Source organism: Amphiura filiformis, chromosome 8 (assembly GCF_039555335.1).
Source record: "Amphiura filiformis chromosome 8, Afil_fr2py, whole genome shotgun sequence".
Lineage (NCBI taxonomy): Eukaryota > Metazoa > Echinodermata > Ophiuroidea > Amphilepidida > Amphiuridae > Amphiura > Amphiura filiformis.
The window spans coordinates 18,961,522-19,217,399 of NC_092635.1; the positions used below are offsets into that span (position 1 = coordinate 18,961,522).

At 36.7% G+C, this 255,878-nt stretch overlaps 6 protein-coding genes across 9 annotated transcripts; 4 read left to right on the plus strand and 2 right to left on the minus strand.

The window, feature by feature from the left end:
* The first annotated feature begins 12,532 nt into the window (after positions 1–12,532).
* On the plus strand, positions 12,533–30,466 carry LOC140158754 (uncharacterized). The gene is made up of 10 exons (XM_072181958.1): positions 12,533–12,686; positions 22,787–22,891; positions 23,077–23,162; positions 24,106–24,162; positions 24,380–24,449; positions 25,091–25,135; positions 27,487–27,680; positions 28,185–28,250; positions 28,748–28,844; positions 29,246–30,466. Exons 1-10 carry the CDS (start codon positions 12,587–12,589, stop codon positions 29,713–29,715), a joined length of 1,290 nt encoding a protein of 429 aa, XP_072038059.1. The 5' UTR covers positions 12,533–12,586; the 3' UTR covers positions 29,716–30,466.
* A 12,145-nt stretch (positions 30,467–42,611) lies between these two features.
* Positions 42,612–167,436, plus strand: LOC140158755 (fibrillin-2-like). Of its 3 annotated transcripts, XM_072181959.1 has the most exons (62): positions 42,612–43,180; positions 44,022–44,176; positions 72,745–72,828; positions 73,129–73,284; positions 79,836–79,943; positions 87,264–87,359; positions 91,245–91,442; positions 93,159–93,284; positions 95,535–96,176; positions 96,989–97,132; positions 98,041–98,226; positions 102,519–102,653; positions 110,085–110,210; positions 110,599–110,718; positions 111,626–111,745; positions 112,402–112,617; positions 113,531–113,656; positions 114,228–114,353; positions 114,928–115,053; positions 115,486–115,674; positions 116,124–116,249; positions 116,400–116,552; positions 116,727–116,816; positions 117,256–117,381; positions 118,486–118,611; positions 119,885–120,010; positions 120,754–120,879; positions 121,839–121,961; positions 122,413–122,538; positions 122,902–123,027; positions 125,019–125,141; positions 126,845–126,967; positions 129,216–129,341; positions 129,805–129,930; positions 130,346–130,651; positions 132,683–132,742; positions 133,448–133,573; positions 134,236–134,367; positions 134,793–134,966; positions 136,683–136,754; positions 137,675–137,797; positions 139,114–139,242; positions 140,086–140,208; positions 141,253–141,375; positions 142,670–142,795; positions 146,043–146,168; positions 147,363–147,488; positions 150,234–150,380; positions 151,194–151,382; positions 152,790–152,915; positions 153,248–153,370; positions 153,700–153,825; positions 155,162–155,287; positions 155,550–155,702; positions 156,368–156,529; positions 157,135–157,257; positions 158,258–158,374; positions 158,956–159,084; positions 159,851–159,976; positions 161,034–161,156; positions 162,226–162,343; positions 163,003–167,436. In XM_072181959.1, the coding sequence occupies exons 2-62, from the start codon at positions 44,056–44,058 to the stop codon at positions 163,481–163,483; spliced, it is 9,006 nt and encodes a 3,001-aa protein (XP_072038060.1). In that variant the 5' UTR covers positions 42,612–43,180; positions 44,022–44,055; the 3' UTR covers positions 163,484–167,436. The 3 variants fall into 3 exon arrangements, with proteins under 3 accessions (XP_072038060.1, XP_072038061.1, XP_072038062.1); XM_072181960.1 differs by lacking the exon at positions 79,836–79,943 and having other exon boundaries at positions 42,613–43,180; XM_072181961.1 differs by lacking the exons at positions 42,612–43,180; positions 44,022–44,176; positions 72,745–72,828; positions 73,129–73,284 and adding an exon at positions 78,749–78,879.
* Positions 167,437–174,786: 7,350 nt separating this feature from the next.
* Positions 174,787–184,598, minus strand: LOC140158756 (polyubiquitin-C-like). The gene is given in 8 exon segments (XM_072181963.1): positions 174,787–177,022; positions 177,025–178,437; positions 179,118–179,345; positions 179,945–180,400; positions 180,722–180,763; positions 180,766–181,176; positions 181,906–182,397; positions 184,473–184,598. Coding segments are annotated over 7 exon segments (4,332 nt in total). The 5' UTR covers positions 182,390–182,397; positions 184,473–184,598; the 3' UTR covers positions 174,787–175,724.
* A 3,979-nt stretch (positions 184,599–188,577) lies between these two features.
* LOC140158757 (DDB1- and CUL4-associated factor 12-like) lies at positions 188,578–204,775 on the plus strand. The gene is made up of 8 exons (XM_072181964.1): positions 188,578–188,677; positions 194,320–194,629; positions 195,634–195,864; positions 198,595–198,655; positions 199,073–199,257; positions 199,554–199,776; positions 200,582–200,787; positions 201,498–204,775. The coding sequence occupies exons 2-8, from the start codon at positions 194,423–194,425 to the stop codon at positions 201,654–201,656; spliced, it is 1,272 nt and encodes a 423-aa protein (XP_072038065.1). The 5' UTR covers positions 188,578–188,677; positions 194,320–194,422; the 3' UTR covers positions 201,657–204,775.
* Positions 204,776–213,834: 9,059 nt separating this feature from the next.
* Positions 213,835–224,789, minus strand: LOC140158758 (programmed cell death protein 7-like). 2 transcript variants are annotated; one of them, XM_072181966.1, is made up of 10 exons: positions 224,686–224,789; positions 221,829–222,909; positions 221,116–221,256; positions 220,416–220,505; positions 219,889–220,020; positions 219,039–219,177; positions 218,072–218,184; positions 216,202–216,322; positions 215,763–215,853; positions 213,835–215,040 (listed from the first exon to the last, which is right to left on the minus strand). In XM_072181966.1, the coding sequence occupies exons 2-10, from the start codon at positions 222,876–222,878 to the stop codon at positions 214,917–214,919; spliced, it is 2,001 nt and encodes a 666-aa protein (XP_072038067.1). In that variant the 5' UTR covers positions 222,879–222,909; positions 224,686–224,789; the 3' UTR covers positions 213,835–214,916. The 2 variants fall into 2 exon arrangements, with proteins under 2 accessions (XP_072038067.1, XP_072038066.1); XM_072181965.1 differs by having other exon boundaries at positions 221,829–222,912.
* A 252-nt stretch (positions 224,790–225,041) lies between these two features.
* On the plus strand, positions 225,042–236,946 carry LOC140159448 (protein prenyltransferase alpha subunit repeat-containing protein 1-like). The gene is made up of 8 exons (XM_072182928.1): positions 225,042–225,202; positions 228,922–229,076; positions 230,288–230,363; positions 231,269–231,373; positions 232,862–232,868; positions 233,053–233,346; positions 234,413–234,651; positions 236,038–236,946. Exons 1-8 carry the CDS (start codon positions 225,132–225,134, stop codon positions 236,435–236,437), a joined length of 1,347 nt encoding a protein of 448 aa, XP_072039029.1. The 5' UTR covers positions 225,042–225,131; the 3' UTR covers positions 236,438–236,946.
* The last annotated feature ends 18,932 nt before the right edge of the window (positions 236,947–255,878 follow it).

Here is a 255,878-nt window from a genome sequence, read left to right on the forward strand (position 1 = left end):
TCTTGAGGTAACAATCTGGTTTGCTCGATAAATGATAATTTGTTATGTTTACATTCAGTACTTTTAGCTAGATAAAAATACTCCAAAGTTCAAGAGTAGCAAATTTGGATTTAAACACCACATGTGTGAAATACTTTCTATGGAGGAAGGAGTCAAAAGTCATAATTTTACTCATTTTTCACTCTTTACAAGGTCAGAACTTGGCAAAGAAATGGGGTATTGACCTGGTTCGGTTTGTATTTACAGATATAAGATGTTAGCTTTGGGAATAACATAGAACTTTGATGATCAATCATCATTTAGGAGTAGCAAAAGTTAAATTTCTGAATTAGATCAACTTTGGTATTCCAGTGTGCGTTGCATGTGTGCTTGGTCACTTTCCACTCACTGTGCGTGTAATTTGATTATTGCATGCATTGACTGTGGTAAGTTCACCGACTACCAATGAGGAAAAAAAGGCATTATATTTGCAATATGTTACCTGCTTTCTTCTGAAGATAGCAAATTACACCAATTAATAATCGCCATAAGATACACCGGTGTGCGACAATTAACCTGCTGTCTTCTGAAGATAGCAAATTACACCAATTAATAATCCCCATAAGATACCACGGTATGCGACAATTTACCTGCTTTCTTCTGAAGATAGCAAATTACACCAATTAAAAATCCCCATAAGATACCATGGTGTGCGACAATTAACCCGCTTTCTTCTGAAGATAGCAAATTAAACCAATTAATAATCGCCATAAGATACCACGGTGTGCGACAATTAACCTGCTATCTTCTGAAGATAGCAAATTACACCAATTAATAATCCCCATTGAAGATACCACGGTGTGCGACAATTTACCTGCTTTCTTCTGAAGATACCAAATTACACCAATTAATAATCGCCGTAAGATACCACGGTATGCGACAATTAACCTGCTATCTTCTGAAGATAGCAAATTACACCAATTAATAATCGCCGTAAGATACCACGGTATGCGACAATTAACCTGCTATCTTCTGAAGATAGCAAATTAAACCAATTACAAATCGCCATAAGATACCATGGTGTGCGACAATTAACCTGCTTTCTTCTGAAGATAGCATATTACACCAATTAATAATCACCATAAGATACCACGGTGTGCGACAATTTACCTGCTTTCTTCTGAAGATAGCAAATTACACCAATTAATAATCGCCATAAGATACGGTACCACGGTATGCGACAATTAACCTGCTATCTTCTGAAGATAGCAAATTAAACCAATTAAAAATCGCTGTAAGATACCACGGTGTGCGACAATTTACCTGCTATCTTCTGAAGATAGCAAATTACACCAATTAATAATCCCCATAAGATACCACGGTGTGCGACAATTAACCTGCTATCTTCTGAAGATAGCAAATTACACCAATTAATAATCCCCATAAGATACCACGGTGTGCGACAACATATTGCAAATACCTTCCCATTTGCCTCTCAGACTTTTCCAGCGCCTACTTAGCACGGTACATGACACTCCAAAACGCGTTCATACTGTGCCAAAACTGCCGTATCTTTCTTAAATCTTGAGGTAACAATCTGGTTTGCTCGATAAATGATAATTTGTTATGTTTACATTCAGTACTTTTAGCTAGATAAAAATACTTCAAAGTTCAAGAGTAGCAAATTTGGATTTAAACACCACATGTGTGAAATACTTTCTATGGAGGAAGGAGTCAAAAGTCATAATTTTACTCATTTTTCACTCTTTACAAGGTCAGAACTTGGCAAAGAAATGGGGTATTGACCTGGTTCGGTTTGTATTTACAGATATAAGATGTTAGCTTTGGGAATAACATAGAACTTTGATGATCAATCATCATTTAGGAGTAGCAAAAGTTAAATTTCTGAATTAGATCAACTTTGGTATTCCAGTGTGCGTTGCATGTGTGCTTGGTCACTTTCCACTCACTGTGCGTGTAATTTGATTCTTGCATGCATTGACTGTGGTAAGTTCACCGACTACCAATGAGAAAAAAAGGCATTATATTTGCAATATGTTACCTGCTTTCTTCTGAAGATAGCAAATTACACCAATTAATAATCGCCATAAGATACACCGGTGTGCGACAATTAATCTGCTGTCTTCTGAAGATAGCAAATTACACCAATTAATAATCCCCATAAGATAACACGGTATGCGACAATTTACCTGCTATCTTCTGAAGATAGCAAAATAAACCAATTAAAAATCGCCATAAGATACCACGGTGTGCGACAATTAACCTGCTATCTTCTGAAGATAGCAAATTACACCAATTCAAAATCGCCGTAAGATACCACGGTGTGCGACAATTTACCTGCTTTCTTCTGAAGATAGCAAATTAAACCAATTAAAAATCGCCGTAAGATACCACGGTGTGCTACAATTAATCTGTTCTTGCATCATACAATACATATCTTCGAGTTTCAAAGAAGTGTGTATTTTACACTATTTTGGCCCATGATCGGGCTGAATTTTGGTAGAAAAGGGGCTCCTTGGCCCTTTTCTTTTCCTTTGTCCTCCTAATTTTCTCTTTTACTTTTTGTCAGAGGGGCACTTTTTTTCTTTCATTTTTGTCACTCCCCCCCACGCTACTGACTCGAACATCGATATTACGAGCAGAAATCCCATATAAAAATTGAGAAAATGAATAATAACATTGTTTATTTAATTAATTGTAATCGTCACACTATCCAGACTTGTGCTTTTTTTAGTATGAGTTTGGAACGGTCCATGGATTTCCCATGGATTTATAGCATGTGTCCCTCACGGACCAAGCTGGGTAAACAAACAAACAAACACCATTAAAACACAGACTGGTAGTGTAAAAGGCGGGAACCAGTGAAATGTACTTAAAGTCATTATGTACGATTTGTCCATCAAATTTTTATTTTGTTATTCATTACTCAAAATGCTGAGATATTAATAATATAACTGTCCGGAAAGGGTTCTGTCCATTTTAAGCCGAAGTAACAATGTATAAAGTGAAAGAAACCCTACTGGCTATTTTGGCTGTTTATGTGGAGTTTATGTTTGAATACAACGATATGTCAAAATTGCCCTGTTGCCTGCCCCCCAGCTCCCCCCGTTTACCTAACAAACCAACAAATTTGACGGATTCCATTTATGTGTGAGTTGAGACATGTGTAAACATTGCAGATATGCCCAAAGGGATTGCCCCTTCTAATCAAAATACCAATAGATTCGCATAAACGTGCGGTATTTTTTACTCATTTTACCAATTTTCATTTTCACCTTATTTATGAGTCACACATACTAATGCCAATTTCAGCACGGTTTGTGATGAAAAATATATGCTGTGATCGGAGCGTGCCCCAGAAATGGTTTTAAAAAGTGCTTGAAAGTAGCAGGATTGATTAAGGGGGTACTACAAACATTGCATTTTTTTTGCATTTTTTGCATTTTGTGAAGAAATGAGAAAAAGAAATTGGACAAAGTGGTATGCAAAATGAAGGGGCAAATCTTCTCGTTCAATTGGTGGCATCAGTATCAATGACGCGTACATGCTTCTAATGGTATAAGCCAAAAAGTGGTACATCACTGATGTTTTAAATTCACTTCATTTTGGAAAGCTTACTATCAACGGATTTCGTTAAAATTTTGGATATGTGTTGCTAACACATTAGGGAAATAATGTTGATATGTACAATGGGAATAAGTGGTCCCTGATTTCTTTTATGACTTCATGAACTTGGTGCTCCACAACTATCAAAAAACGAACCGGTTAAAATGCTTCTATTTTCAATGTTGAGCTATATTTTGTATTTTGAACTTGCGACACTATGTCACTGAAACTTAATTAAGCCATAGGTAACAGGTTACCACAACCACACAGCAAGCAATGTTGAAAAAGATTGTATTTTTGTCACCTATACCACCATATTAGGTAGTTTTCCGTAAGCTTCATTTTTGTGATTTTGGTAACTATTTTATATTTATTTGCCCAATCCATCTCAACTAGGCAATCTAAATTGTACTCACCATTTACATACCAAGGTATTTTAGTATATCCACCTCACACATTTCCATTATATATCCAGTAACAGACAAAATATCAAAATTGATGCCTCATTATGACATGTATGATATCACAGACTATCACATGTATTCAAAATTGATGCCTGAATTTGACCTGAACCAATTGACCTATAACCTGACCTTTGATGACCTTATAGCCTTTTTTTAATCTCTTTTCCTAACAACACATTATAGAAGATACATACATGGTGTAGTATTAAATTGTCTATGTGGAAGAGATTAGGCCTATTTAATTTATTCAGTGTTATAATCAGTGAGTACATTTCTATAGATAGTATAACAAAGGATTTAATGTATTCTATTCATGTATTCTACTTGGACATGTTCAATAGAATAAATTATGGTTTGTTATGAAACACACATCTCAGTTACCAGGATACAGTAAACAAAAAAATATATAGGGCTAAAATGATTTTCTAAAATGGTTTAAAACCACTTTGTATGTAGAGATATTTTATAAGTTCAGGACACGATATGATGAACATATTTATATACTTCATAAATTTGCAACAAAAAAAAGAAGATGGGTACTGATGAAAATCAGGGTATTATATCGCCTTAAAGATTATAAGAAAATAAAACGCACCTAAATTAAGCTGTCTTAAATTCCGGTTCGTTAAGTATTGTAATAACTTGATTATTTTGATCAAGTCCTTTTATCTTGGATATTTGATTTGCACAGTTTATTGTCACCCATATCAAACATATATAAATTTAAGTCGATCCATCTTGTTCTTTCTTCATATCGGCGATGAAAATTAACCTTGTTCTGCGACCGACCCAGATTTTGCGTTATGGGGATTTTTCTCAGTTCAATAAGAAAATATACACGACACGACATTGAACATGCTATCTTCAGAAGATACCATAAAATACCAAGTTGGGAATTAAAAAAAAATCGCAAAGCACTCGTGAGCTTTGAGACAAACCTTTTTTTTTTTTTTGCCTTATGTTCATTTATTTTTAGTACCGGCTGTTCCTTTTGACCACTACTTAATAGTGTTTCAATTTCATGTGGTCAACTGCTGTTGAGCGGTCAATGGTCAGATTAAGCGATGCTCAAATGAACAAATTTTAATGTAACAAATCTATTTCAATCATAAGCTTTGAAAATTGCAACTTTAAAGCACTTGAAATATACCCGTATAATCCAAATAATTATTAAATATTTATTAACAAGATAAAAGTATAAAAAGGGGACAACGCATAAATTTTTATCTCTACGACGGCATTACGATGAATAATACTTTATCTTTATTTTCTTGACATTTAGGGGTATACTGGGTATAAATGGAAAGCTGGTCGGCAGTTTATTTATGAGACACGTTCTCACAAAATGTGTCAGCAGAACCCCCTTTGAGATGCTGTGAGGTGTTTTAAAGATAAATAACACAGAAATGGTCAAATATCTTAAATTGGGTTCTTTTGTGTTTGTGGATGCAGCATTCACCCATACGCCCACAAGCCACGACACCCACAGTGGACAAAGAAGCGTAGGCTGGCATAATGCTGGGATCAGAATGGCATGGGAATATTCCATTCACTGACGCACTTTATTGAATTAAACATTTATCGAATTCAATATAATCATCATAAAATCTAAGAAATTGAACGTCATATCTTGTTTAAAAACAACATAATCATCTCTCTGTTATATCTACTCTAATTTTTAAAAGATTTTAAACATTTTGTTCCCAAATTGGAATAGAATTTGCTCTAAGGGAAAATTATATTGTATTCAACGTAATATTTGGTTTATTATATCGATAGCATTTACCTACTCGCTCATTCCCCACGAGTCACTCACTCACTCACTCACACCCCCCCACTCACTCACTCACTCACCCCCTCACTCACTCACTAACGCACTCACTTACTAACTCGATCACTCACTCACTCACTCACTCACTCACACCCCCCACTCACTCACTCACTCACCCCTCACTCACTCACTAACGCACTCACTTACTAACTCGATCACTCACTCACTCACTCACCCCCACCCCCACTCACTCACTCACTCACTCACTCACTCACTCACTCTCTCACTCACTCACTCGATCACTTACTCATCCACCCCACCCAGCACCCATCCACTCAATGATTCACTCACTCGACACCCTTTTTTAAAAAAAATAAATAAGACATAATTTAAAAGACAAAAGGGTTTAAAAGTCTTAAAATTGGGGAATATCTTGACGTTTTTAAAACGTTCAATCGTTCATACATCTTACTCATACTATAGTCTAATCGCTATTCATTCCAGCTAAGCGTGCTAATAAGGGAAGACCGACAACTTTAACCTGTTACCGTTCAATATTTACGCCAGGGGAAAGTGGAGTTTTAAGAATCCGAGTTTTTTTTTGGGTCTTGAGGGGGAATCTGCATTTGTTTTGCTCGAACCATGAGGGAAAATTTTAAGCGAGTTTTGTATCAATGTTTTTGTCAAAAACTCCCTCTCCCTCCTGGCGTAAATACTGAACTGTCCCTTAATTAACCTGATAATGCAAAAATGAACAAATTTCAAAGTATCACATACATGCATCCCAGCTGATCCAAGAAAGCCCGCTTCATATTGAAGAGCGTCAAGTAAACAAAATAAGTGTTCGTAGCACGTTACCCAAACGACTAAATTGCACTTCGTGTTAAGCATCTCTATATGAGCAGTTCTAATCACAATTAACTCTAAATGTCAAAGTTGATCTCTGTCCCCGAGTTACGTATACAATATATAACTTACACGTATACATTATATAACTTTGATTTCTCACCGGGATTTCGCACAATCTTTCGATATAGTGACATCTTTTCCATATTTTCTTGATGTTCTTTTTGTTTTATTGTTAGTTTTCTTATCTAAAACTGCCCCTTTGCTTAAAGCCATATTATAACATTTTCATACAAAATAGATTAGTATTTCTTTACCATAAAATGTTAGCTTTTACTGTCAGATATATTCCCTTTTAATTTTGAGCCGTACAACTAAGGCAAAGCAAAGAAAATTGGAATTTACTCCCAGCGCCGATGTCACCAATATACGTATCATTCCTTCGGTCGTGTTATGGTGTTGTGTAGATTACCGTTCCGCACGCCAGGTAGGCCCTAGGCCTACATACTGTGTTATGAACATCGCGTATGCGTTTGACTAATATTTCCATCATATTAATATAAATCTCAGATTTTGACAAAACTACAGCACCTAGGGTCTCAGTGATTTTTGCCAGGTATGTTGGTTTAATATAATCGTGATAATGGTTTTTAATCGTGTAATTTTGTAAAAAAAACCCCAGAATTTTGAAAAATATTGAGGGCGTCCTCCTCAGCAAATGTTAAAATATGGCTTTAATGTTTGTGTATTTTGTGTGTATTTTGGTATGCCTATGCAAGAAATATGCACAATTGCGCCTCAGCTGAAATTTATTATAGACCACTTGGCATCTGACGTCATTGCCCGGCAGTATGCGCGCGCATTATGGCAATTTCAATTGTTCTTTGCCCTGCAGTGTGCGTACGCATCGTAGTCTGCTAAGGGCACGTGCATTTTAAATCGCCCGCCACATTTCATATAGTACAGGAAAGCCATTGAACAGTGTAGCGGCTCGTTCGAGCATATCGATAGACGAGTCCCTCGCCTTTGTTGATAAACAGTGATGTCAAGTGGTCTATACTACAGGCCCTACACAAACTTTACACCATGCACCATACACACATGTGCTCCTAACATTATTGTCTCTGTCCCAGCCGGTTTGTTTAGTGACGAAGGAGCACAAATCGGCTGGGACCGAGACTCTAACATTAAGGCATTTTGTAACCACCCAATCAGCACATGCAGACGCACCCCTATACGGAAGCACTACTTACTGCACACCCCACACCCCAACCCCACACCCCACCCCACCCACCGTCACCACACACACACCCGTTGTATCAAACAGCTTCAGGTTAAATTAATCTTTCATTGCAAAATTTAAAACCATCTTATGCGTGAAGTACACAACGCTGTCATTATACAGAACCAATCCTGTGAGTTAATTTAACTGCATGGTATGGTATCCATAAGGGGTTGAACCAAAGATTTCATGTTATATTTTATCATACGTATTATTATTAGATAATCCGTGCTTTACTGGGTATGTGGGTGCTTTAGATTTATTTTGGGTAGATGGCATTATTTAGATTGTGAAACGACGGCATGGGAAATTAGTTATGTTGAAATTAATACCACACTTGATGTATCGGATCTTTGAGTCCTGTAACGTTATCTTCCATGTTGAATATCTACAGGAGATAATATTTTGCATTTGAAATCCACACCACCTTTGTGGAAAGTTTGAGACTTCGACAAATTCAACACTTTTATTAATTCCCGATGTAACCGTTTTCATTGAAAAACAACTGAGAGGTTTGCTTTTTGTTCTCAACAAAAGTGCCTTAAGTTGGGACAAACAAAATTGCAAAATACAGACTCAAAAGGATCCTTTTGAAATTCCACCTCTGCAAGAAAAATCTCCAACATGATCAAAGTACAATTAAAATGCTCTTACATTATTTTGATTTGGATCTCGGAAATATCCATGTACATGTATATACGGTATTAAGCCTATTCCTCGGTTCCAAATCACAATGTTTACCACAATACGCACAAACCTCTAGTTAAAGTACACTTTCCTGCATGCGGGTTCCCAATGTCTTCTAATGTTAAGTAGCATTTAAGTTGATATTTTGAAGATTTTATCAGAAATTAAAAATATTGCTAGTTTGTTTGTTTAGCATATTTTAAAACTTCAATCGCTTCTTTATTTTTAAATTTCGTCTCACTTCATTTCAATATTTTGACACACGTACTGAAATTTAGCAATTTGCTCATTCAGAAAATCGTAAAAATAATCAAAATTCAGTGCTTTGAAAATACCTACTGACAAATTTAATGACTTATCCTTCACTTTTAAACAATTTATACACACTTATTTTTAATATATACTTTTGCTGGGATCACTTCCTCAAATTTGACTTTTTGAATTAAAAAAAAGCATGCAACGTAGAAATTATTTATTTTATCATTTTGGTCATTATTTTGACAGACACGTACATTCTTTTCGAAACAACTACGATATATGTCGGGCAAATGAAGAAAAATGCGGGATTTGTCACGTTTTGATTTAGATGGCACAAAATTAAGAAGATATATTAAGTAATAACCATGATTACAACAGAACAGAAACGATTAAATGTCAAACTCAAGGTCAACATAATATTATAAATTAACCAATCCGTCAAAATGATATCAATAATTATAATAAATAAACCCTGGCCACGATGAATGTGTTGGATCAATACGTGGATAATTTAAAGTCATTGATATTTGTTATGAAAGCAACAATTCCATTATTTGTTATATTACACTTTAAGTATAAATCATCAGATTTATAAAGTTTACTTCAAGTACTGTTAAATATCAAAAATATCAATTTTTAATGATTTGCCATAAAATGTGTATTAAATTGCGAATTTCAAAATTTCAAAATTATTTGATATCAGAATGACATTCTTCGTATTCAGAATGCAATTCGATATGTCTGATGAGCTCTAATGTCCCAAAATAAATACCGTCCAAACGTTCATACCCCAGCCCTTAAGGGATGTGGAATGAGCGTTTTGAGCGTTTCGACAATATTTTATGTGGGACATGAGAGCACATCAGACATATGAAATTACATTCTAAATGCCTTTCTGATATCAAATAATTTTCATTTTTGAAATTCACGATATAATACAAATTTTATGACAAATTATTAAAATTTGATATTTTCACATTTTTTATATATACAGTCCTCGAAGTAAATTTTATAAATCTAATGATATATTCTTAAAGTGTATGGATTTTTTCCCAAAAAGACCTCATTTTTTTGGTGTTTTGGGGAAACAATTCCATATCTTCAATACGAAAGGTCAAAATTTTCAATTGATCGTCGGCTTTTCATCCCACCTACATACACTTTAAGTTTAAATCATCAGATTTATAAAGTTTACTTCGAGTACTGTTTATATCAAAAATATCAATTTTTAATCATTTGCGTGTGTATTACATTGCGAATTTCCAAAAAATCAAAATTATTTGATATCAGAAGGACATCCTTCGTATTCAGAATGCAATTTGATATGTCTGATGTGCTCTCATGTCCCACAATAAATACTGTCCAAACGTTCATACCCCAGCCCTTAATCCTTCCTTTCTTTTTTAGCCTGACTCAAACTCAGTCGAAATAAGTTTGAGATACTCAGTAAATTTCTTCCCATTGATTCTTATTTTTGTTTAAAAAGAATTGGATTAAATTCGCCAAAATCTCCAAAACAAATAGGCCTACGCACCGCAAAACTAATCGGTTTTGTTTTTGGCTTGATCAAATGAAATCAGAAAATGGACTGTAAAGAAAACAATGCACTGTTTTAAAGTGCCTATATTTGTCCAAGTCGGTAAAAAAGGTCGAGTAAACGACATTTCCGGATATTAGGCAGATATGCTTAGATAGAAAGAGCTTATAACTGAAGGAAATACACCCACGAATACCGGGCACGAATAGATCCCCATAATTTGTTGATATCGTATTTGTATCATCAAAAGTGATGGGTACCTTCATGTAGATTAACGAATTGTATTTCTCCAATTCGGAGACATTTTATCAAGATAACAACACCTATAAAGAAGCATGTGAGGGACGCACCATTTAATTGGTTCTCGGGGGGCATGGGAGTTTGGGTCAGGCGGATTTTTTTAATGTATACCTTTATAGAGTTGGAAGGGGAGTTATATTTTTACTCATCAGTAAGGCGCAATTTTTTTTCTTCTCACTAGTGGGTGAAATATTTTTTCAGTCTCGCTAGTCGGCGATTTAAAAAAAAAAATCCCCAGCCCCCTCCCGTCCTCCCCCGGAAATCAAATGATGCGCTACTAAAGTGCATGCGATCTTTTATCTTTAATTCAAACCTACTTCGCCATCCAGGGTTACTATAATGTTAATTAAACAAATCCAGGTGCAGTTTTGTTCACTGAATATTATTTCCTCTCATACATGTCATATATTCATGGCTGCCACCCTCTGGGCCTATATTGCGCATGCTATATAATGTCTAGCCGAAATAGTCCTGTCTTCAGCTCGTCGTCTCTTCCAAATAAATAATGGCACCCATAATGCTTTGCGGTGGTACAAATCGACCATGGAATTTGAATTTGTTTAAACTACACTGACATTCCATTCGGTACTAGATTTCATGTTGTTTGTGCCATTGCAACATTAGGTTAACCGGGTTTAAAGACTGCCCGAAATTACAAGTTTGCATTTACAATCCGATATGAATTTACAATAGGCTAAATTTACATCATGTTACATCTTGCTTCCCGGATCCCCCAGAAGCACCAAACCCATGAAAATGCATTTTTTCCAAACATGATGCAGTCATGTCTACAGTAGAATTCATCTCGACCTTTGCAGGACTTAAACCCCATTAAAAGCTATTAAACCAAGATAACACTCATTGAAGCAGCTCAACTGATTAAATCAGATCTTCTCTGGTTGTGCACAAGTGTCTGTTTTCATGTGCGATATCGCAATAAAGCTGGTATTATAGCTTCAGTTGGGTAACCGATTATAAAGGAAACGAAAGGAAACAATGGTATGTGTACCTTTGTTCAGGAGAACCCTTCCTCTTGAACCTCTAAAATGGGTTCTTTAATTTTGGAGAACTGACGGGCACTAATCATTTTGATGGTCTACTCTCTAAATTCTATAAAGAGTGAAATTTCAATCTTTTTAGAGTGAAATTCTCAATCTTTTCACAGAGTGTTCCCTCAGCACAATCTCTCTCGATTGAAGTTTATTTATGTTTATTAAATTTAAACACACTTCAATCGAGAGAGATTGTGCTGAGGGAACACTCTGTGAAAAGATTGAAAATGTCACTCTGAAAAGATTGAAATTTCACTCTTTGCAGAGTGAAAATTTTACTCGTATGGAGGAAAATATGTGATTTTCACTCTTGGTAGATAGAAATGTCATTCTTTTCGATTGACCCGAAGAGTCACTCTGAGGAGGATTGACTTTTTCACTCTTTGGAATTTAGAGAGTATGTGTTGATACAAACTGTCAGATATTTTCATATTATTGCAACCTGGGCTCTGATTATAATGCACATTTTTATACCACGCACGCATTTAACGGACGCGGCAGCAGGTGATACCTCTAAGTCAAACCCACCTGACATTCGACAATTGCTTTATAATTTTGATATAATAAAACGGGGTTTAGCATGATGACAGTGATGCATGCTATGGACTTTTGCTTTTCTCTGTCGTTAAGCTTGTGCACTTGTCAAATATCACGCACGTAATTAACCGGTTGTTAAAATCAACACACATATTTTTGTTATTATTTTTGCACGGGTTAACTCAACATCGTGTTTTGTTTGTTACCATACCAGCTGTATAAAACAGAATAAGACGATATAGAGAGATGGATCAATTATTTGGGATGATATTGGTACTAATGATGACCATCTTGCAAGCGACGCAGATGACGGTTTTGGCGGCTGGATGCAAGTCGATATTTGTGGGTAAGTAGTGGATTCCTTTGTTGAAGCAGAGAAGAAGATACTTCGTATTTAAATGAAAAAGTCGTGAAAATTGCAAATAATATGAACAACATTACAATGCGAGTTTGGTTTTTGATAACAAGAGTAAGTACTAAAGGTGATAAAGACTATAGACTTAGAAGAAGGTGTTCAATGAAGATCCGGGATGTGGTAAAACCACATTTCTACATTTATTTCTTTTACTCGCGACTTCTATATTGAGTACCAAGTACAATGGAGATTCTGGATGTGGTAAGACTACATTATTAACGACATTTATATAAATTGGCTACCATCTAATCTAGTGTTGTAAAATGAAATTCCTGGAAATGGAAAGACTACATTGTCTATACCATCATGCAAGTACAACAATATACAATGGTGATGTTGGATGTGGTAAGACTACATTACGTACTGGCGACTTCTACTTTGAGTACCATCATGAAAGAACAATAATGTGCAATGAGATTCTGGATGTGTAGGACTACATTACTGGCAACTTTTACATTGGCTACCATCATGCAAGTGCAATAATGTACAATGGCGATTCTGGATGCGGTAAGACTACATTATTGGCGACTTTTACATTGGATACCATCATGCAAGTACAATAATGTACAATGGAGATTCTGGATGTAGTAAGATTACATTATTGGCGACTTCTACATTGGCTACCATCATGCAAGTACAATAATGTACAATGGAGATTCTGGATGTGGTAAGATTACATTATTGGCGACTTCTACATTGACTATCATCATGCAAGTACAATAATGTACAATGGAGATTCTGAATGTGGTAAGACTACATTACTGGCGACCTTTACATTGGCTACCATCATGCAAGTACAATAATGTACAATGGAGATGCTGGATGTGGTAAGACTACATTATTGGCGACTTCTACATTGGCTACCATCATGCAAGTACAATAATGTACAATGGAGATTCTGGATGTGGTCAGACTACATTACTGGCGACCTTTACATTGGCTACCATCATGCAAGTACAATAATGTACAATGGAGATGCTGGATGTGGTAAGACTACATTACTGGCGACCTTTACATTGGCAACCATCATGCAAGTACAATAATGTACAATGGAGTTTCTGGATGTGGTAAGACTACATTACTGGCGACTTCTACATTGGCTACCATCATGCAAGTACAATAATGTAGAATGGAGATGTTGGCTACCATCATGCAAGTACAATAATGTAGAATGGAGATGCTGGATGTGGTAAGACTACATTATTGGCAACTTCTACATTGGCTGCCATCATGCAAGTACAATAATGTAGAATGGAGATGCTGGATGTGGTAAGACTACATTACTGGCGACTTCTACATTGGCAACCATCATGCAAGTACAATAATGTACAATGGAGTTTCTGGATGTGGTAAGCCTACATTATTGGCGACTTCTACATTGGCAACCATCATGCAAGTACAATAATGTACAATGGAGTTTCTGGATGTGGTAAGACTACATTATTGGCGACTTCTACATTGGCTACCATCATGCAAGTACAATAATGTACAATGGAGATGCTGGATGTGGTAAGACTACATTATCGGCGACTTCTACATTGGCTACCATCATGCAAGTACAATAATGTAGAATGGAGATGCTGGATGTGGTAAGACTACATTACTGGCGACTTCTACATTGGCAACCATCATGCAAGTACAATAATGTACAATGGAGTTTCTGGATGTGGTAAGCCTACATTATTGGCGACTTCTACATTGGCAACCATCATGCAAGTACAATAATGTACAATGGAGTTTCTGGATGTGGTAAGACTACATTATTGGCGACTTCTACATTGGCTACCATCATGCAAGTACAATAATGTACAATGGAGATGCTGGATGTGGTAAGACTACATTATCGGCGACTTCTACATTGGCTACCATCATGCAAGTACAATAATGTACAATGGAGATGCTGGATGTGGTAAGACTACATTACTGGCGACTTCTACATTGGCAACCATCATGCAAGTACAATAATGTACAATGGAGTTTCTGGATGTGGTAAGACTACATTATTGGCGACTTCTACATTGGCTACCATCATGCAAGTACAATAATGTACAATGGAGTTTCTGGATGTGGTAAGCCTACATTATTGGCGACTTCTACATTGGATACCATCATGTAAGTACAATAATGTACAATGGAGATGCTGGATGTGGTAAGACTACATTATTGGCGACTTCTACATTGGATACCATCATGCAAGTACAATAATGTACAATGGAGTTTCTGGATGTGGTAAGCCTACATTATTGGCGACTTCTACATTGGATACCATCATGCAAGTACAATAATGTACAATGGAGATGCTGGATGTGGTAAGACTACATTATTGGCGACTTCTACATTGGATACCATCATGTAAGTACAATAATGTACAATGGAGATGCTGGATGTGGTAAGACTACATTATTGGCGACTTCTACATTGGCTACCATCATGCAAGTACAATAATATGAAATGAAAAGGTGGTGAAATGGCAAATAATATGAAAAACAATAAGATTTCGGTTTTTGAAAACAAGAGTATTAATAGTGATAAAGACTAGAAGAAGGTGTATAGGTGGAGATGCGGGATGTGGTAAGACTACCCTATTGACGACATTTATATAAATTGGTTACCATCTATATAAATACAGTGTTGTAAAATGAAATTCCTGGATGTGGAAAGACTACACTACTGACGACTTCCACATTGTCTATACCATCATGCAAGTACAATAAATATATAATAGTGATGTTGGATGCAGTAAGACTGCATGCACCTTGGTCTGGGGCGGACATTTTATAAATGAATTTAGAAGAGCAGCAACGACACCACTTGCATTACATTCCAGATGTTAAATCTACATCATATGCAAAATTTGAGGAAAAATGAACGAGTCCGTTTTATTTTAGGGCCATTTGTCTATAACTGGTCTTTACATGTAGTCCTATGGAGAGAGTGCCCGTTGAGGGCGCTATAACCCCCATTTTAGGAACAAAAATGTGATTTAAAAAAACCGGACACATGAAAATTTTCTAAAATTTTCAGAGTATGTAGTATGAACATGTAGAAATATAATCAAGTAGTTGCCCTACCTGCTCTTCTCCAAAAAAATAAAAAGTCCTATACCTCAATGATAATGAAACCTAGGTGACTGCATTACTGGCAACTTCTAAATTGGCTGCCATAAGTGCCATCATATAAGTACAGTAATGTACAATGGAAATCCTGGACGTGGAAAGACTGCATAACTAGCGAGATTCTAGATGTGGAAAGACTACATTACTGACGACTTCCACATTGTCTATACCATCATGCAGGTACTATAATCTACAATGGTAATGCTGGATGTGGCAAGACTTCGTTATAGACGACTTTTATATAAATTTATTGACTACCATCATATAAATACAGTATTGTAAAATGAAAATCCTGGATGTGGAAAGACTACATTACTAGCGACTTCTACATTAACTACCATCATGTAAGTACAATAATGTGCAATGGAGATTCTGGATGTGATAAAACTACAATACTGGCGACTTTTACATTGGCTACCATGATCATGAAAGTACACTAATGTACATAGGAGATTCTAGATGTGTCAGACTACATTACTGATGACATCCACGTTGTCTATGCCATCATGCAAGTATTTAAATATACAATGTTGATGTTGGATGTTGGATGTGGTAAGACTACATTACTGGCAACTACTACATTTGCCACCATCATGGAAGTACTGCAGTGGAAAGACTACATTTCTGACGACTTCTACGTTGTCTATAACATAATGCAAGTAGAGTAATGTACAATGGTGATGTTGGATGTGGTAAGACTACATTACTGGCGACTTTTATCCCGGGACTTTTATATATATAAATTGACTACCATCAATACAGTATTGTAAAATGAAAATCCTGGATATGGAAAGATCACATTAATGACGACTTCCACGTTGTCTATACCATCAGGCAAGTAGAGTAATGTACAATGGTGATGTTAGATGTGGTAAGACTACATTACTGGCGACTTCTACATTAGCTACCATCATGCAAGTATAATAATGTGCAATGAGATGCTGGATGTGATAAAACTACGTTACTGGAGACTTCTACATTGGCTACCATAATGCAACTACAACAGTGTACAATGGTGATTCTGATGTATATAGTAAGACATTTATACTGGCGACTTCTACATTAGCCATCATACAAGTACAATAATGTACAAAGGATATTCTAAATGTGGTAAGACTACATTACTGACTAGTTCTACACTGGCTACAGCAATGCAAGTAAATTAATGTACAATGGAGATGCTGGATGTGGTAAGACTACATTATTGGCAACTTTTACATTGGCTGCCTTCATGCAAGTACAATAATGTACAATGGAGATGCTGGATGTGGTAAGACTACATTACTGGCGACTTTTACATTGGCTGCCTTCATGCAAGTACAATAATGTACAATGGAGATGCTGGATGTGGTAAGACTACATTATTGGCAACTTTTACATTGGCTGCCTTCATGCAAGTACAATAATGTACAATGGAGATGCTGGATGTGGTAAGACTACATTATTGGCAACTTTTACATTGGCTGCCTTCATGCAAGTACAATAATGTACAATGGAGATGCTGGATGTGGTAAGACTACATTATTGGCAACTTTTACATTGGCTGCCTTCATGCAAGAACAATAATGTACAATGGAGATGCTGGATGCGGTAAGACTGTATTACTGGCGACTTCTACATTGGCTACCATTATACAAGTACAATTATGTACAAAGGATATTTTAAATGTGGTAAGACTACATTACTGACAACTTTTACATTGGCTGCCATCATGCAAGTACAATAATGTACAATGGTGATGTTTGATGTGATAAGATTACATCACTGGCGACATTTATATTAATTGACTACCACCATTTAAATGCAGTATTGTAAAATGGAAATCCTGGATGTGGAAAGACTACATTACTGGCGACTTCCACGTTGTCTATACCATCATGCAAGTACAATAATATACAATGGTGATGCTGGATGCGGTAAGACTACATTACTGGCGACTTCTACACTGGCTACCATCATGCAAGTACAATAATGTACAATGGCAATTCTGGATGTGGTAAGACTACATTATTGGCGACTTTTATATAAATTGACTACCACCATATAGCCTAAATAAAATATTGTGAAATGAAAATCCTGGATGTGGAAAGACTACATTACTGGCGACTTCTACATTGGTTACCATTATACAAGTACAATAATGTACAAAGGATATTTTAAATGTGGTAAGACTACATTACTGGCGACCTTTACATTGGCTACCATCATGAAAGTACAATAATGTACAATGGAGATTCTGGATGTGGTAAGACTACATTACTGGCGACTTTTATATAAATTAACTACCACTATATAAATAAAATATTGTAAAATGAAAATACTGGATGTGGAAAGACTACATTACTGACGATTTACACGTTATCTATACCATCATGCAAGTACAATAATATACAATGGTGATGTTGGATGTAGTAAGACTACATTACTGGCGACTTCTACATTGGCTACCATCATATAAGTACAATAATGTACAATGGAGATTCTAGATGCGGTAAAACTACATTACTGGCGACTTCTACTTTGAGTCCCGGGCTTTCAGTACCATCATGAAAGTACAATAGTATACAATGGTGATGCTGGATGCGGTAAGACTACATTACTGGCGGCTTCCACATTGGCTACCATCTTGGAAGTACAATAATGTTCAATGGAGATTCTGGATGTGGAAAGACTACATTACTGGCGACCTTTACATTGGCTACCATCTTGGAAGTACAATAATGTTCAATGGAGATTCTGGATGTGGTAAGACTACATTACTGGCGACCTTTACATTGGCTACCATCATGTAAGTACAATAATGTTCAATGGAGATTCTGGATGTGGTAAGACTACATTACTGGCGACCTTTACATTGGCTACCATCTTGGAAGTACAATAATGTTCAATGGAGATTCTGGATGTGGAAAGACTACATTACTGGCGACTTCTACATTGACTACCATTATACAAGTACAATAATGTACAAAGGATATTTTAAATGTGGTAAGACTACATTACTGGCGACCTTTACATTGGCTACCATCATGTAAGTACAATAATGTTCAATGGAGATTCTGGATGTGGTAAGACTACATTACTGGCGACCTTTACATTGGCTACCATCATGTAAGTACAATAATGTTCAATGGAGATTCTGGATGTGGTAAGACTACATTACTGACGATCTTTACATTGGCTACCATCATGTAAGTACAATAATGTTCAATGGAGATTCTGGATGTGGTAAGACTACATTACTGGCGACCTTTACATTGGCTACCATCATGTAAGTACAATAATGTTCAATGGAGATTCTGGATGTGGTAAGACTACATTACTGGCGACCTTTACATTGGCTACCATCATGTAAGTACAATAATGTTCAATGGAGATTCTGGATGTGGTAAGACTACATTACTGGCGACCTTTACATTGGCTACCATCATGTAAGTACAATAATGTACAATGGAGATTCTGGATGTGGTAAGACTACATTACTGGCGACCTTTACATTGGCTACCATCATGTAAGTACAATAATGTACAATGGAGATTCTGGATGTGGTAAGACTACATTACTGGCGACTTTTACATTGACTACCATCATGTAAGTACAATAATGTACAATGGAGATTCTGGATGTGGTAAGACTACATTACTGGCGACTTTAACATTGGCTACCATCATGTAAGTACAATAATGTTCAATGGAGATTCTGGATGTGGTAAGACTACATTACTGGCGACTTTTACATTGGCTACCATCATGTAAGTACAATAATGTTCAATGGAGATTCTGGATGGGGTAAGACTACATTACTGGCGACCTTTACATTGGCTACCATCATATAAGTACAATAATGTTCAATGGAGATTCTGGATGTGGTAAGATTACATTACTGGCGACTTTTACAATGGCTACCATCATGTAAGTACAATAATGTTCAATGGAGATTCTGGATGTGGTAAGACTACATTACTGGCGACTTTTACAATGGCTACCATCATGTAAGTACAATACTGTTCAATGGAGATCCTGGATGTGGTAAGACTACATTACTGGCGACTTTTACATTGGCTACCATCATGTAAGTACAATAATGTACAATGGAGATTCTGGATGTGGTAAGACTACATTACTGGCGACTTTTACATTGGCTACCATCATGTAAGTGCAATAGTATGAAATGAAAAGGTCGTGAAAATGACAAATAATATTGGTTTGTGAAAACAAGAGTATTAATGGTGATAAAGACTATAGACTAAGAAGAAGGTGTATAGGTTCAATGGAGATTCTGGATGTGGTAAGACTACATTATTAACGACTTTTATATAAATTAACTACCGTCATATAAATACAGTATTGTAAAATGAAAATCCTGGATGTGGAAAGACTACATTACTGGCGACTTCTACATTGGCTACCATCATGCAATGACAATAGTGTACAATGGAGATTCTGATGTATATATTAAGACTACATTACTGACGACTTCTACATTGGCTACCATCATGTAAGTACAATAATGTACAATGGAGATTCTAGATGCGGTAAAACTACAGTACTGGCGACCTTTACTTTGAGTACCATCATGAAAGTACAATAATGTACAATGGTGATTCTGGATGTGGTAAGACTGCATTACTGGCGACTTTTACATTAGCTACCATCATGCAAGTGTAATAATGTACAATGGAGATTCTGGATGCGGTAAAACTACATTACTGGCGACTTCTACTTTGACTACCATAATGAAAGTACAATAATGTACAATGGAGATGCTGGATGTGGTAAGACTGCATTTACTGGCGACTTCTACATTGGCTACCATCATGAACGTGCAGTAACATTGGCTACCATCATGCAAGTCTACATTGGCTACCATCATGTGAAGTACAATAATGTGCAATGGAGATTCTAAATGTGGTAAGACTACATTAGGACTGACGACTTCTACACTATCTACCATCATGCAAGTACAATAATGTGCAATGGAAATTCTGGATGTGGTAAGACTACATTACTGGCGACTTCTACATTGGCTACCATCATGCAAGTACAATAATGTGCAATGGAAATTCTGGATGTGGTAAAACTACATTACTGGCGACCTCTACATTGAGTACCAAAATGAAAGTATAGACGAATCCAACGAGCCAGGTCATGGTCAAAATTCATTCGGCCATTACTGGGTCCCCTCGGTACCAAACTGGTGTCGCGACTGCCCAATTGGGTGGATTAAAGCCGCTTAAAATTCGATGTTATATTGTATTGTGTTGTAAACTTTCATCATTCTATAGACCTTTTTCCCTCTATCCCACAATGCACTATTCCAGGGGGGTATGACGTAGTTCATCAACCTCATAGATCGTGTGCATCCGATGGTCTTTGCCAGGCCTTTGCAATTATTTTGTCTTAATTTGGGCATACTGATTCCATATATGCGGATTATCGTAAAGGCCATCGATGTTACTAATTATGCAATTATTGAATACACGAGTGATGCAGTTACGGAGCGATGCAGAACATCTGTGTAAGAGATTTTGTGTTCGTTTTATTTTCAACTCCGAAATAAAAGTGAAACGGACGCCGCACAGTGACATCGCCCCGATATCTTCATAGTAGAAATCGCCATGGTAGGTTGAATACACAGCCACCTATGACCATTTTATTCGGACCTTATGAGATGCATATTATTAGCGAAGTGACTTGACTAAGGCTACTGTATAGACGGGGTAATTGATTTCTCGCTCTGTGAGCAAGCTTGTATACGACATTGCGGTCAATGGTTATGTGAGTGCCGCTATAGGCTGCTGCGCGCTGTAGTCCATATAGGACCAACGCAATATAAAATTGAGAGTTTTGGTCAAATTTTGACTTCAAAGCGCACGGCCAATTTTCAAAGCGCACGCTAACGACTATAATATCTGTTCAACACGTATTTTCAAGTGTATGAGACCACATCTGGTTTCTTGAGAAAAATTCATTTACGGGAGATATTCATCATTTTGTAACCCAGTATCCGAAGATTTTCGTCTGATATCAAAATCGTGCATAGCAATTCACGTGTATGGATCCCGTGTATTCATTTTAATGTCTCTGCTGCACCAAATAATTATTAGCCAGGCGATGTCGGTGTGCGCCGGTAAAATATCACTGCGTGTCCCGTCATCAGTTTTTCACCATTAGGTCTATAAAATGTATGCAAAGTTAGGTTTCAATAACAGGAAACTTTTTTGGGTGAATATACTATGTCCATAAGGCATAGAAATGTTGTTTTTTTTGCCCCCGAAAGGTATTAGTGACCGTGGCGCCATTATCATCATTATCGGGGATTCCTTTTTTGTGATGAAGGCACCAGTCGAAATGTCCGTATTCCAGAATGTGATGAACATAACTCTGTACTCCCCCGGGGAGATGATGTATTTTGCGACACTCATACCCCCCTGGAATAGTGCATGATGGGAAAGAGGGAAAAAGGTCTATTGTCTACGTATAACACGGGTGATGGAATGCAGTTTAAAATCCCGCCAAGGCCGCATCATTTCACATTTTAGGTGGGATAGACTCGACGGGGACCCAGCTATGGCTACCATTGAGGTGTAGGAATGCGTGAAATTGGATTCATCTATATGTGGTGTGTGTGCGGAGGTGTTGAAGTGGTTAGTGTGGGTGTGAACATATGTTATAAGATTACTGTTTTGGTAAATTCTGATGCCTATAGAAATACACGATTGAACTACATAATATATGATCCCTAGCCTTTTTTAAAGTAATGCATACAGGGAAAAGTTAAAAATACTGATCATTAAATCTATGGCGCGTAGTGTAAGAAAGTGTAATTTTTTACACATTATTTATGCAAAACTGAGAATGACACATATTATGTTCGTTTCGACAAGTAATGCGGTGTTCTTCTTATAATTTTACACAGCCGTTAACAGTGCGAGTATTCGTGTGGAATATCAGACAAGGAAACTTGGTAATAATGTTTGGTCCCTACGAGCTCAAATTTCATGGACAAGACCATCAAATCCAGGTAAACGTTACTCCGAGATGCCAAATACTTTTTCTTACATGATTATCGTCATTTTTTCTAAAATTTTATAAACAGGATACAAGCAAAGCACGAAATATCTCACATTTCTTTCTTACGTATTTTGGCAATACTATATGTAATTATAAAGAATTACTTCAATGTTTAATTAAATTCTTTCCACCTAGCATTCGACGGTTATGCAGTACAACTCAATCCTGTTGGCTCTTCCAGGTATGGAACATGTGCCATAACCAAAGATTATGTCACAACGGTAAGTGTTACGTTATTTCTTCTACTGCTTAAAATAGTAACATGATTAGTAAATACTATAGCATGATTAGCAGCTGGCCAAGAGTGGTGGAGGTGTAAATGAACGCATATGATATTTTCAGCTTTATAACTATACATGCAGCCTTTAACGTCCACGATTTGTTTGGGATATTTTGTTTAATTGCTGAATTAATTACTTGCTTAATTTAATTGATTGATTGATTGATTGATTGATTGATTGATTGATTGATTGATTGATCGATTGATTGATTGTTAAAGCTTTAGGATATTGACCAACCAGAAAATAATCTCCCTCAGTAAAGGATAGGGAGCATGTACTGGATATGCCCGTGGATACCTTGGCTGACCTTGTGTGTTTCCTAGCCCAGCCAAACTAACCACATGGGGTGACAATGAGATTAACCAACCCAGTGCGGCCATTGTCCTATGAGGGTATTATTATGTAATATTCATTTTCCATATTTGACACTTTCCTGGACAGCACATTTCAAAATAAAGTACCGCCAAAAAGTAGCCATTTTGGACAACAAGTTCCCCTTTTGGTATTGTCGCACCCAAAATATTACCCGTCAACAAAATCAATATAAAAGGACATGGAATGCTCACTTTTGTAAAACACATTTTTAGAGTTGTCCTTCATTTAACTCCTTGAAAGAGTTATAATTCACTCTTAAAGAGTGGTTTTCACTCTTTTTTGAGTGGTTCTAAAGTTAAAAAACACATTTCACTCCTTTTTGAGTGGTCTTATAAGTGAATCACTCTTTTTGGGAGTGAGTTTTCACTCTTTACATTTAGAGATATGTCGCGCAAAAATAGTCCTACAATTATTATTTGGCGTCAACCTTTTCTGCGAAATTATTTTGGTCTTTCTAATTCCGGAACTCTTTTCTTGTTCTTTATCATGTTTATCTTAAATACAACAGAGGAACGAGTCGATTGTCTTTGATGATTTGAAATTCGGATATCAGTACGAATTCGTGGTAAGTGAATCGTAGAATCGATATTACACAATGTGAAGAATAAGAATGTAACCAAAATTATTGCATTATTGCTTTTGAATTAAAGTACGAGTAAGCAGAAAAGCCATTTTTTTTTTTATTTAAGTACTCGCATGTCTTCAAGTTTTCTGTTTGAGAAATTTGATTGTCGATCTATATTATTTCTTGTAACGTCTTGACTTTTACACTTGTTTTCCAGATTCATGTCGCACAACTATCCATTGATACCATGAGTTTTATCAAACGAACGAAACTATCTTGGGCGCCAGGTAATTATAACATCTATCATAATTATCATTATTTAGTTCTTTGTGACAATAATTACGCGCAAATTAATCGGTTTTATTAAGCAGATTTTAAGTGTGATTTATATTATAGTGGAACAAGGACATTGTGGTTGAAGTTTGGAACAAATAATTCATTATTAAGACATAATCATTTCCAACATTTTGTTTCAAGAAAGACATGTGAAGTATTAAGAGAATGACCGAATTGTTAGCCCTTGGTCTATACCGGGAGTCTATTTAAATTCAGAAGTGGACTGATCATGGGTTAGTATTAAAAGACTTGGTGGAAGAATAAGAGTTTGAAAATAAGTTGGTGAAGTTTAGAGAGGCTTCAACCCGGGACCTCCGGTCGTATTGACCGTTTATGCAGAAACGGTGGCATAAAGGGCAAATATATGATATCTGTACTTTCATCAGCCTCCTTCCCTTATTGTTTTTGACAATGTGGTATGAGCTAAATATTCTATAGTGAAGATGATATCGCGATAATTTAAGAGGACGAATGATGTCTATAAACAGATCATGTAAGTTAAAAACTTCTAATGAATAATAGTTTTGAATGTAAATTATAACTCGTCCTCATGAAAAGAATTCCAATTATTTGTATTTTTTTCGTTCAACAGATTGCTACGAGGAAACACAAGATAAAGAATTCTGCATAAATCAAGGTAGGAATAGAAAATAATGCATCTCTTGAATTGAAATAGATTTCCACCTTGATACAATCGTATGTTTGGTTTGTATGTGCAAGAGCGCAATCTTGAGCGAGAGAGGGGGAAAGGGAAAGAGGAAACTCAAAATTTGAGTTGAGTATAATATTTGAAATGAGTAACATACAGCGGTATTGCAAGAAGTGGTGAAACTGCATTGCTCTTACAGTTGCATGCACAATATCCCGCAATGCACTGCCAACATCTTCATTGTGATTGGCCAATAATTATCATAGTCTCTACACAGTGGGTGTGTGGGGTTGGAGTGTTTACATATAGGGGTGGGTAAGGACCGTAAGGGTATAGCCTATTTAGTGTGTGTGGGGTGCGTAAAGATATGCGGGGAGGGTGGGGGGGGGGGGGGGGGGTTGGAGTGTGTGCGGTTTTATATGGATGTCTGTATATCTGTTAATACACTTCTAGTGCCCGTTTCTATTCATCGTTATGTATTCTTCTCCCGTGCATTATTTTTGCGAACTACCCTTCATAGCCCAAATTATATAAACCTGCACGCTAAACAATGCATTATCTAAAACCCGCACGCTAAACAATAGATTCTAGATAATACGTGCACGCTCAAATACTAGAAATACTACTTTCACATAACTATATAGTAGAGTTAGGTGGCGCTTTCGACACAGAGGTCACATAACTAAACTGCTCAAATAAAGAAAGTCCGCAGTCATATAACCCGTTCTCCACCAAAACCTGATCTTGTTATGACAATTTGATTGAAAAGGTCGTGTACAAAATCTTGTTAGCTGCAATTTGATACCAAATTTGTTACCAAAAACTCTAAATTCACAGAGATTGATACCAGTTTATGAAATTTGGTGCATTATCAAAAGTTGCAAATTAAAAACGGACCACGCGGACCTGTAGAGGTGAAGGCAGAGCGCAACCATTGACATAGCCCAAAACAACCGCTAGGTCATATCGATCGCATCGTGCCCTAGTATTCATCAGTAAAGCACTGCAGTAATCCATGCGTTTTAAACCAACAATTGAATAAACCGCGCACTTGGGATAGTACACAGGGCCCATCGTGGACAAGCAAGCTTGACCATATTGCCACGCTAAGCAATTTTGACCGCGTGCTTCGTTTTGATGTGCAACTTTTGAAAATGCACCAAATGCCATAAACTGGTATCAATCTTTGTCACTTTTGAGTGTTTGGTAGCAAGTGTGGTATCAAATTGGAGCTAACAAGATTCTGCACACGACCGTATCAATCAAATTGTCATAACAAGATCAGGTTTTGGTGTAGGACGGGTTACATGACTGCGGACTTTCTTTATTTGAGCAGTTTATATAATTGTCTGTTCGGTATATATACCATCAAAAAAGTACGAATATACATTCTGTGGTGTTAAAATGGTATAGTTACAAACGGTGTTCTATTTTGCAAATATCATTGTCATAAATTATGATAAATGACCTCAAATAAATCAAACATCAAATGAGAATAATCGAACTTCTATTAATTGAAAAGGGCCAAAAACAGGTGGATCATAATTATACAAGAAAAAAAAAGTCAGCTTTTTATAAATGAAATACATGTAGGCCTATATCTAAAATAACATGTCCGGGCCTGGAAAAACACACTAGCGCATAATATCATGATCATGCTTTATAATACTGAACAAATTGTAAAATCCCAATGTCGTGTGTTTTAATATAAGTAGATTTTTAAAGTTCAAATTATAGAGCTATAAAGTCCAGTTGATATGTTTTTTTCTCATCTCAATTCACCGTAGTACTAGTCGGACATCTAAATTGATCGTTTCCAGGTGAACTGGTTCAGCCCTCTCTGTGTTCGAAACCACGATATTAAATGATCACAACATAAAGTCAATTGGTTACAAACCATGCGTGAATAAGTTACTAAAGTATGACGTATGGCGCAATCGATACCATTGATAGTTAACTTATACAGGGATTGATTTTCTTTACCAGTTAAATTTTACCTAGCTGGTCAATGACCTGACGGTGTTTTTAAAATGTAAGATATTTTCCCTAATATTAAAACTAATATAATGAATGCAGCAATTAATATTGCTTATTGTTTTACACTCAAAGTGTATGACGGATAATGTACACGTGCAAATGCATTCGTCAAGATAATTGCACTTGCCATGGAGTTATTGCATTTAGCTCTCGAGCCTATCGGCGCTCGAGCTAAATGCAATAACTCCACGGCGCGTGCGATTATCTTGACTAATGCATTGCACTCAGTTCATTATCCTTATCATAATTTCCAACTGTTAGACTCAATAGAATTAATAAAACAGTACAATTTACCTTTACAGAAATAGGTACGGTTAGCAAAGTGATAGATGCCAGAATAGACTGCATCCTCAATGACAACGTCAACCTAACAGCTTACATGACGTGGTTATCTCCTTTACAAGTCAACGGCAACCTGACTAAATTTGACGTCAGATATGGAGATGAATCGACTCATCCAAGCACATGGGCACTTTGCGATGCACAGTTTATACAGGTATACCTATAATTGTCCTCTATAAATTCAATTATATACTGGGAGACTGAGTTGGCACATCGGTTGTTTGCACACCACTGAATCATGGGTTCAAGCCCCGGCCTTACCATGTGCACTTGGTTTATCCCGATCCATGAGGCTCGTTCTCGATCTCGCAGGTTTTCTCCGGGCTCTTCGGTTTCCTCATTTGTTTAGTTATCAAAAACTTCCTTCACCCAGTGAAATTTGGGGAGCAGCACAGCAAATAGGTGGATGTTATAATCTATAAGTGCGGATAGGTTTTGCCGGATTCGGCTGCAACCATCCTAGTTGATGCGATCTGATTCTAATGATTCACCAGTGACAGCAACATTGCAGCGCTTTGAAAACAGTACGATCGTACGATAATGGTTCCTTTCACAGTATATAAGTATTTTTCAGAGTGTGTTTACTTTAAATAAGATTATTTCGTCCAAGTGGACAACATAAACCGTATCTGACCAAAGTATTCTGACTTTATTTCAGCACTCGGCGTCAACCTATCACAGTTGTGCATTAGATCTAGAGATTGGTTACAATTACTCTGCTTTGGTAAGTGTCTCTTGTAACGAGAAAACACAATTTTTACTAAATAGGTCAAATTTTGTTCTGTTGCAATTCACTGTAAACCATTAGTAAGTATTCACTGAAAAGTTTTCACTGAAAACTTTTATCCACGAGTGCACATTTTGTTGTACTTTTCCAGTTTAATCGTATTATACTTTGTACATTCCGTTATAACTTGTTTCAGGAAATACATCGGTTGGTGACCGCTTGAAAGTTCATCATTTTAACTTGAATCTCTCCACAGCACTCGACATTTAGTCCTTTAATTACGAATATTTTATGTGCCACGTACAATAAATTCTAACAACAATTGTGAGTTTCCTGCACTATTATATTATAGTTATCTTTATTCAAACATGTTATTCGACAAGAATTGCTCACATTTAACTTGTAACTATTTTAATGTTTATAGAGTACCGTATTCTTGGTTGTTAATAAATATCCTAATTCAACTTATATATAAAACTTGTTTTATAATATAGATTGTTGCATATGCCGTCAATACCATAGATGGTCTATTACAAAGCCAGCCTGCTGTAGTGAATTTCACCACACACAATTTGTCGCCATCAACATCATGTAAGTGCATAGATATTCGATAAAAAATGGTGGAATACCTTGAAACAACATTCTTTCGACCTTTCGGTACCTCAAATTTACAATACTTGCACAAATGTTTCGGTAAACCATCATTATACATGTACTTTCAGTCACGTGAATCCTGTACTCATATTACATTAGTTGTGTACCTCAAGGTTCCATTCTTGGTCCGCTAAAAATAATCATTTGATCGTTATGCGATTGTTTGAATGCATAAACCGAGTGTCGAAGTAGATTGTAAGTCAGTCATCAAGTACGCATTATACTGTGCAATGCATCTATATTCTTAAATTTAAATGTGTTTGTTTGGGCTAAAATCTTGCCCAAAAATCTTGTCATTGGCAGCATGATGATACGACATACGTATTTCCTATCCACAGATAACAAATGTTCCTTGGATTCTACAACGCCTGATACAGTCGACAATCAAACCACATCTATTGATGCAATATCGAGCACCTTACGGAATGCAATTGCAAGTACCTTACGAGCTCACAACACTACTTTGCCTTGGGAATCAGACTTACTTCCTGAAGAGCGAGCTCGTCAGCAGCTTGTCCATGCCACCTTCTTGGTCCTCGGTGTCCTGGTGGTTGTTGCCATCGGTCACGCAATCGTAGTAGCGTTTTGCTATATCCGTAGACGCTACCGCGAAGACAGAGTACGTGCAGAAATAGACAAAGAATGTTACATGGGAGAGGTGAATTGTGATGACTGTGATGAGTCTAAGAAGAACATGTTGGCGCATAATGAAAATGCACTTTGGCAAAATAAGTCGTCTCTGGATCCAAAACATGTGCCTCTGTCACGTATGCATGAATACAATGAAGTAAATCTTACATCTGTGTAGCTGCAAAAATCGCTACGGAGAACGCCCGCAAAGCGCCCAACTAGGCCTGAATAGTCTTACCGTTCAAGCTGTTTTCGGGGTTCACGTCTTCTGCACTGAGCGGAAGACGCTGCGGGAATTTTTAGCCAAAGACGTTGGCGGAAAATAAACCTCTGCGTCTGTCGCAACGGAAACGCTCACAAGACCGTTTCCAGGGCCGGATTTACCTTTTTGGGGGCCCTGGGCCAGGCCAAAATTTGGAGGCCCCAAACGCACCGTTTGTAAGGCATGTGCACTCAAGTGGCCAAGTTTTAGATATCGCGCGCGAAAAATTCAATTCTAGACTATTTTAGCTCAAATTGAAGCTGAAATTTGCTATAAACAGGCCAGTGCGCGCGAAGCGCGACAAATTTTGTAATTTGTGTACCCTATTTTGGTCCAAAACATGGTGTTTTTCGGCTAAAATGGAAGATGCACACTGCACAAGGCAATTTTGGGGGCCCTGGGCCCGGGCCCATCTGGCCCTATGGGTAAATCCGCCCCTGACCATTACAGCCATGCAGACTGAACAAAGCGAATCAGATCAGGCAGACTTTATAGTTGTTACCATGATGAAACCCGCGATGAAAAAAATGTCTTTCAAGATTTATAAGAATTATTTACATTTTGTAGATATAAATTAATATACAGCCTGTCTCAAAAAAAGTGTGCAAGTGAAAAGCGCCCTCTTTGACAATTAGAAAATACCATTATGACATGATGCTTATATCAACGTAAATACCGTTTGTTCTGTTCAATTTGCTTGTTTCAATTGCGAGATATGTTTATTTAACAACGAATTGTGCCACGTTTACTAGGGAAGAGAGCTGTACATGTAAATCAATGATAGCTGATGTTGATGCGTCTATTGAACTCCCCCCCCCCCCTTCGGGGCTCGTGTATTAGACGCATCAACATCAATTCAGCGCACGTGCATTATTTTGTCCAATTTCTCTCTCAACAAGTAATACGTGTTCATTAACCAATAAGTGTGCAATATTTGTTTGTTTTAACATCATATGTCTTAAGTGACTAAGAGAACAGTATTTACCATGATAAAATCATTGACACGTACATGTATTTAATTTTACAGCAGAATGTGAAATATCGACTTATCATTTAATCTTTTTAAGTAGAAAAAGAGCATCATATAGGCCTATTCCTGCATCATGATAAAACAGTAAAAAAAAAAGTGTATTGTGTAATATTATTGATGCATTCTTTTGATTTCACGAAGGAACTCTTGGTAAACTTGATGCTATCACTGATGTAAGCATCAATTTTTTTTGAGACAGGCTGTATATGGTCGTAATTAACGATTATCATTTCATTTTATCGCCACAACAAGACATGACAATAATTGATTTTTAGTACATGTAGCCTTCGCTTTGATATTTTGCTTCATTATTTTTTTTGTGCTCAATGTTAACCACGTACGATACATATTAGTTAGTTTTCACAAGTTTTGGTAGAAATAAACTTGGATACATTTTGTTATTTAATACACAGTTAGGCCGACGTGCATTTTTTTTCCATGAAAGGCTGTTTTCATGGTTTTATCATCAAGAAGAACATGCTGAAGAAGAATAAAACTTTTTAATCTTCGCCCTCTTTATAGCTCGTCAATTGTTTTTATGACGATGGCGCTGTACAAAGCTTGCTTCCTTGCGAATTGCCCTAGATTTTGTGGACCCGATGCAGACCTACAATGATTCAGAGAAGTATTTCACGTTCATTTGCATTGGGAACTGAAAATTGAAAAAAATTTGGTGGGCCACCTGGTGGGGGTGGCCGAGGGAGGTTCCCCCTCGGTGTCATAAAATTTTGCAAAATATAGGTCACATACCCCAGGGGGGCCACTCAAGTATGATAGTGTACGCATGCGTGACCAAATTTTCTTTAAACACCCCCTAAACGAGTTTTACCCTACCAGAAAATTTAGGCCCTTAATAAGGTAATTTAATATAAAATATACCCCCAAATGAGTTTTTTGGATAGTAAAAATGAAAAAATGTACCCTTTTTGGACACGTAATTTACCAAAAATTTGAAAAGGTACCCTAAACAAGTTGTTCAGTTTCAGGAAACTACCCTTATTCTTGAAAATCAGTGTTTTTTAGACCCTAAATGCGTCACTCGCGTAACTTGCCTTGCCTAAAAAAACACCCCCTTTTCCTTGTTTTTGTGGTCACGCATGCGTACAGACCATTTATGCGAGTGATCCCCCGGGTCACATACACCCATTTTCCCTCTATTTTATTACAATGGGGGGGGCTGAAAGGTATTCCAGCCCCCGCATCAAAATTATTGAGGGGCCCCCTCAAGCCCCCCACCGGTTCCTAAGCCCATTATTTGTATTTTCAAGGGTGCTGATTTTGAATTTAAAAACGGTTTTAAATTAGCCCGTAACTTGACCGCTTTTTAAATTTCACGGTTTTCTTCACCCGCTCCCATGGCGTAGCGTCATAGGCTCACCGCCACCCCCCGCTGAAGTACTCTGCAGTGTGGTCTTTGAATTTCAACGGGGGTGAGGTATTCAGTTAGTTTGAAAGCAAGCAAATCAAAATCAAATGGGGGGAAGCTGATTTTCCCCAATTCCTTCAATTAATAGAAGAATACGTTGTATATAAAGTCATACAGAGCTATACAGGGTATCCCTGAAAGAACTCTATCGTCGGAAACTTAATTTTTGGGGTATTTTAACACATAAACCCTACCTGATGTGGTTGAGGAATATATCAGCTATCACATACTCTTTGAATTTTGACAATTGACCGCTCCGTTTTTGAAATAAAAGAATTTTACGAAACTACCTCATTTTCAATCCATTCAGGAGTCAAATATCTATCAATGACAATAGATGCCTCATGCGCTGATGATGCGCAGTGATTAGCAGACTAGCAGTCCATTATGCAGATCTTCGATTGATATTTGAATCCCCGGAAAGGTTTAAAAATGAGGGAGTTTCGTAAAATTCTTATATTTCAAGAACGGTGTGGTCAATTGTCAAAATTCCAAAAGTATGTTATATAGCTGATTTATTCCTCAACCACACCAGTTATTTGGTTATGTTTAATTGTGGCGTTAAAATGCCCAAACAATTAAGTTTCTGACGATACAGCTCTTTCGGGGACGCCATGTACATCATCAAATATAATACCTTCTATTATTTTAATCATACAAAAATAAAATATCAGTGAAAGAGAAAGTGCTGCCATGCCAAACTAGTTAAAGGACTATTCAGTGATTTGCTCATCCGGAGGATCGTAAAAATCATCAAAATTCAGGTTTGTAGGTATAGTGTCATAGATGTGCTAACATAGCTTGCTATATATAGGAGTTTTTAAAGCCGACAGCCGTTTATTAAAGACAAAATTAACGTAAATGCATTTTCTCTTCTTACGTAGAGAAATTTGCTACATGTGAACGGGGCTTGTCTTTACTGCTGTTTTCCTGTTTTTTGCCAAATTGTTCATTTCAAAATACCTTATGACAATTTTAATTCACTTTTAGGCAATTTTATTTTTACACTTTCGCTGGGATCACTGAATATGCCTTTAACGATACAGATTTTATATGAAGTTTCACATCAAAAAATATAATCATATCGCACGTAAAAATATAAAAGTTGTGCTGTCACGGTGGCCAAGCGGAACGGGCTCCGACGGAAGATTGCGGGTTCGAACCCCGACGATGCCATCGTGTTGTTGTGCCCATGTGTAAGGCACTTTATCTCGATTTGCACCCAGGTGTAAATGGGTACCGGTATTCTTATGCTAGGAAGGTATTGCAGACTCGCTGTGGAGGAGGTGTAGCGATCCCACACAGCAACATTTCACTGTGGAAGAGAGATGGGTACTCCGTCCTGTAAAATACAGGTTCGACTCCTTTACCTTTTTCAGTTGTGATTATCATCCTTAACCATCGTGACTGAGAGTTGAAAAGGCAATTATATGTAATATTTATTTATAGGTGTACAGGTCTTCCACTATTAACCCTAATTGCATCCTATTATTTCCGTTCTGCCATATGTCTGTGGCATGTGAAACAAAGCAAGGAAATCCAGGCAGAGATTAGATAGACATGAGCAAAATGTTGCTATTATTAAATAGGGATTGGGTGCCCAGTTATTTAACTCACGTTGATAATTATCTTCCCAATTTTATTTCAATTCTTGGTCTTTAAAAAAATCATTTTCCATACAACATGCCCAGATGTTTGATGTATCCGCCGACGATTTCGCTGCCCGAGTTTACCAAGTAGCGACCAACTCACAATATGGTTCGAACCAGGCATCGTAAAACATAATAGGCAATAAAAATGAAGGAATAAATAATATGAGGGGCTGTGCAATAATTATGAGCCCGGGAGGGGAAACACTACAGAAACGTTCAAATATGCAAAATTTCCTGCTCGCTTTTTGCTCGCATCATATATCCAGACCATTTAATGTTTATACATATGAAAAGGTTTGAGTACAAAAATGATTCTCTTATAAATTCATCTACACACAGGTTCAACCTCGATACACCCGAGCATACACCCCTATCCAAGCACAGCGAGTCTAGCCTCTAACACAGTCTGTGTTTATACAACACGGTTGAGTGCATAGCATCATTAGATATGTGCAGTGAGATCTATAGTAGAAAATAGGTACAGGGTGTCCCAAAGGTCTCGATACCATTTTAAACGTTCATAACTCTAGTATTCAGCACGCGATAACAAAAGTGAAGGTATCGTTGAAAAGAGAAAACTCTGGCAATTTTTTTGACACCAAATTTGACATAATAAATAATCTACGGTGAAACAGCTGGGCATATTACACAAAAAACCATACAATAAGTTTACAGCTTATCTCCGGATCCCAACTATCCACTACCTCCTGTCAACTTCAAGACCAATGTCTCTCCATCCAATTCAATTGCAAATATCAAACAGTTCTCGTATTATAAAAATAGACTATCAAGATGATATACAACACCAGGAATTGTGTACTTATGCTTTGATTTTATTCAGAAATCAAGGCAGTTAAAGCTATCTTCTAAAGTTGTGTAATATTCCGTTTTTCAATTCTCTGCTCTCTCTCTCTCTCAACATGCACAAGATTCCTGCACCAGCAATGTAAGGACATAACTCTTAATAATTTGCAGTGGATGATGAAAGACGGGGAGGTTAACATTAAAGTATTGTTCTTCATAATTATACTGTAATTGCAAACCCAAGGAAACAACCAGTTGTTTTCCATTACAAGTGTTCCAAAGTCAAGGCATATTCTAAACATTAATTGTCATGAAAATTATTAATTTAAACTTCATCATTAATTGTCATATTTGATCTTCAGTCGGTGCTTCATCATTAGGGTGATCAGGGCCATGGTTGAAACCTCTATTTGAATATATAACCATTGTTAGATTGGAAATTTTATGAAGAAATGATTTCAATATAAATCATCAACCATATCATAACAGAACAAGATAAGCTTTTTCTTCAAAATTTTACTAGAATAGAAGCGAGGAGAGAATCTAAAAATCGATTTTATAATTCTCAACGAGAAACACACATTTTTGGTTACCAGTATTGACATGTTGCATTTGAGTTGCATTGTTCATTGGTAATGTATGTCTTATTAACGAAGGAAACTGTATCATGTTTGGTATCCAAATAATTGCCTGAATTTACTCTTTTCAAATATGTATTTTGATTTCCCATCGGTCAATCCTAGCGAAAGATATGACGGTTCAAAAAGGTATCGAGACTTTTGGGACACCCTGTATCTGTGATTGGTTTTTGCCAAAACCTTAAGTGTTCCCCTCATCCAATCAGATTTTTTTAAATATCGAACGAAAGCCAACACTTCCCCTAAAACAATTTTTTTCATTAGGTCAATAGATAACGCAATTCAATGTTTACAGCAAGGCGAATGTGGAAAATCTGTTGAAAACGACCTATCCCAGCACAATTTGTGACCAAAATGTAGGTTTTAGAAGTCAAAACCTCAAGTGTTCCTTACAATATTTTTCAATTTGTTGTCATTAAATGAAACAGCACACGTATATTCAGGGGCGTAAATCCATTTTTGAAAGTGGGGGACACAAAGAAAATTATTAGTCAATAGTCATTGATACTTCGGCGCGACAGTGCTGCACGTTGTGCCCCCGCGACGTAGGGGGGTGTCTGAGGTAAGAAACTTTTGCAAAATGAAGACCTAATTTAAGCAATTTGGTGAACCATTTTTGGCACTATTATTGTGTAAAATTTTAGCTTGAAACAGCTGAAAAATTGTGAAATGACGGCCTAATAAGCCATTCGTGGACAAGTCTTCACTCAAACAGAAGCGAAAGCGACCACTTGTTTATGTATACGCAGGGGGGAGGGGGTGTCTGAGGGGGATGTTCCACCCTCAGACGTTGGAAAATGTTGCAAAATAAAGGTCCAATTGAAGTCATTTGGTGCTTAATTTTTACACTATTATCATAAAAAATTTTTAAAAAAGGGACCGAACTCAATTTGCAAAATTTTACTTGAGATTTGAGATTCGGAATTATTACTAAAGCATGTATGGATTGATGTTGAAGTCAGCATTGAGTCCGTCTTAAAACTGTGGTGTTAAAATGCGACGGGCCCTGCATATCGACGGGCCCGCAGTACATGCTTTTGGGCTGAGGACCCGCCTACAAGCAATGCCCAAAATAACCACAGGCCTATAATATATTAAACTTACGATCCACCCGGCTGTGCGGATTTTTATGTATGGGCCTACTCAATTACGTGCAATTTAACATTTTTTCTTCTCTTTTTCTCCCTTTTCTCTTCTCTTTTTCTCCCTTTCTCTTCTCTTTTTCTCCTTTTCTCCCTTTCTCTTCTCTCCTTTCCCTTTTTTTTTTGGGGGTGTGGGGACCAAAATGTGGGGGGGACATTTGATATTGTGTCCCCCCCACTTTGAAAAGTGAGGGGGATGTGTCCCCCTGTCCCCCACCCGATTTACGCCCTTGCGTATATTGTCCATATACTAGCTTCATTTGAATGAACAATTGCCAATTTTTTAAATCGCAAATCTTGTGCAAAAAAGTTACTATTTTCGCCTGTTTTGTCATACGGTTGTAATTTCAATATAACTGTGACTTTGCTCAAGAGCGCTTACAAATTGATACGAAATTGGGCATGTGCAAAGGGGAAGGGGGGGGGCAATATTTGTTAGTAAACCGAGCGGGGGGGCAATTTTTGGCAGGCCGGGAGGTGTATTATATTGCACTAACTTTGAATTCGAAATACACACCCTTCATTGTCAGGTGTGTACCGGCCACCGAGGGCATTTGGAGGGGGCATACACTGCAAAAACAAGTGTTTATATTTAAACACCATATTGTGTTTATCAGAGCAACACTTAATAAACACATAATTCATGTTAATGGTCTAACACTAATGTTAATTTTTCTAACACTAATGTTCATAAATTAACACTTGGTGATATATTACAAACATTAGTGTTTGTAATATAACACCAAGTGTTAATTTATGAACATTAGTGTTAGACCATTAACATGAATTATGTGTTTATTAAGTGTTGCTCTGATAAACACAATATGGTGTTTAAATATAAACACTTGTTTTTGCAGTGTAGCGAATGATTTATATCATCAGAGTTATTTTTAAGTGTGTAGGTATAAGAAAAAAATCATATAAATCTTATAAAAGTAAAGAATAAATTTTAATCAGTAGGTCATATGAAGGCTCTAGATCTGGAATGTTATCCAGCAATCAAAGTACGGCTTATTAGCAGAGACCCAACATTTCCGTAAACTGTCCCGCTCCCGTTGGTCAAAAATCTGAGCGATGTAAAAATGTGTTTAACGGCATCAAAATATCTGCATTGCAATCAGAACCCCTGAGTATTTACGGTACTTTTTTCATCATGATTTTACCACCACGTGTTGTTTACAACGGTAACATCGGTTCATACCACGGCTCAGTTTACACCTACCGGCTAATATACAATATTTATCTTTTCTCCGATTGTATGAACAAAAAGCATCTGTGAATGTTAAAAATGTATCTGAGAAATATTGTCACGCCTAGTTTTAGGAGTTGCAATTGTAATTATATTGAAAACAAAGTGAGAGTGACAACTTCTATATCGTATTTGTGTTTAGACCGATTAGAAAGCATGAAACAAACAAGTATTTATGTCAATGTGCTTCAAATAGTTCAGAAAGATGATTATTCTAAACCACAAGTCAAAAGCAGTATAAGGGATGTATAAGATGTAACCCAATGCTAAAATAAAACACATATATCACTTCATTTAATGAAGTAATCTTCCCTTTTAATCACCCTTTCTGCATATAGACGGTCTTTACAGGCCTCCAACTGCAAGCGGAGGTCCCGGGTTCAAGCATCTCTAAATTCCACCCACTGATCGCCATTTCAAACTCTAGTTCCTCCACGTCTATACTTAATCCATGACCACTGATTGATTTGTCTTCATGTTTAAAGTTAATATAACCTGCAACAAATCATCATTTATTTACAGTTGATTCCCTTAATGAGGCCGTCCATCCTTTTTAAACGGATCTTTTATTATCATTTGCAAGTTTTGTATATAGGGCGGGTGTACTGTCGGGTGGGGTTGGGGGAGTGTGAGATGCGGGCGTGTTTGGTCTGCGCGCATTTTTTAAACCTATGCAACACACCAGTGACAAACTTTAACTATTAACACAACTTGTTCTGTTTGATGGGAATTTATATTATCAAATCCATTTTTGGTGATACTATACCTTGTTAAATTCAGGTCATCAGACTGATAACATTGCTTCTAAGTTTTTCCTGAAGTTGCTACCGTTGGCGATGGAAGCTGGTCGAAAGTATTCGGTACGAAATAGTTCCCCTCATCTTAGCGTCCTTCCAACTTAATATGACATGGATGTCTCGAGCAATGATCTCAGCCTCCAGGACACGATTTACCAACACAAAAATGGTATGGCCCCCATCACATGCAAGCCTAGAAATATGTGGAAACGTTACGTCGACGATGAACTAGAAATTGTCAGAAAGGGTGTCGCGACGGACCACATCAGTCAACTTGACATCACCGTGAGGTAACGCTTGCTCATGAGACATGCAGGGGAAGAAGGTCAAATTCAATTCTTAGACATTCTGACCACTCACAAAGAGGATGAGAGATGAGAGGAACTTTTACGGAATGTTTTCGACCGCCAACCCGCGTTATAGCAACTTCAGGAAAGCAGAAGAAGCAAGGTTGCCAATCTGATGAGATTGTAACCATGGAAACACGGTTTGACACCGACAAAATGGATTTGAAAGTATGAATTCCCATTGAACATGTTACACAGTTTAAATTGACAATCCAGATGAACCTATAACATTTAACAAACACAAAAAAGTATTTCCATTTTCCAGGACAAAATGACCATTTCCGAATAATGTAGTTCATCGTCCGCTTTAATCATGTTAATGGTTAGATTTCATCCGATAGACCTATTTGTGGTTTTTGGAAAGTGACCAGAAAGTTTGCTGCGGACAACGTTCATAGTGCAGATATCTGTCATGCTATTACTATGTCATCGTTTATATTGTGTTTATTATCGCATTCGCTATAATAGCCATGTCCTACAGGTCCATGACCGTTATCTGGTTATTCTTATATCCATGTCTTGAATCACAAATGATGTCAATCGGGAACTGCAGGTGATATCAAAAATTCGGATAAAATTATACGAGAGGAAATAATGCCCGGGTAATAATGCTAGCAGAATATTTTTTAGCAAAACCGGCAACAACAACAACAACAAAATGACTTAGGCAATTAGGTTATGTTTGGGACGATAATCACGATATGTATTCCTGTCTTGGAAGAGTTACGCACTTTGACGTACTCTAGATCTTCTCCGTTATTACTGGATAGTAGTAATCATACATTGACTATACATAAGATTATGTCTGATTCACAAGTACCATGAGTACGGTACCTTTCTTTGCAGGTATATGGACTGTAAGCATATTAACTAGCCCACAATAACACTGTAATAATATCTGCCAAGAATCATGTTTACATTTGATTATATCCCATATAGGCTACCCCTGTAGCCTACACCAAAATGTCCCATTATATGAACAGCCCATTACTTCATTCACACTTCCACAACATGATGTTATTTTGGAAATTCCCAAACCTAATCATAGACACTAACCTTCCACATTACAACACTTCCCGGGGGATTTGATCGAGTGCCAAAAATGGTCAAGGTCATGTCATGGTCATCCGAGTATATTGATAGTAAGATTGTCATCAAAATTACTCAATGTGATAACCATTGTGTGCCAAAATGTTTAAGTCATGTCAAGGTCATCTATGGCCAATTGAGTATAGGGCCTAAATTGCTGGATTGTCATCAAACTCGATGGATGTGATCACCATTAAGTGCCAACAATTTTCAAGGTCATGTCAAGGTCATCTGATGGATTGTCATCAAACTTGGTGGTGTGGTCACCAAACGTGTATTAAAGCTCATGTCACGTCGACCAAGCGTAATGACAATCCATCAAGTCACCAATCTATCATCAGATGACCTTGATATGACCTTGAATATTTTCGGCGCTCGATGGCAAGCATATCACCAAGTTTGATGGCAATCCAACAATAATATTCAGTTGACTTAAGATGATCTTGAACATGTTCAGTACTCGATAGTGATTCCATAAAGTTTGATGACAATCCAACTGTAATTTTTTCTGTCTTTTCTGCCTTTTTTGCCTTTTCTGTTATTTACCCGTGTATATGATTGTTACTAATGTAAGGTTAGAACTTAGCAAGGACCGATAAATTTTTATATCAGGGGGTGCTTAGGATAGGAACACACACAGGAACGCATAATTATTTTTCGACAGAGCGGAAAACACGAATTGAAATTGGCAACATGAAAAAAGGAGGAACATGGAATTTGAAGTTAAGAAATTTGGGGAACGCGTTAATAATTCGTCGAAAATGTTTTCAATTTTCCCCCAGATCATTTTTATTGATAAAATAAATGAACTTACATGAAATGAGTGCCTACATAAGTCTCAAGTTGACCGATTTTTGACAAAGTAGAAAAAAAGATTTCGACGATCTAGCCTATATCGAACCATTTATATATTTAAAGCAAAAACCACAATACATGTAGGGATGTAGGTGTTTAATAACATAACAAGACAAACTGAGAAGAATATTATTGTGTTTGTGACACACTGCATGTGTCTGACACCATTCTTTATTATAGTTCATAAACTTGAGGATGAGCCGAACATGAACTAGACATGCACAGGGCTTATAAATCAGTATGACATCAGAGTATGGCATCGCTACATGTACCTTGGTCCATAGGTCAATCAGGATCTTCTTGCAAACTCTTGCATTTGAATTATTTATATTATTTTGTATAAACATTAATATAGCAGTGAGAAACAAAAGGGGTTTGTTGTATTAAAATTTCAAAGTTTTTGGTTTTCTGTTTTCAATCAATTCATATTTTCTTCTAAATATCTTACTCAAATATTATTAAATAAGCGCAAATATGCTGAAATTCTAATAACACAGTTGATGGCCCTCAATTGTTTTCACGTCACAGTGCAGATAAAATTGACCACTTCTTGACGTTCATTCATTTTACCTGGTAGCGATTCAATCCGGGGATTCAACCCGATTCAACAATCAAACAAACAAACAAACAAACAAACAACATTTTACAAGCAAAAAACAAGTATTTTATTTAAACATTAAAAAAAAAGATAAGCAAATGCCGTTGATTTTGACTTTGACTTTCAACATGGTATTTGCTCACACTGCGGAGGCCTAACCTGAGGGTTGTGGTTGCACCGACTGTTAATGCAACCGATGCAACAAATTTGTCTGTATATCTTGGGGCAATTGTCACTTTATCCCATAATCTCCTACCATCATCAAAACGTGCTTAAATTTCAGTCGAAAATCCCAGGTCAAAATCCCATTGATAACAAACTATCCTATGAAAATGCTAAGCAAAATGAGCACTATGTCGCAAATGTTATTTTTGAGCTATCAACCGATTGATCATCCAAATCCTTATGTTATTTATCTTTTATGTAGTCAATGTTTTCAAATATAACTGGACTTTCCTATGCCACATTTAGATAGCTTTTACATCAAGTTAAAGCTTGTTGAAAGTTTTTTTATGATAATGCAAAAATCTGGAAATTAATTTGTACGACATTGTCATCATTTTATTTGATTGGGTCACGTATTTTTTTTAAAATTCAGCACATTGATTGAATATACCAAAGCATGTGAAGAGAGGACTTGCATGCTTATCGTGCTCATGGAATTCGAGTTGTTGGACCCCACTGTTTCCCCTAGTTACCCCATTGGCGTTTATCTTATATTTCGCGTCATTTTCTTACGGCCATTAAATAAAAAAAGTCATGACTGTTGTCGGCAAAACCATAGGATTGTCTGTTGTTGTTATGAAAGTATTTAGTAAGTTAAAAAAAATTAAGAAAAAATTCGATCCTCATTAAGCATGGTAAAAGCCGGGCAGTAAGCTACGTTGGATAATCGATGCTTGTAATTCGCTCAAATACAGATATTTCTTATGGTATTGCTCTTCTTAATTGCTAATAAACGTATTATTTCCATACATGAAATAATAAAGAAATGACAGTCATTTGAGAACACTATTTTATAAAGTACCATACCTGCCACCAGGACCTGCCATAATTCATCTTCTCTCACACTGATTTATATTCAAAAGAATCCACAATTTTGTCCTACCAATATTTCATAAACACAACTTTTCACTACAGTGGCCTAATCGCCAAAATTTACGAGCCAACCACTGGGTCTGTAACACAACCCTTCCGAGTGTCGTTGGAACATGTTGGCATTTCCCAAGTTATAAAAGTATCAAACCTCAGATCTCATTCTCTCTCTGCACAACTGGCCAAACCAGATGCTGTTTGAGAGGGAACCGAAGCTGATACACCAGGCCAGGGACTTGTTGTAACCTCACCATATATTGGCAGCAGTAGTTTGATCAGGAAAAACGATTTGGAGATGTAATTGCTTCGCCGTGCTTTTGTTCTCCAATATCATCTTTCTGTTGGGGTTGGATATTGGGCTAAAATATCTTGAATCATTTTGCGGATCATTTTACCAAACCTACGGTGATACGTCAGGTTTCATCTTTGTCAATTTGCTTTGCTGGAAAGTTGTAGTGGTGGTGGTGTAAGTATACAGGTGCCTTTGACGGCACAGTGTAAACTGAAAAGCACCAAGCTCCACAAAATTACCAGTGAAATATCGGCTGATTATCGAGGAGAATAAGTGAAGGACACATTATACCAAAGGAGGGTTTACTGTGAGTTGTTTCAACAACTGCGAGTAGTTGAAACCGGATTTATTTCATATCTTGAATTATGTAAGTATGCTTTTACAAAAGATGTATATTCAAAGTTTTAGCAAAAGAAAATGATGCTTGAAAAGAAGGAGAAAGCTAATCACTGAATGGGCCTTTAACGATCAATTTAACATCTTTTCCATGATAAAGTTTACGTTCATGGCGTTAGTACAATTCCATAGCATTTTCATGTTCTAAAAAGCAACATTAACAGCCCATGTGACCCTGAATTCAAGAGGTTCTCAATGTGTGGCCGGCTAGCTATCATCAAAGTATTCTTTGCTATCATCTTATCTCTAAAAGTGAACTTCTGCCATTTCCGACAAACTTTTATCATGTTTATCAAAATTACTCTGTACAACCACTACAACAACCTGTTGTTTCCCGGGGTTGTTTCAAGATATGCCAAGAACAACATACAAGCTATATCAAAATGATTGATACACACCAATTTTGATGTTTTTTGAAAAGCCTCCCTCTTCCGAATGCAACATTAGATAATCTTGAAATGTCCAGAATATATTATAATGTAGTCTATGACTTGGGCTTTTATATACTAGTATAAATTATAATTTTTCTACAGATTATTGGGATCTTTTGTTGAATTTTGATGCTCAGACTCATCCAATATCAATGAAAAGCGATGGGCACCAATCATTTTGATACAGCTTGTATTGCGAGTTCTTACCTGAAGTTATATCACAGCATTAAATTGGCTGGCGCCATATGTGGCAATTGAACTACTTCGTGAAAATCATTTTCGTAAAATATTTGTTCATGTACCTGTTACCATGATATGCTGTGTAATACTTATATACATGTAGCTTTAATGTTTCATCATGTTATTCTTTTGTTATGACAGATATAAACATTCGTTGGAAGAATTATCAGGTACTATGGGGCCCATCAGGATTAACTTTTGGCTCCGCCTATGTTGTGTACTGTTAGCCAACTTAATGGTTTTAGCCCAGCAACCCCCTCTAAACCCCTCACAGTATCAACAGCAGGTTATTAGCGGTAAGTCAGACATACTTTTTCCTCATTTCTTTTCAATGTCTCCATACACTTGACTATCTACAAAAATCTACAATTCCATAAAATTGTTCTTCCTTATTAAATATGCAAGAACATCTTGAACACTAAGGTTTATTTTCAGCCGCAATGTGGTGCTAGACAAGGAAGTAACCTTTCTCCACTTCTGCTTGCAATGTATATAAATGAATTTGCATTTGTAAATTGCAATTGTATTGTAGTACTAGTAGATCATCCCAGATGAGTGACTAAAATTAACAAATGAAGACGAAGATGATGATATTCTAAACACTCTTACCCATTTAATACATGAGAATATAATTAGCGTGTTCTCATTCGAGGAGATGAGTAGTGGGAAATTGTAATTCAATTAACACCCCAATGAGCTCATTAGAATATGTTTACGTGATATGCACAGCGCGTAAACAAATTTAAATGAAGCTTCATTTAACATCATATAAACTTTAGTCTCATAGTAGGGGTCAAAGTTTTATTTTATGTAATGCGGATGATCGAAGGGGTATTCAAACGGAGACGATGTTTTCGTTTATTTAAAGTACTGAATGTATTCAAAGAACAATATACATTGTGCCCTCAAGGGTTCTCTTTAGTCACCAATATTATACAATCGTACCACATTGTAGGTCATTTGTAATTTCCGGTGATTAGAGAATTCCAAATCAGTTTGCAAAATATATATTTCATTCAATTTATCCTGACACAAAGGATCAGGGATCAGACGTAACAGAGGGACTATCATGGGAAAGCAAGATGCATACTTGTTCCGATTTTCACCTTGGTTGGTTGTCTTTTATGTTTTGAGAAGACTTAGCAACCTGTTGCTTTCATCAAGATCGGCTGCTATAGCAGGGATTTATGGACCACTGGATCTTTACTGTAAATGCTTCTTCCGTATTGTAACACAGTCCCAAGCAAAAACACAGTATCTTGCTGGGTTAGCTGGTAGCAGGTACTTCATTATATAATATGGACTCCAAGTTTCTAACCCATCCTCTGTATATCTGCGCCCATATAAAAATGCACTATTTGCTGTAAGTTTCTTGTATAGATACAGCATTTTAGCTTTTGATTCAATCACGACTGACCTCCAAGTTAAAATATGGTATATTCTGTATTGTTGATTTGCATATACTGCCTTCTTACTTGGAGGGTAGTGGATAGTTCATAGTGTAGGCGGCAGGTTAAACTATTTGATGATATTTTCATATGTTGATGAAATTGAAAATTTGTGACCTTACACATATGTCTGCAACATTCATCAGCAGCTATGTGGAAACTAGAGCAATGCTATGGATAAGATTGTACACAATTTGTTTTACTAGCTGAAGAGTAGTATAGATATAGGCCCCTATCTATTTTTCCAAGATTTTGTGATCTATCACTATGGACCACAAGAGCCTCATCCCAATGGCATAGTCCAATAACCTCAATTACATATCAGTGCAAAATTTGATCTCAAGTTGCAGAGTATGAGTTTTTGTACCCAAATCTTCAAAGGTCATTCAATGAATGTACAAATGTATTTGGGGTTAAGAACTGTTCCCCTGATAGATGAGCATGTTGTGGATCCTATATAGTGTATGCAGTCAAAGATCCAATATATAACCTTTCTGTCACCCTTGTTCTAGGGCCCGCTTGGACTTTTATGTCAAATCGAACTATTTTATACATGTACGAATACCCCTGATTGAAGTACAGATTATAGTACGGAAAGTATAGGCCCCTATCTTTCAAGGAATATAATGTTGACAACTCTCTTTTTGAGACGATGAGTCTGAAAAGGAGGTTATAGTTCACTCTTCTTGTCACTTCATGAGTTGTCCCTCATTCAACTCGTTTCAGGGTCTAATTTCGGAATGCGTTCTTGAGAGGTTCATGATTCCATGTAAGCTGTTACATAATATTATGTCAAGGTTTTCTCTTCCATCACTAGGATCCGCAACATGCTCATCTATCAGGGGCACAGTTCTTAAACCCCAATACATTTGTACATTCAGTGAATGACCTTTGAAGATTTGGGTACAAAAACTCATACTGTGCAACTTGAGGTCAAATTTTGCACTATGATAATGTAATTATGGTTATTGGACTATGCCATTGGGATGAGGCTATTGTGGTCCATAGTGCATGTCCGTCCACTTGTCAGTACCAAACAACTCCAGCCCTAAATTCTGTAAACCTCTAGGGGCATGCACCCTGACAGGTGTCATCAGCAGTGATTCATAAACCAGAAAAGGTCATTATTGGCAAGTTGAAAGGTCGAACTTGAAACTCGTTATGTAATGTTGTGTTCATGCACAGATCGGTGGCTCATGTGAAGTACATGGTGGTGGAAGGCCTTTTTTTGCCAAAAATTATGTAGGCCTATGCGCTTTTGATACGGGCAATTAGATAAACGGTTTAGTCTTGACCCCATATCCAAAGTCGTGCTGCCAATAGGTATCTCGCTTTCTCTTGAAATCATTTACTGATCACAACATTTCCTGGGAACCCGTGACAGTGGTTTAGAGGAATTTGCTCCTATAATACAGTTCAGCTCTGTGGTGGTTTTAAAAACAGCTTGTCACTATGCCCCCGCAGTAGTTACTTGGGGTTCTTGTCTCTTCTGATCTTGGATGCCTTCCAGAAGGTCTCAATCATACAGGTCTCCTCTCAAGTACAAGTGCCAGGCTCCATTCCAGATTGTTTAACTTCAGCTCTTTCAGCCTTTGACTTGAGAGTATACTAGTACTTCTTGAACCTCTGTTGCCACGGTTGCCCTGCATGCTTAGCTGTATTGACTTTCTCAATCATTAATAATCCTTCCTGTAGCTTGGGCCACCAGGCTTGAACATGCTGAACACAATATTCCAGGTGCATGGAAGCGGGTGTTTGTCTTGTATAGCAGAGTTAAGCTCTCCTTGTTGGAAACCTTAAAGCAAAGCTCCTCTTGATTATTGTTCGCTTGACTTTCTATCCTCTGTGGAAACATTGCTCCCGTTATTTCTCCTCCTCAATATCATGAGGTATCTTCTAGTTCATACCAATGTTGAACCAATGTTGGTGTTGCCCATACATTTGCCGCCTGCGTTGAACAGCTGCAGAAGTCTCTGACCACTTCTGAGAACTTGTACTGTAGCACACCGACACCGCCTGGCTAATAATTATTTGGTGCAGAAGGGACACTAAAATGAATACACGGGATCGATACACGTGAATTGCTATGCACGATTTTGATATCAGACGAAAATCTTCTGATACCGGGTTAGAAAATGATGAATATCTCCCGTCATGATTTTTTTCTCAAGAAACCAGATTTGGTCTCATAAACTTGGAAATACGTGTTGAACAGATATGATAGTCGCTAGAATGCGCTTTGAAAATTGGCCGTGCGCTTTGAACTCAAAATTTGACCATTTTATATTGCGTTGGTCCTGTTATGGACTACAGCGTGCAGCGTGTAGTACAGCTGCACTCACTGTAGGCAGTATAAAAGTCGATGACCATTGACCTCAATGGGGTATACAAGCTTAATCACGCACAACCAAGATCGATTACCCGGCTATTGTGAGTAGCCTTAGTTATGTCCCTCGACTAATTATTAGTTTAAAAGAGCTTTAAAGGTTTGAACCAAATGGCTAATCGTGGCTGTGGATTTAACCTACCATGGCGATTCCTGCCATGAAGATATAGGGTCGATGACACTGTGTGTAGGTCATTCTGCACTCATCTCCTGTCATCTATGCAAACGTAAGCCCAATAAAGTACGCTTGAAGTAAACCGATTAACCAAGCTAATGACGGAGTGCGTCATGTTTGTATGAAGTGCGTCATGTTTGTATGTATTCGCCGTAGAAGTGATGACGTAACAACAGGATTAACTATACCATATACCAATAGGTTATAAACATTTTTTGAATATGTCGCACTGCACAAGTACGTTCACGCGGTACCTCTGCATTGAACCATAGATGTCAAAGCACAGGGATAAAGACCTGGATCGTAATTCTATAGAATATTCATATCATACTGATCACTCGCACCTGTAAAATTAGTATCTTTAAAAAGAGTTGTATTGTATTCAATCTACGATTGCAGACATACACAGGTGATATGTAAAACCTGGTTGAAGTGCAGGGCGATATATTCAAAAATTGTTTTACCTATTGCTATGGTACTGGTAGTTTGATGTTACATCATCACTTCTACGGCTAATTCTGCATGGTTGTGACAACAAAAACCTTCACTATGGACCACAAGAGCCTCATCCTAATGGCATAGTCATGGCAATAAACTCAATTGCATAATCATAGTGCAAAATTTGACCTCAAGTTGCAGAGTATGAGTTTTTGTACCCAAATCTTCAAAGGTCATTCAATGAATGTACAAATGTATTGGGGATAAGAACTGTTTTGCTGATAGATGAGCATGTTGTGAATCCTAGTGCTTAAAGCTACCTTCTGAATGACCTGAATTTGGGTCTCACTCCATCGTGTCTTGATGATGGAGAGGTAAGACAATTGATGCTGCACATCAAATCAAGTGGCTGTTGAAAGTTTTTATCCCACGGTCATGACGGTGTCATCAGCAGCTCTCGATCAGCCCGAAGTCACAAAACAACCAAAAGTTGTCCTATTACAATTTCTTGTGGACTGTGTTGCACTTTCATCTATACAAACTATTAAAGCGACAGAAGGATCTTTGGCTGGAATCTTGTTTTCTGTTATGAACTAAAAGCTTTTAGGCAGCAATTCGGAAATCTGGATTCTGGGTGGATACAGGCTTTAAGTTATACATTGTAGGGCCTACTCATTAGCTCTCATTGGCGTTAACGGCTGGGGGAGGCGGATGGGCAATTTCCCCCAGCCACCAGACATTAATTTTCGTGAATACATATGAAAAGGTTCGACTACAAAAATGATTCTCTTATATTTCTTCCACCTCGATACACCCGAATACACACTTTCCAGCACAGCGAGTCTAGTCTCCACGCAGTCTGTGTTATTCTACACGGTTGAGTGAATAGCATCATCATGATAAGAGCTGTGTGAGATCTAGTGGAAAATATACATCTGTGATTGTGTCTGTTTTGCCAAAATCTCAAGTGTACCCTTCATCCAATCAGATTTTTTTTGTATCGAACGAAAGCTAACACTTCCCCCTAAAAACAATATAGGTCAACAGATAACGCAATTCAATAGCAGGGCGAATGTAGTAAATCTGTTAAAAACTACCTATAGTCCAGTCAAAGTGGGTTTTGACTCACCAAATTGCAACAGAATTTTTTTCACTGCTATAAATGTCAGAGATGTCCTCTGAACAGCATACAAAAAGTATACTAAAATATACTTGGTGGAAAGGTAGTTTTTGGCGGGAAAAGGTCATACAGGGGTCAAATTTCTAAATCGCTCCAATCATTTTAAAAACTATACCAAATTATTCCTCTAGTCATAAGGATTCAGAAAAAATATAGTTTGCCATATCTGTGATGTACGGTTCTTGAGTTATAACCGAAAAGATCAAAGGTCAAATGCTGGGTTCAACAGAGGTCAAAAAACTAAAAATTGTCTGATTTTAACCAAAATGGTCTCAAATTGTTCGGCTTGCAAACATAATTCATTTGAAGAATATTTGCACTGTTTAGGTTGTTTATTACATGCGTAACATCGAATAGGTCGGGGTCAATAGAGTTCAATGGTCAATGACCTCTTTTACCCTGCTACCTAGGTAACGAAACATCCAAGATATGGCAAACTATTCTTATTTTAAATGGAGACCATTTTAAAGGAGATCGGAGCATTTTTTCGAAGTTGACCCACGTGGAGCCCAAAATTTGACCTTTGACCTTTTTGCTTATAACTTGAGAATGGTACATCACAGATATGACAAACTATACTTTTTCTGAATCCTTAAGACTAGAGGAATGGTTTGGTATAGTTTTTAAAAAGATTAAAGCAATTTTGAAATTTGACCCCTGTATGACCTTTTCCCGCCAAAAACTACTTTTCACCACGTATATTTTAGTATATTTTTGGTATGATGTTCAGGGGACATCTCTAAAATGTATAAGTGAACAAATTCTGTTGCATAGTGGTGGATCATGACACCACTAATTTGTTTAGATTGACTGGACTACTATCCAAGCACATTTTTTGACCAAAATGTAGGTTTTAAAAGTCAAAACCTCAAGTGTTCCTTACAATATTTTTCAAATTTTATGTCATTAGGTCTAAATGAAAGAGCACACTTATATTGGCCATAATGATATACTATATAGCTTCATTAGAACGAACAAAGGGCAATTCTCTAAAATTGCAAATCTCGGTTGTAAATTTAATGAACTATGACTTTGCTAAAGAGCGTTTACATATGAAATGGGGACGGCAAAAGTGTCACTAAAATTAACAATCGGGCCGAAAAATTGACAAATTATGCAAATGGAGACAGGGCCGCTAAGTGGAGAGATTTGAAAAATCATGTGCTCGTTGGCAAATTATAATGCGTTGTTAGTGGCATGGGGGAAGACCGGAGGGTGTGTGAGTAAACGGTGGGCGCCCCCACCCTAGTCAGGACCTAAGACGAAAATATGCAGTCCACCAAAAAAATCACCGAAAATCCCAATATTTGGTGGGGGGGCTGAAGTGCAACATTTTGTGCATTTGAGCATTGGGTCATTTCACCACCTATTACGCCGTAAAATATTCCTGGTACCACAACCATGCAAAATAAGTTGTGATAAAATCACACCACCCTCTTTTAACATTAACAACATTTGAACATTTCGCATGGGATTTGCGGTAGTACTTTTACTTGTGTAGGTTCCGCCTTCATGAGCTTGAAAATCTGTGGGGTGATGCATGTCAACATGCAGGTATTTATCGGCAACATTATACCGTTTTAATACATCCGACTCCCATCATTTATGTTATTTATCATGTCACCTCTAGAGCCATGACATACGGTAAGATCCTTGGAAGAAGCACCGACAAAATAAAGTTCCCTTTAAAAGGAACATACTCGAACACCTACAGGCGCGGCGTGATTTCATTAGATCAAAGACTCTGTTCTTGCGGCGTTTTGTCTTTTACTATTTTGCGATGTTGGTGTCGAGATAATAACAACATTTGTTATGATTGTTATTATCTCGACAGATAATTGTTCAGCTCACAAAATGTTCGCTAACAAGGACGTAACAAGGACGATACGAGCCTTACAAGAACGTATCATTCAAGAATTATCATTAAAAGGTCCACGGATAAATGGCGTTATAATCTTCACATATATATCCTGAAGCCAGCCAGACACCAAGAGATCTCGAGTTTACATATTTTCGCATTATGTTACATATATTGAATATTTGTCACTTTTTGCTGAACCTCTTTCATCATGAAAAAAAAACCCACCAAAATCAACACATGCATGTGTATCTGGCACTGCTATCCCCTGCGCATTTCGGTATTTTGATGAACATGATTTACCTCAGATAACTCGTGGTTCTGCAAACGATCTGTAGGTACTATATATATCATGACTATAATAATTACAAAGATCTACATACTTTCGACCTTTTGCCCCCAAAGAAAGGTGATTTGCTCTTTATAAATGTATACAACCGATATATATATGCCCTTGCCAATTTCCTTATTATAAAATACTTTAGTAAATGTCCCCATTTTCATTATTATAGACCTTCGCCTACCACTAGTTGTAGGCTTATACCAACCTTTTTATATTATGAAATAGCCATGGCATCAATACCATTTGAAATATTAACCCCGGATATTTGCACGTCATTTATGATGTATGACGTCATTTATGATGTATAACGTCATTTATGATGTCACAATTTCTTACACTTGACATCAGAGAACCATCCCTCAATGGTTAAGGTGGTATTCAGTAGCATAAATGCTAATTAATTATGCAAATTAGGGCGGCTAGCTCATTAATTATGCATAAATTATCTGGAAGTCATTAGGAACACTTTGACCAAGGTTGAACGGTGAACTTGAACCAACAAATTTTGACCAAGTTTGAAACCAATATTCTATTAAATAAAAATGTTTTGAATTTTAGCAAAATATTAGGCTAAATTACATAATTATTAATGAGCACTTTCAAGTCATATTTAATTGTATTGATTATCGATAAAAACAATGCAATACAAAGAAATTTAAAATGTAATTAATTAATTGGATTTGATACAGCTACATAATGCTTTACAAATCTGTTTCCTCACTCCTCAGAAGCACATAACCATCAAATTTAAAATACATAAATTTAAAATGTATGTATTTTGAAAACCGTTAAATTTAAAATGTATGTATTTTGAAAACCGTATTTCCGATTAGCTTCAAACAATTGTTTAACAGTGTTCTCTGTCCCACTCAACGTTTAAAACATAAATAGAGCACTTCCAAAATGCCTCCAATACCTGTATCTGGGGGTGAGGGACTTTATACTAGGGCTTGGATAGTGGTGATGTTAACAGGAATAGGGTAGTCAGTGGCGGCGTCAGTAATTTTTTTTTTCGGGAGGGGAGTGGGAATTTTGCTCAAAATTTGAAACATAGAATTTTGCTTAATATTTGTGAAAGCTTCTACCCAATGACCCGTTTTTCAAAATATTATACCCAAATGACCATGATGAGTATGACACCCATCATTTTGTTATACCCGATGACACCCCTTCTTAAACAACATTTTATACCAATAGGCCCTACTTCTCGACGCTGGTAGGCACACACCTGTCAATTCAAAAGTTGAGTGTCCCACGGGCGTTTAACAGCACCATTGCACTTTCTGACTCTGATTACCACTAAATAACGTTTTAGCTATAGACAAATTTGGAACACCATTTTTTGCTTGCTTAGTGACTCTAAACAACCTCCTGAACAACACCCAAAAAGGACAAAAAAGGACAAAGAGGAAAAATTATAATTTGCATCTATGGCTGCTAATGCAGGGCTCGAATTCAAAATTGGGAGAATATGGACGAAAAAGCCATCTAATTGTATTCCTCTCATTATTTGAATGTAGAAAAAGTATAGTTTGACCTATCTCCGATGTACAGTTCTTGGGTTATTTATAGGCGTAATGGTCAAATGTTAATGTTTGGTCTCCACCATTGTCCACAGGAGTAAAATAGAAATATCTGATTTTGATCAAAGAATTGTTCCGCTTGGAACAACATATTAAACAAAGAATAGTTTGCTCTATCTCAGGTATTCTTCCATTTTTTTTATCGGGTGAGCATTTTTTTGTCAAGGGGTACTCTGTTTATCATTGGCAATTGTGATGTTGACATGGATGCCCGTTGCCTATAGCCTGGTGATATTTATTTTTAGTCAAAAAGCTGAGCTGCTTTAAATTATGCTTTATCCTCATCCTAAACTTAATTATATATCCCTAACACTTCGCCTGTATTCAACTATACATGTCTATTACAGTACCAATTGGACGAGAGGGCATCTGCCCCCTGTGAAAAGTTTGAAGTCTTATCTCCCTCTTGACCCCCTGTGGGATGCTGGTCGTCCTAAATTTAAGATATTTTGGCCTATTTTTGTACGTTTTAGGTTTTAGCCCATTTTTGACCATTTTCGCCTCTCGAAAGTTGCATTGATCCACCCCCTCTGAAATAGTCCTTGTTACGCTACGGATAATCGCTGAAAACTGTGATGTAAAACATGTAAAACAAAATGTCAACAGGACGAAACGATATAGAACGAATATATAGTAGTAAGGATGCACAACACTAAATCCTTCCACATTATTTTGGTGTAACCCATCATAGTCACGTATATTTCAATGGGACGTTTAATTAGTGGTGTGTGCCCGTAACGCTTGAGCTCGTTTCGGAGATGAAAAACGGTGGGCCAACTTTGGCCTCAATTCCAGTGGTCCGGTGATAAGTTCAATTACGTGAATACGTGATAGCCCCAAAATGATACCTTGCTGTGGGCATGGTGGGGTACAAATTATTTATAGTACGTACCAGAGGTACCAGACCAGAGATATGTGTTATGAAGATCAAGTATTTGAATTGAAGAACTCTATTCTGATATAGAAAGACCTGTCTGTATGTTCAAGTTTCTACTATAGAAGGCTAGACTTCTGATCTTTGATTTCATGCAGGGGGGGCCGGCCAAGATTGGCTGAATTTTGACGTTGTCATTGGTTTTACACGTAAACACAAAAATGTCTCAAATTATTCCAAAACTGTACGTATGTTATTAAGCACTATTTTATCAGTCTAAATCCGTTGAGGTTCGCCAGTGAACCTCATTGTAAGTACTGTTTTTTGAATGTTTTGTATGAATAACGCACGGTATGTTTATGATATATACCTAAAATTTCCCCCATTGTGTTCACTGGTCACTCCCGGCTATAATTTTTTTTTTCCTTCACTACATTTATTTTGAATCCAAAATATTTATTTTTATGTGAAAATTTATACATTCACTGAGAAATATATTTTGTGCATTTTTTTCTGTAACGGGGCCAATAGAGCTAAAAACACAACTCAGCACGGGGCGTCCAATGTCCAGGCAGTGTTGCCGTCATATTGTCTGTTTTGTTTACGATATTGGCTGTTGCCACAGTGAATAATGTAGTCCACCATCGTCTGATTTCATGCGCAAATCGTGCTTACGTGTAGAAATACCACCACGACATCTGATATCTTCTATATCAGATGATTTCACTCGGGAAATTTGTAGGGGATAAACTTAACACCAAATTTCACCGGCCGGCATTTCCCCTCAAGAAACTACAGATTTCAATCATAAGTTTTATTTGGTACGAAGGAATGTTGCCAATGATAGGACAGATATCATTTATAGAGATAAATGTAATTTTAAAGATTTTAAATGAATGGTACGTAGACTCTCAGTAAATAGTGTAAAACATTTGAAATGATCATGTTTCATGTTTTTCAGATCTCAAAATCAAAAATGTAGTTGCCTTCGAGGCTGACGTGTTGGTTTCAGACATGACATTGACATGGTTTATTTTAAAAGCGCTGCGAAAACATGTTTGGTTTCATGATCACTCACATTTTTAGGTCGAGAATGTCAATTCTAGGTCACATTCAAGGCTTGCAGTGAATTAATATAATTTTTACTACAATTCCACACGATACTTGGATGGTACTAATATAGCAAATGAGCTGGAAATTAACATGCAGCAAGATTAGAAAGCTTTAAAAGCGAGAAAGGGGAGAAATAATCGAACCTTTTGTAGGCCTATATATACTACTTACTAGTAACCATGGTAACGGCCAGTTCATTCATTCATGTATTGAGCCTGTTGAGAGTGTACCAGCCGGCCTGTAGGACCATAAAGAGTGGATACCACTGTCCATTTTAGATAGCCTACTCTGAATAGGACTTGCTCCAACCCTCGGACCTTCGCAAACTTGAGATTTCGTCAACACATATGCTCCTGGACTGCAGGGTTAGGGCTCCAGGATTTATGGATAAGGTTATGGGGTTTTCTCCAGGAGCTGGTTATTTGAAGGCTTATGATGTCAATGTGGTTCGTCAGGCCACCTAAACATATTCTCCTTGCTGTACTGAGGCCTATAGCTTGGACAATTTGGGTGTTGATGTTTGAGGTCAGATTTCTCTCGTTATATCTCTTCAGTTGTAGGCCTAATACATACTTGTTGCCAATACTTTTATAGTATTATGACACCTCCGAAGATCAAAATGTCTTTTATTTCGAACGAGGAAAGGAACATTTTCAAGCCTCAAGATGCGAAATACAAAAGCAAGTTTGGAAACCAGTAGGCCTGTTATTAAGTAGCACAAGTGTCTGTACATGTTCCCACACATTTTAATTTTGATTGTAAACACAACTGATGATAAGACAGGAATTTTATGCCTGTAGATTGAAATCTAACTATTCCATCTGTAACACACGCAGAGGTGGTAGCCAATGCATGGTGCATGAGGTAACATGCATGGTTATACAAATAATCTAAAAACCACCGTTTTGCCGTGACAAATATTCTCATTCATCAAAGATGATGGTATAAATAGCGTACATGTATGCCGCCAGGACTCCGACCGTACCCTGAAGGCCCACACCTCCCGAATGTTCTAAAAATAAAGATCAATCATGTCATCTTGGCGTTACCTAAAGAAGAGCATACATTTAGGGCCCTTTGGATGATGTTATAGACCACCGCAAAAAGAAATTAAGCCTCCCGAAGTGCCCTATGGGTTGCCCGCCCGCCCCGCTGAAGGGGTGACAAGAACCCAGTCTACAGTGTTCATAGTCATAAGCCTAAACAAGCGTGGGGGACGTGGGGCTGGGGGACGTTCCCTCACCTTTCGGCAAAATGACCCATTTTTTGTTCTTTTCAGCCACTTTCAAACAATTTTTGCCTGGTGACCCCTCACATTTCAATGACCATGGTTACCACCTTGCTATATATGATATGAATTCAGACCTTGAATGTTTATCTATGGTAGGCCTAATTGTTCGAGTAGGTCTACTAGAAAAGCACCATATTTTAGTAAATAGGCCTACTGACTAAAAAGACATGACCAATCATGACGATGACGATGATGACGTCAACATGGTTAATGGTATCTCGCTTTGGTGTAGCTTTGCCTAAATTCGGCTTTTTTCGGATTGTGACATCAATCCTAATAAGTAGTTCATGTATTTAGAACAGATTCTGTGTAACCATGCATGGTAACAGCTAGGAGGATAGAGTACATTTTGTGTATTTATGTACAAGAGTATTATCAACAGAGTATCCAAATTCATGAGGAATACATGTAGTTACCGCGGGCTGTATACCGTAATTAATATCAATTAGCCATGATCGAGTCTTCACAAACGGAAGCACGCAGTCAAGCAGTCAAGCAGACAATAAACACGATAAATCCCAGACCTTTTCTGAATACCTTCTGTGTGAGTTGTAATAAGAGTTGTTTGGGAAACGAGCGTGTAAACTAAATTCACTTTATAATTTATGCAAAATATGTGGTAAAAATGGGGTACAGAATCAGAGTTCATGATCACAAAACCGAGCATTAATTTGTAGTCTGCAGATGTGGCCCTGATAGAACACCGTATATCACTAGGATCCACGACATGATCATCTATCAGGGAACAGTTCTTAAACTCCAATACATTTGTACATTCATTGAATGATCTTTGAAGATTTGGGTACAAAAACTCATACTCTGCAACTTGAGGTCAAATTTTGCACTATGATTTATGTAATTGAGGTTATTGGACTATGCCATTAGGATGAGGCTCTTGTGGTCCATAGTGATCATTCGAGTACCGAAACTCCTTCGCCTGTAAAATTAATGGCCATGACAGTCCAAATGAATGCACCTTATGAGTGGCGCACCGACTGACAGTGGCGTAGCCATGATTTTTTGAGGGGACACGGGAGGTGTAAAAGGAGTGGTCATTGGGAGGGGGAGCGGGTAAGGGTAAAGGGGGAGAGGTGACTTCCAGGAGGGGAAAATTGACGAAAATGGTCAAAAATGGCCTACAAAAAACTAAACAAAAGGCCTAATTGTTCAAAAAAGGGGATCATTCAGTGTAGGCTGTTGAGAAAACGGGGTAATTGGGTGTAAGATTTGCCAAAAATACCTGGGTCTTTTCATGGGCACATGAAGTATGTCAATATATGGGAGTGTCCCCCCTCCCGGGCCTAAAAGTGCCCTCCCATTAAAATCTCATCAGTAAATAAGGGTAAGGACTCTTCGTTCTTGTTGAGATTTTTAGAGGAGGGAGCTCTCTGTTGAAATTTAGCCCAAAGGCAAAGCCTCGAAAGCCCATGTGCGCTATTAGGCGAACAATTACGGTATAATGTCTGATTTGCTCCACAGCGACGCCCTCAATTTTTCGCGAATTTCTACTTTTTTCTATACCATAGTGCAAAATCATATAAACTACTGTAAGTAAGTTTCATTAGGATTCTTGAAGGCATACAATACACTTTTGTTTGCCGATAAAAATGACGACCTATTACAATATGGCTCTGGTTTTTTTAACATGTATCAAAAGGCTAAATGACACTTTGGGAGACCCCAGCAGAAACACATGACCTATTTCCGGATAACTTTTTATATTTTTATGTAGTGTAGACCTAGGCTAATCTCCCATAGCTTAACAAAATTTGTCCCAGTTTTCTTTCTTTACTTGTGACAAGACCAAATGTCCAATTGTTAACGGAAATGTGTCAACCGAACAAAAGTGACTAATTTGTTTTGTTTACAAAATAAAACCAGATCAGCTCTGAGTATTCTGTTCAATATTTTATGAATACATGTTAGTACAAGATCCAAGAAATCCAAGATTTACCTAAATAATTTCTAACATGAAAAAATTTTGAGCACTTGAAAATTATATTTCGGACGTTACATTTTCTGTTAACAATCTTGCTCTATTTTTAACATGGTCTAAGTGATTGCTTTATCATGTAAAACATACACAAATACTTTAAATGTTTGCCTCAGGGCAATATAAATAATTGCAAGTGCAAATTTTGTATCGGTTGAATGTTTTCAAATTATGGTGAAGCAATACTTAAATGGGTCTCATTTTCCGTTAACAGTTTTGTAACATCCGAAAGAATACATATTGTCTTATAATTATGTGAAGAACAATACTAGCTTTGAATTTTCATTATTAAGTTGAAGTAGACATGACAACAAGTATCTAAATGAAAAATGATTTCACTTCCTCTTGACTTTATGTAAAATGTTGGCCACACAACATTTCCGTTAACAATGGTAACATCCGAATCAAATGTAACATCCGAGACAGAAAGAGTGACATTTTGCTGAAGAAATTTAATTAGAGGGGAAATAAAAAGGTCAAATGGATTGGAAATCATGGGAAGGCCATAGCAGAAATATTTTTTACCAAACCCAGGTTTGTTCTTTGAGTGTGCAAACCGTTAACATGTCAAGTTTGTTTCGGATGTTACAAGGCAAAATGTTAACGGAAAGTGAGGCCAATAACAGGGCATTGTAAGAAGATTTTAGAATACACACTTAAATGAATGTGAATTTTTAGTAAATATGGTGTACATCCTCATTTTCCTAATATTGCTGACTCCATTTCACCTTTGTAAACCTTGCTAGTGGAAAAAATACAAGTTGTTAGCTCTACAATATCTATTGTCTCTATGCATAACACATAAGATAAAAAGCAACATAATTAATTTGGTTCACTCCTTTCAAATTAATTTCATTACTGACATATACACATGTCCTAAGAAATTTATTTTAAATTTGAAAAGCAACTTACAATGAATATTTCTCCATTACACTAGCAAAATACTTTGATTTAAAATGTGTTTCGGATGTTACCCATTTTTGTTAACAAGTCCAAAATGAAGTTGTAATTTCAATAAACTTTATAATATTTTAGCATTAGATGATATCTAAAACTTATTGAAAATAATTAAGTAGCAATTTTGTCATAATCATTTATTTCAAAATTGAAAAAAGCTGCATTTTCATAAAAAAGTGATCATTTTAACATAAAATATATAAGTATGTACATGTGTTAGGCCTATATTGGAATTACTATGCACATATACCAGAAACGAAGCAGGAGAAATACTTACGATGCTTCATACAGCTTCATTATGTCCGATAAAACAATAAATTATCAATGGAAACAAATTAACCACTAAGAAAAATACTCTTACAACAGAACAAGTTTCATGGGAATTATTTGCTAACACAGACTTATGAGCTGTTTTAATAAGATCAGTTTTTGCATATTTTATATGTGTGCAAATGATAAATGATTGTGCCTTGCATTAAAAAAATTCTGAGTGTCCATCATGGCAACATACCTGTTGTGTATGCAATGATCTCATGTTTGTTAATTCAACTTCCAACCATCAAACTTTGTAAAAATGTTAACATCATGTAACATCCGAATCACTGCCTTTAATTATACACGTATTTGTACATATTTTGAATCATTTGAATAATTTCAACAGGTTTTCTGATTCAAAGTGATTGATATTATGCTAAAATAATGAAATGTCCCAAATGTTTCCCTCAATAAGTTAAATTAGATTGCAATTGCATGTTAACGTAATGTAACATCCGAAACACTCTTAAGTTGGGAAGACGTAAAAGAAAGCCTGATTATGATTGTAAGAAAGGTGTAGCCCTTTGTATTATCAACTTAATGCTTCAGGGAGCTAATTAATTTGGTTTATTATGATGTCCAGTTCACATTTACAATAAGGATGTGGGTAACAATGTATATGAATAAATGCCATATCAGTACATGTATATACATTTAAATTAAAAATATTCTTCAGTAAGATGAAAATATCATTTAATGATGATTAGATTTTCAAGTGATAGGTTTAATCATCTGACAGTGATTATCATTTACATTTTTGAACTAATATGTGCTTAGAAATAGGGCCAGATACCTGCAAATAATGCATGTTAACAAAATAATGTAACATCCGAAACCCACGAGTATCTAGAGTTACATTTTTACTATAAAGGCATTATCAAACTTATTTTGATATGTCAGTACTTGGTTATCATTACCTTGTTCACATATGGTTTAGCAATATATGTGGATGAAATTAATTACATTTAGAGCATATTTTTGACTACCAAACCTGCTATTTTGCCCATTTTTCAGTTTCATATGCCTGAAAAGTTACCTAAAAGTGATCGCAGAATGGCCATATTTGGTCAATAATAACTTGGACTCATTATTTTCCTATGACAACTAATTTGGTAACTAATGGGCATTGCAGTAAGCAATATCTAGCTTTGGCAACAAGTTGCTTTTTTATGAAAAAATCTCATTTGGCCAAAGGGTCTACAAAGTTTACAGACCAAATGAACAGAATTAAGCTCCAAGTTTTGTATTTTCATAAAATTCAAGTCATCTGCTTTGAGAAATGACATATTTTAAGTGTCTTCTGTCAATTTCATTTTTACCCTCTCAGTTCACACTTTTGATACATGTTAAAAAAACCAGAGCCATATGTATCTAGGATGAGCTTCGTTTTCGATCTGATATTGGAATATGTATTTTGTGCCACTTGGTTACGCACGTTCACCATCATGACAATCTTATGTTCACAAATGACAACATTTCCGTTTGTTGTTGAAAGACCTCCTTGAAACATATATCCTATATTGTAGTTTGGCTTTAAGCCATACAAGTGACATATCAAAAATGACCTTGTGCAGTCAGAGATCGAGTTCAGAGAAATTCACAATAATATTTTGAATTATGCAAAGGCATTTTCAACTACTCATTTCTATTCAGAATTTATATTTTCCAGCTCATCGCATTGTCGAAGTTTATTCCTGGTGCAAGCTTTCAAAAGAAAACTAAAGAGGTTATCGCACCTTAGCTGAACCACGGGGCTTCGGTATTATCATGTGGTGTACCACTGTCAAGGGGGGGGGAGGGGTCATACCTTCTTGGCATTTCAAAATATGAATAGGACCCAAAATAGGAATATTGACCTGAGTCTATTGAGGAGTGTCACCCCGGGACGGGTGGGTGACACACTTCATAAGATACGGGTAGGGGGTCTACCCCTCGAGGAGGGGGGGGGGCACACCTTCTTGGCATTTCTGAAAAGGACCCACAATACGAATATTGATCCAGGTCTTACATGTATGTGGGGTTTCACCCCTCAGAATTTTATTATATTCTTTACTTTTTTCTCTCTCATTTGACACCACTTCTTGAGATTTCTGAAAGGACCCACAGACCTGGATCTTATAAGGAGTGTCACCGCGGTGGGAAAAATGATTTTAATACATCTTAATACTAATAACGGCGTGTCCGTCCGAATAGGCCTTATTTTCAACACATATTTCAATACCGAATACGTGCACACACCAAACCAAACACTTGCATATAGGCCTATTTCAGCAGAACATGACTATTTCCGGAATCCTCCGGAATGGTTAACATAAAAATTGTCCGTTGTGGTAAGGCCTATAACCGTTTTTGCGTTCACGTTTCTCGCGATTGATTTCATTACTTTAGTAACGGCCTATACTCCACGTCCAGATACTAATTTCGGTTTCTCTAAATGTGGTAACAGGGCAGGGTTTGGAAGAGGCGAATGATGGGTTTCCAGATTATGGGTAGGCCTACCGAACTACACCGAAGTAAGCATCACACCTATAAAACAAACAGAGTTGATTAAGTTGTGTCAAGTTGGGTCTTGATCATTGAGAGACGCATTTCATAGTAGTTTAAAAAGTCAGGGCAGATATATGGGTAACGGGTTTGGGTAATTAGAAATAGGCCTATCACGAGAAGCGCCCGACCCGAGAACCGCGAAATCTAGTTATTTATAATGAAAGACAGAGATAAAAGACTAAATCGCGTTTGACGTCAGGGCAATGGCTCGCCGTGATTGGTTGCCGACCTGCGCAGTACGGCATTTTCTGTTTATTTTTGTCAGAATTTCAGACGCGAACTAGTCTTTTCTTTTATCTCGGTCTTTCATTATACTTTTTTCTCTTTCATTTGACACTACTCGGGGGTCAATCCGGGTCATACTTTCTTGGTATTTTGAGATATCAAAAGGACCCAAAATATGAATATTGACCCAGGTGGCCAGTGTCACCCATTGTGGGGAAATGATTTTTAATTTATTCGTTTCTTTTTTTCTCTTTCATTTGACACCACTAGGGTCATACCTTCTTGGTATTTTGAGATATTAAAAGGACCCGTCAATACGTCAATTTAAGAACAATAGTTTCCACATTTCCTCATTGTCTGCAAAATCACCTGTTATGTATTGAATCTACTAGTCGGTTACACGTATTTCGCGGTTCCCGACTGTCATGGTTATTGGCTGTTGCAGATCTCAAAATCAGGGGGTGCCTTTTTAGCGGTTCTCGTCTGGGTGCGATTACCTGACTTATGGTACCCACCAAGTTCCATGCCCACCGACAGTTTTTACTCATTTGACCCCTGGTGACCCCAAAATGACCTTCCAACCATTTGGCTCTAAATGTTGACTTTACCCACCAAGTTTCATGCATATACGACAGTTTTTGCTAATTTGACCTCAGATGACCCCTGGACAGGGGCGTAGCCAGCTTTTTTGGTGGGGGGGGGGGGCAAATAAAATGTCGGGGCACAGACGAAGAAAATACAGTTGCATCATACAGTTGCATCATACTCGTTCTGCCTGGGGTCAAGATGCAAAACGTTTGTCTGCAAAATCACCTGTTATGTATTGAATCGGTTCTCGGCTGTCATGGTTATTGGCTTTTGCAGATCTCAAAATCAGGGTGTGCCCTTTTACCCTTTTGCGGTTGGCGCGATTACCTGTCTAATGGTGACTGTACCCACCAAGTTTCATGACCATACGACAGTGTTTAGTAATTTGACCTCAGATGACTCCTGGGTGAACCCGGATGACCCAAAAATGACCTTCCAAAAAGTTGGCTCTAAATGTTGACTGTACCCACCACGTTTCATGCCCATCGACAGTTTTTGCTAATTTGACCTCAGATGACCCCTGGTGACCTTGGATGACCCCAAAATGACCTTCCAAAAATTAAGCTCTAATTATTGACTGTACCCACCAAGTTTCATGCCCATACGACAGTTTGTGCTAATTTGACCTCAGGTGATCCCTGGATGACCTCGGGTGACCTTGACCCATTAACCAATACAAACGCGTTCTGCCTGAACGTGCGACTCCTCTCAGAAAAAAAGGCGGACAGACAGACACACATACCGTCAAAGAGATGAACAAACAAATTAACACACAGATTTCGGTGAATTAGATAGTTAAAAGACCAATTATTGGAAATCTAATTTTGTTTGGGTAAAAAACACACCACGTGTTGTTGAAAATTAGTGATTGCATTAGGTTGAAATATTTTATCTTCCAAACTTCAAGCTTGGTTTATGGGCTAATTTTGTGTGTGATCATGACATGACGTAAAAAAAATCAGTTTGCGAAATCGCGTTCTGTCAAAACTTAATGGCCTATTTTTACTGGAGCGAGCAGTGTAGCATATACTTCTGGTAGAGTATCGCAAGAGAAGTGCATATATTTTTTAATTAATAACCATGATAACATGTCATAATGTTGCGCCTGGTAAGAGAGATGTACTAGGGAGGATATAGCCGCCGTGATATTTTACGTTTTACGGCTTTTTTTTTGGCCATTTTTGTTCATGTTTCCCTTTGAAAGTCACCTCCCCATGCCCTCCTAAGAAAAACCCTGACAACGCCATCCACTGGGGAGGGGAAACTGGAGTGCGAGTGGGATATAGGAGGGGTAAAGTTTGGAAGAGCGAGGATAGATGGGGGAATATAGACACAGGTATTATGGCCTCAGATAAAGACAAGGCCTACATTAGTTTGTTTGCCGATAAAAATGAATGACCTAATTTTAGGATGAGCTTCGGTCAAGGAGGAATCGTTAATGCTCTGGTCCTATCGTCTGATATATCATGAGTAAACCATAACAATGGGTACATTTTGTGCCACTTGGTTACGCACGTTCACCATCATGACAATCTTATGTTTACAAATGACAACATTTCCGTTTGTTGTTGAAAGACCTCCTATACAAGTTCAATTATGAAGTTACATAGTTTGGCGTTTAGCCATGTACCTTGCAAGCGACATATTAAAAATGACCTCGTGCTGCCTTTATAGATGAGTTCAGAGAAATTTACAATAACATTTTTGAAACGCAAAGGCATTTTCAACTACATGTATCCATATCTATTCAGAATAAATATTCGGCTTATCACACTGTCGTAGTTCAGTTCGGGGGCACTCGTAATAACCGGACGTCTCTGATTTCAACTTACGGGTCAGTGATTTCACATACGGGGGTCTGTGATATCACATACGTCGAGCTTTGTTGACAGCTCGGCACTCGATGCAGCACATCGGAACGAAGCTGAGTGTATTAGAATAAGCTTTCCTATGTTTAGCAAATATCTACCTGTGCAAAAATTATATCTATCTGTGCAAATTCTGACAAATGGTCCCTGAACACACTTAGATTGCAATGGCCAAAATCAAATGTTTTGAAGTAAAAAAAAATCCCAATTTTACTATCCAATTCATGAATTGGATAGTAAAATTAGCAGGCACTCAACATGCTCAACTTGGGCTAGCTACAACCCTGATAAGGCCTATTCACAAAATTATTCCCACTGCGCTGGCACGTTCATCAAAATTACTTATAGGCTATCGTATGCGACTGGGTTTTGAAACTAGGGAGTATGTGATTTATGAGACGTCTCTGAAATATGATACTGTTATGTGACATGACGCTTCAAGAGTATTTGATATCAGAGACGTCTTTGAATTAGCAGTGCCCCCGAACTGAGTTATGACAGCTCGTTTAAAAGTAGGCATATGCCTGCTGCGACAAGGATCTGTTTCGAAAATCCATTTCACACGATTCTTGTGAATTTGCGCGTTGGGTTTCAGCGCAACATATCTTGTGGTTCTTGAGATATGTGTCGAAATGTTGGGGGTAAACCTTCACTTCGTGATTTGGGTCTGTGGTCTGTCACATTGCACTCGATGCTATAAGGAACCACAATACCTTTATGGCTTGTCAAACACTCGTTTCAAGTTTTCTCTTTTGTTCAGACACCCAAATTCAGCGGATTAAAAGGAGAGGCAGAACTTGTCTGCAATTATAACATCTAAAAGCTAAATTTATACTACTTATACACACTATTCCATTCCACTCTCGAGCTCTCCTCTCCCCCTCCTTCCCCACTTCCAATACTCTCTCCACTCTGATTCTCTTTCCCCTCTCTCTTCTCTCTCTCTCACTTCTCATTTCTTTCGAGTAATAAATAACTTGAATAAAAGTCAAGTAGCTTCAAGTAGCCTATATTGGAAGTTATATGGCCATGCGTTTTGATCTGAACACCCAAAATGGGTGGTGGTGTCACACTTTTCACCATGGTCGTTTTGTTTTTTGAGTATATCTTTGAAAGTAAAGAAGCTATGGCAATACATTTGGTACCAAATGAAAGCTAATATATTAATGAAGAACTATGGAAAGTTACATGAAGGTATCTTGAACAGAAGCAGAATGGCATTCAATCCAATGACCCAAGTCAGGGGTGGTGGCGGCAGCGGCTCATGTGGCAGCGGCTCACTATGTACAAACTCAATGGGAAAGTTCATTTTGGTGCCTCGCAGTGCAAAAGTTTGAAATTTTCTTTAAAAACTAGTGCATATCAATAAATTTGGTATCAAAAGAAAGCTGACTTTGTTATCTGAACTTTTATTCTGTAAAATAGTTGAAACAATAAACTGCCTTGAGCTAATCAAATTAAAAAGATTTGATAGTAAATTTGGTATCAAATGACAGCTAAAACACCAATTATTAATTATGGAAAGGTGTCAATATGATATCTTGAACATCTACAGAATGGGACTCAATCCAATTGGCCAAGGCAGGGGTGGTGGAGGTAGCGGGGCACTCTGCACAAAACTGTAAACGAAGTTTTTATTTTGGGAGCCTCGCAGTCGGTGTGCACATGTGTTGCCATTTTCCTTTAAAATGAGTGTTTATCAATAAATTTGGTATCAAAAGAAAGCTGACATTATTATCTTCCCTTTAATTTTGTACAAAGTTAAAATAGTCAGCTGATTTAGGGTATATGATAGGCCAATGTTCACCAAGACAATAAGAAAAATTAATCCTATTTAGGTCACTTTTTGAAGGGTTGTATCATTTTACAAAAGTGATAACCCCCATACATTTATATATTGCAGGAAAGCCCTTACTCTGATCTATTAGAAAATGACATAAAATAAGATGCAGTGGTAACACAGAAATGTTAGTGACATTATACCCATGTACCACAGTCAGTTGATGTTTTGTCTCATTTACATAAAGGTAGCATTACAACCGTACATCTGACAGTATTTCTGAGGCTCTTGTTGGATTCCTTGTTCAATTTCCTTTCAGAAAATGTATACGTTTATCATGCTGGGGGTATGGTTTGAAAAATATGGGCATTTGAAGGTGAAAGAGTGTCGCGAATGTCAAAAATTAGTGTGTGACGAAAAGTCAGCGAGGTTAAAACGCATGGCCATATAGCTTTCTATCGATCCTCTTGCATACGATATGCACATTTAATAGCATGCGCGTATTTTTTTTTTTTTTCGTTTTGGCTTTGGGGGCGCGAGCCCCCCGGAGTCAAAGTAGGGGCGGCAAAAAGAAGGGCGGCGGAAGAAGAAGGGGCGGCAAAAAGAATTAGTAAAGAAAAAAGGGTGGAAAAATTTGAAAAAGAATAAAAACTGTCAAAAATGGTACTATACATTGCCTTCAGGGCGCTAGCGCCTGAAATCCTTGAATTGCTCTTCACTTCACTCAAACCACCGGGAAAAAAATTGGGTCAACCTTTTCGGGCTGTTGAGGAAGGGGCGGCAAAATTTAATAGCGTGGTGTGGTGTCTATTCTTTTGTAATCTCGGTGGAAATATTTCGATGGTCTAAGCCTAACAATTTGTAAGCGCTCTTTAGCAAAGTCATAGTTCATTGAATTTACAACCGTATGACAAAACAGACGAAAACATTTTGCTCATTCTAACGAGGCTACAGTATAGGAACAATATGAGTGTGCTCTGCCATCTAATGACATAAAATTTGAAAAGTATCGTAAGGAACACTTGAGGTTTTGACTCATGATGCAGTCATGTCTACAGTAGAATTCATCTCGACCTTTGCAGGACTTAAACCCCATTAAAAGCTATTAAACCAAGATAACACTCATTGAAACAGCTCAACTGATTAAATCGGATCTTCTCTGGTTGTGCACATGTGTCTGTTTTTGCATGTGCGATATCGCAATAAAGCTGGTATTAAAGCTTCAGTTGGGTAACCGATTATAAAGGAAACGGAAGGACACAATGGTATGTGGACCTTTGTTCACGAAATGAGACAATGACCTGCTTTTTGTTAACCAGCATTCTTGAAAATGAGCAACATAATGATTGTTGGAAATAATTTCTTCATATTTTTGGTGTTATTTGTCGTTTACATTCCTTCCTAAAACACAAAAGTGCGACCCTCTCCAAACACCTAAATTAGCTAAAAATTTAGGACATGTTACAAAACTATATTTTCTAGAATTTCATAGAATAATTTAAATGTAGCTTGTACCGTTTTTTTGTGGCATCCATCAGAAGTGAGCGGTCCGATACCAATATTTTCGGTCAAATCTCCATTCAATTAACACGGGGAGTTGGCTAGCTATGCCTTGCCCTCACTCATATTTTACAAAAGTGCGACCATTTCTGAACATCTAACCTAGCTGTAATTTTAGGTCATGTTAGAGAAATATATTTGCTAGAAGTTTGGAGAATAAATTAAATATTGGCTGGTTATTTTTCACACAGTGATGTTAACTAGGCAAGTGTCCATTCTTCCAACATACATCATTTGTAGAGGTCACGCGTCAATGATGAGAGCACTGTGTATTGTGTATAGGAAAACGGACAGTAACTGCAGTATGTTTCAAAACCTACATTTTGGTCAAAAATTGTGCTGAGATTTACCACAATTCGTCTTGCTATAAACGTCGAATTGCGTTATCTACATGTTGACCTAATGAGAAAAAGTGTTTTTAGGGGGAAGTGTTAGCTTTTGTTTGAAAAAAAATCTGATTGGATGAAGGGAACACTTGAGGTTTTGACAAAAACCAATCACAGTTTCTATTTTCCACTAGATTTCACACAGCTCCAGTGGCGGCGCCAGTATTTTTTGGGGGGGGGGGGCATTAAAGAGGCAAAGTGAATTTCAGGGGGGTGGGGCAAAATCAACAAATTTTGCGCAAAATTGACGCAAAAAGTGGACATTTTCCTAATTTGTTTGGTTTTTACTGGGGGAAGGGGGAAACAGGGGAACAAGAGTTCTGACTGCAGGGCACCCCCCCCCCATGTCCCCGTGGCGCCGCCACTGCACAGCTCTTATGATGCTATGCACTCAACCGTGTAGTAAAACACAGTCTACGTAGAGTCTAGACTCGATGTGCTTGGAAATTTTAGTGTGCTCGGGTGTATCTATAGGTGGAAATTGTGCGTATAGATGCAATTATAAGAGAATCGTTTTTGTAGTCAAACCTTTTCATATTAATTATTTCCAAAACTAAATCACGGTTTCAAATGTAAATTGACTGTTCGACTTCTCTGCTTGTGACTATTGCACTGCGAAATTAAAAAACTTCTCTTGTACACTTTGATCAAGGTAACTTCAAACCTGATTTTCTGCGGTCACGCGATTATGTAACAAACTGAAATGAAACTGAAACGGCTTTCTACAAGTTTTAAGTTTATAATAAAGGGTACAGACAAAGATATTGGTAATGTAGTCAGTCAAGAGCTTATAGGCAGGATAGTAGGAAATCACGTGATCAAAATCAAAACTAATACCAAAACTTATTATTTATTATATAAAACGACCGACTATATCCATTTTACAGTTTCATAGACGCATGCCCTAAAGAACAATGACTGAAAATTGGTTAGAATTTTGCTGGCAGTGACGAAGATTTCCTTATGACATAGGGGGATGGAAAATCCGGCACCCTTTGGCAACAGAATAAGTTTATGCTACAAATGCACGCGAAGCGCGAGAAAAAAATTGCCATATTGAAGCCAACTAGCATAGTGCAAAAGTGGAACAGATTCGCACGAAGAGCGCAAAAATGTGTACTTTTTCTGTATTCAGTTTGGTCAGAAACCCACATCTATACAGGCGTCAACATTGGGGAATGATTGTATGGACCACCATCCCACATTAAAATATTGGGAATTCACCCCCATTCCTGGGGATACACATGTTTGTTGGGAGTGCATGGTCTTAATATCATTATGGATGCGCATCCGATTGATGCGTTTTAATGTGAATTCGCGAAATAGTCACCAAGTGTTCTGGTCCTGCGCTATGAGTTGGGATACCTAATTTGGCGGTGGAGTAACACTTTTCCACTGTAAGTGATGTTTATGATATCATATTTTCCATAATACTTCTCATACAATAATAAATTTGGTGTCATTTTAAAGAGTATTAGCTATACTCTTTCCATAGCAATAAATAAAACTGGTTCATATTGTTTCAGTTTTAATTAGGATTAATTAATTAATGAATTGGTGCTTGCGGTGGCGGCTAGGGAGCCATTTTCACACTTTTAAAAGTTAATTTTAAAGAAACGGTAAGGTCCATGTGTCATGAAAACACAATTTCTGGGTTAACAGACCCCAAATACATATAAAAAGACACCAAAATGAAATAAAAAGCTTTAAAATAAGAAATTAACATCATTTTATTACAAATATATATTTTTTTGAGACCCCCCTTCCTGAAAATGGTATTTTGGCCAGCACCAGCTCATTTCTTGGCCAATTTTCATTAAAAAGGTGTCAAAATGCTCAGGAAAATAAGCCTCATCAAGTAAGATGTTACTTTAGCTGCAAGATGAAAGCCATTGTAATTTTCAAAATTTCTCATGTGTTACCGAAATGGGTCCCAACTCACGACGCAGGACCTTCTCTTATAATGTTCGCGACTAAAAAAATAATAATGTAGGATATTTTAAGTTATGTCACAACGAATTAGAACTGGTTATAGTAGTCTTGCTGCACATGTCTTTAAAGCGAATTCCGATCAGTTTTTGATCTACTTTTGATCCTTAGGTTATTTTCTTGTCGTGCCAATGCGAAGAAAGCAAGGAGTTTTTACTCCCCATACGGGTTTGAGATGTAGGTTCTGATCGTAACCTCTGTTGCCCTTTGAATACCTGATACCAAGGTGGTACTAGCTGCATGGGAGACAAAAAAATGAATAGCTGATGTTAAGATCAGAATCAAATTCTTGAATCTTTTATAATCATATTATATATAATCAAACCCATAATTTTGTAAGCAATAACTTGATAATCTGTATGGGTGTTCAGTTAATGAATCGCCTGGTTGGATAGGAACTGCGCGAAATTATACAGTAAGCCAAATAATTAAGGTACCAGTTACGTTCACCCCCTGTATATCCTAAACAAAGGCAGATATGACATAATTGGAACCAACAGACAATATATAGCTGCATCTTTTAGCTCGAATTTAAGACCTCATTCGTTGAAATTGTTCAAGAAATAAAGACACGATGATCCAAAAACCCAAGGAAAATGCTGATATAAAAGTTGCAGTTTGCCACATTTCCTATTGATTTGTATACAAAGCGTTCGCGAACAAGAAAACTAGTGCCGTGCTTTCATTGATTAGCACGAAAAACTAACATCGTGCTTTCATTGATCAGAACACAAAAGTGCAACTTTTTATTTCGTATCTTCATTAGGTTTTGGGTCACTGTTTCTTTAATTCTCAACCAATTTCAACAAATAAGGTCTTAAATCAGACCTAAAGAGTACAGGCATCGGCTGCATGTTTTAATTTTGACACATTTATCTTTATTTAGGATATAAAGGGTGAACACAACTGCTACCTTAATTCTTTTGCTTACTGTATATGTGAAGTGACACATCCTAAAATGCCTCCCCAACTTTTTTAAAAGCCTGTAAAACATGTCAAATATTTAAAATCATGTCAACTATGCGAGCAGGATAATGCATTATTTGGGCCATATCGTGCCATTTTAAAGGTGTATTATCATGATTAATATTGAGGTATCCCAATAATTATAATTATTGCACATTAATGTGCAAAATAAAATCAGCCATTCAGTCGGGATGATTTTTGAGGTGGTCATGTAATTAAATAGGCCTTTTATAGTTGCATTTTGTTTTGCTGTTTCTGAATCTTTGATATGTTCTAACATGGAATGCGACTGATGTCAATCTGTCATCATCGAACAATATAAAATCTGACCAAAGGTGACTGAAAATGGCACAAAATTGAGAAAATGTATATCAATCAATCTTTATTTTTAACAAACGTTTAAAGAAAGAAAATATATGAGTGGTGTATTTTTATGAATTTGAAGACATCTAATTATACTCCAAGTATAGATATCAGTCATCAAAAACATAAAGACAATTGAGAAATTCATTTAGTTAGGCAATTTTCGATTTTGGTTCAAAAATCATCATTCTTGGGAAAACTACAGTAATTGTAATTTTAGGGACTTTTCAGAATGGGTTGCCGAAAATAACGATTCGCGATTAAACGAAACTGCCTGAGCACACCAAAATGTGCACGTTGTTTTATATCTATGATAATGTTAGTGTAGTGGTCTTCTCACTCGCTTCTTACCGCTGTGGCCGGGGTTCAATTCCCGCGGTGCCACATGTGAGTTTGGTTGCCGATCTATGCTCGTCCTCGCAGGTTTTTCTCCGGGTGCTCCGGTTTTCCTCCTGCATCTAAAATCGGATCTCTTCACATATCTCTGTCCCGTCATATCCGGATGGCATCCCTTAAATTTAGTAGTCTCTGAGCACTATGGGCTTAGCCTGGATTCTGCCGAATGTTATAAATAAATAAATAAATAAATTTCAAATTATTATTATACTTTATGTCATGTTTTTCTTGCTTTCTTTTCAGTCCAAATGTATGTGGACCACGTTATTATTCATATTGTTGTCCAGGTTGGAGGTTACACCCTAGACTTCAACAGTGTGTCGTGCGTAAGTAGAAAAAAATGTCCATCGTTTGTGGGGTACCACAAGGTTCAATATAGGGACCTTTACTGTTTATTCTTTGCGTAAATGACATTTAAATTCATCTGACCATGTATAAAGCCATTTTGTGTGTAAGGGAGTGCTTGGAAATATTTGGGATTTTACGTGCATGCTTAGTGGCATACAAGGGGACAAAAGAGGGCTAGGTCTATATGTTTTGTCCCATCGAATAAAATTAATATCTTTTACATTTGTTTTTCATGTTCACTGTTATAATTTTGAGATGTTATTATTACGTACATGTAGCAATTTGCAGCCGTTCATGCAGTGGCGGCTATTGTCAACGTCCAAACACATGTCACTGTTCCGGTGGCCAAGTCTCAGTGTCAGGTTGTGGCGATAGAGGACCTGTAGGTTGCGGCGGAGGAGGTTGTGGTCCCCCAAATCAAGGACTCGGAGAAGGTATAACTTATATTTTGACTTTCGCTCCATGTCGATGTTAATTATTTTTTACATAATGTAGCTTACTAACTTTCTAGCGTTTCTGTTGTTTAGTTTTTACAGTGTAAACGAGTACCGAAGTATTAACCACGATATTTTTGGATAGTTTTATTATATCATTTATATAAATATTTCATGGCAGATTTGTGCTCGTGTCGTCACTTCAAATTGATGCTCATGTTTTTCATTCTTTGTCATAAGTGTAAAGTGAAATGAGTCGTACTAGGGACCTATTATACCATTGGACTGTTTTCTTGCACTATTTTGCAAATGTTGTTGCTTATTTAATTTCTGATTTCTTCACTACACCTCTGGCAAATTAATATGCACAATTTAGTTACAGAATTAGTAGTAGTATAAATGTCACTGTTAATGAATTTCTTATCCGGTTCGCATAAAACACTATTAGCATGTATATAGTTATACATCGATCAGAGTAGAATTTGGACGTAATTTGCCATTTTTGTATTATCTGATTATCACTAATTGGTTTCCAACTGAACTTGACTGGGCACTTAGACCTGTAAACTATAATTTGGTATGCTACATGTAGTATTATTTGGGCAATTATTACCCCACACTGGGAAGGGGAACATTTACCAATATTCTTCAAGGTTAAATATTAGTGTTAGCTTACAGGGTCAAGTCTACAGGTCAAATGCAAATACTGCCTATAGGGACTGGTTCTCAAGAAATTTCCATGCTCTCTTACCATGGACTGCATGTAGAAAATAAAAAAATGTATCTTTAGGTTTCCCCAAAAACAATTTCGTTGCATAATTTCACACAGGTTTTTGCATGATTGTACACTCTTAGAAAAAAAGGTTCAACTTAGAACCTTTTTATGTCCGGTATGCAGAACCCTAAAGCAGTAATAAGGTTCTAAAAAGAACCTTTAAAAGTTCTGTAAAGAACCTTAAAGATTTAAATAGGCATAGGGACATTTTAATTCATTCATTCAGGGACTTATCACAAAGTTAAGAAAAGTAAAAAGTAGTGTTAACCCTATTGAAAGCCAATGGGGTTCTTTGTAGAACCAAAAAGTTCTGTAGCCAAGAAAAAGGTTCTTTGTAGAACCTTAAGTTTGAAGAACCTTTAAGGAACCTTTAAGAAAGGACCTTCAAAAGGTTCTAAGTAGAACAGAAAAAAGGTTCTTTATCCAAGAAAATGATTTTTTAGTACCAAAAAGGGTAAACACTACTTTTTACTTTTCTTAACTTTGTGTTGGGTCCTGAATGAATAAATTAGAATGTCCCTAGGCCTATTTAAATCTTTAAGGTTCTTTATAGAACTTTTTAAGGTTCTTTTAGAACCTTCACTGCTTAGGGTTCTTCACACAGGACAAAAAAGGTTGTAAGTTGAACCTTTTTTTCTAAGACTGCACTGCAAATTGGCCAGAACACATGGAACGCGTTCATTAATGTAACGGTTTTTTAACACATGGCACGTGTTCAACTTATTTAGAGAACACTAGTGTTAATGTAAAGAACACAGGTGTTATTACCTCAGAACACTAGTGTAACGTGTTCTAATCCTTTAAACACTGGTGTCTAAAATCACTATCTATGAACACCTCGGACACATGAAAGAAATGTAACGGTTTTTAAACACATGACACGTGTTCAAACATTGATTTTCAGAATGCTGGTGTTCAACCTTTATTTATACTTTTTCAAAATCTCATTACTCGACAATAAACAAATGCATGGTAGTATAAACAAGATATTGGTGGTGTTCCGAAGAATTCCGATGAAATCCAAGAGTTTTCACCTAAGGCAAGCCCAATGCTCGAACCCTCGCCGACCGTATCTCTCGCCCGGCCGACAGCGCAACGCCTTAACTGCTCGGCCATCTCGCCTTCTTGTGTCTCTCCGATGCTTGTTCATCGCTGTCAACAGATATAGGCCTACGGGCTCAGAGTCGCTCTCAAAGTTGCCCTGAATTTTATTCTTCCCTAAATCCTCTCCTAAATCGAATTTACTCTCACTATCATCATCCCATTTGTCTTGAAAAGACAGTTTGGAATAGCGTTTCCACGTTGCATCACCATTGTTGTTGTTGTTACTTATATCCCTCCTTCAAAGGAGCACCGTGTAGTTCTCGCTGACACGTCGCAGCTCTCCAACGCCTCTATCTCTCCATCCACATCGGTATCATTACTACATGCGTTCCATTTTTGAACACCAGTATTCAATATAATCATGCAGAACACTTGTGACACGTCTGATCAATACTGTGTGTTCTACATTATACTAAAAGAACACTAATGTGCAAGGCTTATCATGTTTTCAAAAACACTAGTGTTCTAAAGAGACAATTATGAACACCTCGGACGCGTCTGAGAAGCGTCATGTGTTCGGGAAAATTTGCAGTGTGTATAGCAATTATCTGATAAATGTTGACAGGTTTTTGCATGATTGTATGGCACAATATCACAATAAGTTTTTAATTTTTTCCACTTTTCACCATCCAACGTGGTAATATAAGTATATAACAACTACAAATAATGGAATTATTGACAATGAAGTTGGACACATTGATTATTGACTATTGATGAATTATAAGATGACGTCATTAAAAAAATAAGATGAAGAAAATGAATGTTTACAAAACAATTGAGGTGAAGAAGAGTTTCTGTATTCAATAGAAATTGAAAAATCAAAAACAAAACAGACCCTCATTGGCCAGACCATGGAAGTATATGGCCAGACTGCTCGATTTCACTGATGAAAAGTCGGCCCTACCAAAAATTTTGTTTTCTTATTTCTTACGTTATATATCAATTTAGAAAAATTTAAAATTCAACAACAACCCAGTCATCATTCAGAATTGCTTTTAAGCAATAATGTATGGCTTTAATGCAACCAATTAAAATTGGTTGCATTAAAGCCATAATGTACAATTTCCATCCAATTTAAATTTGGTCATTTTTTTACCAAAACGATGAAATAATTCGTAAATAACTGCGGAATAACTGTCAGGAATGGTTTCTGTCCATTTTATAATGAAGTAAAACGGAAGAAACCCAACTGGCGATCTTGGCCGTGTGGAGCTCCATGGGATGTAATAATTAAATTATATGCTATGTTTGTCTGTATAGACTCACGAATTTGACTGATTCCACTAGTTAGGACATGCATGGGTAAACATAAATGTTTTAAAAAAAATCAGGTTTAACAAAATTAACCAATTTCATTGTGAAAGATCAATATGACTTTAAGAAGTTGGATGTTAGCGCAACTTTTTCCCCCTGAAAAAATCACTAATAAAAAATGTACTTTTTTTTGGGGGGGGGGGGGATGATTTTGGAATGAGACCACTTTTGGTGAATAGCAAAATGTACCCTCTCCTAAATTGTTGAAATGTGTTGAAATTATACAATATGGAATCAAATGTTTTGTAATTTCTAGGGGGGGATTTTGAACCCTTTATTTGCCATAGCCTCATGCCACAACCTGTCAAAATGCATCATAGATTTGCCAATCATGCAACAACCTAAGAACTGAAAACTTTTGCTGTTGTTTAAGGGGGTAGTCATGTCTGGTCATATTTATGCACCCTAAACTGAATATGCCATGATTTGTTTATTTATTTATTTATTTATTTATTTATTTATTTAGGCCCTATTTATTTATTTAGGCCGTATTTATTTATTTATTTATTTATTTATTTATTTATTTATTTATTTGTTTATTTATTTATTTATTTATTTATTTATTTATTTATTTATTTAGGCCCTATTTATTTATTTAGGCCCTATTTATTTATTTATTTAGGCCCTATTTATTTATTTATTTATTTATTTATTTATTTATTTATTTATTTATTTATTTAGGCCCTATTTATTTATTTAGGCCCTATTTATTTATTTATTTATTTAGGCCCTATTTATTTATTTATTTATTTATTTAAATTTTATTTATTCAGTCCCTATTTATTTATTTATTTATTTATTTATTTATTTATTTATTTATTCATGCCCTATTTATTTATTTATTCAGGCCCTATTTATTTATTTAGACCCTATTTATTTATTTATCAAGGCCGTATTTATTTATTTATTTATCAAGGCCCTATTTATTTATTTATTTATTTAGTAGGTCAGATTTTATTTATTTATTCAATTATTTGTTTATTTATTTATTTATTTAGGCCCTATTTATTTATATAGACCCTATTTATTCTTTATTTATTTATTTATTTATTTATTTATTTATTTATTTATTTATTTATTTATTTATTTATTTATTTATTTATTATTTATTATTTAATTTGGTTTGTTTGTTTATTTATTTAATGAATTTACTATTTAATGAATAGATTATTTATTTATTTTATGATTTATTGATTCATTTAATTTTATTTTACACATTTTTGAATTGCACACGAGCTATTCGTAGATGGAATGTGATTACGAGCTGTACTTAGCTAGGGAACAGCTGCGGACTGCGGTCGTTTTGATTAAATTTGTCAATTAAAATTTTAAATGTTCCTATTCTACCATTTATTTTGTGTAATATTTTTCGAAAATGAAACTAGGAAGCACACATAGGTAGGTGTTGTTTGTTATAGCTTGCTTTGCGTGAAACAGAATGAGATATTAAACTAATTTGTTTAAGCTTACATGCTATGATGCTTAATGAATGTCAATGTGTTGGCCGGTTTCATAATTCGACAGCCGGTCGGCAGCAGAGTTACCACACATTTCAGCTGAAATCGTGGGTCAAATATGTTTAGCAAATTCTCTAAACGTTAAACAGCTCCCAAACGTTTAAACGTTTAATATCAACAGCCCTAGAACCGATCCACCCTAGATCTCAATATGCCAATCTCCAATCATTTTGCTTGCTAATCGGCTGATCCTGATCTGTACAATAAAAAAATTACTTGTCCTAAAGTATTATTCAGATTTCCTTTTACAAATTAAGCGTACACCTAGCCTTCCAGCGCATATTATTTTGCGCACGGTCCAATGCACACGCTTGACGTCGTGCACATATACGCGATGATTAATTTGTAATTTAAGGAAATCTGAATAATACTTTACACTCCTTGTGAAATAATTACAGCACCTTCTATGATCGGCAATTGCCTTGCGGCAAATAGATACAATGAAAACCAGTTTAAACCAGTAAAATCACCTAACTCTGATTATCAGCTTGAAGTACAGTAAAGAATGTTACCATTCATGCAGTTGAGTTTAGTTGTTGTCTTTAATTTTGAAGCCTAAATACTGGCACTGAATTTACTGATTAATTAGATTGGCAAATAAAGGGATTTTCCCCAATTCAGATTCAGATCAGATATTAATTTTAAGGCCAAAATCGAACCAATTCGGAAGTGACCGACCTGGTCGGCTCTTCAATGTTATCAATTATGCTAAACATTCATCAATTTGCAATCAAATGGTTTATAGGACTAGGCAGTTGCGGTGGAGGAGGTTGCGGTGGAGGAGGTCCCCCTAATGGCGGTTTTGGAGGTCCCTCCAATGGCGGTTTTGGAGGTCCCCCAATGGAGGTTTTGGAGGCGGTGGTGGTGGTTTTGGACCCTCAGAAGGTATATTTTGACTTGCAATCAGCTTTTTCTTCTGTGTTGATTGTTAGCTCAGTATATCAATATGCAGAGCAAAAATAAATAATTCTCTACCTGCAAATAAAAAAAAATATGGACGGACACGAGTTTGCAGACTTAATGATATCGTAGAGGTAAAAACCAGGGAGGATGCTGTTTGCGTGCTTGCACTGAGAAAACGAGATGATGGGAAGACTACTTGCTACATAAACTTAAATCATAAAGTATTCCAGATAAAGGCCTTGCAATGAGAACTAGCATTTGTACATTTTGATATGTAGTACCGTATAGTAAGTGTGCTCGCGTATGCTCAAGCATGTCTAGTACCGTAATACTAGACCTGTCCCATATGTTTGACTGGTGACCATGGCAATGTGTTGTACACAGCTAGATTACTTGATATCTATTCTTTAGTGGCATTGAACTTTTTGAAAGGTAAAAAGGGGGGTTGTAAAAAGATAATTTCGCTTGAAAAACATCATCTTGGAGTGTGGTGCCCTGTGCACATACACAATGCAATTTAATGGATGGATGAGTACACGCAATATAAAATAGGCAAGCCTATAATTAAAGACAGAATAAAAAAACTCGGTGTGCATCTGACATCCCTGTCTATCAAACTCTCACTGACCATGGTTAGTTAGCATGGCGTACCTATGGTAACCAATCACATTGGAGATTAATCGACAGAGACGTTAGATGCGAACAAGATTTTCTCTTACTGTCTTCAATTATACTTGCATGCATGAGATTCACAAGTGCCAGAATAGACCAATTTGTAGTGTACTTTCAGCACTATTATAGGAGTTGCATGTTTTTAGTCTATTACTTCTTACCATGCTTTTCTTTTTCATGCTCTGTCACATCATCGCAACTTTGCACTTTGCTTACATGCCTGATATGCTGATTCTATTGATCAATATGATGCTTGCTGATACCAGGTCTAATAGGGCCTGCCCCATGCGGAATGAACTGCCTAAATGGGGGCACTTGTCTGGGGGATTCCTGTGCCTGTCAGGATGGATATGGGGGCAATACCTGTGAAAATTGTAAGTATTAGGTGGAAGCACTTACATGTATGTACATGTAAGACATCAAGTGTAACAGTGTCAAGATGGTGTCATGTCTAATGGCATAGTCCAATATTAAACCCCCATTTAGCTGAAAATGATTGACCTCAGGTTGTGGAACAGGCATTTTTTGTACCGATTCCAGAAAAATACAGAACTTGTGTTTTTGGGATTGAAAAAAATATTATCCTGTTTTGTTAATGAAAGATAGCCCATTCCCTATCTTTTAGTTGGAACTAATTGGCAATAAAACTAAAAGACCACTTTTTGGAAGTACAGGCACAATTTGCAGTCACAAAATTCAAAGACACAAGTCTAAACATTCAGAATCTTGAGGATAAGCTAAGATATTACTTTTAATCTCACTATTTTTGATCATTATAAATAATTGGTAATCAATTAAAACAGACAATGTGTTTGCTAAAAAATTAGCATATAGACTGATATGAACACACTATTAGGCAGAAACACTTGTTTTTGGCTCCTAGTTCCAATAATTGGCCAAATATTAAAATTTTACTTCTATTGCCAGTTAATCACAACTAAAGGACTGGGATTGAGCTATATTTTATTGAGCACCACAGGATAATATTTTTTAATCCCCCCAAAATGGTGCTGTATTTTTCTGGAATCTGGAGTAATGCATTTCATGAATGTATAGAATAGATATGTTTATAATTTATTTCTTTGGTAGCATAAGACTTAATAGCAGTTGATGCATATTTTAAAGCAAGATATTGCATGCAGATTGCAGACCTACAGGCATCTGTCTAGATGAGTATATAACTTAGTAGAGTAGGAAGAAAGCTTAATTATTTGAAATGTGCAATATACAGGTAGTTTCGTAATGGGATCAACTTTAATAATACTGTCATCACCCATAATCCTAACCTCTTAATCCTAACCATAATCCTAACACTGTAACACATATCCTAACCCTAAATCCAAACCCTAATATTTCTTGGGGCAGTGGTAATTTATTTCCAGCCATTCTGATGTTTTCCCAAGATATCTTACACTTCCCACAAAGCATTCCTTTCCTAGACACTGAATTGCTATTCAGTGCAACATGGGTCAATAGTGATAAGAAATACCAGAATTGCAAGATACGGATAAGCCCTATTAATTCTAATTGAGGCATTTTTTGTCACTATTGGCTCATGTTGCACTGAATATTAAATCAGTACAGGGAAGAAATGCATTGCGGGAATCAAAGATATCTGTTCTAATTTTCTCCCTTCATCATATGGCTAGACACATGTTGTAGTTACCAAAGTTACGATAATTTAATTATTAGTTTAAAGTAGAGTAGATAATGATTAATTAAAAATTAACTAAAAATGTAATCATGCATAATGTCTGACCTGGACCATAAATAGGTTCTTTGATAAACTAAAAGGATAATGTAAGTAATATTGTTTCTAAGAATACACTGTCGATTAATGTAGTAGCAGAGACAGAGTCCCTGTGTGAATGGTTGAGCTTTCATCAGATATGTCTCTGACTCCATCGGAGCTTTTCGGCAGATGTGTCTCTGACTTCATCAGTCTTGAGATACATCTGACAAAAGCTCGACCACTCACACAGGGACCCACTCACACAGGTACCCGGCTGCACCAGTACTTTCATAACTTGTTATGATATGAATTCCCATCCAGAAAGCATATATGTACTTATATGAGGATAACTTATATTTAGAATGCACCTTAGAATATTAATTATCTACCGAGATGCTTGTAAACTCAGCTTGTAAACTTTTCCCAAGTACTTGTTTAGAGGCTGAATTATTTTCAAGAATAAACAGATGGTAGAAGTCCATTTTTATCCAAACCATGACATTGACCTTTTCATTATCAAAGTAAAAAGCACCTTGTACTGCACTTTTTTTTTCTAATTTTGTGCAATGAATTGCAAAATTGTGTACCATATCCAGGTCATGTCTATCAACCAGTTCCTAAAAGTATCCAACTTTGTTGATATGCCTAGATTTTTGGAGGACTGGTGGATGGCTAATGGATGGTGCAGTAGTTAAGAGGAGGGGTAGATTCTCATAATGGTTTGCCAAAAATTGCTTGCCCCCTTTTCAATCTGCAAAAAAATCTTTGCCCTTTTTCGACCTGCCAAAAAATTCTTTGCCTCACTTTCATTCAATCTGCCAAAAAATCTTTGCCCTTCTTTTTATCTAGCTCTGCCAAAACATCTTTATCTACTTTGCACATGCCAGATTTAAGAGAAACCAAATTGAAAATCGTAAGTGGTCTAATCTTGTGACGTGCACTGACCAGGGAATATAGGCGTATTTATCGAAAAGGTGCAAAAAGAAAATCAGTGCCACAAATCACTTGCCCCTTCAGTCTTTCAGTCTCAGTGGTTGATACCTGAATGTGCTTCTCATATAATTGAACATGTTACTGGCACAATACAAACATTGATGCAGGCAGTGAATGTTTTAGCAGAAACATGGTATTGTGCTAGAGGGATCAGTGTATCTCTAAGCCAATGCCAGCCTCTCATTGCTGTTGCCAAGTGTCAGCCATCTCCCATGTATTTTGTCCTCTATTTTCTAGGTACCACTTGGTAACAGTATTAAAGATGACCGTAACCCTAAATTAAACTGCTGCTTTAAATTAACCCATTGAACTCTGGGGTTGAACCCTAATCCTCAACTCCAAACACTTCATCAAGATTCACTGGATCTAGTGGTCAGAGGATAAAATAGGGTGGTCCAAATGTTTCTGTTGCAGATTCAAGAAAAATGAAGCCCATTGAAATGCTGTAAAGCATGGATTCAGTTCAATTGTGTGTATACATGTGTATTTTGGCAATACAATATAATACGTTGAGCAACAGAGCAAGTTTGAATTAAAGTCATAATTACGACTTTAAAATCACCCATAGAACACCACAGTTTATAAGTGGCTAAGATAGAAAGTGACTTTTCTTTCATTTTAACTTTGGCTTAAAACAACCAGAAAACTTTAGTGCATAATATTTTTCATAATATTTGGCAAAGAATAACCAAATTAAAATTTGACCCAAATTGTATATTATGGCTTTACTGTTGTGTTTGTAGTTGAAAGAAAATTCACACTTGCAAACACTACAAATGTATTTTGAATTGTCTACAAAGAAATTGAGAAAGGTGTTTGGTTTTCAAGAGAAAATAGTCCTGGTTGCAGGAAACATTCAGCAATAATCCGGGCAAAAATGTATTTCATCATGAAATGAAATTTAACAAGGTGTAAAATTGCTTTGAAGCCATGGTCATATCTGAGTGATGATTTCAGGTCGACCTACTGTCTTGGCTGAAACTGGAAATTCATAGCAATTTATATACTCATTGATGGGCTGGGATCCACACAATCATCATGTAAGCCTTTTTAAAATATGTAAATGTTTGAAAGGGGTATACATTTGGTTGTATTTAAGGAAAAATATTTTGTTTCATTATCTTTCGAGTATCAAATATTGCTTTGTTTTTAACCTTAAAATTGTTTTTTTAATCAAATTCTAGAGTATTACTACGAGTAGGGTTTATGTTGAAGAAAACAAAAGCTCTTCTGCATACTTTTGCCTGGGTGGGGACATAAGGAGGATGTGCTGCAAAATATGGATTGTCTTCCTATGGCCTTTCAGTATATCAATGACCCTTTTTTTACAGGCCAATTTTGGTATTTTTGCAATTGTTTTTGGAAATAGCCCAATTTTGCCTGACTGTAGTGGTTGTAGCCGTGTTTTTTGAAATTTACCAACAACTTATGGAAAAGAGGTAAATACTGTGTTAGATTTGATCAAAACTATTGACTTTTGGTATATCCATGGATCCAAATTTCTTGAAAAATTGGTAGAGTAATTGGTCCATTTTCAGATAACTTGAGTGCCCCTTCCCCCTGGGAATTTCTGGAACTTGCAAAAGAGGAGGGTACTAGTATGTCATTTGAGTACAGTGATAAGTAACTGTTGACAAATCCCCCAAATCTCTTGTACTCCTTTCACTCTGGGTCAATCTGAAGAGTTTGATTTTCAATTCCAATCAATTTTGATTTGCTTGTTTTTTTTTTATTCATGCTTTTGAGTTTTCTTGTAGAGATCTATAAAAGAACAGATTCACATGTTTTTATATTTGTGGTAGCTGCGCTGAGTATGAAAATTCATGCTCCATGAAAATGTTCACTTTGGGTGTTACAGCAGTTGTTGTGGGCTGCCTATATAAATAGGAAGCATTGATGGTAGATTGTAACTGATTTTATTGATCAATATACAACTTATTAAAGTCATCTGCAATTGGTATCAATGCAACATTTATTGTCTATGACAGTATGAGGGTTAGCTCATGTCCCATCTGCAATAGCTGCCAGGTGCAATATGTGTGCAATATAGAATGCAGAGATTGTCAAATGTCTATAGGGCAGCTATTTTAGATAAGGTCCTCTTACGCTAACATATCTATGTACAGGCTGTATCAAAATGAGTGGTACCCATCAGTTATAATGTTTATTGAAAAGCCTGCATCTCCCAAATCTAACATTGGATCCTCTTGAAATAGTCACAATTGATTTTTATGACCATTTTAAACCTATGTTTTGATATGACAGTCTTGTTAATAATCAGTGGAAGCTGTCGGGTACCAATAATTTTGATACAGCCTGTATGGACTTGTATTCCTCGGTGAACATGAATTCTGTAATCTCATTGGTCAAACACCAATTTGGATAAAAATCTGTATGCGCTATATTCACGCTTCACAGACATGTAATTTTGTAGGTATTATCTGCATACTCCTCAACTGCAATGTGCATACTGTACGTAACACACCTATTGCCTGATATCCTCAGGCATGCGCGTAAGTCATGTTGTCACCATGAAGCATTGCAGGTAACAAAGAAAGATAAGCAAACCTAGGACTACATTTCAGTAAACTTCACCAAATTTTACCAACAACATCATTATAGAATTCATGTTGACTATAAAAGGATTGAAATTGTTATCCCTGATTTGTTCTCACAAAATACACTTTTTGTGAATGAGTAGGTGGTAACTAATCACTTTTGTGGCTTTGAAGATGTAAATGCAGTCCTGAATATTATTTTTTCACATGTGTTGAAATTGAAGGAGGTTTTCATTATCCTCAGAGTAAAGTCAGCAAACTTAAAGGAGGATTGTCTAATACTTACCCCCACTTAACATAAAAGTGGTTAACCAATGCATGTTCTAAATATCACAGGAAAATTGGCATTTTTTGGAATGTCAGTGTGCAGATCTTAAAATGATGAAAATAGGGGGTATTTAATTCAGTTTTACATAATGCATTGAGTATTCCCAGGCTGGGATTCCCTGATATCTCAACATCAGTCTGACACTGCAACCTACATTCATGTTTCTTTCTACACATTCACATTATTTTACTGAGTTAGTGCTGTATGTCCATATTAGTTAAAAAGAGATGTATTTTCTAGTCATTCTACAAAAATGTAGAATGACTATCTCTGGGATACTTGGTTAAAAATGGGGTATTTTCCTCATAAATTTTTTGTACTCGATTTCGCACAAGGGGGGAAATTTGATAAAAAATATTGCAGAAGGGTCTTTTAAAAATTGAAGGACATGCATTAGGTACAAACTTTTGTGTTGGTGGCATTGGTCTGATCAACCACAGATTGTGGATCAACAACATCATCAAGCCAATTAAATACCCAAGTATGCTGAAAGACATTTTAGGGCTTTTATTGAGTACTTGCTTTGGTTGAAAGTGGGTTAAGGCCGTGGAAAAAATGGGAAATTCCAGTTGAAATACATACAGCCACTATGGGAAGACATGACCTTAAGGTTGGTTTGAACCCTGGAATTATGGAAACTTTCAGGCCTCATAAAAACTGCTAAATTGTTGGTGTAAAGTATATAAAAGTATACATATTTAGAATGGCAAAGACTTGATAAGTTCATCTGTGAGGTCAAATTTGGGCCAAAATGCTCATTTTTGGTCCCAAATCCCAAAAAACAAGGAATGTGAATTCCAAATTGGGTCACTTGAATGGTCGACTCCATTTGAAAACTTACACCCCCTGTGTGGGAGATTAAGGTCATGTCTTCCATAGGGGTGTATGCATTTCAACTGGAATTGCCCAATAGTTGTTTGGTTAGGGTTCCTCAACAACTGGCGGACCACCGCTGATGGTCACCACCACTGAGAGTAGCCCATACCCTCTAACCCAGAATATTTTGAAGGGTCTGGGTGAAAAAAAGCATGTCCGTAGAGATTCTGTTCATAATAAGTGTAGGTATTCCAAAAAGCTACAAATTTTCACATCCACATTGTAAAATTGACTGACCTCCCCATCATTTTTTTGTCATTATTTTCCCTGGAAGAAATTTTGTATGGCACAATTTTGTCAATTGATGGCACACTGACAGTGTCCCAGGCAGTGATAGTGTTTTCAGGTCTTTTGTATTCACTGTCATAGTGTGACATCAAAATTAATCATTGCCAGGTCAACTGGTTCATGCTATCTGTGTTTGGAACCATTATCAAAATGATCACAACACATAGTCAGGGGGCTGTTAACAGGTGAGCAAAGCAAGCGTGAACCAGTAACTAAGATATTCAGTATGATGGCGACCTATGATGTAGTGCAAGTATTGTTTTATCATGCAAAATAAATCAAGAAAATTAATTTCATATCTTTGCAACCGAGCGTCCAACCATACTTTCAAGCAACAGAGAACCATAACCAAACAATTATTTCTCCATGGCCTAACCCACTTATTGATATTATTCACACAGTATCTATTCTACATTTTTACATGTTCTATGGAACCTTCAAATACATATTTTGGGCACTCAGTCATATCATAGGGAATGAAATGATCTATTCCAGATAAAATCCATACACCCCCAATGGAAGATACAATCTTAATCTTCCGCACAGAGTGTAAATTTAAAATGGGGTTACCTAAAATGGAGACTGCATTTGAAATCTACACCCCCTGTGTGGAACATTAAGATCATGTCTTCCATAGGGGGTGTATGGATTTCAACTGGAATAGCCCAAATCTAGGATGAAACTGGTGGGTAGGTGAAGTTCAAAGTCATTTTACCAAGGTTGAAATAACATGTATGATGTATTGAAATTGGACTATCCGCCTTTAACTTAGAGATTTATTTTGTATGTATGTGTATTATTTGTACCAACAGTGAACTTTTTTGATAGTCATATTGGGTAGCTAGGGGCAATGATGCAAGCTTTGATGGGGTATACTAAACCAAGTGATATTTTTGTTTATTGTTGATGTATCTGACAGCTGTGTGTAATCCTGATTGTGCCAATGGAGGCCGATGTCTTGGTGGAAACAGATGCTCATGTCCTTATGGATTTATGGGAGCTAGATGTGAAACAGGTACTGTGTATGCCCTTCACCTCAGATTGAATAACATCCTCTTGCAGCAATATGCTGCATCTTACAATGGTGATACCATTATCATGCTTTCTTTTAGCTTAGTATTCTAGTGTAATTTTGCCATTGTATGGCTTATGTACTTTCTTTGTCAACTTCATAGACCTTTTAAAAAATATGCCATTGAAATTTTCATATATTTATTTACATCATGATGTGACATAAGGGCTGTGCAATAACAATTGGGGAGAGTAAAAGTATTGATGGTGGGTGGGTAGGGGCTCATAATGATATTATTGCAGAGCCCTTAAAGTCAACTGGAGGGCAGTAGGGTAGTGAGAAATTTGACTTTTATAAAACATAATTTTATATATTTATTCTGAATTTGCCTTTACTTTCAAAATCATTAAGCACTTTGAAAACTCTCACAACACAATAGGGGTAACTTTGGGAACAACGAAAAATATTGTTAAAGATCTATGAACAAAATAAATTAGTTTCATCAGGAAACAAGAGAGAAGTTAAAAATATTGTACCTCTAAAGGATCAAAAACAAAAGTATGTCTCAAAGCTTACAAAGATTTTGAAATTCAACACAGAATGTGCCCCCTCTCCTGACTGAAATACAGTCAAAATAAGCTTCACATGCTCGCAACTTTCAAAATTTACCTGATGCACATAATGAAATATTTTCACAAACATAAAGGGTGTTAATCACACAATTTTTCCATCAAATGCTTTTAAAACAATTTTTACCAATATTTTGTAAACAAAAAATTTAGTGAAACGAAAACAAATACATTGACTAATTTCTCAGAGACAAATGCACGCAGCAGCTTTGAGACATGGTATCTTTTTTGCTTAAGAACATGTCATTTTGGCCCACTTCTCATACTTTTTGTTTATACAGATAGGAAGGAATGGCAAGCTTTGTCATGAAACTAGCTACATTAATGTTTGTTCACCCTGGTGAAATGGCAGTCAACATCTAAGCCCTAGATACATTAACATAAAGTTCAACTACAGTTTTGGCCTCTGCCTCTGCAACTTCATGTATAAAAGATGTTATAATTGAACCAACTGTTATCGGTATTTTACCTTGTGGATTTATAATCAGTATTTATACAGAAGTCACAAGACCTATTATGACCTTTATCTGTGTCAGGAAGCTTGTCAGGATTCTACATGTAGGGTCTATGATTTGACTCAGCCTGGTTATGTCACCAAAATGTTGTGTGAAAAGAATTTTCATACATTTGCCTGATCAGAGTCTATGGCCTGATTTCAGGCATTCTGCTTGGACCATCCCTGTACAAAAGTATAGGGAAATTTTCAGGCAATGTTGAAGCAGTTTTGGGCATTTCTACCAGTGTTTACTTTCATCTCTGAAAATTGTAATTTGATTTATTTACCAAGAAGGCAATCTGTGTTAATGGCATTGACCTGTTTCAAGTTTGATGGTTGGCCTAGAATTAGTGATCATAATAATAATCCCCTTATTTCAATTATCCTTTCTCTTCACTTTGCTCTCTCTCTGGATGGCCTCTGTGTCATGGTGTTCGTCTCAGGTTCATATCAAGGATGTGCTTAAACACATGACAAAGGTGTGCTGTAAAAGCGAGGTTGAAGCAAGGATAGCGTTTGCAAAGAGAGGTTTCTTTTACATAGGCAGAGCTCACGCTGTATGAAAAACACTCTTATAAACTTTTCTCACTTTTAATGTGGGTAGTGTGAATGTCTCGACATGAAAGTACAGATTTCACACCTAATGTGTGGGTGCCCTCACTCTGTATGTGGGACCGGGTAGGGGTGTGTGTGTGTGTGGGGGGGGTGCATAGAGTGCAGTGGTTTCCCAGTTGTTCTCTCATCTTTTCTTGGGACCCCATCGGAAATAAGCTTGCCTTTTCTGCGGGCTTAATGGGTTATCCCGGCTTGTCATTTTTTTGTCCGTGTGCCTTGTTCCTAAATGGCTTTGTGGCTGATTAATTTAAGCTTTAAATAATTTGTCACATTGATGTACTTTGTAATGATTTTTCTGTCTCTATAATTTGTTTTTGTATTCTAATGATATTGCCTAATAAAAAACAAACAAACAAACATCCACCAAAGTCCACCAACAGGTCCACTTTTTACACATACAGTAGAATGTGGCAAAAATTCACATATCAGGCTAACACAAGTTTGTTTCCTTACTATGGCCTTAAAAGCAAAATTCAAATCAGAAATATTTATTGTCAAATCAGTGCAGAGTCCATCAGATATGAAAATTGTAATTTTGAAAATTATAGATTGATTTTCATAGGATTTATTCATTTAATTTTGCTTTTAAACAAAAAGATACATGAGAAAAAAAAGAGATATTTAAGTGCCTTAAAAATATAATACCAAAATTAAAGTTGATTTAGACCTCGAGTCATCGAACTTTACATTTACTCTCACCAAATTTTGTTTTAGTGGGAATAGCATTGGATCAACTATCCAACCGGACATTATTATAACTGATTGCTTACATTATGTCTACATGGAGTGGTTCTATAGACTTGTTTATCTGATCAATGGTAATGACATTGGGACAGGGTCAACACCTGGGCAAGACTAGAATCACTGCCATGCCACCACCTCAAAGACTAGGATTAGGCTTTTGGGTTAGAGAATCCTAATCTAAAACTCCAAAATTCAGAGTATGGTACAAAGGGTATTTTATACATGTAGCGAATCCCCTTTTGGTAAAGATATTTTTAGATTCAATGAAAAAATAATTGAAAAATGTGAAAAGGATTAAACATCTTTAAAATTGCAGGGGGAAATTGCAATATCCTTCACAACATTATGCTCAAACCTTCTTTCTTGGTTAAATCCTCTTTCATTGCTAAAGTTAATCATGAACTATTACAATAAAAACAAGTATATTTAAAAAAAATGTTTTCAAATAGTGGTGCATGGTGGTCAGTGTTTACTCTCTCTGGAAATTGGGTGCGCCAAATGAAACATTTTCTTCCCAAATTGGCCCAATTTTGGCTCAGTAATTCCCCAAATTGACTAATTGTAATACAGCATTACAAATTTGTGTGGGCCAAAAATAATTTTCACTGGGCCAAAATTGAGACATACGGCCTCTGAGTAAACACTGATGGTGGTGGCAGTGATGGTGCTGCTGTGCTAATGATGGTTATGATGTTGGTGTGTTGCTGCACTGACAAATGATAAAGATAAAAGAAAACACCTCATGGAAAAGAGTACTTGAAAAGTGGCAAATGTTTACATTCTAAGTACAAGGTATTGTATCACCAAGTGAAAATTTTTAAAAAGTTTGGGACCCATCGGCCCATTTAAGTATATTGACAAAACTATATAGTGTTCTTGTTTTTTGCTTTCAAAAATGACTGAATGATGCATAATGCAAGCTAAGTGATTAATGAATTTAACTTGCAGGGTAATGCAAGCCTACCTTTAAAGCCTTCACAGGTAAACTACACTACCTATTACCTATACTAATACAAGGGAGAGTTCATGTTACAGTATTTGTTAGTTTGTTATCTTTTTGTCTGGTGTTGTGTTGTTTTAGTTACTGCATTTTGACCAACCTTCAGTGTTTAAAGAGCGTTATAATAATCTAATATATAAGACAAGATAGAGGCAGTGGCTATGTTGTCCTAAGCAGTAAAATGGGATGTTTACTGTGTTTTAAGGGGTCAAAAAGTAAGGAAGGGGAGATTAGCATTAAAATATGTACTAACAGCACAAGTAAATTTAAAATAGAAGTAAATTTAAAGTAGAAGCAGTAAATGATGCATCATGTCCCGTGTTACATGTATGTACTTTTCAGTTTCAAACACCAAGATAAGTAACATGTTGAACATCAAATTATTTCCCCTTCATTCTTTGTAGACTACAGAACAGGTCCATGTTACACTCAAGAAGATGCTGGTATATGCTCTGGTACCATAACTGGCCTTCGCTGCACAAAAGCACTATGTTGCGCAACTATTGGTTCGGGATGGGGCAATCCATGCGAGTCATGTCTGACACTGCAGTCACCTTGCGATAGAGGATTCATCATTGATGCTAGAACTGGCGATTGTATAGGTAAGGCATAGAAGAACACAGGTAGTCTTGAGGGGTGTGCAGGGAGGCCAAAATTGGGTGATTTTGCATGATTTTGCAGATTTTAGGGAGTTCAGTACCCCTCTACCCCCTGCATTCACCGAAAGGCTTCACATTACTACATGTACTACATTACTATACAGTAGTATAAAATTCCTTTTAGAGATTTTGATTATGAGAAAAAGTGAACAGGACCACTTAAAGGAGGATTTCGTGATCCTAGCATCTTTTTATGACATTTTTCAGTAGATATCCACAAAAAAAAGCTTACTCCCAAAATTTCAATTGATTCCGATTTTGCATTTGCGAGTTATGCATGATTTAGTGTATTACACTGCTCCATAGACAATGTGTTGTAATTTCATTCTGCTATACCAGAACGAAATTCAAATTTGACGATATTTTTACTAAACGAATTAATCTGCAAGAAATTTTGGCACTTAAACATTATGTAGCCAGAGGTTTTCAGTTGTATAAAAATCTCAACTTTTTTAAAGAATAGTTGGGGGATGAGGCTGTGGATCACAAAATGCTGTTTTAATTTGAACATTTATGTTGTTTACTGTGTTTACTAAAAGACAAAATCTTGATACACAAATGATCACCCCATACCTAATGATGGACTTTCATAATCACTATTTCATGTAGACAACATTGAGAGTTTATGACCAGGTTTTATTTGCAATAGTTGCCAGGTGTCATATTTACTTTTAGATGTGTTAGTTTCATCATTTCAATTTTATTCATAATACACATAAAAACAGATATATTGAAAAGAATACATTTTTAAAAGCCAGACAGGAGGGTTGAGAAGGTACATGACCAGGCTCAAACATCCGCAGGCATATTAAACAACAGGACAATACAACATATAAATGCAGTTTATAAAGGAATACAACAATAATATTATATTATAAATTAGAAATAATATTGCATAAAAAAAAGTTGACAGGGACCCGCCCCGAAACAATTGCACAATATTCGCCGTCGAAGTGATGATGTAAAAGGATTAATTACCATAGCAATAGATGAATGCAATTTTTGAATAGATCGCCCTGCACTACAATGTTCACACGGTACCTATATGCATTGAACCATAGATGTCGAAGAAATGCTAATCACTCGCACCTGTAACAATGGTATCTTTGAAAAGAGTGGTATTGTATTCAATCTATGATTGCAGACATACACAGGTGATGAGTGCAACCTACTTGTAGTGCATGGTGTTCTTTTCAACAATTGTATTCATCTATTGTTATTGTAGTTAATCTGATAATTATATAACTTCGACAGTGAATAATATAAGTGCAGAAATTGTCAAAATGTTTATGGGGCAGCTATTCCAGGTTTTATTTATAGCTCTATTGTTCTGTGCCTAAATATTTATTTGAAAGATGGCAAGACCGTGTTTTGAAAAGTTTTGAACAGGTGCAGAAAGCAGGTAGCATTTTTGTGTACGCACTTCCTCATTAAGAAATGATGTTGGTCTTGCCAATTGGTGAATAGTCTGTATATTTGTCATCTACATGCTAACATTACATATATTGCCTGGTGGCGAATGTCTGTATATGTTCGTCTATGCTAACATCACTTTTAAGGAAACCAACAAACGCTGATGGCTCAAACCAAGGCAAAAGTTGAAGCAATATTGTAATATGTAGTGATTTCACATCACTTTGTTTTGTATCAAACCCACAGATGCCGATGAGTGTCACGTCATACCAGGCCTTTGTCGAGGTGGTACATGTGTGAATTCAGTAGGTTCCTTTAGATGTCTATGTCCAAATGGATTTGCAATGAGTCCATTAACACAAACTTGTGAAGGTAAGATGAAACTCTGTTAGCTCTATTGGTAAGGGACTAGACTCTGGTGTGTGATTGCTTGATGGTATGACATAGACAGGGGTGTGAGAGACCAGATATTTTTGTTTCAACTTCCAGATATTTTTCTGCACTTATTGTGTACAAAAGTATGTATGGTTTAAAAATAATTTCAGATTTTTTAGCTAAAAACAGATATTTTTTCAAAGACACACTCTCAAGCCTGCATACAGCCTGAGACTAGAGCCTAGCTTGAAATTCCCCTGGGCATGGAACTTACTGCTAATTGTACTGATCTACTGCTACAAAACTCTGGGAGCTGGTTCTGGCTGCGATGGTTATTATAGGTAGGCTGATTAGGGTTTGTGCATGTATAGTGCATGTGGTCCCATGCATCCCGGAATGATGCTAATGGTTTATAAGGTGCGTCTTTGACCATCTGTAAAGTGCAATGGTCTTATGTGCTATATCGTTGGCAGAGTGCTACACTATTCTAAGTGCAGTAGAATGTAATAGCTGCCATTTGCAACATTTCAATAAATTTACTTACTTTTAACCAATAACACTAGAATAACACCCAACTACATGTGAAGGTGATATCTTGGGTTAGCTTATATAGTGGCCATCAGGCAAGTAATACAGAACATCAACAGTTTTTAATGAGGGGATTGTGCTGCAAACAATAGGTGTTTTACAAAAGGCAGCTATAACATTCTACTGCACTTACGATAGTGTAGCACTCTGCCAACAATATAAATCTGTGGGGAAAAGAAAGAAAAAGTTATGTTGATATTAGGCTGACAAATAACACCTTGTTTCTTAGGGTAGACCAACAACCTAGATGCAAGTTGTGGTTTCAATTTTTTTCTCATTCTTTGAAAATTTATGTGTCAATATTTGGGGCAAAATATGTTTCAAATCTGAAATATATACAATCCAAACGGTTGCAAAGTTAGTCAGAAGTGAAAAATATAACTCCACTTCTTTACTACTAAGTTTTAGGTTTCATCCAGCCAACCAGCGCTGGTTCAATTTAAGGACATTTTCCCTATCACCAGCCAAGTGAATCTGCTTTATTTTACCAAAACTTAATCAGTCCTCACACCCTGGTATTGTGTTACAGCTGCAATCTTATGCAAAAATTGTTGGGACACTTGATGTTTGAAGACCAAATTCCTGTGATTTGAACACTAGGCTGAAAATACACGATATGTTTCATTTCTCATGTTATGTAATTGCTTGCTTACTCCCTGTCCCTCCCCTGGAAACAATGTTGGAGCAGATATTAAGTGCAAACACCTTTCACTATTTTTCAGCATTCAACATTAAATTAGGGTAGCGGGATGCCTGAAATAAACAAAGTGTCACAAGCTTTTCATGCAGGATTGTGTATTGCAAAACTTACTCAGTGAAAAGGGCGATTTTCTCAATGAGTCAAAGTGGAATTGTTAGGGAAAAAATGAAGAGGAAATAAGCCAATATTTGGGGCAAAATATGTTTCAAATCTGAAATATATACAATCCAAATGGTTGCTAAGTTAGTCAGAAGTGAAAAATATAACTCCACTTCTTTACTACCAAGTTTTAGGTTTCACTCAGCCAACCAGTGCTGGTTCAATTTAAGGACATTTTCTTTGAAAAACAATTGAAGAGTGGTCCAAAATTCAACTCAGTCCACTTTTGGTCAAAATCAAACCAAGCATATAGCACCCATGATAATAGTGAATATTTACACATAAATTTATCACATTTTTCAAAACTTTTATACTCTGTCCCTATCGCCAAGTGAATCTGCTTTACTTTTCCTAAACTTAATCAGTCCTCACACCCTGGTATTGCGTTACAGCTGCAATCTTATGCAAAAATTGTTGGGACACTTGATGTTTGAAGACCAAATTTCTGTGATTTGAACACTAGGCTGAAAATACATGATATGTTTCATTTCTCATGTTATGTAATTGCTTGCTTACTCCCCGTCCCTCCCCTCCCCTGGAAACAATGTTGGAGCAGATATTAAGTGCAACCACCTTTCACTATTTTTCAGCATTCAACATTAAATTAGGGTAGCGGGATGCCTGAAATAAACAATGTGTCACAAGCTTTTCGCGCTGGATATTGTGTATTGCAAAACTTACTCAGTCCAAAAGGCGATTTTCTCATAATGAGTCAAAGTGGAATTGTTAGGGGAAAAATGAAGAGGAAATAAAGCCAACTGCAACAAAGTAACATGCACTTGGACCTTTTGTTTTTGCAGATGTGAATGAATGCCGTACAATACAAAATCTGTGTCAAGGAGGTACCTGCCTTAACAATGAAGGCAGTTTCACCTGCGGTTGTCCTGCTGGATATCATTTTGATGGCATAAGATGCACCTTTGGTCAGGGACCAGGACCAGGACCAGGACCAGGACCTGTGGTACCTGTAATATGTCCTGACGGATATGTGGCTTCCGGAGATACATGTCTTCCGCAAGTCATCCAGCCTATATTTTGTCCTGATGGCTTCACCTACAATGGAGTGGGTTGTATATGGGATAGTCCTGCCGGTACCAACCCATGTCAAGATGGGTTTTATTATGACAGTAACGTTAACAGATGTACACAGCTACCACAGCCAAAGGAAGGCTGCCCTGTAGGTTATCAATTAGTCGATCAGGTGTGTCTTATTCAACCTGGAGTTGGACCAACACCAAAGGGACCTGGGCAACTGAATCCATTTCCAGATAAATGTGGAGAAGGCTTCTACTATGATCAATTCACACAGCAGTGCAAGCCATCACCCTGTACACAGGGAACAATCTGGGATGGAGTGAAGTGTGTTCCGCAAATTCCGGGGCAAATTCCTGGCGGCCCAGACCCAACGCCTAAAATACCAGGCCAGTTGAACCCAGAAGAGGGTAAGGTGACTTAATTAATAGATATTAAACCAAAATCAAATGTCATACAAAGATGGCGGCCAACAAAGTGTTCCTCTCTAATGACCATCTTCCTCTTCCTTTATTTTTTTACCATCAAGAAAGAGTCAAGAAGCTCTAAGATGAGCAATATTTAATTTATCAATAGGGTTCTTTTGTGCAATAAGTTCAACCATGAAACAAACAAAAATAAGAGAAAAATAAAAAGAACATAAGGAAAAATAAGAAAACAAAGATGTGCTTGGGTTCAACTTTTGATGTTCGATAGTCTGATGATTAGTCACTCCTGACACCCATGTCATCTGTGCTCATAAGTTAAGTTATGCTTAAGGTACAAAGTTGAAACTTGGTATACAATTGCAAGTAGGATGAATAAATAATATCAGATAAAATGACAGTGTTTTGTTGTATCATCGCAAAATGCGGATTATTTTATTACATGTATCCTTTTTATGGGGCACCTTGTATTATGTGAATACCCTCCAGGACTGCTTTTGTACGGTGCATGTAGGCATTTAAGGCAATCATAGGCACTTCAAACGTCACACAGTAGATTATGTGCTCAAATTTGCAGTGTTTTTTGATGAGGTCATTTAATTTCTTACTCACCCCATGCCCCAATCATCAGTGTCAGTGCTCCCTCTCCCCATCGGATGACTCTCGCTACGTCACTGATGTGTCATGTTCAACTGGAAGGTGGTCGCTAGTTGTCTACCAAAATGACTATGGTGCTATGTTGTATTTTGTGTTGTACTCATATGTCTTATGGTATATGTTATATGTTTCTGTTGTAGGCCAATGTTTCATTCGATATGCTCAACCAAATTGTGGTCTTCATTTGGCTTCCAAGATGTCATTGCATTCATGTTGCTGTGTGGTCAAAGCAGCTGGATGGGGAAATTCCAGAGACACCTGTCTACCTTGTGTAGCCACAGATGGTAAGTTAACTCCCTGGACACTACAAGTCATCCAACAGCATTTCTGATTGGTTGATAACTTGAAATGCTCATTTCAATCGCCAATTGTGACTAGACTTTAAACTATTTATGGTCAAACTTGCATTTACAGATGATCATATTAATACCCTCCTTGATTGGTTCAAAATTGGACAGAATATTCATTTTGGCCAATCGGCAGGTAGTTCTCATTGGGTTACTTCCATTAGCCCCTGAACCAGTTTAGTGTTCCTGACTTTGTGGGAATGGGTCTGTATTGGGCTATTCCAGCTAAAATCCATAAACCCTATGGAAGATATGACCTTCATCTCCTACACAGGGGGTTTAGATTTCAAATGGTGTCACCCATTCAGGTAACCCCACTTAAAATACACAATCCCTGAGTGGAAGATTAAGGTCATGTCTTCCATAGGAGTGTACTTGTATGAAGCTCAGCTGGAATAGCCCATGAATGTTATGCTCAAAATGAAGGGTCTATGGAGCTTGATTTAGATTGAAAAGGAATTGTAGGCTAGATGATTAGAATGAAATCTGAATCAACCTGTTTCCACTTTACACTTGATATATGGCAACTTACCCAGTTGGTGAGATCATTTTCAAATGCAGGTTACAATGGTGGTTGCAATACCATGTTAGTGCTGATGATATCAATTGACCTTTTCAGTAAATCCCATAAGCCTTTGCAAGTACACCTGAAATGCCTTCATTTTACATCTTGCTATATGAGAAAAATATTTGGAGTATATTTTTCTTAGGCATTTAATTATGCATGAAAATGGCAGAAAAATGAAATGCGATAAAGTTGCTCCCCAAAATGAAATGTATGTACCTTACAGAAAACAAATAATTTGTTTGACTAATATCTAGGTTTTTTTCAACTCTTTGCTTAGATCTGTGCACTACGCCAGTGATCCCTCCTGGTCCACGTCCAACATCTCCTCCAGGTCAACCAGACAACTTCTGTACTCTAAACCCCACTATTTGTACTAATGGAATATGTGAAGCTATTGGAGAGAACAGCTATAGATGTCTATGTAATCGTGGTTTCAGACAGTCTGCCAATAATGGATGTGTCGGTAAGTAAATTACAAAATGTCATATTAGGCCTGCCATCTTAATTTAATAGTTTGTCTCAAAGCCCTGTGCTTTTTGCACGTTATTCAGTTTTTTTTCCGCTGTGTTATTTTTTTTCCAAATCCACCTCACAAAAATCTTACGTCTGACATCGCCAGACGTCAAAATAGCCTAAATGGTAAATCTCAATAAAATTCTTCATCTTGACCACAGTGAAACCTCATTGAGAGATGAAAAGGTGGTCTATTCTTGTCCAAAAGCTTGTCCCAAAGATAAAAAAAAATGAAAGTAAAAAAACCAGCAAAAAACAACAACTGCATTCTGCATTAGGTTTTTAACTTGGGAAGGGCTTTGAGATGACCTATTAATTAAATTAAGATGGCCTTGTCAAATTATGCAATATTCATAACCTCATTAATAAACGCGATGCGTGCGATCCAATCATATTTTATTATTTGCGAAAACGCCAACGCAAATCGAGGTCATTAATATCTCACAATTGACCGCAAAATGCGTAATTGTTCCAATGTCGCACAATTGACTTCTGCGTGCGCGGTATTGTGCGTCCAACAAACTGGCGCTGCTGCGCTGGCTGCCGATTTGGATTATGCTACTACCATATTTGCACAGATTGTGATACGCACTTTTTGTTATTGGTCGTTCTGTTTTAGCCTGATCGATTTTTGGCAAGGGAAGATGTCAAAATCATCTATTTTTATAAACTTTTGAGCAAATTTTTGTGTTATTTTGTAAGGTGAAGAGATTAAAGTGACGGTTATGAATGAGGTTAATAACTTTGCATTAGTAATATAGGGGCATTGTGAAAATCTAAACATTTTGCTTTGGACCTCGAATATCCTCGGGCTACGCCTCGGGATATTCCTCGGTTCCAAAGGCAAAATGTTTAGATTTTTCACAATGCCTCCAAATAACCGATGCGCAGTTATTAACCTCTAAGTAGCAGTCACATAAGACCCCATTTTTGTTGCATTTCCTCACCAGACTGATCCTAATCTTGAAAATCTGGAAAAAATGTTTTTTACTTTACAAAAAAATACTGATCCTAAATTTGGAAACTTTTTTAAAGAATTTACTTTAATAAAGTTTATTGTATTTATACAATAAACAAATTTACCTCCTGTGAAAGAGTCTAACCCTGGTTCATAGCTTGTGCTTGGACAAATCAGTATGATTGATTTATTGATTGGTTGCCTAGTATTGGCTTTATATAAGGACCAATGAGGTTTAAGGTCTATTGTTGGAAGTAGCCAATGGGAAGTGGTTAATAACCTTCTGACACTGCCAGTGGTTCAGGGATTAGGCACATTTTTATCTGTCATGGAAGGAGAAGGTTGTGTCTCCAATGTGAAGAAAATTTTCCCACCCACCACACCCAAAACTTAGGTCATATCCCAGTATTCAATACCTTTGTGGACAGTCAACAGGGAGCATTCAATTTGGCTGGGAAGGTATCCATATCGTACAGGGTATAGAGGAACATAGACCTAAAAGGTATTGCAGTCTGCGTTTTAATGGTAGCTTCTGGGCATGGGCAAATTACCAGGAAGAGGGCGGTTAAGCTGACCAAGGGAGAGGATTCAATAAGTGCACATTTTAACTTCTCTTGGAGAGGTTAGGCCACATTTGGGTCTACAGATCTAGGTGTTCAGGAAATCCCTTTAAAAAGGGTTCTGTAGCTTGCCGGTTAATACATTGCTGTTAACTTCTTTAAATTTGGGTGAACTTATGCGAAAAGAGAAGTTGGGCCACACTTGCATGTGTGTAAAGGGGCTGAGGAAATTCCCTGGAGGGCCCCGTAGCTTACGAGGAATTTGGGTTAACTTCTTTGCGAGACAAGAAGTGGGGCCACACTTGCATGTGTGCAAAAGGGCTTGGGGTAATACCCTGGAGGGCCCCATATTCATTAATTCATTTTCATTCATTCATTTCTTTCATGCATTTAAAATGTATTGTACAAGGAATTAACTTGGGTTAACTTCTCAGACTTCTCTCTGAGAAGTTGGCCCCGTATTAAATTCATTCATTTTCATTCATTCATTCATTCTTCATTGCATTTCATTTACAAGAAATTAATTTTGGTTAACCCCTCTATGATAAGATAAGATTGGGCCACACTTTGTGTGTGTGCAAAAGGGCCCGGGAAAATTCCCTGGAGGGTCCGTATCTTATACAAGGGATTAAGTTGGGTTAACTTCTCTGTGAGAAGTTGGGCCACACTTTGTTCGGAGAGGCTCCGTGCCTTACGGGTAAGTAGTGTAGGCATGAGCTCGGGAAATTACGAGAGGGCCCCGTATCTTCGGGTGAGTAATTTAGGAATTGGCTCGGAAATTCCGGGAGGGCCCCAGTATCTTCGGGTGAGCCAACACTGTGTGTACATGTAGATGGGAACAGACTCTGTATTTACGGGGAAAGTAAAGACTATCCAGGTCAAAATTGTGGCGGTAAAAAAGGGACAGGGCCACAAATTTAATCTTGAATCCAATTATATGAAAATAATTGGATCACCATAGGTAATTGTATAAGTGTTTACAAATAGCAATAATTCGTCACTAATAAATTTGAGAAATAGTGCATGAGAAGTTGAACGAAATATGTCAAATATCCAGATTACTTTCCTGAATGTTTCCGGCTTCAGGAAAGTAGAATTAATGTATATGCACTTTTCTAAGGAATTTATATTAAAGGATTGACTCAAGAAATGTATGTAAACTTCTCTGGAGAAATTTTCTTGAAAAGTTAAGCCAAGTTTGATGTAATATAACGGTACCCTTTGGGTCCGTATTTCATTGGATAAGCTGAAGTTAAATCCAATTCTGGTTTACAAATAAATGGAGATACTCCTGACAGATATGCCAGCAAAACTTTGAGTAAAATGTGCCTCATTTCATCTGGGGGTAATAAATGGTTGGTTATAAGAATGAAACATGTCTTTTCCAAAAATTAGAATGCATAAACTGAAATTAGTCTTAGTACAAGTCTTTGGGCTTGATTGTCACAGCATATGAAAAACACCCTAAAAACACATGTTTTTGGCCCTTATTTCCAAAAATTGGCTAAAAATTAAAATTTGACTTTATCACTAGTTAGGACTAACTAAAGGATTAGGATTTAGCTATGTTTCATGTGGCAAAACAGGATAATATTTTTTTTATTCCAAAAAATTAGTTCTGTGTTTTTCTGGAATAGGGAGTAGAAGTTATTGTAAGGTCATTTTAACCAATTGTTTCTATGTTTTGTGATCTGTAATTTTGAAATTGGACTCCTTGTACTAAAACAGTAGCGCTACCCCTGATGATACCATGATGAATTTGCTGTCACTTGTTCTAAGTTTGCTAATCCATATTGTCACTACCAAGTACACTTAATACTGCATTATATTTTTAAATTCAACACAACCTGATAGCCTTAAATCATCGCAATTTAAATCCCTTCTATTAATATTGCAATGCTGAAAATTCCATCTCTCTAGCATACATAGTTTTGAAAAGTTTTTAAATACCTTTTTTTGCATTTCTTGATGCTTGTTGCTTCTTATTTTTGCTGATTTCCACATTTAAAATAGCAGACCAGATCTTGTCACTCTTAATCTTCCACTTGTATTGCATTTCATTGAGTAAGACTACATAATGAGGATAGTGATTACAATACGTAGGCTATATTCATGGATTTTATATCATGATTAGATTGTGCTTCAAAAAGTACAAAATGAAGAAGATAATTCATCATTTGAGAATGAAAACTTATCATGTTTTGTCAATAACCTCAATCAATCCATCGCATGCTACTTCTGAAGACAATCTGCAAAAAACAATCAAATTTGAGTGATAAAAGAGACTTATGATAGTTGTTAGGAAGTAAAGATAAAAAGTATTACTTTAAATGTTCATGCTACACTTGGTTTCAGAGAAGAGCGGCACTGCGGCAGTCCCTTGCTTAGCTTGACGCGAGCACCCTGTTAATGAGCGACATGCGCTGTTATACGTGGAGCTTTGTTTGCGCCGATCAACATTTTGACGTGTAATAGGCCAATCAGATTACCTCGCCTGTTGTTGTCAGGCGATTGAATCAGCCAATCAGAACCGCTCTCAAAATGTAAACAAGTGCTGTTCTTCTTTGGTAAAAACTGTAGTTGTAAAATACATCAATGTACTGAGCTAAGATATTTTAGCCTTAGGACAAATTCAACAACACAAACATGAATAATAAAACTAGAAATCAAGAAATTATGGTTTAGTGCACTAAATTCTGATTTATTTTGTTCACTCTCTGGCAGATGATGATGAGTGTACTCAGGTAGGCATCTGTAAAAATGGTCAATGCACCAATGTCGTAGGATCCTACTACTGTGAGTGCAATGTTGGCTTCCAACTCAGCTCTGATGGAACTGCTTGCTATTCCCAGGTCCCAAGTAAGTATGCACTGTATTGATTTTGATAGCAGGTCTATTATGAACCATGTTGAATCGAAGCACCTGTTTTGACTTCTCGTAAGTGCACCTGTTTACTGTGCCCATTTAGTGCACTTGTATCATGAAATTTGGCTAAAAATGTTAATTAACCCCCTAAGCACTACCTGCCGATCTAACATTGCCTTTGATTGGTCAATTACGTGATATCTTCACTTTAATCACCAATCAGAATGGAGCTTTGCAAATAATTCACCCCGATTTTTTTGTGTGGTGATATTATTCTAACAATGTTACTGATTGGTCCAATTGATAATGAAAACTTCTTTTTGGCCAATCGGCAGGTAGTTCTCATAGGGTTAAACAGGGAAATCATGAATGGGCATGGTGGTACAGCAGGCTAAGACTTTGACTCAGAATCGCAAGGTAGCTCTAGGTTGTGGGTTCGAATCCCAGTGGCATCAATGTGGTATGCACTTAGACAAGGATTTCCACCCATATTGCCTCTCCCCATCCAGGACTCTGGTGTAAAATGGGTACCTGCTTTATTCAATGCCGGGAATGTAACAGACTCACTGTAGAGAGGCGTAGTGATCCCCCCACAGCAGCATTACATGGTGGTGTGTGCGCGCATTCATTAAATTGTGCAGAAATACATTTTTCCCTCTGTTTTTTTTTACTCAGTTTTTTTTCTTTTATTTCTGTTTTTTGTTGTTTTATTTGAAGAAAGTATCCTGCAAAATCATCAAAAAGTCTGAAAAGGACTTAAGATCCATTCAGGAAAAAAATCCACCATAAAACAACTACTGCATACTGCATTGCATATCCATCCTCCTGTAAGACCAGAGATAAACCTTTTCATAGGCGTAGATCCGGGGGGGGGGGAATAAATCCCCCCCAATATTTTGCCAGGGGGGATGGTCCATACAATCATCCCCCCAATGTTGACACCTTTATGTGTGTTTCTGACCAAATTAACCTCATATTTGGCCATTTTAGCCCCAAAGTGCCAATTTTTGCACGCTTCACGCGCATATATTCCACTTTTGCACCATATTTCATCATTTTAGCTTTAAATTTGGCAAAATTTTTCACACGCTTTACGCGCATTTCTACCATAAACTTATTTGGTCGCCAAAAGTTACTGGATTCACTATACTTCAAGAATTTCTTTCTAACCCCATCTCCCCATATGTCAAAAAGAAATCTACGCCACTGCTTCTTTTGCCTAATATATAGCTACATGTACTTGCAAGGACCCTTTTTCAGGCCCTCAGGCAGCTTTCGAAGACCCACATTTGGAGATCACTATCCAGTTCTTTAGCTGCATTTTTGCAAAATTCAGCTCTTTAGCTCCAATGTTTTTGAAAATTTAGAAATTTCACAGCTTATAATGTGGCCCAATTTTAGTTTGTGAGAGACCAAAAAATATGTTGAAATTTAAGTTCAGAACCCCCTACTTTACACAAAATCAGTTCAAAATTAAAGTTGAGTGCCCCCCACCAGTGCTAAATAGATCAAATGCGGCTATTATTTGAAAAGTTCTACAAAATCAACCGAAAGTCCAGAAAATTTTCAAGCAACTTAATGGTTTCATTAAAACAACCTAGTGGTATCTCTGATCTCCAAAACAATCTCCATAATACCTTGCTACCTAATAGATGTAGTTTTAGGACATTGACAATATTTTGGTTTGTTTCCTTTGTAAAAATTGCAATTAGGTTGTTAAAACTCTAACCAGTATTGGCACCCAGTATTGGCACCCAGTATTGGCACCCAGTATTGGCACCCAGAATATGTATCAAGTAGCATAAGCTGTTAATAATTCTCTCAAATAGGACTGTGCTACAGGTAATAATTAAAAAAACCCTTTTAATTCAATATTACAAAGTAACCAATGCATTTACTGTGTTTTTTCAACTTTTGTTTTAAATGTTTTATGTTAATGCAAATTGACAAATACTTAAAAGGGCATTTCGTGATCCACAGCATCATCCCCCCACTTTTCTCAAAAAAAGTTGAGATTTATATATCACTGGAAACCTCTGGCTGCATAATGTTTATATACAAAAAATTTCTTGCAGATTAATTTGTTTAACAAAGATATCGTGAAATTTGAATTTCGTTCTGGTATACCAGAATGAATTTTGTTCTGGTATACTAGAACGAAATTACAACACATTGTCTATGGAGCAGTGTAATACATATAGTCTTGCATAACTCGCAAACGCAAAAATCGGAATCAACTGAAATTTTGGGAATAAGATTTTTTCATGGATATCTACTTAAAAATGTCATAAAGAGGATGCTAGGATCACGAAATACTCCTTTAAATCCCCACATTCCATCATGAGTCTGGATGCATTGCAAATTGGTTTCCAATTGCAAAAAGTAAATACTCATGAGGTTAAGCAGCTTGCCAGCCAGGAGGAGTCACAGATCTATGCCATCACCTCCCATATGATGAATCAATTTACATCATCAAATTTATTACCCCTTCTGTGTGCTGTACTTCCTGTTGGGGGAGTTGTACAATGGTCTGTTCCGGTTGAAATCAACACTCCCCCTCCACGGAAGGCATTCATGATCTTAATCTCCAACACTTGGGTCCATATGCACAAAACAACAAACTAACTATGGAGATTAGAACTATGGAAAGGACCTGTTTAGTGTTTACATATCCCTTAGTCTTTATTATTGTAGCTCCTGCTAAGGGCAAATGCAGTAGCTTAATATTAGATGGCTGCTCTTTCATTTTTTTTACCTTGAGAGCAAGCCTTGAAATAAGCAGACTGGAACCAGGAGCAATTTGTTTTGAACATTGCTCCTGGTTCACTGGGATTTTACAAGAACCAGGAGCAATTTCTGAAGAAACAGGAGCAATTTTCAATATTAAATCCTTTTCTGCATACAATACAGCTCGACTGCATCAAGTGCAAAACTGTAACCAGGAGCAATTTATTTTAGAAAATTGCTCCTGGTTCATGTGAATTTTACAAGGACCAGGAGCAATTGGTGGCTTTACGAGGGTAAATTTGCTCCCCGGGCCCGCTTATTTCAAGGCTTGCTTGAGAGGGATCCCTCCCCAAGTCTAACCTCCATAGCTAGGCCAGGTCTAAAGTTAGATCTGGTCTAACTTCTTTTGAGCATACAGACCTTGGGGTGTAGATTACAGGTCGGGTCACCAATTCAGATAATCCCCATTTGTAACTCACACTCAATTTAAAAAAAAAGTTAAAGGTCATATCTTCCATAGTGGGTGTATGGATTTCACATAGAACAGCTATTGTGTCCCTTGAAACATCACTAATACAATCAGCTGGTATGATCAAAAGAAAATACATGAATGTTGTCTCTAGCTAGAGCTCTGATTGCGCACATTGAATCATAATGATATTTTCATTTTTGTTTGAATTCAATAGGGAATTTCTATTATTCTATTACTTGAAGTCCAAATGCCTTTGTTATTTATATCTTTGAAGAATGCGGTGACCTATATGTTTCAACCTAGCAGGGCATAAGACAATATGAGACACAAGTATATGTGAGGATCCGAAATAAATGATGCAAGCCCAAGAAGTTGTGATTACTTTATGAAGGCTTGATAACTGACAAAAATCAGGACTCAGTGGGATTGAATACAAAGTTATTTAAATCTATGCCAAGAACAATAGCATTTTACCTGGGAGTAATCACCCATGTGGTAAAATCAAAATCTGTGGTTTGTGGTTTGTGTCAAACATTTGAATAGAAAATAGTCATGAGTTATACTGGTTGCTCAAAAGTAAATATTCCATTTTCCCTGCTTAATGTTGTATCATAATTGTGGATAAACTTTAATTTGAGAAATTATTGAGGCAAATTTGTACTTCTTTTGTTTTCTTTCATCTATCATGTCAATTGTTTTATTGAAAAAAACCTTATATGAGTCCATTTTTTCATGAATCTTAACATTGCTCAGAGTTTATAAGAGATTAAAGAATTCTAGTTTCAGGTCAACAGGTAACTGTAGATGGCTTGCATATATGTAAATTGCAATTTGGACCTGCCATGCATAATTTTTGTTAGTACCCATTTTTGGTTTGCCAAATTAAATCTCTCTTCTATTAACCCCAAACAATCTGACAGAGTAAAGGCAGCTATTGCATGGAGGTATAACTTGTTGAATCTTACTTTTCTCACACCTTAGGGTCTTTAAAGTTCAATTGCAACAAGAAATCTGGATTTACATTTAACATGTATCATGTGTCAAACATGTTACCCCTTTCACTTTAATGTGTGTGAAGCAAAGTATGTATTTGGGCAGTGTTGACATTTTATATGCCACCAAAATGTGCCAAACCAAGATGCCTTCCTGCAGCACAACTATGCACCAATATCTGTGTATGCACATACTATATGCCTAAACTGAAGACATCACAGGCCATGTGGGGATGCTGCCCATCTTTTATCCAAAATATTACATGAAATCACAGTTTGTGCAGTGTTGTCAGTAACCATGGTGACATACAACAAATCTAACCAGGTGGGCAGGCTAGACTCAATAAACCAGGTTGTGTTGGTATTGTATAGGCCTTCATATGACCCTGTGACTTCAAACTTGGTATGGTGGTAGTATATGATGGCCTGATGTGCTGTATAGTTTTGTGTCATGTTATTTGCATATTTATATTTTTTACTTGTATGTACAAAACTTTGGAATCACTTAATTGAGTGGAATATGATATGCACAGAATCAGTAACATTGTGCTTATATTGTAGGCTTGAGCAAGTAATGATAGCTAAGGGAGTGACACTTTTGGAAATTCATGAAGATTTAACGTGAAAAGGTGCTAATGATCAGAATGAGAAAGGAAATAACCTCTTCTGTGCAATAATATTCAAAAGAGCCCAACAAAGTCTGATGCTAAAGCATCTCCTTATATACAGGCCAGTTCTTTTGATCAAAAAAAGTGCATAATTTGACATAATTTTGACCCCTTGTTCATCAAGGCAAAGTAATTGACAGAAGTACATAGCAAGTCGTAAATGAGTGCTTAAATTGGCAACCTGGTGTACCCCATGTTTAGGTGGGTGTTGGTATTAAGTAGACAGTCAAATAGGCCAGAAGTCATATATAGGTTAGATTAACATGAGAGATGTAAAAACTTGTTGTGTACAATACAAATGTTTTTCCCATTGTGTTGACTTTTGATTGACCCCTATCCTGCTAGTCCACTTCCATATCCCAAGGCAAGAGATTCACATCTGGAAATCAAATGCACAGTTGTGTTTGGTGTCATCAATAGATCACAACCATCTCTTCAACAGATATTCAGTTCAAGGACCTTTGACTCTACAATATGACAAATTCTGAGTTGTATTATTTAAAGCCAATGGAAGTATGTTATGGAAGGCAGTGAGTTTTTCATTATTCATTATTGGGTAAAATTCATTTTTGCACTGCTTTGAAATGTAAAGTAGGTCATACAGTGAGACAAGTGTGTATTTTCCAACCATGAAACAATTAAAAAGTGTTTGGCTATTGTATTGTGTACAATACTTAAGTACAAAAACGTTTAAAAATGAAATTAAATTGAATACTATGAGGAGGGAATGCTTACAATTTCATTATATACCATACCTGGCTCATGCACGGATCCAGGGAGTGCTTTGGTGGCTGCAGCACCCCGGGTATGAATCACACAAAAAAGAGTATGCACCAAATTGCACGAATTGAGTTGAGAAATGCAAAATTTCCCTAGGCAAAGGGGATGCTGCCCCCGGGCCCTGGACCCCCGTTTTGGTCACTAACTTTACAGCACCCCGGGGGGAAGCAGTCCTGGATCCGCCAGTGCCTGGCCCTATTGGCAAGAAACTATGTAAATAGTTTGTCAAAAACCTTCAATTTTTCACAAAATGAAGTTTTGACAAATAAGTAAATTTGAGGCAGGCAGCAACAGGAAACTAGTATTCAACTTTCATTAGCCTATTAAATACAGTTTCATTAAAAAAACACATCTCCGGTACATGGAAAATATCCTGCTTAGCCAACAATGGACTGCTCACATTGTCAGAGGTTCCTTGGGGACGTCAGAGAATATAGAAGTTCTATTTGGACATTTATGAAAGATGTAACATTTTAAAATTACGATATTATTTAAAAAAATTTGAAGGATTATTCAGCCAGCCAGGTTGTCTAATTTGTGTAAGAGACCATGTTTCTTGTGGTACCTATTGCAGCAACTGGACCAACTGTTTCAGGATTACTGATGCAGAATTGAACTAGTTTTCTGTTCAAACCCTTTTTTCCCTTCTTTTTTTCATGCTCTATATGAATACAGTTTATACAAATTCTGGAAATGAGAGTGAGTTTGAGTTCAAATTGCGGCCTCTTGGTGTTGGAAAAGGATTTGGCAATTTTTCAGGGAATATTGTATTTTCTTTTCGTACTACATGTACAGTAATCCTATATGTGATCAGAGGTGACATATCATATGACAAGGAGTTTGATTCTTCTTGTGTGTTTAGTGAAATATTTGCTAAGTAGGCAGATTTTCATGGTAGGTTGTCATGTTGGTGTTCTCACAATGACTACTAAGTATTGGATGCCTTATGCTGGTTTCATACTTTCCTGCCGCTTGCCGCTCTGACGATGATTTTGATTCACTGTGCAGTCGCACCAGAAATGCTATTCTAGAATATGTTTAGGGAACCAACCAACCAGTGATGAAGCCCTATAAAGTAAATTTGTGTTAGTAGACATTGTAATATGTCATTTTAACCTATGAACTTAACACAAAATTAATTAAGAGATACCTCAAATTTTCAGTCACAAGTTTTACCTTCATCAGACTGCCAACCTAGATGAGGGATTTATTAGTGACCTTTGGTCACTATCTCCCTACATGGTTCATACATGCTAGGTAAGTCCCCCCAGTTGAGTAAAAGTTGTTTCACTCTGATTACCTCCTTTTCACCCCTTTTAAAAGTATCTTGCTTCCATAGATGCGTTGCTACCTTACTCTACTTCGTCCCCATCTATAACAAAACCTAAGGTGGAGCTAAAAGTATGCCATATGTTAATCAACTCTTTAATCCGCTCCTTCTCTAAAAATTGTTAGTTATAAGGCTTCAGTGATCTTTTGGTCTGAACCTGTTAAATAAGGCTGTATGGATGAAGATGACTTAAAATGAAATGGTTATGCAGTACATACAGTATCAGGAAGATATGCCAAAGGGTTACCCTTTTTGAACCAACTTATAGAGAGACATCCAGATTTGGATAAGATTTTTGGGTATTATTATGAATACTGTAGTATATTAAGAGGTCATGTACAGCCTAGAAACAACATGTGACTCTTGGGTATGTTTTTAATGTATTTTTAATATTTAAAATTTTTTTAATTAATAGTAACGACTTGTTGATTTCCTTGTTCTTTTTTGTCTTTTCAGCTGCTACTAACTGCAGAGATGACCCACATATATGTATTCATGGTACATGTAGTACATCAGGCTCTAGCTACATCTGCAATTGTTTCCAGGGATATACACTTTCAGATGACAGACGGTATTGTGTTGGTAAGATTGACATTTGGATTTATTATCAAAAGCAATCAAACACCAAGTTTAATGCTGGAGGAAAAAGAAACAGAAGCAAACATTAAAACTAATGATCAAAAACAAGCATCCTTATGTGAACATTTTTTTGACCTTTTTTTTTTTGTAACTGGGCTTAACTTACAGGTGTGGTTCAGTGAATGAAAATTTAAAAATTAAGCTCCAGGTATTTTCTGTTGTATTTTTGGGCCTCATGTGCTGTATAATTTTATGTCAGGTGTTTTGCATATTTGAATATTAATGACCATTTGCATATTTTACCTAAACTGCCATTATTCCACTCTGAAACGTACATGCAAGCAAAACCTTTGATATATTAGCAGTGTTACTTCAATGTTGTTGTCCACAGATATTGATGAGTGTTCAAGTGACGTACTCTGCAGGAATGGACGTTGTGAGAATGTAGATGGCAGCTATTTATGCACCTGCAATAATGGATATCAGGCTAATGCACAAGGTGTATGTAATGGTAAGTAGCACAACAGGTAGTCCTAGGTACTAGGTGGCAGCTATTTATGTACCTGAAACTATACCAGGCTAATACACAAGGTATCTGTAATGGTGAGAAGCACAACAGGTAGTCCGAGGTACTCAGACATCGTATGCCTTCATTTTATTGAGTGTTTAACCTACTTCAGTGGCAAGCACTAATTTCCAAGCAGGCCCTGATACAATAAGACTTAACATACTTGCTATTTACAAGCCTGAAAATAGTCAAAGAAATAAAGAACTCTCTACCTCTCATCATTTGAAACAAGTTAAGAAATTGTGCTTATTCTATAAAAGCACACCTGACATATTGGATGCATGTGATATCACAGAAATACTCTGCTCTATGTTCTGTATATTGTGTATTATGACTTATGAGGAAGGAGAAAATCCAAATGTTCATGGTTTTCTTTCTGTCAAAATCAGGGTACATTCTTAAAAAGAAGAAAGATAAAAAAAAGACAGAAGCTATACTACGCTTCATGGTCATACGTTGAATGGGACATATAGATGATAAATCATACTCATTTAATTTCTGATGGATTTGTAATATCGAGGGGTCAGTGACACAAAGACATATCTCCATTTTTTTTGCGAAAATGAGATATTGATATCAAAATTTTCAGAAACTTGAGCACTTTTCAATAAACACTTAGAAGTAACTCCATTTAGCACCCCATTGAAATCAATGGCAAGTGAAACATAATAGACTTAACTACATAAGATGTGGACCATTATCACTCATTTTTCTCAGAATTACCAAAATGGAGTTACGTCTTTGTGTCACTGACCCCTTGATATATTAATTCAAAAATCTGGAAAAATTGATAGAATTATGTTTTGTGTTGCATTGAATATATCTGTGACTGGCTTTGTTGTCATTATAGATGTTGATGAGTGCAGGACCATGGAGCCATGTGAGATGGGCACCTGTATCAACACACAGGGTGGTTACAGGTGTCATTGCCCAATGGGATTTGGTGGTGGTGATGAGGGAACCTGTTCAGGTAAGTTAGCTTTCTGATCAAATTAGGGTTAGAGGAGTCTTTGGATGTGGAAATGTCATTATCTTTCCATATGTATAATCTCTTTCTTCTTAAAGATGGAAATCTACGTTGAAATCTTGAAATCTACAGAAACCATTGCCTAGTGGGATTGGGCGAGGTTCAGGTAGGGGCTCTGTGAAGGTAAGTGGGGTTCCTGATCAACTGAAGTGCGGAAATATGTATGGCAGAGATGTAGCAAGTCATCAGTAATTTAGGTTGAGTGGAGTAATTTCACTCGTTCTTTATCTTGAGTCTAGTACTAGTAGAGGCACTTTACTCTCAATTCCAGTAAAATGCAACACTCATTTTTTGTCTCCTCTGAACTTTGTTCAACTTCGTTCAGAAAGACACTGTGCAGCCGTAATTTCTGTCTGTATGTGTAGGGGTGTGTATTTGGATGTGCTAATTTGATTAAAGTTAAAAATAGATGCCATTCCAATAATATCTTTATTACTGACTTTGGTAGTATTGATAACACAAATTCAATGGGGTCTTGTCATTAAAAATCATTCTACAATTATACCTCACATTGACAGTCATGATGGAGTATAATTTAAACCGTATAATAAAATCTTCATAAATTCAGAGCACCATATATATGTTTTTATTTGTTTCAGAACAAGGTCAAGCCTACTGTTACCTACACAGCCGAGATGGCCAGTGCACTCACCAATCTGCTATGCAGGTGTCTATCTCCCAGTGTTGTTGCAGTGTAGTCGCAATGGATAAGGCAACTGGATGGGGTGCTTCTTGTCTATCATGTCCACAACAAGGCACACAACAATGGCAGCGATTGTGTGGCACACATCCAGGAAGGGATATGGATAATAATAGTAAGTGTGAAATGTGGTTGTGATATGCATGTTTTTTTATTTCCATGTATGATTGAAATTGGAAACAAACTATTTATCTTTCAACGATTACTGTCCAAAAACGGATCATAGATACTACTGGGCACGGTGGCTCAGTGATTACGGCCTTGGACTCATAATCTGAGAGCTTGCTCGACGTGCGTGGGTTCGATTCCCCGTCCCACCACTGTGTTTCGCCCTTGGGCAAGGTGCTTTGCCTCGCTTGCCTCACCCCACCCAGGTGCAATGGGAAGCTATTAGGGGTAGTCACAGTCGTTGTACTGATGGACCCTGCACCACTTGTAGGCTGCAAACGTGGTCCCGACATATTCTAATGACGGCGGAATAAATGTAAAGCGCTTTGAAGTTGTTTACGGCATAAAGCGCTATATAAATATCTACATTTATTTTTTTACATTTTACTGAAATTGGGATGCATATGGATTCTTCTCATGATGCTCATGTCTAAGATTCATATTTTTCTGAGGATGTTTGTGATGATGCACAGTTATTCTGATGACACACATTTTGAGTTTGGAGGTCTTTGAGTGGTGGAAATATGTGCAGGGTGTGTGTGCGAATATGTGTGTGTTTAGTGTTAAGTGTATGTATTTACGTTTAGTAAAGATACAACTGTAAATGTACAATATTTGAAAAGCACTGACTTTCATGAAACTGTTTCAAAGCTTATCTGAATCAAAATTAACACACGGGCTTTATTTCTTTGCCTTTAGTAAATGTAAATCCATGGAGAAACTATACATTTCAATCTGCTAAGTACATAGTGTAAGAAAAAACACTATCCTATGACCTATGACCACTATTAGCTTTCACAAATGATTGTTTTTAATTTATCATCTAACTATATTATTCCATTATAATTTACTTATTTCAGATATCAATGAGTGTATATTGTTCTCCAACCTGTGCATCAATGGTGTGTGTGAAGATCTGGAAGGCAACTATCATTGTAAATGTAATCCTGGATTTGAAATGGATAACAATGGCAAAGGATGTAGAGGTATGTGAAAAAAGGCAGGGTGTTTGGGTATAATTTGTTTTGGGGTTGTAAGTTTGTATGAATCTTTGGGGTAAGATTTGTAATGTGTGGTAGATCTAGTAGGTGGCAATCATAAAAGCAATATTGGGTTTGAATATGGACATTGCAACAATGCTAAAGGATTCAGAAAAGAGATTTTGGAGCAAAATATATATTGGGTTGAATATTGCAAGTAAGATGGGTTTCTATGTGATGTGATAATAAGATGACTTAAATTTGGTTTTTAAGTGCAGCATGTAATTAATGTTATGACATAAGAACTATATCTTTCCTGGCCCTGATATGTACTTCAATAACAAATGATATTGAGGATAGATCCAAGTAAGATGGCACCTTTATTTCTCCAGAAGACCGTGCTATTTTGCCAGTTGTCATTCAAAAATATTTTAATGACACACTTTTCAGATGTCAAAATTTGTAACTCCTTGAAATTTTATTTTACCTATTTTTTAAAAAACTTTTTAAGTGCATCCAAAACGTTTTAATTGTTGATTGCTTCACCAAATAATTCTGTTTTGTTTTCATATTATAGACACAAATGAATGTGCCATCAACAGACTGCTATGCAATGGCGGACAGTGCAGAAATACACCAGGCAGCTATCGATGTGAATGCCCTACTGGCTTTATCTATGATCCAGCTAGTGTTACCTGCCAAGGTAAGTAAGGATATACTACATGACCTTCATGGCAGCTATTAATATGAATGACCTACCTACAATCTTAGAATTAATTGTTCAAACACTTTAAATGCCTAATTGGAAATAGTCCCTCTCCTACCCCCTTACAATGTTGGCATGCCTAATATGCTCATCTTCACCACACCTTCTTCCATCATTATTTGGTGGGGAAAGGGGAGGGTATACATAAGATGAACATTGAGACCCAACACTATTATAATTCTTAGTTTCTAGTGATTTATATAGCATGCACACTATACTATGAAGAACGTGGGAATTAGAGTAGGTGTTTGAACACATTTTTTCCAGGATTGCAGGTTGTATACAATCACCAAGTAAGAACAAAAAAAAAGAGAACAAAAAAAAAGAGAAAAAAAAGAGCAAAGTAAACTTTTTCAATGATTCATTGCCACAGTGATGAAAAATCACCACCTGACGTCTAATCCTAACTCTTATAATACATAACAGGACTTTCCACACAGTCGCACACATAAATATATATTGTAGCTCCAATCAGGGTTAACACATTCATTTTTTATCATGGCCATTTCAGATGAAAATGAATGTGGTCAAAACAACCCATGCATCAATGGCATGTGTGTAAATACCAGAGGAAGCTTTAACTGTCAGTGTCTATTGTCAGGAATGGAACTGGATGAATCTGGTCTGCTTTGTGTTGGTAAGTAATGACTCAATAAAATCTTTATATTCGGTGTTCAGCTGATTTTAAACTTGATTGCTTAGCAAAGTGATGGGCATTCACTTTTGAAAAATGAAACATCACTCGTCACTTTTACATTTGTACTAGTGCTAATCATGGCAATTGCAGACAACAAATTTGGAGCAATTTTCAACTAGATTCAATCACTTTTGGAATTTCACTCCTGTATCCGATAGTGTCCCTATAAAATGAGAATTTGACCTCTTTAAATTTCAACTTACAGCAGATTCAAACTTGGCACCCTCAACTTGACCTAAAACACTGTTTTGACCTGTTACTTTCTCCATTTGTAGAGCCCTATTGGCTTGGGTCTCCCTAAGTATGGTGCAGTTATACACAATATTGGTACAGAAAATAATATACCTTTAATTGCAATGAATCTTACGACAGATAACCGTATGGGCACCTGCTGGACAGAGATTCGTCTAGGACGTTGCGAGGCTGACATCATGGGACTGATGCGTCGGGAAGAGTGCTGTTCAACTTTCGGTCGTGCCTGGGGCAGTCCGTGTGAAGCTTGCCCACAGTCTTTTGGTGACTGCCAGAGAGGCTTTATGGAACATAATGGAGTGTGCAGAGGTAAATGGGATTAGTAAAATGGGATCACAATTGCAATTACGATTTTTGCATTTTGCCAAAAATTTAAAAATGATATAAGTATCACATCATCTGGATTATTTTGCCTGCATGATTGCATCACAGGAGTACAGGAAACCTTGCTTCATGATTAATAACACAGTTTCTAATTATGCAAATTTTGCAAAAGAATATTCTGTTGTTGATCATTGTTGGATTGTGCTATTTGACAAGTGTATTAAAATTGGATTGCACTGCTTGTGCATAATAGCAGTCTCAAAAGACTGATATGCTCTTCTAGTGATGTCATTTGAAGACTGCTTTATGTTGTTCTTTCTGCACGTAGACAATACTGGCAGTGTTATGAGGGCTACATATGCTTGATTAAAATAAGTTTTATTATAATATTTTTATTTCTATAAATGACTGGCTCAATTCTATTACCCCATCAGATATTAATGAATGTGAAATCAACCCTATGGTGTGCTCTAATGGTCGTTGTGAGAATACAGAAGGCTCCTTCAGATGTGTTTGTGATATTGGACTTACGCTGGACAACTCAAGGAGAAATTGCATTGGTAAGTTCAGAAATTATATTGTGTGCATGATTAAGATGTTTTGAGAGCTGTCTCACAGTTTTATTATAATTATATTCCATCATTCTACTGATCTATTGGTGAAATTGTATTTCATATCAAGACCTGTTTTAATTTTGCTTTTACATTCAGATTTACGTAGTTACCAGTGTTTCTTGGACTGGTCTGAGGGCCAATGTATCGACCCTGTGGAAGGACTTTACCGTGTTGCTATCTGCTGCTGTTCTATTGGCAAAGGATGGGGAAGTGAAACAGACTGCAATGCATGCCCTCCTGAAGGATCAGGTTTGTCAAGAAAAATCATTTTTTGTTGTTACTAATTATTTTTATTGCAACATATTATTTATAATTTTTTATACATTTTGCTTAAGAAAATAATACATATCCAAGAACAAGACGCAATTTTTCACTAAATTATATTTTATCTGTGGTGCTTATTTTTGCTGTTTTTTTTTCCAGATGAGTTCAAAGATCTATGTTTGAGAGGAAGAGGATATGGTGACACAAGACCAAGGTCTGAATTGCTTGATGGTTCCTCCATTGTTATAGGTAAGACAATAGAGGATATGGTGAAACAAAACCATAGTCTGAGTTGCTTGAGGGTTCCTCCATAGTTATAGGTGTGGCAAAATCATCAGGGAGTACTAAATATGGAAGTTGTCAGCCACCTGAGCAGTTGATAAAGCCCTGTAAACTGCCGTCGCATAAATTTAACAAAACAGGGTCACATATATGTCGCTATTTACGACTAGGAACACGCATTGTATGTGCTTCTGATCGCTTAGTATGCAAGCACTCAGAAATGCTACTTTTCTTGTTTTGCCGTAATTCCATTTTTAAGCAAAACAAGACAAAATGTGCTTTTTTCTGTCCATCCTGTATAATTCAACATTTTCATGAAAAAAGGTGGGATTTGACACTGAACAGCAGTCATAGCCTGAAAATTCACACCTTCATTTTTTAACCAAATCTTTGAATTCTTTGTCAGATATCAATGAGTGTGGAATGTTTCCCGATGCTTGTAGTAACGGAGCGTGTCAGAATACAATAGGAGGATACCGATGTGAATGTGACATGGGATTTGCTCTTGATCAGTATGGATTCTACTGTGTTGGTAAGTACAGAATGTTCATTTATTTGTATCGCAGCTTGTCTCCTTATGTGTATTATAATTGTTCTGTTATCATTGTGCATCATCTTCTACTCAGTGAGATGGAATGAATTTTCTGGCCTGTAACATTATCTTCTTTCATATATAGTCTGTATAATGTATATCTACCTCAAGTCACTGGCACTAGCTTTGAAGTTAAGCGTGTGCTGCGTTGGCTTAGCGTAGTTTCTTGCGTGTACATATGAGACATGTTGATCGCGCGCGTAAAAGTATGTACACGCATCAAGTAACGCTAAGCTAACGCAGAACACGCTGAACTTCAAAGCTAGTGCCGGGGACTCGAGGTAGATATACAGACTATAGTATTAGTGATTATTTAAGAAATAAAGGGTATTGCATGATCCTTTACATTTAAATAATGTGTCGAGGCAGTAAAAGCGTAAATAATGGGTGAGGCGCAGCCGAACCCATTATTTAAACGCTTTTACTGCCGAGGACACATTATTTGCGTAAAGGATAATGCTGCACCCTTTATTTTTATTCTATTACCACAAAATAGTGTGATTTAAAGAGAAAATATCAAATTTTTTGCCCAAATATTTCAAGTTGTTTACCTCAAGGTGGAGCGCATACGCGTAGCCAAAGCGTATGCACATTCCAATAACACAACCTAACATTCCATTCTCCCCTCTAAGCAGGTATGCACATACAATAACACACCCCTGACATTCCATTCATAAGCAGGTGTGCTGTGCGCTTTGCTGTCGCTGCCAGATGATAGAAGAACATAAAGTTTGTTGCCCTTGACACTTTATCGCTAATTAATGGTCTGTCACGTGACGCGTTTCAACAAATCACAGTGCGGGATTTTGAATAATGGGTCGTGGGGTAATAGAATGCATAATATTTGCTGTATAGTGTATATATTATAATATTTTCACGCTTTTCATGGTTCATATCTGAACAGCAAATTTAAAATGACTTCTCTTTCAACAGTCTTTTAAGACAAATCAAGACAAGATAATGATAAATTATACCATATTTGGAATTAGTGTATAAAAATATATAAGTCACTTATTACCTTTTCTCATTTGTGATATATTTCAGATATTGATGAGTGTCGCATTGCATTTGGAATCTGTGGTAACGGCACCTGTGTCAATGAACCTGGCACCTATTCATGTGATTGTGATATTGGATTTGAGAACCATATGCTGATGCAGATGTGTGTGGGTGAGTAATATTAGTGTCATAGAATAAATGTATTGTTTTGAGACCCAGCCGTGTCTCTATCACCTCCTGATATAACATGGGAGATGGCATTATTTTAAGTATAACGCTATTTGCGTGTTATATCAGACGATAGAGAGATGGCTGTGAAAATTTTTAATTCTTCATTTCATGGCATTTGACTGTGGACTAAGTGGACTTTCAAATCCTTGATATTAGTTATTACCGTAACCACTCGGGTATAAGCCCACCTTCGGCTATAAGCCCACCCCCTATTTTTCAAAACATTCTGGGAACAAGGGTGCACTCGGGTATAGGCCCAGTTGTAAAGTTCACAACACTTTTAAAAGCATGTATAAAAAATATCAGTTGATCATTAACATTCCATACTTATAATTTTTTTTTAATTGACACAGATGATAGAAAATATTGGTACTTTAACACCAGGCATACGCAAATGGGGATGATTGTTCTTATTTTTAAATTCAAGTACTAGCCCCTCCCCGGTTATAAGCCCACCCCCATTTTTGAAGTGAAATCAGCTATCTAGGGGGTGGGCTTATACCCGAGTGGTTACGGTAAAAAGAAGTTAATTTATTCAATAATTAACAGTTGAACTAGGATAATCTGTATTCAATCTCATGTAAAGCATAAAGAGAAAACTATTGGACCCATTTCTCAGAATAGCAATTAGGCAACACCATAAAGGTTTCATTTACAAAATTATCCATATCTTGAAAAGTATTGATGCTATTTATATAATTTTGGTGTCATTTTAAATCCTATTGTCTAGTGCTTACGTTTATATGCAAATCATGAAATGTCAAAAATGCAACTTGTTTTTGGGTTTGTCAGAGTGGGTCTCATATTGAAAAAAAAAATCAAATTTTGGTTCTTTTTAAATGAGTTGCTGATGTGATTACAGAAGATCAAACTTTATGTTAATACATGTGTGTTGTGTGGGAGTGAGTGCACCAAAAATCATGTAAAAGTTATGTGAAGTATTTTGGTGTGGTTCAGAAAGGTTGGATGTTAGTGAGTTGGTTTACAAGCATTTGGTTGATCGACATGCATGTTCAGATTCGGACAGAATTAAAATTTTGGTAGCAGCAAAAAATGTCACACCTAAATGGTTCAAATTGTCACATTGAGTTTGTTTAAACATTGAAGGGGAAAAACCCTTATAAATGCAAATTTGGTTTGCTATGAACATAAGGTATGGCAATACATGTGATGCTTATATCATATAATATTTTTTGTGTGTGTTTTGTTTCAGATATTGATGAGTGCGTAAATATTCCAGGCCTATGCCGTGGTGGATCATGTGGTAATGTGCCAGGTACATTCGTATGTGATTGCCCACCTGGTCAGGAACTCACTCAAGATGGAAGATCGTGTAAAGGTATGCGACTATATCTTACTGTTTTCATTTCATTAAGTAAAGTTTTCCAGAATTAATATTCATGAACACTAGTTTGTCTGAATGCTGAGAAATAACTAATTCCTGGTCAATTTGTTGTTATGGAGCTTGTTGTTCAGACCAAGCCATTGGACCAATAGGAGTCGTCGTTCTTTCTTGTTCATCTGTCTTGTGTTCTTTGCAGCCTACCAATGATGATGATGTCTTGTGTGTGTGCATTGTTTATTACATGTTTTGAAATTCATTCAGATAGGTCATAAAAACTTTGATCAAAGGTAAATATGAGTGAAGGCAACAGAGTGTTTGCATTTTTCATTAGGGTTAATAATGTAATGTTTATACATTTGCGTTATCTATGCCCAGCTGCTTGAGCGTGACGATTTCAGTATCAAAAAAAAAATTGCATTTGAAAGAATTTTACATCTTATATTTGGTTATCATTTGATGAAAATCATGAAAAACAATCACCAAATGTTGGAGAATGTATGAATGCTTTAATAGCATTGATACGTCTTTGTACGATGTTGCTTGTGGGAGAAGAAGCAAATTGACAGAAAGAAAGAAAGAAGGAATGAAGGAAGAAAGAAAGAAAGAAATAGGAAAGAAACAATAGACAGTCATGACTTCATCAAGGACTCTAAATACAATGATCTCTTCATTATATACATTTTAAATATGCATTTAACATTTTACATTAACATACTATGTTGTATTGTGTATTACAGATATCAATGAGTGTGCATTTGGCCGTGGTGTTTGCTCTAATGGCCATTGTATGAATATGGTTGGTGGTTTCCGCTGCATGTGTGATTCCGGATTCAGACCATCAGCAAACCAGAAGTCTTGTGAAGGTATGTATGATCAGATCAGATTAACCCATCCAATGTGGTGCAATTAAAACTGAAACAACTTAAATTAAGAATTGCCAGTGCAAAATGCAGATAACAAATCTGATAATGGTCTGACATTGGAATCAAACCCAGGACCTACTGCGTGCTAGGCAAACACCCAAATCACTAGACTAGCCCTGCGCGTAGTGTCCGATGCTTGAACACGGGTATCATTTGTACCACAAGATGGCGAAAGGCTGACGGCCTCTATAGGGTTTATGCATTGTGAACCAACACAAAAGCACAGGGATCAATTTAATGATACAAGAGGAAACTGAATATAAACACAACAAGAGAAAGGTCAGTTTAACTCGCACAATGTATGTGATACTTTGATGTGGTTTACGTTTGGTCAGCATCGCTATATGCTGTGTTTGAACTTAAAAAGTGAACTATTGGATATATGAAAAAAACACAAATCATTCTGTATTCCATTCGACTTCCTTGAGAGAGTAACATCAGTACTTTGTCAGAGTTACTTTGCGTGTGTACAGATGTACTGCCTTTGATTCGCGCATGTAAACGCCAGTTTTTTGAGGTAATGCATGCGATTTAACACTATGCACGCTGGAGCACACACTTGCATCACTCTCTCGAAGAAGCCATATGGACTATAGTAGCTCTGCGACTTCAAAATGAGGAGGAAATAAGATTTGCATAATTAGACTGAGTGGTCATAGGAAGCAAAAGCCCAGCCATTGAGATTGTTGTCTCAGTTAAAAAGGAAACAGTAGCAAAAAAAAAAAAGATAAATTTATTAGATAATTTTATATTTTCCATCCTACTTTTACACTCAAGTATTTTCTGAGGGGGCATTCTGTCCCTCCACCACCAACCTCTTGGTTACGTCTCTGAATAAGAAATTTACACTTACTAAATTCTTTCATACAATACCATCTTGTTCGGATTTCTCTTTTCAGATATGGATGAATGTTCAATGGACAATGGAGGATGCGGGCATATCTGTGTAAATACACCAGGCAGCTTTGAATGCCAATGTAATGCTGGTTACGGTATCATGCTAGACATGAGGGGCTGCAGAGGTATGATATACAAAAATAAAAACACAACTGGCAGCTGTGACTACTTGCTAATACATAAGAATAGTGTATTACACCAGGCAGCTATGGATGCCTGTGCAGTGTTAGTTATTGTATCCTGCAAGACATGAGGGGCTGCAGAGGTACAATATACAATAATAAAGCATAACTGGCCGCTATGAATGTTTGTTAATACATAAGAGTAGTATATTACACCAGACTGTATTGAATGCCAGTGTAATGCTGGTTATGGTATCATGCTAGATATGAGCTGCAGATATTTAATATTAAAAGCATAACTGGCAGCTATGTGTGTTTGTCAATACATTAGATTAGTGCATGCCAAAAGAGGAAATAATTAGTAATTAGTCTGATGAGGAAAATTAAAAACACTTTGACACTTGAACCAAATTAAAATAAAAGGCTAATACCTGCTTAATGTTTTTTTTTATAGAGGTTGACGAATGTGCTGAAAATATTGACATCTGTGGTGGCGGTGTGTGCAGCAATCTTATTGGATCATACCGATGCGAGTGCCACGAGGGATTCAGGGTTTCTGAGGACTACAGGAGTTGCCTTGGTAAGCCGTGTTTTTTGCAATTTTTCAAGCTATTGTATTAATTAAATAGAAACATCAGCTAGAGTGTAAAGCACAAAAATATTGATTCCCCTTATTGCCATAGGGCCTCTATTAGTATCCCCTTTTGAGCTAGTAACTTCTAGTCTGATGAGAGATATATAAATGATAGATTATTCCATTAATTGATTTCAATTAATTCAGGTAATTGATATTTCATGAATAAGAAAGATCCCAAGCATTGAGGGCTAATTGAAGATCAAACAAATTTGGTAATTACATTATTTCTGTATTTGAATCTGGACATTGCTATTTCTTACTTCTAATGTGTAAATGATGCTGATCATATCATTTCCACCTTTTCAGATGTGAACGAGTGTGAGCTTATGGATGAGATTTGTGGTGCCGGTATTTGCGAGAACACCCGCGGCTCATTCTTCTGTCGATGTGAGATTGGATACTCAGTCAAACCACCATTTACAGGCTGCACAGGTATTTTCAACTAGTAGTTGTATGGTATAGCATGTTTGTATTGAGAACATTTACTGTGTCAGACACAAGTGGACCCATCATTCAGCTCATTAGAATGGCAGATTTGTGATTAATATGGCTAGTCAAATTCAAATTTTCTTCCAACATGTTACTTCCAACATGTTACTTATAATGCCTGCTAAGCATGAAGGATACCAGTAAAGTGCTGTGGACAGAAATAACACAAATCAACATATTTTCCTTCAAAATGAAATAGTTTAGCACATCAATTGGCTAGCAGGGTAGCTAGCTGTTGACACGACGGGGCTGCACATGCCTACATAAATCCCATTTTTTTGACAAACTGAGTGCACCATATTTTTGATGCAATCTGATCATTCAACCAATTCAAAGGAGGCAATCAACTTACCCAGTAACCAACTATTAGCGTGTTTCTATTGAGTCCCCTGCATTTTACCGGTAAAACTGTTCGCCGTCAAATAGCGGTGAAAGGCGGATAACGGTCAGTTTCCATTGCACGTTGTTTACCGGTAAACACTGATGAACAGCGCCAATTGACACACCTTTAAAGTTTGCCGGCGAAAGGTCGTGCACTGGGGTCAATCCCGAGTCAATCGCAGCATTGTGGATTTTAATATTGTAGTATTTTCTTAATTGTTTGGCTAAAATGAGGTAGCAAACATCATGAACATGAGAAAAGAAGACTGAAGAATAATGTTTTTTTATTAGTGTTTTCATTCGCTTCGTACATCAAATTACGCCATTGGGAAATCCCCTCAGTGATATCGACGTGAGTACTCAGTATTGTTGCGCATAAAAAAAAAATAGGTCTTGGAATTTCATCTTTCACAGTTTAATTTCAGTTAATTCTTTTTAGCGAATAGTAATTTAACATTGACAACATAATATTAAATTCATGAAATCTTTCTAATTTTCTGAAGCACACACGCCCGGATCCGAGTTGATTTCTATTTTTTTTTAGCATGCACAGCTGGATTCATCCGCTGATGTTGTTGTTGTTGTTGTTGTTTTATTTCATGGCTTTTACTAGGGTCATAAATCATAACTCATGTTAAATATTTAGCATAATATGTATAATGCAGGGATAATGCATTATGAATATTTCTTCCATTTACTTTATTTATAGCAAGTGAGTCAAATATTTGTATGTGATTAGGCCTAAGAATTTTTGCGAACGGAATGGTAGGAGCTAGCTCATGGTGCAGAGGTCAATTTCGCGACTCAACTTCCGTTTTCTTCCCTGTATGCGCATTCAATCGGAACGGAGTGAGTTTCTATTGACGCTTATCGGTAAGCGTCCCCCGCTTATTTTCCTTCCTCAAGAAGGAAAACGTTACCGGTAAAAACTCGCCCTGTTTACCGGTAAATAGCGGGAAGGTCAGTTTCTATTGAGCAGAAATAATCCCTTTACCGTCTTTTTACCGGTAAACGGTCCCAATAGAAACACGCCTTATGTTATCGCTGAAATCCTTACACTCTCAGCATACATGCGCCTTACAAAGTTACAAGCTTTTTTTAATAACAATTGCTGCGGTATTTTTCCCCTTCCTATTTGTGCCTATATCAATATTACTGTGGTTGCCTTCGGATGGTTGCATCACATTTAAAGAATCAGTAAATTCATATCAAATCATCATCATTGATTGACATCAGAGATGATATCTTAGCCTTCCCAGAATCCTTTGCAATATGACACATCACCTCATTTTATTTAATGACACTCCCATTACATTGTACAGGTTCCCTTTGTTTTCAATTTGAGAATAGACTGGCTAAACATGGGTCGATAGTCAAGAAATAAACATAAGATCTGGATGTACTGTGTTCATTGAGGTATTTTGCTCACTATCGACCTAAGTTGCGCCAGATAGCAAATTAGTACAGAAAATTGAAATTGGAGAAATGCATTGTGGGAAGTGTGAGATATCTTCTCTGGATTGACATGACCATTTCTATTCCATTCCTACCAGATGATGATGAGTGTACGCTTGGTATCCATAACTGCGCTATCAACTCTCAGTGTATGAACACACGAGGATCCTTTATGTGCAAGTGTATGCCCGGATTCTTTGCCAATTTAGACCAGTGCTTGGGTGAGTAGACAGTAGTACAGTTTGGTATTGCTGCTGTAGGTATTGTTATCAGTAGAGTAAGGTTTTCTCATACATACATACAAGGATATTTATAAAGCATCTTTTGACCAAAGGAATACAAAGAGCTAAGAGAAACCAAGAGTGAGAAAAACAGCAAAAAAGAGAACGAGGAGACAACCACCTAATTTGGGAAGAGGTAACTTTTCAGAGATTTTTTTAAAGAGGTTGTTGTTGTAATGCCTCTAGTCATGACAGGGAGACTGTTCCATAGGCGAGGAGCAGAGCCCTATCACCAGTTGGAGTATGCAGTGTGGGTCTTTGCTCTTTGGAACATGAAGACTTGGGACTGGAAGGAGTAAGCAGACGACTTGTAAATGGGTAGAAGGGATGAAATATAGTGTGGAGTGAGAGATGTTGTTCAGGGATTTATTTCTTGCTATGTTGTTTTGATTGAGTGCTAAGATTATTTGAAATGGCGCTATATAAAAGCCTATTGTATGTGTGTATGTATGTATGATTTGAAAGTGTGGACAAGGGTCAGAATTGGATATGTTGTGCCACTGGAAGACAGTGGAGCTTTTTCAAAAGAGGAGAATAATGACTGTATTTGTTCAGAGAGGAGATTAAAAATTTAATCGTGAAATCTTCTATTAATTACTTATTTCTGAATTCTAGAATGCAGTGGACAACCTGAAAATAAAGTGCTGTATGAATGATGAATGAATTTGAATGATGGAAACTAAAGCAGTGCTGTTGTTGAATATTGTGGTCCTAATCTGTGCATAGGAAAGATCTAACATTCACAACCAACCGAACATAGGAATGATGTCAAAGTTGGGGTAGTGAAGTTTGCAAACTTACTATGGGTTTATAATTGGATATGTTCTGAATTTCTGATTTTTTTTTCAAGTATAGAAGTGGAATTACCGTAACCACTCTGGTATAAGCCCACCCCCCTAGATGGGCAATTTAACTTCAAAAATGGGGGTGGGCTTATAACCAGGGAGGGGCTAGTAGTTGAATTTAAAAATAAGAAAAATCTTCCCCATTTGTACATGTGCCCAATGTATCAGTATTTTCTATCATCTTTGTCAATTTTTTAAAAATTTTAAGTATGGAATGTTAATTTTTAACTGATATTTTTAAATACTTGTTCTTAAATGTGAAAGAAAGCATTGATATGATTTAAAAACTTAGCCAAAATGACTACTGGGCTTATAACCGAGTGCACCCTTGTTCCCTGAATGGTTTAAAAAATAGGGGGTGGGCTTATAGCCGAAGGTGTGCTTATACCCGAGTGGTTACGGTATTATCAAACTTGTGACTATGATCTGGTGATTATGGTATATCAAATCTATTTATTTACAGTTGATAAGGAATCAATCAAAATTGATTTCTACAAACTATTCTATAAAGTGTTAAGGTAAAGTAACCAAATTTGGTTGTATATGCTGCTTTGATACTTCTTATTAATGAACTATAGACTAATTAATCAGAATTAATCGTAAAATTGGTCAATACATAACATACACAGATTAAATGTTATCACAATTAAAAACAAGTCAGATAACTGATATTTCATGAATAAGAAAGATCGACCAAGCATCGAGGGCTACATACAACTAGATGTAATTCAGACTCTGAACTCATCATATACAGACATACAAATATTTTCAATATATTTTACTTCTTCTATTCTTCAGATGTTGATGAGTGTGATAGTGCTGTTGATGATTGTCATGAGGATGCACTGTGTATCAACTCTGAAGGATCATACACATGTAATTGTAAATATGGCTTTACCGGGGATGGACGTACATGTACAGGTAAGAACATCACATAATTGCTTGAATGCCCTCCAGAGGATGTTTTTAGACATTCCCATAACCCAATGGGGTTTCTGACCTTGGTATGTCTGAAATTGTACACATGTGGCACAGTTGACCATACCTTGCATTCGGATTGTGTACAAATATCTGGTATTTTCATCCTTTTATTTAACATTCAAAACATTTTATGAATAAAATTAATGCAGTGAGACAATATGAATGTTATCTATAAGAAAATCAAGTTTAATTTGATAAGTCTCGACTATTAACTTATTGGCTGCAATTTTAAAATCACCATTTTATGTGTGTGGTAATGGGGACTTTGCCTTTGAAATTAGGCTATATTGATCAAATTTCCCAATCATAGTGCATTGTAGGAATGCCTTTAAGCCTCCTCTGCATGCCCTCATTTGGTCTTGTTGGGTTTCAAATATTCATCCATCTCATTTTTCCACAAAGTTTGTCTCTCCTATCCTGTACAAAAGTATAGAGTAATCTGATTGTTAGGATTTCAAACTTTCTCATTGATGTAATCAAACTCCTGTGACATTTCCCATTGTCAAATTCTAACAAATTTGCATACAACATAAGAGGATAGCTTTGATCCATTTTATAATGAGACACCAACATAATTGGGAAGACCACTTGGCAATCTATTGTGTGTAGGGGTGTATGTGGGGGGTGGGGGTGGGGGGGGGTTGGACGGATACATTCAAATTGTAGATGTGTGCATATTATACACATACCAACTCTGGAGTCTTAGCGCACCATGGATCTTCATGGTTGGAGATCAATTTAAAAACCAGAGTATTAAGTCATAACACCTCCAGTTTGTGATGCCAACACTTCAAAAGTAAGTCAATTGTACACAGATATCTCTGTGAAAAACTCTACGGTTTAGAATGTGTGTGAGTGAAACTCCACAATTGGAAATTCACCACTTGGGAGTATACAGGGGTGGGTGTATGTGTGTCAAAAATGTTAACCCTCATAATATTAATGGTCATATCTCTGCTTCTAACAAACTTATGCCAACCAAACCTGGCAATGAATATCTTTGGGTAGGAGGGCATCAGGTGAGTGGAGATATTTGAGGTCAAAGGTCATCTAGGAGTCAAATGAGGCTACAAGGGGTCAAATTTTAAAATTGTTCGTTGGACTCAAAGTTGGTGGACATAAACCAGAGAAGGAGGGGAACATGTTAAAAATCAAGCGGAGGTAATTTGAGGTCGAAGGTCATTAATATCGTTGGGTAGGAGGGCATCAGTTGACTGGAGATATTTGAGGTCAAAGGTCATCTAGGATTCAAATGAGGCTAGAAGGGGTCAAATTTTAAATAGTTCTGATTGGACTCAAAGTTGGTGGTCATAAACCGGAGGAGGAGGGGAACATATTAAAGATCAAGCAGAGATAATTTGAGGTCGAAGGTCATCATCTAGGGGTCAAACTATAAAATTTGTCGGATTGGGCTCAAAGTTTGTGGACATGAACCTGTAGAAGAGGGAAACATCTTAATAAAAGCAGCGCACTGATTAATGATTGCAATGACTGAGAACACAAGAAATTGTAGTTTAAGATTTTTTGGTACCATAATCTTTACAATAATGCAAACAAATACTTGTTTGGTGGTTCAAGCTCCAGAGATGAGTATTGATGAGCTGATTTTAGTATGTGGTATAATGTGTGTCACCTTACTACTTCAACAAGTTGTGTTTTAATATTTGCTGCCTTTTCTTGGGTCCTTAATTTAATAATATTAAATTAAGATGCAAGTATTGAGGTCCCTTTCTCAGTCACAAAATAGGATTCCAAACACAATAGTTGCATATAATGTACAGTGACGTAACTGGGGATTGGGCAACGTGCCCGGGCACTACCACTAGGGGGCACCAAATCAGCCTCACATTAAAAAATATTGAACCTACCATTTGGCATGCATGAGCATGATTGAAATTTCATGTCTTATTATTAAAATACACCCCCGCGTCTAAGATATTCTCGAGTGGGGGTAGGGCACCAATTTTGTTTCTTGCCCCTGGCACTACCAACCCTAGTTACGCCACTGACAATGTATTCAAAATTCCTGGAGATGAGAGGGAAGGAGGGGAAAATGGGAAAAATAAATGATTTATTTAATTTTCAATATCTAATCAATTATGGAGAAACTTTAATACCAGGAACTTTCATTGTATAGCTACTTTTTCATGTGTTTTGATTGTCATGTTTACTTTGTTTTCCCATACAGATATTGATGAATGTATGAATAATGATTTGCTGTGTGTTAATGGACAATGTCTCAACATGCCTGGAGCTTACGAATGTGAATGTGACATGGGATTCTTCCCTAATGAGAGGAAAGACCAATGTGATGGTAGGTATTCTTGAAATTGAATCATGTTAGGTAATTAGGGATGAAATCAAAACTCGACCGCCGGTTCCGTCTGGTTTCTATTGTTCTAAACAATGGAAACCGGACGGAACAGGGGCAGAACCGCCGCTTGTAGTTAGGGGTCAGAACTGCCATGAGAGATAATTCTGTAAAAATCATGTTATCGTTGGGCAGGAAAAACATATGTGATTGGCACTCTGAACATGTTTAAAACAAAACTGCCAAAAGGTTACATTAGTAGGTTTTGCTTAATTCATGTTCAGGGGCCAATGACACATAGGAGGTTTTTTCTGCCCAACGACGATAGTGTCATTTTGTTTTTGTTAAAAAGATAGCAATTAATGAATAGCTTTTTGATATCATAAACATTACTATTGATGTGTAATTTTCTATTAATTGTGATATTGATAAGCGTATTAATTTCTCTAACAATATTATTTTCCAGATATTGATGAGTGTATCAATTTCCCTGACATGTGTGTGTTTGGTGAATGCATCAACATCCCTGGCACATTCAGGTGTGAGTGTGACGAAGGCTACACATTGGATCCACAGGGTGGTAACTGCACTGGTAAGTGATTGAGTTTGAAGTAGATGATATATTGAATTTTAGAAAGTGTAGAAGACTAACAAAAACATTGGTTTTATGTGAAGTGCCTTCGTTGAGCCACATGACTGTGATTAGCAATTGGATCATTCCAAATAAAATCCATATACCTCTATGGAGGACATTACCTTAATCCCACACAGGGATGTAGATTTTAAATGGATTCACCCACTCAGGTAATCCCATTTGAAATTTACACTCCTCATGTGAAAGATTAAGGTGTGTCTTCCATAGGGCTGTGTGGATTTCAACTGGAATAGACCATTCCAGGCAGCTTTGGAGTAGTGCACAATATTATTAACTTCTCATCATTTTTTTTCTTTTTAAACGGTTTATCTAGTTATTGCAATCATGTTATATATATATTTTTGTCTCTCAGATTTGGTTGAGTGTGATCTCCAAGACATTTTCTGTGTCAGTGGTGCATGTACAAACTTCGTCGGAGGCTATGAATGTGAATGCCCACCAGACTTTACACTCACTAAAGATAGCTTAGGTCGTCTCCGATGCTTAGACTTACGTGAGGGCGCTTGTTACAGCAACGTGGCATTGACACCACGAGGAGACACAACAGAGGGAGAATGCACCAACTTAATAAGCGCTAATAAAGAGAGATCCAAATGCTGCTGTGGTGCTGGTAAAGCGTGGGGCATGCCATGTACACCGTGTCCAGTTGTCAACTCCAGTAAGTAGCATTTTGGAAGAAATATGACCTGCTCTCACAAAAGTTGACAAAATAACTTTCTGAGATATTCCAGATTTGAAAGTCTTATTTTGTACCCTTTAAAATCATACCAAACATGATAGGATGGCTCCTTGCTTTGGTCTTCAAAAATCAGTCATTCTTCCAGAATTTCTTTTGTTTTTTCATATTTGAGGGTTAACATTTTAAACACACAAACACACTCTCATTTATACTCCCTAATTTTGAATTTTATTATGTTTAATGGACTGCATCTTCTATAGCGCTCAGGCAACTTTTTAGTCATTATGTGGGAGCAGGTCACACATATTGTCATGGTTTTCCTATAACTGAATGGGCAAGTCATAAGAGGTATCTAATGAACAAGTGGCAGCATGAAGTAAGTGTACTTTCCTCATTCAGAGATGCCAATCTTCCGATTTTAATCGGAATTTCGATTTTTTTGTATTTTTCCAAAAAAAATCAGATTTTCTAAAAAAAAAAAATTAAAAAAAATTTTAATTTTCAAAAAATATTTTTGGCCAAAAAGCAAGTTATAGACTTCTAAATTACTTGTTATTCAAGGTTGAAACCATAGAAATACTACTATTTAAAAAAAAAAAAAAAAATTGCCAATTTTATTTTACAAAGTTGGATAAAGTTGTACATTTTGAGTACTTTTGCTTCTATTGAACAGTCAGGAACACATTGAATTAATATACATTGCTAGCTGTTCAGTAGAAGTAAAAGTAATTAAAATGTACAACTTTATCCAACTTTGTAAAATAAAATTGGCAATTTTTTTTTTTGAAGTAGCAGTATTTCTATGGTTTCCAACATTAAATAACAAGTAATTTAGGGCATATAACTTGCTTTTTTGGCCAAAAATATTTTTTGAAAATTTAACAAAAAAATAGGGGGTGGGGGTCAAAAATTTGATGAATCATCATTTTATATTACGCATTATATATATCCATTTCAGCCATGTAGGCCATGTTATTAGGCCAAAAAATACTTTGGAAAATGGTCTCTCATGTACAAAAGTATAGGAAACTGAACATTTAAAACCACTTTTTTGGGATGAAGGAAGCATTTTTTCAAAAAGTCTAAAACTGGTTTTTATGTTAAAAATGGCCTTTTGGGGTGCTAATTCTGCTAAAATTGCCTGGGCTTAGGTACCTAATTTGCATATTTTATGGTATAATTTTCAGAAAACAAGCCTTGAAGAATATTACATGTATAATAGATAGTCTTCAATACAATCTAGGCTTGTTTTCTCAAAATAACCTTATTTTTTAATCCATTTGAATGTAATTTTACCCTCAGAAATGGTGTCTCCTGCAGTGTAAAATGTGTAGAAACCCTCTGGCTTTGGGGGGCTTCGCCACCTCAACCCCCACCGGGCTTTGCCCCTGATTCCCACCAGGGCCCTTGCGGCCCCTGGACCCCCGGCAGGTGGCGAGACTTCGATCGCTCGCTCCCCTACGCTTGCAAATTTCAGATTTTTTTTCATAACCCATTGGCATCTCTGCTCATTACACTACAAGTTCGGCTAAGACACAAAGTGTCACAACATGACGCCTAGTATAAGCATCTTTGGGATGGTAAAAGCTATCAAATGCCATGTAATTATTCTTGTCAACAGTGCGGCTGATGGTAAACATATTAAATGATTATCAACTTCAGAACTATCTTTCTACAAGATTGGAGCATTTTCAATTTTTTACCCCTCTATGACCATCCGGCAACAGGAGACATTGGGTCTTATACTTCATGTGTGGAAACTCTCATGCTTCTGCACAATGCTTCAGGTTTATGTGGCCTAAACTGAGAAAAAGGAAATGCACATTACTCAACTTTTGGTCAATTATGTCCCGGTATTTCGAGCGGTATGGTGAAGTGATAATGGTAAATTTTATATTTTCACCTGGTAGTGCCTTTTCTTATACTAGCAAACTCATCATTGTTATTGAATTAGTTTCTCATATGAAATATGTTTATGTCTTACACCTTATTTGTTATTATCTTTTGCAGCGGAGTGGGAGAGGCTTTGTCCAGAGGGAGGTGGAAGGGACCCTGGTGAGATCAACACAGGTAATGCAGGAGTGACAAGTTATTTCTATGTTAGTGTGTATATGTATATAATTATAGTGCCTTTCTCATAGACCCAAATGAAAGTTATTTTGTCTATTCTATTTGAAAACCATACTCCCTCTGTGTAAGACTGTAGCTAAATCTTCTACAGGGGTAGTGTGGATTTCAAGTGGAATAGCCCATTCCAAAGTGACTAAATATTTTGCTGCGACAAGTTACTGGTGACTTATTAATGGCAGTCACATAATTCACAGAATGAGCTGAAGTCGCATTATTTTATGATAGGGGCAAGCAGTGACATCTCTTGATTTAGATCTGGATCCAAAGATAAAATGTAGAAAACCTTCTTGAAAGCACTCTACTGCCATCTTGAGTTGTGTCTAAGTATTCTATGTTTTCCTTATGCTATGTGACAAACAGATATGCCCTCTTTTATGCTTTTATGCTTTGTTCAGATTTGATAAAGTGTGTTTTTAGTCAGTGTGGTAACCTGTATAAGCTTCCTTTTTTAGCACCAATAATGTAATTATTACTTCTCTTTCCTGTTTAGATGCAAAATATTTCAAATGTGCAAATAAAGCTTTTTAGCTTGTTTGTTTGTTCATATATTTACTTGGTTTTTTGTTTGTTTTTGATTTTAATAATTCTTCCATCCATTTCCTCCGGAGATAAATCCATGAATATTTTGTGTTTTCAATTGACCAGATATTGATGAATGTGAGGAATATGAATACCTATGTCGTGGTGGCATCTGTGTTAACTTCTTTGGTGGATACCAATGTGAATGTGAAGATGGATATGTATATGATGAAGATGAGAGGGAATGCAGAGGTAAGATAGCACAGCAATTATAATGATTTATTACGCAAGGAACTTATACTGTGTAACAATTAGTGGGTTTTTAGCGGGTTCGCCGTCGGACAAGTTTAGAACTTTCAAGCTTTCGTCAGAAGTAGCTCTGACTTCTTCAGGACAAAGTACCTAAAAATGAGACATGTAGGCCGCCCCTTGTCTACTGATGGCTTTGAAAAGAGCCGTTCACTGAAGATTGCCCCTGATCTCACCTATATGCTAAATTTAAAGGTTATTCTGTCAAAGTGGACTCTATATGTGCGTGTTGGCATTTTAGAGAAATTCATGCTTAAACAAATGTTATTATATGGTAAAAGTTTATATTTGTGTGTTATTGTAATATGAAAAACGCATAACAGGATTGATATTTTGCACATGGGCTTGAAATATTGTTTTACTGCCATTTTATTATACATTTATGATTAAAATATTCTTTTTCAAGGTAATTAACATTATCTTGGGAGTTAACATAAAGTCACACGTTTTGTAGGATTTTGTGGAAATGTCCAGTTTTAAATCCATATGGCTCTATTAATTTTAGTGTAATTTAGTGATAAAGTGACAAATAAATACATTTTCTGTGAACCAATCATGAGAATTAAATGTTTTTGTTTTTGTGTCTTGATTTTATTTGATTCTAGATATCGATGAATGTCTAACAAGCCCATATATCTGTGGAGCAGGAACATGTGTGAATGAAATAGGCAACTATACATGTGCATGCCCGGAAGGCTATTTGCTTATGAACATGTACCTTGGACGAAATTGCATGGGTAAGTCAGCAATGGCACCGTGTTGAAGGAAAATAGCTTGATTCTTGCTTGCTTTCCTTGTAGAAAGTTGTTAAGAATTAAATTTAATGTCAATTTCTTGATGATATTTGATGATGCAAACAGCTTAATATACAACTTACCGTGAAGTCTGTTTCACTATTTGATCTTCATCAATAAGTAATAGGATTATGTGAGAATTCTTGTTAAATCTGGTTGCCTGAATTCATGTTCAGTTTCAGAGAGAACTCCATGCAATCTTCATGCTAACAAGTGCTCAAAACACATTATGTTGAGGATATTTGCACAGTCTGTGGAATGTTCTTTCTCTCCAGAAAACACAAAGAGCTTCAATCTTGAATCGTTAACATTATTGTCTTGGAAGTATAGTCTTTAACCTCTTAAATCTCTTTTGCCACCATACTCAGATATGCGTCAGCTGAATTGCTTCCGTGACTTCGCTCCATCTGAAAGGAATGACAGTTTCCCAACATGCAGTAATGAGATACCATTTAATACCACACAGACACAGTGTTGTTGTGGTGCTTTTGATGCCAAGGCATGGGGTGAGCCGTGTTCTGCTTGCCCAGCACTCAATACAGGTTAGTGGACTTGACAATCAATTATAACTCTGTACTATTTTGTTTCCTCTTACCTTAATGCTCTGCATGCTAGCCATGCGCTTCAGTGGAAAAAGGTTTAAGTTTTGAAATATTTTCTCAAAATATCAAGAGCTATCTTAAGAACTACTGAATCAATACTAGGCTTGTTTGTACTCATTTTAATGCATTTTTCATGCTGATTCCAAATATGGTCATGAAAATTTACATTTCTGAAATTTTTGAATTAAAAAAAAAAATTTGTAACTTGTCGTCTGCAGTCTACACCCGCTTGAAGAGAGTTAAGAATTGTTAAATTTCACTTCTGCAAAAACAAAATGGTTTTCATCGGCCTGATTCAAACTCAGATCTGTTACAGAGGTGTTTAAGTGAAAACAGGGGCGTAGCAAGCGGGGGGACAGGGTGGACAAAGTCCATGGGCTCCGAGAGTTCTGGGGCCCCGAGCACAAAAACAAAAATTAAATAAGGGCTGATAATGGAGAGCAGGGCCGGATTTATCATTGGGCCAGATGGGCCCGGGTCGAGGGCCCCCAAAATTGCCCCATGCATCTTTCTTGTAACCCCAATAACAAGTTTTTTGGCTAAAATAGGGCAAAATTGTAAAATTTTCCGTGCTTATTACGCATTCAAATATAGCAAAATTCATGTTAATCTGGGGCTAAAATTATCTGAAATTGAATTTTTTTTTGTGCTTTGCGCGCAAATGTCCTAGTAACATTGGAACAAAATATGTTAGTCCCCCTCTATAGTATACGTAAACCAAAACTTGGCCACTGACTTGAGTGTACATGCCTTCCTCGGCATGTGAGTTTGGGGCCTGAAATTTTGGCCTGGCCCAGGGCCCCCATAAGGTAAATCCTGCCCTGGTTAAAAGGGCCCGTACTGCTCCTTGTCTATAGGCCCCTAATGCTCTTTACGCCCCTGAGTGAAAGATTTAGCAGAAGTACCATATCCTTTGTCCATTTACCATCAAGGGTGATTAACAGTAATTTTTGGTGGCACTTATTTTTTTATATTCATGTTTACATAATTGCATATGTAAAAATGGTCCAAAGTATGGATTTTATGAGTAGATGGTTACATGTTTAATACATTTGTAGTTGGATCCTGCACATAATGATGGAGGATCATGTGTAGTAAAGTTGCTGGGTTGGTGCTTATAGGGGCATGGGCGTTTAATGGAACGAATACAGTATTTTGTGGGATGTGAAATGTATGCACAGGTGTAAATAGAAGATTGGAGAATGATATGTACTACCCGACTTTAAAAAAAAATCTTATTTGTCAGACACTGTTCTCCCCTGATGCCCAGGGTAGTGTACAGACAGCCAGGTGTTACCCTGATCAGAACTGGCTGTGAGGTCTTTGTCATTCACTGCACCTGCCACAATTCAAATGCAGTAAAGGAGAGAGTCAATAATAATAATAATACATTCATGATATATCCCTCCACTGGGAATTGAACTGGGGAGACCTTAACTGCTGGGACATGCTACCATATGATGAAATGATGGGAGTATATTTTAGCAGTCCACTGCCAGACCTTTTGTAAAAAGATTAAATGGCAATTTTTTTTTGGTGGTGTGATGCTTTTAGATATACATGATAACTGTACACCGTCATGGACAGAAAATGTAATCACAAGTACGATTAAAATAGATTCAGATTCTATAATAAGATATTTTGATTGTGTTATAGAACAAAATCGAGAGCTTTGTGGTGGTGTGGAACCAGGGACAAAGATTGACCCTGAAACTGGATTACCGGTTGGTAAGTATGTTAAACTAGAGTTGCTTATTTGTGCTGATAGCACCTAAATATATTATTTTGTGTGTATAAATCTATGAGAAATGGTAGTACTGTGGTTAAATCACAGGGAAGGAAATCTGAAAATAGTTTCCTTTGCTTTGAAGCGTGGCAATAAAATGAGTGCGATCTCATCACTTCCAATAGAGGGCGCCTTTCAAACTGACAGCCAAAATCAGAAGACATAGGCCAATCTCTGTGACATTCGGCAACAAGTGAAGGCAACAGCTACAATCAGTTTGCATTATAGTGATACATAGTTTTGACCATTATTCATACAAAAATGTCAAAACATTGCTTACAGTGGAGTGACTCTCTAACCCAGCATAAATGGAAGGCAACAATATTTCTTGATAGCATTACACATCTGTTGACCACCTTTCCCCCTCCCACCCCCAAAACCCTCTCCTGCCACCCAAAATGTGGTACCAAATGTTACAAAAGTGTGTTAGCTGAAATTGTGGACAAAAAGACCAAATCAAACACCCTGAGTGAATAAGCATTTTTACATCTGTAAAGTCACACAAAATTGTTCACAATCAAAGCAAAATATTGAATAAATCCTGCTAATCTTGATATTATGGTTCTTGAAATCGGCTTGAAACTGTAAATCATTTGGCAAGGTTTACCATATAATATCGGGTAAACAATCTTGGGATCAAACGTCGATGCTGCTTCAATACTTGTAATTAATCTGATTGATCTAATTGATCAGAATTTCATAAAAAGATTAATTGTTATCATAATTAACAATATCAATTGAAATTGCATAAATAATAAGGGTCAATTAACTAAGCATTGATGGTCTATTGAAAAATGAAACTAATTTGCCTGCATTGCCTAAGAGATTATAGACTAATTATGTCCATCTTTTGTTTATGTAGATGTGGATGAGTGTAAGAATAAGGAGCTATGCGAAGGAGGCGTGTGTATCAATGAAGACAAATCCTACAGATGTGAATGTCCACCAGGATTTATTTACAATCAGCAGGATCTCAAATGTGATGGTATGTTAGCAAAATATTCAGCCCAGATTGTACCCCGGGGGTACTCAGTACTAATGACCATATGGGGACATGCCGCAAATATGGGTAGCATTTTCAGCCTTTTGGTATATCAATGACCCCTTTTTCAAAGCCTATTTCGGTATATGAATGTGTCCTTTTTCAAAATTTTCTCAATTTTTTCGGAAAATAGCCCAATTTTCCCCTAATCTAGCCAAAATTTTCTCAAAATTTTGGGAAAATTTGTAAAAACTAAGACAATTTGGGTTAAATTTGGCTGAAAATTTTTAGTTTTGGTATATCAATGGGTCCAAATTTCTTGAAAAATTGGTATATTTATGGGTCCACTTTTAAATTCTCAGCGGCACGTCCCTACCAAAACCAAACTTGAGTACCCCCCGGGGATTGTACGTGGATAGCCACTTGGAAAAAGTCCCACAAATTTACAAAAGTCAGCCTAAAATTGGTCAGAAATTCATTTGTAGGTCTCATTTTGAGTCCCCCTTTGTCTAAAATTATATGATTTTTGAAATGTTACATAAAATTTTATTTGTTGTTTTTGTAGTAAAAAAATCATGAAAAAGAGCTTAAAGGCCGCTCCAAATATCTGGAAAACGCATTCAAGTTGGGAGCTGTGCAAAGTTTGGTGGTATAGAGGAGAACATTGACTTGATTATATTTTAAGCCTACTTAATTGGGTTGCCCTTGAAAGTTTGCCTGGTCAACTGGATGGGTCTTTAAGTTAATGATTTTCATCTAAGTCACATAATTGTGGTGGCCTGTCTCAAAGTCTTCTAATTAGGTTACCAAATTGTGGGCTTGTCAACCTGTATGTGAGAGCAATAACAGGTAATGGATATTTGAACATTCCATGAATCTATCAAATTGAGAAAGAGACAAACAGACTGAAAGATCAGTCAAGTACTAGTAATTTGAACATATCTTTCCTGTCCATCAAGGTAAAAACAAATTTCATGTCAATTTTGCTGTTGTAGGTTTCAAACAACTTCAAAGGTGTTTAGGGCATTTCACCTCCACCAATACCTGAAATGGGGAACAAAATTAACAGTAGCACGTTATTTGTATATAGTGTGGATCCAGCTCCTCAATTGACAATATAAATATGTTATCTTTTTACCAAAATGGAAATATTGGCATAACATTATTATGTCTCAGTCTGTAAAAATGCACATTTTGGGGATTGTTGTTTTAATACAGGTTATTCCAAATTTATGTGAAATGAATTTTAGTATGCTGTGTAAAAGGTATTTAAAACAATACTAATGCATGATGTGATTCTTTTGGAAACATTTATTTAGATATTGATGAATGTGCCGATGATATGAGTCTCTGTCGTCAAAATTCTATTTGCGAGAACACTCCTGGTAACTATATGTGCAAATGTCCAGACGGTTATCGATTGACACAGAGCCAGTATTCATGTGAAGGTAAGTAGGCTTGTATATTATATGGGTGTGTATTTGTAACTGCATTAAAACTGGGGTGTGCATATTATACACATACCAACTGTGGAGCCTCATCACGACCGTGGAGCTCTACAGTTGGAGACAAAAACAGTGTCGTTGAGCTATAGAGGGGTAATAATACCCCCTTTTTGTGATACAAATAGCTCCACAGTCAGTTGATTGTGTATGGATGAGCTCCGAATTGAGAATGTGCGTACCTGTTTGCCGGCAAATGAGGACACGCACAATATTTTTCACCCTAAACTGCAGACTTACTTCCAACTGAGGACAGTCCGCAGTCTCAAATTTGCTGCAAAATACCTCAAATGCATGCTAAATGCATTATAGCGCTATTTGCCTTAAACCAAGGACCATACGTGTAAAAACTACCGTCAGAAGTTGATGGATAAAATTCTGTTTCGTATTATACACACAAAAAATCCGCCATTTTAGTCCACGGTTTATAGGCGATGAAAATATGATACACACGTCTTCGTTTAGATAGCAATACCCACTGTCCTTGGTTGGCGGCAAACACACACAGGGGGGTGGGGTGTGTGTGTGACATGGCTGGGAATCCACACACGACAGTGCCAACAAAAGTGTGTGTAGGTGAGGGAGTGGATGGGTGTTTCTTTCTTTCACCTTCTCCAATAATTTATTGTCTGTTAAAATATTATTTGAAACATGTAAAGCTGAGGGGTTGCTGCTTAGATAGCTATCAAACCAGTCAAGATAGCTCAATGGATAAACATTCATTAAGCAACTACAAAGAAAACCAAGCATCTAGAGATATCACCAGTGTTTGTTCTTGTTATATTTCAGACATCGATGAATGCGCTATACCTGGAACCTGTATGAATGGTAGATGTACTAATATGGTGGGAAAACATGAGTGCGCATGTAATCTTGGCTTTGTGCCATCTGAGGATAAGAGGGAATGTATAGGTATGTATGAGTATTAAATGTCCATTATATAAGGCTTGTTCAGACGATCGCTTGTAAAGTCGCTTGTAACTACATTCAAATGTAAACTTGCATAGTGCCCGTCTAAACGCACTCACATGCAAGTTACAAGTGACTATTTTACATGTAAGATATCTTACATTCGAATGTAAGGCCAGTGTGAACAAGACTTGCATGTAAACTCGCTTGTAAGCATGATGACCCTGTCATATTCTGATTGTACATAATCATGGCATAATTTACCAGTGAAGGTCACTCTTACTTTTGAGTTGGCTTACAAGTAAGTCCCGTGTGGACACAAACTTGCTTGTAGCATAATTTAATTGCTGGCTTGCTTTTAAGTTACATTCAAAAGTAGGCTACCGTCTTAACACACCTATAGACTAATTCAATTTCACACATTCCTGCACCTCAACGGCAAACATTGACAGTGGCCATTCCACCTGAAATTGAAAATAATGCAGGCTTGGTTTGTTACACATAGACAAAAAAATGATGAAAGGTTACAACACAATACAATATAAGTTCCAATTTTTAAAGCGGCTTTTATCCACCCAGTTGGGCAGTCACAACACCAGTTTGGTGTGGGTGGAGATGTTTTGCATGCTTACATAATGGACAAGCACAATATTCATCATAAATTCTGCAGCAAACACCTGCAAACCGCAGCTGATCTAGACTATCCACAACTTGGCTTTTTCTCTTGATAACAGAAAACAGACAGATACAATACAAATGTTAACTTGTTCATAGAATATTTTTTCACAAATGTAGTTTTTGAAATAGTAAAATAAAAAAATATGGTTATGGGACTACTTCCTGAAAAGAAATGAAAAAACTATGGACATTTTACAATGTGAACACAATTTTGCTCAGTGATTTGCATATTTTGTATCCAGTATAAATACAGCCACTGCCATACTTCCCCCTCATGAAATCCCACTTGGCAAGTTGGCACTCTATAATATTTTATTGAAACATGATTTGAATATTTATGGTTGGAAAACAAATTGTTATATTTTTCAGATATGGATGAGTGTTTGGCTATGCCAAACGCATGCGAAAACGGAACTTGCCAGAACACTTATGGCTCATATGCTTGCCAATGCTTCCTGGGATTCCAGCTGGCAGCAAACAACCAATGTACTGGTAAGACATACTTACTTTGTTTTCTTCATTAATGCTCTGCATGCTAGCCATAGGCTTTAACATAAAAAGTCCAAGTTTTCTGGTATTTTCTCAAAATATCAAAAGCCTATCTTAAGAACCACTGAACCTTATTTGTACTCATTTTAATGCATTTTTCATGCTGATTCCAAATATGGTCATGAAAATTCACATTTCTGAAATTTTTGACTTAAATTTTTTTTTTTGAAACTTGTTGTCTGCAGTTGACACCCGCGTGAAGAGAGTTAATGATTTTGGTATTGAAGTTATCATAATCAACTATGTGTGTGATGCCATAATATGTTTAACTCAAGTTAGTACTTATTAAAAGAAAAAGGGTTGAATGTAGAGTCTAAATTTGACTGTAATATAAGTGGATTTTCATACGTAGTAGTAATACACCGATTTGAATAAAATGGGCTATACCATTCATGCACCCCTTATGGAAGACATGACCTTAAACTTCCACATAGGGATTATGAATTTCAAATGGGATTTCCTGAATGGGTGACTCCATTTGAAACACATGTGTGTGATATTATGGTCATGTTTTTCATAGGGGGTGTATGGATTTCAACTGGAATAGCCCAACCTATTATGCTATTTATTGGCCTATCCTTGGTACTTTTTAGAATTTTAAGAATATTTCTATTTTTGTCGTTTGAAATGAAATCTTAACATAGGTTGCAGCAAAGAAACTAAATACAGTTGTTATTAGGAAGTTTGAACCTATTAAATTAAATCTGATTGATTCAGTTTTCAACAACTCTTCATATATCTTTGTACAGGAATCAACCGTTGTTAATCTGTGATGACTCCACATTTGTACAGTAGCATATATGTGAACACAAGCGCGAATCCGTGTTACGCGTATGCGCGTAAATTTGTCATGCCTGGAACCTGTGTGCGATTACAACTTGAATTCCGTATTTTTTGGAGGTAGCGGCTTAACATTGCCGCTTTATTCTGTAGTTTTATTGCTGAAATCACCGATCTTTTTGTATGGCTGAGTGGCAATGATTAACTGATATTCCTCATGAAATAAATTTTTGAATTATATGGTCTTTAGCTTGTTTTCGTTTGTTGAAAGGGATTCAATCATATGTTCACTGTTGTTCATCACCTTTTAACAACTCACGTCCAGTGCGTCTGCGTGGTTTACTTCATCTAAGTAAACCACACAGAAGACGCGGAAGCATCGTTAAACGGTGATGAACAATGGTGAAACATGAATGAATCCCTATAATTAATGTCAAACCATTTCTTTGTGTTTCAGATGTGGATGAATGTCTAACCATGTTTGCTTCATGTGGCAATGGGATATGTGTAAATACTATTGGATCATTTATGTGTGAATGTAATGAAGGCTTCACACCCTCACCTGATGGTACTGTGTGTGTTGGTAAGTAGGGTGTCTGTATGAACTTGTTTGCATTGATGTGGTGTATGTCTATGGTGTAAATACTATTGGATCATTTATGTATGAATGTAATGAAGGCTTCACACCCTCACCTGATGGTACTGTATGTGTTGGTAAGTAGGGTGTCTGTTTGAGCTTGTTTGCATGGATGTGGTGTATGTCTATATGGTGTAAATACTATTGGATCATTTATGTGTGAATGTAATGAAGGCTTCACACCCTCACCTGATGGTACTGTATGTGTTGGTAAGTAGGGTGTCTGTTTGAGCTTGTTTATGCGTTGATGTGGTGTATGTCTATATGGTGTAAATACTATTGGATCATTTATGTGTGAATGTAATGAAGGCTTCACACCCTCACCTGATGGTACTGTATGTGTTGATAAGTAGGGTGTCTGTATGAACTTGTTTGCATTGATGTGGTGTAGGTCTATGGTGTAAATACTATTGGATCATTTATGTGTGAATGTAATGAAGGCTTCACACCCTCACCTGATGGTACTGTATGTGCTGGTAAGTAGGGTGTCTGTATGAGCTTGTTTGCCTTGATGTGGTGTAGGTCTATGGTGTAAATACTATTGGATCATTTATGTGTGAATGTAATGAAGGCTTCACACCCTCACCTGATGGTACTGTATGTGTTGGTAAGTAGGGTGTCTGTTTGAGCTTGTTTGCATGGATGTGGTGTATGTCTATATGGTGTAAATACTATTGGATCATTTATGTATTAATGTAATGAAGGCTTCACACCCTCACCTGATGGTACTGTATGTGTTGGTAAGTAGGGTGTCTGTATGAACTTGTTTGCATTGATGTGGTGTATGTCTATATGGTGTAAATACTATTGGATCATTTATGTGTGAATGTAATGAAGGCTTCACACCCTCACCTGATGGTACTGTTTGTGTTGGTAAGTAGGGTGTCTGTATGAACTTGTTTGCATTGATGTGGTGTATGTCTATGGTGTAAATACTAGTAGATCATTTATGTATGAATGTAATGAAGGCTTCACACCCTCACCTGATGGTACTGTTTGTGTTGGTAAGTAGGGTGTCTGTATGAACTTGTTTGCATTGATGTGGTGTATGTCTATGGTGTAAATACTAGTAGATCATTTATGTATGAATGTAATGAAGGCTTCACACCCTCACCTGATGGTACTGTTTGTGTTGGTAAGTAGGGTGTCTGTATGAACTTGTTTGCATTGATGTGGTGTATGTCTATGGTGTAAATACTAGTGGATCATTTATGTATGAATGTAATGAAGGCTTCACACCCTCACCTGATGGTACTGTATGTGTTGGTAAGTAGGGTGTCTGTATGAACTTGTTTGCATTGATGTGGTGTATGTCTATGGTGTAAATACTATTGGATCATTTATGTATGAATGTAATGAAGGCTTCACACCCTCACCTGATGGTACTGTATGTGTTGGTAAGTACTAGTAGGGTGTCTGTATGAGCTTGTTTGCATTGATGTGGTGTATGTCTATAGTGTAAATACTATTGGATCATTTATGTGTGAATGTAATGAAGGCTTCACACCCTCACCTGATGGTACTGTTTGTGTTGGTAAGTAGGGTGTCTGTATGAACTTGTTTGCATTGTTGTGGTGTAGGTCTATGGTGTAAATACTAGTGGATCATTTATGTATGAATGTAATGAAGGCTTCACACCCTCACCTGATGGTACTGTATGTGTTGGTAAGTAGGGTGTCTGTATGAACTTGTTTGCATTGATGTGGTGTAGGTCTATGGTGTAAATACTTAGAGGTTAATAACTGCGCATCGGTTATTTGGAGGGCATTGTGAAAAATCTAAACATTTTGCCTTTGGAACCGAGGGGCGCAGCCCCGAGGGATATTCCGAGGTCCAAAGCAAAATGTTTAGATTTTTCACAATGCCCGATATATAACCGATGCAAAGTTATTAACCTCATTCATAACCGCACTTTGATCTTTTAACTTTACAAAATAACACAAAATTTTCCTCAAAAGTTTGTGAAAACACACAATTTTTACATCTTCCCTTTCCCAAAATCGATCAGGCTAAAACAAAACGAGCAATAACAAAAAAGTGCGTATCAGAATCTGTGCAAATATGGTAGCGCGCAATCCAAATACGGCAGCCAGCGCCAAGCAGTTCGTTGGACGCATAACACGGCGCACGCAGAAGTCAATTGTGTGCGACATTGGAACAATTATGCATTTTATGGTCAATTGTGAGATATAAATGACCTCGATTTGCGTTCGCGTTTTCACAAATAATAAAATATGATTGGATCGCACGCATCGCGTTTATTAATGAGGTTATGAATATTGGATCATTTATGTGTGAATGTAATGAAGGCTTCACACCCTCACCTGATGGTACTGTATGTGTTGGTAAGTAGGGTGTCTGTATAAGCTTGTTTGCATTGATGTGGTGTAGGTCTATGGTGTAAATACTAGTGGATCATTTATGTGTGAATGTAATGAAGGCTTCACACCCTCACCTGATGGTACTGTTTGTGTTGGTAAGTAGGGTGTCTGTATGAACTTGTTTGCATTGATGTGGTGTATGTCTATGGTGTAAATACTATTTGATCATTTATGTATGAATGTAATGAAGGCTTCACACCCTCACCTGATGGTACTGTATGTGTTGGTAAGTAGGGTGTCTGTTTGAGCTTGTATGCATTGGTGTGGTGTATCTCTATGGTGTAAATACTATTGGATCATTTATGTGTGAATGTAATGAAGGCTTCACACCCTCACCTGATGGTACTGTTTGTGTTGGTAAGTAGGGTGTCTGTTTGAGCTTGTATGTATTGGTATGGTACATGTGGAGATGTACTCCCAATTTTATCTGTACACAAACAAGGACATACTTGAAGTGGGAGACCATCCTCATGTTTTTAAAAGCTGCAATGGATTACTAATAACATACAATCTATTTGAAGCTTGTTACCCCTTGTGGGCCATGTAAAATGTACGCCGTTTGCTGCAGGTGAATTAGGTGTGTCTGCAGTCAGATAGTGAAAGCTGAGCACATGTTGATAGCAGGAACATGGTTAGTGTGTGTATTTGTAATCCTACACACAGACACCCTAACTTGAGAGCACATTGAGGATTGTATCCTAACTGTACATAAAGTTGTATCTGCAAATGTAGGCTTTATTGTTGATTGGTTCATAACTTACAAATGTTTAAAAAAATTAAAATGAGATCTTTCTTGTTCTTTTGGCTTGCAGATCTTGATGAGTGTGCAACAAGGCCTGGAATGTGTGCTCTGGGGCGTTGCAACAACTTTATCGGTAGTTATGAGTGTGTCTGTAGTGATGGTTTCCTTCTAGCCCCAAGCAAAGAAGAGTGTCTTGGTAAGTTAAGTATACACTTTTAAACTGCTGGATTTTATTTGGTGTTTATTGTAGTATTATTTATAAATTCTGTTTTCTTTCCTGGCCCATGCCCAATGTCTTTAATTAAAATTTGCTAGTCAAGCGTCCACAAGAAAAACAAATGCCTTAGACAGATGCTAAACTGTTGTAACAGAAGTAGATAAATTTCCAAAGATGAAGACCATATCAATACTCATAGAACTATATGAAATATTTGTTCGAACACTTTAAAGGCATTATTGGAAATGATCTTACCGTACAATGTTGGCATGCCTAATATGCATCTCTTCACCATACCTTCTCTCAACATTGTTTGGTGGGGAAAGGGGAGGGGTACACATATGATGAACATTGAGACAACACTATTATAATTCTTAGTTTCCAGTGACTCATATTGCGTCCACACTATACTAAGAAGAACATGGAAATTAAAGTAGTTGTTCGAAAACATTTTTCCGGGGTTGTAGGCTGTGGAGATTGATTCAAACGACAGGCAAACCTCAATTTCTAGCTCAGACATTGTCTGAGGCTGTTATAAGTCATGTTATAGGTAAACGGCTTGCCTTGAAGAGGAAACAATACATCTGGATTTATTCATAAAGTGTTACAACAAGCTCAATATTTTATGGCAAAAAATAATACATAATAATTGAAGTGTCCAACTTGCCAAGGGCCAGACCAGTGTAAAAGAGCATTGTGATATTTAAGAACAATGTCATCTGCCCAAATGTTGGCCACATTCCTGGCCAGTTTGCCTGGGCAGTTGGCCTGTCCAACAATGTTTCCTCTTTAACCCCTTGAGAACTACCTGCTGATTGGCCAAAAAGAAGTTTTCATTATCAATTGGACCAATCAGCATCAGCAACATTGTTAGAATAATTTCACCACACACAAAAATTAGGGTGAATTATTTGCAAAGCTCCATTCTGATTGGTGAATAAAGTGAAGATATCATGTAATTGACCAATCAGAGGCAATGTTAGATCAGCAGGTAGTGCTCAGGGGGTTAAGTGCTTTGGTACATAGCCATCACATTATGCAAGTTGGGGAAATTGTCTTCCACAAAGAACTTCCTGCTCATCATTTTTCCAATGCAAGAAAACACTCCAACGCTATTGTCAACTGGAACTGGGAAAATTATTCTTAACATTGTTTGTATTTTTTTGTTTTCAGATGTTAATGAATGTGTAACATTAAGTGGAATGTGTGAAGGAGGTACATGTGAGAATATTATCGGTAGTTATATATGTGTATGTCCTGAAGGCTTCATGCTGACCGCTGATGGCCAATCTTGTTTAGGTAAGTACTTTGTTCAGGAGCTAGAGAGAACACTTAATTAGGTTTTACTTAATGACAAAAATTATTCAGTTTTTGTTACTGCACACATCAATAATGTTCTAACATATATGGTCAATTCCAGCCAAAGCGGGCCAAAATTCTCTCTGGGGGCCATTTTGAAAATGTTTTCCTTTTCAATTCTAGACTTATCAAATGAGACGATCATATCTAGTGAATCATCAGGTGGAAGTGCCATCGGATTGAAAAATAACTTTTCTTGCTAGACCAAATAAAGTGTTAAATGCGCATATGCATGTTACCCACAATTCAAGCATTTTTCATCTGTTGTACGCCATAAAATTTCTCTTTCTTTAATATCTTTCAATATTTTATGTGTGACTCATATACACTAGAAATCGGTGAAGACTTTGAACGTAAAATAGAATTTTATTACATATATCTACAAAGAAATATTTTGGTTATTACAAATTTTAAGAAAGAACCAGCGGTACAGTTAAGATTGTGTCAATTCTTTGAACTCTTTCCAAAGTGGCTGTTATTTAACATTACTGTATTATTTCGAAAGATTAGAATAAATACTTCATATAAATATAAAGTTAGATTTTGTATCTCGTCGCAGGATGAGGATCTCGGATGGATTTGTGGGTAACAGCGTCTGGAAAATAGCAATTCCTATTAATTTTTTTAAATAAAAATAAAAAATACTTTTCCGTATGCCAATAATTCAGGCTGCAATGGCACTAAAATGAATTTTAATCAAAATACAAACTACATGGAATATTTAGAATGGATAATTATGGCATTTTGGGTATAAAAATTTTGAGAATAATGAAGTTGCCAAATTCAACTAGACAGAGCAAACAGTTTTATATTATTATTTAAGTAAAATCATTCCATATTTTCATGCAGCAATATTCTATTAACTAAAACACTATCAATACATTGTTAACTATAATTTAAGTAGGGATTCCTGGGTAACCAAAATGTTCGTGGGTAACACATATTTGAAGGTATGTATTGGTAAGCGGCAAAATAGAAAATATTACAGAATGTTGGAAACCATCATGCGGTTATTCCTCCATTGTGTTTCAATGATTCCCGTTTCTCTACCAATTGCATTTACCCAAAAAATGGTAATTTAGGATAATCAATCAAAACTTCATGATACAGCTTCAGTATACCTTCAAGAGGACGCTATTAAACAGGACTGTTTTGGAACCTATTTCGCATGTTTTCAAAATGTTAAGATGCATAAGAAACATATAATTTACTTAGTAAATCCTTGGATTCGTGGGTAACGCTGAATTCGTGGGTAAAGCTATAAGTACTATAGTACCGTTTGGGGTTTGCATTTCTCAGGTGCTTAAACTGTAAGTACTGTAAAAATTATAGCATACCCATGGCTTGAATATGTACTGATTTAACAATCTCCTTGCTTTTCAAGGTTAGCATCTATTCGGGATTTGTGGGTAACAAAAGTTTAAACCGTCAGAGATTCTTTTTAAAGCGGTGAACGATTTTTACGATTTACAATTTTAAGCGCTTGTCAAACTAAATTCAGTGTCCAAAGTCATTAAATGTTAATTTAAGTTATGGCAATTATATTTACTGGACTCGTGGGTAACAGTTGATACGTGGGTAACGTCAAATTTGATTTTATGGAATTTTATGGGTAAAACGTATTTGCATAAAATAATCACATGGACCTCAGAATTATAGAACTAAACTTCGCTTCATGATATAGTCATTTATGGCATAATCACTTAACATTTTTCAGAACGATCATTTTATTTTTGATACGCGGTAACAAAATTATTAGCCAAATTGACTTAATGGCCTCTAGAGTCCACAAACTTTGGTGGAATTCAATCGCTTTACATATGATAAGAGATCATGCAAACGTCTTTCTACCGGTAATAATTTCATTTTGATTGAAGGATCTTCAATGACATATATGGTGCTTTATCTTTGAATTAAGTGGGTAACACCAATTCATTTAAGCCATCATAACTTGTCCCTGGTATGACTTGCTAGTAAAGGCCTATATGCACAAAGAGAGCACATTGGACGTGACATGATATGCTCCATCAATAACGTGATTTCCTTTATTAATGACATTTTAAAGTGGAAAGTTAACATAGAGAGAATTTTGTCCCGCTTTCGCTAGAATTGACCATATGTTTATGTAAATTCTTACAAGTACAATCAGTCACGCAGTAAGGTGGCTGTGTACTCTCAGGCATGCATGTAGTAAAATTATTCACACAAGACATATAAAAGTATACATATTTACAAAGGCAAGACATCAATGAATCTTAATATAAATACAGATTTGGTGTAAAAACAACAATTATGAAGAAAATCACAAACAAGTGAATTTTTGGCCATTTTGTTTTGGTACATCATAACAAAAAAACACTCCTTCCAAACATTTTTGTTATGTTTTTTTCTTAATCTTGAGGCACCATTCCAAATTTTTTTTTACATTTTTTGATATTGGCCATATTTTTTGAGATATTGGCATGGATATAAGGCATCAAAATGAACTTTTTAAAATTCACAAATGCCTATTTACACAATATGATGCCTAAAATCGGAAATAGACAAGTTTTAACAGGTAAAGAAACTCACATAGGTTTATTTCATGATGCTGTAGTTCTTAAATGAACTATATCATCTGATGATAAGCCTTCGCATAATAAAAGAACAGACCTTATATTGTCACCTGCTTATTTTCATTTACAGATATGAGGAAAGGAACATGTTTCCGTACATTCTCTGACAGCAGATGTCAAGATCCTATATTTGGTAATGGTACTAAAGCCGAATGTTGCTGCAGTGTAGGTGCAGGTTGGAGTGATGCATGTCAAGTATGCCCAGACGAGGGTACAGGTGAGCTTTAATATATTTGATGTGTTTTTGTTGGTTGTGTGTTTGATGCCTGATTATACAGTCAAGAGAGTAGCAACAATATAGTGGGAAGTGTTTAACTTTTCTTATTTCTCACAAACTATGATTGCTGACTGAGATATGATTGCTTACCAGATTTCTCTTGGACGTCATCAACCCCAATATCTGCCATGTGGGAGGCGCGGTTGGTCATTCTGAGAATATAATAGGAACTATTGATAGAGTTTGAACTATAGGGGTTTGAACTATAAGGGTTTAATGTACAGATCTTTAACAAACTGTTCTGTCTCTACAGATATTACACTTGTTACTATCTGATTTATTTTAGGTTACAGTTCAGTTTTTATAGGAATTTCTAAAATGTGTTATTTTTAACATAACATCATTTTGAGCTAAGCTTAGTCATTGCACGTTGCAGCATCTGGGAGTAACAATTAACATTAAACAGGGAAAAATTAATGTGCCATTAACAATACGGATTACAGGATCTAACCTTATGATTATTTGGTAATCTAGGTCGATATACATAAGCAGAATTCAATTTTTCCGTAGAGAAGTCGTTTTCAGTGGGCTGAGCGTTCTGAACTCTAGCGAGTGCCATTTTCAGATCAAAAGCTTAGCCCTCTGAAAAGGACTTCTAGGGAAAGATTAAAACCCTACTCAGGATCTAATCTTGTTTGCAGTGGTTAACCTTAATGTAGGCTAGTACAAGTGTGTCTAATTCATCGCCCTTATCACACCTTTTAATTGTCTCACATGATGTAATAAATTAAATCGCTGTTTTCTACCTGACAGAGGAATTCACTGACCTCTGTCCAACACAGGGCAGAAAGCCAGTTGGTCAAGACAAATTTGAGGACATCAATGAATGCAAGCTGTACCCTGGTATCTGTGGTGAAGGACTCTGTATCAACATGGATAGCTCATTTAGGTGTGAATGTTACAATGGATTTTTGCTTGATGAAGAAAAAATGCTTTGTACTGGTGAGTTGCAAATTATGAGGAAGGAAAAACATGCTATATTTGTTATACAGTGAATGGCAGTGTGCTGCAAGGGACATGCAATACTAGTTATAGTATTGCATTTTTGGGTTCAATCCTTGGTGGGGGTGACTTGTTCTGGTATTGACTTATAAAAAATGAGTTCACATCTGTCGATCAAAGTTTAGACTTCAGCTCTCCCATGGGTACATTAGAATTGGGTACATAAACTGTAAGAATGATCTGTCCTTCAGAGGGGATGTTACAAGTCCAATACACAGAGGGCCATATCTTATATGAGTACTACACCCTGCCCAATTTTGTGCCTATTTTTGCATTTTTCTCAAAATTATAAAGCATTGGTGACAAGTAAGATATTTATATTATAGGGGCAAGGACTACAACTACTGCACTGGACATTTTATTTCAGCACAGACAACAGTTGTGGAGTTACAGTCAAAAGTGAGGGAAACCCAATATTTGATCAATAAATCAATAACTACTTGCCTTGAGTTGCTGAATTTTCAGTGCAGTAGTTGTAGCCCTTGCCCCTATAATATACATATCTTACTTGTCAACAATGCGCTATAATTTTTGAGAAAAATGCAAAAATAGGCACAAAATTGGGCAGGGGTGTAGTACCCCCTTAACCGCGTATCTTACAGTCAGTTTTGAAAGGAATAAGGTGTTAACCCCTGACGGTCACAATTTGTTCTAATGTAGATATTTCCAATAAAGTACAAACTGCGCAAAGGCTAATCTGCACTAAGCAGCGATCGTGACGTGCAGTAAACTGATTCTGATCTACTGCTGCTTATGATGAAGCAATACTCTATAAAAGTGTATAAATGTGTGTATATAAATCATTGGTCGGGGGTGGGGGTGTGTGTGTAGCTACTGTGCCAAGGTTATATATCATGTGTAATACGATATCTATGGTGTACTGATGTCCACAATACTGATGCAAAACAAAGAGCTTCAATAATTGCAGGCCTACATCACTTCCACGTAAAGTTAAAACTTGAATCAGGATTCTTTTTCCACCTTTTTCTTGAATTATAAATGGCCAAACCAAATTGACTTCATTGTTTCTAATTGGTTATAGATAATGTCATGCAGTTAGGGAACAAACCAAAAGATCGATGACGTCCTATAAACGTAACTAGTTTCGTTTCTCAGCCGACCCCCTCCCTCCCTGCCAGAAACGTAATAATGAAATGTTGAAAATTTTGACATAATAACAATAATGACCCATTCTTCAGCCCGATGTTTTTGTACAAACGTAATCGAGTATTTTTACCCCCTCCCCCTAAACGAAACTAGTTTCGTTTATAGGACGTCATCGATCTTTTGGTTTGTTCCCTTATCATGATTTGTATGTAATTTCTTACTTTTCTTTAATTTTGTCAGACCGAGATGAGTGTGAAGAAAATCCTAACATTTGTGGCTTCAATTCTACCTGCACAAACACAATAGGCTCTTATCAATGTGCATGCGGAGTAGGATATGCTCCAGGTTTCATGGGAAAATGTATGGGTAAGTATGTAGTTTTAGGTGATTGTGCCTTGCATATTTAAGTTGACACCTTAAAACTGTCCAATCTTTCCCTGTATTTGCTGTTTTATGTGAAGAGTTGCATTAATACAAACATTTGTAATATATTTGCTCACTCTCCTCATTTTCTCTCTCCTGATCTTTCTCTCTCTCTATCAATAATTATCCACAATTTGGCTATTTTGGACAGTCAACAGCCTCTCATCCTACTGATCATCCATACCCTGTCATCCTATCTAGTTGTGCCCAGTACTGCTGCAAAGCTACTTTGATTGGACATTATATTATCATTATTTACTTACCTTCCTCTGTAGATATTGATGAGTGTCGTAGACAGCGTGATTTCTGCGCATTCCGATGTCAGAATATACCAGGATCATTCCGTTGCATCTGTCCATTTGGTTACACTGTTACAGAGGATCAGAGACACTGCACAGGTAGGATTAGAAGGATTGTGTAGCTGTAATTTCCTTCACAATGTTCACATCAAACCAGATTTATGTTGGTAGTTAAGTAATATTTTGTGATTGGAGTCATAAACCTACATGCATGTATGAAAAGTAGTTTGTAAAGTATGATTTTCTGATTACAAAATATTTACATATTTGCATGATCAATGCTTAGATTGATACTTACAGTAAATTACTTTTTGTGCAGGTTTGATGACAGGTTTGAAAGAAAATTTAAAATCATGATTTCTTTGTCTAGTGATCAAAATAAGTTTTTTTGCACATTTAATAAATAATTTTCTTCCAACCTATTACAGATTTGGATGAATGTCAGACATCAGCTAATAACTGCAGATATCGTTGTAAGAATATTGTCGGCAAATTTATGTGTCTATGTCCAGAAGGTTACTCTGCGCTTAATGGAAACGGAAACATATGCAATGGTAAGAAATTCTGAAAACTCATCTTTTTAATAATCTAACTGTTTGATTTTATGTGTTTTGCTGCTATGTTGTGCGTGGTTTCCAGTTAAGCAGACGTTTTAGTTTTTCTCACCTCTGTCGTTTTTCTTCTATCCGTTCAGCTTGTCTGTTTTCCACGTAGGTGTTGGTTTATCATTGCTCTCTCCAACTCGTCTGCTGCCTGGATGCCATGCATGAATCAATTCTTTTCAGATTGCTTATGTTGTTTTTAAGTATTTCGTATTTTTTGGGCCTATACTATATTGGCTTTTAAAATCACGTTTTATCGTATGGTCATGTTTATGAGTGCTGGTTTCACTCTCTTAACTTTGTGTTTTTTATCTCTTTGTATTTATTGCGGTTTTATCATTATTTTTAACTTTGTTTTTTAACATTGTTTTTTGACAAAAAGTGAATGCATACATTTGCATGCATATCATAATTAAGTTCAGTGAAAGTGTTCAGATATACTGTCCCTCAATACCGTAAAAACTAGATAGTTAGCATATGTGTTTACTATCAAACACTTTTGAAAACACGAAATTGTACCAAAGTCTGGCGCTTTACCAACCGAGCTAATGGGGTTGAGACACACATTTGCAGGTTTACTTGTTCATATAAACCTATGTGTATCGATGATTTGCTCAAAACCCTTTATACTTTCGTGGATGGGGCTCTTCATGTTTGCATGTTTTAAAAGCGCTCGATAGTAAGCACATATGCTAACTATCAAGTTTTTACGGTATTAAAGGCACTATTAATAGTCCTTGTGGAAGTCTCAAAATAGATTCCCAGGCAAAGGCGCAATATTGCAACTTGCATGTAGGACGATTGTGGCCATCTTGGATATGCAAGTAAGGGAAATCCTACTATGAAGAAGATGGAAGTAACGATATTACAAATATTATGACAATATTACATACTACAGTAAACTAGATAGTAAACACTGAAACAGGCCTTGAAATAGCGGACACAGGGAGCAATTTTGCCCTCATAAAGCCACCAATTGCTCCCGGTCCTTGTAAAATTCACATGAACCAGGAGCAATTTTCTAAACAAATTGCTCTTGGTTCCAGTTTTGCACTCGATGCAGTAGTGCTGGTATTGTGTATTGTATAATGCAGAAAAGGATTTACTATTTGGAAATTGCTCCTGTTTCTTCAGAAATTGCTCCTGGTTCTTGTAAAATCCCAGTTAACCAGGAGCAATGTTCAAAAACAAATTGCTCCTGGTTTCAGTCTGCTTATTTCATGGCTTGCACTGAAAGTTGTTAAGAAGAACTGGTCTAGCAATAATCAACTGTTTCTTGTTTTTGCAGATATTAATGAGTGTACAACTGGATTCCCCAAATGCAACAATGGAAGATGCCAGAATACAGATGGCAGCTATTTCTGTGAATGTAATGAAGGGTATGAACCATCAACATCTGGACAGCGATGTGTTGGTAAGTTGTTTAAGTTGCTCAATTTCAGATGCATTTTCAGTTTTTTTAGGAAAGTGCAGTCTTGTGCCTGCTATATATCTCACCTATGAATATGACTGCTAATCATGTTGGGATTAACCATGCTGTTTAGTTGGGTTACAAATCAGGATTTTAATGTAGAGCAAAAAGGAAATGTATCAATTGCTTTTGTTAGTCTCTTTGTAAGGGAATGTGTAAAGTTTACTCGTAATAACCCCAACAATGATGTTATATTGTGTTACAGACCAACGCCGTGGAGTCTGCTTTGCATACATCATGGACAACATGTGCTCAGGAATAGCTTTTGATGCCAGTATGGTAACCATGGAATCATGCTGCTGCAATGGTGGTATGGCATGGGGACAGACATGTGAATTGTGTCCAACATTCGGATCAAGTGAGTACAAGAATATGATTGGGGGTTCTCAATAGGTGGCCCGCAGACTGGATCCGGCCCACCACCAACCCAAGCCATTGAACAGCTCTGAAATGTAGAGTAACAATAGCAAAACTAGGTGTATTTAGCCCTCAAACACAGATATTTGAAATGAGTTTGGCCCTCCATGTACCGCAAGCAAATATAAATGATAGCCCCTGATACAAATTATCAAACATATAAGCAAAAAATATTATCCTATTTCATGCCTCAAGCCCTTTATAAATTAGGTCATCCAGAGGGTGTGTGATGGTGTGGGGAGGGGGGAGAAGGGTGTCAATCATATGGAAGACTTGTGGTTAAAATTTGATCTTATGAGCAGTTCATCAAATCTATTTCACTCATTATGTTTTGTTGAATCCAAGTGTGTAAAAATATTGGATCCAAAACATAATAATGATCAAATTGGATGCTTTACGCCCATTATGGGCTCACTCGATCCAATTTTATATCAAACTTGGATCATAGCTGAACCTTAATCTATTGGTGATGTTCAAGGTCACTTACCGAGGTCAAAGGCCATTTTAGGTCAACTTGTTTGTCATTATATAAAACATTTGATTGATCTCATGAATGTTTTAAACCCTGTTGATACTATTTTGATTTGATTTGTTATTATTTTATAGTGGAATACAACAAGATCTGCAAGGACTCCAAAGCTCGCCTAGATTTCTGTAATGAAATTGTGGGATTGTGTGACAATGGCGTTTGTTTGCCAGCCGATGATGGATACCTTTGTCAGTGTCATGTTGGTTATGTACTCACTCCTGATGGTGCTCGCTGTAATGGTAAGTAAAACTATAATGCGCTGACGCCATCTGTCAATCAAACTTGGGGATGAGTTCTTGAACGTGGTGGTAAAACAGGATGTCTTATGGTTAATTTCTCACCTGTAAATACACAAACCGTCTCGTCTTCATAGTAAAAAATGTTCTTTCCTAAAGGCACCATATCAACAATGCCTAGAAAAGTTGCTTTTTGCCTTGAAAAGGTACATAATGTTTCGCCATTTTCTGCAATTCCTTTTCTCCAATTGGCAGTGGCGTCAGATGCAAACAAGTCTTTTAAATTCTGTCTTTAATTATAATTTATTTTGTAATGACATTGTAAGATTAATTGGCAGTAGTGACAAATTATCTTGTAGTTTACTGTTACTTATGTGTGTACTTTTGTGTGTATACTTAGATTTATAAGTAGTATACTAATGAATATTTATGAGTGCAGGTGGTGTTTATTTCACAACTTGAGGTGAAAGTGAAAGAAAGAATGTTTCATTCATCTTTCACAGCAATCATAAATGTAAAGAGTTAGAAAGAAATTGTGCAGTGTTCATGAATTCTTGATATACACCCCTTTGTAAGAATACACTTTTATTATTTCTGTTCCATTTCAGATGAGGATGAGTGTGCAAGAGACCCACCACCATGCCCATATAATTGCAGGAATTCACCCGGCAGCTATACTTGTGGATGCGGTAATGGATTCACAGTCGGCGGTGATGGCTTCACATGCCAAGGTATCAAATGCACACATATTTAGTAACTTATAGCTTATGGTGCTGTTTCTGAAGGCTGCCATTCACAGTCTATGGTTTCTGGGGATTAAAACACAATTTAACCCCATGGGCACCACTGGCTGCCAAATTATCATTCTCTGTGAACTTTTTTGATTGGTTATTAAGAGGGCTAAGATGTATTGAGCTAATCATAGATATGGTAAGAATAGTCAGTAGGGCTGAATAGATTTATGCTTAAAATTGCTGAGAGACCTAAGAGCTCTATTTTGATTGATTACTCAGTAATTCAGCCAGTACTGCTCACAGGGTTAAGAGTGTTGGGGTTCAAGTGCCCAAATGTGGCTTCCATATCAATACTCAGTCTTGCGAAAAACTTATTTTCCAAATTACTCCTGTAAAAAATCTTTCATTCAAATCAAAAATATAATGATTATTATCTGAACACAAAGTTGGAAGTTTGAAGGCCATAACTTGTAACCCTATTTACACAGAGCCTGAAGTCGACTCTAGTAAAATTTGAAGTTGACTTTCTTTGTGTGTAAACAGGGTCGCCACATTTTGAACTCGACTTCTGAAGTCAACTTCTAATGATGACCGAAGCAACTTTTGTTGAATTCAAACGCGACTTCAAACTCGACTTTCGAAGTGTAAACAAGCGCAAATTAGAATTATTCAAGCGTGAGCAAGTGATGGCGTTGAAGTCAAATTCACAATTTGTTTTGAAGTCGACTACAAATATGCTAATCCTTAGTCGCAATCTGAAGTTGAAGTTGACTTCTCTCTGTGTAAACGGGGTCTTGAATTTACATGGTAATGAAATCAATACTAGTATTATAATGCATGTGGTCTCTCAACTATTGCTAATTTTTATGATATTGCTCTTTTGTTCAATATGTATTGCCATGCAAATTAATTTGCACACAAATTGTCTGCTTTTATGCAAATGCACCAATGCTTTTTTTTACTTTGCCTCTCTATTTCTTCCATTTTGTTTCCACAGATCAAGATGAATGTTTATTGGGTCTGCATGACTGTCAGTATGAATGTGTCAATACCATTGGTGGTTATCAATGTAACTGCCCGCCTGGATTCACGCAAGAAGGAACACAATGTGTCTGTATGTATACAATATAGCATGTCTTTTTTATGTGTTTGATAAGCTTGAAAATGTCAAAGTTCCTTTTGAATTGACAGGGAAAAAAATCACAAAATGTGCAACTGCATTGAATGAAATCACTGCACCACTCCTATGCACACCATAGTTTTTATGGGTGCAAAATGTTGCTTTGCATATACATTGGGAGTATGATGTTATTGATGATGTTATTGATAAGTATGTATCTATTCAGGGCCGTTCCGACCATTAGCCAAGGTAAGGCGATCGCCTAGGGCGGCAAACACAGAGGAGTGCCAAAGAAGAACAAAAAGTGGGATAAAAAATACAGAAAAGAAGGAAACTGATGAGTTTTCAAGGGGGTAACCCCCCCCCCCCCTTACACTTTTTTGGTTGTTTTTGTGGGGAGGCTGGGAGAGGCTTTGCCTAGGGCGGCAAAATCCCTAGAAACGGCCCTGTATCTATTAAACAGAACAGTAGGCTAAATATACTACATGTGTCACATCTGTTCTGTCTTATACTTTTACAAAACAATAATGTAGTTATTATTTTGTCTAATTATGAAATGTGCATTGATTCTACAGTGAATGGAGATTGCCGAACCAACCCAGATCTATGTGGTCCATTTGGTGTATGTCACAATGTTGGCGGAACATATATGTGTGAATGTCAACGCAACTTCCGTCTGGATCCAACAGGAACAAAATGCATTGGTAAGAAAGCTGGTATTTTTCTTGGTGGAATTGTTTCATTTTGATAATAAACCTTGATGGCGTAGTATTTACGAGTTAAGAATTCCAAAGGTTAAGTGTTAGCCAAGACTAAAATTGTAACTTGCACTCTGTCCTAGACTGCGGAAGTCAGTCTTCAATAAAAGTCTGTCATTTATCACTTGAAAACCGAGTTTTAATCATACATCCTCCATGTAGCAGTTTCAGATGATAGCTAGGGGACTGGTGTGTCATCTTTCGAGTCTTTTTATGGCCACTGACGCATATAGTCAAGGACACTGGCGAAGATTTAAAGACTTGTTGATTGCGACAAAAGAATATCAAAGGTCATAAAACACAATTTTTGTCTACTTCTGCTACACCAAATACATTTCCTAAGAGTTGTATCTAACTCTAACCATGATACACACAAAATTGCTTGAGAGAGACAGAGAGAAGAGATGAAGAGGGTAGAGAAGGTAGGAAAAGGGAAAGCTGTCTACAAAAAGTTGAGAAAGTGAAGAGAAAGGCAGGTGGAGAGAGAGATAGAAAGAGATAAGAGAAATAGGGAAAAAGAGAGCGCGAAGGGGGAGGAGAGAGACAGTGACAATGAGGTAGAGAAAGGGAAGGCAGGAAATGAGAGAGATGAAGAAGAGGTAGAAAGAGGATGTGAGAGGGAGGGTATACATGGCCGAGGCAAGTGCATGCATGTGTAACTCTATCTTACAAAAATCAGATGATTAATACAATGCTTTTATCTCATTAACAGATGTGGATGAATGTCAAGAACAAGGTTCTGCCCCATGTCAACATAACTGTCAGAATACAATGGGTGGATACAGATGTAGTTGCCCTGATGGATTCCAACAACATTACTATTGGAACCAATGTGTTGGTAAGTAGGCCACAATTCTGGTCATATATGTATGGTAGAAATGTTGTAAGAATTATGCTTTCTTACATATTTACATAAATACTCTTGGCAGATGCCAAAGCAGCCTTCGAATGAACCCACGGCACCCATGGCATGTTGCCGTGGGTGCCCATCCCCACTGCCGTAATGCCCTCAAAATATGTCCTTTACCCAAGGCAGTCACTTGCCGTGCCCTCTAATGAAGTTGCCGTTGGTGCCCCAGCTCCGCCCCTTCATTATAAAATTATCTATCTATGTTTGTGTGTGTTTTCTTCACTTTTGAGAAATTGCCTTGGTGCCCTTCTCAAATTTTCAACAGTTGCCATGATGCCCTCTTGAAATAAACTGCCGTGCTGCCTTGCCTTTTCAGTGAAAATCCAAGGCAATTTCAACTTGCCCTAAAAAAGTTGCTGTGCCCCTTCAGATCCATAATTTGAGGGCTGTGCCAAAGAGACTATACTTTGATTAGTACCAAGTCGGCAGGTCTCATTTCATTAGGAGTGGGTGTCAACTAGCAGTCACTCATCTTTTGCAGTTGGTAAATGGTACTGATTCTAAAGCGCTTTCCCATCCCATTTAAAATGGGCTCACTTCAGATTAACAGTGTAAGAAGCTTTGCGCTACTTTATCAGCGGTGTGTTTGAAGGAATAGTCACTGGAAATGTTGTTATTTTTGAAATTCTACCATTTGTCAATTAAATGGATACAAATTGAAGAAATTATAGATATCAAAATGGCCAGAAAATTGTTATACATGTATACCCATGAAATTCTCATGAAAATATCTCGCTGAGTGTAAGTTTCTTCAAGAAATTGCCTAATTATGTGTAATAATACTTCTTGCGTAGTCTAATGTGCCGGAGTCTTTAATTGACTTCTGTTGTATATCTGAAATTGTGCAACAAGTTCCTGGAATTCATAATCGCATCACTCATAGAGGAGAGTGTAAAAATTCTAATAAAACGTGTCAAAATGAATCTTGATAAAGATTTAAAAAATGAGCACTGTCTTATTATTAAAGAATTTGTTTAAATTTCAGATGAGAATGAATGTCAATACAATGGTATTTGTGGACAAGGTACGTGCTACAACCAACAAGGCAGCTATCAATGTGGATGCTCACAGGGATATGATTTTGATCAACAGGCATTGACCTGCAATGGTAAGTAATTGGTACAAGGCAGCTATCAGTGTTGATGCTTACAGGGATAGCATATCTTTTCACCAATTGACAATAAAATAAAATGTTACAGGGAAAAGTGATATAATTAATATTAAATATTAATATTTATACAAATTTCGGATCAATGCAAAAGTAAGGTTCAAATCTGTTTATTAAAAAAAAGCAAGTAATTACTGATCTGGATACACAATGCACCTTTTTGGTAAATCCTGTAAGCCTTTGTGGGTAGACTTGAGATGTCGTCATTTGATGTCACGCCAATGTGCAGATTTAAGTGCTTTGAACTGTGAAAAAGCGCTATAGAAATGTCTTATGTATGTATGTATCGTTTAGCGAACATTGTTACTGCGCATTTGAAAGCAATGAAGTGTGCAGTAATGATGTGCTCATCAGCCTGACAACATCAAAGGTCTACTCGCAAAAGCTTGTGGGATTTACCGAAAAGGTGATTATCTGATAACTAGTACTTGCATGCAATAGAAAGTAAGGGTCAAACCCACAGCAGCTGAGGGAGTATCCCATCATGCATTGCAGTCTATCTGCTTGCTCCATATCAAATGTATACAAAATATAAACAAGAGCCGCTTAGATATTGAGAGCTATTGATAGATTCACAATACTCTAGGGGTGATATTTTTTCAAACAAAAGTCTAAGCTCAAAGTTGAAGTGAGGGATTTTGTGTACATTTTCTATGGCACATTCAGTTCTATTGTGGCACCGCAAAGCATAATGGGATACTCCCTTCAGCTGCTGTGGGTCAAACCAGTTTATTTCACAAGACAGCAATCAGTGGGGATGCTCGCAGGAATTCAATTAAAGTTTTGCTGTGCTTAATATAATGTAGCAGATTTTCTCCAAAATGGCCCATTTGGAGCCAAAAAGAAAGATCACTTTAACTGTGGCCGCAAAATGGACACCGGTCATCAGTGTTACAAGTCAGTGTTACAAATTGGGATATGCAATGTTTTTGCCGTTTGGGAACGTGTTCCATGTGCTTGTGAAATCCTGCCTTTTGGTGTAATACTGTGAATTTCTTGTTGTCTGTAGATGTCAATGAATGCCAAGGTGTGAGTGGTGGCTACCAGCCTTGCAGCTATGGATGTAACAACCAACAAGGAAGCTTCTCTTGTGGATGTCCCAATGGATATGTCAGTGTAGCACAAGGGTGAGTACTTCCATCTGTGTGTAGATTCTCTTTCAGTTCATTGCATTTGTTGGGAGCAATTATATGTAACCCTTAGAGAAAATGAGACTGTATGAAAGTTATGTAACACTTTACAAATAAATCCAGATGTGTTGTTAACTCTAATTACTTTACCACAACAGGAATGGCACACAGGCATGTATAATAGTAGTCATGGTAGTTAATCAAAGAAACAAAATTGATGTTTGAACTACCAATCTAGATTCTTCAGGAGGTATTTAACAGCAGCATCTCATGCTATTTTCCAATGGAACAGTGTGACCTTTGACCTGCCATAAGTTGACTGTAATTCCTACAAATGTTTTTGAAGTGTATTTTAATCCTTATGATAACTGGATTTATTTGTAAAGTGTTACACAAGCTCAACATATGGCAAAACATAATCCATGATAATGAAAGTGTCCAACTCGCCAAGGTCCTGACTGGTGTAAAAGAACATTGTGTATGTAAGGACAAGGTTACCTTTCCAAACCCTAGTATAACCATTGCTGGTATTTAGTAATTACTGCACAATCTTGGCCAGTTGCCCTGGCCAATGATGATACTGATAGACCTTAAAACCTGGTCTTCATACAAATGTCACTTAATGTTTGGAATACCTTGTTTGTTTTCTTCCACAGAGCTTGCGTTTCTACTCTGGGTAGAGGTGGCAGCAGTGCTCCATGCTACTCCTGTCTCCTTGGCCAAGGTGGTGGTCGTCGCAAACGTTCTCAGGATACTGATTTACCAACAACGGAACAATCCAACACCCCTGTCCATGCTCACCCCGGCATGACGGTATCACTTGACATTCCACTCAACAAAGCAAAACAGAACTTCAAGATCGTTAAATTTGTCACCGGTTATTCAACAGATATCGGTGACATGGAATACAAGTTAATAAGTGGTAACGAAAAGGGTCATTTCTATATTCAATCTAAAGCAGGTGGTGTAGCTATACTACGAATCAAAGATAGAATTAGGGAAGAAGCCACGTATGAACTTAAAGTAGAGGGTATAATGACAACAGATAATGAGGAACTGGCCAATGCCAAGGAATTAGCATATTTGTTTGAAGAGCCATCCATATTTGAAATTCAGGTTACAGTCCTACCCAACTGAAAATAGTGGTACAATTTTGTACTTTCGTCGTAGTAATATCATTCGCACTGGTGCTATTTTTTGTACAAATAAAAAAAAGGAAACCCACGGTTATTTGTAAAAGGTGTGAAGAATTTGACAGTTTGACACCAAAGTTCTATCCAGTGCTTGGGGTTCAGAACTGGATGGAGGGTTTTTGTATGATAGCTATACTTTCATGACATCCTGACCCATTTTATTAGTAGAGACACCTCCCGTGTAGATAGGTTTATAGTATCACTGCCCACATTGTAAATGTCATTAATCGTATGTATATATATTTCAATTTTGCATTTTTAAAATGGCTGTAAACTTTTTTTTTTTAATCTTTCATCCTGATGAACTAATTCCCTCTTTATATTAGTTACTAACATTTGTTTGGTAGTTGCTTGCAGTTATTTGTCGTCAAATAACTGTCAAGTCAAAATCCTACCTGGACAGTAGTTTTTCAGATTTGTTAATTATAGAAACCTGTTTGTTTGTCTTGTAGAGGTCCATAGATTTTAGTTTCTTTTGGCAACATAATATATCTATCATAATATTTAAGTAATTCATTTATCATCCAATTAATATGTAATGACTGGTTTAGGAAAATCCATTTGTACATACTCATGACAACGAGTCTACATTGTGAAAACCAACTTATCACTGAACGCATTGCACATATGCAATGCAAGTATACCACTAGCACAAGTTTAATTGTTGTAATGCCTTTGATAAGTTGAGTATAATACAAAAATCTTTTATATGAAAAAGTAGAAAAGGACAGTGAAATACTAAAGGAAAATGTTGCATCCTCTTGCAATAGGCTAACAGTATTAATGTTTTCATACATGCAGTAGTCGCATATTGAACTATATTATCAGAATATCAGCTTGCAACAATTTCTTTTCTTACTTCATTGTAAGTTCATTCCAAACTTTTGTATTGTCACTTGAAAATAATGACCAAATTTATATCATTCCATTCTGTCGTATGTTGGTATTCATTTTATGAATGAATTTGAAAACATAATATTTCATTTTCATGTTTATAAAGTGATCCTTTATGTTATTAACAGAAAGTTTTATTATCTTTCAACTCGGTTATCTTCAATAAAAAACTGAATTTGAGTATGAATCCATTTTGAACTCCCAATTTAAATCATGTGTGATAGGACTGCCATATGTATGTGTTGTAATGTTTTCAGGTGAATGATCAGTACATTGTGAGTTTATAGTACTCCAAGGTAGTATGTTATTAACATCTTAAACTAGAGAGTTAAGCAGGTTAAGCATGTATACCTTATGATGCCAAAATTCTTCAGCACTATGTATAAAATGAAAAGTACTTGACTTATTTTTATATATTTCATTGGAACTGCATTGCTGCAAACTCATTATTTTTTACTATTTCAAATTAGGTAGCAACATTCTGTATATTAAATTTTAATGATGGATACCTGTGATATTTTTATACTGACCTTCCTTGATAAAAAGCAATGTCCTGTTTGAATTTACTCGATAAATTTCATCATTGTTTTATACAAAAATGATATGATACCACTAAATGGTGCTCTCCAATTCATTAATAATATTGATATTTATACAAATTTCTGACCAATGTAAATCTCAGGTTACTTCAGAAAATCACTCTACAACTACAAGTACCTATATTAGATTTATAGATTCCTTGAAATGGTTTTAAAAATGATGTTGAAGTCATTTAACTATCCAATTAAACCTCAGAAACCATACTAGATCCACAGCAAAAAAATAATAATATGGCATTGTTGTAGTTGTAAATACACCAGTGTTCCAAGTCCTCATTATAAAAGCATAAAATAGTACCGTAATTAATATCCATTATCATTGTATTTAAATTATTTTGCAACATACCTGGGAGGAAGGGCATTTGTCATCTCTAGATAGATTTCAGTATTATATTGTGTTGACATTGTTATTCACCATACATACAATCAGCTATGTAACAATTTAATCACTGGTGAGAGCACATAAGCTTGGTTATTCTTGCTTCCGCCAATGAGGACTTTAACTCACCAGTTTTTGTTCCCGATTATGTTAAAATTTTCATTTCTATATATAAAACAATGGCACTGTCAAATATTCCTACATATTAGGACTAAAGCAGTATGCAGACTCCGAGTATTAGACGTATAATATTTGATGTAACATTATCTACATTATTTAATCTAGTCCCATTCTATTTCCAGTAATGTTTAAGTTCTAACGAATGTTTGATGACGTAAAATCGATAATATGTTACGTGTAATATCTGGTAGAAATATATTATCGATTACTGGAAATAGAATGGCAATAGATTAAATAACGTAGATATGTTACATCAAATATTTTACGTCTAATAAAAAGTCTGCATACTGCTTAAACAGAGAACCATAAAGCAAATAAATTTGATGTTTTTGGACTGCAGGGTATCCTAGCTGTACAGAATTTAAGTTGCCTATTAAAAGCATCAGTATTTGTAGATAGCTCAAAATATTTCACAGCTCCAAGAATATATCTTCATGGGTTTTGCAGAGAGATTTTCTATATACCAATTCCATGGAGTCAAAAGAATGAGTTTTCATAATATGTGATTTATCATTTTAAAGCTGACAATTTGAGCATTGTAAATTTATCTGGGTTTTGTGGGAGCAGGTTCCAAATGGTAATGCTGCCCTCTACATTTTATGTCATAAAGGACATTGTGAGCACGGAGTTGAAGGACATAACTTCATGTGCATCATTATGAATACAAGCCCATGTTTTATTAATACTATGCTTGGTATGTGACATTCAATTGAATGTATTTTTATTAGCTATTAGTTGCAACTTTAAAAGCTGCAAATGAAATTAGGTATTAGCCTGACTGAAATCTATCCCGATAAACAACTATTTTTAGGCCCAGAACTGGTCCAAGTATCTGAAGATTATTATCTCTTAGCAGAACCCATGATGGTATAGGGCTAGAGTGCAGTTGAAAAACCAACAGGATGATTTTAGCTTTCACTATACTAATATAATGCCAAATGTGCCTAAAATAATCCTGTCAGTTTACACTTCTTTTTTTATTTGCTACTTTTTTATTTGCATGAAAAATGGGAATTATTCTGTAGTTATGGTGATATGTGTACTAATTCCGTAGCATAGGTCATTTATTTTGTAATCGAACAGAACAGATTTTGATAAATGTTATATTAATTAATAAATGCTTTCTAAAAAATAGTTGGTGAAAAAAAGTATATAGCAAAATATTTGCCAAATGGCAGAGGACCAAATATAAATATGGCTGAAAAGCAATAGCTTGAAATTTTCTCTTTTTGTTTCTTATATCCCCAAGGTAGTGATGCAGTTGTTTTTACTCAAGTGGTGTCGGTCTTATACAAAGTATTAACTTGTTATGTACTCGTGCTTGCAAAGATGGTAAACTGCGGGTATAACAATATCACCAGGATGCAGTTCATTTACCTTAAAATTATTTGCACATTCATAGCAATGACCTTTGAACTTGTTGAGTGCGAACTGTGCCAGTGGAATTGAATGAGACATTTATGGCTTATAGTTAATGACCGTCACAGGTGTAAAACATTAATGTCACTTCCTTGATGATGTAAAAAAACATGCAATTCGCAAAAGTGTAACTGTAAAGGGATTTGTTTTTATGCCGTCAAATTGCATGACATAATGTGTAAAAAATATATATGCTGCACAAATTATAACAAGTAAATATCATTTTTTGGACAATTTCAGGTAGCACAAATATTTTGCTTCTCAAAATAATTTATATAATTATGTAAAATGTAGATCAGAAAAAAAAGAAGAAATTATTCATGTTGGGATGTTATGGATACCAATCCAGGGTGTTTTGTTATTACTGTGCCTGGCTTTATATGAAACAATAAAATATTCTTTGGAAAAAATGAAACTAAAACCAAATCTGCTTTTGTGTATAGTTTGTTGTCTGCTTGATTTGATGATAACCAGTAATACATTGTAGGTACTGTAAATTTTGTAAAAGTGCATATTTTCGCAGAACATTAATTTTCACTTTTCGAACTCAACACATCTACCACGAAAATAAAAATGTGCAAATATGTTCTTTATGTATAAGTTTATGTATTAAAAAATCAAAATCATGAATTTAAAAGCAAGCTAAATTCAAAAATTGACAAAGCGCGAAAAATTACACACAAAAATTCCCACTTTTACAGTATTTTAAGGTCGTGTTCACACTATGCCTGTTTTGCCCTGGGTCCCGGTACAACCCGGTTGGTTATAAGTGTGAACAGGAAAAACCTCAAAAAAAATCGACCGGTCAATTTTTTCAACCTAGGAAAGAGTAGGTTAAAACCGGTCAAACCCGGGTATGACCCGGTCAATTGTAGTGTGAACAGAAATTCACTGTTTGACCCGCATTACTAGAAGTAAACGCAACCATTATCACCCCATTTCTATTGTGTCTGTCTGCACTGGGAAAAGAACGATTCAGTTCTTTGGCAATAAAATCAATAAACATCTATTCCTGAGATAAGAAAGTTATTTTCATGCAAACAAATTACTAGTATTATCGAATCAAGAAGTAACAATTTGTGAGTTTTTAACCCAAAACAGAAGCAACTAGATAAATTACATAGGGTGGAATTAGAAAATAAAATTTAAAAAAATTAGCATAGTTAGGCCGGGAGCCTGTTATATATACCGGTAATAGTCAATAACAGAATATGTAGGCTTAGGTAAAATAATCAACCCGGGTCAATTTTCTTCATGAGAGTGGCTATAGTGTGAACAGAGATTTTTTGAACCCGGGACCCGGGTACAACCCGGATTAACTCGGGTCCCGGGTAAATAATTCATATGTGAACATGCCCTTAGTTGTTTCACCTTGTTTTGTGAATAGTCTGAAGTCCACCTTTCCTGTGTTTTTCATTTTCATGTCAGTCCACCATAACATATCACCACCAAAGCAAATTTGCCAAATTACATAGTAGTTGAAAAATAACTTCACAAGTTTGTTCATTACATTTCTTGCCAAATCAATGTGTTTTTAGATATTTTGTTTTCCTGTATATTTCTACAAAAATAGTGGTCAAAAACAAAACAAATGCAACAAAAACATGAAAGAAAACTAAGCTATAATACGATCTAGGGTGTCATGGATCAAATAACAAATCATTTTTGCACGTACGCCTAATCCATTTCATTACAGTTTTGCAATGTCATTCCTAGGTGTCTGAGTCACCAAATCTATGGACATGCAGCTCAGTCAATTCTAGAGAATTGAACTGTGACTGGAACATATTTCATTTCTGCTATGCAACTACCAAGTAATTCCAAGTCATACCCTTACTATGATTGTTGCAGGGGTGTGATTCAAAGCTTGTGAAATATCCAGAAAATAGTAAAAATCCAGAAAAACAGCATGAAATCGGGCAAAAATACCATAACAGGCTGAAAATCAATAAAATTGTGTAAATTTTGGCCACAAAAAATCTGAGAAAATCAAGACAAATCACCCCTGTTGTTGGCTAGTAAATACTGTGATTGTTGGATAGTAAATCATGAGTTGAAGTCTCTGTATGATTTTAACATTTTAACTTTCAAAATGGAATTGACATTTTGCGGACAATTCCATGCAAAGTGCAAAATATCCATATTAAAACAAATTATCCTCCTGTAGACAAACATAACCAAATTAGACAAACAAAAACACAATGGTTTTATACTATATTCATGGGTGTCAAGGACACATTGTTTGCAATAAATATTACATGTCATGGTCACCCATGGCTGGTTGGTAAATAAATCCAAAGAATTGATCAAAAACATCAATTCAAATTGAAATGTTTGTTTTTTCTGTTAAAGTGAATTTAATTAATCAATGTAATGTGTAATAGCTACATTGATGTATTAATTAATATAAATTGGACTGTATAAGTATGTGAATCAGAATGCATGCATTTTTTCTAGAACAAAAATACATAAACAGTACAATTAACTAAAATACATTATATAGCCTTGAGCCTTGCCATGACTTATTTGTTAATCTTTGACGAAGAATCAGATAAGTTATTTGACTGACGTCACTGAAAGGTTACACGATCAAGGTAAGTTACCAAAGAAATAAGAACTAGACTTAGCTGTGGTCTAAGACCACGAACACAGCCGTGTTGTGACCCCTTACTGACCTTTGACAACAAAATATATGAAAACCCCATAGGCATTGGCTAATGTCAATGTATGCGTGCACGTGGCATTACTTTGCCATGTTATTTGTGGCAGAAGGGACATTTTGAATGTTTTTCGCCTCAGACCGGAAGTGACCCTTTAATGACCTTTGACCCCAAATCTGTGTACACCCCATGGACACTGGGTAATAACAATGCATGTGTGTAAGTGGCATCACTGTCCTACGTAATTTGTGGGAGAAGATGCATTTTAAAGGTATTTCGTTTTATACCGGAAATGACCCCTTAATGACCTTTGACCCCAAATAAAAAATACAATATATACATTGGTTAAAAACAATTCATGTGTGAACATACCATCACTGTCCTATGTTTTTCTTAGCTAATAAAATTTTTTGAAGATATTTCGATTTATACCGGAAGTGACCCCTTAATGACCTTTGACCCCAAATCTGTGTACACCACATTGACACTGGGTAATAACAATGCACGTGTGCAAGTGGTGTCACTGTACTACGTAATTTGTGGGAGAAGAGGCATTTTAAAGGTATTTCATTTTATACCGGAAATGACCCCTTAATGACCTTTGACCCCAAATAAAAAATACAACATATACATTGGGTAACTGCAACTCATATGTGAACATACCGTTACTGTCCTATGTTTTCATTAGCTAATAAAATAATTTGAAAGTATTTCGCTTTAGACCGGATGTGACCCTTTAATGACCTTTGACCCCAAATCTGTGTACACCATATAGACACTGGATAATAACAATGGATGTGTGCAAGTGGCGCCACTGTCCCACGTAATTTGTAGGAGAAGATGTATTTTGAGTTGAAATCACGTTTTTGACCCCTATGACCCCTGCGTGACCTTTGACCCCACAAGTTTCATGCGACATGTAGGGGCACGGTCAATGATCATTGTGACCAAGTTAGGTCAAAATCGATGTAAGCATGTGAGTGCTAGAGCAAATGTAATGGTTGACAGAAAGAAAGAAGAAAGAAGAAGAAGAACCTGTAAGAAAAAAGACACAGCCGTGACTAACGTCACGGCTGTGTAAATAGCCTTGTGCAAGTTTCAATGGGTTATGAAACAGTTAATGTTAATTCAGACTTCCAGAAAAATCCAGTAAATTAATTTTCTGAATTGTGTGAGAACTGGTCATAAACTTTTTCTCAGTTTCGAAAGTATATGAACCATATCAGAACTTTGAAGGTTTGTTTTGCAAATATTTTTGTGGGTAGTTTTTTTGTTTTGGTGGCTTTTGACATACTAGAAATATAGAAAGTGCTCTCAACCGGCTTGCCAACCAATTGTGGTTGGCTCTAGATAGAGAACAGCTCTGAAATATACAGTAAACAAAACGGGGATGCAAGTCCATGTTTGACAAAAAGCCTGAAAATGGGTCCTAAAATGAGCTGAAAATAAAAGGAATTACGTAGATCTGGACAACAAAATAAGCCTGAAAACTTGCATTCTTGCAAAACATATCACATAACCAAGGTGTATTTGGCCCTCAAACACAAATCTGTGCAAGTTATTTTAGTCCTGTGTGTCCTGCAAGCAAATTGAGCACCCCTGTACTAGACCTATAGTTATATAATTGCTTCATGGGTCATTGTAATTAATGAAAAAATATTATAAATCCTGTCAAAGAGCGAGGACACTATTAATAAACTAGCTTTTGCCCTCAATGTGGCCTGGTTATGTGCCTATGAATTAGTATAGATACAAGTATTTAGCTGCCAGTATTATCTAGTATTAGGCGACTAAAACACACTATTCTACAGAGATTGACCGGCCATTTTTGTTTATCAAGGTTTCACATGGTAAACTGAAACAGCAAACAGGAAATCGCGTTTATGATCTGTAACCTGTAGGGATTGTACCTGGGAATGTGCACTGTACACTGAAACAATTTAACACACATCCTTTGTAAACTTTGTAGTGGAAATATCAAACAAGGAATTGGATTGGTATAATAACTTTTATTAACTATTTTTCAAACTATATAATACCCGCTATATTAAATATAAGCTTATGGAACTTATCAGCGATTCGCTAAATCAAAAACGTTTTTTATCACCTAAGTATAAGGTGATAAATAAATTATACTCTGGAAGTGATAGAACTGAAGGCAACCTATTTATAACTTGGATAAATTTAACATTTTCAAATGTTGGCAATCTCTATCCATATGAATGCTTCCAGCAACACCCAATTGCCTTCTTGTATTTGCTAAACATACGCAATTGAAACAAAATGCGGTCAATTTGCTCCCAAAATGAAATGCATGCAGCCTACAGGATTGTTTTGGCATTAAATGGTAGATTCATGTTATTTGGGGTGGGGGGGGCACTGCCAATATTCAGCAATTATCCTTTGAGATTTTCTACATTTTCAAATCGATCAGTAGTGTGTGATGATGGAAAACACATTTACCCCACGGCCAAAATGGGATAGCTGTTTATCATTTTCTATTTTACTTCAAGCTAAATATCAGTGCTTTTCCCTGTGACAATATCATTGTATACAGTTTCCTCTGTAAATTAGACTTTGCCCTAACCTTTTAAAATAACCATGGCATACAGGAATTCAATTTAACGATAAACAGGACACATGACTAAGCAACCGTTTTAGATTAAGCCGTTATCAGATGTTTATCCAATATTTACCTACGTGTATATTGCATACAGACAGAATTGGATTGTATATAAACAGCATTGGTATATGTACAGCATAATTTATTAGACTTTTGGATGTCAGGGTAACAAGCAAAACAAAATGAAAATTAACAAAAAATAGATAGAAATAATTTTGCCTTTAATTTAGAAGTTCCCAGTTCCAATACATAAATTAGTACTCCAATGTGCAACTGCCCAAAGGTTCAATTCAAATTAATCTGTTTTGGGTATGGGTTCACATGCAGAAAAGTTGCTCCAAGTTTCCCAGAGTAAAAAATGTCAACAGGATTATCTAGAATGGCCTGGTGTCTTTGTCGTCCAACTTCCCACAACATACATGCTATAGCAGATTCAACCCATCGTGGGACATTCTTCCAACAAATCTAGGCTGCCGGCCAATCATCTGCCAGTCATGCATAGCGTGATATGCATGAATTTGTTTGAAAAACGTCCCACAATTTTGGTCGAATCTTCTATATTCTATTCTTTGCCTGAATTTAAACAAGCTAGAGGAATTAGCTTAAACTTTTAGTGGAATTTATACTATACATGTACTCACAACATTAATAATAAGGCAATGAAAAAAAAGCCACCCGACCGACCCAGAATTTTCATTTTGGAGAACATTTTTTTAAAGGCCAAAATGTAAAATTTTGGCTGAACATTTTTAGAAAATAAGTTTTTGATGAAATTATAGGGAAATTCTTTTAAGAACCCCCGACCCGGCCCCCAACTCAACACAAAAGTTGGCAACCATGAGTTACTAATTAGCGCGGAAAAATGGTAATTTTTTAACCAGTAGCGAGGACCGCGTAATTGGCAAAATAGGGGGTATTTAATTTGCACTGTCCGCGAAATTTGACAATATTCAAATTCAGCGCTGACAAATCAAGGGTTTAGGGCAAAAAAAGCAAAATCAGTCCCAAGTCAATATACAATATTTTCAGATAATAGCCAAACAATTCAAGGAAAACAATTTCTTTTGCTGCATATTTATTGCAATGTAAAAACCGAATTTGAATTGCCCGAATATGATCAATTAAGCCCATATTTTTAAACTCATAGCGAGACCAATAAATATTGGGTGTAAAGCATCCAATTTTATCATTGTTTCAGGAAAACAGTAAATAAATCCTTTGTTTCCTATTGTTTGTTGTTAAGTTCAATGGCGCATATCTCAATAGTGGCAATGGCAACATCCGGGCTCAGTTGTGGTGGATAGTCATTATGAAATGATTTTGTAGCCAGAAAGATCAATTTTCCCAATAGGTAAGGCAAAGTGTCCCAAAACTGTCACGTTGCCAATTATTTTCAATGCTGATTAGGCGCAATTAAAAAAAAAATTTGGTTTAAAATTACCAAAATGTTTTTAATTTGTAACGCACAACTCGGATATATTTGAGAAAAGAGCCAGAGAAACCTTGTAGACCTTTTCACCGTGACGTCACTTAACCGATATTGGGGCCTTGGATGTTTACAAACAATGCGTTTCCCACGTGCCCACAATGTGAAAAAACGCATATTTTCTCCTCGGTTTTGTCATCTTCCACAAATTGTTTAAACAGGAACTGTAAACTGTTTGTAACATTTGTTTCAACTTGTTTTGATAATACAAAAGGTACGGCAAAAACGCGATGCCATTTGAAAATCAATCAGTTTTGTCTTGAAATTTTGTGCACTTTTTATGGCGTGCTGCGAACTGGCAATCTTGCACAGGGCACCTAGCGTCAAGCAAAGTTGATCTTGCGCGCCAGCGATGTATTTGCGTCTGGGTGCGGATGACTGGAATGCTGGACCCAATATCGATTGATTGGTGACCTCCGAGAAAAAGTCTATTAATTCATTGTTTAAGGTTGGTTTTAACCCTGGAATTATGACAGCCTTTGGTTTTTTTGGCAACAATGCTGTTCTGGAGAAAATAAACAAAAACATGTTTGTTTTTTTAACCCAAACTTCGGGCAACTTAACAAAATCAATTTATCTAAGAAATGTTTTATTTTGACCAACTAGGAAGTTTTCACCAAAAATGTTGAAAAATACTCAATTTTCACCCAAATTTCAACAATTTTTGGTGAAGTTGGATCAAAATTAAAAATGAGTCCCAGAATCTATATCTAGCATTTTCTCCAAAAACGATTATTGCCCAAATTTGACTTCAGACGGATTTGTCACGTCTTTGCCATTTTAAATATGTAGGCTTCTTCTTTAAACCAACAGTTTAGCAGAACGTACGAGGCCAAAGTTTCCAAAGACCAACGTTAACATCGTATTAATTTTGTTGCAAAATATTAATAAAAAAACCAAACAGATTTTGCAGGGTTTTTTAAATGTGATACAAACATGCATTTTTAGGCCTTATCAACAACACAAAACCTCAAGATGGATTAATAGAAATACACAGAACTACTATATTGCAATGCACTTGGTTCATTTATTTTCGTTTAAATTTTCTTCTTTTTCTTTGTTTCTTACTTTTTCTTTTTTGTTTTTCGTTATTCTTCTTAATCATTGAAAGCAAAAGTTAAATTACATGATTTTTCTTTAGACTGGTTTACAGATGAAAAAGAAATGGATTGTGGCACCCTGAATTTAATTTATTGGTTCATGAGTCGGAGATATCCATGCACAACTCGAATGTCAGCAATTCCCTCTTTATTTCGTATGAAATGATGGTGAATATGGTTTTGGTTTACAAGACAGTATGCATAACATGGCTGCATCAAAGCTTTGAGACACTGCTGATTCAAAGGAAGCCAATAAATTTACAATGTAACTCCTCCATAATAACTTTAACAAAAGTGTAGACATGTTGAGTATTAACATTTCCAAAATTTGATGATTAACAGTTGAAATTTGAGAACATGACAAGACTTGTTATACAGTGGAAACTCATAACGAAGTTGTCAGGGACAGAATTGTCGTTATATTAGGGTTGTAAAAACAATAAATAACAAAAGAATTTTGTATCTTGGTTCTGGAAAAATACTTCTTTGTAACGGTTTTTCTTGTATCAGATTTCGTTATAATGAGGTTTTACTGTACTAAGAACTATAACAGTAGATGCATTTAGGCATGTTAAATAATGTTAAATTAACTTGGTTAAATTATACCACTTGAAACCAAGTCCAACCAAGTCTAGCAGTTAGTTGCGTACAATATGAAGTTTCAAATTTGTCTTTGATATGGTTAATGATTTATTTAACAAGTTCTATGCGTACAAGTTGAAATACAGTTATTACCTCAGTGTGCCACAATCCAGTATAAATAAAGTATAAAAGTTCTATGTTGGCATAGTCAAGTCCACATAATTGAAAGCACGGAATGATAGTATGATAAGTGTTCTTTTGATTTACTGACCACCACGAAGACGTAAGACAAGATGGAGTGTAGACTCTTTTTGGATGTTGTAATCAGAAAGAGTGCGGCCATCTTCAAGCTGCTTCCCAGCAAAGATAAGACGCTGCTGGTCTGGTGGAATTCCTTCTTTGTCTTGGATCTTGGCTTTTACATTTTCAATAGTGTCACTTGGTTCAACCTCAAGGGTGATGGTCTTTCCTGTGAGGGTCTTGACGAATATCTGCATACCACCACGCAGACGGAGTACGAGATGCAGAGTTGATTCCTTCTGGATGTTGTAATCTGAGAGAGTGCGACCATCTTCCAACTGCTTGCCAGCGAAGATGAGACGCTGTTGGTCTGGAGGAATTCCTTCTTTGTCTTGGATCTTGGCTTTTACATTTTCAATAGTGTCACTTGGTTCAACCTCAAGGGTGATGGTCTTTCCTGTGAGGGTCTTGACGAAGATCTGCATACCACCACGCAGACGGAGTACAAGATGAAGTGTGGATTCCTTCTGGATGTTGTAATCAGAAAGAGTGCGGCCATCTTCCAACTGCTTCCCAGCAAAGATAAGACGCTGCTGGTCTGGTGGAATTCCTTCTTTGTCTTGGATCTTGGCTTTTACATTTTCAATAGTGTCACTTGGTTCAACCTCAAGGGTGATGGTCTTTCCTGTGAGGGTCTTGACGAATATCTGCATACCACCACGCAGACGGAGTACGAGATGCAGAGTTGATTCCTTCTGGATGTTGTAATCTGAGAGAGTGCGACCATCTTCCAACTGCTTGCCAGCGAAGATGAGACGCTGTTGGTCTGGGGGAATTCCTTCTTTGTCTTGGATCTTGGCTTTTACATTTTCAATAGTGTCACTTGGTTCAACCTCAAGGGTGATGGTCTTTCCTGTGAGGGTCTTGACGAAGATCTGCATACCACCACGCAGACGGAGTACGAGATGAAGTGTGGATTCCTTCTGGATGTTGTAATCAGAAAGAGTGCGACCATCTTCCAACTGCTTGCCAGCAAAGATGAGACGCTGTTGGTCTGGGGGAATTCCTTCCTTGTCTTGGATCTTGGCTTTTACATTTTCAATAGTGTCACTTGGTTCAACCTCAAGGGTGATGGTCTTACCGGTGAGGGTCTTGACAAAGATCTGCATACCACCACGCAGACGGAGTACAAGATGAAGTGTGGATTCCTTCTGGATGTTGTAATCTGAGAGAGTACGGCCATCTTCCAACTGCTTGCCAGCAAAGATGAGACGCTGTTGATCTGGTGGAATACCCTCCTTATCTTGGATCTTGGCTTTACGTTTTCAATAGTGTCACTTGGTTCAACCTCAAGGGTGATGGTTTTCCCTGTGAGGGTCTTAACGAAGATCTGCATACCACCACGCAGACGGAGTACGAGATGGAGTGTGGATTCCTTCTGGATGTTGTAATCTGAGAGAGTGCGACCATCTTCCAACTGCTTGCCAGCAAAGATGAGACGCTGCTGATCTGGAGGAATACCTTCTTTGTCTTGGATCTTGGCTTTTACATTCTCAATAGTGTCACTTGGTTCAACCTCAAGGGTGATGGTCTTTCCTGTGAGGGTTTTGACAAAGATCTGCATACCACCACGCAGACGGAGTACGAGATGGAGTGTGGATTCCTTCTGGATGTTGTAATCTGAAAGAGTACGGCCATCTTCCAACTGCTTGCCAGCGAAGATGAGACGCTGTTGGTCTGGGGGAATTCCTTCTTTGTCTTGGATCTTGGCTTTTACATTTTCAATAGTGTCACTTGGTTCAACCTCAAGGGTGGTGGTCTTTCCTGTGAGGGTCTTGACGAAGATCTGCATACCACCACGCAGACGGAGTACGAGATGGAGTGTGGATTCCTTCTGGATGTTGTAATCTGAGAGAGTGCGACCATCTTCCAATTGCTTGCCAGCAAAGATGAGACGCTGTTGGTCTGGGGGAATTCCTTCTTTGTCTTGGATCTTGGCTTTTACATTTTCAATAGTGTCACTTGGTTCAACCTCAAGGGTGATGGTCTTACCGGTGAGGGTCTTGACAAAGATCTGCATACCACCACGCAGACGGAGTACAAGATGAAGTGTGGATTCCTTCTGGATGTTGTAATCTGAGAGAGTACGGCCATCTTCCAACTGCTTGCCAGCAAAGATGAGACGCTGTTGATCTGGTGGAATACCCTCCTTATCTTGGATCTTGGCTTTTACGTTTTCAATAGTGTCACTTGGTTCAACCTCAAGGGTGATGGTCTTTCCTGTGAGGGTTTTGACAAAGATCTGCATACCACCACGCAGACGGAGTACGAGATGAAGTGTGGATTCCTTCTGGATGTTGTAATCTGAGAGAGTGCGACCATCTTCCAACTGCTTGCCAGCAAAGATGAGGCGCTGCTGATCTGGAGGAATACCTTCTTTGTCTTGGATCTTGGCTTTTACATTCTCAATAGTGTCACTTGGTTCAACCTCAAGGGTGATGGTCTTTCCTGTGAGGGTTTTGACAAAGATCTGCATACCACCACGCAGACGGAGTACGAGATGGAGTGTGGATTCCTTCTGGATGTTGTAATCTGAAAGAGTACGGCCATCTTCCAACTGCTTGCCAGCGAAGATAAGACGCTGCTGGTCTGGAGGAATACCTTCTTTATCTTGGATTTTGGCTTTGACGTTCTCGATGGTGTCACTTGGCTCAACTTCAAGTGTAATAGTTTTACCTGTAGGTAACAGAAAAAACAAAATATCATGAGTCATTCTGAATTACAAAATACGCTTAACTAGTATCAGTACCATATCTACCTTGCCATCCTATTGATGTAATTTACAAATCTTCTACTCCGATTATGCTTTTATTTGTACTAACTTTATTCCAAACGCGTTACATTAATCGAACTTGGTTTCGCAAACCTCGGCCAGGTCCTGCACAATCCGCACAAAATTTGGTTGGTAGGACCCAGGTTAAAGAATTAATATTTCTCAGGTTAGATGTCATGAGGGAATTGATGAGTGTGAGCCACAAACTATAAACAATGCACACACTTCCTTGGTGAAGTGGGCTTAATGTCATCTGCTGTATTGAAAGAATACTACTATTTTGACAAAATGGGAGATGGTTGCATCTTGAAAATGTAAGTTAAATCTTCTAGTTTAATTCTTATATAATATTTTGCAGTAAAGCTTTGACCAGCGTGACTACCGTGATATTGCAAATTTAGAGCTAACAAAGCATATGATTCATCCATAAATTTCCACTCGGCTCAGCAGCCAATCAAAGACAAGTGCGTCCAACACAGTAAATACGCGATGTATGCTTAAAATGCACGCTCGTCAAAGGTTTACTGCAAATGATTATAAGTAGTATACATTTTCATTATGTTGTTTGCCTTTCTTAATTTACCTGTCAAAGTCTTGACGAAGATCTGCATACCACCACGCAGACGGAGGACAAGATGAAGAGTTGATTCCTTTTGGATGTTGTAGTCTGAGAGAGTACGACCATCTTCAAGCTGTTTGCCAGCAAAGATGAGACGCTGTTGGTCTGGGGGAATACCCTCCTTGTCTTGGATTTTAGCCTTGACGTTCTCAATGGTGTCACTTGGTTCCACTTCCAAAGTGATGGTTTTACCTGAATTTTTTTGAAAAACAAATTCAAAACATAAATTTGCTTGTCTCAACTAAAATAACCATCATAAATTAACCAATTCAAGGACTCATTTTGTAATGACATAAGCTTAAGTTCCATTAATAAGTTTGCTGTAGTAATATCATGACTATTAGCAGCATTCTCAACTTTTGAAGTATGTGCTGGTGATAATCATCTAATTGTGTCCCGAGTCAATGAACATTTAACTATTATCTTACTTGACAACACACAACAGCTTTTGAGGCACAATTAATTTGTTCCATTTTGCTTTTTGAATGATATTAGTTACTGGTACATAGAACGTTGACTGTTTGGTGCAAAGTAGTTGACTTGTAAGCTGGTGTTGTGCACGTTGTTTGAATTATACTACTTGAAATTCTAGCCGGTGTAGTACAAACTATAGCTGGTCTTGTTTCAAGTTATGATGAGTAACACTAAGTACTGTCAAATCACTCCCCTACGCATGTACATACGCCCTGTGGAATTAGGTCAGCACATGATAGGAATCTACCACTGCAAAATCCAACATGGTGTTACTCTCAACTTGAAACTAGACAGATCACAGATTTCATTAGGCTCACCTGTAAGGGTCTTCACAAATATCTGCATACCGCCACGTAAACGGAGTACAAGATGAAGTGTGGATTCCTTCTGGATGTTGTAATCTGAAAGAGTACGGCCATCTTCCAACTGCTTGCCAGCAAAGATGAGACGCTGCTGATCTGGAGGAATACCTTCTTTGTCTTGGATCTTGGCTTTTACATTTTCAATTGTGTCACTTGGTTCAACCTCAAGGGTGATGGTCTTTCCAGTGAGGGTTTTGACGAAGATCTGCATACCACCACGGGGGCGGAGTGCGAGATGGAGTGTGGATTCCTTCTGGATGTTGTAATCTGAGAGAGTACGGCCATCTTCCAACTGCTTGCCAGCAAAGATGAGACGCTGTTGATCTGGTGGAATACCCTCCTTATCTTGGATCTTGGCTTTTACATTCTCGATAGTGTCACTTGGTTCAACTTCCAGAGTAATGGTCTTTCCTGTAAGGATCCAATAAAGAGGGTAAATGAATTGGTTATTAAAAATTGTACGAGTTCAATGTTTCCGAAATTTTGTTGGTTTCATTATTTTCAATTTCAGGTTTTGAGTACACTTAAAGTCAGAATATATCTAAACTGTTGCACAATGACCAAAATACACATTTTCCATGGCTTCAGACACAACACATTTTTATACCTTTTGCAACCCTGGTGTGGGTGATTTGACATATCCAATTTATCAAACCACTTGGATGAGACAAAGAGAATGTGTGCTTCACAAACCTTCCTTACAGTGCAGATAGATGATGACAAAGTGCTTACCTGTCAGGGTCTTGACGAAGATCTGCATACCACCACGCAGAGGAGTACGAGATGAAGTGTGGATTCCTTCTGGATGTTGTAATCTGAGAGAGTGCGACCATCTTCCAACTGCTTGCCAGCGAAGATAAGACGCTGCTGATCTGGAGGAATTCCTTCTTTGTCTTGGATCTTGGCTTTTACATTTTCAATAGTGTCACTTGGTTCAACCTCAAGGGTGATGGTCTTTCCAGTCAGGGTCTTGACGAAGATCTGCATACCACCACGCAGACGGAGTACAAGATGAAGTGTGGATTCCTTCTGGATGTTGTAATCTGAGAGAGTACGGCCATCTTCCAACTGCTTGCCAGCGAAGATAAGACGCTGCTGGTCTGGAGGAATTCCTTCTTTGTCTTGGATCTTGGCTTTGACATTTTCAATAGTGTCACTTGGTTCCACTTCAAGAGTAATGGTCTTTCCTGTAGAAAAGATTAAGAAACATTGCTCATATAGCATCACAAAATGAGACAAGTGCTTTTAAATTTTCAAGTTATGCAGGAAAAATTTTTAGATTTTAAATGCGAAGCGTTCACTACTTAATGAGCCGTAAAATCGGCCAATTGTATTTCAAACCAATCAATAATCCTATTGCTGAAGAGGATAATAATCTTCTACCTATTTCTATAGAATCATTAAATAGCTTTAGTATTTGTTTGCTTTGGCTAAATCCTGTTCAAGTGGTGGGTTACAACTGCATTGTGTTGTGTCTCTATAACCAACAATTAACAATGAGAGGACATTCCTGAACCTCGTTGACTTGGGGATGATTTGAAATGACTGCCATGACTTTATTACCAGCAATGTGGAAAAAGAGACACATGTAGAACCGAAAAAAGGTACCATTTTGTTGAAGGAGCAGAGTTGAACAAACCATAACCCCACTTCTGGATATCATTCAATGATATACCATTTTAAAGCTCGTTTTCTAAACACGAAAGAAAACAAAATTGACCGGGCGGACTTTACGGCTGATTTGTAGTGTCCAGTCACAAATGCCTTTCATATCTCATGTTTTTGAGTGCTTTTTGTTTCACAAAATTTCATACGAACACTATGGGAGACAACAACTTTACCTAATATATGTTGTTTCTTTTTATACACCTGGCCTGGGTAAAATCAATGTCATTCTTATTTCAATTAGTCCTTACCTGTCAGGGTCTTGACAAAGATCTGCATACCACCACGCAGACGAAGGACAAGATGAAGAGTTGATTCCTTCTGGATGTTGTAGTCTGAGAGAGTGCGGCCATCTTCGAGCTGCTTGCCAGCAAAGATAAGACGCTGTTGGTCTGGTGGAATACCTTCTTTGTCTTGGATCTTGGCTTTCACATTCTCAATTGTGTCACTTGGTTCCACTTCCAGAGTGATGGTTTTTCCTGTCAGGGTCTTGACAAAGATCTGCATACCACCACGCAGACGAAGGACAAGATGAAGAGTTGATTCCTTCTGGATGTTATAGTCTGAGAGAGTGCGACCATCTTCCAGTTGCTTGCCAGCAAAGATCAAACGCTGCTGGTCGGGTGGAATGCCCTCCTTGTCTTGGATTTTGGCTTTCACATTTTCAATGGTGTCGCTTGGTTCAACCTCAAGGGTGATGGTTTTGCCAGTCAGAGTCTTGACAAAGATCTGCATTTTGAGAGCTATGCACACAAAAAAAAGGAACAAAACAATGTAGTGTCATTTTTTGCCACTGTAGTTCATGAGTGATCATGATTATCGTCCCTGGAGATTTTCAAATATTTTTGTTATTTGCTCATTTGTTTATAAAATTGTGGAGAAATGAAATGTTGGTTGTACATAAATTTATAAACACATTGCAGACACTTTCTTCAAGCTACGGGCAGGGCTAGTTTGGGAAATTACAAAAATATAAGAGCCTGTGCACGTGCGTGATGGGGTCATTCCATACCAAATCAGGGTCTCCATTTAAGGTGGTACTACACCCCTGATAAATTTTGTGACTAATTTTGCATTTTTCTCAAAAATAACTACACACTGGTAACCAAATTTCAGTGAATTAACTGGATTCCTTGCCCCTATTAAAATATACATAACTTTTGTAAAGTTAAAAGTGTTCATACATGCATGCTGTCAGGTCAGTTACCGATAATGGCAGAATCCTTTTGTCTTGAAGTTCACAAAAGATACAGTCTATGAATAGCTTGTTGGCAAATCAAATTGGCACAAAAAAGGAACAATGCCTTTTGTAATCTTCATTAATTTAAACCCACGGTACTTGACCTTGGTATAAACCCCCGAACAGAACATGTACTAGGTAACCCAGGCAAACCTTAGTTAACACATTTACTAGTCAGCGAATTCGCTGAGACCGGGCCCCAACACAATGCATATTTACATAGAAATTTGAATTTTTTTCGAGAATAGGTGGGTGAAGGAAACCTACATAAATATGTTTTCTATACTTCACTTGACCCAAATATATGATTTTTTATGGTGATAATCAAGTCGCACATGGAATTTTAGAGGGATTTTGATAGCAATTCCATAAAGCTGCTATCGCCATGAGACCAAGATCTAGAAACACCCCCGAAATGCCGTTTTGGGGAATTTTGCTAGCTGAATCTTTTTGATGAAAGTCCATCTTTGACAAGATGTAACTTTGCTACGGAAAGTGCTGTGAAAAAAAGGTTTTCAGTTTTGGCTTTGTTTACTCAAGGCCAAGGGCTTTAATTTGATATATAAAATGATGCAATTTGATGGCAAATTTGAATTCACCTAGCATACCTACATGTACATGTCATGTCGCATGTGGTGTAGATCAATGATGCTCATGATGCTTGCAATAAAATTTTAATTGCAAAATGAAAATTAAATCACTGACTGTCAGGTAGTGCCGTACTATTACGCTGACTTTCGTATTCGGCGAGGAGGACGATTTCGACCTCCTGGTTTGTTTACAAACAGAGAGATAGACAAAAGACCGTTCCGCTTGTCCAAACACTCAAGTATCAGAAGGATGGTCCACAATAGCGTGATTCACGTAACATGAATAGGGATTAAAAAGCTGTCACGTAGAACCATGTGCTTCTATTGTCCAATTTGCCATCAAGATTTCATATGGAAACAGTTCAGACCCAGTACAAGATCATGTCAGAAATTAATATTTTGTTCTGGGTCTGATTATTCGGACTAACTGTCAGGTAGCCTAAAAATTCTAGTCATAAAATATACCATATGATTATAACACAATAACATGACTTTCATGTATGGCAAAGTGAATGTGGTGTTGTGCAAGAACATACATGAATCATCACTTTTTGGCACCGCACCTGGCAATGTATTAATTTTGATTACGTGACAATTGCAAGCGGCTGGCGTCGCGTCCTTCACACGAACACAAAGAAGATTCCGCCATTCCAAGAACACGGTAAATCATAAAATGAGTAGATCTTAATTCAATCGGTTCTTTTGTGCCTAAAATAGTTGTTTTGATTTACAGAATGCAGCTCTTTTTTGAAAAATATGTACACCATACGCCGAAACAAAAAAAAAATAAAAAGCCAATCATGCCAATTGCATGATCGCGCGAACAAAACATGAACAGACATTTCAGACAATAACATAAATTTCATTTTACAACATAAAACGGGTACTAAAACACACTTGATTTCACGTATTTGATGTGCTTCTTCAACTGCGTTAAACAATTACTTTAATTCTACATTATTTCAATAATATGATATGATTTACTTACATTAATTTTTCACTGTTTTTAGAGTACTTCACTTCCGTGTTGCTGTAGACGAATTTATTGCTGCGCTATTGATGTGTAATTATATATGCGTCTCTGTGCTAATTTTTCATTGGCTAAATTGTACCACATGATATGGGTTTCGGTATCTCATTGGTTCTTTGATATTATCCTGTCTCCGAGGTTTGTGACGTCAGTTTCTAAATTAAGACAGGAAATTGGTACCTTTGACCACTGATTTTGCACAATTCTGATTTCCTGACATAGGTGATTTTGTTGATGATGTAATTTATGCTCCTAGAACGGCCTAGAACATTCGGACTTTGATCATCAATAAATCAATAATCATTGTAAATACTGTAAAAGGAAAACACAATCAACCCATAGATTTTAAAAACAATTGGACAAAAACAGTTAGGCATATTTTTAGGATCTTTGATAACTTCCGGAAAAGAGAATTGCTGAGAAACTTTTTTGTCCAAATATTGTTGCCCAAATATTAAATAATAATAAAATTAAATTTAAAAATATATATATGTATATTTAAAAAAAAACAATAATTAAAAAAAAAATTTGTTTTATTGTTGTGGTACTTTTTTTTTGTTGGTAATAGTAATAGTAGGGTAGCTGCAGGTAATAGGACAGCAGGTAATATGGGACACCTGTTTTCATTTTAACAAAAAGTAGCTTAGAGAAGGTACACACTTTAAGTTGATTTGTTAAGTGTTTAGAGACATCAAATTGTGCTTCTAGAAATGCAGTTTTGGAGTCTGTGTATCAAACTCTTGGAAATCAATGCCAAAAGAGTGAAATTGCCCAAAATTTACGTCGTTTTTTTTGGCCTGATATAAAATCAATGACGCCACATTTTATGATTGTGTATCCAAATACTCTGGTACTGAGGGTGCATTTGTCACTTTTTATGATCTTTAGGTGATGGGTTAAGCTTATCAGCAGGTAAAAGTCCACTGAAAAGTGGCACTTTCCTTTTATAAATGATTATTTTCTCTGATTCTCAACTGAATGGGTGCAGGTAATATGGGACACATAGGAAATTGTGTGCATTGTCAATGCGAAAAGCAAAACTATTTAGAAAATTGAATTTTCTTGTAGAAATTTGCATTTAACATTCAAAATCATGTAACAAAAAATGTTTTTAGAACAAAAGAGTGATTTTCTGAACATTTTGATTTTCACCATAGAGATAACACAGTGTCCCATATTACCTGCACATGCAGGTAATATGGGACACTTGACGATGACGTCATTTTGACGTCATAGCGTCCAAACAAACATAAAAACAAGATAACATTGCCTGTTTTATTAATCTTAAAGGACAGGTTGTTCATCATAACAATCTCTTTTGGGCATATCTTCTATAGTTTTTATGCACATAAGCTAAACGTCCTTAATGGTCCCATATTACCTGCAGGTACCCTAATAGTAATTGGTAATAGTAATTAATACTAAATAATGTGGGTAGGCCTAATACTAATTAATATAGGCCCCCCGAGGTTAGGGCCTACCCTGTGTAATACCAAAAGTGTTTTGGGCCCGGTTTTGGGATTTAATAATAGGCCAAAACTTTTGGGGCCCCCTATTTAATAATGGACCTAAAACTTGTTTACCCCCTCATGTTATTATTTGGGCGCTTTAAAGGGCACTTTTGCCCAAATTCGCACTGGTCTTCGCACGGCCCCCCCCTCAGCGCGCACATTGTCATGTCCCAATAAAATAATGCCTTTTTTTATTGAAAGCTTAGACTTTTAGTATGGGACATGGGGGTCATATTAAAATGTTAGGAGTTCATGGGGAGAGGGGGAGGGGTAAAAAGTTTTGGGATTTAATAATAGGCCTAATCATTTGGGCACTTTTAAGGGCACTTTTGCCCAAATTCGCACTGGTCTTCGCACTGCCCCCACCCCCCCCCCCCGGCGCGCACAATGTCATGTCCCAAGAAATTAATGCCTGTTTTTAATTTGGAAGCTCAAAGACTTTTAGTATGGGGCATAGGGGTCATAAGGAGTTCATGGGGGAGGGGTAAAAAGTTTTGGGTGTAGGACTATGGACTGGGGGTAAAAAGTTTTTGGGCACGTAGGGGGGGGGGGTCAGGGGGTGTACAAACTTCAGCAACGTTAGTCCTGGGACCTGAAGCAAAAATACAAAATAGCCTGAAATTGAAAATTTGTCACACGTTGCGCGCGCAAATATTCCAGTGAAACCAAAACAAAAGTAGCCTATACATCGATATCATCATCATCAGATTAGGTATTTTGATAAATCATTCAATAGTCAGAGATAATTTATGTAGGCCCTAGTGTTAAAAAATTAAAATTGTCTATGAAGGTTTGTACCAGTTCCTTCTGGTCGATTTGCATTAATTTAGCTGTAATTTTTCTTTTCATGTGTCCTCTGTCCTGATGTAGAATGGAAGGCATATGGGGCGGGGGTCAAAATAGTTTTGTATCCGAACATGAGTGGGGTCAAAAAGTTTTAGGTCCATTAAGAGGGGGCCCAAAAGTTTTGGGTTATTAATGAAGGGGGGGGGGGGTAGGTTAAAAATTGTAACATGACAAAATATTTCCATATGTAAATTAGGCATGAGTAATTTTGGGTTTTTTCAATATTTAATGAAAGTCTATTCATTCACCATAAATATGTCAAGTATGAACCTCTTATGATGTTGAATAAAGAAATTGCAGTTAATTACTTAAATATAATACAAATGACATACAAAGTTTGACATTTTGACGATGTCAGGAATAGAATTATCATTTTTTTCTGTAAACATGGTATGTGTCATCATTGCTCAAAGCCAAATCCGAAAAGTAAAAATCATAATTCATTTGCAATGATACTTTAAATGAACATTTTGTTATCTGGATTAACATGGGATGACAAATGGTAAACGGAAAAGCCATTCTCACTGTACCGCGTATACAATGGCCTTGGACACACACAAATATGGCTTAGAGCTATTGAGGTTTGGAAAATTACTCCCTAGAAATATCTTTGATATAATGTTTTGTTTCAACTAGTTTTCTCGAAGTGTATCATTCGTTGTCGACGGAAATAATTTACATGCTAAGACAGATTAGTATTTCAGCTAAATGGTGGTAGGTCCCTTTATTTCAATAGGCCTATATTTACTGATTTATGAGCGATCTTCAAAAATTCATAAAAACAGGCAGTAGTTCTTAAACAAAACAATTTTTAATTTTGGGGGACCCGATGGTAGCCTCGGGAAGGTTTCACACACCATATATTAAAAATTCAAACAATTTGGATAAATGAAGCATATGAAGAAATTCATTTATCGACATGGATGTTTTCTAAAATTGGCCAACTTTGAAGCGCGCGCTTTTCAATTCACTGTTATGCTTGCATGCACATTGTAGCAGAATTATTGTGCAGCCACTGTGACATACCTATTTATAGCAAGGCGAATGTGGTACATCTGTTGAAAACGACATCCAAGTAGCAAGTACATAAAAAACACGATCAGGCTACTCAAGAAACCCTGTTTTCTCATTTTTTTATAATTTTGTCAATTTCCGATAGGCGTCATATTGTGTTAATAGGCATGAATTTTAAAAAGTACATTTTGATGCCTTATATGGTCAATAGGGGGGGCCTATCTAAAAAAATAAGGCCAATATCAAAAAAATTAAAAAAAACAGGTTTTTGGAATGGTGTCTCAAGATTAAGAAAAAAACATAACACAAATTTTTGGAAAGAGTGTTTTTTTTTGGTAAACAAAATTGCCGAAAATTCACTTTTTGTGATTTTCTTCATTTTTGTTGTTTTTACAAATTACACCAAATCTGAAATCCCCCCGACGGTCCGACCTATTGGTACCCCGAAGCTCCCCGAGTGTCACCACTTCTGTAACAAACCAGGGGCTCTCGGGCCTGAAAAAAAAAATACGTAGACCATTTTCATGGTTCAGCAAAAATATATACATTGGCAAAAAAATTATTGATTTTGCAGTGTAAAAAAACACGAATCAATCGATTTCGTATGCTCCAAGAGCAGGTTATGGGGACAGAATCTACAGTTTGCACATCAAATTTAGGAATATCGATCTTTTATCAATCAATCGATCAATAACAGAAAGAACTTTGCCCGAACGGGACTGAATTGCGAAGGTTTTGGGAAATAACCCCAAACATTGCTAAGTTATTGGAATCTGAAGAAGTTTTAGATTGGTAAGCTAGAAGACGATATTTTGGGAACACCAATATCGAAAAATATTTAATTTACGTGTCAGAGATGCGTCAATGTTATGAAAATTATGATGACGAAACTGCAAAAGACTGACGAATTCGGCAGCCATGATTCATACCACCATGTCCATGCATAGCATATGTATGTAGATAGTTAGTACCATGACATGCCATGATGTACAATGATACAAATATAATTTGGTTCACCTCAAGTTCGGTAGTGACGTCAATGCTTTTTTGCGATTGCGCCGTAAGTGTGCCGACAAATCGCTCTTGTGCAGCGTGTGAGTGTACACTTTTATTTGACGCGTGCGATTCACTTAGCCTAGCTAGCAGGGCCAACGAAATACGCACATACGTCACTACCAAACTTGAGGTGAACCAAATTATAGCATGATAGGGTACAAATGTAGCCCTAGAACTCTGTCCATAGTATCTGTTTTTATTTGGCCAGCGCCAGAGAGAGAGGCACTTACATTGAAAAACTTGTTGAGCATACTTGAACGATCCAGTACAAAAGTTGAAAGCATTTCAAAATAGCACTGCCACTGGTCGAGCTGTCGACTGTCAGTGTGCGCCCACTGCCTTGACTGCTGCTCAGCCATATCATGCCATCGCAAGCGTTACACTTAGCGCCAAGTGCGTGCTTGGAATATTTTGATTTTGAGCTGCAAGTTGCCAGGGAAATTTGCTGAAAATTAAAATAAACCAAGTCAGCTCTCTCTCTCTGTCATGTCAGGTTGCAAATAAAATAGGTATCTAGGCAAACCTTCATGACTTTGCTAGTCGGCCAAATTGGCCTAAACCGGGGCCCAAACACAATACACAATAAGTCACAATTTAAAAGAAAAGGGTAGTCAAGGAAACCTACATAAATGCATATTAATTCATTGACCCAAATACAATGTATATGATTTTTTTGTGTGATGAGACATTCTTAAACACTTGAGAACGTTCCTGCAATCTTATTGGTTCTTGCCCAGCTTTACCCGTGTGATATGACACGATATCACACACGGGTCAGCGCGTTTTTGGCCCAATCGGAGGCGCACAGCAACAACGGGACTGATCGATTTTAAGCCCTAGGTAATTCCTTGCAAAATGTGGGATTTAATTTGATTAAAATTTGTATGATATTTTTATTTGAATATTGAAATTTGAATAGTGTTTAAGAATGAGAATAAAGGTATTGTTTTTAGCCGCTGTCGTGCATCTGTCGTCTCATATAACACGGGCGACATCATTATTTTTGGCGTAAAACAACGAGGCGATAATGATGTCGCCCCTGTTAGTATATGAGACGATAGATGCACTCCAGTGGCTAAAAACAATACCTTTTTTCTCTAAATTGTACATGGAATTTTAGAGGGATTGTGATAGCAGTTCCACATAGAAAAGCTGCACTATCATGAGACTATGCTGTTTTGTTTTTTAATTGATGCATTAAATGATGCTGTTTTGTTTTTTAATTGATGCATTAAATGTTGGCTGAATATTATTGAAGAAAGTCAGTCTTTGACTAGACTATGCCATAGTAGATTTTTGATTACCCCCGGTAAATAAAAATATGTTATATAATAATTATGAACGCATTCAGTTGAAGCCAACAAACAGAGGGAGTAGGCCTACAGGGAATAAAAAGATCAGATGTGAAAATCTATCAATTGTGCACAAATTAATTAAGGAAAGTGCTATGACAAAATAGTTATCAGTTTTGGCTTTCTTTACTCAAGGGCTGTGCTATATAAAATGATGGAGTTTGATCATGGCAAATTTGAATTCACCTTTCATACATAAATTAAACTCACTTGAAAAAGGCCATGCGTTTTGAGTTGGGCCGGTAATGCGTTACGTGTTTTCGCGACATGAAAATTGCATGTTTTTCGCTTAGAATATGAATATCTTTCACATATTGTACCAAACATATATAAAAGTATACATTTTTTGGCTGCAAATGAACCAAGGAATCCAAAAATGCACTTTAAAATGACACAGGGTGTAACACTAAGGAGTTATGAAACTGAAAATACCAAATATTTTAGGAAAAATATGTAAAATTTGACAAAGTAATAAAAAAAGTTAGCTTCACCCCACATATTTAAAAGTTCCATAATAGAATTCCTCTCAGTCAGAGCTTTAAATACATATATAACATCATAGGGTTCAATAAAATTAAAATGATTTTGCGCCAGCCTCTTTCAACGCATATTTTCCCATTGACTTCAATGTGTAACCCGAACGGAAAATAAAATATGCAAAATTGGTTCTCAAAGCAAATTAAATTACCTGGAATATTATTGTATGGTGTTATAGTATGCAGTTTAAAGTGAATTGTAAAAATGTGAAAAAAGAAATGGACCTCTTGCATCATATGACCCCTAAGGGTCACTTTTATTAAATTTGCTCCTCCTGATCCTCCTCCTCCTGATCCTCCTCCACCCCGCACATTATGCTAATTAGATGCAAATTATTCAAATGTTAATAACTTTTTACAACTTTTTTAAGGTTTACTGTATTGGTCTCATCACAAGCTTTAATTTAACACCAAATTTAACTACATAGGCTGCATATTAACTGAGAAAATTCAAAAGATGAACCCTAAAATGTCGCGCGCATGTAACATCTCCACCTATTTACTGGCCCAACTCAAAACGCATGGCCAAAACACAATCGTCATTCATTTCTAAAGATGCATAATTTATACTCAATTGCTTTTGCAGACAATTGAATGACACGCATGATCAGTGTACTAAATCGCCATCGTATTTGCATGCTGACTGTTTTTCAAAAGCGACACGTAGGCCTATTAGAGAATAAACGATAGGAATTTTTATTTTGCCTATCCTCTACCGTGTGATAGACGACATGCAGGTCCAATATTTTGAGTAGTGGATGCCGGCGCAGCGGTATCCACTACGATAAAAATATTGGACCTGCCTGTCGCCTATCATCGTAGAGGATCTAGGCAAAATAAAAATTCCTATCGTTTATTCTCATTCTTAGTCAGTTAAATATTATTTTAATAACTGTAAACAAATTTTTAAGCAAAAACTAAGTTACCGTCATAAAAACTCCCTCATTATAAAATGAACGAAACTTGTTTACAACTTCACGTATTCTGTTGAGCGTACTGCTAGCGCGCTCGCGTATTCCGCACTAGTCTAGGCATCCAGCGCGATACATACGCCAAGACTTCTACACGCGCAGTTACGCATTATCAAGACGCATGATGACGTGGGGTCGTCTACGGCCTGATAGACGGCACCCGAAATCATGCGATTGTCCAATCAGAAATGTGGTTACGAACTAGACCACTCCCACTGACTAAGAATATCTGATCTGACACCCTCTGTCGGTCAACGTTCACTGTAAAAATTACACACAATAACTTGTGCAGTTGTAAACGACAATGATTCAGTCTGATGATGAGTAACCCATGACGGCATGAGTATAAACTCAGCTTTACACAATGACTAATTTACATTCGCACAAAAGGCCATGTTCATGTACCGTTTAACATGTCCACAAGATCTTCACAACGTTAATTTTCTCAACAAGCGCAGATATATACGAAGAGCGAATGTCTAGGATACAGGTACATTTTAAAGGTCAGATGAGACGATGAAGACCTTTAGGCCAAGTAAAATAAATAACATGTATATCGTCCAGACTTTCTCAAAATTTGGTGAGGGAGGCCCTTATTATTGAAATTTACTAGAACATTTCTAAGTGTTAAATTGCAATTACAAAGTCTTTAGTTCAGTGAACATTGACCGATTGAGGGTGTCAGTCTATAGGCCTACAGCCCTACATGTCTCTTTTGAAAAACAGTAAATCGTGCGCATGCTCAGCATGCAAATACGAGGTCAATTTGTTCACTGATTATGCGTGCGATTCAGTTTTCTGCAAAAGCAATTGAGTACAAATGCATCTTTAGAAATGACCAACAATTGTGTGTTCTCAAGTGGGTTTTATTTGCGACCTGACACACATTTGTTTTGGCTCGATCAAGCGTTGAAGTGCTCTCAACTTTTTTTACTAGATCGTTCAAGCATGCTCTACCAGTTTTTCATAAATTGTAAAGTGCCTAGAGCTGGCCTTAGGAGAAGTCAAAACGGATATTAGTATGGCCAGAGTTCTGTGGCTAGGCTTTGTCCCGGGGCTTTGTCAACACATCTGACATAAAATAGGTACAAAAGGCAAACCTTAGGGGTGATCATATTGGTTTAGGATAAGGATTGTCTTCAAACTGTAAATGTGAATAATTAGCATATAATTAGCAAACCAATATGTTGGTACGCATAAATTGCATTATGGTCTGGCATCCAGAAACAACACTTTGCCGTATTCCCGTTCACCATTCGTACTGCAAACTCATTACCAGTCTTCAAGAAATTACTGAAATCACATCTCTTCCCAAAAAGTTGACTGTTTTTATTGCTCACTTTGTTTTGTTATATTGTATTTATGCTTTGAATTTGTTTATGCGCTGTGGTCTAGATGTAATGGCGCTTTATAAAAGAATTGTGTATGTATATGTATGTATGTATTCTTTTTATTTTAATTTGACCCTGAAATATTTCCTTTCAATTTTGTGTATTTATAGCATCATATAAATACACATTTTTCTTTTTTTTTAATGAAAAAAAAAGATTTTTCTTTGTTTTATTTTTAAAATTCTGTAGTGGGGGCCATGCTCTCTTATATTTTTTTCATATTCCTTGTATCATGCTTAACAAGATATGTCTTGCTTTTTATTTAATGTTGCCCTTTATGTATTTCTGCTTATTTTTGTTTTAAGCATATCATTACAGAGCCCTCTATAATATTTTGATATATTTCTTCAGGCAAATTGGTATGAGAGTAAAACAATTTTAATTCACCGATTCATTCCTTCCCTACCCAGAATTTCCGGGCATGTCAAAAGTGGTAACCACTATATGCCTGTTTTTGGATTTTTGTAAAGAAAAATACATCATATTTTTCAGGAAATTCACCGTCTTGAATAAATAGAGAATTGCATCATGCACTAAAAAACAAACGTTCACGAAGCGCTTGTGCTACGCGAAAGTTTTGGAGTTTGCATCACCAGTTTTGCATTCAGCTCTTTTACATCTAAAATTGCGATAAAAATGCAAGTTTTGGAACAAAATAAAGCTTGAATTAAAGTTTTAACCTCAACACTACACTAAATTTTTCGCTCACCTGGATCGCTTTTCACTAGTCCGAAAAGTCCGACTAGCGCCTTCAGCAGATGGTGATGCTGTGTTGATATCTTGTCTACAATCGGGATATTCCTCACTGATGACGTCATATATCGACAGAATGACGTCATAGGATGTTACGATGTAACGCCGCCCCCAGGCATCAGCAGGTTATCCCAAATAGGATCTATTTCAAGTCCTTGATCACGATTTAGTCTTGGTTTTTGAGTCCTTTTATGCGAATGGCTTCAAGAACTCTACTGCTGGCAGCTCCAAATCAGCGGTCAGGGAACATGTTGTAAGATCTAAAGGACACAAGATTGATTGGGAAAATGTCAAGGTGCTCGAACAGGAACAAAAAGAGTATTCCCGATTGACTGATTTTGTTACTAATTAATTTACATTATTATTTTGTTTCAGGTGCATAATTATCTTCAATTGATTGTTGGAGTTCTTCGGGCATGCATCAGGATGAATTGATGATTTATAACAGACTGCCAATTACAAACAAAAACTAGAAATCATGTCTGTATTTGACTACACACGCCGGAGATCATTCGGTTTACCCACACCCCAATCGACATGGGAGACTGTACTGGGCTCTTACACAGCATCCAAGTTGCCATATTTAATAAGAGAACATGAAATACCTCTTGGGCAGGTCAACAAGGTGTTTGCATCACAGTGGTTGTCGGACAACCAAGTTGTTGTTGGAACAAAGTGTAGTAAAGTAAGTACCAGTAACTATACTCAGAAATTGAATGCACACAGTGTACCATTTTCGATGTGCACATAATTTCCTGTCTGCATCCTATACCCTCCTCCACATGAGGAGGTTTGTTGGTGTGTCGTCATGTGTGAGTTTTGTTCAAGACTCTCTATTATAGTCTACTACCTTGGGACGGTTGTCAATTTATGAACCTCTCAACCTGTTCATTTCTTAGTCACATACCATCTACTCAATATCTGCAACAAAGGCAAACCGCTCCACTCGAGAGTCTTGTTCAACTTGCCAAGCTCATTGCATTCATATCTAAAAGTGCATTTCGTGATCCACATTATCATCTCCCACTTTTCTCAAAATAAGTTCATTAGTTGAGATTTATACATTCCACTGGAAACCTGGCTACATAATGTTTATACATGTACAAAACAAAATGTCACTGCCACATCAGGGTGAAAATGGTATAATAACTTGTGCACAGTACTGCGCAGCATGCTGCTATAACCTAACATACTGTATGTGGCCTCGGATGGATACAGGCTTGGATCAAGATTAACAATGCATCTTATTCGGGTACAGTGGAATTTGATTTAACACCAAATAGATTAAGCCTCAGGGCAAATTGCGCCGCCTGTAACCCAAATAATCATATATCTTATTTGATTTCAATTACCAACAAAATACAAGTCCCCATTGCACAACAGCCTGAGGCTTAAAATAGATATGTAGTTTGGGGGAATGCTAGGTTTGGCTCAAAATGTGTGTTGTGTGCATGTTACCTTCATTATGCGTAATTACCGCGTATGCTTTGCAAAAGCCTTCTGGGCCATTGCTAGAAAAGCATGGAAAATAAAAATGCACTATTTACGTATGCATTTGCAGAGAGAATCCTGTTTTGGGAGCAAAGTAGCAAATCTGTGCAAAAGGGTCAATTTCTTTTTCTTAATGATTATTGTGTAGGGATTGTGCAATTTTAACTCACAATACAACTCTATTTCCTTTATTTTCAGTTGATAGTGTTGGATCTAACAACAAAGCAACAATTTAGGATACCAATGATGAGAAGTAGAAAGTCCAAGCTACGTGCGCAGACTGTGGCAGAAGCACTTGGGTTTGGGCTTGGTGGAATTCACAGTATAGCTACCAACCCAAGTAGATCACTTCTAGCAACACAAGGGGACAGTCCAAATGATGTTGCTGTCTATAGAATTCCGTCCTTTGATCAAGTTTGTTTAGGAGATGTAAGTAGTTGATCAAGGTCATGCACTTCAACCAAACCAGATTTGCACAGCATAAAGGTTGGTCTGAACCCTGGAATTATGGAAACTTCAGGGCCTCATAACTTCTAAATTGTTGGTCTAAAGTATATAAGTATACATATTTAGAATGGCAAAGACTTGATAAGTTAAGCTGTGAGGTCAAATTTGGGCCAAAATGGCACTTTTATTTAAAATCCAAAAATAACGGTTTTGGCCCACTTCTTTTGTGTGCACCATAACAAAAAATTCTTGGGCCAAAATTTTTTTATTAATTTTAAAAACTAGATCAAAATATCTAGGACCCTTTTTTTCATTTTTTTGAATTTCGACTAACTTTGAGAAATTTGCGCCCAAAATGGTCAAAAAAATGTTGAATTTTCAAAAAATCATAACAAAGCCCGATTTTGGCACAAATTTCAAATATTTTTAGTGAAATTGGTCAAAATTCAAAAAAATGAAAAAACGGGTCCTAGATATTTTGATCTAGTTTTTAAAAATTAATAAAAATTAAATTTTGGCCAAGAATTTTTTTGTTATGGTGCACAAAAAGAAGTGGCCAAAACCGTTATTTTAGATTTTAAATAAAAGTGCCATTTTGGCCCAAATTTGACCTCACAGATGAACTTATCCAGTCTTTGCCATTCTAAATATGTATACTTTTATATACTTTAGACAAACAATTTAGAAGTTATGAGGCCCGAAAGTTTCCATAATTCCAGGGTTCAGACCAACCTTAAGGAATAAGATTGTAGTGCTTTACACATGTACATAAAAAGTGGAAATATTTGCCCTACAATAATTTTTGCAATGTTTTACTCTTCAGTGCTTCCATGAAATGCAAATGAGTGAAAATGTTCATGTTTTAGCTTGAATTTTTAATTCAAGCTAAAACAAGTTAAAAGACCTTATTCATTGAAATTGTTCAAGAAATAAAGACTTGTCGATCAAAAAACCCTAGGAGATGCCAATTAAAAAGTTGCAGTTTGCTCCATTGCATTGCCCTATTGATTTGTACGCAAAGCGTTCTCAAACAAGAGAACTAGTGCCTTGCTTCCATTGATTAGTACGTTAAAACTAGGGTAATGCTTTCATTGATTAGACTTTAGAGCACAATGTGTAACTTTTGACTTCATTTCTTCCTTAGGTTTTGAATCACTGCTTCTTTAATTCTCAAGCAGTTTCAACAAATAAGGTCTTAAATAAGAGCTAAAGAATACAGGTATTGGCTGCTTGTTTTAATTGTGACATATTTGACTTTGTTTAGGGCTCGTATTGAAATTCCCTTACACAGGAAGGTGTGCGCCATCCTGCAGCTTTCCTGTGCTAGCCTTCTTTTGTTAAAATCCTGTGTGATTATAACACTGCAATTAGCCACTTAAATTAGGGAGCCGCTTTCCTGGGTTGTGCGATGAGCCGAGTCAGAGTAAATCTTCCCATTCGTCATGGACCACTTCAAAAGGCAGGGTGTATCACTGATGCATATAATCCATCCGTTTTATGACCGAGCTTTCCTGAGGCGTGTGCTTAGCGAGGTGAATCCTGCCTTCTTTCTGTCTGAAAACGTGGTAGGGTATTTCAATGAGCCCTTAGGATATTGGTACCTTAATTCTTTGGCTTATTTACTGTATATGAAAGCTAGGACTACATAATGTTTGTATGCGTAAACTTCCTTTCAGATTCAGTGATATGACAAAGACATTGTCCAATGTTTATGGTCTATGGTCACTGTAATACATGTAATTATGTAACTCACAAAATCAATGTCCCAATCAATTGAAATTTTAGAAATAAAAACAAAAATCTATAGAACCATACATGTGCCCTAAAAAGAGGATGCTAAAATCTCTAAATACCCTTACTCCTTGTGCATATGCATTTAAGTGTGTTGACTCTGATTTATTATATCTCATGTGTGTCACTGTGTCACTATTAAACCTTGTTTTGCTATATCATTTACCGCAAAGGTTGAATTGCAGTGTTATGTTAGATCCTAAGTTCTTCCACTTACCAATTCAAGAAAGCTTGTATTTTAACAACATAGTCACATACCACCTACTCAATCTCTGATCATGCAACAAAGGCAAACCGCCCTACCCAAGAGGAACATATGAGTATAAAGCTCATCTTTAGGTATAATTTATTTGCAACTATTGAGCATACCGTGATTGTTTGTAATAAACGCCTGGGCGCTTGCATTTTTCCAAAAGGGGGGGCGTTTATTGAAGTGAATTGTCAGTGAAAAAGCTTAAAAATCGGGTTCAATTTCCCGATGGTGCTCCTATTAAAAGGAGGGATTCACGACTATACATGATGGCGGCGCCCACGGAAAATGATATTTTCGTGGGAAATACAACAAAATTACTCCTGTAAGTGCATGGAATTAGTGAAATTCTACCATAATTAGGCAATGAAATGGATGGGAGTTGAGTCATAATATGTTTTGTCCATTCAATATAGCGATCGTGACTGACATGACTGATGCAAGTTTTAAGCTTACCTACACGATATGGCATGGAAATGTTTCCATTTTTGTCAATTTTTCACAGAAAAATTGGAGGGGGGCAATTTATTAGAGGGGGAGCGTTTATTACAAACAATACGGTAATTTATTGATTTGTGTATAATGCAATGTAGGTTTATGTAGCAATATCAGAGATAGGAAAACTGAAAGAGCAATTAATTATTTTATGTTAATTTGTTCCTTAATTTCAGGAATGTCACACAGATTGGATTTTCTCAATAGTTTGGTTAGACGATCAATTTTTAGTTACAGGTAAGTTTTGCTCCTACTTTCTCTGTAAAATTGTAGGTGTTAGTGTAAAAATTGGGCATTATGGTTTTACTGAATATGTTGTTAATGTTAGGCTTTGAAGTTGTGAAGTATTCATCAGTTTAACTTGATCAAGTAGGAAATGAGAGGCATCATTAAACTCTAACTACTAAACTCAGTATCGCAAATGCCCAGAGTTGTGGTACGCCATGTGATCACGAATGCGTACCCTGAACGTGAAGTACATGAGCAACACAGTAGTAATAAGAAACCCAGTTGTACATGCAAAGGGGTAAAAAGACACAGACAATCGCCTACATGCTTGTTATGCTTGATCCTGTGCAAACAACTCTGAACATTGATGAAAATTTACTTCAACCAGGATGTGTAACATGGTCATTTTTGTACTTTTATTAACAGGTTCCAGGGACAAGACTATAGCCCTATGGAATGTGGATGAAAGCATCCAAGATGAAGCCAGAGAGTGCTGTTCCTCATTAGAGAGTGAAGCTGGAGCTATACATCTCAATCCTGTCATACGAAACCAGTGCAGTGGTAAAGGCAGTGATAAAGTCAGGGCATTGGATTTCAATCGCTCAAAAGGGGTATGTATGGGAATCTGTTGGAAGGATCATAGGATATTTTCATAAACAAGTCTTGATTTAAATCAGTAGATCTTTTCAGCAGCTGATTGGAAAACTTTTAAATTAGTTCAAAAAGATTTTGCATGTGGTTGATAAAAACACCACAAGCAATCGGATGCTGGCAATGGGCTGTTCCTTGAGTGTGTGGCGTGGTGTGATTTTTCATGTTGTTCTTATAAGACACAGCATATTAATTGCGGTTTCCACTGCGTTGTCAGCAATTTTAACTAATTATATTTAATTTTTCATGTTGACAGGAGCTTGCAGTATTGTCTGCCAATGGACGCTTGTTCCTTTGGGATATAAACACCTTCAAACCAATTTTCAGCAGGAAACTGAAATATCATCTTGAGAATGTTTGCATGACCATATCATGGGACCATTCTCTCTATGCCGTCGGCTCCCAATCACACATCTCATTTGTAGATCCTAGGAGTGCTGAACCAATTGCTTCTATTGAGTCAAAGGAACATGGGAGTGGTAAGTGTTATTGAAAAACATTTTACCTTTTCTTATTTTTTGTGTGAAAGAGGCTAAATGAACCCTAAAAATCACAGAAAGCTTTATGTAGACATTTGTCCAGATGTCTACAGCCCCATTATGTGTGAAACTGCACAATCTACCCTGTGGCAGTGGTAATGCTGTGGATTCTTTGGCGGTATACCAAATGTGAGGGATACTAGAGCAGGGGTTCTCAAAACAGTGGGTCGGGACCTCAAATGGGCTCGCAAACTCAAAACCTGGGTCGTGAGAAGTTCCAGGAATAACATAGGGAAAGAAATACAATTCTGACATGGGTCACAAGTGTTCCGACCTTCAAAATCTGGGGCCGTGTTTACTTCAAACACATGAATGGTAGCACTTGAGTCTCGCTGCTTGATGCTTTAAATCAAGCCCTCAAGATACCAAAATAACATTTATTATAACTACATTTAGATAAGAAAAGTATTGTTTTGAGACCCAGGGTGTGTCTGTTGCCTGATAAAATATGCGAGATGCCATTATTCTAAGTGAAACAATTAGGGGAATGCTGAGTGGTCAGGGCCTAGATTTCAACGAGAATCACAGAAACGATTCTCGTAAGATTAGGTTGCGAGAATCAACTCTCATTGTATCATACAGTAAGTGCAGTGACTATGGATGGATTTTGATTCTCGCAAACCAAGACGAAATCTAGGCCCTGGTGGTTCCATGCAAGCAGTCACAATCAGATTGCCAAGATTATTATAGATGTTTAAGAATAATACATATTAATAATATGTATACACTTGATTCCCCCTTGTAGGTGTCCGTTCTTTGAGCTTCAGAAAAGAGGTGCTCACCATTGGTACCGGCAGAGGATCTATCATGTTCTTTGACATCCATGCCGGCAAGTTTCTGCCACCGCAAATGAAAATCATTAACAAAGTAGATGGACCTACACTTAAAAAACGCCGGTTAGTGGCTAGACCTTCATCAATATTCAAGCTGAGTACTGGGGAAGGTTACCTGGTAAGTATCTACTAAATTCACCAAAATCAGCCAAAATGGGCAGTGGATACACACTTTGCATATTTGCATTATCATGGGGACTACATAATGCCAAAGAATCGCAACAGCAAATTTGAAAAATAAAAGTAAACCACATTATTGAATGCTGTCATATTATTGAACCTAATATCAGCTGCGATTTGCCTACGATTTGGCTGATTGAAGCTTGCTGGGGAAATGATGCATGTTTTGAATGTTTTATTTAGAGAATAAACGTGAGGATAGGTTGATAAAATGTTGTACCTGCCTATTGTCTATCACACGGTAGAGGATAATAAAAACAAAAATTCCTATCGTTTATTCTCATTCTTAGTCAGTTTAATATTATTTTGATAAGTAAACACTGTTTTATTTAGCAAAAATGAAGTTACCATCATGAAAATTCCCCTTTCTCGAAATGAATGAAACTTGTTTACCATTGTTGTTGCATGTACTGTGATCTCGTTCGCATATTATTATAGAACGCGCTAAATACTCGCACTTCGACAAGCATTTTCCGCAACGACGCAGCTGCCGTCTACCGTGTAATAGACTGCATACAGAAACCAATCAAATTCAGCGCTGACAAGCCAAGCCACAACCATTGACAAAGATTTGCCATTTGAACATGTTGTTGCAGAGTAATGTTCAAATTAATCTGACAATCTATTTGTAACAATTTAATTTTGCAGTGCAAAGACGACCTGTACTACGAATACTTTTCAGACGATGAAATCCACCGCAATGCAGTATACACACATGAATATGACAAATCAGGCACCAGGTTATTTACAGCAGGTGGACCTCTTCCAGCAGGACTATCAGGGAATTATGCTGCCATTTGGCAGTGAGCTCCTGCTTGGATTTACAGACAATTTGATATTGACAAGAGTTGCTTCCAGTATTGCTTACTCATTAAGGCACAGTTGTTTTATTACAATAAACACCTTTTTATATACATGCCTTGGATGAAAGTAATGTAGTGCTTTACCCTCTTTTGGTTTAGCGCAAGTATGGCGACATGTTGGGAGTATAGTGCAATCACCCACAATTGACACCAAATCTCAAGTATATGTGTCGGCTGACTGCAAAATTATTGATGCAGAAAAAAATGGTTAGTTGGCAGGTGGGGTATCTTCGAGACCCACTTGAATCGGATTGTTATTCGCAGCATGTGTACATCTTTATATAAAGCATGAAACAGATGTATCACTTGTTTTGAATGAACCACAAACAATTTTGAATGAACTTGGCCACCAAGCAATGCAAGTTAAGCACATCAGTGATCATATACAGGCCCATGATATGCTTCATTCTTTTTGCCAGATAGTAAGATGGATATAATGATGGAAATTACCTCAATTTTCTTCATGTGGCATCAATGTTTCTAGGAAAGAGTAAAATCAGCTTTTACATAAGTCGGTGGAGCTCTCTCTCATAAATGGAACAGTAACTAGTCCCTTTTTGAGGGCTAGTCAGATAGATGGGGATATTTTGTATTTCTATGAAATATCTGCATATACCTTGCGTTGATTCGAGTTTGGGAGTGACGTCACTGAGTGTTTTAGGTTGCATAACCTTCAAATGCGCTCCACGTTCTTCGGATCACCGCATACTATGCTGTGTAAAGTGGCAAAATTGGAGTGCTCGCTGGCATACATCGATGCATTTTGATGTCACTACAAAACTCGATGCGACACAAGGTATAGTCTGAAACTTTTTAATTTGTAAATACTTTTACAAAATATAGTTTTGCTATGAATGAATTTACACAAATTGTAGTAAATTTGCAGATGTCAAACAATACAAAAGTAGTATTCTTGTTGGGTACATGCAAGTCCATACAGATATTCTTGCTGTTTTGTATTCATTGATATATGACAAGGTATGTTATTCAAGAGCCACTACCCCATCATTTGCACACAATTCCTATTCCAAGATTGTAAGTTTTAGCCCTACAAAGGTAATGTTAACAAAATGTCATGAATGGTGAACAGATGTTCTCTTGCACTTTCACAGTTCTTTTTAGTATTTTATTGTGTGACTGCACAAGTAACAATTATCCAAGAAAAAAGTTGATTCATGAACAAAGTAATAATTCTGGAATACCTGCGTACCACCCTAAGTATAACCCTAACCCTAATCCTAATCCTAACCCCCCTAATTATAACCCTAACCATAATCCTAACCATAAAACACAGGGTGTGCCGGGTATACCAGAATTATGCCTATTGTCAAGATGGTATCGCTTGTTAACAGTCTTGGATTTTTGGGAATTTACAATAAATCATCAACAGGGAATATGTGGGACAGACCCAATTTCTCCTGTTGCATCCATCAAACGTAACAAAAATTCATTCTGATGGCCTGTATTCACAAAGAAGGGTTAACCCTAACATCTAGATGGATTTCTACCATGGCTTGAGCATTTATTTGAGCCTGGTCCCGTCAGGACCCAAGTGTCTCTCCGCATGGAGTGACTGTTTAAACAAACAGACAAGGTCTATACTACTTCATGCAAAGATTTTAGTTTTGCTTCACTGCATTCACAGTGTATTGTGTTAAAATTTACCACTTCTGCCCAGGTCAAAGCATGCCAAAACAGGTCACTGTCTGCAATAAATCAAGGTTGCTATCAGTGAAATATGGATGCTTTGGGTTTTTATTATTTACCTTTGAATTGAATTGGGGAAGTTGAACTCAGCAATGTTTTCATGTCACTCATGTAGGGGTACATCATACCTCCACCCTTAATTTGCCTTACACAAGGCAAACTTAAAATTCCATGTGTGCTTGTTTTGTATCTTTGTGTGTTGCTATTACATGCTAAGTGCTACATGTGCACCCCAACTTACATGTATGTGAAATCCCATAGTGTTATATTTGAGTCTCTACACACTTCCTAATTTCTTTTCAAGAAATTTAACAGCTAAACCTGGCAAATTGACAACCTTCGTGAAGAATTTATAATCACAAGAGTATGTTAGATGTGTAGTATCCTGAAATTGGGAATGACTGGAGGAGTGAAGATGGGAGGAGCAGAATGTAAAAAGAAAATAGAAGTATTGTAAGAGTGTTCTATGTACAAAAGAGGATGGATAATCTATCCTAGCTAAAACCACTGATTTCTAACAGAATGGTCGACTGCAGATCCGTCGTATAATGCTTTTTCAATGGGAAATGAACTTTGCTGCTTGGATGATGTCACGATGAGGTTAAGGTTAGGGTTAGGTTTGATTGAAAAGCGTGTTCCGACGGATCTGCACTTCCCCGGTAGTTTATTTAATTTTCTGTGTGCACAGATAAACCAAAATAATCAATATCAGAAGAATACTTGTTTAACACTTATGGATTGACTTGGTGAGCTACCAGTAAATGGCATATTACCCAAGAGGGTACGTAGCTTGGGCAGAATTACCATACCTACGATTTGGTAGTCCTTATGGGTTTTGAATTTGCGGTTAGTCAATTCCCTTCATTTAGACACCACAGCTGTTGTGGGCAGTGGGATTAATTACCTCCTCTTTTGTACAGTGAACTAAGTGTATTTATGTATAGTATTATTTTAGTAATGTTTAACATCAATTACTATTTTCCTTTGACATGTATTATGTATATGAGGTTTGAAAGATATGAATGTATTTACATGTACAATTAAATACCATATTCAACCCCAAGTAAGTTGTTTCAAAGGAACTAAACTAAAAGGTTGCGAGTTAACTATATCTGATGACATGTGGTTTATGCCACAGAATATTTTGAAATTGGGTCACTGTAGAGTGCTTTTCGTAGGACTACTGTATAAGGGGTTATTTTCGCTGACAAAATTTGTAACAATTTCGGAAAAAGAGGACATTTGTGTGTGTAGGTATATCACAAAATTCATGCCTTTTATATTATTATATGGCAAAAGTTCATATTCGCCTGTTTTTAATTCATGTCCTAATCTCTTTTTGCGAAATCTACTATACTAAAATAACCAGCGAAGTGTGTGTGTCCGTGTGTCTGTCTGTCCGGCTATGCGTTTCGCCGTGCTGCGACGCATCGATCCGATATTTCGGATATGGATAGGTATCGGGAAAAGCATGTTGACCGGGTGGTTTTGAAGGTCATCGGAGGTCAAGGTCAAAGGTCAAAATTTCAAACTTTGTCCGATCGGGCCCAAACTTGGTGGGTGGAATCCTTGATACGAGGGGAATGTAAGCCCGAATAAAATCGCAGTCAGCCAAGGTCAAAGGTCATTACGGAGGAGTCAAATTTCACACTTTGCCCGATCGGTCGCAAACTTAGTGGGTGGAATCCTTGATACGAGAGGAATATATGCCCGAAATAAAATCGAGGTCAACCAAGGTCAAAGGTCATTACGGAGGGTTCAAATTTCAAACTTTGTCCGATCGGGCTCAAACTTGGCGGGTAGAATCCTTGATACGAGGGGAATATATGCGCGAAATAAAATCGCGGTCAACCGAGGTCAAAGGTCATCACGGAGGGTTCAAATTTAAATTTTTGTGAGATCATGCTCAAACATGGTGGGTGGAATCTTCGATATGAGGGGAACATGAAAAAAATATAATCGAGGTCATCCAAGGTCAAAGGTCACGGGAGCATGAACAAAACCAAACCAAAGTCACTCGAGGGCGAAGGTCAAATGGGTCAGTATGCCCAATTGGGCTTAAAAGCATGACAGGAACATGTCAAAAAGTCAAAAGGGGTCATCAGGGGTCAAATAGCATCGCTATCAGTAACTCTCACAGCAACGGGTGAACTAGTCTATACTAATAAAATCGTAAGCTCTGTCTGTCCGTCTGTCCGGCAATGCGTTTCGCCGCGCTTCGACGCATCACTCCGATATTTCGGATATAGATAGGTATCGGGCATTCCACGTTTATGGGGTAGTTTGAAAGGTCATCGGAGGTCAAGGTCAAAGGTCAAAATTTCCACTTTGTCCGATCGGGCCCAAACTTGGTAGGTGGAATCCTTGATACGAGGCGAGTATATGCCCGAAATAAAATTGAGGTCAACCGAGGTCAAAGGTCATTACGGAGGGTCAAATGTCAAACTTTGTCCGATCGGGCTCAAACTTGGTGGGTGGAATCCTTGATACGAGGGGAATATATGCCCGAAATAAAATTGAGGTCAACCGAGGTCAAAGGTCATTACGGAGGGGTCATATTTCAAACTTTGTCCGATCGGGCTCAAACTTGGTGGGTGGAATCCTTGATGCGAGGGGAATATATGCCCGAAATGAAATTGAGGTCAACCGAGGTCAAAGGTCATTATGGAGGGTTAAATTTCAAACTTTGTCCGATGGGGCTCAAAGTTGGTGGGTGGAATCCTTGCTACGAGGGGAATATATGCGCAAAATACCATTGAGGTCATTACGGAGGGGGTCAAATTTCAAACTTTGTCCGATCGGGCACAGACTTGGTGGGTGGAGTCCTTGCTACGAGGGCTTAAACATGGTATAACGAATTCTCAATATGACAGGAACAGGAAGATTTCATCACTCCCTGTGAGGACTGCAATGTCTTCCCAGCATTCATAGCTGAAAATGATTTCTAAATTTCAAATGGATGTATCAAATAAAACTGAGGTCATCAAAGGTCAAAGGGGATCAAGCCAAGGTCATTTAGGGTCAGAGGTCATATGGGTTCAGTGGGGGGTCAAACAGCATCACTATCTGATGCTGGTGGTGCTCTCACGTACAGCTACAGTGCCCTCACAGCCGCAGGTACTCTAGTATGTAAAATTAAAACCCTCGCAAAATGACCATTTATACAGTAATTATTACCAGCTGCATGGCATATTGGCAAATTGCAATCTGTGAGAGGTGTGTATGTTTGAAATTGCAAATCGGTTATTTTACATGCAAACCAATGTTGCAATTCAATAAAGAAAAACCCTCATGTTAGAACATGCAATGCAACCTTTGTCGATGATATTATGTATATCCGTCCGGGGGTTCACAATAGGTTGCCCGCAGGCCAGATCAGGTCACTATGGGTCCACCAACCTATTGTGGTTGGCCATTGAACAGCTCTGAAATATACAGTAAGCATAATAGCAAAACTATGTGTATTTTGCCCTCAACACAAATCTTTGAAATGATTTTGGCCCTCTGTGGACCATGAGGAAATATAATTGAGAACCCCATACCTAGATTTTTCATTCAATTGTGAAAACTTGAGTCTATTTTGGGGAAGGGGGTACTTAGGTTGAATATGGTAGTTAATCTAAGATGATGAAAATAATGCAACCTTGTTATTTTGTGGGGTTTTTTGGGGGGTGGGAGAAAGTACAAAACAATATGGCCCATACTTATAGGGAGGTATACAATTTGTGTGATTTATCAATGACAGAATGTACGTTGAAAGTGAAAGCAGCAACATATATTCTTGATTTACAATTGGTAGAAAAAGATATTTTGGATTGAAGAAAATAAGTATGTGTGAAGATAGCCTACTCATATTTTTGTACCATATAACATGATAATATATCAGTTGTTGCTTACAACCTGGAAATCAGTGTATTTATACATGAAAGAGTATTATAATGATTATACAACACAGATCTATGATTGTTTCATCTTTGGAGGGATTCATATGAGAAAAGCAATTACCATAACCACTCCAATAGGTATAAGCTCCTCCTAGGTGACACATTCAATATTCATAATGTGGTGGACTTGTACCTGGGAAATGGTTGAGTGCTGCAAACAGGAGAGGTAACATATGTATAGTATTTTAACTTGAATTGGGGTTGAAATACCCCATCTAAGCTGAACCTATAATTGGCCTTTTCGGTAAATCCCATAAGCCTTTGCGAGTACACCTGAGATGTCGTCATTTGATGTCACGCCAACGTGCAATGCGCGGTAACGACAGTCACTGAACGATGAGCGCATCGGCTCAGATCGGCGTGACGTCAAATGATGACATCTCAGGTGTACTCGCAAAGGCTTAAGGGATTTACCGAAAAGATCAATTGGATATATAATGGAAGAACACATGGCTACCATATAGCTTGCAAGATAACCTTGACTTGTTAGGACACTAGTCTAGCAACTTCATATGTCAAGGTTACCTTATTGTTATCATTGGATCTTGCACATTTCTCTCATCATCATTGACTGTGCACCAACTGCACCCTTGTTTGCAGAATGATTCGAAATTTTCTAAAGAGGGAAATTGCAAAATCGCCTTGACTCGCCCCCAGAATTACTGGGACAAATCAAAGCATGTGAAAATTTGTAATTTTAATGCTAAGAATACCAAAATGGGGTAAATTGTGTTTAGAAACAGGGCTAAAGGAAGAAGCACATTGCAAAGTTTGTGCCAGTATTCAAGCCAGGGTGGTGGTATGCCATTGGGTGAGTTTGAAGTCAAATGTGGACTTATCTATGTGGATATGATACATCTTACGATAGAAAGAAACCTGTTATTGTAGTCATATTATGATGCATTGGAAGATATTTGTACTGGAGAAAGCATAGATTGTATCACATCAGTATCATCCTTATATTAAGGATAAAAAGATAAACTAATGTGGCTCTCAAAGATGTGAAAGGTAACAATTGATGCCCTTGAATGATGTCAGATGTAATACCGTAAAAACTTGATAGTTAGCATATGTGCTTACTATCACATGCAAACATAAAGTGCCCCATCCACAAAAGTGTAAAGGGCTTTGAGCAAATAATAGATATACATAGTTATGTGTCTCAACCCCATTAGCTCAGTTGGTAAAGCACCAGACTTTGGTACAATTTCATCTTTTCAAAAGTGCTTGATAGTAAGCACATATGCGAAGTATCGAGCTTTTACAGTAATTACTTAGCACATAAACATATGTATGCAGTGGCTATGCCTTCTCCAGATATATATTGTGATTTTTTGGTTTGTACTGTTCTTGATTTTTAATGTAACAAAATGTGCACCACTGTTGTAAGTTTTAGTTTACAGCAAGTACATGTACCTCAATATGAAACACACATGCCAACAAAGTTTCTGTGTGTTGCAAACAGTGGTGTACCTCTATTTTATTTTTTCATTGCTCAGTTGGGCATATAACCAATAAAAGTTACCAGTGCAACATGAACATGCCTGACATACTGTAGCCAGTCAGGCCTGTCCTTTTGCATTTTTATCAGCCTGACTGCAAAGTATTACTAGCCCATTAATTGTCAGGTTGGTGTAAAAGTACATCACTGATTGGAAAACATTGGTTTGTTTAGCTGACAATTTAGGTTGGGAGTCATGTGAAATGTTGTTTGCTTTTGTGTCGGTATGAAATCTTTGAAAAGTTGGAGCGCAATAATGAGAAATTTTGCTGTTTAAGGATTGCTATGCAATAAAAGCTCATTTCAAGTCTGTTAAAAAACCTTATTTGCTTATTTTGCTTTTGCATTGAATTGGTTTCCTTATATAGTTTTATATAGTTATGATAAAATAATCCCAGATTGCTCATCCAAATTCTTGCAGACACACAAACCATTGGCAGTGCATAAAATGGGTATATGCACTGTTTTTGGTAGATAAATCCCTGGGATAACTTTAGCCTATCATAAACATGTTTCTTTTTACGCTAAGGTCTGGAATGCCAGTCCCAGTATGGATTGTTATAGCGATGTGGGGGATAAAGCTATATATAGGCATTTAGCTGCTGATATGCACATTATGGAATGATTAATATATACCCCATACGTGTACTGCTAAATCTGCCAGAGTGTTTTCTGCAGCAACAAATGTTGTAAAGTAAATCAAAGCCTTAAACAACCAAAAATTCCAGCCATGATGTGAAAAAAGAAAGCACAATCCAGGTTTGTTTTTATTGGGACATCTTATGGTTAATTATAATCAGCATTTTGTCAACACCTGTTTTAAGGCCAGAGTAATGGAAGACACATTCGTTCACGCCCGAATTTGAGATTTCTTGATATTTATCAACACTAAGATGTATTCTTTCACTTGAAACTGATAAAATACAACTTGCTAATATTTACTCGTATTTTTGCTTGATTTGTTTCACTCTTTTCAACTCTAAAAAGTCACATGGCTCAAGACAGCTTAGTAAATTGGCGGAAATAATGAGTCAGAAATGCGAGAATGCGAAATATTTTGATTACGCGCGTGATTCGCTTAGCGTGACGCGGCGCAACTCTGCGTGTATGTCCAACGCAGTCTAGGCGCATTCGGTTTGTTGTTCACGCCAGCAAATGTGGTGTAAACAAAACAAAATTTGCAGTCAAAATGCCACTTGGATTTTTTATTTATTTTGAATTTTGGGGCACTGAAAGCAGCATTATAGATTTATTGGTGCAAAAAGATGCATATTTAGACCATGCACAAGATACAGCTTTTACAAGTGTGAAAGTCTTACCGTTTTAAAATATAAGGACGTTTTGTGCATAATTTTGACATTTTTTTACTAAAACATCGATTTCTCAGAGTTCACTTTTGACAATATTGCACGATTTTTGTGACAAGATAACTCGAAAAATATGCAAGCAAAAGGTAAACTTTTTGCACTATCGTTAGAGTACATCAAAGCCTAGGGAAGGTTTTCTCATTTTTTCAAAATATTTGTTTTAAACAAAAATATACACCATTCTGTGCAATTTTTAGCTTAAGAGAGTGACAAAATTGCTTTTTTTACATGTTTTTTTTATATTTCGAAAAAAAGACGAAATTTCAAAAAAATAAAAAAACCTTCTCTATGAAAAGCTAACTGAATTTTTTTTACTCGAACGGATTTTTTTCTAAGTTGTCACAAAAAAATTGGGGTAAAAAAGTGAATTTTTGTGATTTTTTCAAAAACTCAAGATTTTTGAACAAATCTGACATCACCATGGGATTCCTTGACTCATTTCCTTTCCAAAAATGTATAGTTTTATATACTTTGTACATACAATTCAGAAATAATGATGCTCGAAAAGGTCCATGTTCTCTCCCATTACTCTGGCCTTAACTGGAAGGGAAATAAAGGGGTATGTAGCCTTCATATTGACTTGCCACTGTTTGCAGTGTATAGTTTAAGGCAGGCATTTTTGGTTGAGTTTTCGGGTACACAACCAAGATTTCACTAAGGCTAAGCAGGTAAGAGAGGCAGCATTGAGTTACTGAAATGTTTTTTAAGGTTAGGTTATTTGTTATTTGGGGTTTGGAGTGTACCTGGACCTAAAGCTAAATACTTGGGATCATTCATGGTTGACCTACAAAAAAAAAAAAAAAAAGTGTTAGTGTTTTTTAATATACATAGAGATAATTTGTGTTCATGTCATACTCTATTAAGGTTATTAATTATTTTAAACTGTTGTGATTTGGAAGTTCACAGCATCTTACGAATGGTAGTGAGCTTTGGCTACTGCATTGCTCAATTCATAGCGAGCGTGTAGAAGAATTAAAATATCAGATATACTTTTATAGGTGCTGCGGTTCTTGAGTTATGTTGTAAAGAGGGCTGAAACAACAACACTTTTGTAAAACGTACATAACTCATTAACAACAATAAATTAAGCAAGTTTGCAAAGTATACGATTTGTAGAATGAACTTTTGCAAAACATCAAGGTGTTATTTTCAATAATATATTGATCTAGATAATGAAAATTGATTTTTAGGTTGCTTCGACCAACAATACCTCGTCTACCCTTAATGATTTCAAAATGCATTGAATTGGTATTCATTTTGAAATCATTAATAGATTGTCATGAACACAGATTATCACTTTGTATATTAAAACACTAACTTTTTTTTTGTGTAGGTCAACCATGAATGATCCTAGCATTTAGCTTTAGGTCCAGGGAAACTCGAAAAAATAAATAACCTAACTTAACCTTACAAAAAAAGTTACAATTTTTGTTGTTGTAATTTTGGGTCCCCGATTACCCGCCCGAAAAATGTGAAGGGTACACCTGCCTTAGTATAGTTACAAATTGAATTGAGAGATCTATCTGTATTTTTTACCTATTGTAAACTTTAATACGACTGGTTTTTGTAGTTTCAATGCACCAATTGTTTTGTGCATACAGCTTTCCTTTCATTTTCATGATTGGTGCAGCATTAATCATTTTTGATTTGTTAGTAATTTGTAATGCATAAAATTACTACTTTTTTATAAGTTGTAAATAGCACTTCATGTAGGTATATAAATTATTTCATCTAAAATAATGAAAGTGTTGTTAGTGTCATTACTTCTGCGTGTGTATAGTAGTTCTGTGGTCTTATTAAAGGTATTAAATTCATAATTGACAGGACTCTATAAACAAGGCCATCCCATTTAAATCAATATTTAGCTGAAAAAGACAGTAATAACTTGTGCCAAAAATGCTTCCAGCATACCATTAGCCTACTTTTAGTAAAGGAATCAGAAATTTGGACCCTAAACGTGGTCCGCAACATTGGGTGAAAACCCTCCCTTCTCTGCGAATTTCTGATTAACAATGACAACATAAATTATTGAGTTAGACTGCCCCCATAGACATAATTTTTGGGAGATCCCTGCAAGATCAAGAGAAAAATTTGATGCGTTCCACCTGCCCTTCAGCTGTTCACCCAGCACCACATGGTGCCTGCTTACTCTAGCATGGCTGGTTACAAATGATAGAAAACTGACTGGTTTCTGGAACCCTTTTAGAGTGTTCAAAGTCACAATTTTTCATACAAAATAAAAATTACATGAAAAAACAAAACAAAACAAACAAAATTTTAATGAAAAGAGCAATCCCAGATCTTTGACTTGTTAATAACTAGACCCCTCTACCCAGTTTATTTAATGAGCAAGGACATGACAGGTGTTGTAGAGAACCATGTACAAAGGAATGAGGCAAATTTGATTTTACTGTGGTAATGTAACCTGCCACAATGGTTTCTGGGAAGGACCCAATTCTCTTTGTCAACCATTTATATGGACAGCCACAGCATAATGTGTACAGCAAAAAGAATCATTGAAAACAAGATCAACATGAATAGAAGACACATGAACAACATTAATTTGGGGAAAACATTTTATTTCGGGCAAAATGTAGAAAATATTGAGGTACAAAATCTTGGGGCTAAAAAATATCTACAATTTCTTTGTTATAAATACAATTTTGCCAAAGCAACAGGAAACCATACACGTAGAAGTGATTATCAAATGTTCAAATTCAAAATTGACTAATTGGAATTGATTGATATCTAGTATTCCCTATCAATTGCAGTCAGCAATGTCTCAAATTACAGATTAATGCCATTTAGATATTGAGGTTTGCCAATCATGTAAATCAAATGGCCCATCCTTATTTGCCCTTTCAGACACTAACCAGACTTAAATATAAGGTATATTGCTGATAGCAATCTGTAGGCAAACGTGATGCATGCTGGGAATGAAAAGGGCTCAAAAGCTATTAAATTCTGCACCCGCGACGGCGGATTTGAGCCCTTTTCATTCTCAGCATGCATCATGTTGGCTATCGGCAATATACCTTACGTATTCATTGTGTTGCTAAATCTAATCAACTAAAATCTTCAACAAACTCTCAACCACTTTGATATTGAGCATCTATCTAAAGCATTACATTTGCATGTCCCAGGCGTAAACTCCCTGTCCCTAATGACTGACTGACAGTTGGCTAGCAGCCTAGCACAGACAATAGCACATCATTGATAGGGATATTCATAAAATTTTGAAGTTCAATATTTTTAGCTGAAAGTTCTTTCATTTGAAAAAGAATCAAATTACCTAAACAATAAAGGGGTCAATCATGTTTCTAGTGCATATACTTTTGAAGTTACAAATAAAAATAGTGTCACCAAATTGCCCAAAATTTTGTTGTGTGTGAAATTGTGACAGCAGGCACATGTACAATTTTGTGCTTTAACGAGTGTCAATTTTTAGTGATTTTTTTCCATTGAGCCCCACAGTAAAGCCATTTTTGGACCGTACATGCACATTCCACTTCCCTATGGACGAATAGCGCCACCTATAGTGTGTGATGTGAGCCTGCCTATCATTGAGCTATTCCAGTTGAAATCCATACACATTCTTTGAAAGACACAGGGAGTGTGAATTTCAAATGGGATTACCTGAATAGGTGATTCCATTTGAAACCTACACTCCCTGTGTGGGATATTAAGACCATGTCTTCCATAGGGGGTGTATGGATTCCAAGTGGAATACCCCCATTGACCCATTTTGGTCTTATAATATTAGTTTGCATGCGGTCTTGTAAAGCAACTACTACCTGATTATTTTAAAGTCAGATTTATTGTGAACAATAGTGTTCACTTTAAAATTGTAGGTATGCCAAAACAGGAATTATACTCTTATTATTGCTAAAAATGTACAACTTTTCACTGAGAATGGCAAATTATCTTGCAGCTTATATCAAATCTCATTTTCACTATGCCTAAATAGCAGCATACTGTCTCAAGAGTGAATACTACTGTAGTCCATTGTCATTCTTTACAGTACATCATTGATAACACATGTCTTCTTCCATATGTGATCTATCACATCAAAACTTGGCAGTTGTCAAGAGCTGTAAGTGGTGGCTTCAAAACTTGACTGCCAGTAGTTTACATCTTTCTTCTCTTACTTATTTAATAAATTAATTCAACAGAGTTTGTACTATACTTGTCACATATAACACAAACATGAGAGGGGTCATTTAGCACAGAAAAGTAGCTTCGTTGAGAAATCAGGAAGTTCATTCTTGGAGGCATGTTTTCTGTGATGGATCACACATCATCAATTGAATGACATCCAGTGATACATGTCCTTTGCTTTTGTAGAGTTCATTGTGAAATCACTATCACAAATCTTTGCACTTTGCACCATGTCTGCATGCAATATTTTCAGGTTAAATCAACATGCAAGATGTTATGTTATGTTAAATCAGCCCCTGTTATTCTTCCAACTGAGACAAATTCTCCATAAACTGGGACTCCTTTGCACCTCAGAATAGCCAGAATGGATATGTGCCTCTCTGGGGCAGGTGTGAACCTGCACATAATATAAGAACTGATCTTAAAGTTCATATATTGTGTTCGATATCCAACTGGTATCCAATAGTACTGATGCTGAATCATTGCTTGCTGGACTGTCCTGTAGGATCTATATGAGAATACATTTGTCATGTTTCCTGGAGAACTGATGCCCATTCTTTGCTAGATGGCTCTGCTGGTATGACCCAGTCTGCAGGAATCCCTGAACCATTGGGGTCATCTGGAGACACTAAAAAGCTGTCCCACTGTTTCCTGTAATTTGAAAAACAATTTTATGGGTTGTTAATTATAAGGGATTTAAAGAGGGAAATCTCACTCTTCACTTAAAAGTTTCATCTTCTTCGCTTGCTATATGATCTTGAATGAATTAAGCTAGTTCTTCAATGTGGCAATTTTATATATAGGCCTACTCATTTACACTAGAAACATTCTAAAAGACTAAATAGGTTCATCCTCAGGTCTGCTGATTTTTTAGTGTTTTAAAAAGTAAATGTGAGACTGGATGGGAAAAAATCTTACGAAGGAGATAAAGATATCAACAAAATAGGCAAGATGAATAGAAATCTTACCAATATTCTTATTGACACCATACCTTAAAGGTTTGTGACCAGATTGTGGTCCGACTGTAACACAGTGTGTTTACTACATTGAAGCATGTCACCAAAACATTCTGATTTCAAGTTTTGTGTTAAATCCCTGCAATGATTTGGATTCTAGAAGTAAAAATGTATATCCTAGTGGTTCATAGAATAGTACACTTCCAGGTGATATCCACCAAACTACCATTTTTTTTGTACATACCACCTAAACAAAACATTCCAGGTCTAAAATTTCACTGGGGTTATGAGAAAAATATATGTGTGTGCTATCACCTGATACCAAACTATACATTAGGTAAAGTGAAGGAATGAGGTTGTCAATCTGGTCAAACACCTTGAAGGTGACATGATAATACAAAAAGATACATTTCTTACCTTATTTCTACTAAAGAAGGCAAATTGTTCTCTGCTAGTGAGTAGAACTGCTGAAATGGAAACATTGGGTCATCTGGACCAACTAACTCATCTGAAATAACAAAGAGTAAACACAAATATAATCCAACTTATTCATCACAAAATTGGGATGTAATATTTGGACAATGCCTGATGAAGTCTGATGTTTTCTGACGCCATGTAGTGAAGTGATTTGCAAATAGTTCCAGTACATATCAGATTTAATTTACAAACTAACATTTGGACAATGTGTTATATCGGCCTCATCTATCATTAAAATTTTTTGACATTATGCCGACTTTGGAATTTGAATAATTCCAACATGTCAACATAAGAAAAAATTCTTGTTGACAGCACTAAGGTTTAGATTACTCTACTAATTTGAGATGGATAACAACTTTAAAGCTGGGTAGTTCCTGACCTTTTCCAAAGAGTATTTCTTTCCTCCTCTGCACTGCCTTGAGAGCATTATCTCGCTGACGTTGCCTTATCATTTCCAGCTGTCTTTCTTTGTTTTCTTCATGCTCTTCTTCTAGCATAACCTGCAAAAGCAATATGTGAAATGTCAAACTTTGCGATTACAACCATACAAAAATGGGCTACTATAGGTTTGTTTTGATGATGATATGAAATGGAACATGGCCAACTACAGTATTTTACTCTTGGTTGATATCAACACATTGGCTATTCCATTTAAAATCCACACTCCCCCTGTAGAAGATTTAGCTAAAGTCTACCACAGAGGGAGTATGAGTTTTGAATAGAATTGTCTATTGGATAACTTCCATTTGATATACTCACTCCAGTTGTGGAAGATATAGGTAAAAAGAGTATGGTTTCAAAATGATTAACCCTGAACAAAACATACTCCCCCTGTGGAAGATATTTCTAAAATCTTCCACAGGGGTAGTGTGGATTTCAACTGGAATAGCCCATTGAGGCTGCCGTTTCTTGTGTGCATTTATGTGACACCTTTAAACATGTGTGTGTGTTAAGCCAGTGCTTTGAGACAACGCTCACAAGTTGAAGCTGCACCCAATAAAATTTGCACTGATGTCACTGACTTGTCGAGAGTAAAAATAGGGGAATGTCTATACCTTATAATTCCCATTATTTGATTTTTGATCATATACAATCGTACAGCATCTTTAGAACTCCAGTGATTTTAAAATTGTAGGTAAAACATCATGCCTAAATCTGCTCCACAACTTGTTTTCAAACTAAAGAATTGCAAAAGTTTTGACTCTTATGTGGGCCAATGTAAAGCTTTAGATGCAATAAAAAAAAAGGAAAAAAAGTAAGCTTGGTAAGATGTGGATTATCATTTTGATTCTATTATATTAGAACAATCAGAACTTACACTGTCAAAGTTTTAATTTGTCAGACAAACACACTAGGCATTTACACCCAGCTGATTAACAGTGGTATACTTTGGTCGCTGAACATTATGCAAAAATATTTGGTTTTTGTTATTAAGCATGTCAAGTCCTATTTTTACTTGCATGAACAAAATTAATGTGCTACACTCCAGCGATGTAGGCCATTCTATATTAATCCACATTGTTGTCAGTCTACCCTACTTTGTGTTAAACAAAGTCAAGTGGGTACTACACCCCTGCCCAATTTTGTGCTAATTTTTACATTTTTCTCAAAACTTATAGCACATTGGTGACAAGTAAGATATGTATATTATAGGGGCAAGGACTGCAACTACTGCACTGGAAATTTTATTTCAGCACAGCCAACAGTTGTAGAGTTACAGTAAAAAATGAGGGAAAACCAATATTTGATCAATAAATCAATAACTACTTGCCTTGAGTTGCTGAATTTTCAGTGCTGTAGTTGTAGTCCTTGCCCCTATAATATACATATTTTACTTGTCACCAATGCGCTATATATTTTTTGAGAAAAATGTAAAAATAGGCACAAAATTGGCCAGGGGTGTAGTACCCCCTTAAGCAACATTAAAATTTGTGGATTAAAATACACATGCAGAATGATAGAGCTGTTGCAAGAGAGCAAAAAGTGCTGTACTGATGACTCAGCGACACAAAGACGTATCTCCATTTAGCTGCTATGAGTACGATTGCCTGTGATATGCCTGAGTTCATGGTTCATGCATATAATATCTGCGTCATGCATGAATGAACTCATGCATATCACGGGCAATCATACACAAAGCAGCTAATGGAGATACGTCTTTCTGCAGCTGAGCCATTGAAATATTGTAGCCCACGTCATGATTGTATATGGCAGAATAGTTTTAATGTTCATTTCCCTTCATAACTCACCAGTAATGTTTGTTCTTCTTCTCTGTATGTGGATCTTGCTTTGTTCATCATTGCTTCCAATTTACTCACTCCTTCTTCAAAGTTCTTGTCAGATTCCAAAGTTGTGTATGCCCCTATTGAAAAAGGATATTATTGATAAATTAATTTCATACAAATTAATCTTCATCAGCTCAACAGGCCATTTACTAATGAGACAAGTTTTATTTCACACTTAATGTGGAAACTTGAGCAAGTTTCTATATCTCCTGCTCATCCAATTTGCAAGGGTAAAGCTATTTAGAACTAAAGTACAAGATTCCTATTGGGGCCGCCTGCACAGGTACACTATCGTCAAGGTACTTGGCTGGTATTTTGCAGTACCAGGGGAATACCAGTGTAGTACAATCAGTGCAGTACCACTGCTGGACGGTCATGTACAGTAGCAGCATTGGTACTATGAAGGTACTTTTGTGTACCAGTGAGGTACCTTGGTGACAGTGTACCTGTGCAGGCGACCACAATAAGAATCTTATAGTGTACTTTAAAACTAATACAAATGTTGTAATTGAATACATGTTGTATTGTACAAACCTTTACTCTGGTTCTGATTTTCAGACATTTATGTTGGAAATATATTGGACCATATAACAATGATATGGATTGGATAATTGAAAGTCCCTGAAAACGAAAGAAACTTGCAAAAAAATGAACCCCTTACTGATATCACAACGAAGCTGAACAAAATTCAACTATGGCTCTAAATTCAACCGCGGACATATTATGTTCAACATTACCTTTAAACAGACTATTGATTTTGCTACTTAAGTTTTATCTGCTTCTTCAAATACATCCCTCCAGTTTTCGCAACAGATTGTCATCTCTGAATATCTTGCATATATTTTGATTCATCTTTCTCCTTTCTCACCTCAAACAATGTGCTATCTTTTCAGCCTGTAAAGCCTGACAACAAATATCCCATTGTTCCTACCTTTCTGTGCAGCAGCTTCTTTGCGTACATTCCTAAGTTTACGCAATGCTCTCAGCATCTCTAATGTCTTGTCCGCATCTTGTTTCTTCTTTCTCACCTCAAATAAGGTGCTGTCTGCTTCAGCCTGTAAAGCTGCTTCCTGTAAACACAAATATAAAAAAAATACATAAACAATCAAAATAATTGTTGGCAAATAAAAATTGAATAAACTCCACTGTTAAATATGTAGAGGTATTATAGTAGGTAAGGGCTAGCCAACATTAAATCACAGCTTTTCACCCTGATTTTATTCATACAAGGGTTTATATATTATAAAACATCTTTTGAATTATTTCTTGAATTCCTGTATATATGACAGATACCATAGAATTACTTTTACTCCTTTATAGCTTAATATTCTGAAAAATAGAAAGTATTGAGCTATGTGTACCAGATTCTACTAATTTGGAAACCTCCAACATAAGGACAAGTAGATTGTACAAATGTAACCCATTGCTTGGAGAGTGAAGGACAGGATGACCAAACACAACTGGAAATCCACTACACAACCAGACCTTTCATTCATAAAACCTGGTCAGTGGAAGAGGCAGAAATTGCTGCACAGGACTACAAGATTTTGCCTATTTCACACATAATGCAGCAGGTGCAGCAATTGCATGTGTATCAATCTAATTACATAACAAAACAGAGAATATACATTTTGTATTCAACTACTTTCAAAAATTTATCGCAATAATTATGCAATGATATGGTTAGTTACATACTAAATTAACAAAGAAGTAAAACAACACTAAAAACTAAAGGTGAAACAAAGTATAAACTGGCCCGTATAATATCCTTCAAAACTTACATTTTTAGCATCTTGAATAGCCTTCTGCTCTTTAGCAAGTACTGCATCAATCCTCTCAGTCACTCGTCTTTTTCTATCTTCCTCTTCCTTACTAGCCAGGAATTGACGCTTCTTTCTCCTTGCAATGCTTTCCTAAAATTGCATGAAAAAATGCATTTCATTTAGCTCAGGGAAAAAAAAACACTTTTTAAAAGTTATTGGCTAAATTGGCTGGTTAAAAAAGTTTCAAGTTTTCATTTTATTTCATATTCATTTTATTTCCATCATATCCTTTTGATTAAAAATATCACTCTCTTAAACCAGTTGTGCTTTGTTACACAAAATATCCTAAAAGAAATATCCTTAAAGAGATAAAACAACCACTTTGGACATATCATGTTGGTAGCCTGAGCTTTTGATCCACAGACTAGCAGGATTTATCAAAGGCAATTTGACTGTAATAGTCACCTGTCGTTCTCATACTATCAAAATTATCTAAATTAAATCTTTATCGTTTTATTGTCTTCAAATATCCCCATATCACCTACCCTTTTCTTCTTTGTCCTGGCTATTCTTTCCAAAAGACCAGGTACAAATGATGGGCTGTGAAGCTTCTTCTGTGCTTCATTAAGCTGAACCTAAAAAAACATATATGCATACAGAACATGAATAATTTAGCATCAATGTATACCCCTCCCAAATGAATTCTAGTCTTGATATATCAACCAACAGGTACAATATTTACTGATCAGAGTCGCTACCACCGAATACCAGGGAAGTAACACTGTGATTTTTTCAAATGCTTACCCAATTCAATGGCAGCATTTAACCAAAATGGGGGTAATAAAGAGTTTAATTAAGGAAATCAGGCTTTGTCTTTGAGGCATGCGAGTGTGATCACCGATCATCGCACACCTAATAATATTATGGTCTGCCATATATTTGATAAACATCTAAATGACCTCAACATTCCTAAGGACCGGTGATGAATATAAAACAAAGCTACAGCACACATAAACGGTGATTTTTAAGTCGAGCTGGGTGACCATTTAAGTCGAGCACCTGCTTTGTATGGTTTGCCCACTATGTTTATGTATTCAAATCATTTATTTATAATATTATATTATGTATCTATGCATAGTAAAATAAACTGAAACTGATTTATACCACCCCTGGAATTTTCCAAAGACAAGGACAGGTCTAAGAGATACTAATGACGATAGTTCAGAATTTGTTGCATGCACTCACCTTCAGTTGTTTAGCTTTGTCACATTCTTGTTGCCATGTGTCAGCATCACAATCCATGCATGAGATGAGTGTATCTCTCAGTTTTTCAAGTTTACCTAGTAGCACTAAATATTCCCTTACTGCTTGCCTACCTTCACTGATCTGAAACACAAAATCAATTGCAATATATTGTAGGTTGGAAGTCAAGATTATAAGTTCGCTACTGGTCTGTCAATCAAACTTCCTACAGCCCATGGTTGGTTAGTAGTGCATAACAGGGTGGTAGATTTATCTGGTGCCTTCATCAAAGAAAAGGAATTGCAGAAAATGGTGAATGGTTTTGGTACTTTTAACAGGCAAAACCCAACTTTTCTAGGCATTGTTGACATGGTGCTTCCAGGAAAGAAAGTTTCCAATTACATAGGGCATGTGGTGTTTCCCCTACATTCAGAAATTTCCATCATCATAACAAATCTTAAACAAATTGTGTCTGAGTTTGATTGAAATGTGACGTCAGTATTTAGTATCTTTGTATGTAGTGGTAAGCAAAGAAAAGTTGAAAAAAGACAACAGTATTGTATGAATGATTACCCCTGCTCTTCTAGTATCAAGTGCTCTAATTGCTCTGCAATGAACTGGGGGCATTTTTTTAAGTTACTCCAAACTACATGTGTTAAATAAACCGTTGAAATCCTAAGCTTGTATTGTTTGTAAGGTATTTTATGTTAACTTACAGGCATTGAAGTCCCTTTACCATCAATCAGTGGCAATGTTGGTACTAGTCTGACTTGGGACAAAAACTTGGAAATCCATTCTTCATCAGCTACTCTTTGGGTTTTGACACCATCTGAACTTTGATCAGCTTTTGCCACTTGACCAGGATAAAATGGAGTTCCACCATGACTGACTGGTGGGGTTCCACTACGACTGACTGACGCTAGTTGTTGTGATGGCAGCAATGGCGGATGAAATGCTTTTTGATGTGGTAACTCTGAAGGCGCTGATGGAGGAGGTTGATGGAAGACTTGTGGTGGAATCATTGGATTAGCACTAGAATTATCCATTGGGAACGGTTGTGTTCTGTTAGGTTGCGGTTGCTGCTGAACCTGAGGAGCAAACTGAGGTTGGTTACCAGATGGCATAAAGGATCCTGGATGGCTCTGGTCTTGCTGCATTGGCATTTGACCATGCATATGTGGTACACGAGGGTGTGTATTCACACCAGGGTTACCATGCATAGGTGTATAAGCAGAATTCTGATTGTATGGCGGTACTGACTGTTGTGATGTTACCATTTGATCTTGTTGATTCTCAAATGGTTTCTGCATAAAGGTCTGATCACTTGACAATCCACCTGTTGTATTTACAGGTTGTTGTTGCCATCCACCAGATTGACCATGGGCATGTATCATTTGATTCGACTGATGCTGCATTTTGGGATCTCCCGATGGCGCTTTATGATTGTCATTACCAGAGCCTCCAGATCTTAGAGCTTCTCTTTGACTTTGAGGATGCTGTTCTTGTGCATGTCTTGGTTGACTATGCCCCCATCCACTATTAAATCCTCTGTTATGCCATTGCTGATTGGACTGAGAAGGTCCTGAAGAGTTCTGCTGGTTCCAACCACCATCTGATCTTTCACCATGTTCTCCTGAGGTTCTTTGTTGTTCTGCATGCTGCCACCCACCATGACCTCTACCGCCACGACTATGACCTCTGTAGTTTCCCCCTCTACCACGATGTCCACTCCAGCCTTGCTGGTTTCCTTGATACCTATGTGACATGATCAAACTACGTGGTAGGATCTCAAGTTGTCTTCTGAAGATGAAACAAAGATATTGAACATTACAATACATGAATTCTATTTGGTTTGTTAAGTTTAAAACTTTGAGAAATTATCACCAAAAATGGGTGAAAAATGCTAAATTTTGCAAATGAATGATAAAAAAGCTAGGGTTTTCACCCAAATTTCAACAATTTTTTGGTGAAGTTGATCAAAATTTAAAAAAAAAGTCCTAGAAAAAATTTTTACTGAAGAATTTTGTTGTTGATACATTGCCCGAAAAAGTTTGGATAAAATAAACCAACATTTTTTTAAAATTTTCTCCAAAACTGAGCATTTAGGCTAAAATTTAACTCCACAGATAAATTCATCAAGTCTTTGTCATTCTAAATATGTATACTTTTGTATACTTTAGACAAAAGTTTCCATAATTACAGGGTTAAGAACCAGCCTTAATTCAAACTTGCTATTTTGTCATAAAAATACAATGAATTTGGCTGAATCTAATTAGGTGCAAGTCATAAAGCTGTATGGTGCAAGTTCAGTTGTAGTAACTACAAATTTTGAATGTTTGAGGACTTGTTCTCAAGTTGTAGAGCATTCTGTGCAAGTGACTCAGTAAAACATTACTTACGGTACTGATACCTGTTTGACCCATCCATACATCATGTGACATTGCTTGTGTGTCCATATCATATTTTGTGGTGAAAAATGCACGAAAAAAGATTACAAATTATGATTATGATAAATTGGAAATGGAAATGACTGTATGAAACTGCCGATGTTCAGTCTTCCGAATTTGATAAAGTAATGTTGTAAGCTTTGATCACAAACACTGCAAAAGGGTGTGGGTTCAATTTTTGATAAAAAGGGTGTCTGTCAAAAAAGCAGGGGGGGGGGGACTATAAGGGGTGGGGGTTTGACCCCTGACAAACAGTGAAGTAACTCTCAGTTACTCATTGTAGGTATGACAGGGAAACCTCAGTTAACACATTTGCTAGTCACTAGTCAGTCAAAATGGCCTAAACCGGCAATACAAATTTACATTGAAATTTAAAAGAACCGCTTGCTCAAGGAAACCTTCATAAATATGTTGTCTATACTTCACTTGACCCAAATATATGATTTTTTTTTGGTGATAAAAGACGCGAACAAGGAATTTCAGAGGAATTTTGATAGCAATTCCATTAAAAAAAGCTGCTATCGTCATGAGACTATAAGATCTAGAAACACCCCCGTAATGCTGTTTTGGGGAATTTTGCTAGCAGAATCTTTTTGATGAAAGTCAATCTTTGACTAGATGTAACTTTGCTACGGAAAGTGCTATGACAAAAAGGTTTTCAGTGTTGGCTTTCTATACTCAAGGGCTTTAATTTGATATATAAAATGATGCAGTTTGATGGCAAATTTGAATTCACCTGGCATGCCTACTCATTGCGGTGTTTCTATACTTTAGGGGGTTTTATTCTTACATATTATAGCTGCCTTGTGGAAGTACAGTGTTATAACCCTAACCCCAACCCCAACCCCAACCAATGACAAGCCTTTATTGTGTCCGTTTGTCTGCAATGCGCGTGCGCCACGCCGCTCAGCGGCAGGGTAGTATGAAACCAGCATAACCCTAACCCGCCCAGAAGGCAGCTATTACATGTAAAAATAAAACCCCCTAAGTAAAGGAATGCCCTCAGACATTGCATTGTCAGTAAGCTTATTTTTAATTTTAAGCTTTTTACTTTTTTTTTGATAAACACATTTAAATTCCCAAATCAGCTCAGGTCTTCTCAAACTTTAATATTATGCATACTTACAAACACGAAGGAAATCAAATGAATAGCAGGACCTACATCTCACTGTGCATATATTAAAGGCCAGCAGCACACAATAAATTATGTTCTTTGCATGCATGTTGACATCGACAATCATACTCATGCACTTGTTGATGTTTCAATCAATTAACCTTTACCCTTTGACCCGCAAAATAATTGAAGTTTAAATGGTTATTTTCACAGCTATTCTTTTATTTTAAACAATGCAAAAAGATGTGTACATAATATTTGTACAAGAATATTTTATATTATTTTTAATTTCCTTACCTTCAGTAGTTCAATTATTTAAATTAAAAGCTACTTTAAAAATAACTTCCGGTTACTTGACCTTTGAAGTGTCAAAAAGCAAAACATTTTGTCGCCGGCTTCATTAGTGAATTCATATTTTCATCTTGCAGTGTCCAGTGTGCCTCAAATATTGTGTAATTATGGGTGACGATGAAAGAGCTAGAAGACTATTATCTGATCTTAGCATTGCACTCAGGAAAGACCCACTAATGTAAGAGAAATCTTTAAAAAATACAAGATATGATCACATGAAATTTAAGCTTACTTATAGGTATCCTAGGTGAATTCAAATTTGCCATCAAACTGCATCATTTTACATATCAAATTAAAGCCCTTGAGTAAAGAAAGCCAAAACTGAAAACATTTTTGTCATAGCACTTTCCGTAACAAAGTTACATCTTGTCAAAGATTGACTTTCATCAAAAAGATTCTGCTTGCATAATAAGCCAAATCGGCATTAGACGTTTGCAATGCATTGTGGGACAGTTTTTGCATTTTTAGGACACTTTGTCCTTTGACCTTTCACGGAAATTCAGAAAAATCGGGTTTTGTGCATACAAAATATAATCAAAAAAAGTTTTACTTGAATAAAAACAAATCCAAAAAATATATTTATTATATAAATTAATTATCTAAATATTTTTAATTGTAACATTATTAGAATAATAAAAAAATAAATAATAATTAGAGTAACTTTCCCGAAATGTCAGAGGTCAAAGTGTCCTAAAAGTGCTCTCAAAAACCGGAAGTCACAATGGCGATTGGGCTTATTCCCCAAAACGGCTTTTAGGGGTGTTTCTAGATCTTAATCGCATGGCGACAGCAGCTTTTTTTAATGGAACTGCTATCAAAATCCTCTAAAATTCCATGTGCGACTTGATTATCACCATAAAAAATCATATATTTGGGTCAAGTGAAGTATAGAAAACATATTTATGTAGGTTTCCTTCACCAACCTATTCTCGAAAAAAATTCAAATTTCTATGTAAATATGCATTGTGTTTGCGCCCGGTCTCGGCGAATTTCGCTGACTAGTAAATGTGTTAACTAACATGACTAAGGTTTGCCTGGGATACCTATTACTTAGGGACAGGCATAAAAATTTCAAATTAATTATATTAACATGAATTGTTGTTTATTGGAAGAGAGAACTTCTCAGAAACAATTTGACACCAAAACCAACCTTCTACTGTATTGCTAAGTGAAGTTATGACGAAATTACTGTCCGAACATCATGACATTGGGCCATTTTCTCTGATACGACTTACCATAGGAGTGCATGGGGGACTTGATAATTTTGTGCCCCCTGTCAATTTTTTTGTTTTCACTGTAATTTAATCTAATTTTTGTTGAATATTATGTATGTTATCATTTTCAACACATCTGTGAAATTTTGTATGAAAATTCCAATTTTAAGGTGGTAAAAAAGTGATTTTTGTGCTAATTTTGGTAAATTTTTGCCATTTTTCGGCCATTTTGGGCCCATTTTAGGCAAAAACAATGATTTTTCCCAAGCGATAACAAAAAAGTGCTTTCTCCCAGCAAATATGTAAATTGGAATTGTTGTGTGAAAAGGATGAAAGTTTTTGTCAAACCATGTTTCCCTTTTGTCAGAAGATGAATTTTGGGTCAAAATATAATTTTTTCCCAAAAATGCCCCTTTTTGACCCCTTTTTTGACCAAAACGGTGATTTTCACCAAGGCATATCTCATAGAAAAAATATTCAAAAGTGAAGTCAATGTTGCATTCCGCTTCCTAAAGCATTGAATCTGTTGTCAATGCAAACTAGAGCATCTGAAACAGATTAATTTTGGTTTTATTCAGCATTTTCTCCAAAATGGTGTTTTCAGTGGCACAAAATGGCACAGATTTACATAGGGCTTTATTATCAAGTAAAATAAATAGCGCCCTCACTCAGATGTGCCTGTCCCTAGCTTACTCAGTCATGTTTAGACTCGCTGAGTCTCATGGACGCCGTTCCTATGTCCATCAGACTCGTATTTCCCATTTTGGATGTCAATGGGAAATACACACTTTACGATTTGCGCCGGTTAGAAATCTTTAAAATTTTATCAATGTATATAAAAGTGGTACCAACCTTATTGTGCTTGCTAATTTAAGACTCGGTTGAAACAAAATTAAGGATCGAATGCATTTTAGTGTCCAAAAGGCAAAATTATCGTCAAAGTTCTGCGAAATCGGCACCCTTGCGAAGGGTTCAGAATTGAATCGAACGAAAATATCCGATCTTTGCGATCAAAAACACAAAATTACAACTTTAAACATACTATTGGCAATAAAGACATTATTACCAAACAATACAGAATAGAAAATTTGACATCATTTTCTCAAAATATTGAAAAAATTTGCTCACTAGACATCGAAAAAAATACGCAATCCAATTCCTGTTCAAACGCGTGGGAAACTGAAAGTGCGATAATCGTGACTAGTCATGTTCATGTTACTAATACTAGTACAGGTATAAATCAAGTATTTCTTGGCCAGACTGGAACACTGTGAACGCTAGTGGCTCTGTGATAAACACACACGCACATAGCACGGTACAGCAGAAAGCATACACGCGCCTTGCATTGCGTACAGGTACACGTTTTGTACGCTACTGCATGGACGCAACACGTTCCAGTTTGTCCAAGAAATACTAAGTTATTTTCCTAGCCTAGGCTATGACCTGTAGTGTAGTTACTTGCAATCATTAATTAATACATGGTAAACCCATGCTAGCCGACTTCTTGCTGAGGCTTATGATGGTTTCCTACATGCCGCAGAGCGGCGTGGCGCACGCGCATTGCAGACAAACGGACACAATGCAAGGCTTGTCATTGGTTGATGCGTCATGCAGGCTCAGGCGATATTTAGATTAATCGAAAATAATCGATTATTTTTTTTAATCAAGTCCACCACTTTATGGCATCTCTTTGGGAGCAGTACTGCTCTGACGTATGAGAACAGGAGATGATTTTTGGCAGTGCTGAGCGGTAACAGTGTTAAAACAACGTTTTTGCTGTCAGCAAGGCGCAGTTCCAAACAAGCAAATTTGATGCGAAAGCAATTTATATGTTCATTGGAATCAGTGGATGTGGATCATTTGCAGTTCTGGGGAACTTCCCTTTATCGTCAATTTTAGAGCTTTATCTCGATGAAGACATAATACCCATTCAGACTTTTAAAACTAAATTTACATGTTTTCCTGTTGTCTCAGGTAGGCCCCTACTCTGGAAAAGCTAATTAACTTTCACCATCAAAATTTCACTTTCGCATTTGTAAGTAATCACAGCGATAGTGATGGCAGAGGACAATTAAAATATTGAAATCCTACAAAATACATTTTTAGGGCATACATATTGATGTTAAAATACTAATATTTGATGGTCTTAAATTAATCCACTTCAGAATATTGATGAATAAGGCAAAAAAGAAAAAAAAAAGAAAAAGCATTATAACGATTAATCCAATGGGTACCGGTATGCAATGATTGATTAGTGCAGTTCGTGTGACTAGCGATATCACAGAGCTGTTCAACTCACAAAAACGACATTGTTTTTGCTAAAGCGATGGGTATATATCAGTTGATCGGCTCAAGGCTCTGGAAACGGAAGTAAACATTGAGCGTCCACACAATTCTCTTTCCTGCAAAAACAATCTGTATACATTTAGCTCTGCGGTTCCAGAGATACAGTCATTTTAGACTTACTAAGAACAATAAAGGAAGCTGAATACTCATTATTGCTGTTGTGTTATATATCTCAAAATCAATGTTACAAGCAAAAGCTACTCATTTAGCTTGATCATCGCAAAAAGTATGCTAGTCATCACTTCAGAGGAAGATATAAACTTGTACATGTACAAGTTGAATGTCACTTTATTTTTTGATGTGCGCATAATTTGATACTTTTGTTTCCCTTTTACAGTGATGAGTTTGGATTCATCTTTTGTCCTGAACCAGTGTGCAATAAAAGTCCAATTGTACTAGAGCAGCATAAGCTTGGTATTGAGACATGGAGTATCAAGATTCTCTATCTATTTGTGCATCAACAACTCCTCAAAGTCAAACCAATATCACCGGGTAGGTTGAGTCCCCCATCCTTATTTATAAATCACATTTTGTTTGAACTGCTTATGTACTAAAATTGCATAGGACTTTAAAATTTCGGACATTAATCCATCTTTAAAAAAAAATAAATTGAACAGCAGGCCTTGTCTTTTGAAAAATGCTGGCGAGTGACAAATCACTCTCCTCAAAACTTGCCAGGTGAGCTGTAGGCGAGTGATTTTAATCGCTTGTATTATTATTACACCAAATGTAGGCGAGTGATAAAAAGCTCTCCTCAGCTTCATTTTAGGCGAGTGATCACTCTCACTCGCCTCAAAAGACAAGGCCTGGAACAGCTGAAAATGACTCATTACGTTTTGTTACCTGGAGAGATTTGAACATGTCTCACCTCCTTTTTCAACCAAATCGACGGTTATAACTCTTGTAGTGAGGGATGATCAACATTTAACCACAAATTGCCTCAGGCAAAACTCACTTCCTGGGAACTAAATACCACACAAGGTCATTTTTATGTAACTCATTGACCCATTTGTGTTATATACTGCCTCTAGCTATATTAATGACATCCTTGTGATCTGGTCAACTCATTGACAGATACGAACCAGAGGCCGAGGGAGTTCAATTCTCTCCAAGTAGTGAAACGTAATGTTGTTGCCATGGTTACTACATATAGGGTAGGCAATGTAACAAAGCATGTCATGGCCAATTGAGTGCTATTAATAGCGGCCTATTTTGTTGATTTACCAATGTTTTGTAGGTAGCAAGGTGTATATTCAGGATTAGAATTGCTACAATAAGACCAACAATTTGTGACCATGTATTAATCATTAGCAGAGCATGTTTTTTATGATTTGACCCTGGTGAAGCCAAATTTTAACCTTTGACTTTTTTAATCAGAATGTGAGAACAGTAAGTCACAAAAAGGTCAAACTTTACATTTTCTGAACCCTACTGAACAGAAAAATATTTTGGTATGGATTTAAAAGTTGAGCAGTTTTGAATTAAGAATTAAGATCCACATATTACTTATGAGTTTATTACATCTCTTTCTGTGCCACCCAAAAAGGAATAATCAGCCAAGAAAGAAAAACCTGGCAAAACTATCTAACCTGAATATGTATGTAGTTTGAGCTGGTTTATTTGTAATTATTTACTCCCCACTCTCACATACACACACCCCCACTCACTTCTTATTTATTCATTATAACTCTATTCACTTACAGATAGCAGATTTCTAAATGATTGCAGTCAGGCAGCAGTTCTTTTGAATGCAGAGTGCTACACTGCTTGGAATATCAGGTCAGGGATGTAAAAAAGAAAACAGCTTTTCAATCTGAATTTAAAATTTTTTTTAAACATGATGGGACCAATCATCAGCCAGATAGATGAACATTAAGGACTAGTAAAGGATTGAGTAAAGTGTCCTGATGCTTGTGGATGATGGATCAACGTGTAGGTGTTGTGCCTGTGCGTATAATTTGGTTCACCTCAAGTTTAGTAGTGACGTCAATGTTGCGTGGTTTACTTCGCGAAGGCAGCTTTAGCTGCCCGAGCGAAGTAAACCACGCAGATGCGACGGACGCGAGTTGTTAAACAGTGATGAACAACAGTGAAACATGATTGAATCCCTTTCAACAACGAAAAGAAGCTAAAGATCATATAATTCATGATTATTTCACGAGGAAATGTCAATTAATCATTGTCACTCAGCCTTACAAAAACTTCGATGATTTATCTGTTGATATCAGCAATAAAACTACAGAATAAAACGGCAATGTTTAGCCGCTACCTGAAAAATACTGAATTCAACTTGTAAGCTTACATACGCACAAAGGTTCCAGGAATGACGAATTTTACGCACTCTCGCGTAACACGTAGTCTCGCTCGCGTTCATGTATACGCTACAGTAAAAGTGTGGATTCATCACGGATTAACAACGGTTGGCTTCTGTACAAAGGTATAGGAGGAGTTGTTGAAATTACTGTACACAACAGAGTTGTCCTTCCAATACTTTTACAGGTCAGCGCATGAAAAATTAAAAATAAGGTGTCATGCAATTAAAAACATGTGTTCTTATGACAATCTTTTGGCTGGATAACATGGATATTTGTAAAGAGGTTCAGATAAGAGAGGTTGAACTCAATGTTGAAGTTGAAATTAAATCTAAGGTTTAAAGTTTTTGTATAACTGATTTATTTTTCCAGGAAACGTTTAGTGCTGAAGAAAGCTATCGGTGCTGAAGCAGATTTGAAACTCGCAACTCTAGTACTAACTAAACATCCTAAGAGTGCCGAAACATTTGCACAAAGGTAAACAGATGACTTGAATGAATAACAGTTGCAGGCTGTTTATATATTATGACTTAAGGGAAGGGGTATGAACGTTTGGACAGTATTTATTGTGGGACATTAGAGCACATCAGACATATCGAATTGCATTCTTAATATGAAGAATGGCCTTCTGATATCAAATAATTTAGATTTTTGAAATTAGCAATGTAATACACACATTTATAGCAAATCATTAAAATTGATATTTTTGATATTTAACAGTACTCAAGTAAACTTTATAAATCTGATGATTTCTACCTAAAGTGTATGTAGATGGGATGAAAAACAGACGATGAATTGAAAATTTTGAACTTGCGTATTGAAGATATAGATTTTTTCAAAAAAACACCCAAAAAAATTAGGTCTTTTTGGAAAAAAATCCATATCTTCAATATGAAAGGTCAAAATTTTCAATTGATCGTCAGCTTTTCCTCCCAGCTACATACACTTTAAGACTATATCATTAAATTTATAAAATTTACTTCGAGGACTGTTATATCTCCAAAATGTGAGCAATATCAAATTTTAATAATTTGTCATAAAATTTGTATTATATCGTGAATTTCATAAAATGAAAATTATTTGATATCAGAAAGACATTCTTCGTATTCAGAATGCAATTCGATAGGTCTGATGTGCCCTCATGTCCCACAAAAAATGCTGTCGAAACACTCAAAACGCTCATTCCAGTTCCCTTAAAGCCTTAATGTACGATCTTTTTTCAGAATATATCTTTATTTTTTTCAAAACCAATTTTTTTTTGGGCATATTTGTAATACTTACACATGTTCCAACTTAAATCTATGAGCAAACTGTCAAATTTGCCCTATTTGTAGTAAAACGGGATGATTTTCTGTTGGTCCGACATATTGTCATAATTTTTCAGATTATGATAATAATATGTCGGAACGATCTCAAATCGTAGTCTCCTACGAAGCCAGTTTAGTTACGATCCAAAAAGTGCGAGATATTTCTAGTGATTGAGGTGAAGTTTATGATGTTGTTTCTTTGCAAATTCCCAATGTTTTTCGCATTCAAATGTATTGGGAACTTTTATAATGATTGCATATTATCATTTTGGAAGAAAGAACAAAAAATCTAAAAATTTAAAAAGATCGTACATTAAGGCTTTAACTGGCTACCTGTGCTGCAATCTGGTTGTCATTCGCTGGGGCTTGCTTTGGTTCCCTTGCTTGTACAAGGTATCTGAAGTAACCTTGGGGGAAAAATGAAGTAAAGGAGAACATGAAAATATACCCCTACACAGGACCAAAGATGGCTAAATTTACCCTGATTTTCTACTCTTTCTTGAGCTTTAGCAGGACATCATTTTATATACCTTTTCATTTGTAACAAGGTTTTTATAACATTTCTGGGATTTCTTTTGGCAAAGACCCTGATGTTATTTTTAAGGGATGAATTTTATACTTTTACATCAAGGTCTCATATCTCCTCCATTATCTTCAGATCAAGGGTAATATTTCGAATTGAGGGCAGGAAGGGCTTTGATAAATGAGAAAAACTATTGGGTAAAACAAAGCACTCTTGGAAAGAAGTTAAAATGACTGCTTTTTGAAACCCAACAACTAAAATTCTTGCTACTAGGAATATAAAAGTATTTTGCAATCTGTATTTACTTTTCTTTTGTAGGCTGCTAGCTACTCCAACACATCTTTCCTGACATCAAACCCAGCCATTCATCTCATGAAGCAGCTGCATCAACTAACCAGCATTATTTCCCACACAATAACCAGTATCATCCCTCCCCACCACCAAATGGCCTTGATAGACGGGTACAGGTGCAGCAGAATGGAGCTGCAGGAAACTTGGAGAGGATTATAGATGGGGAGTTGAAGGCTTGCACGATAGCAGCAGATAGGTACCCTAATAATTACAATGCGTGGAGTCATAGGATATGGGTATTGAAGCACTTGGCACGTGGAGGGTCACAGGTAGGTCAAATCTAATTATGTTGACATTGATGGTTTCAAACCACTGAAGGCTCAGTTGGAAATAAATTAGAACACAATTAATATGAAACCAATTGCTTTGTAATATTCTGCTTGCAAACTGCAACTAATTAGTATCCAGAAACTAATTTGCACTATTAGTTGCATTCGTTTTTCATGCATTCATTCCAAGATATAGTGTGGTTGAAGCATAATGGTAATTTATGTCATCAACATGATCAATATACTTGTTTCTCATTATATTTTTTGTTTTAAATATTTGTGTATTTGTGATGTTTTATAATACAAAATATTTTGTAATACTATGGGCCAAAGGCCTGCCTGAATGTATTTAATAAAATTGAACTTGAACTAAGTCAAACTTCCCATTATCTTGTCTACAATATGAAAAAATGTTGAAATAAATTGAATTCGAAATTCAGGAAATATGCAATAGAACAACATTCCATTTTCTGAGATGACTTAAGGGGGTACTACACCCCTGGCCAATTTTGTGCAAATTTTGCATTTTTCTCAAATATTATAGCACATTGGTGACAAGTAAGATATGGATATTATAGGGGCAAGGACTACCACTACTGCACTGAAAATTCAGCAACTCAAGACATGTAGTTATTGATTTATTGATCAAATATTGGTTTTCCCTCATTTTTGACTGAAACTCCACAACTGTTGTCTGTGCTGAAATAAAATTTCCAGTGCAGTGTAGTCCTTGCCCCTATAATATACATATCTTACTTGTCACTAATGCACTATAATTTTTGAGAAAAATGCAAAAATAGGCACAAAATTGGGCAGGGGTGTAGTACCCCCTTAAGGTTTTAGGCAGTGTATTGACATGTAGATTTGCATGTAGTTGAAAGCTTTAATTTTGGTCTATTCAGAGTTGTGATGTGCATGAGAAGCTAGATCACCAGCACAGTCACCTCCATAGGCTTACTTCACCCTTGTTTAATAGGATAAGTACTTCATTACTTAATAGTACTCAAATATTGAAATGAAACTGTTCTTTTCTGTAAGTTATAAATAAGTGTGTTTTGGTTTGTAGGTAGTGAAGTCAGAATGGGTTAGCAGCAAAGAATGGGTGCGTTGTCACATCTCAGATCACAGCGGCTTTCACTATAGACAGTTTCTTATGCAAACTCTCAGGGAATGTACAGGTGGCACTCTCATCCCTAATGAGAAGGAGAATGGTAGCTATGCTATGGGACTAGTAGAAGAGGAGCTACAGTTTACAGCCAATCTCATCTCATTCTATCCTGGTCATGAAGCCATCTGGTATCATAGGTAAGTTGATTGGCCCAGTCAATCTGGGAATAAATTAGTTGGGTAGCCTTGACAAAAGTGTTAGAACATAATTGTGGGTCATGTTTAAAATAACTCTCATTCCACTTAATCAGAATGAATTTGCCAAAACAATTCACAGAAATTGGATTGACTATAAAATGCAAAATGGGCCTGTGTGGAGTTCATGATACGTACTAAGTGGTTGACAGGTGGGCAAGATGACCATATAGGATTGCAGATTTACCATGCTGTACCATTGTAATTTCAGAGACTAACTTTATTTTTGAAATAAATTGTGGCCCCCAGAGATTTCTGCAAATATAGAGGTACTGAAATGGCAGCTTACCACATTGTTGGGGGGCAAGACTAACTTTTGTACAATCTGTGTCCACAGAAATTTGGTCACAGTTTTGCCATAAAAGACTTTTGAGGACAAAGCCTCAGTGTTTCCCTGATTGTAGGCATGACTTGTAGATGAAAACATACTAGAATAGCTATAAAAGTTCTTTGTCAAGACCAAAGGAAAAACATACGTTTTTCTGCTGACAGTTTCGCCAGAAACCTCCTGGCTTTCTCAAAGCGATTGATGTTGTTCCCTGTATGTTGTTATTGATCCATCTGCTTGGAGCGTGAGTCCTGGCTTTTATCACCTTTGATCCTCTGCTCAAGACCAATGTTGGAAACAGGAGTACTTCCGGTAAAACAATAACATCCGGCTGGGATACCCGCTCCAAGCAGATGGGTCAATAACAACATTAATCGCTTTGAGAAAGCCAGGAGGTTTCGGGCGAAACTGTCAGCAGAAAAAAAAAAGTTTTTCCTTTGGTCTTGACAAAGAACTTTAATAGTTGTCTTAATCAACAGACCTGATGAACCTCTTCAGTCATAATATAGAATAGTTTCATGCTGCAGAGGTAACAACACTGAGTGACTCAATCTGGCAGTGTGCTCTCATTCAAGATCAATGTTGCCATTTGAATGGTTGTTCTAGTGCTTAAGGCATTCAGGGCCCAACATTGATTGGAAGGGATAGATTAATGGTTAGGAAAATGTTCAATATTCCCTTTGCAGGTCAGCCATTTATGAGCAAAGTAATCATCAAAATTAACACTGTTTTGCTCACCTCTCTAACTGTAGTAAATAATTCTACCACATTAAATGATTACATCCACATCTGGGGATGTTGCTATGTAAAAGTAACTCTTGTTCCCTTGGCCAATCAATATTTAAATTGAATTCATGAAATGGGATCATAAATGAGTTGTGCTTTCCTATTATTTTGTAACCATCTATTTAAATGAAGTTGCACAATTTGCTTTGTAATTTCTTAATGATAACACTTAGTCACTTACTCAAATCTTAAACTTACTTTATATCCCTCTACAGGAGATTTGTTATACATTTTTGGAGAACATTCCTAACAGGGAAACCAAATGCTACTACCATCTCAACAGAACCACTCAGCCACGATGACATCACTGTTCTGGAGGACATATCAGTGCCTGATACAACAGGTGCTGCAGCCACATCATCCTGGCAAGACAACCGGTCTGCCGGTAGATGTGAAGATGCACAAATGGAAACAGACCAAGTACCAACAAAACCAAGTTTTCTTTCCTCCCCAGAGCATCTGAGGACAGGAAAAAGTGTGGACGAAGATTTAGCTGCCATTACTACCTCAGAGATCCAATTTGCTATTGCAGTGAATGCTTGTACACCACATGGGGATGTTGAAGCACAGAGAAGGTGTGTGGAAGGCTATAAAAGATGGCTGAAAAGTCAGTGAAATACAATTAACAAGTTAACTTTTCATAGTCTTTGTTGAGCAATGTAGCTTGTGATGCCATCACAGCATTGTTTTTACAAAGACTCTGAAAAGGTAACTTTTTAAATGTCAAAATGGTGGAGTCCAATATCAGTCTACACACTGCTAATTGTTTGATTTACTTGTACTGTCTTTGAAATGTATTATTATTAAAAGTAATATAGATTTTGTCAAGTATATCTGTTATAATGGTAACATTGCATTCACATAGGAATATGACTATGATAGGAGTGTGCCTTGATTAGTGTTACAATGTATCAGTGTATTAATGTAATGCTTGAAAGTTGCCCAAACCATACATTGTAGATTCTATTCAACTCATTTGTAATTGAAAATGTAATTGAAAATATATGCAGTACAATGTACAAATTTTAGTATCAAATAATTTTGTTATATTTTTAAATTGATCATTGCAATTATTACGCTCAGCAATCCATCCATATACATCAGTGACCCCTCGGAGGCCATATGGCCCTGCACTTTAAGAAATTAACTCGGAAGAAAAAGTAGAAGCAATAATAAGAATGATTTTGATTTTTGCGACTCTTTGGAGCAAAATTACCAAATTGGCCTTAGCTCAATCAAAGTGGGCTGTTCAGTTGAAATCCATACACCCCCTATGAAAGACATTAACTTAATTTTCTAGACAGGGAGTGTGAATTGCAAATGGGGCTGCCTGGGTGACGCCATTTGAAATCCACACCCCTGTGTGGGAGATTAAGGTCATGACTTCCATAGGGGGTGTATGTAATAGCCTAATCCTCAGAGGGAATACTGATTTACATATTTTGAAAAATTATTATTATAATGCAGTATTACGGATTTACCCATAGTCAAACTCAGAGATTTATACATATTTCCTTCTCATTTGAGAGAATTTTTGTTAAAAATATTAAATATGCATCTCATTTTGTAGATTCGGTGCTTCCTTCATTTTTGTTTGTCAAACAAACCATAGATTCATGATTTTCTTGCAGATTATATTGGGTGCATTTTAGACATGAATCTGAGGAAAAATATTTCAGCATTGCACAGTATACAAATATTGACTGCTCTTTATTCAAGAAATGAGGCATACCGTTGTTCAAAATAAGCACAAATCCTCTTGTCCAAAAATCACTGGGGCAACCATAATGAGCTATGTACTTGTCCTCTGGACAACCACTATATTTTACATCCAAAATCATGATTTATACATGTATGTATAAATAAAATTTGTTAATTTTTGACTATTCATGTTTGATTCTAATATGTAAGAGAGATGGATGGACCACTGCTAATAGCACACAGTATTACATGTATATGCTGTGATGTCCACTTGTTCAGCATGTCCACTTATTTTCAGTTAACCAATGGTGCCAGTGCTCGAGATTTGTATGATCAGAATTGATACTTTGAAGCTTGCACAGGTTTACCGATTTGTAGCTACGGATTTTCCAGAGCAAAAAACATCAAAGAAATTTTGATTTCTTGCACTCAAAAATATGACACATTTTGGGGACAAATGAAATATTTTGAGGACAAGCAGAATTTATGCTTTAGTTGTCCTTGGGACAACCTCCATTTTTTCTTTATTTCAGACACTGGTGTAGAACATTTCCAGTATAAAGTGTAGTCAATATTTGTTTTAGTTACAAGCTCAAAACACACCTAAACAACAAGCAGACAATCTAATCGCTGAGTACAGTGTCAGATTGAACCGCTGAGGTGGCGATGTTGAGCAGAACAAAAACTTAACCACAAAAGGTGATTATATACTGCTGATGATGACCTCAATAGGCAAAAGTCACTTTTTATAGAAACATAATATCTTATGGTATGAAAAGGGTTTTCTACTATCAATGGTTTAAACTATTAAAATTGGCTAAACCTCATTATTTTAAAAACATAAATACCATGATGAAAATATTAATCAAACCTAAAAATATTAAATCAGTATTACATTAATGTGTTGTTAATTATTGCTAGTATTGTTAATGAATAGGTTTGTTAATGTTATTGTAATGTTGTGTCTCAGAAGATGCTCGGGTAATCTTTATCTTTTATCTTTTTAGTTGTATAATGTTTAAAATCATGTAACTGCCACTCTGTAAAGTACTTATGATCAATGCAATATTTTTTAGATTTTGCAAAATCTTTCTCTTTTTATTTTTATATAGGCCCTATCTGTCACTTGTTCTGGCAGAAGTAATACTGTAAAGCATGAAATCCTTGCATGAATGAAAAATTTGCGAGTGCAGTAAACAGGGTCTTAGCTAGAAATTGAGGTTTGCCCATCATTTGAATAAAATTGACTGTCCTAATTTGACCTTTATAACATTTACTGACTTCTACAGTCCATGGGGGGGGTTAAAGAGTTCAAATTGATGTATTGCTATAGCCTTGTTTTGCAAATCTGGTCTACTAAAAAGGTCAATAGCCTTTCTCAACACCTACAATTATAATGTAGCATCTGTCAAAGGCATTAATTTTGCCCATCCCAGGAGCTAATTCCCGTCTGAAATGATGGGCAGACGGGTCGCTAGCTAAGACACTGGCAGTAAATTTACGAAATTTTTATGTGCGCAAATTTTTTCTCTTTCTATAGACCTTCAAGGAAATGTACAAATTCATAAAAAACTCACAATTTTAATGCCGCAAAAATGTCATGCTTTACAGTAATCTGAAGGATAAGAATTGAGTCTAGTTATCTATTATGCATTGAATTAACAGATCTACTAATCTTTCTTAGTCGGTATGTGTTAACATTATGTGCATATACTTCTTATTTATTTATTTTATTTAAACTTTCTTTAGGCAGGGTAGCCCCTTCAACGACAAAGCTCTGATTTCCAAGGAGGCCCTGCAAATTCAATTCTGATTACAATAGGCTTGTACAATATACTTAAAGCCATAATGTACATGTACGATCTTATATGAAATTCAATAATCTTTTTAAACCTTTTTTTTTTGTCACATTTGTAATGTTTATACTTGTCCCAACACCTAAATGGGATCAGCCAAATATGTTGTGTTTGTCAGGTCAACAAATCAATTTTGACGTAATGCCATGTTCGTATATTAAGGTCCCCATAGAACTCCATGTTAAATGGCCAAAGTAGCCACTGGTTTTTTTTTTTTTTCACTTCACCTTGCTATTTCAGCTAAAAATGGACAGAAACCTTTTCTGACAGTTATTACCTATGGGTATATCATTTTTCACCCTGATGTGGCAGTGATGTTAGTGTGCATCATTGGGCACAGCTTCAAATTGCTAGCGTTTAATGAAAACGCTGGTGTAGCCACTCACACACTTAAAAACATGGCATAGATGCGCCCGAGAAACAGCTGCCTCAAAAAATAGTATAGTGAGTAGACATTCACCACACACACTCCGTCACACACCCACTAGCAAGGAAAGGCTGGTAAACATTGACAGTGATATATACCATTGGGTTTATTTGCTTACCGTGGACTCCTTAAAAAGCCATAATGTACAATCTTTTTAAATGAATTTGGTTAAATCCCCCAGAACACACAGTTATGAGGCTAAGACAGTAAGCGTGCTTTCTTTCATTTGACCTCATCATTTCCAGTTAAAATGACCAGAAAACCTTCCTGAGGGTTGTTACAAATAATATTTCAACATTTTTGACAAAGAATAACCAATTAAAATTTGATGAAAAGCATACATTATGGATTTGAGTTTTCACTATCCAAGTGCAGACTGACCCTATACCTGCAACTGTGGTCAATGATAAAATGTATTTTTATGCTATGTCATATCTACGAACACTGTACACAGTTCCTGTGTGTCTGCCGTTACCCACACATTAGGATATTCCAGTTGCAATCCATACACCCCCTATGTAAGACATGAAGTCAATCTCCCACACAGTGAGTGTAGATTTCAAATGGAGCCACCCATTCAGGTAACCCCATTTGAAATTCACACTCCCTGTGTGGAGGATTAAGATCATGTCTTTCATAAGGGGTGTATGGATTGCAACTGGAATAGCCATTTTCTCATGTGTGTGTCCCTGTTTGACAATTATTACAAACACACACCCGCATTCACAAATTACGCACTTGTGTATAACATATGGAAACAAGAAAAAACTATAATCAATTTATTTGACTCAAATTGGCTCAGGAATGTATTATAAAAGAGATTATGTTTCATTTGTCAATTGCAACTATGGTACAAAAGTATTATTTGTAATGTAATGTAATTGAAGACTTCACATTATGTGCATGTCAAGATAAATGGCAAAGGTTGTTATACCAAGTAGTTCCAATGCAAGGTGATTTTGTCCATGCAGTTTCAATGCTCTACAATATTATTTCACTATGACATAGCAAAGAGGGTGTAGATAGCCCCCTTGTATCGGAAAACTTACACTAACTCATTTTTCATGATTTTGTGACTTAACCCCCTTTTAGTTCTGAGGTCTTCAATTGTAAAATTATGTTCTTAAACTTATAACGTAATAGTGTGAGTTACATTGAGCCACAATGTAAGTTACATTTTGGCTTTAGATATAGGCCTATGTACGTAAATATTAGATACTGTTTATATATCTATCTATTTATGGTTCAATCTGTTATGAGTGTGTATATAAGACCCAGTCTACACTAGTTTATTTTCGTCATCGTGTCGTAATTACCCGATTATGACACGATTATGATACATGAATGATATGAGAGCGTCCACGCGGTCAGCATCTCGTCATCATGTCATAATAAATTCACGCTACGGTAATAGAGGCCGTCAGCGTGACGTCATATGCCGCCATCTTGTGGGTACACGCTTCGATGATCGTTCGATCTCCATGCGTGAACACCAAAATCACTGCGTCGATGCGTGAAAACAGGTGCGTGGCAAGCTGCGCCCTGCGCGTAGTGTCTGGCGCATGAACACGCGTATCATTTGTACCCACAAGATAGCGAAAGGCTGACGGCCTCTATTACGAAGGCAATTGAGTAAACATAAATACAACAACAAAATGTGTACACACAGGTAATTGTCATTGGCAATTATGACACGATCATGCTAGAAACCGGCCCAATGATGGAAATTTTCATCATTCGCGAATGATGACATGATTGTAGTATGCTGATGACATTGAGCGGACACACGGTACTAATATCATGATCCGATTATGACATGATCGTAATCGATGGGAAAAAAAACACTTGTGTGGACCGGGTCAAAGATACTGATTTATGACTGTTAAGAAAGAAATACTTCAATTCCTATTCTGTCAATATATGATAGCTTTGTGAGATGCCTACATGTCATTCATATCACTTGAGTGGAATACAAGTGCAGTCATTGACTTCCAGTTGGGTCTAAAATTTTACTGGGGTTGTAGAAAACATAAATTTTTTCTTATACCAAAATCTCAAATTTGATGGGGTGAAGGGACGCAGCTGTCAATCAAGTCAGGAAACTATAGAATACTTGTCTGGCAGTCAGTATCATCATATTTATCAGTATGAATTTGGAATATAAGGTGGTCATGGGTGCTGCAAAACCAGCAAGTGGCCATTAGGCAAAAAAATATTGATGACTTGCCTTCCGATAATTTATTTTATTTTGATTTTTACTTCAAATTTTACTGTACTGATATGTATCTTTTAGGCTGAATAATATCTGAAAGGCCTCAACTTTCAGAGGTTTACTGCCATGCTTCCTTGACTTTAAGGGGGTACTACACCCCTGGCCAATTTTGTGCCTATTTTTGCATTTTTCTCAAAAATTATAGCACATTACTGACAAGTAAGATATGCATATTATAGGGGCAAGGACTACAACTACTGTACTGAAAATTCAGCAACTCAAAGCAATTAGTTATTGATTTATTGATCAAATATTGGTTTTCCCTCATTTTTGACTGTAACTCCACAACTGTTGTCTGTGTAGAAATAAAATTTCCAGTGCAGTAATTGTAGTCCTTGCCCCTATAATATACATATCTTACTTGTCACCAATGCGCTATAATTTTTGAGAAAAATGCACAAATAGGCACAAAATTGGCCAGGGGTGTAGTACCCCCTTAACAAATCAGCCAAGCCAATGAATAAGATTCCATTTAATTTTTTACCAAAAAATGTAAAAAACAAACACTTTTACAAAAATTACTTTTACAATAAATATAATTTATTTGACATTTCATATTTGGAAGAATTATTTTTGTAAGCCCTGGACCCTGATTTTCACTGTATTCAGGGTGTGATTTGCTGGAGGGCAAGTCAACAAATGGTTGTTTTTTTGCCTTATTCATGGCAGCCACCTATGCTGGTATCAATGAATGTTTTAATTCAAATTAATACATTTGATGTTACTAACTGTCAGAGTGAGACTAATTCAAAACAATTTGTTACACATTCTGGGGTTTTAATATGTGCTGCTGGCTCAGCAAAATACGTCCAGTGTAGTTCTGATCAGAATAAGTTATGATACATTTATCTATATTGTGTGAATTTACTGAAGTGCATTATTGAAAATTATATAATTAATATTTTATATATAGACTAGAGCATAATTGAGAATAATATAATATATATAGTCATCCCATTCTTCTAGGATCTGTCTTGCCACATTTACTGAAAATAAGTTTCCATCATGTAATATATAAAATATCTCTAAAAGTGTCTCATCATGTATACAAATCTACTCCAAAAAGCAAATTTTCCTTGACCTGTATCTCTCTAAACCAGATTATTGTCATCGATCATATATTAATTATCAACCAAACTAAATGCAACACAATGGATGGAGCAATCGATAATTACCATAACTTGACTAATGCATTTTGGTCACTTGGACATTTATGATTGTGTACATATGACAAGATCAGTTGCATACTTTCCCAAAAGCCAATCAAAGTTCTTCTTGGCATACCATATAAGGACATAGTGGACTGGCTTGACAAAGAGTTCTGTGTATAGGTCGAGCCATTTTCTAACCATGCCCTTAGGCTGAGTTCACAAAGGAGTATATAGTATTCGCTCTACTCAGATCAGGCGTGGCAGTTTGTCAATTTTAAAACTAAACATTCGTCTAATCAAATGCTTGTAACTTTACTTCTTGAGGTCACATTGCATTCAGTGGGGTGTCATAATGTGCAGAATTAGATAGTACATCTATTAAAAAATATATTTACCGATTTTACCCACATATGGTTTAGTTTTAAATTAAGGAGGGTATACGCTGCACTAAAATCAAAAGCGCACGATTCCCACTATACTATACACAGGTATACGGCCTTTTCAAATAACGTGCACCGTATACCAGAATAATATTCTACTGTGTGAACTCGGCCTTATAAAAGCTTACAAAGTAGTTTTCAGACACGTTTTGGGGTCAAATTTGCTGTTTGATTTCCACAGGCAAAATGAGAGTGATAGTTCTGACATTGTCTAAATGTAAAGTGCTGCATATCCAGAATGTTTTCGGAATAACATCACTTGGAACCATGACAATTAAATACATTTCCTAGGTTGTGTGTAAGTTCCAGTGAATTTTAGCAAATACTTTTGCCAAAACGATGCTAAACACACAGTGAGCAAATTCACATGTCTTATTGTGACAGGTCCTGTGTAGAAAGTGTAGTAAAACGCACAAAGTGCACAATGTTGCATTGATTGTATTATTAATAGCCAGATATGTGTTTGTTTGCATTTTTAACAGAAAAATAATGCTGCATATAATTATTATTAGTATAAAAGTTAAGTTGTATTTTTGTTATCTTATTTTGTTGTCATGTTTGTCTCAATAGTTTTATATAAAACCATGTGTGAATAGCGACTCTCTCTCCATTGTGGTTTTAACATGTGTCATTCTGGGGATGAATTTTAATCAACACTTGAATACAAGAAGGTGGTCATAACGACTGCTCAGTGCCAGAAGTGGGTAAGCACTATTGCACATACCTACTTCTGGCACTGAACAGTCGATAAGTCCTTTATTATCACTGTACATTTACTTCTTTCATTCAAATGACATTTGTATCATTTTTGCTAGAAAGTGTCACAAAATGTGGACCATTGTAACATTAAAATCCTGCAACTCTTGAAAACGTGGTACCTAAATCCCTGCTATGTCTCAGTCTCACTTTCTAAACACATTACAGTTCAACCTCTCTTTTATCCGGCCATAAGTGAAATATCTAGATTAGTGAATTCTATGTAATTTTGCATATACTGAAGTGCTAACATTGAGACAGCAAAATAATTAGTCAGAATGGGACAATAACAATGAAAGATGGCATTTGATTGCTGTATACCACATTGTTATGTCTTTCTAAATGCAACAGTGCATGAAATCAAGGTCTCAAAGCATTGAAAACATATTTTTCTATGAAGATCACATGTCTGGATAACAGAGAGATCCATGTAAGAAGGTCCGAATAAGGGAGGTTGGACTGTATAACCATAGTAAGATGTGCCAAATTCTTTAAGAGCTTGGTAGCAACATTTGCACAGTATTTTTTGTGGGACATGAGAGCACGACAGATATATCAAATTGCATTCTGAATACGAAGAATATCCTTCTGATATCAAATAATTTCGCGATATAATACAAATTTTATAGCAAATTATTAAAATTGATATTTTTGACATGTAACAGTCCTCAAAGTAAAATTTATAAATCTAATGATATATACTTAAATCTAATGATATATACTTAAGTGCATGTAGCTGGGAGGAAAAGCAGACGATCATTTGAAATTTTTTAAAGATAATTGTAAATTTTCCCCCCAAAAGACCTAAAAAATATAGGTGAAACATCCCAACCACAGAAGAAACAGGCTACAAAAACATCAATGCTCCAGTGTGTACACACATCTATCTTAAAGCCAGCAAACATGAAGTGGACCTTGGGATACTTTGAAATTACTGTTAATAATTTGAAGTCGATCAAATGTGTATTCTATGCAAATGGCCTGACTGACTGATATCTTTGTTGTTACTGATTAACAAGGCTGAAAGATGAAAAGACAGAAACTAGTCGATTATAAAACAAATGCCTTAGACAAGAAGTTCATGTTAAGCTGTTCTACGGGCGTACAAACTTGCCAAATTGGGTCAGTTATCTGCATTTCTGGATGAGGCTAAAATAGCCCTAAAAATCACTGAAAATTCTGACAAAAATCTGAAATTTTCTGAATTATTATGTACTAGGCGGTTACCCGTATTTGGCGGTTCTCGGCTGTCGCGATTACCTGGCTGATGGTGACTGTACTCACCAAGTGTTATGCCCATAGGACAGTTTTTACTAATTTGACCTCAGATGACCCCTTTTGACCTCGAAATGACCGTCCAAAATTTGGCTCTAAATGTTGACTGTACCCACCACGTTTCATGCCCATACGACAGTTTTTAGTAAGTTGACCTTAGATGACCCCAAAATGACCGTCCAAAAATTTGATTCTAAAAGTTGACTGTACCTACCAAGTTTCATGCGCATCGACATTTTTACTAATTTGACCTCAGATGACCCTGGGTGACCCCGGATGACCCCAAAATGACCGTCCAAAAATTTGATTCTAAAAGTTGACTGTACCTACCAAGTTTCATGCGCATACGACATTTTTTACTAATTTGACCTCAGATGACCCCTGGGTGACCCCGGATGACCCCAAAATGACCGTCCAAAAATTTGATTCTAAAAGTTGACTGTACCCACCAAGTTTCATGCCCATACTATAGTTTTTACTAATTTGACCTCAGATGACCCCTGGATGACCTCGGGTGATCTTGGCCCACTAACTGAAACAAACTTGTTCTGTCTGAGGTCCAGATGCACCCATTCACCAAGTTTGAGGAACATGCGAACCCTAGTCTCCGAGAAAATAGGCGGAAAACAGTTTTTACTAATTTGACCCCTGGATGACCTTGGGTGACCTCGACCCACTAACCAATATAAACTTGTTCTTCCTCATACCAAGCTGCACCCACCCACCAAGTTTGAGGAACGCGCGACCCCCGGTCTCCGAGAAAAGAGGCGGACAGACAGACAAACAGACAGACATACCCGTATCTCGCGGTTGTCGGCTATCATAATTATTGGCTTTCGCAGATCTCAGAATCAGGGTGTGTCCTTTGGCTAGGTCTGACAAAAAGGTCACCGTGAAAACTTTTGTTTGTTAGTCCAAGGTCCACTCACCCACCAAGTTTGAGCTCCATAGAGGCAATTTGAAATTTCTACCTTTTTTGACCTATGACCTCTTAACCGTAGGTCTGACTGAAAAGGTCACCGTGGAAACTTTTGTTTGTTAGTCCAAGATCCACCCACCCACCAAGTTTGAGCTCCATAGGGGCAATTTGAAATGTCTACCTTTCTTTGACCTATGACCTCTTAACCGTAGGTCTGACGAAAAGGTCACCGTGGAAACTTTTGTTTGTTAGTCCAAGGTCAACACACCCACCAAGTTTGAGCTCCATAGAGACAATTTGAAATTTCTACCTTTTTTGACCTATGACCTCTTAACCGTAGGTCTGACAAAAAGGTCACCATGGAAACTTTTGTTTGTTAGTCCAAGATCCACCCACCCACCACGTTTGAGCTCCATAGGGGCAATTTGAAATTTCTACCTTTTTTTTGACCTATGACCTCTTAACCGTAGGTCTGACGAAAAGGTCACCGTGGAAACTTTTGTTTGTTAGTCCAAGATCCACCCACCCACCAAGTTTGAGCTCCATAGGGGCAATTTGAAATTTCTACCTTTTTTGACCTATGACCTCTTAACCGTAGGTCTGACGAAAAGGTCACCGTGGAAACTCTTGTTTGTTAGTCCAAGGTCAACACACCCACTAAGTTTGAGCTCCATAGGGGCAATTTGAAATTAGACTTCAATTGGACTTGACCCCGGCCTTGACCTTTGACCTTAAAAAATATAAACTGGTTCTTCCTCATATCAAGCTGCACCCACCCACCAAGTTTGAGGAACGCGCGACCCCGGTCTCCGAGAAAAGAGGCGGACAGACAGACACACAAACACACAAACAGACAGATTCTGGTGAATTATAGTAGGATAAAAAAGAGTCAAAATCAATCTACTTTTAATAGTAAAAATAAGCAGGTGGTTTTAAATTGCATACAACGAAAAAAAATGCTCAAGATGCAAAATATGGGTCGGTCCGGCCTGTAGGACATGTTGTTTTTTCACCTTTTTCTATATACATAATAAAATCATCTTTAATTACACTATTATAATTATCTTGAAAAGGCTTCTTAATTTAGAATTCATTAAAAGATGTCTACATTAACTATTTCTCCTCTTGCCTTTTATTATTAACAGAACCACTTCTAAATATGGTACACATCAGTCTCACATCACAGGCATAGTTTTGATTATTTATTTATTTGTTTGTTTGTTTGTTTGAACTTTTGTACCCCGGCAGGGTAACTCCTTCAATGTCAAAACACTGATTTCCAAGAAGCATTTAAGAAGCATGAATATACAGTAATAAATTATAAAATACAAATACTACAAATGTAACATGGAATTGTGAACAAATGGAAAACATGTAAAATTCAGATGAAAAAGTGGCGTAGCGAGGGGGGGGGGGCATGGAGGGCACGTGCCCTGGGTGCCACATGGGGGGGCAAAATGAGCGATGGTAAAAATAATGGGAATTTACAACAAATTGAACTCAACATGAAAAAAAAATAATATAGCTGTTATTGTAGGTATCAATTGCACATGGCGTTGGTGCTGCCGATTGGTTTCAACTTATTACTATCTATTTAAATTGTGTTTGAAAAAAATTGTGCAAAATTAGATTCTTGAGCACTTGGGGCAACAATTAATAATTTTCATTTGGGCACTGCCATTTTGTATCCTTGCCCTGGGCCCCCAAACCCCTAGCTATGCCACTGATGTTTAAAGCCATATTATAACATTTCTTTAAAAATAGATTTGTATTTATTTTCCATAAAATGTTAGCTTTTACTGTCAGATATATCCCCTTTTAATTTTGAGCCGAACAAGTGAGGTAAAGCAAAGAAAATTGGAATTTACTACTATTATATGTAACTCCGGTGGTTGTAATACGATACGATCCTCTGGCGTGTGTGTGTATGCCCCGCACGCCGTGTACGTAGTATGTGTTATGAACATCGCATAAGCGTTCGACTAATATTTCTATCGTAATAATAAAACGACGGTTCCGGCGGTTTATTCAAAATTTCGGATTTTGACAAAACTACAGCACCTAAAGTCTTGATTTTTGCAGAGAATCTTTGTTTACAAAAGTACATTACAATTGTGTAAAAATCTGAATTAAAATTTTTTTTGAGGGCGTGCTCCTCAGCAAATGATATAATATGGCTTTAATAGAATCATTAATATAAAAAACACAGTACACCCAGGTACAAATATCCTGCAAAGTCCCGAATTTTAGGTAAATTACATTTAGTTTTGATTGAATAGTGGAGTCATTACCAGTACATAGTAATGTGTATCATCAGCATTTACAATCAACGCTATTACAAATGACTATTTACAAATATTATAAAAAGAGGGCCTTAAAATAGAGCCTTGAGGAATGCCAATATCAGTGCTCTTAAAATCAGATAGTGTGGCCGTAATGTGCTCTAATATACCCAATAGATTTAAACCACTCAAGTTTTGTAACATTTATACAATAATTGCAAACTTTTTCAATCAAAAGAAAACTCCACGGCCGACAAAGGAAACTTCCTGAATTTAGTAAATTTGTGCTGCACACCAGCTGAAAGTTACATGTAATGTGCCAATTAAATGGCTATTGAGTTGTAGAAAGCATCATAAATTTACCACCACCTGCTACTGAGTTGTAAAGAGCCAATCCATCATCATGGATCTTAGCTAGAAATTGAGGTTTGCCTGTCATTTTTAAATCAAAATGCCTGTCCTAATTTGACCTTTAAAACATTTACCAGACCTCTACAGCCCATTGGAGGTTCGAAGAGTTCAAATATGTCTTGCTATGGCCTTGTTTTGCAAAGCTGGTCTACTAAAGGTCAACAGCCTTTGTCAATACCTATAATGTAGCATCTGTCAAAGGCATTAATTTTGCCCGTCCCAGGAGCAAACTCCCCATCCAAACAGGTGGCTAGTTAAGACACTGATCACCACCACCAGAAATAACAATATGAGTTAGGCATGTGTCATGTATTTTCTTGATGAGTGAAAACCAGGATGCAAAATTACACACCAGCACTGAACTCAAGAATGATTTGTCAACACATTTTAATAATAATTTAAATGTAATTATTTAAAAAAATTTATATAAAAATATTTAAATGTATACTATAAAACCATATTGTCAAAACAATAAAGGAAGTACATAGCCGCTTTCGCCAAACGTTTCAGTGATGTACCGTGGTCGCTCTAGTCCCGGGGGCTGAAGAAAATTCAATTTTGCCGCCCCTTCCTCAACAACCCGAAAAGGTTGACCCAACCTTTTTTTTTTCGGTGGTTTGAAAAAGTGAAAAGCAAAAAAAAAGTGGGGGGGGATGATGCTGTAGATCACGAAATGCCCTTTTAAAGATTATAGATTTCCCCCCAATACACACACAAAAAAAATGTAGGTCTTTTGGGGGAAAAATGTATATCTTCAATATGAAAGGTCAAAATCTTCAATTGTATCATTAGATTTATAAAGTTCCAGAACTGTAAAATATCTAAATTATCACATTTTAATAATTTGCCACTATAACATTTTTATTAAATCGTATATTTCAAAAAATCCAAATTATTTGATATCAGAAGGACATTACTCATATGGAATGCAATTCGATATGTCTGATGTCCCACAAAATATACTGTATGTGCAAATGTTGATCCAATTGCTTAAAAGGGCATTTTGTAATCCACAGCATCATCCCCCCACTTTTCTCAAAAAAAGTTGAGATTTTTATATCACTGGAAACCTCTGGCTACATAATGTTATGAACAAAAACATTCTTGCAGATTAATTTGTTTAGCCTAGATATCGTGAAATTTGAATTTCGTTCTGGTATACCAGAACGAAATTACAACACACTGTCTATGGAGCAGTGTAATACACATAACCATGCGTAACTCGCAAACGCAAAATCAGAATCACCAGGAAATTTTGGGAATAAGCTTTTTTTCGTGGATATCTACTGAAAAATGTCATAAAAAGAGGATGCTAGGATCACAAAATACTCCTTTAAAGTACTGTTACGGTATTATTGCAAGTCATCTACCCTTTCTTTCACTCTTTTTGCAAATACAGTCAATATACTTCCAACTGCAATTGGAGGTCCCGGGTTCAAGCATCTCTAAATTCCACCCACTGATTGCTCTTTCACACTCTTATACTTCTATCACATCTTTACTTAACCCATGAAGACAAATCATCAGTCCACTTCTCCCGGGCCACTTCTATTACATAATTACCTCTTGCAATATTCCCATGGAATGGATCAGCAAGGAGCATCCTGTCTTCAGGTAGAACACCACTTCCACCAAAGTAGATATTCTTCAAGACTTCTAAAGGGTCACCGCGGAACGCATGCCTCAAAACACCATCACGGGACTCGGAGAATAAACGACGAAAGCCTTGTAGGTTTCCTAGAACTTGCAAGAATTCACCATCATAAAGTTGGCTTTGTAAGGTGTCAGCACACATTTGGAATTGACTGTAAGACTCATAGTCTAATCCTGTTACCAAAAAGGAGAATGATGTCAAAACTTCAAAATATACAACATCTAAATGGTTAAACCAATGACGTAGAAAAACATAGATCGCTGAGCTCGAGCTGGTACGTTGCCGTTTCATTGACAATCACACACTGAATAAGCCATTATATGAAATGAAGGGACCTAACAAAATCAGCATCAAATGCAACTAAAATGGGAACTGAATTTACTCTAGCATGTATGGATTAATAAAATTAAATAAATTGCTTGTTTTAGCATATTCAACTTTACTGTGTACCATTTTTTTATCAAATAATTGCTGAATAATAAAGGCAAGCACGCTCCTAAATCTAGTTCATTCGCCCGTTGCCATGAGGGCTCTACAGGAACGGCGACTGAAGGCGAAATTTCGAAAAGTGGTAGAGTTGTTTAGCGTGGCAACACTGGTGATATACCAGATTCAGGCATGCTTGCCTTTATAATTCAGCAATTTTTTGATAAAAACAATGGTATACTGGGAAATTTAATGCGTTTTAATACATGATTTGTTCAACTTTGTGTATACAGCACCCAAACCGGGACCGAAACCGGCTTCACAGATTCGGCGAGCAGGCACTCTATCCTTTCTACCTCATTGGGTTAAACACACATGGCTTGAAATTTGAACTTTCAGTATTCAATGGAAGAGGATTTTACAATGTCTTTTCAATAATTACTTTCAAGGATTTAAAAGTCCACTTAGTCCCACAATCAAATACCAAGAAATTAAGAATTTAAGAATTTGAATTTTTGTATGGGAGTGCCATCTTTAGAAGCCTACACTCAAAAATATGTCCGGCGACTTGTTAGCCGGTTTTGTTGGAGCAGGTATAGCATAACTGTACCATTTCATATGATACCCTAAAATATTTCTCTCTAAATGGCATTAACATCACTTTGTGAACCATTGATGGCAAAATAAAAAATGAGACCTATGAAAACATTGATTTGCTAATGCTATCTTCTGAAGATAGTATTACACATTAAAGATAGTAATGGCATTTAATGCTATCTTCTGAAGATAGTATGCTTAAAATCCAACCACTTTTTCAAAATGTATCATAAAGAAAAACAAAATGACAATGAAATCCCTTACCCACTGAAGATAGCGAATGAAAAGTTTGCTAATGCTATCTTCTGAAGATACACATTAAAGATAGTATTGGCATTTTATCTTCTGAAGACAGTATGCTTAAAATCCAACCACTTTTTCAAAATATATCATAAAGCAAAACAATATGACAATGAAATCCCTTACCCACTGAAGATAGCGAATGAAAAGGTACAAGACCAGCATCCATAAGTCCTTTTAATTCCTTTTCAATAGCAGCCCAGTTGTTAGCAAACTCTTGGTTTGGTGGTACAGGCTCTCCTTTAAAATTTTTCATGTGTTTTATCATAGTAGTCCGAATTAGCTCATCTTCCGGATTTGAGAGGTCTCTCCAATATTCCCCCAAATGTATTTCTTTGTCGGCACTTAAGTTCAGTGGTGCTGCAGTGGCCATTTGTGTTGTTTATGTGGCTTCTATGAATGTGTAAACACAAACCTCATTGGGTATGTGTGCAATCAGATAGATGATCTCTCTGCACTGCCCAACTCAACACTCTAAATAAATGCACCTATAAAATGAAAAGTGAATGTGCAAATGAAGGCTTGAGATGTGCAAAATAAAACATGACAACAATGCATACATAGGCTTAGGCTGAGTTCCCTCAATAATTTTGGTGCAGGGGCTGGAATAGCTTTCAGTTTGTGACCTATATTTTGCCAAATGTTCTGACTCTGAGGGGGAAACCCCCATCGGGCACCCCAGGGTGGCCCACCAAAGAATTTTCAATTTTCAGCCCCTCAATGTTGAAAATCTTCCTAAGCCAATGTCATATTCAAGCAACAGTAAGGGAGCTATCATTTTCTTCGGAAGATGGGTCCCAAAGTCCCAAATATACTGGCTGGGGGGGTCATAAAATTTTGGAAAGAAAAATAGGGGGTGTCATAAAATTTTGATGAACAAAATGTAGGAGTCACAAGATGACCACAGATAGCGTGTTTATTTTATTCAAAAAGACTGATTTCAATAAAATTTTGGCCTGTTTAGGAGGAAAGGTGTATCGGTGGTGGGGGCCATAAAATTTTTGTTGCCAAAATAGGGGGTGCAATTTTATTGATGCCAACTTTTTGTAAATTTAGGACCCCCCTTCTGAAGAAAATGACAGCCCCCTAAGGGAGGTAGCGTTTCTCAGCTTTTCTCTTAGCATGGTCGATTTGTGCAATTTTTTTTCAATGGATATTGCCCCTAGGACATGCATAGGCTATGGGTGTAAAATGTAGTCATCTTGAATAGTTTGTTGGGAAAATTCTAAGATATATTGTCGAAATTTAATGAATAGTACTAGTAGACAGAACAAACATGTCTGTGATCAATTATTCTGGTGTATTAAAATTTGGATGACATGCAGTGCCACACTCCAAAATTGACTGAATATTAAAGTTGACAATTGTTTTGCTTGGGCTTGCCCCACATCAGCACCCACGTGTCTTCACATGGAGCTACCGCAGTTTAAAAAAGTAGCAAACAAACTTCACTCACAAAACCAACAGGTGACATATCATATTATATGAAAAAAAAAACCCCGGGAAAATATCCTGCCCTAATATCCGGGGGGGTGGGGGGGTTTTCATCCTTGAGTAGAAATCTGCGGGAAAGGGTACCCTTTTTCCACATCGTCATTGGGTACCAATTTTATGTTATTTTGGAAAAAAGGTATACATTTATTATGTATACATTTCAGCATAGGTCCGAGTTTTAATAGGGTATGGACCTGATGGACATGAGGTTGGGGATATAGGCCAGGTATGGATCTGGAGGTCAACAAACTGTCATACATTCCCTTTGGTGAGTATCATAGATTTAGGGTGATGTCATTTTTTTCGGCAGGGGGGTCATGAATATGTTGGTGACCGGCGTAAATTTTTTTATGCCCCCCCTATCGCGGGCAAAATTTTTATTACCCCCCTCCCTTTCGCCTACACAGACTCAAGACAAATTATTCATTGCCGGAACAAAGGCGAGGAGCACACCAAAACTTAAAAGGCTAATTAAAGAAAGTGTGTGTAAAGAAGGCGCGTACCATAACGAAAGATTGTGCGCACATTTTGAGTGTTAAATTAAAAGAATGCACGTGCAGTGCGCGAAAATTTTTAGTCACCAGCCCTTAATAATTCTATAACCCCCCTATTTTGGGTGTTAAAAATTATAACCCCCTATATTTGGTCTAAAATGTTATGACCCCCCATATATTTATGAACCCCCCTTCCAAGAAAATGACAGCCCCTTATCAATGTTAAAATGTAATTGTGTTTTATGGCAATCCTGGGTGATAGGTCAGTGTATGGTTGGCAGTGAAAAGGTTATGGTGAGTTTTGAGCAAAAAGACAAATTCTGGCGATGCAAAAAAATGAAAAATATCCCCGCTAGCAACAAGAGATATGTACACGTGTACACAAATTGTCAATTTGTAACATAATGAACATCAGTGCATGAGGGGCTGTGCAGTAATTATGAGCCCGGGGGAGGGTAAAATTTCCCAACAGCCCGCCAAAAATTGCTTGCCCCCTCTCGGCCGGCCAAAAAATTGCTTGCCCCCACCCCCTCTTGGCCCGCCAAAAAATCTTTGCCCCCACCCTTTAGGGGCTGTGCAATTACAATTATGAGGGGTAAAATTTCTGAACAGCCCACCAAAAATTGCTTGCCCCCCCTCTTTTAGGGGCTGCAAAAAAAAAATCTTTGCCCCCGCCCCTTGCACATGCCAAGTTTTTGGGATCCCAATTTGCAAACCTTGAATGGTCTAGATATATGATGCGAGTGCATGGAGCAGCAAGATTTGCCTTTCAGAGCATTTTATTTAAATAAAAGGCACCCCATGAATGTGTGCCAAAAATCGCTTGCCCAAAAATTGTTTGCTCCCCCATTTGCTCACCAAAATGTCTTGCTCCCCCCAATTTTACCCTCCCCAGGGCTCATAATTATTGCACAGTCCTTACATGTCAAATCTCACTCCATTGAGGGGTGGTGCAATAATTATGTGTACCCCAGTCTGGTGAATTATAGGGGGGGCAAAGATTTTTTGGCAGGCCAAAAGGTGGTGGGGTTTGGCACGTTCGAAAGGGGGGGGGTCAAGCAATTTTAGGCAGGTCAAAAGGGGGGCAAGCAATTGCTGGTCGCGACAGATATTTTTGGCACCATTTCTATATATACCCCAAAAAGGTGTAGGAAAACGTTAGGAACACATTCAAATATGCAAAATTTCCTGCTCGCTGCGCTCGCATTCAGATTTAAGGTTTTAAATTTCGGGTTCCCAAAAATTTTGCATGTGTAAGGGGGGGGCAATGATTTTTTGGCACAGCCGGGGGGGGGGGGGGGAGCGATTTTGGCAGACCATTTTGAAAATTCACCACCCCAGGGGTACACATATGATCATATTCATTGTATTGCACAGCCCCTGACTTCAATGAGTTATTGAGTAAAAGTACTGGTTTGAATCATCAGTTTCAAAATTTATCAGTAAATTAACTATGTCTTACCGTGAAATTCCGTGACAAAATCAGATTTTTTTTCAACTAAATTGCATTTTACAATGGGGATATTGAAATATTTCCCCTGCCATAAATAAATATCCTCATATCACTATTTCCATGTATTTCCGGATTCGCGGGGGAAATC

Excerpts from the sequence above, each read along its gene's own strand:
- LOC140158754 (XM_072181958.1), top strand. The coding sequence starts at position 12,587 with ATGGATCAATTATTTGGGATGATATTGGTACTAATGATGACCATCTTG. Across the intron at positions 25,136-27,486 it reads AGAATTCTGCATAAATCAAG|AAATAGGTACGGTTAGCAAA; the intron begins GTAGGAATAGAA and ends TTACCTTTACAG. Across the intron at positions 27,681-28,184 it reads GCGATGCACAGTTTATACAG|CACTCGGCGTCAACCTATCA; the intron begins GTATACCTATAA and ends ACTTTATTTCAG.
- LOC140158755 (XM_072181959.1), top strand. The coding sequence starts at position 44,056 with ATGGGGCCCATCAGGATTAACTTTTGGCTCCGCCTATGTTGTGTACTG. Across the intron at positions 87,360-91,244 it reads GGGAGCTAGATGTGAAACAG|ACTACAGAACAGGTCCATGT; the intron begins GTACTGTGTATG and ends CATTCTTTGTAG. Across the intron at positions 116,250-116,399 it reads CTCAAGGAGAAATTGCATTG|ATTTACGTAGTTACCAGTGT; the intron begins GTAAGTTCAGAA and ends TTTTACATTCAG.
- LOC140158757 (XM_072181964.1), top strand. The coding sequence starts at position 194,423 with ATGTCTGTATTTGACTACACACGCCGGAGATCATTCGGTTTACCCACA. Across the intron at positions 194,630-195,633 it reads TTGGAACAAAGTGTAGTAAA|TTGATAGTGTTGGATCTAAC; the intron begins GTAAGTACCAGT and ends CTTTATTTTCAG. Across the intron at positions 198,656-199,072 it reads CGATCAATTTTTAGTTACAG|GTTCCAGGGACAAGACTATA; the intron begins GTAAGTTTTGCT and ends TTTTATTAACAG.
- LOC140158758 (XM_072181966.1), bottom strand. The coding sequence starts at position 222,878 with ATGTCACATAGGTATCAAGGAAACCAGCAAGGCTGGAGTGGACATCGT. Across the intron at positions 220,021-220,415 it reads CCAGGACAAAGAAGAAAAGG|GAAAGCATTGCAAGGAGAAA; the intron begins GTAGGTGATATG and ends ATGCAATTTTAG. Across the intron at positions 215,854-216,201 it reads AGAAATACTCTTTGGAAAAG|ATGAGTTAGTTGGTCCAGAT; the intron begins GTCAGGAACTAC and ends TTGTTATTTCAG.
- LOC140159448 (XM_072182928.1), top strand. The coding sequence starts at position 225,132 with ATGGGTGACGATGAAAGAGCTAGAAGACTATTATCTGATCTTAGCATT. Across the intron at positions 233,347-234,412 it reads TGGCACGTGGAGGGTCACAG|GTAGTGAAGTCAGAATGGGT; the intron begins GTAGGTCAAATC and ends TTTGGTTTGTAG. Across the intron at positions 234,652-236,037 it reads GAAGCCATCTGGTATCATAG|GAGATTTGTTATACATTTTT; the intron begins GTAAGTTGATTG and ends ATCCCTCTACAG.